The following is a 288,358-nucleotide window of genomic DNA, read 5'->3' on the forward strand; positions in this document are numbered from 1 at the left end:
ATAAGCATATATGCACCAAACATTAAAACACCTGAATGTATAAAGCCCATAAAGACTCAAGTATGGCATATGAAGATTTTCTCAGGTCAGATTTTAGTTTAATTTAACAATAGGTACATGAAAAAATGCTCAGCATTTTTCATCAGGGAGATACAAATCATCAGGGAAATACAAATCAAAACTACAATAAGACATCATCTTACCTCAGTTAGAATGGCTATGACTAAAAACATATAAAGTAACATGCTAGTGAGCATGTGGAGAAGAAGGAACTCTTATACCCTGTTGGTGGTAATATAAATTAGTACAACCACTATGGATAATAGCATGAAGATTTCTCAAAAAACTAAAAATAGAACCAGCATGTGATTTAGCAAGTCCAGTACTAGGTAATTATCCAAATGAAAAGAAATCTGTATATCAAAGGGATACCTGAACTTGCATGTTTATCTCTTCAAGCTATTTATAATAACAAAGATATGAAATTGACCAGTGTTTATTGGATGGATGAACAGATAAAGAAAATGTGGCATATGTACACAATGAAATACTATTCAGCATGAAGAAAATGAAATCATGTCATTTGTAGCAACATGGATAGACCTGGAGGTCATTATGTTAAGGGAGATAAGCCAGGCCCAGAAAAATAGATACTACATGTTCTCACTCACATGTGGGAGCTAAAATATTGATCTCATGGAGATAGAGAATAGAATGATAGATATTAGAGGCCATGAAGGTTGTGTGGGTGGGAGAGAAATCTACATACAAGTTTACTGATGGATACAAAGAAATAGTTTGATAGAAGAGATAAGCCTCAATAGGTCATAGCAGAGTAGGGTGATATAGTCAGCAACAATGTACTGCATATTTCAAAGTAGCTAGAAGAGAGTATTTGAAATATGACATACAAATCGAAAGAATAAATACTCAAGGTGATAGATTCCCCAAATACCCTGACTTGATTGTTACACACTCTGTGCATGTAACAAATATTAACATATACCAATTAAGTATGAAAAATATATCAATTAAAAAAACAAAGTAGGGCTAGCAGAAGAAAGTAAGGAATAAAAATTAGAGGGAAAAGATAGAAAATAGAAAACAATTTTAAGAGGTCAAAGAAACTGAACTGTTTTTCCAAAAATATTAACAAATTTGAAAAACCTTTAGCTAGACTAGGAAATAGAGAAGACTCAAAATCTAAAATGAAATAAAAGGCAATGTTACAATTGATGCCACAGAAATAATATTGATCATAAGAGACTACTGTGAACAATTATATGCCAACAAACAAAGTAACCTTGGAGAAATGGATATGTTTTTAGAAACATTACAACAGACCAAGGCTGAATCAGAAATAGAAATTCTTTTTTTTTTTTCTGGGCTAGGGTCTCGCTCCATTGCCCAGGCTGGAGTGCAGTGGTGCCATCTCCACTCACTACAACCTCCGCCTTCTGGGTTCAAGCTATTCTCCTGCCTCAGCCTCCACAGTAGCTGGGATTACAGGTGCAGGTGCACATCACCACATTAGGCTAATTTTTGAATTTTTAGTAGAGACAGTGTTTCACCATGTTGGCCAGGCTGGTCAAACTCCTGACCTCAGGTGATCCACCCACCTTGGCCTCCCAAAGTGCTGGGATTACAGGCATGAACCACTGTGCTGATCAAGAAATAGAAATTCTAAACAGACCAGTGATTAGTAATAAAATTGAATCTGTAAGCAAAACTTATGAACAAAGTAAAGCCTACGACCAGAGGGTTTCATGAATGAATGTTAGAAAACATTTAATGAAGGATTAACATCAATCCTTTTCACACTCTTCCAAAGAAATGAAAAAGAAACAGTTCCAAAATTATTTTATGAGGCCAGCATCACTTGACACTAAAGCCAGACAAAGGCAGCATAATAAAAGAATACTATAAAACAATATTTCTGATGAACATAGATGTAAAAATTCTCAACAGTGTACTAGTAAGTGGAATCCAACAGCACATTAAAAGAATCATACATCATGACCAAGTAATTTATCCCTGGAATGCAAGGATAGTTTAACATAAGAAAATCAATCAATGTGATACACCACATTAACAGATGGAAGAATAAAAATCGAATGATTATTTTAATAGATGCAGAAAAACATTTGACAAAATTTAATATCCTTTCACAATATAAATTCTCAATTAACTAGATATAGAAGAAATGATCAAAATAATAAAGTCCATATATGAAAAGCTCACAACTGACACCATACTAAATTGAGAAAAACCAAGAACTTTTTCTCTAAGATCAGGAAGAGGTAAGGATGCTCACACTCTTCATTTCTATTCAACATAATGTTGGACTCCTAGTCAGATAAATTAGGCAAACTAACAATAATAATATAAAATAAAATACATTCAAATTGCTAAGGAAGAAATAAAATTGTCTCTGTTTTCAGTTGGCATAATCGTATAAATAGAAAACCCTAAAGACTAGTTAAAAAAACTGTTAGAACTTAAAAATGAATTCAGTCAATTTGCAGAATACAAAGCCTACATACAAAAATTTATTTTTTCTTATAAAAACAATGGACCATCTAAAAAAGAAATTAAGAAAAAAAAAGTCCCATTCACAAAACAAGAAAAAATATATGTACTAAGGAATAAACTTAACCAAAGAGAAAACTTAAAGTGGTAAAAAGCTTGTACACTGAAAGTGAGAAAACATTGATGAAGAAAATTAAAGAAGACAAAAATAAGTGGACATATATTCTATGTTCATAGATTGGAAGATATCATATTGTTAAAATGTTCATACTACACAAAGCAATCTAAAGATTCAATGCAATTTCTATAAAAATCCCAATGGCATTATTTATAGAAAAATAGAAAAAAAATTCTAAAATAAATATAGAACCAGAAAAGACCCCAATAGCCTAAGAGGTTTGAGCAATAGAACAAAGCTGGAGTCATTACACTACTTGATTTCAAAATATTCTACAAAGCTATAGTAATCAAAACCAGCATGGTCTTAGTGTAAAAACTAACACATAGACCAATGAAACAGAATGGAGCCCAGAAATAAATTCTCACATATATGGCCAATAGATCTTTGACAAAGATGCTAAGAACACATTCTGAGGAAATAATAATTTTATTCATTTGCATGTATAAATAAAAAATTTTTAACACTAATAAACAATGTGAATAAATTGAATAAAATTAGACTTATCTCACACCATATTAAGAAATCAACTGAAAATGTATTAAAGTAATAAACATAAGACCTGAAGCTGTAAAAGTACTTGAAGAAGGCATAAAGGAAAAGATTCTTGATCTTGGTCTGGGAAATGATTTTTTATATGACACAAAAATATAGACAAAATAGTGAAATGAACAATGGGATTACAATAAACTGTAAAGCTCTGCAAACAAACAAAACACACACACAAAATCCAACAAACAACAGCAAAAACCAAAACAAACAAACAACAAACAAACGAAACCAATGAACAGAGTAAAGTGTTAACCTACAGAACCGAAGAAAATATCTGCAAACCACAAATCTGATACGAGGTTAATATCCTCAACATAGAAGAAACTCCTACAACTCAACAACAATGAAAGAAATAATCTGATTAATAAATGGGCAAAGTTTTTAAATAGAATTTTCTCAAAAGAAGACAAGGGATAGTATATATTTTTTTCTTAGTCATGATTTTGGTTCTTCCCTTTACTTCTTTAAAACATACTATAAAGAGTTTGCTTATAAAACAAGTGTAAATTTTTTTTCGCATCTGATAATTTCAGTAGCTTTTTCACTTGTGTCTGTTTCTGTTGCTTGTTTCCTCTGCTGACTTTAATTCTTAGAGACTTTTTTCTATTTCTTTTTTACTGTAATGTCACCTTTGTTGCAAATTATTCTGTAGGGTTATTTTACGATTCATTGAATGGGCTATTTATTAGAAAAATTGTTATTTTTTATTGTGGTAAGAACACAACATGAGATCTACTCTCTTGATGTATATTGAGTTCATAATAAATAACTGTTAATAATGGGTACACTGTTATACAGCAAATTTCTAGAGCTTATTTTTCTTGGATAACTGAAACTTTATACATGTTGAATACCAATTCTCCATTTCTCTCTTCCCACAGTCCTTGTTAATCATCATTTTATTCTCTGTTTCTGTGAGTTTTACTATTTTCAATTACTCATATAAATGGAATTTTGCAGTGTTAGTTCTGTGACTGTGTCATTTCAGTTAGCATAACATCCTTCAGGTTCAACTATGTTGTTGCAAATAACAAAGTTTTCTTCTTTTTTAAAAACTAAATAACAATTCATTGTCATCTATATCCATTCTCTGCTGATGAACATTTATGTTGTTTTCAAATTTTTACTATTGCTTATAATGCTACACATAAGCAATAATGCTGCACATAAGAATGCAGATACGTCTTCAAGATCTTCATTTCAATTTTTTTGGATAAATAGCCAAAAGTTAGATTGCTGGATCATACGAAAATTCTATTTTTTTTTGAGGAATCTCCATATTGTTATTCACAGTATAAAATGCACCATTTTATACTCCCACCAATAGTATACAGTATACAAGTGTTTCATTTCTCCACATCATTGTCAATACTTGTTATCTTTTGGGTTTTGTTTTATAGTAATTATTTTAATAAGTGTAAGCTGATATCTCATTGTGGTTTTAATTGGAATTTCCCTGATGATTATGGTTGTTGATCACCTTTTATATATAGCTGTTGGCCATTTATATGTCTTCTTTTGAGAAAAATCTATTTAAAAACTTTGCCCATTTATTAATCATATTATTTCTTTCATTGTTGTTGAGCTGTAGGCGTTTCTTCTATGTTGAGAATATTAACCCCATATCAGTTATGTGGTTTGCAATTATTTTCTTCTATTCTGTAGGTTAACACTTTACTCTGTTTAACTCTTCGTTTGCATTACTTCAAAAATATATTTTTAATCTCTGGAAGTACCATTTTTGGTCAAATATACTATGACAAGGGATATTTGACCAAAAATTGTACTTCCAGAAATTAAAAATACATTTTTTGAACTAATGCAAAGGAAGAGTTAAACAACAGATTGAACACAGCTTAAGGATAAAAAGAAAATAGGAAGAAGAAGCTGAGGAAATTATACAGATTGTAATAGTTAGAAACTATAAACAAGAATGAAGTTAAGAGATATTGGAGATAAACTAGAAGACCCAAAATATATCTAATGAGATAATTATGGCAAGAATGGGCAAGACATGATATAAAAAGAGAGTGGTAAAGATTGTTCAGGAATTAAAGCCATAAAACTTCAAATTTAAAAAGCACAAGAAATCTCCACCATGATGAAGGAAAATATATTAACAACAAAGCACATAATAGTAAAACTGCATGAAACCAAATAAAAAAAATTCTCCATAGCAAGTGAAAAAATTGATTGTCTAAAAATAGAAATAAGACAGCTGATTTCTCAGCAGTGACAAAAGAACTCAAAAAATGTCAGTAGTAACATAAAAGTGGCTGAAATAAACCTAAAATTGTTTAAAGAGGATAAAGGTATGCCAGAAAAACAAAAATAAACTTTCTATCTAGAGAGCTTCATTAAAGGGACTTCAAAATAAAAGAAAAATAATCCCCAAACTACTCTGCAATGCAACAGGAATTGTGAGCAAAGAAAACCATAGGTAAATGTTAGCAAGCACTGACAGCACAGGAAAATATTTTTAATGTCTAATTTACAGGGTTACAAAAATACCAAAACTACATATCATTTAACATCTAAATCATGGGTACCAAAAATACCATGAGCTTAAAAAGTTGAAGGCAGATGACATGATCGTATATCTAGAAAACCCCATTGTCTCAGCCCAAAATCTCCTTAAGCTGATTAGCAACTTCAGCAAAGTCTCAGGATACAAAATCAATGTACAAAAATCACAAGCATTCTTGTACACCAATAACAGACAAACAGAGAGCCAAATCATGAGTGAACGCCCATTCACAATTGCTTCAAAGAGAATAAAATACCTAGGAATCCAACTTACAAGGGACGTGAAGGACCTCTTCAAGGAGAACTACAAACCACTGCTCAGTGAAATAAAAGAGGATACAAACAAATGGAAGAACATTCCATGCTCATGGGTTGGAAGAATCAATATCATGAAAATGGCCATTCTGTCCAAGGTAATTTATAGATTCAATGCCATCCCCATCAAGCTACCAATGACTTTCCTCACAGAATTGGAAAAGACTACTTTAAAGTTCATATGGAACCAAAAAAGAGCCCGCATCGCCAAGTCAATCCTAAGCCAAAAGAACAAAGCTGGAGGCATCATGCTACCTGACTTCAAACTATACTACAAGGCTACAGTAACCAAAACCATGGTACTGGTACCACAACAGAGACATAGATCAATGGAACAGAACAGAGCCCTCAGAAATGATGCCACATATCTACAACTATCTGATCTTTGACAAACCTGACAAAAACAAGCAATGGGGAAAGGATTCCCTATTTAATAAATGGTGCTGGGAAAACTGGCTAGACATATGTAGAAAGCTGAAACTGGATCCCTTCCTTACACGTTATACAAAAATTAATTCAAGATGGATTAAAGACTTACGGGTTAGACCTAAAACCATTAAAACCCTAGAAGAAAACCTAGGCAATACCATTCAGGACATAGGCGTGGGCAAGGACTTCATGTCTAAAACACCAAAAGCAATGGCAACAAAAGCCAAAATTGACAAATGGGATCTAATTAAACTAAAGAGCTTCTGCACAGCAAAAGAAACTACCATCAGGGTGAACAGGCAACGTACAGAATGGGAGAAAATTTTTGCAACCTACTCATCTGACAAAGGGCTAATATCCAGAATCTACAAAGAACTCAAACAAATTTACAAGAAAAAAACAAACAACCCCATCAAAAAGTGGGCGAAGGACATGAACAGACGCTTCTCAAAAGAAGACATTTATGCAGCCAAAAAACACATGAAAAAATGCTCATAATCACTGGCCATCAGAGAAATGCAAATCAAAACCACAGTGAGACACCATCTCACACCAGTTAGAATGGCCATCACTAAAAAGTCAGGAAACAACAGGTGCTAGAGAGGATGTGGAGAAATAGGAACACTTTTACACTGTTGGTGGGACTGTAAACTAGTTCAACCATTGTGGAAGTCAGTATGGCGATTCCTTAGGGATCTAGAACTAGAAATACCATTTGACCCAGCCATCCCATTACTGGATATATACCCAAAGGATTATAAATCATGCTGCTATAAAGACACATGCACACGTATGTTTATTGCAGCACTATTCACAATAGCAAAGACTTGGAACCAACCCAAATGTCCAACAACGATAGACTGGATTAAGAAAATGTGGCACATATACACCATGGAATACTATGCAGCCATAAAAAATGGTGAGTTCATGTCCTTTGTAGGGACATGGATGAAACTGGAAAACATCATTCTCAGTAAACTATCGCAAGGACAAAAAACCAAACACCGCATGTTCTCACTCATAGGTGGGAATTGAACAATGAGAACTCATGGACACAGGAAGGGGAACATCACACTCCGGGGACTGTTGTGGGGTGGGGGGAGGGGGGAGGGACAGCATTAGGAGATATACTTAATGGGTGCAGCAAAACAACATGGCACATGGATACATATGTAACAAACCTGCACATTGTGCACATGTACACTAAAACCTAAAGTATAATAATAAAAAAAAAAGTTGAACGCAATGTATGGGGTCTAAACTGTCTAAGATTATTGTATTGTTTGAGAGGATTATAACAATATTAATTTTATTTTTAAAAAATTATGTACATTATAATTTCAAAAGCAGTTACTAAAGAAATGTACAGTAAATTTATAATGTTTAAACTTGTGAAGAGGGAAGGAAAATAGAAAAAAAGAACCCACAATATATTAAAAGGAAGAAAAAATGTGAAAAACCGAAGAAAAAAAGATAGAAAAATGCAAATGTTTGCTATTGTTACAATAATAAAACTGTATTAAAATAGCCAATTAAAAGACATGTTTGTAAGATTAGATACCAAAAAAATTATTGCTATGTGAAGTATATAGAGACATATATAAAACATAAGGACAAAGAAAAGGAACCATAGTAAAAGAAAGGAAACAATGTGTATAGAAGTGTTAATGAGCTAAATAATTTCTACACACCATCATGGAAAGAATGATTCAAAACCCTGTAGCACTTTGTGGATTCTGACCTGTAGTACTTCTGACTTCTGGCATGATGAGGTGAAAAGTTGAAAAAGTCACTTCCCCAAAATACAACTATGAAGCTGGACAAAATGGCCCAAAACAACTCTTTTAATGCTCCAGAATGTAACCAAAAGCATACAACAAACTGATAAGTGGCTACTCATAACAACTATTGAACTTGGGTATAAAGAATATAGGTACATGCTGTTATTTCCTGGGGCTGCCTCCATCTTCCACCAAGCACAGTAAATATGGTTTTTCTATTGTTGGGGGTGAAATATAAAACAATAAGCTTCGCTGTCGTTGCCAGATGGAAATGCATTTGAATTGAAGCATTATCAGTCAAAGTGACAATCCCAGAGACAACTGAGAAAGATGGTCAATTGCTGTTCGCTGGGGTCAAAAACACAGATCAGCGAACTTGCCAGGGATTTAACAAGGAATTCCTCAATGTGAGACAGCTCTATAGGAGACCTAATACACTCACTATGTTTCCTGAAATGACTGGAGGAAGTGTCAGAACCCAGGTCACTCATATTTTCCTGACCGACAGAGCCTGCACTTGTGCTTCTTAAACATAAAAGGCCAGCACAGAGTAAAAGCCAGGGAAGGCTTGGAAATAATCTGAACTTTGAGTGCACTTCTCAACCTACAAACAAACCTATTAGTAGAGAATGGAAGCCTTAGTGACTTGAGATATTTGAGTGCAGTTCCTGACCAATCTTTTGCAGAACACTAAGTTTTACAGTCACAAGGGCAACCACTAAGAAAGCAGGCTTAAAGACAAAATCGAGGTGTTTTTTAAAAATCAGCAAAGACACTAGCAGCCAGACATCATAAGGTAGACAGTCATCACACATTCTGTTCACACAAGTTATTAAAAAAACAACTTTAGCAAAAACAACATCAATCCTTGTGGGAGGTGGGAAGAAAGAATGCAGAATCTCTATAATAGATTATCTAAAATGTCAAGTATGGGCAGGGCACAGTGGCTCACGCCTATAATTCCAGCGCTTTGGGAGGCCGAGACAGGCAGATCATTTGAGGTCAGAAGTTTGAGACCAGCCTGACCAACATGCAGAAACCTTGTGTCTACTAAAAATACACAAATTAGCTGGATATGGTGGTGTGCACCTGTAATCCCACCTACTCAGGAGGCTGAGGCATGAGAGTCACTTGAACCCGAGAGGTGGAGGTTGCAGTGAGCCAAGATCGCACCACTGTACTCTAGCCTGGGAGAAAGAGTGAGACTGTGTCTCAAAATACACAAACAAACAAATACATATAAAATGTCAAGTATTTAATAAAATATTGCAAGGTGCTCAAAGAAATAAGCATAATCTATACTCAGTAAAAACAGAAAAACAAATCCAAGAGTCAACAGAAACCACCTGAGTGTTTTCAGATATTGGATTTTGCAGACAAATAATTCAAACCAGATATTATAAATATGGTAATGAAAAAAGGAAACCACGTGTAAAAGAAAGTATAGTGACAATGAATCAACAAATAGAAAATCTTAAAAAGAAGTTAAAATTAAAAGATGGAAACTAAGGGCTTGAAAAGGTAAAAACTGAAAAGAAAACATTACCATAGGGACTTAACAGCAGAATTGAAGTATCAGGAGAATTAATACATTATAAAATAGATTAACAAAAATTATCCAATATGAAAATACATAAGAAAAATGTTGAAGAACAGTAGAGACTCAAAGACTGGTGGGACACAATCAAGCATACCAACGTATATGTAATATGAATTCCAGAAATAAAGGAGAGAGAAAAAGGAACAAAAAATAAATATATAAAAATAATTACTAAGAACCTTTCCAATTTTATGAAAATTGATAATCCATAATACTAAGAAGCTCAGTGAACTCAAAGAAGAATGAATTAAGTAATTACGCCTAGACAGATCATAGTCAAACTGTCGAAAACCGTGACCTTGAAAGCAACGAGAGAGAAACGACTCAGTGCAGTCAGAAAAAGACTATTGAGAGCTGACTTTTCATCAGAAAAAATGGAGTTCATAAAGCAGTTGAATGACATACTCAAAGTTCTGAAAGACTAAAAAAAAATCCACCAAAAATTCTATAAATAACAAAACTATACTTCAACAATGAAGACAAACTACAGATTTTTCCAGATAAACAAAGATGGAAACAATTGTTGCTAGTACACTTGCTTTAAAAATAATGAAAGAGAAAGCTCATTGGTTTAAAGGAAGTGAGTCCAGATGATAACTTGTATCCACAGGAAATAATGAAAACAGATGAAAAACAAAAAATATATAAATAACTTTTTAAAACTCTATAAATACATTTTCTTACATATTTACACCATGTTTAAAATACACAAAATGATATAAAGTGATAATTATAACATTGCACTGTTGGTGCATAACATATAAATATTGAACACAGTGACAGCAAAAGCACAAAATATAGGAAAGGAAAGGAGATATATTGGAGAAAAAATTCTCTATTTTATCTGATTTGTTGCTACTATTCTGAAGTCATTTATTAAGATAGACATTTTATTTTCTAGACCAACCAATAAGAAAATAGCTAAAAAATATGGTAAAACTCAACAGAAATAAATGTGGTACACTAAAAAATGTATTTCATGCAAAACAGGAGATAAGTTAGAAAGAGAGAGACTCAAAAAACAAGAGATAAATAGAAATCACATACCAAAATGGCAGGTATAAATTCAACCACAGTAATAAAATGAGCCTTAAACTTTGAATCTTACACAAAAATGCACCCAAAATAGATCCCATTAAATGTAAAATGTAACTTTATACTAACTTTAAAACTTTTGGAAAAATACACAGGAAAAAATCTTCAGAGCCTAGGAAAGATTTCTTATATTTGACATGAAAAACAAGTTCTGAAAAAAAGAAAAATTGATACATTTTACTTTATCAAAATTAAAACTTTTGTTCTGTAAAAGACTCCATGAAGAGGTTGCAATGACAAGCTATCAACAATGAGAAAATACTTACAAACCACATATCCAACAAAGAACTAATGTCTAGAACATATAAAGAATTATAAAAACTCAAGCAAGCAACCCAATAAGAAATGAACAAAATACATTAACAGACATTTCACTGAAGTGTATACAGATGACAAGTAATCATGTGAAAAGATATTCAATATTATTAGACATTAGAGAAATAAAAAATTAAAACCACAATATATTAGCAAAATTATAAAATTAAACATTGATAACACGGCAGTTTGGTGAGTGTTTGGAGAAACTAGATCCCTCAAACATTGCTGTTTGACATGGAAAATGGCACAGACACTCTGGGAAAGAATATGACAGTTTCTTACCCACTAAATATGCTTCTTAAACCTAAACATGTGCTTACTACAAACACTCAGCAATTGCTCTTGGATATTGATCTCAGGAAAATAAAAACTTATATTCATGCCAAAACATGCACTGAGTGTTTATAGCAGCTTTATTTGTAATAGCTCAAAACTATAAACAACCCAATGTCCTTTAAGAGGTGAGTGGTCAAAAATATTGCGCTACACGCATAGTGTGGAATACTGTTCATCAATAAAAGGAATAAATTATTGACACACACACCTACTTGGATGGATCTCGATGTCATTGTGCTAAGTAAAAAAGCCAATCTCAAAAGGCTACTATTATGGGCTGAACTGTGACCCTCCCATATGTGTATGGTAAAGTCCCAAGCCCCAGTTCCTCAAAATGTGACCCTGTTGGGAGACAAGGTCTTAAAGAGGTGATTAAGTTAAAATGTGACCATTAGGGTGGGACTCTAATCAAATATGACTAGTGTCTTTACAAGAAAAGGAAGAGACATCAGGGGTGCAAGTGCACAGACGAATGACCAGATCAGAACACAGCTAGAAGGTAGCAATCTTCAAGCAAAGAAGATAGGCTTCAGGAGAATTCAAACCTGCCAAGATTTGGTCCTGGACTTCTAGCCTCCAGAACTGTCAGCTAATACATTTCTTTTGTTTAAGCTATCCATTCTGGGGTATTTTGTCATGACAGCCCTGAAAACCTAATGCAGTTACATACTATGTGACCCTACTCACATAATCTTTACAAATGACAAAATTATAGAGATGGAGAACAATTAGTGGTTGGCAGGGAGTGAGGAGGAGTGAGGGAGTCAGCTGGATGTGCCTATAAGAGGATGGCATGGGAAATCCTTTTGATGGAACTTTTCTGTATCTTGACTGTGGCAGTGGTCACATGTAATTGCACATGTGATAATATTATAATGAACACACATGATAAATGAATACACGCACAATGAGTGCATGTAAAACTGGTGATGTCTAAATAAGTGAGTGGATTGTAACATTGTCAATTTCATGGTTATGATATTGTACTATAATTACACAAGATGTCACCATTGGGGCAAACTGTGAAGACTATACCTCATTATCTGTATTATTTCTTAACACTGTACGTGAAAATACAATTATCTCAAAATAAATCATTCAAATATAGAAATACATTGAGTTATTGCATCATATCTTCCTCTAGATATGATTTGAATTTATATCTGGCAAGTGCCTAGAATCACAATAATCATGGTCACTTTAGTCTAATTTCAGGGATTGATGTGAATTGAAGCTGAGATGTAGTCCATGTTAAAGCACTTCTATTTCCAGTTTTCCTTTCCTAGGTTCCACCTCTTTCTTGGGAAGAAGCCCTACTGCCTGGTATTGCAATAAAGTTTTATTGGGACATAGGCACACACATTTGTGAATCATCTACAGCTAATTTCATGTTACAATAACAAATTTGAGTAGTTACAATAACAAATTTGTGTAGTTGCAACAGAAATGGTATGGCCGGCCTGCAAAGGCAAAAATCTTTGCTACTTGATTATAGAAAAAGTTTGCCTACCTTTATTCTAATCCAAAACGTGAAATGTTATACTTGGCAAGTTGGTAATCCAATTTTTATCCCTGCCCCCGCCTCTCCCTCCAAACCCATGAGATTGTCAGATATACTGCTCACCTTCTCAGTTTCTCTGACTTCTAAATTCTGCAGAGGACTTTAGAAGAAAAGCAACCTCAAATGGCAGTCTGACCTCTCTGGGCTTCATGTTTTTCTAGGTCTTTTTTTCTGGGAATTCTTCATAGCCTTGCTATCAATCCAGTGTCTTTAAACAGGCTTTATTTCCAGTGATTCTAATTGTCCTCAGCAATACGGTTGGTCTAATTTTCTTAGTCTGCCATCACCAGAAGCAAAAGTCACTAATCTCCCCAGTTTCCATCTCCGTCTCCATGGTATCTAATAAAAGAGCAATTTCCCCATTAACCATAGGAGCTTGACTTTTCAAGCTTAAAGCATTCACATCAGATCCATCTAAAACATCTGAATTGTGACTCTCACCATTTATTTGAATTTTTAGTCATCTTCATGATGACTCCCCAAGGACCTCATGATACTGACTGCCCATGTGAATAATTTGAGAATCATTAAGCTAGATATAGTCATTGGAATATCTGTTATCTACAGGCACCACTTTAGAGTAACCAGAATGACCAAGGTCAGGGACTCTCAGATTTAGAGGCTACTTAGGGGAAAATCTAAAAAGACTGTGAGAGAAGTGGCTTTAATAAACTTCAAAGAGTACTTGAAAGAAATGGGAATGGATGGGTGAACAAAGCTTTCATGGTCATGAAGGGCAGCAGTGAGAAAATCAGGAATATGGAACTCCAGCAGAGAGGCATGAGTAAAAGGAGAAAATACATCCAATGGGATACATAGAATATATTTTCTATACATATATAACTTTTTTTCCATTGGCTGGTGGTCAAACACTGACCCCTTTATAATGTCACCTCCAGATGTTTTGTACTATTTTGGTGCAGCCTTTAGTCTCAGAGTATGTTGCCATGAGAACATGAATTCAGACAGACTTAGGCACACTTTTTTTTTTTTTTTAACAATAAGATGAAAGCATTTTTTTTCATTCAGGGCATGATGTGATAAAGCCCTCACAATTCTCCCACTGTGAAGTTCCAAGCCATAATTCATTTATAGTCTTGAAATAGTAGCAAAGATATTACAGACATACAGAGAACAGACATAACAGTGTGATATTATTGTTATTAATAATAATTAGGAGAAATGTGATGGCATGTAAAGTAACATGCTTCATTCTGCCTCTTTAATCCTATTTTTTTCATCCCTATCCATTTAGTTACACCTGAAAACTTCTAAGTAGCCAAAAGGCAAATGTATTTTTATCCATACTTAGAATGTTTTCTTTTAAAAAGCAAATCTCGGGTAAACTGCAGTACTGACTGTACTCCTTCATTCATAAACTGTAGTCAGGGTCCACAAGTAGGCACCCAAACCAGCTGTGGTCACCCCTAGTCTACAAGGCAATTTTGTGGGAATTTGGAATAACACTCTCTCCATTTGGTGGGACACAGCTGCATCGATGTGTGGCTTGAAGGAGCAGACAGTGAAAAAGGAACAATGAAACTGTGGAAAAGGAACTATGGACTGATGCTCAGCAAGGGGAAATTGAACTAGATCTCAGCTGCAATTCGCCCTCTTTGCCAGATGTTCTTGTGAAGTTAACTAAGTCTGTGATATCCCTAAAAGTAATCTTGAATAAATTTTAGGAGTTGTGGATATTGCTGATCTGGCATGCGGCTCTGGAGAAGTCACCAGTCTTTGCTGTTACAAAGCCTCATATTACTGTCCAATATGGACTAGAAGATGATATTATAGAGGATTTATAATTTTTACTATAAATGGGGAATTTTAAATATGAGTATTACACTCAGGTTTGGATGTCTATTACTAATACACATGCTACTGTTATTACTACCCATAATAGCTAACACTGATTTGTAATAATTCATCAGAAAAGAGTGGAAAGCACATTAATGAAAGGATACTGGAGACAAAATATAACAACTTAATAGAAATCTGTTTTTCCTAGTTGAAACAGTCTGAAAAAAGATATTGTCTATATATTTTTGTTGTAATTATTGCTGAATAAATGAATTTTGCTGAGTAAATGAATTAATTAATGAGCAGCAGTTAGAGCAGGACAAGTACCTCTGCTACATACTCATAAAAATAACTCGTTATCACTGGTGGAATTGCAGAAATCAAAACTGCTTTAAAAATCCGACAAATTTGTATGTGAAACCTGTATGCACAATTTATTAACTGGTGACCTCAGGGAAGTAATCAATCTTGCTAAACTTTAGTTTAACTGTAAAATTGGGAAATAATCCACCCTCCACAGGGATATGGTGAGGATTAAATAAAAGTAACTATGTGAAAGACTTTACCCACTGTCTGGCACCCAAAATTGGTACTTCCAGAAATTAAAAATACATTTTTTGAACTAATGCAAAGGAAGAGTTAAACAAAAGATTGAACACAGCTTAAGGATAAAGGGAAAATAGGAAGAAGAAACTGAGGAAATTATACAGATTGCAATATATGGTAACTATTACTTTTAGGTTTTTTTAAATAAACCAATTCCTCTCTGTCTCTCTCTCTCTCTCTCTCTCCCTCCCTCCCTCTCCTTCTATTGGTGGTATAATTATCCACTCATTGTTACAGGCCAGAAATCTAGAATTCATTCTCATACTGCTTTTTTTTCCAACGATCCACAGTCAAACTCAAGTCAAACTCCTCACCAAATATATATCCAATTCACCCCTTCTTTCCCATCTCCAATGCCACTGCCTTGGGTCAGACCTTCAACATCTCTTGGCTTGATTGTTGTCAGAGGCACCCATCTGATCTCCTGGCTTCCACTTTCAATCCTTTCTAAGCAGATATTTTATATGGAGCAACATAGTTATTTTTCTTAATTCTATCATAACCTGCCACTGTTTTGCTTTAATTTTCTAAGCTACCCTCCACCCATCCATTTGCTACAAATTAATTATAAACTTTTAAAACTAACATTCAAAGCCATTAGCAATCTGGTCTTTCCTATTTCTTTAGACTAAGCTCTGCCTTTCTCTCATCCCTGTACCAGTTTTAAGCCAAGAGGCTTTCATCTAGCTTTAAATTTGTAGACTTCATTTATAAAAAATAATGGCCACATTAAATGAGATTTGGGGGATAATCCCTTAATGATAGCCCACATAACCTTGCTTTTATTGAGATTCTCCTTTAATAGGTTTTAGTTTTCCAATATGCTTTCCCCTATGAATGCAGCTAGTTAGATCAGCATAAAGCACACTCATTACTATTATAGGATGTTGTCTTAATCTGGAGACCCAGAGTAGAGTCTTGGTTCTAAGGAGCTAGGAAATACATGATTTGGAAATTCAGACTAGTTAGCTTACCTTAGTTGCAACACAGTGCTTATGGGAGAAAGGTTACTGTCCCTTTTATATGGGGATTGAATCTGAACATTGCTAACTAAGAGGTGCATCTGGTACCACTTAAACTGAGTGGGATTCCTACCCAAGACTGTACTGGGTCTCTTCAGACATTCCACAGCTATATTTATATATTTGCACTTCCAGAAAAAACGTTTTTCAAAAAGAGTAGCTTATTATACCTGACAATGGATGTGAAAATTTAGACAGGTTTAACAAGCCAAGTCTGGGACCCCTCAGTTTATCATTCTGGCATTGCAGAGTTACTGTCAATATCAAGGATATGTTTGGGTTCTGAGTTGCTTTAGTCCCACCCAACCCATGAACACCTTTCTAAATGTGTTAACTCTGCATATTTCTCTGCCTCCTGGTCATACTGGATTCTGTTAGGTAAAATGTCAATGTGGGGATAAAGAATAGATGTTGTGTAACTTCTAGGGCCTCAAGAACACATTTCAGGACAATACTGATTAGTCTGTGGCTCCTTCAAATAAAAAATATCTGAAAGAACAAGAGTTGCACACACAGCAGCTGATCATCCTAATCTATGAATATGTTCCCTTCTCACATTCTCATTTGAACTCTCACCTCATCTGTATAGCCCATAAATTGAGAAAACTGCCTTTCCCACTGATCAAACTATAATAGAAAAACATACATTTATGGTGACTCCTGCCCGCCTGGAATCCCAATAAAGCTTTGTGTCAGGTGGTGAACAAATATGCTTGCATCATTATTTTTTCAATCACAACCCAGAGACCTGGAATTGGTGGCATCAGAAAGGCATCCGTTAAAGTGGTGATTTGGGCATCTGAATGTATTTCCTCTCTATACAAAGATCTGACTAAAATGTTAGTGAAGTATTTTATCTGCCCCATTGAGACAAGATGGACAACTCCCCAAAACCTGGTTCAGATGTTGACACTGATGGCACCACACACACACACACCAAGAGAATATGCAAAAGCTTTTTACTTACATAATGAGACTTTCAGAGGAGATCAAGGTGGCTCCCAAGTGATCTGAAAGTGGCTTGAGAGATCAGAAAAAAGAGACCGGCTTGGAGTTTTTATTGTTTAAGTGTGGAAGTGAGGTTAGGGTACCTGCACATGGTTTGAACTTCACCTCAGTGGCAAAGGAGGGAACACCCAGGCTTTCTTATCATATTGCCCAGATGTGGGGGCAGAAGGGCAAGAGGAATGAGGCTTAAAAGTTGTCATCAAAAATTCAAAAAAAAAGTCAGACTCTTTATTACATAAAGGAGTGTAAAAAGTATCAACCTGTAAATCTAAACGAATCTGAATTGGAACATCAGTGAATAAGAATTATTTTCCACAATAAAATGTGGAAAAATAAAAGCAGTGGAGGATTTGGCAAGGAGGATAAAAACACAAGCTAAAGTATGTGCAAAATTGGACAAAGGCGTGGAGAGATTCAGTTCACCCTGCAGACTCTCAGAGTGTCAAGGCACCTAATACTATAATCTTTAAGTGTGAGTGTTCTGCAGGGAAATTTCTCTCAGTGGACCCCTTTTGCTTGGACCACTTCAAGTACTCTCATGACTTCCAGAATCACTGATATCCTTGATATTGACAGGATGTGTTGATAACTCACCCATAGCTCCAGTTCTCACCTTCCCCTTGACCTACAGACCTAAACACCTACCTGTCTGCTGAAGATCCTTTGCTGTATAACCCAAAAGCAACTTCAACTCCATTGCCCAAAGCAGAATTCATCATCTTTTCCTTCAGCTTACTCAAGATTTGTATTTCTTACTCCCATGAATGACTTTGCAATACATCTAGTCATCTTTCAAGATTCATCTCATGTTGCCTCACCTGAGAAAGCTTTCCTTCCTCACCTGTCTCCAGCTCACCCCATATCTCTTTGGACTGACCTCTGTTTTATTAGTGACCCAATAACTCAATATTGCAATTGATGATTCCTCTTCCACTACAGTGTAAACTCCTTTAGTGAAAGGAACATCTAATTTATAGCATTACTCTCATAAATCTGCCTGGATGCAAAACAAATGCTGTAACTGCTATAAATTTTACTTCACATCTCCATTGTGAAAAATGTCACAGTCCTTTCTTTTATTAACTCACATAGAGCAGGTAAGATATCCCGAATGGATCAGCCAGTGGAAAATTCAATCACAGTCGTGAGCTATGGAATCTCTTCCCCTGTTCAAGAATATTCAAATTTTATGGACTCTGCATTCAAGAATGCACAAGGAAGGGCATCCATTTTCATTCCATATTTGACACCAATGATCTACTCAAAATTCCAGTATTTATAATTTCATGTAAGAGAGAAGTTCAGCTGTTTTTAGGCTCATCTCAACTATGGAGAATTTTTACCCCAGGTCCCAGGGCCTTGGCCATTTCTGATGACTCCACTTCTACTCTGTATACTTGGGGTTACTTTGTCATCCCGTAAATGGTCCTGTACCTTGAAGAAGCACTGCAGTGGAACTGGCCGTATGTCTCCCGTTCACAGAAAACCCATCAAATTTGTTTCTTTCCCAATCTTAGAGAAACCGTCAAAGATGTTCTCCTGCCATAGTTGGCCCACCTTTGTGTTCCGTATCCAAGGAACTCTTTCTTCCCTTTCCCTTGCAACGAAAACCTCCATGAATTGCTATGTTTGGCATGTCTGGCAGTGACTGCTTTGGGTCTTAAATATACATTATGAGCTGCTTTTTATAGTGAGAAGTCAAAATCTCTTCCAGAAAGTTAAGAGGAATTTGAGAGAGATGATACTTTCCGTTATTTTTCACCTACTATGATAATGAAAACAAAATATAAATAAGTACCTCAATAGATTATCCTTCTGCTTGTAGAGTAAATGATAGATTCTGGTTATGATTCCCAAAGGAAAATGTTATTAAAGTTAACATAATATTTACTCATATTATTTTACATTGTCCACCGATTTATATTGCCTGAGATAAGACAAATGCCTTTTAAATCTCTTGATCAACTGCTCTAAAGCTGACTGATTTTGCTCAATGAGCATTAAGGAGCAGACAAGAACTTGACCCATTTGTTTTGTGGCAGTCTAGACCCTTTCAAATAAATCTCTTTCTGAGGCCTCAAAATCAGGCAGCTATTGTTACAAAAACGGTATGTACTTTCATGATATGAAATACTCTTTAATGTGATTAATCTTCATCTTTTACCTCCCTGTACCTCTCTCTCTCTCACACACACACACACACGCACACACACACACACACACACACACCCCACGGCTATCATTAAGGGCTGTTTTTATTTCCAAAGTTATACCCCGTGCTACAATGTTTTTCCCCTTGTTAAATAGCTGAATTAAAAAAAAATGACAGGAATTTGACAACATCTGGAAAAGAACAAGAGTTGACATTAATTCATGAAACATTTGCACTGTGCAAAGATCGAACTGGCAAATGTTCATGTGACATATTCATGTGAGCATAATTCTACCTTCTTTGCGATGCTCACATTGAACAAACAAAATGGCAATATTCTTGGATTAAATGTGTTGTGTTTTTTTACCCTGTGCCCTTGTAAAGGTAAAGAAAAAATGTTTCTTTTCAGAATATTTTCCTGTCATGTTGGTGTGATCATTGTTGGTTTTGGTTTTCTGCCACAGTGAAATTATAGGTGGGTAAGTTTCTGTGTATACACAACTAAACAGATATAAGCATAGACACAAATATTGATCCTAAGCCTCTCCTTTCTATATTGTTTCTTTGCTCTTTAATCTGTCTCTCTTTCTTTTTTTCTCTCCTCCCCATGCACACACACACACACACAGAGAGACACAACACACACACACACACACAGAGATGTAAATAAATATATACATATATACAGACATATCTTCTTTTATTGTACCTTGCAGATATTGCAGTTTTTATAAATTCAAGGTTTGTGGCAACCCTGAGTTAAGTCTACTGGTGCCATTTTTCCTACAGCATGTGATCATTTAGTATCTCTGTGTCGCATTTTGGTAATTCTCACGATATATCAAATGTGTTCATTATTATATCTGTGGTGATCTGTCATCAGTAATTTTGATGTTACTAGTGTAGTTGTCTTGGGGTGCCACAAACTGCACTCGTTTAAGACAGGGACTTTAGTCGATAAATGTTGTGTGCCTCCTGACTGCTCCACCAGCCAGCCATTCTCTTGTTTCTCTTCCTCTCCTTGGGCCTCCCTATTCCCTGAGACACACAATTTTGAAATCAGGCTAATAAATAATCCTACAGTGGTCTCTAGGTGTTCAAGTGAATAGAAGAGTTACATGTCTCTTACTTTAAATCCAATGCTGAAAATTATTAAGCCTAGTGAGAAAAGCATGTCTAAAGCCAAGATAGGGTGAAAGCTAAGTCTTTTGTGCCAATCAGTTAGGTAAGTTGTGAATATAAAGAAAAAGTTCTTGAAGAAAATTAAAAGTGGTACTCCAGTGAACATACGAGTAAGTAAAACAGCCTTATTGCTGCTATGGAGAAAGTTTTAGTGTTTTGCACAGAAGATCAAACCAGCTACAATATTCCTTTAAGCCCAAGCCTAATCCAGAACAAGGTCCTAACTCTTTTTAAATCTACGAAGGCTGTCAGGGGTGGGAAAGCTGCAGAAGAAAAGTTTGAAGCTAGCAGAGATTGGTTTACAAACTTTAAAGAAAGAAGCCATAATATAAAAGTGCAAGATGAAGTAGCAAGCTGTGCAGCAAGCTATGCAGAAGATTTAGCTAAGATCATTGATGAGAGTGGCTACACTAAACAACATACTTTTAGTAAACACAAAGCAGCATTATACTGTATTGGAAGCAGATGCCATCTAGGACTCTCGTAGCTAGAGAGACATCAATAACTGGCTTCACAGCTTCAAAAGACAGGCTGACTTTTGTTAGGGGATAAAGCAGCTGGGTGACTTTAAGTTGAAGCTAATGCTCGCTTACCATTCTGAAAATCTAGAGCTCTGATGAATTATGTTAATTCTACTCAGCCTGTGCTCTATAAATGGAACAAAAAGGCTGGACGACAGCACATCTGTTACAGCATAGTTTACTGAATATTTTAAGCCCACTGTTGAGACCTTCTGCTCAAAAAAGATTCCTCTCAAAATATTACTGCTCATAGTCACTCAAGAACTCCGACGGAGATGTACAAGGAGACTGATGTTATTTCCATGCCTATTAACACAGCATTCATTCTGAAGCCCATGGATAAAAGTGTAATTTTGACTTTCAAATCTTCTTATTTAAGAAGTACATTTTCCAAGGCTATAGCTGCCGTAGTTAATGATTCCTCTAATGAATCTGAGTGAAGTAACTTGAAAATATTCTAGAAAGGATTCATTATTCTAAATGCTATTGAGAATATCCATGATTCATGGAAGGAGAATAAAATATCAATATTGAAAGGAGTTTGGAAGAAACTGTTTCCAAACCTTCATAGATGACTGTGAGGGGTTCAATATTTCAGTGGAGTAAGTGCAGATGTGGCAGAAAGAGCCTGAGAACTAAAATTAGAAGTGGAACCTGAAGATGTGACTGAACTGCTACAATATTACAATAAAGTTGAATGGACAAGGAATTGTTTCTTATGGGTGAACAAAGAAAGTGGTTTCTTGAGATGGAGCCTATTCCTGGTGAAGGTGCTGGAAACATGATTGAAATGAGGAGAAAGGATTGAGACTATTATATAGACTTAGTTTATAAAGCAGTGGCAGGGTTTTAGGGGATTTACTCCAATTTTGAAAGAATTTCTACTGTGGGTAAAATGCTTTCCAGCAGCAGCATGACATGCTACAAAGAAATCTTTTATGAAAGAGTCAATTGATGAGGTAAGCTCTATTATTATTTTATTTTTAAAATTTGCTACAACCGTCTCAACCTCTAGCATCCACCACTCTAATAAGTTGGCAACTTTCAATGTCAAGACAAAACCCTCCACCAGCAAGAAGATTACAATGATGTTCCAATGCTCATTAGCATTTTAGCAGTAATGTATTTTTAAATTAAGGTAGGTATATTGCTTTTTTTAGACAGAATGATATTTCACACTTAATAGTGTACAATATAGTATAAATATATCCTTTATATGCACTGGGAAACAAAAAAAGTGTATGACTTGTGTTATTATGATGTTTGCTTTATTGGGGTGATCAAAAACCAAATATATCAGAGGTATGCCTGTGTGCACATAAATGCACACAGACATACACATAGTCAAATGTACAGGACAAGTAAGATAACTGGAGTGAGATTGACATAGAATTCTTTGTTTCCAAGTCTAGGTAAACTTATACCTGGGTAGAATATTGTAACCTCATTTTATGGTAGAGAACAATAAGGCTAAAAGAGAGTGCCCGTGATGACTTAAGTGGTATTGGGGTCACAGCACTCAATGCATTCTATTATGTGATATGGAGGAAAACATGAGAAATAGCAAGAATTCTTGACTTTCAAAATAAAGCCATGGTATTAGACTATAATATATTTCAGAGGTATTGGGGCAAAATGGGAATACTGTAGCTTCTATTTAATAGGAGAATAGAAAATGTCATCATTAGTTGCCCTTGTAAAATGTAATGGAGCTGGATGGATCACCATGCATTTTTTTTCTTGCCTGTAACTCTCTGTCTTTTGTTCACCCTGAGAAGCAATAAGCCCAGTGAAAATATTCTTTTCTGTTTGATCTGTCTTGACAAATCAATTCGGGATTTCTAAAGCACAGGAGGATAGGAAATGAGAGAAGAGTCAAGTCTTAAAAGTACATTTAATTTTTACCACTAAGACTACAACAGTTAAAACTACCCTGCATGTTTGTATTTTTCAAGTTTTAAATAGACCTAATATCCTCTTTGGAAAATCTTATTTCAGTTAAACCAGGCATCAGTATTAGAAGAAGGATAAAGAAAGAGGAGGAGGAGGAGGATAATGAAAGGAAGCTATTGACATCTTGAAGAACCTGTTTTTATAAGATGCCCAGGTTGATTATTCTGCTAGACTATATCATCTAGTAATTGTTATTCTTTTTAGCAAAAGGGAAGGAGTAGGAAGATACAGTAACACTATAAGAATGTGAAGAGATTAGAAATCCCATTGTTTTTGTCTGCGAGATTTCGCATGAAAAATGGATGAAGAGCCCTCACTGTTGGTAACTTAGGAAACTGCTACAGTTTGGTTCTAAGAATACCTCCTTCAAAGTGGACAAATATACTGTAGTTTAGAAGAAAAGATCCAAAATGAGGAGCTAAAGGGCTTGTTTATATCAGTCTGAATGATTAAGAGAAGCAACTTGGTTTATTTAGGTTTTCTCAGCATATTTAATGTTAGCTAACTAACTTACCAAAAGAAAAAAAAAGTCCAATTAAATTTCATCATCCATTCAAATGGGAACAGTTCACAAAAGTGAAAGAAATAAGGAGATGGAGATTTGTATGTATATGCATACACACACACATCCTTATTTAGTGGGCATTTTCTAAGTAAACTGATTGATTTTAATGATATCAAGTTCTTTAATATCATCTTCACTTCTAAAACCTTGTTCTAGACTACAGAGTGAAAAGACAATATTTGGTGGCAAGCTCGGAAAAAACCCATGCAACAGGAGACCAATCCAGGGAGAATATATCTCATTATTGTTTCTCAAGCAAACAAACAAACAAACAAAAATTCTCATGTTGGGACAAGATCTTCAAACATCCAGCAGCCAATCATCCAGCAGAGTTGGGGACATGGGAAGAAATTCTGAAGTAATCAGTTGCTACATAAAACTAAAATTTTGAATCAGGTTAACCTTTCATAAATTGAACAAAGAGCACTCCTAAGGAGGAAGAAAGCCCCGAGTGAGGAGGGATGGGGCTGGGGCAGCCTGAGGTGATTCAGCCAACAGTGACAGTCAGAGGCTTCAGTGTTGTCCTTTTGTAACCAAGTACTCTATTTTTAACTTTTCCCCATTTTCCTTCTGTGGCCTTTTGTATTAACTTTTTAGTGGTAAAATAATAATGTTTACTCTCCTTTTCACCAGGCACTCTCTTGCATTGCTAGCTTATCTAATTATGTTTGCTTAGAAGTTCCAGAGACGGCATCTCGAGACAATCCAGGTGACTATGGACTTCTCCCCCACCAAGAGATTATTTCAAGACTGTTCAAGACTGCAGCTAATTTATAACTTGGTTGATCCTGAGATGACACCAGCCCATTCATCAGATGGGCAACAACTCAAGGTCAGTCATCAGAGCATGTCGTGTAGACCTCTACCACCTCGTCCCCCATCCTGCATAACTTCGCCCTCCATACCAAACTTGCCCTTTTTAACCCTAGCATTTTGCCTGAGAGTTTCGAAGTGGTTTCATCAAGGTGGGAATCTGAACCACTTCTCCACTGCTAACTTTGGAAAATAAAGTCACTTTCCTTCTACAGTACTTCATTCTAGTAATTCGATTTTGTAAGCGGCTGAACGTGTGTTTGGTTCCATCTTGTCAGTTCTACAAGACCTATGTGAGGATGACTTATGCACTTTGTTGTACAGAAACCTATTGAAGAACTTTTGCTTCCTCTTGGGAAATGAAATTTCCTGACCAGAGTACACTGGCAAGACTGAAAAATGGGCCCATCTCTAAATCCTGTAAGGGGTACTAACCTTCAATCCAATAGAGCCCTGTTCTCTCACTTTTCTGGTTCGGTCTGATTTGGGTGTAAAGTTTCATGAGAGGTCTGTCCCTGCCTGATTCCATAAGAGGTACACCAGCAATCTTGACTATAATTGCGAGGGCTTCATTAGCCAGTAGGCTTGAAAGTTTCTCTCAAATGATCCTGTCCAGGATACAGGCTGGAGAGAGCTGTTCTTCCCAGAACCCAACTTTTCTTTGGTCCACTCTTGGCTTCTGATTCCACCTCCATCAATGGAATTGATTCCATTGCCATCAATGTTTGAGGGCAATGAACCAAATATATACAAAGATTCTCAGATTCTCAATTAAATATGTTAATGAAAACCAATATATTTACCTCGCCTCATCTAAACTCCACTAAAATGGTGGTACAGGAATAAAGAGGTGGATAAAGTAAAGGAAGAAAGCAGGCAATTTGAGAGTTATCGAGGAGATAACAGCCAATTTAAAATGTTAATTTAATTAATTTCAGATGCTGGAAACAATATAGGCAAGTGGTAACTGACTCAGTATATCTGACAAAGTTGAAAATATGCAGTGAGAAAACCTTTAAGGAGCAAGTTGATTCATGCCACAGAACCCAGGAAAGGATGAAAAAATGAACTACTGCATTCCAGGGCTAATGCCAGCCCATTTTAGACAATCCTAGCCTTGAGTTCCTGTGACACTAGAATTCGCAACTATAAAAGATTTGCAACTGCCTTAGGTACATAAAGAACACATGTGAAATTGAATATCAGAGCCAAGTGCAGTGGCGGTACACGTTCACTCTTCAATGATACATCCAAACAGGTGTGAACAGAGCTGAGAATCAGTCGGCAGGGCTCATAGATAGGTCCCCAGGATCCCTGACACCAGAATGAAATGCAGACAAGATTCAACAGCTGTTAGAATATCTGGTGCTTGAGGCTGCATTCCATGACTTTTCACCGATTGGTAGGTCTCTTTGGGATGCCTTAGCATTTTGATACCATGTGGCATTGTTCCATATCCCTTATCTTTTGAGTGCTTTTTGATGATTAACTGGTTAAACTTTAGAAAAGCAGCATAGAGCAGACAACAGCAAGCAGCGATAACTTCCTCTTAGCTAGAGATAAAGAAGTACTCAAGTATTGGGATGTTAGATGACTCATACAAGATTGCAATGCCACAGATTCTGATACCAGATCATACGTTCACTTATTAATTCACGTTATTGAGCAATTTTATGTGGTAGGGACCAAGTTAAATACTGAGCTTAGAGGAATAAAAAAGACAAAGACTGCCATTTTGGTGTTCCAACACTCATAAGGAAAACACATAGACACTTAAAAAGTCGCAGGAATGAGGCATGTAAAAAGCACAATAAAAATACCTAGGAGATTTCAAGACAGGCTTCAAGGAGGCAACATCTGCCTTCAGTTCTCAAAGACAAGTGTGAATTTGCCTTAATGGTTCCATACATATGCTTGTATGGAATAGAAGGGGATGGGGCAAAGCGACTTCTAGTGTTTTGAATAATTAGGAATCATTGTTCAAAGAAGCGCCAACACATGAAATAGCACATTGCTCAAGTCTGCACATTCTTTAGGCTAAAATGAGACTGTGTAGCTAGGGCAATATACCAGTTTAATGCATATTAATTCACTTTATCATACCACAAGCTTTAAATCAATTATTATTACTGTCCTTGTTTTGAAGAATGAGAAAACTGATTCGGTTGAGGTAAGTGGTGGAATGAGGCGGATTTGGCTTCCGCCACACCCTTAACTGCTGTACTCTGCTGTCATTTCAATCTGCCTCGCACAACCTGGTAATTGTGGACTGAGAGGGAAAACCATGGCATAAACAAGGGCAGCAACTGAATTTTCCTTTCCCGTGAGTCAGAGGGTATTTGGGGCTTTGCAGCCAATGAAGTGTAGTGCAGTTAAGGAACACTATCTCATATGTTGGCATCTGATTATCTTGTCTTCTGAGAGTTGCTCCAAGAGATAATGAACAAAGCCCACCCTTCAAACCCCTTGCCCCCTGCCCTTGGAAGGTCATTGTGCTGGCTGATAACTGTTGTGTGGGTAGAGATTTAAGAAAGTCCCTTATTATAAAGGACATAGGAACATTAGCCTACACATTGGGGTTTTTAGTTCTGTAATAATTTATACACTTTTATGTATTAAGTATCTTTGTTACAGCACATTAAAATAATCTGGCCTTAACTGTTATTTATATGAGCCTCTTTTCTTTTTGACTGTGCTTGAAGTCAAAGACTGGGTCCGATTCATTATCCTTTGTTTAGTGCCTATCCATACCTTGCATTTAGTAGAAATCAATATACACTGATTGAATTTCATTTAGCAACTTCAGTGTGTCTTTTCCTCTCCACTTGACATGTGTTCTTGCTCCTTTATTCAGTACAGAAAATGCCATTGCAGTGGTCCCCTAAAATTAGCCCATTCTCATTCTTATATTGCCTATGAAAACTATATATAAATATATATCCTATATTTATACTATATATAAACATACATCCTATATATATATATATATATGTATCCTAGTGTTAGCAGTAAGAACTTCTCCTTTTAAAGGTTCTGAGTGGTGGCATAGCAAGCCCTTAGGATAACAATTTCAGTAGGCTTGGGATTGAATACAGGATATGACATTTCCAAGTTGTGTGCTCTATGTACACATCTAAAGTCCCTCATTGCCAAATAAAAATAGTAATTGCTATTGCAGAGGATGACTGAATGGATTAAATTAAATACTATATATCAAATGCTTAGCACCATGCCTGATACATAATAATTGCCAAATAAATGATATATAGTGTTACTACTATTACTACTACTACTACTTCAATATATGGAATATAGTTCCGAAGATTGAGTGTTGACCTACAATGGCTGCCTCAGTAACTGAAGGCATGTTAGAGGATGGTCTTGCTCATAAACAAAGGCTATATGCCACTAGAAACAATAAAGACAATGCACATTTCAGATTAGCTCTGACTGAAGGACAAGGGAAGTAGAAATCATAGTTTTAAAAACATGAAGATATAAAGTTAGTTAACTCAGATTCCCAAAGAACCCTATTTGTTTGTTTTCGGGAGTGCAATTAGCTTGTCAAGGCACATATTATTATCACTGTTGATTTTGATTTGGACTGAGAAAGTAGAGAGAGAGGGGTAGGGGGAAGAGGGGAGGATGGAGCAAGGGAGGTGGGAAGAGAGAGAGAGAGAGAGAGAGAGAAAGCATGCCATGCAGGCTGCAGATGTACAAATGCAGCAATAGCTACGTTGCCTTGCCTCTGCACCAAACACATCAGGGTCATCGTAGACCTTTGGTAAATGCACATCCATGTACATGTGCACACACCACATACCACACACACACACTCAAACACTTCATCTTATTTAACACAAGGGAGAAAAAAGAGAAGAAGTGTCTTGAGATTCAGAGACATGGACAGCTTTATCTAAGAACTCAGGGATAAAATGAAAATTTCAATTTTTGGTGAGTGACTTATTTGTTCAGCCTCACAAAGTCCATTTTTCTCCCTGACTGATTCCATTTTCAGATAGAATCATCATATGTCCAAATGCAATTGCCTAAATTGAATACGTGTGACTCACAGCCATGTTTACATAGTATTCTTTCAACTTCAGAGATAAAGCTACTGATTTTGTCATCATCACAGAGACTCAGCCTTTTCCGTCAAACATCCAGAACTCATTTGTTCTCATTAAGTAATAAAATCACTGACCACCTGTGCCACTGTCACATATGACTATGGAAAAAGTACAAAACCTGCAGGGAGTTGAGGAAAATGGCTTGCAGGCTAACAGAAGTCATGCTTTCTGAGCCTTACCAACCTGAACTATATTCCCTTTACTTCTTTATCTTAAACCTACTTTGCATACCTATATCAGAATAATTTTCCCAAAGCACAATTCAGATTCAACACTCCCTAGGCCAAAATTCATCTCTAGTATTTTGATTCTCAATAAGTCATTTGTAGAGAAGATAACATTTGAACCGACTTCTATAGGAAGGGCAGGATTTCTGTAGGAGAGAGGCAGGGTGGCGATAACCAAAGGGAGGGAAAACAGCATGAACACAGGAGGCAGAATTAGTTTGGAGAATAACAAATAATTCTATATTGTTGAAGCATAAAGTTTCTCTAGTCAAGCTAATGTTGCAAAGCTAACAGATTTACCTTTGCAGATCCTTGAATTAGATCAGATTAGATTCGATTAAATAGATAAATGATGATAGACAGACAGAACAAGGTTTAAAGAAGGAGGGGAGAGAAAGAGAAAGAGGACAGAAGGAAGACAAAATAGAGAGCAACAGAGAGTCAGGGAGAGATACAAAGAAACTGCATATAAACAAGTCCAAGAGCATGAAGAAAGTCTCAGATTACTTGGATGCATGTTGCTTTGTAGTTTAATCTGTCCTCTCTACAGGTGAGGCAGTTATTTATGGTTATTGGAAAATCTGGCTTATGTTGGAAAGTAAGAAAATCTTTGAATTATTTTCTTCCATGTTTTCTAGCCTACTTTTACAATTACTGCAAAGAAGGAAAGAGCAGGAAAAATGTGAACATAGTAGCAATAAATTATGTTGTATGTGAATTTCAACCACTATGAGGGTGCCTGCAGAGGTTCTGTCAAACAAGTGTCCAGGATGACTCTGACCCTACCTCTCTCTAAAACTCTGCCTACAATCCTTTCCCATCAGCACCTACATGTTCTAACCCCTGCCTAGTGCTCCAACTGCATCCAACTTCATCTCCTACAGCTTTCCCCCAGCTTGCTCAGCAACAACCACATTGGCTTTCTTGGGATTACCAAAATAAAGCAAGCTCAACCCTGCTCAGAGCTCTTCACTCTTCAGTGTTTTCACTGGCAATCTATTTTCTTGAACTTGACAGCACTAGCTATTTCTCTTCATTCAGTTCTCCCAAATGAAGCTCCTAAGGAATTTTTCCTTCATCACACTTGCAAAATTAGCCCCCATCACTCTTTATCACTATCAGTTACCTCCACTGTTTGAAATTGCCTTATTTATGATTTTATCTTATTTTATCTACTCGCTTATTTCTGTCTTTCTTTTTCCTTACCCTCTTCCCCTGTATTACAGGCAAAGCTATTAAGATATCTTCACATAAACTTACTATACTCTTGAAACTAAGGAATTCTACTGCTTATATTTTTAATTTTTTTTATTATACTTTAAGTTCTGGGATATATGTGCAGAACATGCAGGTTTGTTACATAGGTATACATGTGCCATGGTGGTTTGCTGCACCCATCAACCCATCATCTACATTAGATATTTCTCATAATGCTATCCCTCCCCTAGCCCCCCACCCCCCAACAGGCTCCAGTGTGTGATGTTCCCCTCCCCATGTCCACGTGTTCTCATTGTTCAACTTCCACTTATGAGTGAGAACATGTGGTGTTTGGTTTTCTGTTCCTGTGTTAGTTTGCTGAGAATGATGGTTTCCAGTTTCATCCATGTCCCTGCAAAGGACAGGAACTCATCCTATTTTGTAGCTGCATAGTATTCCATGGTGTATATGTGCCTTTGTCAATGTAATGTAAACTCATTGAGGCGTTACTCACTGTAAAACCCTCAATACTTAAATAATACTTGGTAGATACTAAGTACTCAATTAAAAAATAAAAACAACTGAGACCTTTTCAGTTTAATTGCAGCATGTAAAGAACTTGGAACCTATCTCTCCTATCCTTACAGCAATGAAAACTGCACAAAATGAAATCAATGATTTGTTTTTGATCCATGAAATAAATGAAGTTTCAGGGAAAATGGTCACCTCTAAATCTGGAAAGACAGGCATAACCAGAGAGTCACAGCTGACATGTGCTTATATGGAGCAGATGCTGTTAAAGCTGTAAACTGGTCAGAATAGCAAAATGGTAAGTTTGATGAGTTTAATGATATGTGGCTGGGTTGATAAAACAAGAGTAGTTTATACCTAAAACAAGCAAAGAAATGAAATAATAAAAATCAGACTACTTATCAAATAAAATTTAACAGAAAAACAATAGGAAAAATCCAAGAAACAAAAATCTAGTTTTTTAACATAGATAAATAAAACTGATAAACTGCTAGATAGACTAACCAAGAGAAATATAGAAGACACAATTTACCAATATAATAAAAGTGGTCATCACTACAAATTCCACTGACATTAAAACAATAATTCCTTTAGGAATACTGTTAATAAATATATGCCCACAATATAATAACTTAGATTCAATGGACCAATTTATCAAAAGACACATGGCTCAAAAACTTACATAGGAAATTTACATAATTTTTATAGGCTTGTGTTAGTTTCCAGCGGCTGCCATAACAAATTACCACCAACTTGGTGGCTAACAACATAGAAATTCATTCTCTGTAATTTCTAGTCCAGATGTCCAAAATCATGATGTTGGCAGGACCACCCATCCCAGGCATTTCTTGATTTGTGGACACATTACGTTTCTTAATTTGTAGATACATCACTCTAATCTCTGCCTCTGTCCTCATATCATTTTCTCTGTTTCTCGTGTGTCTTTTTCTCATAAGGATATTCTCATGGGATTTAGGTCGTATACTAATCCAATATGTCACTATATTGTTCTTTACAATAGTTACATATACAAAGATCCTTTTTTCAAATATTAATGTCACATTTTGAAATTCTGGATGGACATGAATTTTGGAGGGCATTATTCAATTACTACAGACCTATATCTATTCAAAAGGTTAAAGCAATACTTCATAACTTTCCAAAAATAGAAAGAATCAGGCCCAATTATTTTAATTCTGAATTACACCAAATATTTATGAAAAAATGTAGGCCAATTATTAACAATTTCTTTTAGAAAATAGAAGTACAGAGAATACTTCCTAACTGATCCTATGAGGTTGGCATTACGTCAGTACCAAAACCAGATGAAGACATTACAAGAAAGAAAACTACAGACCAGTAATCCTCATAAACACACATGCAAATATTCTCAAAAAAATATTAGCAAATCAAACACAACAATGTATAAAAATAATTATATACCACAACTGAATAGTATTTATTATAGGTATGCAAGGCTGATTCAACATTTGAAAGTCAATCACTGTAATCCATCACATCAACAGCCTGAAGAAGAAAAATCATATGACCACATTAATTGATGCAGAAAAATATTTTTCAATATTCAACACTAATTCATGATAAAAACTCTCAACACACCAGGATTAGAGAGCCGTCCTAAATTTTGAAAAGACCTTCTACAAAAAAAAAAAAAAAAAAAAAAAAAAAAAAAAACACATACAGCTAACACTATTTTTAATGGTGAGAAACTCAAAACTTCCCATTAAGATCAGGAACAAGACATGTACATACGTTTCACCAGTCCCAGTCAACATTGTATGGGATATGCTAGTTATTGCAATATAATAAGAAAAGGAAATAAATGATATGTAGATTGGAAATTATTAAACAAAACCATTTCTATATACAGACAACATGATTGCTTATGTAGAAAATCCAAAAGAATCAACAAAAAGCATTCTCATTTCTATTATGCAAACATAGCAATATAATAGGATAATAGGTTAATGATCAGAATCCATTTGCTTTCTTATATAATAGAATGAATAACTGAAATTTGAAATTTATAAAAAATGCCTTTTACAATAGCACCACAAAAATTGAAATATTAGATATTAACAAAATTCATATAGAATTTATATGCTTTAAGCTACAAAGCACTGTTAAAAACAATCAAGGAAGATCTATTAATAAATGGAGAAATATTGTGTTAACTGACTGGAAGAATCAGTAATGCTAAAATGTTAATTCTTTCAAACTTGATGTACAGATTTCATGCAATTCCAATTAAAATTCAGTAAAATAATATTCTGTAGATAATGACAACCTGATTCTAAAGTTAAATAGAAAGGCAAAGGACCTAGGCATCAAAACACTGAGGAACAAAGATGGAAGACTTACCACTAATACCAAGACTTACTATAAGTTTACAGTAATCAAGACAGCATACCATTTTTAATAGAATATCTGTTCTATAGACCAATATAACAGAATACTGAGCCCAGAAATAGTCTCACACAAATATAATCAACTGTAGATACTCAGCCCTTAATGTGGAACATAGAAGATGGAACTTCCCCACTCCTGAAGTATGAATGGTACTTAGTAACTTTCCTCCAAGAGTACAGAAATGTGGAAAAAAAAAGAATAACTTTACAGTGGAGTAACATGACATAAAAGATCAGCCAGGTGATTAAGGTTAATATTAATATCAACAGTCATAAGTCATTTTGATATGATGGACCCTTGATATGATATGATGAAAATCGTACTTTACCTTGTTATCTCCTCCCGAGACCCACAACCCCAGCCTAATCACAAAGAAAACATCAGGTAAATCCTATTTGAAGGACATTCTACAAAATACCTGAATATCAACCTTTAAAGCTATTAAAGTCCTCAAAAGCAAGGAAAGTCTGAGAGACTGTCACAACTGAGAGAAACCTCAGCAGACAACACTACTAAATTTAATGTGGGATCCTTGATGAAACCCTAGAACAACAACAAAAAAATGGATGGGTGAAAACTAATGACATCTGAAAAATGAACATGCTTTGATTAATAAGTGTAACCATACTACTTTACAAATTATGACAAATGTATCATGCTAACGTGAGATACTAACAATAGCGGAAACTGAGTGTGGCATATATGAGAATTGTCTGTGTTATTTTCACAATAATTCTATAAATCTAAAACTGCTCTAAAATACATTTTTTAAAAATAGCAAACTCTGTAGTGTCTTACTTTTTGGAATCAATATGAGCTTAAGAATATTTAAAGCTTTAAAAAGTTCTCTAAAAATAAATACATAAACCAATATACAGACAATTGAAAGCATTAGAACCAACTAGGGATTAGGACTTTCTCTCCCACTTTTGCATTTTTGCCCTCCACTTGCCTTTCACATTAGGCTTCAAATTTTCTCTCAAAGTTAATACGTGCTCACTCTTCCCTGCCTCCATATCTTTATCTAGGTTGCTTTTTGTACCTAGAAAAGCCTTCCCATTAACAAAAAAGCCAAACTCGACCAATCTCTTAAAACTGAGCAAGAAGGGTGAATCATCTTCTATCAACTGTTTCTTAATCCTCCCTTTCAATCTTCCCAAAAAGGAATAAAGCTCTTGGATTCACAGTAACTGTAAACATTTTTCATAGTATCCTTCACGTGACATGACTTTTTACCTCATTTTTGTCCATGTCTTATCTATCTATAGAAAGTATAAACTTGATTGCCCATGCCCAAGGCTTTCATCTTTGTATTCTTTTACAGCCTTTTGCACTAAGCAGCAGATTGCTCAGTGGTAGGTATTTGATAAACTACCTGCTCCATTTTAAAGGAAAAAAAAACACAGTTCAATTTTACTAGATTATATAGACATTCTCAAATGTGTCTTAATTTCTAATCACATAGGATAAATAGACCCTGTGAGATTAATGTTACATGAACAAGGCAATTGATGTCAAAGGAGAAAAAAAATCAACATGGACTTCACTTCTGATTTTGACACATGTATTTTCTTGGGCCTCTGGGCATCAAAGCTTCCCTGCAAGCTTTGATGCATCACTTCATGACTAATGAAGATCTTCAAACGCTTCTTGTTCACACATCCAGCTTCTCTTGAAAGATCTGAACAAATGTCAATTGCTTTCTGCTCCAGTTCATCACTCAAGATGCCTGACAGCATTTGATTTTAATGAATGCCACCAGAATGCCTGGTCCCTGTAATGCAGCTCTCTTCCCTGGTTGGCTCATGGCCCACACTAACACTGCTTTTATGATGTGGATACAGCAAAATCTGCAGAAAAGATGTAATCACCAGCTACCCTCCATTTAGCAGTCAATCAATTTAGCTGACACCATGTCCTTTTGGCTAGGTATTTGTATACTTAAAACTGTTCTTGACCACGTATAAAATTCTTAATCAGATTGATCTGTTTTTCTAAACCTGTGCAGTGGTTATGTTCCTTTATCCACCACACAAGACTTTGAAAAATGCCATATTAGGCTGTGCACTGTGGCTCATGCCTGTAATCCCAGTACTTTGGGAGGCTGAGACTGGAGGATCACTGAGACCAGAAGTTCAAGACCAGCCTGGGCAACACAGTGAAACCCTATCTGCCCGCCTCCCAAACCCCACACACACTCACACACACTGGTTATGTAAACCAAAGTAAATTTAATTCTGAGCCTGTACTCATCTGAGTGACAAAAAATTCAGGCTCAATCTTGTTTGAGGACTCCCTTTTCTGAGGCAGCAGAAAATTATTGAGACTTAGGTGAAATTAAGTGACACTCAAAGGTGTTGGAGGAATGGGGAGTATGGAGGTGTGGGGTAGGATGAGCTTAGAGATAAGTTCACAATGATAACCTTTTACATATTTATTATCTGAACCCAGGAATCACCTCTCAAAGATGGATGACTTCCTTCTGCTTCTTTTCAAACGGGGATCTTTTGAGGTAACTTTCACTGGTACTCAGGAACAGCTACCTAATTTATGGAGCTCAGGGCCAAATGAAAATGCAAGGCTCTTTGTTCAAATTTATTAACAATTTCTAGATGGTAACAGCAGATCTTTAAACCAAGTGCTGGCCCTTCTGAGCATAGGGCTCTGTGTGACTGCACAGGTCCTGTGTCCTTGAAGCCTGCCCTGCTACCACTATTCTTTATGTCAGAACCTGAGTCATCTTTAGTTAACTTACCAGTTCCTTATTACCCCTGTGAGGCTGGCTTTTGGTAGAAACAGATCCCTACTAATTACAGGAGCTCTTTTCCAGGCCTAGGAATCTTCCCTTTACACTGGACAATTCTTCCTATGCACTGCCCAAACAGCAATCCACTCTCCTCCTGGACAATCCAGTTTTTTATCTTCTTGAACTTTAGGTTGTGAAAAAAAAAAACCTCCTAAATGTTACCCTGGAACTTAGGGAGGTTGCATTTCTTTAGGATTTTGCTGCTCATTGTGGGATCTACACAGCAAAGACATCACCTGGCAGCTTGTTAGAAATGCAGAATCTCAGAGGGAGCCAAGATGGCCAAATAGGAACAGCTCCAGTCTACAGCTCCCAGCGTGAGTGATGCAGAAGATGGGTGATTTCTGCATTTCCATTTGAGGTACCAGGTTCATCTCACTAGGGAGTGCCAGACAATGGGCACAAGATAGTGGGTGCAGCGCACCATGAGCGAGCTGAAGCAGGGTGAGGCATTGCTTCATTCGGGAAGTGCAAGGGGTCAAGGAGTTCCCTTTCCTAGTCAAAGAAAGGGGTGACAGATGGCACCTGGAAAATTGGGTCACTCCCATCCTAATATTGCACTTTTCCAGTGGGCTTAAAAAACGGCACACCAGGAGATTATATCCCGCACCTGGCTTGGAGGGTCCTACACCCACGGAGTCTCGCTGATTGCTAGCACAGCAGTCTGAGATCAAACTGCAAAGCAGCAGTGAGGCTGGGGGAGGGGCGCCCGCCATTGCCCAGGCTTGCTTAGGCAAACAAAGCAGCCAGGAAGCTCGAACTGGGTGGAGCCCACCACAGCTCAAGGAGTCCTGCCTGCCTCTGTGGGCTCCACCTCTGGGGGCAGGGCACAAACGAAAAAACAACAGTAACCTCTGCAGACTTAAATGTCCCTGTCTGACAGCTTTGAAGAGAGTACTGGTTCTCCCAGCATGCAGCTGGAGATCTGAGAATGGGCAGACTGCTTCCTCAAGTGGGTCCCTCACCCCTGACCCCTGAGCAGCCTAACTGGGAGGCACCCCCAAGTAGGGGCAGACTGACACCTCACACAGCTGGGTAATCCTCTGAGACAAAGCTTCCAGAGGAACAATCAGGCAGCAGCATTCGCGGTTCACAAAAATTTGCTGTTCTGCAGCCTCCGCTGCTGATAGCCAGGCAAACATGTCTAGAGTGGACCTCTAGCAAACTCCAACAGACCTGCAGCTGAGGGTCCTGTCTGTTAGAAGGAAAACTAACAAACAGAAAGGACATCCACACCAAAAACCCATCTGTACACCACCATCATCAAAGACCAAAAGTAGATAAAACCACAAAGATGGGGAAAAAACAGAGCAGAAAAACTGGAAATTCTAAAAAGCAGAGCACTTCTCCTCCTCCAAAGGAACGTAGTTCCTCACCAGCAACAGAACAAAGCTGGATGGAGAATGACTTTGATGAGTTGAGAGAAGAAGGCTTCAGATGATCAAACTACTCCGAGCTACAAGAGGAAATTCAAACCAAAGGCAAAGAAGTTAAAAACTTTGAAAAAAATTTAGAAGAATGTATAAATAGAATAACCAATACAGAGAAGTGCTTAAAGGAGCTGATGGAGCTGAAAGCCAAGGCTCAAGATCTACGTGAAGAATACAGAAGCCTCAGGAGCCAATGCGATCAACTGGAAGAAAGGGTATCAGTGATGGAAGATCAAATGAATGAAATGAAGCAAGAAGGGAAGTTTAGAGAAAAAAGAATAAAAAGAAACAAACAAAGCCTCCAAGAAATATGGGACTATGTGAAAAGACCAAATCTACATCTGATTGGTGTACCTGAAAGTGACAGGGAGAATGGAACCACGTTGGAAAACATTCTGCAAGATATTCTCCAGGAGAACTTCCCCAATCTAGCAAGGGAGGCCAACATTCAGATTCAGGAAACACAGAGAACGCCACAAAGATACTCCTCGAGAAGAGCAACTCCAAGACATATAATTGTCAGATTCACCAAAGTTGAAATGAAGGAAAAAATGTTAAGAGCGGCCAGAGAGAAAGGTTGGGTTACCCACAAAGGGAAGGCCATCAGACTAACAGCTGATCTCTTGGCAGAAACTCTACAAGCCAGAAGAGAATGGGGGCCAATATTCAACATTCTTAAAGAGAAGAATTTTCAATCCAGAATTTCATATCCAGCCAAACTAAGCTTCATAAGTGAAGGAGAAATAAAATCCTTTACAGACAAGCAAATGCTGAGAGATTTTGTCACCACCAGGCCTGCCCTAAAAGAGCTCCTGAAGGAAGCACTAAATATGGAAAGGAACAACTGGTACCAGCCACTGCAAAATCATGCCAAATTGTAAAGATCATCGAGGCTAGGAAGAAACTGCATCAACTAATGAGCAAAATAAGCAGCTAACATCATAATGACAGGATCAAATTCACACATAACAATATGAACTTTAAATGTAAATGGACTAAATGCTCCAATTAAAAGACACAAACTGGCAAACTGGATAAAGAGTCAAGACCCATCAGTGTGCTGTATTCAGGAAACCCATCTCACGTGCAGAGACACACATAGGCTCAAAATAAAAGGATGGAGGAAGATCTACCAAGAAAATGGAAAACAAAAAAAGGCAGGGGTTGCAATCCTAGTCTCTGATAAAACAGACTTTAAACCAACAAAGATCAAAAGAGACAAAGAAGGCCATTACATAATGGTAAAGGGATCAATTCAACAAGAAGAGCTAACTATCCTAAATATATATGCACCCAATATAGGAGCACCTAGATTCATAAAGCGAGTCCTGAGTGACCTACAAAGATACTTAAACTCCCACACAATAATAATGGGAGACTTTAACACCCCACTGTCAACATCAGACAGACCAACGAGACAGAAAGTTAACAAGGATACCCAGGAATTGAATTCAGCTCTGCACCAAGCAGACCTAATAGACATCTACAAAACTCTCCACCCCAAATCAACAGAATATACATTTTTTTCAGCACCACACCACATCTATTCCAAAATTGACCACATAGTTGGAAGTAAAGCTCTCCTCAGCAAATGTAAAAGAACAGAAATTATAACAAACTGTCCCTCAGACCACGGTGCAATCAAACTAGAACTCAGGATTAAGAAACTCACTCAAAACCACTCAACTACATGGAAACTGAACAACCTGCTCCTGAATGACTACTGGGTACATAACGAAATGAAGGCAGAAATAAAGATGTTCTTTGAAACCAACGAGAACAAAGACACAGCATACCAGAATCTCTGGGACACATTCAAAGCAGTGTGAAGAGGGAAATTTATAGCACTAAATGCCCACAAGAGAAAGCAGGAAAGATCCAAAATTGACACCCTAACATCACAATTAAAAGAACTAGAGAAGCAAGAGCAAACACATTCAAAAGCTAGCAGAAGGCAAGAAACAACAAAAATCAGAGCAGAACTGAAGGAAATAGAGACACAAAAAACCCTTCAAAAAATTAATGAATCCAGGAACTGGTTTTTTGAAAAGATCAACAAAATTGATAGACTGCCATCAAGACTAATAAAGAAGAAAAGAGAGAAGAATCAAATAGATGCAATAAAAAATGATAAAGGGGATATCACCACCAATCCCACAGAAATACAAACTACCATCAGAGAATACTACAAACACCTTGACACAAATAAACTAGAAAATCTAGAAGAAATGGTTAAATTCCTCGACACATACACCCTCCCAAGAGTAAACCAGGAAGAAGTTGAATCTCTGAATAGACCAATATCAGGTTCTGAAATTGTGGCAATAATCAATAGCTTACCAACAAAAAAGAGTCCAGGACCAGATGGATTCACAGCCGAATTCTACCAGAGGTACAAAGAGGAACTGATACCATTCCTTCTGAAATTATTCTGATCAATAGAAAGAGAGAGAATCCTCCCTAACTCATTTTATGAGGCCAGCATCATCCTGATACCAAAGCCTGCAGACACAACCAAAAAAGAGAATTTTAGACCAATATCCCTGAAGAATAGCGATGCAAAAATCCTCGGTAAAATACTGGCAAACTGAATCCAGCAGCACATCAAAAAGCTTATCCACCATGATCAAGTGGGCTTCATCCCTGGGATGCAAGGCTGGTTCAACATCTGCAAATCAATAAATGTAATCCAGCATATAAACAGAACCAAAGACAAAAACCACATGATTATCTCAATAGATGCAGAAAAGGCCTTTGAGAAAATTCAACAACGCTTCACGCTAAAAACTCTCAATAAATTAGGTACTGATGGGACGTATCTCAAAATAATAAGAGCTATCTATGACAAACCCACAGCCAATATCATACCGAATGGGCAAAAACTGGAAGCATTCCCTTTGAAAACAGGCACAAGACAGGGATGCCCTCTCTCACCACTCCTATTCAATATAGTGTTGGAAGTTCTGGCCAGGGCAATTAGGCAGGAGAAGGAAATAAAGAGTATTCAATTAGGAAAAGAGGAAGTCAAATTGTCCCTGTTTGCAGATGACGTGATTGTATATCTACAAAATCCCATTGTCTCAGCCCAAAATCTCCTTAAGCTGATAAGCAACTTCAGCAAAGTCTCAGGATACAAAATCAATGTACAAAAATCACAAGCATTCTTATACACCAATAACAGACAAACAGAGAGCCAAATCATGAGTGAACTCCCATTCACAATTGCTTCAAAGAGAGTAAAATACCTAGGAATCCAACTTACAAGCGATGTGAAAGACCTCTTCAAGGAGAACTACAAACCACAGGTCAATGAAATAAAAGAAGATACAAACAAATGGAAGAACATTCCATGCTCATGGGTTGGAAGAATCAATATTGTGAAAATGGCCATACTGCACAAGGTAATTTATACATTCAATGCCATCCCCATCAAGCTACCAATAACTTTCTTCACAGAATTGGAAAAAACTACTATAAAGTTCATATGGAACCAAAAAAGAACCCTCATAGCCAAGTCAATCCTAAGCCAAAAGAACAAAGCTAGAGGCATCATGCTACCTGACTTCAAACTATACTACAAGGCTACAGTGACCAAAACAGCATGGTACTGGTACCACAACAGAGACATAGATCAATGGAACAGAACAGAGCCCTCAGAAATGAGGCCACATATCTACAACTATCTGATCTTTGACAAACCTGACAAAAACAAGCAATGGGGAAAGGATTCCCTATTTAATAAATGGTGCTGGGAAAACTGGCTAGACATATGTAGAAAGCTGAAACTGGATTCCTTCCTTACACCTTATACAAAAATTAATTCAAGATGGATTAAAGACTTACATGTTAGACCTAAAACCATAAAAACCCTAGAAGAAAACCTAGGCATTACCGTTCAGGACATAGGCATGGGCAAGGACTTCATGTCTAAAACACCAAAAGCAATGGCAACAAAAGCCAAAATTGACAAATGGGATCTAAGTAAACTAAAGAGCTTCTGCACAGCAAAAGAAACTACCATCAGAGTGAGCAGGCAACCTACAGAATGGGAGAAAATTTTCGCAACCTACTCATCTGACAAACGGCTAATATCCAGAATCTACAAAGAACTCAAACAAATTTACAAGAAAAAAACAAACAACCCCATCAAAAAGTGGGCAAAGGACATGAACAGACACTTCTCAAAAGAAGACATTTATGCAGCCAAAAAACACATGAAAAAATGCTCATCATCACTGGCCATCAGAGAAATGCAAATGAAAACCACAATGAGATACCATCTCACATGTTAGAATAGCGATCATTAAAAAGTCAGGAAACAACAGGTGCTGGAGAGGATATGGAGAAATACGAACACTTTTACACTGTTGGTGGGACTGTAAACTAGTTCAACCATTGTGGAAGTCAGTGTGGTGATTCCTCAGAGATCTAGAGCTAGAAATACCATTTGACCCAGCCATCCCATTACTGGGTATATACCCAAAGGATTATAAATCATGCTGCTATAAAGACACATGCACACGTATGTTTATTGTGGCACCATTCACAATAGCAAAGACTTGAAACCAACCCAAATGTCCAACAACGATAGACTGGATTAAGAAAATGTGGCGCATATACACCATGGAATACTATGCAGCCATATAAAGTGATGAGTTCATGTCCTTTGTAGGGACATGGATGAAACTGGAAAACATCATTCTCAGTAAACTATTGCAAGGACAAAAAACCAAACACTGCATGTACTCATTCATAGGTGGGAAGTGAACAATGAGAACACATGGACACAGGAAGGGGAACATCACACTCCGGGGACTGTTGTGGTGTAGGGGGAGGGGGCTGGGATAGCATTAGGAGAAACACCTAATGCTAAATGACGAGTTAATGGGTGCAGCACTCCAACATGGCACATGTATACATATGTAAGAAACCTGTACATTGTGCACATGTACCCTAAAACTTAAAGTATAATAATAATAATAAAAAAAGGAAAAAAAAGAAATGCAGAGTCTCACACTATTTATAATAGTAAAGATTTGGAATCCAAATGGCCATCAATGATGGACTGGATAAAGAAAATGTGGCACATGTACAGCATGGAATACTATGCAGCTGTGAAAAAGAATGAGTTCATGTCCTTTGCAGGGATATGGATGAAGCTGGAAACCATCATTCTCAGCAAGCTAACACAGGAACAGAAAACCAAACACCCCATGTTCTCACTTATAAATGAGAGTTGAACAATAAAATCTCATGGACACAGGGAGGGGAACATCACACACCAAGGCCTATTGGGGGTGGGGAGCAAGGGGATGGATAGCATTAGGATAAATACCTAATGAATGCAGGGCTTAAAATCTATATGACGGATTGATGGGTGCAGCAAATCACCATGGCACATGTATACCTATGTAACAGACCTCCACGTTCCGCACATGTATCCCAGAACTTAAAGTATAAAAAAAAGGAAATGCAGAATCTCAAGTTCCAACCAGACCCACTGAGTCTGAATTAGCATTATTACAATATCTTTAATGCAATGCATTGCTAATTCTTATTGAGATAGAGGGCAGAGAATGGGGAAAATATAATTTGTTTTCATTATGTTTCATTCTTCTACACTAAGAAAAATACATTAATTAATTATCCTGCCTAATATTGATAGTTAGTAACTGAATTAACAAGAGATTTGAGTATATAGTATAGAGCAAGGGGTTACAAACTCAAATGCTTCTAAAGGCTAGGAAGGTAACCTAAAAAAGAGAAGCTAGTAACGTAAAAGAGGCATGCCGAGGCTGCATAAAGCATTATCTTATGCATTAATTGTGGATGAAGCAGCATGAGCTCAATGCTTTGGAGCTTCTATTTCTCAAGAGAAGATTAGAATTTGGACTTTACTTGAAATCTTTAGCAACTAGTGCAAAACTGAAAATGTTCTAATAACCAAGTGAAGCATATGTTAAGACATGTGTGGCTAGAAGTGTGATCACACATCTAGAATTTTGTAATGAATGTTTTGAGACAGGCATTTGGAAGCCAGTGTATTATAAAAGATTGAAGTCTCTACCACTCCTTTTAATTTTAAATTTACATGACACTCTTTTTTGTTAATTTTTCTCATTTCATAAAACATAACCCAAACTCTTATCATGAAATACAAGAAATGGCATGTGTGTACAAGAGTTCTGAGTTTCCTGGATAACATTAGTAAATTGTTCACAAAATTGTCTGCAATTATTCCCCTCCCCATATCGACACTCCTATGAGTGTAGCTTTGCAGTTCATTCTGTTAAGAACTAAGACTATTTTTCCACATTTTGAATGTAGTCTAGTCCTGTGTTTGGCTGTGGCTAATAGAATGTGGTGGAAGTGACATTGCGTTAGTTATCAGCTTTCTTCCTCTCTTGGAACCTTGCCTTGCTACCATAGGAAAAAGCAAGATAGCTTACTGGAGGACAGATGACCATGTAGAGCAGATACAATCCATCCTAGCTGAGGCCATACTTGCACCATCCAGCCATCAGTAAACTTGGCAGCTAATGATGCATGCCGATCCATGAACGACCCCAGCCAATATCAAATAAACTGCCCAGCTGTGTTCCACCAAAATAAACTAAGTAATTGTATAATTTTCTTTGTATTAATTTTGTTTAGTGTTTTTTTTTTTTTTTGAGCTTCTTGAACCTGTGGGTTTATAACTTTTAGCATGTTAGAAAACACCTTGACCATTTGCTCTTTAGTCATTGCTTTGTCCTCCTCTTCTGGGCCTACAACTACATGTATGTTAGACCATCTGCAGCCTACATATTTCCTGTGCTGTTCTGCCCTTTCCATCATGTTTCTGCCTCTGTCCTTCAGTTTTGATATTTTCTCATTTGTTTCTGAATTCACATTAATCCTACCTTCTGCTTAATGTCTCTCCCCATCCCTCCAGTAGGTTTCACAGTATTACACATATATATATTTTTCAGTTCTAGAATGCCCATTTAATTTGTTTTTATAGATTCCAAATTTTAATTAAAATTCTTCATCATTTCAGCCAGTTAAAATATCTATTTTGTTTAACTTATTTATTATGGCCATGTAAAATGTGTTCACTAACTCCTATATCTTATTTTATTTATTTTATTTTTTGAGACAGTCTTGCTCTGCTGCCCAGGCTGGAGTGCAGTGGCTCAATCTCGGCTCACTGCAATCTCTGCCTCCCGGGTTCAAGGGATTCTTGTGCTTCAGGCACCCAAGCAGCTAGGACTGCAGGCGCACACCACCATGCCTAGCTATTTTTTGTATTTTTAGTAGAGACTGAGTTTTGCCATGTTGGCCAGGCTGGTCTTGAACTCCTGTCCTCAAGTGACCTGCCCACCTCGGTCTCCCAAAGTGCTGGGATTAGAGGCGTGAGCCACTGTGCTGGGCCACTCCCGTGTCTTAATTATTTTTGAGTTTGCTTCTATTATTTGATTTTTTTTCTTTCTTGAGAATCTTACAATGTTTTTTGTTTTACTTGGGCATTGTGAATAAAAAATATGGAGACTAATGATAATGTTTCATTTTACCAGTGAGAGGAGAATAATGGAGTAAATTCACTTTAGAATGAATACATACTAAGACAGAAAGCAGGATGTCTGAATTCTAATTCTGACGCTCTCACTATGATCTTTCAAAATTTACTCTAAGGGGCCTCAACTAACATTAAATGCTGTCTACAGTTTTGTTAGTTGCAAAAGTTTACAATTCAATAATTTCCTACTGCTATGGGCTGGTACCAAATTTTTTGTAAAGGAGAAAAAAAATTATGTCGAAGCTTAATAATATCCTTCTGAAATGAGAAAATCCAAGCCCGAACGTTTACTATTTTGCCTGAAATTGCAGAAGTTACTCAGGGCTCCCAAGCAGATTCACTAGTGGATATTGGTAGTTACTAAAAGAGTAATCAGGGCCCTGATGGACCATATGCATTTTCAAAAAATCCTAAGTATAGTTAATCCAATTGTCTTTGGTCTATAGCCTTTCCTATGATCTGTTTCATTTAGCCTGTGATGTTGGTATTCAATGTCTAGTAAATACTATTTGCAGCGATAATAAAAATAGTTATGAAATGTTATTTCAATTTAACTAAACTTAAAAGTATCAGTGATACCTAAATGCCCCAGGAAGTTATGAGAAATGTAATTTCACTAATCTTAGCAAATAAATGAGGCCCTGAGGTGAACACAAACACACACACACACACACACACACACTTCTTTCATAAATATTGCTTTCCCTCTACTTTCTCTGCTAAGAAAGATTTATGCCTAGCTGGCTAGTATTCAGATTACTATGTGAGGCAACATTTCTCCTAAGACAGGGGAAGGAATGCTGGCAGTGCTCATGGACCAACTACCAAGTCTCCATACAGTTATCTCTTTAATAAGTTATAACGTTTATAAGAAGGAATGCAGGATATTTCTCAATAACAAAGATTCACCAATACCGTAAGTGAAGACTCAAAGGTGAAGAAATAAAACTAAAACAAACAACACAACACATTTTGTTCCATGTATCTTAAAATAACGTTTGTTTTGAAATGTCAAAGTTTCAGAGAAAGATAGAGAATAAATTTTGCAATCAGGTGTTTAACTATCTATTTTTGTGAAATCATTGTTTTTTACATTTATGTCATATAATGTATTTCATACCTATTTGAAGCTTCTTGTGTAAATATACCCATTCCATTCTTTACCCTCTTCTCCCTGGAATTAACTACTAACTTGAATGTAGTGGTAATTATTCACATATATGTTTTATTACATGTTTTTAATTATACCGTATTTACTTATATTTATAAATCATATATAGTATTATTTCTGCTTTCAAATTTATATAAGTATCATATTTTATGTATCTTCTATTTGTATATTTTATCATAAATTTATGTTTTTGAGATTTTTCTATACTATGTACAACTGTAGCTCACTCATATTACTGTTGTATCATATTTTATGTTATTAATGCAGTAATTTGTCCATTCTCCTACTCTTAGGCATTTTTGGTGACTCAAAGTTTCCTCTTTTAAAAACACTGGCCATTAAATAGTCTCATGAACAAAAATATTATTTACCTGTGCAAGTAAAAACACTGCCCATTAAATATTCCCATGAACAAGAATATTATTTACCTGTGCAAGGGGGTATTCTTAGGTGTTCTTCTATAAGTAAAATTTTAGGTGCTGAAGTATAGAATTTACGAAGAATTAACAAAGCTGTCACTCCCACATAATAGGATTGCTTATGTAGAAGAACCAAATGACTATAAAGAAAAAAAATCACAATGTATACAATAAAAATGTTATACTACAAAAACATAACATATAAGGTAACATACAATGCGATTAAGAGTAAAATGGTATAAGAATTTTAAAATTGTCGTTTCCATGATCATTTGTGAGATTGCATATTTATTTAAATATTTAGTCACCATCAAGTTTACTATTTTATAAATCGGTTGTTCAATTCTGTTCTGTATCTTTCTACTGCATTGTGTGTCTTTTTCTTATTGATTTACAAGTGTTCTTTTTATATTTTGAATACAGACCCAAAATCTCTTGGAGTTAATAGTATTTCTTTTCACCTTGAAATGGTGAAATTTTGTAGAGAAGTTTTACATTTTATGATAATAAAAATGTATTAATAACTTTGCTTTATTGTGATTTTGTGTCCTCTCTAAATAAATCTGTAATAACCTGAGGGCATAAAGACATTTTTCTTTAGTTTCTCCTAACATTTTATGACTTTGCTATTTTTTTTAAGAATTTTAATTTACCTCAAGGTTATTTGTGTGTCTCTTGTGAAATAAGAATCTAGTTTTATTTTTTAAGGCGATTAAAAACTATCTCCTTTGTGGTTTTAGGTGAAATATTATTTTCCCGCAGTTGGCATTGCGTTATTTTCATATATAAATGTGTCTGTTTCTGGGCCCTTTATTTTATCCCTGTGAGTACATTAATTTATTGTTGTCTTAACATCTATATGAAATTGAGTTATCAGTGAAATATATACCTTGAACATAATGTATGTTTCATTTATTTAGGTCTTTTATATGTGCTTCAAAATTTTTACTGTTTTTGATTGAAAAGTTCTTTCATATCATTGGTATAGATATGTATATTTTTTTAGTCTTGTAAGTTACATACACTTATTACTTACATCTTCTCTATTTTTTCATGTTTGCTGCATATGTTTTACTCTAATTAATAAAGTACATATTTTAATCTGTTATATGTTGTGTTTTGGTTATATGAGATTTTTATTTTATAAATTATGATATTTTATCTTTATAGTTATGTGGTTCTTTTATATATGCAATCTTCTTATGTGGGAAAGACAGCTTGGTCAATTCTTTGCAAATCTTTATATCCGTTATTTCTTCCCCATACTTGACTGCATTGATTTACATAACCAGTATGATAATCAATAAATACGATTATTAACAAGCATCCTTGAGAGTTCTTAATTTTAAAAAGAATGCATCTAGTGTGTCATTTGTAATATGATGTTTGCTATAAGTTTGGGTTAGATACATTTTTTCTTCAATTAAAACACTTACTGTTTCAGCCTAGCGAGCTAGATAGAGATATTTTGTTGTTTTTAATCAATGGCATGTTGGACTGTATCAAATAGTTGTTTTTCAGCATCTGTTGAGATAACTTTATATTTTAATTCGTTAATATGGCAAATTATATTAATTTTACCAATTTTAAAGCGTCCTGCATTCCTGGGATAAAACCAACTTGGTTAGGATGTATACATAAATGCATGTGATCTGTCAATGCAATATATATAGACATAGTTCAGTTCCATTCGTTAATATTTTATTCTGAATTTTTGCAACTATCTTCATAAATGAACAGGCCTGTAATTTTACTTTTTTCTTATTGTTTTGTTTTGATTTCATGGTTTTAGCAGACTCAGATATTTTTGTGGGGGCTGCCTTTTAAAAACATCTCTGGAAGAATGTATGTAAGATTGCTTAGTAAAATTTTTGGGACTGGTATTTGGATGTTGGAATATCTTTAATTATAATATGTGTTTTTAAAAATTTTCATCATGTTTTCCAGATTTGTATTTACTTGTCAGCAATTTGATAGTTTATATTTTTCAAATACTTTTTATCTTTTTCAAATGTATTGGCATATAAATGGTCAGAGTACTGACTTATTTTTTATTTATACTGTATTTGTAGGTAGGCTCCATTTGTTTTTTGTAATATTTTTTCTCTTTTTTTATCAGTCCCATCGAAATTATAACATTTTATTAGTCTTTTAAATTTAGCTTTATTGATTCTTAGTGATAGAAAAGACTCACTTTCCACCAAAGGTTTGTGTTTCTATTTCCGTATTGTAGAGTTCTTCTTGCTAAGTGGCCCTCTAACCAGAAATGTATTTCCCAGACTCTACTTTCAGTGAAGTGCAGCTATGTGACTGAGCAGACTGACTCTTAGAATCCTAGAAAAACTGATGGTCAGCCCTGAAGAAGAAAAAAAGCCCAAGCTTCCCTGAGAGATGGTAGAGGGAAGAATAAGAACGGTGAGGAAATGGGCTTAGTGGAATGGATACACTATAAAAAGTAAGAGAACCCACCAGAGGTTTATCTTTCACAGGAGGGCCCAGAGGACATCACGACATTATGATAATTCATCAAGATCAGCAGGGGATGTGGTGGTGAGAAGAAAACTAGCATTTTTAAGGTGAGTGGTGGCCTTCTCTGCAGGCCAGGCTGATGGTAGGAAAGAAAGGAGGTTATAGAGCTAGGTGTGTTAATATCCACAGAAATGATGGTACCCCAGACTGATAGTGTAAGGTGGCTATGCTTAGCCATTGGAAGCTAGGGGCCACAGTTACTGCAATGACAGATCAATTTGGAAAGGCAGCCCAGAATGTTTGCCCTGAAGGGAGTTGTAGAGATGGTTGATACAATATGATGCTCCTTGGAACAAAAAGGCAGACAATATCTACCACCCAAAAAAGCAAAAGCAGAGGAGAAGGAGGTTGAAAGTGATTGATCCAACAAAAAGCTACAATCTCTTGCTCAGTTCCCACATATGAGCCAGTTTTCACATCCAGAACTTATTCACCGAATACAGAGAAGGACCCTGCAGCACTGTGGCAAGCATATACTGTGATGATTTTTCTCAGGGCTTCCTCAAAGGGACTTATGGCCATTGTATTAGTCATGGTTTTCTGAAGAAACAGAATGAATAGGATATAAATACAGTTAATGTGTTGCTTAACGAAGAGGATACATTCTGAGAAATGTGTCATTAGGCAATTTCACCATTGTGAAAACATTATAGAATGTACTTACACAAACTTACATGATATATAGCCTAATACACACCTAGGCTGTATAGTATAGCTTATTGCTCCTAGGCTGCAAACCTGTGCAGCATATTACTGTGCTGAATGCTGTAGGCAATTTCAACACAATGGTAAGTATTTATATATCTAAACATATGTAAATATAGAAAAGAAACACTAGAAATAAGGTATTATAATGTTTTGAGACCACCATTATTTATGTAGTCTATTATTGACTGAAAGATTGCTATGTGGCACATGACTGTATATATGTATATATATAAAATACAGTGTTGGCTCACATCATTATGGAGGCCGAAATACTCCACAATATGCATTTTGTGAGCTGGAGACCCTGGAAAGCCAGTGGTGTGTCTCAAAGTCCCAAGAGCCAGACAGCTAACGGTGTAGATGTCAGTCTGAAGACCGTCTGAAAGCCTGATAACCAGGATCACCAAGGTCAAAAAGAGACCAATGTGCTAAGTCAAGCAGTCAGGCAGAGAGAGAGTGAAGTGTCCATTCCTTCCCGTTTTTGATCTATTCAAGACCTCAATAGATTGGATGATGTACACCCACACTGGGGAGGGAAGCACACTTTGCTAAGTCTGCAGATTCAAATGCTAATCTCTTCCAAAAACACCTTTGTAGTCACATCCTGAAATTACGTTCAACCGCATATCTGGGCATCCTCTTATCCAGTCAAGTTGATACATAAAATGAACTATCACAGCCATTTACTGGACTATATTCTGGAGACAGGGGCATATCCAGACATTTCAAGGATTATTGGACACAGAGTCCACGTTCATGTTGATAAGCATCTGGACACCTAAAATGTCATCACAGGTCCTGTCAGAATAGGGTTTACATGGTCCAGGCAATAAAGAGAAATCTGGCTAATTTGGGCTCATAGTGCACCTGCTGGGCATACCATCCCATGTAGCAGTCATTTCTCCAGTTCCTAAATGTCTAATGAAAATTGTCGTGTCTGGCAGTTGGAGTAGCCTCTACATAGAATCCTTGACCTGCACACAAGACCACATAGTGGGGAAGGCCAAGAGGAAACCTCTGAAACTGTCCCTCATCCTTGGCCAGGACAAAAAAAAAATCAAAATAGTATCCTAATTGTGAGCCAGGTGGTTGGCAGAGAGTTGTATCACCACTAAAGACCCAAAGGGTGCAGGGATGATTGTCACCATCATAGGTCCTCTTTTTTTTTTTTTTTTTTTTTTTTTTGAGATGGAGTTTTGCTATTGTTGCCCAGGCTAGAGTGCAATGGCGTGACCTCAGCTCACTGCAAACTTCTACTCCTGGGTTCAAGTTATTCTCCTGACTCAGCCTCTCAAGTAGCTGGGATTACAGCTGCTGGCCACCATGCCCAGCTAATTTTTGTTTGTTTGTTGGTTTTTTGTATTTTTAGTAGGGACCGGGTTTTACCATGTTGGTCAAGCTGGTCTCAAACTCCTGACCTCAGGTGATTCACCCCCCTACTTGGCCTCCCAAAGTGCTGGGATTACAAGCATGAGCCACCGTACCTGGCCCATAGCTCCTTTTATTCTCTAGTATGCCCTGCAGAAACGAAATAATGGATGCATCTCAATGAACCAAGTTCAACCAAGCTCAAACAATCGTCTGAGCACAACTGCTGATCAGGCCTTGATATGGATCTTAATACCAACAACACAGGGGGTAGAGTTAACTCCAACCTATGAGACACCTGTAGCATGAGTGAGTAATAAATTCTGCTTTGTAGGCCTCTAAGTACTTGGGCTTTTTGTTGCTGCAGTATTATCCAGTGTAAAGCTGATTGATACAGAAATGAAGAACTGCTTCTGAATGATAAAAAACAAATCCTTTCAAAATCTCTTCTCTTTTATACACGGATGTCATTGTTTTCAAATTTTAAAAGTTGAAAATATGATTCCTAGTCCAAGATGTCAGAGAGAAGGCAGTGGGTCCTCCAATTTTCACACAGGGCTGGAGGGAGATGCTTCCACCTTTCAAGTGAAAGGATCCAATTGAGGGTGAGAGGGAGCATCTCATACACACTGAATATATTTTCTGTCACAACAGGGACTTATCACAACCCCATCTCTGTTGGAACCAGGACTCCAGGCAGTTCTAAGGAATTCTAAAAAGTGGCGTGGATCTTCTATAATCAATGATTTCAAGAGACAGTCATGATCATTGTAGTTAAAATCACAACACTGAGTAATCCACAGAGATAATTACTAACTTGTAAGATTTCTTGTTTGCCTTCCATACTTGAAAAAGAAACCAACACACACAAAAACCACCCCTAAAAAAGGTGAAAAATAGGAAGTACTTTAAATCAACCCCCTTCTCATTAAAACATATTCTACCAGATGAAAATGCTATTTTAAAATACTTATGTCCAGAACACTTCTTATCATTTTGCCAAGAAGATGAAAAAGTGAGAATATTTTACAATTGAAAGGGGTTGGTAGGAGTTATTTCCCAGAGAGAACTAATTAATCATTCAATAATTTGAAAGTATAACAGACATACAGAAACGTGAGCAAAAAAAAGAAGAGGGGGAAAGATTGATTAATTTCTATAAACTGAGCAAACCTGGATAACCAACACATAGATAAAAAAATATATAAGACTATCAGCACCCTCGTGTCACCCTTGTGTAGCTCTCTCAAGGTAAAAACTATACTGGTTTTGCAGCATAGATTACTTGAGCTTTACGTGAGTGGAATCATACAATATTTACTCTTTTATAACTGATGTCTGTTGTTCAGCAGTGTTTATAAAGTACACTCTTGTTTTTGCAGGTAGCACTAATTGATTTATCCTCATTGATATATAATTTTCTATTGCATAACTTATGGAATTTGTGATATTTCAATAAATACCACAAGATATTTATCCATTCTATTGTTGATGAACTTTTCAGGCATTTCTATTTTTTTTTTTTTTTTGCTGTTACACATGGTGCTGCTGTAAACATTCTTGAACACATATTTTGTTTAGTGTATGCTTTATTTTTGTTGAATATACAAATAGGGGGTTATGCCTACATTTAATGTTAATGGATACTACCATACAGTTTTCCAAAACGACTACCAATTTTTACTCCCACCAGCAATGCATGAGAGTTTTCAGCACTCCACCCACTCATAGCACTTGATATTTTCCTTTTCTTTCATGTTAGCTATTTTGGTGGCTAGATGGTAATATTTTATATGGTTTTAAATTGCATTTCCATAATAGATAATTAAGTTGAACATCTTTTTCCACATTTATTGGAAAGTTTTATCTTTTTTGAAGTATATATTCAACTTTTATTGCTCATTATTTTATTGACTGTACTGTTTTATTCTTATGGATTTTAGAAATATTTGTATTTCTATATGTCTTATGCCAGTGACTTGCAATTTACATGGATTATACATAGATTAACTTATTTTGTGCCTCCTTTTTCAGTATTCTATTAGTGGACTTTTGATGAAAAGAAATTATTCATTTTAAAAAGTTTAAGTTATAATCTTTTCCTTTATCATTAGCTTTTTTTTTCTCTTTAAGAAAACTCTGTTTACTTCAAGACCATAAAAATATGATTGTGTTTTATTCTAAAGGCTTTCTAGCTTCAACATTTACAAGTACATTTACAATACATCTATCATTGAATTCTGTGTATGGTATGAGGTAAAGATTGATTGATTTAATTAATACCTTCACTTATACCTAAAAAGTTTATGAAGTATATCTTACTAAATAAAACATCTTAGAATAGAAACAATTTATACCATAAGGAAAAGATACCCTGATTAGCAATAGTGGAACAAAGGCTAAACTATGCTAACATTTTATTGATGAGGAAAGCTTTAATGAGCAAAAACTAGCTACAAGCTTCCTAGCAGCCAGGGTGAAAAGGTAAAAATAATGAATTTCAAAGATGTTATTGTCTATTAGAGAGAAGAATGCTATTTCCTAGGGGAAAATAAATTATTCCTGTGTTTCGCTCTGAGAGTAATTTTCCATGAAGACAGGCATAAAGGCATTAATTGGAGAACTATTTGTTTAATTTCAGAAACAGGAATGATAAATTACAGCCACAGGCAAACATGGAATCACAACTGTTTTCCTGCCCATTCAATAAATATAGAGATATTATATTTTTTCAGAGAAATGGAAAACACAGAAAAATTCAGATTTAGATTCTGAAATGTAAGAAAGTCTCCTTAGAGAACACAACAAAATTAATTTATATAACATGAACATATATTTAATAAATACATCAAGAAGCCTTAATTTCAAAATAGCAAAATAATTCAGAAAAAAATAGAAGTTAAAAATTATTTCCCCTTATCTTCTGCCATTGACTTCATCTCCAAGAATACAATGCCTAGGAAAAACATGCACTGGACAAGAAGGGCTGGTCACCGCTGGCAGCCTGGACAAAAGCAGGCTTTCTGCCTAGTTTGCCTTTAATTAAAACATCCACACGCATCACACTCACCTTGATTTTGTTGCATCACCCTCTGAAGCACAATGACTACTATACAAATGTGGTTATTCCTTGTAGGATAAGGCCTGCAGGTGGACAGTAATATTAATTTTTTAAATAAGTTCTGTAAAGGATGACTAAATTTTTTGCAGATCTCTCCAAATTCTATTTGTCCCTGAAAGCTTTGTACCTTCTAAAAGAAAAAAAATCCCCATGGCCTTGATTATCCTTTATTACGCTCAGAAAATTACCGTAAACACCCTTATTGCCCTGAATAACCTAGATGAATTGGATTTTGTGTATCATGACCTAGAAATATTCTACATAGGTCATTAGAGTCTCTTAGAGCTATCATGGATCTCAATGGTCATCTAACCCTAATCTAACTGATCATCGGAGACACTTGTAGATCTTCCTAAATACATGAAATCATAAAGTCTCATTCCGTACCACCCACTCCATTTACTGGTCTTGAATCATCCAAATTTTACAATTGATCAGAGCATTTAGGGACATGGTACTGCACTGGAAACTCCAGCGATGGACGCTTAGACAGAGCTTCCTATCTGAAATCTCACTTTGTTCCTAAAGCTATCAAGTGATGGAGGAGTCATTCTCTCTACTTTGGAGATTAGTAGATAATGACTCAAAGGCTGAATAACCTGTCTAAAGAAAGAAGATGGACCCCACAGTTAGGAAGATGGGGTTTCGAATGCAGTTATAGTGAAAGGGAAGTGGTGAGAACCGATGGAGGCTGAGTGAGGGTCAGGCATGCCCCTTCTCCTGAGTGAGTTGGGAAACAGCCTGATCTGAACAGAAGTCTCCAAAGATGAATTCTTTTGTGAAGGCACTTTAAGACAGCATAAGAGAAAACTCAAAATATCCACTAAAAGTGTATAGGTTTCCAGGAAGTACATTAACAGTAAGAATTTCAGGGAATCTTTCAGGTCAATATGTCAGCCTTTTGGTTCATTTAGAACAATATACAAAAGTATAGTAAAAATTGGCTTAACCTCTATAAATGAATACTGCTTAGCCAATACAGCATTTTTCTTTTCCTTTCAGAAATGTAGAATGTGAAATCACAGAAGGTTAAGGAGCTTGCACAAATTCCACAGCCAGTGTTTCAGTGTGTGTATGTGGTGGTGGTGGGGGATGTTATTCAAATTCAGGACTTCTTACATCAGTTAAAGGATGCTTTTTATATCCCATGTTGTAGGTATAGCAATATGGCAGTGTGGAGAAATCCACATCATATCCTTATTATGTATGTATTCCCAAGCCCAGGAATACAGACTGCTGAAGAGCCACCAATTTGAAAAAAAACCCATCAATTAATTTCTTGAAGAAAGTTTAAATAAGATTTAATAACATATAGATATATACTCAACAGAATTAGACATTAGATAGAGATACATGTGTGTTTGTGTGTATATATGTGTCTGTGTGTGCATTTGCATGTGTATGCCAAAAATAACCCTAGGGCACTAACACAATGTAGATTTTTCACAACACTAGCTCCCTACATTCCACTTGCCTCTTTCACCAAATTCATTTAGAGCTTTACATTTTGCATAAAGATAAATAGAATACAGACATCTTAGTCCTCTGGTACAATACGAGTCTCGCCGGCATGTAAAGAAAGCTAACCAAGCCAGGTAAATCTCCAGTGAGAAAGACTTCTAGGCATAGTAAGGCAATAAATCATAAAATGATCTTTCAGCAGATTCAGCTGCAAGTGTTTTTTATCTATGCTCCTTTAAACAACTCTTTTAATGGCATCTCACTGTTTCTCCCTTAGGAAGTTATTTAACTGTATAATTGGCCTTGCTTTAAGTGAAATGTTCTTAATGTCCAATTTAAATTGCTACTTTTTTCAGTCTCAGGCCATTGCTCTCTGCTACATTACTATTAAGCACCTTAACTAATTCCTTTCTCTTTCAAAAGGATGAAATTGGCTTGCACATTTCATTTGAAAATGTAGCTTTATTCTTCTGAATCAAAAATTTAAAACACTTGAAAATGACAGATGAGCATCCTGTTTTTTGAGAAAGCAGGTGATTTTCCTGTTTCTGAAATTTCCACAGATTGCAGCAGCAGCCCGTCTGGAGCGGTAGCTGTGAAGATAGCAGCTGCAGCAAGGAAGGTGCCACCAGGGCTGCATGCTCCATGGAGATTGTGGGATCACCACCTAAGCCTTCTGAGTTTGTGAGGCGGGAGCCCCAACCTCCTGGGCACAGCTGCAGCCACCCAGCCATGGCTGCAAACACCGGCCTCCCTGCCAGGCTGTCCCCCATGTTCCCAGTGGAGTTGTGGCTCCAAGTGAGAACTTATGGTGCTTTTAGTAGGCCTGCCCATGGCCACCCATGGACCAATTAGCACAGACTTCCTCCCTTCTGAAGCCCATCAAAACCCCCGGACTCAGTCAAACTCAGGTAGAGTCAGGCAGCCTGCCTGTAGATAGGAGCTACCCACTCTGGGTCTCCTCTCCACTGAGGGCTGCAGACATTGGGACGATCTGCCTGTGGAAAGGAGCTACCCACTCTGAGTCTCCTGAGGGCTATACTGAGGTGCTCAATAAAGCACCTTTCCACCTCGCTCACCCTCTAGTTGTCTGCATACCTCATTCTTCCCTGACACGGGACAAGAACTCAACACCTGCCAAATGGTGGAACTGAAAGACCTGTATGTAACACAAACAGGGCTGAAACATGCCCAACACTCCCCATCCCTGCTGCCTGTGCTTGCCACTTTGCAAGTGACAAGGAGAGAAGAGCTCTGGCCTTTCAGGGAGGCCAGACCTAAGGGCTCCTTGAGCCAGGGTGTGACACCCTCTTTGGGGCTCTGTGGTTCCTGGTGTCTCCAAGCTTCTAGGCACCAATGAATTCCCCACTGCCCACAGTAGAAGCTGCTTGTGTTACACCTGGTCCAACCATAGCCTTGCAGAGAGCTGGTGCCTATGCTAGTGCCTGGAGCCGCCTACCCTTCCACAGCAACTGGTGTGCCTCCCTGTGCACAATGGCTGGACCCCATGCTCTCTCATTGATATACCCCTTGCCACTCCACACCCTTGGCAGTGTGACATCTGGGCTGGTAGCATGAGCCAAGTGCAGCCTGATAGGCTGAGTGGGCAGAATGAGCCCAGCAGGCCCAAGCAAAACTCAGGCAAAGGTGGCAACAGCCACGGAAACTTCCAGCTGGAGGAGCGACACCGTAGGGATCCCATGACACCACTAGCTTAGAAATAATTAATGGGACTGAGACAAGTGACCAAGAATGCGCTATGTACCTAGAGTTTCTCTAAGTGACCCTCTAATGGAAAGGAAAACACACTGATATTTCTTCAAACAATGTGAACCTTGTGCTAGTTGAGGTTCACTAATCTTTTACACAAAGGGGAGAGACATATTTGCAGAGACAGTGGTGCCTACTGACTGACTTTCTCAATAACATGGGAGAAACAACTGCAAATATCACGTTAAAAAATAGAACTGCAAGGGGGTAGAAAGTCTTACGGTAGTATCATGATAACACAAACGTTGGTGGTTTCAAACTATTAGTGCAGTAAAAACCTTGGGGATACAGGGTGAGTGATATGGCCATAAGTGTCACCTATATTTAACCATCAGATCTATTTTATTAGGCTATTCTGACTGAGGCTCTGCATCTTTTAGCTAGAAACATTATTCAGTGCTTCACAATAAACTTCCCTAATTTTAATTCCAGGACCTTTATACATATATGCCTTACCCTCTTCCTCCCTGGCCTCCTCCCCATCCCTAATCCCTACATGCCCTCTCATCTCCTATATACGCCAGACACTAAAGGTGAGAAGCCTGGAGTATTTAAAAAGTTGAGCTCTTACCCAGTGGGATGCTATCTAGACAAATTGGACTGGGCTTGTGGTTCATCTGCCCACACATCTTCATGAATACTTGGTGAGTCTGTTCATTGACTATCCATCAAATTCAGATTGAGCCTCATTCCTATTCAGATTTATGTCTCCTTCTGTTTGCTGTGTCTGACCTCTTCTCTCTCTCATTCCAACACTGAGGGTAAAATGGAATAAAGCACTGAAACAAAACAAACTAAATAACGAACACAAATGTCAAGTATTCCATGAGCTTCTGCTGTCAGGGAGGTGTTTAATATTGTCGTAGAGGAAGCATCATCAAGCCCAGCAGAAGAATCAGTTTTCTGTTAGGATATCAATAAGGTAGCGATTTTCCTCTACAGAAGAAGAGTATCAGCTGCCTCTCATTCCTAGAAGGTACACATTATTGAGGACAGCAGAAGACCCAGCTCAGCGAGCGAAAGCTCTTGCCACTGATGACACAAAACAGTGGCAAATCTTTTTGTAGAAAAGATTGGAGGTTGCAAAACCCTGTTGAAATCAGGTGATAAAGACTTGAACTTGAAACAAAAACTAAAGCAGAAAACTAGAAAATAATGCTAAAACTCTAAAGAGAACAACCTTTCTTAGTAAAAGGTGGACAGAATAACATGGGAAGAAACAAAGATTTCTAATCTTGTGTGGAAGAAGTGGTATCCAGAAGAGTCCAGAAAAAATGATTCTGAGCCATAATGAAAAAGCATTGTCACCATTTTTTTAAACAAGGGGGAATAGGGAGCTGATATTAGATTTCACTGTATATTGTGCATTGACACTAAATATATTGTGATGGAGATGTGGAAGCCCTTCCAATGCTGCTTCCAATTCCAGCTTAGTCTCTATTTGTTTTTCCCTGACAGATTATAGTGACTATGACTGTGGTGCAACTTAAGACAGGGCACTTATGTGCCCTGATGCAGAAGGTTATGTCCAAGAGGGAAAAATGAGACATATATCTCTAAAGTATTTCTGTGCATCCAACTATCCAACAGAATTGCTCAGTGTTAAGAGTCTAGAGCTAGAAATCATTTTTGAATTTTCCCAACAATGCTAATGGTAGCTGTAGCTCAGTGGCAAATTTTAATTATTGTTGCATTCATCTCCACTTTCTGAAAGAAGAGGACTTTCAAGTGTAATCTATCCCACTTTTAGAGACCTATACTTCTTTATAAACCATGCTGGGGTCATATCACCTTGCAATAAAAAGTCTGCAGGAGTCAGTGGGTTCCTGTTAACTCTGTGCCTGGCGTTCAAGGTCATGCCAATCAGGCCCATTATGAATTTCCCTGTACACCTCCTCTTTTTGTTCTAGCTGTCCACTTCCTACTCTAAGAAACCTAGATTATACTGCATACCTTCCCATGTTTCTTTCTTTTCCATGCAGGCATTTATCTTGGTTGGGGTTATAACCCACCCATCCTATCTCTGCATGTTCAAATTTCATCTGCCCAATAGAATCCAGGAAAAAAGCTTCATAAAACCACAGCCAGAAGCCATCGTTTCTTTCTCTAAGACCTTTTTACAACACTTTTCACATGAGACCTATAGTTAATTTCCTATATTTTTATTTATTTATACACTTATATAATTCATATGTCAAAAATTCATAAGCTTCTTAAAGGTAGGAGCTCCATAGACTGTGGCTCGAGGTCTTGAAATTAGTAAGTGTGAAATAAAAACTTGCTGAATAAATGAATGCGTAATCACTCTTGTTCTCGTTTACAACCACATAAAGGTGTAAAAGATCAGTAGAGACAAGTATATCTATATGACTATAACCATAATTAAAGATATAAATATAGATATCAAACCCTTCAACATTAAGAATTAAAAATAAAGATCCAGAAAGTCTGGCATTATGGCACGACCTTCCAGATTCACATACAGAAGAAATAGTTCAATAGTTCACACTACAGCAGTTACCAAAATATGCCATCGTTGGAAGTAGGGTTGCGATATTACATTTTGATACAGAACACTGTTTCTATAGAATTAAAAGAGATCTATTTGTGCTCTTGTTTTAGGATTCTCTAACACAATTAAAAAAACAAATGGTTGTTGCAATATTAGTCTTTTGACATATTCTGTGAACAAAAGATACTGTGTTCAAATATGTTGGAGAAACTATGCAAATTATGCCTTCTTCTTAAAAATTTATAATATAAAGTGATATATTAAAGGTTTCCAAAAATTAGATAGCTTTTAGAAAGATTGTTTAACCTTGTTTTACCTTGTCTCTCAATTATGATTGTCCTTGCAACAGTCTGTTTCATATAACTATACATATTCCAAGGAAACAGTCTTCCATGGAATTTTTAAAAATTTCTTCATTTAATATTTATATAAAATACTTACATTTATATGTAAGATATTACTTGACTTCAAAACCCAAAAGATCTGTCTTAATGCCACCTTGAGTGTTAAGTATTTATAATACTTTATTTTTTGTTTATAAATGATCAAGGTGTTGTGAGTGCCAAGGCACAGGTAAGAGGTAGGCCTGCAGCTTTGTCCACTGTTTGTACCTGTATACATGTGATATGGTTTGGTTGTGTCCCCATCCAAATCTCACCTCTAATTGTAATCCCCATATGTTGGGGTAACAACTGGTGGGAAGTGATTGGATCATGGTTTGGTTTCCCCCACGCTGTTCTCATGATAGTGAATGAGTTCTCATGAGATGTGACGGTTTAAAAGTGTGTGACAGTTCCCCCTCGCCCACTCTCTCCTGTCACCATGTGACACATGCCTTACTTTCTCTTCACCTTCTGCCATGATTGTAAGTTTCCTGAGGCCTATCCAGCCATAAAGAACTATGAGTCAGTTAAACCTGTTTTCTTTATAAATTACCCCTTATAAATAACTTTATAAATAACAATCTCTGATAGTTCTTTATAGCAGTGTAAGAATGGACTAATACAATGTGGGACACAAGTAATAGGAGAATGGGAGTATGAAAGTGTCCCCTTGCACTTTAGCTGTTAGCAAAAGTGGAAGCAGAGTCTGAATATGCATTTATTAAATCTCAAAATCCATTTCTGCTGTAGCATATTTTTCCTTGATTGTATTTGCTTCATTCTTCAATTCTCTCTTGAAAAACTGCTCTGGTTCATACATACTGCACTTGCTTTTTTTGATGACTTGCAATTCTGTTCTAAGTCTTCCAAATATATTTATTATAAATTACATAATCGCATTTCCGTAATGTTGTATAACACACTTTGCTGCCTCACCTCATACCCTGTAGAACTATATTAAATCAATAACATGATTATGGCTTAAATTTGTTGGTGTTCTAGTTACAACATTTAGTTACAACTATCAAACAATAACGAAATGTATGATAACATTTACAAGATAAATTTAAGTGTTTTAAATTTATCTGTACTCTTGTACATATAAGTGCCACATAATTAGAATATAATCCAGTATGCAATAAAATTTTGCTGAAAAAAAATGAATGCATAAGTCATTCTTGTTCTCTTTTACATTCATATAGAGGTATAGAGAATTATTAGGAATAACTATAGCAATATATCAATATATTTATATATCTATATGTTTTCCTATATCTTGATATGTTTATAAACTGAATAATCTGTACTTACAAAATGTGATTGTGATAAGATTAGTAACTAAAATGAAAAAAGTAAGGGTTCTCCTGATAATAAGTTTTGAAAACGTTTCACTAATAAAACCATCTTTCTACACAGCCATCCCCAAAATTCTAATGCAACAAAACAGTAAGCATAATCTAAGATTTGGAATACCATGATGCTAGTGCTATGGTTTGGATGTGCTTTGTCTCCACAAAAACTCATGTTAAAATTTGATCCTCGGCTGGGCGTGGTGGTTCACACCTGTAATCCCAACACTTTGGGAGGCCGAGTCGGGTGGATCACCTGAGGTCGGGAGTTCAAGATCAGCCTAACCAACATGGAGAAACCCCGTCTCTACTAAAAATACAAAAAATTAGCCAGGCATGGTGATGCATGCCTGTAATTCCAGCTACATAGGAGGCTAAGGCAGGAGAATTGCTTGAACTCAGGAGACAGACGTTGCGGTGATCCGAAATCGTGCCATTGCACTCCAGACATTGCACTCTTGTTCCAACAAGAGTGAAACTCCATCTCAAAAAAAAAAAAATTGATCCCCAATGTATCAGGGTTGGGAGGTGGGGCCTAATGAAAAGTGTCTGGGTCACTGGGGCAGATCCCTCATAAACAGGTTAATGCCCTCCTGTGGAGTTGAGTGAGTTCTCACTCTTGTTGGTTTCTCTTTCTTGCTTCCTTCCTCACCATGTAATCTCTTTGCACATACCTGCTCTCCTGCTTTATGCCACGAGTTGAAGCAGCTTGAAGCTCTCACCAGATGCAGCTGCCCAATCTTGGACTTTCCAGCCATCAGCACCTTGAGCCAAATAAACTTTGTCTCTTTGTAAATTACCCAGCTTCAAGTATTCTTTTATAGCTACAAAAATGGAATAAGACAGATGTATAGGACTATTTTGTGAAAGTAGGAAAGAAGGTTTTGCCTGCAACAATATCCAAATGGAGTTATACAATAAATATCAAATGTCTAAACATGAGATACTGCTACACCTTTGGAGAAAAGTGGTCAAATGAAATTTCTTTAGGTGTAAAACCCTGTCTTTACCACTAACATACCATATATTTCAAATCCATAGAAAAGAAGGCTCAGTAATTCTAAAGATCTTGAAAGAAAATATCAAAAGTTTGCAAAATTTTATGAAAAAAATAAATATTCAGGCTCATATTTGGATTCTTAAATTTAGGATAACTGCCAACATCAGAAAGCTAAATGGAGAATATTTGCCAACCCCATCTTTCCATCAGGGGAAGGTATTAATTAAGCAAAACACAGTGCTTTTTTCAGAGTAGCTAATGGCTCAATAAGAAAAAAATACAACATCCTCTTGTTATAACTCTTTTCATGGTCAGAATAGACCACGGAAATATTAGTAGACTGAAATTTGAGAAAATGGAACAGACTTCATAAGGAATAAAGCCAATTAGAGTATATGTAAGAGTTCCCTTTCAAAGGAAAAAGAAAACAGTAGTATAGAATGAAGTGATGGTAATCTGCTAGATAGAGTTCTTAACTGGCTGCTTAACTCTATCCACAGCTGAACAACATAAAAACAGCAAATCTAACACAGAATGTGATAATATGAAAAACAATAGAAATTATCCAGATATACTCCCTATATTCTTCTCTCTGGTAATAATGGTTTTTAGACAAAAAGTATAAAATACAAAACTATTAGTCATTGTACTGTGATATTAAAGGGAAAACAAAGGGGTTTTATTTCCCCATTAATATCTTCCAGAAGGGCCAAACCTCAGAGTTCACAGCTCTGTTATTTCTCAAAGAGACATTAGGTAGACATGGGCTTCATCTAAATGGAATTACCAATGTTCTAGATCTTTGCAATTAAATCGTTGCTATATTTACTTTGTTTTAAATTACTGGTACAAACATTAGCACTTTTGAATTACTGACTCACTGTCAATACTAGTGGCACTTTCGATTGTAGGACCCAATATAACAGGCAGGATTAGACCATGCCTCTTCTGATTTTCCTCTAAACAATGATACCTTGTTTTCAGGTACATAATGAAACTCACATGAAGGTAAAACAGGGTTTGGTATAGGGCTGCTGTTAATGATGACATGCAGGTTTTCCTAGTTAGTGAAGTATAACTACATACTTTTAATAGTCCTATAATTAATAGGAAGGTATATATTTTAAAACTGCAAACTCCATGAATGAATGAAATGGATGCCATCTTATTTTCAGGACCATTTAGTATTGTGACAATAAACTACAGTTGGCTAAGTCTTCGCTACAGCATATCCCCACGTGATGGCAGTTTACTTATAAATACCTGAAATACCTTTTCCATGCAGTATTCATGAAATAGTGTTTGAAGGGAATACAGTGACACATAAGAAAACACACATTGGAAGACATAGTGAACCAAACTGGTGGTAAAAACATGACCTTCCTCCATAAGGTCAAATAGTTTTATTTTGATTAAACACTACAATACAGTATATATCCATTAAAAAAGAAAACTCTATGATGTATATAAATTATTCCTTCAATTCATCAATTCTTCTTTGCTTTTCCATTACAGCTTTGGTACAATGTGATTTAGTATATAATTTTTAAATACTTTCAGCATCACAAACTCAACACAAAGTACAAAACTAATCCAAATTAGGGATATTATAATCTACACAGTGGTATTCAGTGGTAGGAGAAAATCTTACCTTGATGAATTCATGTCACTAGCTAAGCTATAAAGGCATACCTAGCAGACATGACAGAAATATGCACCATTAACCAGCTAACGTGTATATTAGTCTTTGTTTATTTTTTACAGAATACCAGCAGCAATCATTTGAGTGTTGAGTGAATAGTTAAGTCCTCAGCCAGTTTTCCCACCTTGTTCCTCTTCCATCAAAGGCCATGAGAAATATCTGAAGAAATGTACCACAGCCAGAGCTCTCAGAATTTGACCTGCCAACCGGCATTGCTCATACTTGCACAGTTTGTTCTGCAGCTAGCCGACATCACTGGGACAGTGCTGGAGGGGCAGTGTGGGCCAATCAGCCTAAGGTTGTTCTGAGGGGTGGGCGGTGTGACATTACAGTAAACAGGCATTCCAGTGGCTGGGAGTGACCCTTGACCTGCCTGGTTAGGTAGCATGATTGGCTGTTGGTATGACTGCTGGGGCAGTCCTTGAGAACCCTGGGTCATTGGCACCTGTAAAAAGACACAAGCAAGAACCCTGTATGAAGAGGCTATTTTGGTCTGTACAATAAACAACACGGTGTCATGAAAAATATTCAAGCTTTTGAGTTAGACCTAATAGGTTATCAATTCCAGCTCTGCCATTTATCAGCTGTTTCACATTAGGAAAATCGCTTAACTTCTCTAATTCCCTAGTCCATTGCGATAATGACATACATGCTTCAAAGTGCCATTGAAAGGATTGAAGGGATGGTGTAAAGTGCCTGGCACACTGCCTGGAATGCAGTAGATGCTCAGAAGGTGTTAGTTCTGAGTTTCCTTCCCTTCTGTCTCAATGACCTCTAGAAACTATAGTCTAGATCTTCCACTCTGGGTTTCTCTCAGTTTGAAAAGCCATGTTCCCTTTCTGATTTTATGCAAAGTGGCCTGGAGTCCTCCATAGTAAAAAGGGCTTTTGTCCTGGGCACCTACTATACTCTCAACCTGCAACTTTAGAGAACACTTATTGTGGAGCTAGAGGTAGAAGTTGATACAATGTGAATCAGAATAATAGGGTAGGGGCCCTTGGATAGGTCCTTTAGGGTCAGAAGCACCTGGTACAGTTAAATTTAATTATTATACCATTTCACTAACTCTTTATTTTTACTTCTGGGGTATTTTAGAATATACATCACAAAAGGATACCTAACACTTTTAAAATACTTAACTTGGGTTTAGTCCAGAGAATGTAGTTGTTAGGCTCCAGAAATGCCCTTTAAATGAATCTGAGATGCCATATTAAAATCTCTCATAACTTAAAGTTATGGAAAAATGAAATTGACTTGGGTGTGTACAAAAATGAATGGGAATTTGTCATGAGGACTTTCTACCAATAAGCAAAGTGCAATAAAATTTCCAAAGGTCTTTATGAATAAAACTGTAGACTAATGCACTTTCATCCATGAATATGAAGTCATATGGGAATAAACTTAGCAGAGAATTCAAAAGCCACAGTAGTGATAGAAGCATGTATTTTGCATTTTCTACTTTTCTATTATAATCTTGATTCAAAGTAAATTATCAACAGTTATGGGCCAAGCACCCACTACCCAGCCAGCCACCAAAACCAGGGACAGACCCACAGCTTCCATTTAGGCAAATGCTACTTTATAACCCACAATTTTCCAAGCTGCTTATGAGCACCTGATAAGAAGACATTGTTGGGTAGGAAACCATCACGCTTTGCACCGGAGTTCCTTGTTGGTTATTCATCACGTTCTGACTCTGAGGTGGCTGCTGCACTCCTATTAGGCCTTGGAATCCCTGTTGACCAGACAAGACTGGCTGGTAACCTGTGAAGAAAAGAGATCTTTTGAACTGGTTGTGCAGAAAGAACACAGTGATGTTTCTTGGGGTAAAAGTATTGATTCAAAAGGCAGCCTTAAGACATCTCAATCTCCACATTCAGAATGTGTTATCAGATGTTTATTCCCTAAGAATGCATTTTCTCTTTTTTTTTTTACTTCTAAGAGTGAACAGGATTATGGCTTTAAAAATTCACTGACATTTCTATTGTTATGCAGAATGGTCTATTGAATACATGTGACAATGATAAATTCTTCATGGCACAAAAACAGAAGACTCTATTGATACCAATTGACTACTATAAATTACACCTTTCATATTTGGCTTTTTCTTTGGTTTTGAGGATATTTGGAGAATTCACAGATTATCAAGTTATTTTAAAATTAAATTGACTCATTCCCTTACTATCCTCTTTTCCTGGACAATCTCATTTCAGACATAGAGACCACCAAACAGCCCATTAACTTTGGATGAATTCTATTTTTTTATGTTCTAGTGAATGAAATGACTCGCTACCCTGAGGAATTCACAATAACCACTGCCTTAGACAAAAAGGCAAAGCAAGTGGGACGCATGTGATGCTTTTCTTCTGTTTCGCCACTAGCTTCTGAGAGAATTTTTTGGTAAAATACTCCAATATGTGACCAAGTATTAATACATATAATAGATAATACAGAATACAATATTCAAAAATTATCTGTTCATGTCTTTCTGGGTGGGTCAGTTTGTTAGCCTTCATTTGTCTTTTTTTATTTTTTAAGTAGGCCAGAATTGATTTATTCTAGTTATTTAAATCCTCACTTCAATGAGTGGTTTAAAATGCACCCTTATAAAGGAAGCCTGTGGATTGTTCTTGTATGTGTTGGGAAGAAAGTTATGATTTAGGTGAAAATGACACAGTGGTAAAGAAATGAAAGACATTCATTTTATGCTGTATAATAAGCTCCTTCCAGAGCTCATATTATTAACCATGTAGAGCACCTGAGAGTAAGTGGAACTGCTATCTTATTACAATTCTCTGAGAGAAAACAATCTTTAAAATCCTAGATTTTCTTAACACAAATATGAACTAACTTTCACAATTGGATTTAAAAAATTGAAACCAAAAGTTAAAAACTAGCTAATCAATATGCATCATTTATAAATAATCTATATATTGAGTGCCTCTGACAGTCTTTATATTAAAGAAGGACCACATTATATTATAGTCTTTATAGAAGACAATACTTAACTATCCTTGGATACACAAAATGTATCTTCATTCATTTCAGAAATATTATGAAAATTTGGCTTGCAAATAGTCACTGAATTAGGAGATTGGCTCAGTTCATCAAATGAGATAGAAGCAAGGTGTCCTCAGTTTGGAGAATTGGAGAGCAAGCTTGGGAAAAGGCCAATTTGGGAGGTCTGCCCCATGCCTACAATTGGCAAGTGGAACCAGTGTGTAATCTAAAAAGCTACCCTTTGACCTTCCTTATGTGTCCCATTGTTTTATGTTCTTATTACTCACCCTAAATCATCTTCATAGTGGTTTCAATTTACTGAATTATTTTAAATTATTGTAAAGACATCACATATTAAGAATATAATTAAGGGTAATAACCACATTTCCTTGAGCTACATTCTGTCCACAGTAGAGAGTCAGAACCTTCCTTTAATATGCTTGGCAGGTCTATTTAAGACTAACAAGATCAGCTCAGAGTTCTGCATACCTACAGTGTTTGAAGTTTATACAATAAGAAAAAACCATCAGACCTGGGAACAAGAAATGCGATTAATCCCATATTACCATTTTCACTACTTCTACTTCTCTGTTCTCATTTGCAGAGAGACTTGACAGAAAATTATTTTCACATTAATTGCAGAAACTTGTTTTCGATTGTTTTTCATTGTCTAGGTCTCCCATTGTTATTCATACATCCAATTGCCCTGGAAAATTCCATGGCTATTTTACCATTTTATTATGACATTATTCCAAACCACATCAAGCTCTTTGTAGCATGAATTATTATAAGAAAACAACTTGGGATGATCATAGAAAACTTATAACCAACAGACTTCCTTCTGATTTAGTTCTATAGCAAAGAGCAGGCAATGTACACTCATTCTCAAGTCCATATAATTGTGAATATAATAAGGCCTTACTTCTGGCTGAAGATTGAAAGCACAAGTTGAAAATGAGAGGAGTGCCATTTCGTACTTTGGATTATATTTGTTTATACACTGAAAGGCCAATTGGCCTCAAGGGATCTTCACAGAATATATACAGTTACAATGTAAACAAACAACAACAGAAAAAATGGAGGGGAAAGGAGGGAAGGAGAAGAGGGAAGTGGGGGAAAGAGAAGCGGTTTGCTTCGCATCTGAAGATTATGTATTTCCTTATTGAATCCTTCCATCCTTTCACAGAGGCATTTGTTTGAAAATAAATTAGGTGGCCTATAAGAGATTCACTTAACACACCATCTTCTAAACCAAAATTGGGTGAAGGGAAAATAATAGAGCTGTTAAGACATTCAGAAAGCAGAATATCTTGGTTGGAAGAGGAAGCAATCCTTAATATTAAATAATATTTAAGAAGAGAAAAAGAGTGGGCAGGTTGGGTGGCCCCATCCTAGTAAAGCTGCAGAGCCTGTGAGAGCAGGATTCATCTTTGCTGCCAGCCCAGATGCAGCTGCCCTGCCACAGCATCTCCTTCTCCAGGCCTCCTCTGCCTGATGATTTGTGAACTTTAATATTCAGTTATGCATAGCAGTGGGCTATGAGCTTTACACTGGGGTTCCCATGATAAACACACTTAAGGCAAATACAGATTTATGTGAGGAGTGAATACTCTACCATTTCAAAATGAAAACTTTAGTGCAAGGAGAGCCCAATTTATATTCATGAATCCCATTCATTTCTCAATTCTCTCTCCAGGCAAGAAATTTACACCTGCAATGGTTTAATTGGGGTTACTCATTTCTTTAAATTATGTCACAGAAGGTAGAGAGCAGAATGGTCTTTAAGACAGGCAGCTGTCTGGATGTGAATCTGAGTTCTGGTCCAGAAATAGACAAATAGAAATAAAATAGCAGTGACCTACAAATGAACCGACAGTGTCTGCCTGGGACACAACACACCCAAAGGCAGAGATGGAAGCACTGGTGGGAACTGCTTATCTTGTCTATTCAAATGAGAAATGTGTTCCAGTTTGTCAATTCTTAGCTGTGAAATGATCACTTTTTCATGTTTATTGAGGATTAGCAAGATATAATGCATCTTACGAAACTGAAGCAGCAACAGTATCCGCCCCGTAGGCTTGCTACAGAGATGATAAAGACATTAGCTATTTTTATTATTTCTTTTTCAGTCAAGATCGATTCAATTTTCAAGTCACACGTGTCATTTATTTTCTGGAGGTAAAAAGGTTAGGAATGGACAAATGCCTCCTAGCAAATAAAAGAACGCACTTGGCAAAGATCGAGGAATTTGTAAGATTTAAAATGTCTGTGTTGTATCAATCTGAAAATGGAATAGGTTTTCTACTGAAATACAACAGTTGCATACTATTTGTAGTTTGAGGGCATTTGGTTAATATTCAGTCAAGAAAACATTTATCTTCATGTAGCACAATTATGAACAATTAGAATGTAAACTCCTTAGGGATTGTAGATTGGCATGGTTGTGACTGATATTATTTTAACTCTTATTTGAGTAGTTTTTTACAGTTTCAATATTTTGGAAACGAATGAAATGACAGACAAAATAGTAATCTCTATTTCTGCATTTCTATTACACCTGCTGTTAATTATGGAGGTTGAAACAGGGAAGGGAGTATAGTGAAGACAGCAAATTTCTATACCAAGCACATTTCTTCAGAAGCTGGCCAATTCTCACAGCCTCTCCCAGTCCACCCAAGCAGTGTGATACACATGTGTCTATTAAGGGAAGTAATCTTAATATGGTAGAATGTCTTTTCAAATGATTAGAGTTAGCAAGCTGCTTCATATAAAAATTACTTCTCTTGAAGACAAGATACGAATATTTCTCCAAATTTCAAAGGAACCAGCAAGAGCCTTGATTCTGAATCAAACTCTGCTCTTTGTACATGGTGTGAGGTAGAATTACAGTAGCTTAGCTTAATAGTATAGCTGGTGAAGAATATGAAGAAGAAAATTGCTTATCCAGAAAAGCCCTGTCTTTAGCTGCAGTTTTACAGTTTGTGCATTTTGCCACTTTACAGTATCTGCCTGGTTCTGTTTTCTTGGCTCCCTGTCAATTCTTCTGTACTTCATCTTCTTTGAGGATTTTCCATTATAAACTAGCTATATTTGTTGATCACTTACTCTAAGCCAAACAGCGAATTAAGCTCTTGTTATGACAATCTTAGGAGGCAGTCAATATTACTATACTCCATCTGCAGAAGAGAAAACTGTGACTTAGGAGGATATAGTAACTTGTCAAGGTCACACAGCTATTATGAGGAATTGTAGCTAAGATTTAAGTTGTGGTTTTCTGACTTTGGCATCCTTGCTTTTCTGTGCTAAATCGTAGTACCATTTATTTATACATTCTTCTAGTTCTCACAGCCCTCACATCATCCCTTTTATGTGGCAAGTATTCAATGACTGCTTATTACATTAATTGTTTTCTCGATATTTAAAACAAGTGAAAAAGATAAGAATTATGCTCCACAGTTTGTTGAACAAGACTTTATTAATATCAAATAAAGAAAAACAAGAGAAATTAAATGTAAAACATTACTGCCTATCAGAATCAACTCATGTGACTCAATAACAGTTTGAAGGCTTGTTACTTAGAGAGCGAAACACCAGGAAGACAGTTGAGGGGTGAGTTATGGGTGAGGCTATTCAAACAGACTCTCGTCCCTTCATTTACTTCATTTCTAATCAGTGATACTATAGTTTTTAATTACTAGGACCATTTCAAATAATGGCCTTCCTCACAATCTTTGAAGAGACTATATTTATTCTGGTTTGTTTTCTCAAAAATAATCTTAAAATCTTGAAATATGCAAATAGCTTAATTCTGCATTAAATATAAGATAAATTCAATGATTTGACTGCTCCAGGCTACTGGCTACCTCTGGGAAAGTAAGTTGGCCTTTAGAAACAAGAATAGCATTTATATTATTTGAAAGATAAAATTAGGTTATAAAAAAAGAAGATACACAGGGACTCTGCCAAACAACCTGGGACATCAGATGAAGGCCTGGAGAAATAAAGACCCCTCGGGCCACTTCTACTTTTGGAATTCATAGACTACTGTCAGTCTGCTTTCTAATTCTGTGAACACTATGGATTTTTTTCCTGTCTCACTTCATTACTGGGGCACATCACCTTTAAGACAGAAATATTTTCTAGCTTCATCTATTGATAGCACTGTGGTGTTCACGGTAGCCTTAGGTGGAGAAAACAGACACACAGCTTGATATTTTAGTATCGCTATGGTTTCGTGAAAGAAGAGTCACTGCCTTATGCCTCAGAGAGGTGAATTTTGGGGTCATGGATGTTCCTGCCTCCAACTTCTCCCCCATGTAAAGCAGAAGAAAGCCTCCACAGTTTCACTCACAATGAAGCCTATCAGAATCAGGGGTCCTTGGGCACAAGGAAGGCATCGATTTTACTGGCCTTTATAGACTCTGTCTTACTCTAATTCAACTCCCAGGAGATAAATCCAAGGAATTACAATGTAAACAAAAGTTTGTTAACTTTGACAAACAAAGTGTGACTCTTTCTTTTGCCTATATGCCAACCTCCCAATTTATGTAATCTAAAACCCTAAGTAGAACTTTTTTTTGTTTTTTTCTTTTTTGAGATGAAGTCTCACTCTGTCGTCAGGCTGGAGTGCAGTGGTGTGATCTCAATTCACTGCAACCTCTGCCTCCTGGGTTCAAATGATTCTCCTGCTCCTGCCTCAGCCTCCCAAGTAGCTGGGAAAACAGGCACGCACCACCACACCCAGCTAATTTTTGTATTTTTTAGTAGAGACGGAGTTTCACCATGTTGGCCAGGATGGTCTCGATCTCTTGACCATGTGATCTGCCTGCCTTGGCCTCCCAAAGTGCTGGGATTACAGGTGTGAAACACCGCGCCCAGCCAAGTAAAACCTTTAAAACAAGAAAGCAGTATAGACTAAACTGGACTGACTAAACATTATTTTTAAACATGTTTACAAATTAAGATACGGTTAAAATATATGCTCTTGAAATCATAATTAGGTACTGTTCTGTTCTTATATATGAAGTACAATAGCATAACATGCAAAGAGGATGTACAAGAAATTGCTTTTTTCCCTTTAACATTCTTTTTTGCTGTTGAAGTTCATTATGACTTCTTTCATCTTTGATGTAAATGTCTTTTTTTTACCTTATTTATTGGCAGTTGCTGTATCAATCCTCTTTCTTTTCCTCACCATTTATTACTCACTGGTTTTAATTCCTTAGGAACTTGGTACAGGATGACCTGCAGGGAGTGTGCATGGGCACGGGGGTAATGTAGTAGTCATCGTAGTAATGGCCTGTCTATCCAAATGAATTTGAGGGGAGCTGTGACAGGCCCTAAGTGGAACCATGCTTCCTGAAGCAGTAGTTTTTCTTCTTACTTCCTCTTTTGCTCATTAGCTTTCATACTACACAGAATGTAATTCTTAAAAGCCTGTTTACTGTCCCCTGAGAACATTCATGCATGGGTCATTTTCTAATGGCAGTACACATCAGATGAACCATCCTATTACTGCAGGCTCGGGGGCCTCTTCACTGCAATTATACTATCCTGATCCATGTTATCACATATACAAAGCTGGTTTTCTTCTTTCTTTTTTTTTTTAAATCAGGGCAAACATGAGACACATTGTTAAATGACTAGAGGAATGGATCATGCACGGAATTTCAATGAATGACTCCAAGGGAAGCCAGCATTGAATTCCATTTTAAATGGAAGAGGCTGTCATATTATTGAAGTAATTCTCTGAACTTTCCTGGCCCATAGTGCTGTGCTGACATCCAGAGAGCTTCAGCAACCCAGAGGGAGAAAGACTGCATGAAAGACTCACAAACGTTTTACTTTCTTAATGAGGTTGCGTGGCTTAGAAGAAAATATGGCATTCTTGCACCTCTACCCATCGTGTTAATTATGGATATACTTAAAACCAGGCTGGGAGGCAGCAAACTACTGCTAAGGCAACATTAAGAAGCTTTTTCCCCAGACCAAGCTTGGGGCAAAGTCAAAATAGAGATGGCTCTAATAACTGTCCCCACGATAATATTCCTCCTGGTGGATATTTTCATTGATGAAGTGCTGTTGGCCAGCTGACTACAGCAAGATAATTATGAAGTCAAAAGTCATGGGGTCAACATCATTGTGATCAAATTACTGTCACTGTTGCATGGCTACAGGATGTAACCTAGCCTTGGCCAATTATCTTGAAATAAGTACTATGGCCACAGATTCAATCTGTAGAAATCCACCTCTCACTGCAACTGAAAAAAAGAAAGAAATTATTTCATAAGCAACTGATGATAAATTAAAAGTGCCCTCTTTATATAATAAAGCATTATATATTATTATTCCCAAGGATTCAATGATAACTATCTTCTTCGATTCCAGACTGGCAGGACTCTTGCTCAAAGATCGTTCTAGCGGTAGTTTTAACAATAATATTGTTCTAGTGGTAGCATCTACTGGGAGGCAACAGTAGTTTTCTAGGGCAAAGACAATGAAGACAGGAGCTAAGGCAAAGTGGTACAGGAATGGAAAGAAGAGGCACAGAGAGTTATTTAGGATATGAACTGTCAGAAACATCAATCTATGATTTCTGGTGGTGTCACATGGTTGATAGACATGAGCATGAATTAACTGACTGCACGGTAATCATGAATAACAGTAGTCTGCTGGAAAACTGTCTCTCTGAAAAACAAAAGCCCTGATTTGTGGTGCTTCTGATTTCCCTAGTGTAAATATTCCCACCATGCCTACTTTCAAGCCTCAAAGGGCTTAACAATTAGCTGGCAAAATTCCTGGTTTTTAAACAGTTGGCTCTTGTGAGCCAGCGTGAGATAGCTCTGGCATGCTAATGACCTAATATTCAATGTCAAGCAATCATATTTTCAGTTCACGTACATTTTTGTCCCTTTGATTCTTTTTTCCACAATGTTATTGACTATTTCTTCTTGCCATTTGGTGTAAAAATGACCATAAAAGCCATTTACAGAGCTTACACAAATGGTGGAGACAGGCCATAAACAGAATCTTGCAGTACACTTGGATAGGCACCTGTCTCCAACTCTAGAATCACTGAAGAAAGAGTACTTACTTCTATTGTGTGTAGGGATATGAGAAGCATGCAATAGAAAGCTTCCAGGAGGTCATATTGAACCCAGCATTAGATGAGCAGATATTTGCTAATGGGATAGGGCAATGTGGAAATAATCAGAATAAAAGAGGCATAAACATAAGGATCAGCATGTGCACAGGGCAAAGATACAAAAAAAGAATGCGCTCGAGAATTGTAAATATACAGGCGTAGCAATAGGTTAGAAACAGGCAGAGGAAGTAGAGGATAGAAATGGAGGTAGGCTCAAATCCTAGAGTCTGGAAAAGCATGCTATAAAACTGGAATTTAATGCTGAAAGACTTAAGGTGCTATGTAAGGTTTAGAAGCAGAGCAATGAAATGATCAACAGCTATTTCATAAAACTTCTCCATGAGACAATGTGGGGTTGTATAACTGGAAGTAGAATGTCTACTGGAAAGCAAAAGCAATAATCTAGGGCAGAGATGACGAAGACATGAAGTTAAGAAAAGGGTGGCAGGAACAGAGAAAAGAGACATATCAGAGAGAGAGATAGATGTAGGATGTGAACTATCAGAAACTGGCATCTATGAGCAGCAAGGAGGGGGTGAAAGAAATTAAAAAAAAAAAACACAAGAATAAATTCCAGGTTCTAGTTTGGGTAAGGAAGTGGAATGCAGTGCCTTAGCTATAAATACAGACAGAACAAGTATATAGAGATGATCAGTAAACACATGAACAAAAAGTCTAGGGTTTGGGGCTCAGACAAACAGCCTGTTTTAAAGGCATAAATTTGGAAGTTATCAGGACATAGTTGCTCTAAAGACAATATATTTATGAGTGGGTACCAACTGAGAAGACTATCAAAACGGAGTTGTAAGGCACAATCATATTCAAATACTGGGCTGAGAAAATAAAACCTGGATAGGGGAATGAGGAGTCGTAGGAAAATGAGAAGAACCAGAAGAGAATGGCATCAAGTAAGAAGAGGTAGGGGAGTATTTCAAGAAAGAAAAATGTGACAATGACCACAGTTGCAGAACTGCCAAGGAAGAAAAGAAAGCAGACCCTAGGTTAAAAAAACAAACAAACTGGTGACTGCAATAAAAGCAAGGCTAGTGATGGGTACATCACCCAGACAGGAAGAAAAAGAATTCCTTTGAGAAGCTTGAGAAGCCTGGCAGTGAAGCACCATGCTGGGCAGAGAAAGGAGCAGAGAGCCAGAGGGAGGCATAGGGTTGATGGGATTTTATAGTTTTGTTTTTCTTGCTCTTTTAACATGGGATAAATGTAAGAATTAGTATATTTTAAAAGAAGAGATTAAAATAATGAAAAACCTGGGAAAGAGTAAGAAAATCTATGAACCTGTCATAATTCATAGCACATTCAACATCAAGGGTTGCATACAACCAAGAAGGCTGGGATTTAGGTGACAGAGAGTTGAACTTTCTCTCTGAATCATCTAGTAGCTCTCCATGTCACCTAATACTACTATATATCTTATTTGATCCAGCAGCAAAGTATCCTGGGGTTTTTGCTCTTGAGGACACAAGACAGCTCAGAGAGCTTATTAGGAGTTACAAACAAATGCTAAAATATAATTCTGGGAAGACAACAGAAGCTACCCAAGATAACTTCTGAGAAGAACCTGAAGGAAATATGTGCTTATTTATTTGATGAACATGATTAGTGTTTTTTGATCCACAAGGAACTGCAACAACACAGGGAAGACTTGGTTAAATATCAAGGAGAAGTCCACGGTCCCACAAACTCTCCACTGCAAATTAATTGACAGGATCAGTTGATAGGAATAACATGCTCTATATTATTTACTAAAATGGACAATCAACTGAAATTTCCATGAAGAAACTGAAACAGTCTTCAGTAAGATATTTTCTGCCATACCATGGATACATATTATTTGAGCATATGTACGTACAAAATTTTAAGTGCTAATGTTTTCAGGATCAAGTTTCCTCTGATTTTTCCTTAAGGTTCAGTTAGCTACAATCAGTCAGTTTTAAATTTCAAAATGCCATAAACAATACAAGGTCCACTTGTTTACATTTCATTACAGCCCAACAGCAATTGATTACTTCTAGGTTATCTAATGTATAGCTCATTGAAAACAACAACAACACAACTAAGTTTGATATAAATTTATGTATTTTACCTGTAACCAATATTTTCCAAAGAGAATTTGGGACTAAACATTTTTAAAGTTTTCATTATAGTTAGAGTTGGGGAACATGACCTCTGATTCTCCATTATTTTGTAATTTCATCAATATTACAGCAATAATTTACCCAAAGTAAAGATAGTGGGCACCCTATGATGTCACAACCCCAAGCAATAGCCAAGAGATACTTTCTGTTCATGTACACAATCAACTAGATCATGATTTTCCTTGGTAACAGCAAGAAGAAATATCTTTAATCTCACCTTATGAGGAACTGTTATTTAAAAGGGTTGTTTTATCTGGCTTGAGACAACAATAAGAAGTCTGCAGACTTGTCCACACAAACACAAATGTGCTTATCTTTTTGGCTGGCTGGAACTGGAGGCTATGGTCAACACTTAAATCAGATTTTATAATAATTAAACTGAAAATAAAACTAAAGGACAAATGCCTGTCCTGAAGACTCTTTCAATCATCCCTCTGGGACAGGCTGTTTCCATCTTGACTAGAAGTTTCATTCTTTTAGTGGCTTGCTCCAGGATAAGAAGAGAAATGATTCAAATCATTCACTCATTAACTTTTCCCTTCAACTCAAGGCATTCAAAGGCAATACTTGCACTTCATCATGATTAAAAAGTGCTTTATAAGCACCCAAATGAAGCCATGAGTATTTTTAAGTGGTCATAAACCTCTTTTCTCGAAGTTCCCTTGAGGCTGCAGAGGAGCTCCCTCACAAGGGACAACCAGCTATCTAAATTCTCAGGCAGAGGGATCCCTGACTTCAGAGTAATGAGATAGCAGGACCACGTGGTCTAAGAAAGCCGGGAACAGTCCTCACATTTTATCCTCAGCAGGACACCAGGCTACTCACTGAGGGGTGCTATAGCAGGCCCATTCACACCCAGCCAGGTCTGTAGGCTGCCATCTCAGAGCTTTGGATTCTCACTGCTTGCCACTCAACCCAGCCTCACCATCTCGCCTCTGTCTCTGATTGCCTGCTTCCCCATCCAGCTGAAATACATTGTTCCTGGGTCAATGGTTCTCAACTTTAGCCTGCCTCCAAATAACCTCTGGGGCCCCATTAAAATACGAATTGCTAAGCCTTAATGCCCAGACTCTTAGATTCTGATTGAGCAGGTTTGGGTTGGGGCTCAAACATATGCATTTCTGACAGGTTCTCAAGTGATGCTGATGCTGCTTGTCTGGGTACCACACTTTGAGAATCTCTGCTGGGCCTTGGCTCTCAAACACATTGCCTTGAATTCCTATTGTTTAGCCCACTCATTTTTTTTTCCCTCACAGAGTAAGTAGTGGGATCTGGCAAATTACACTGTGGGGGAAGGCCATCTCTACTCTCTTAGTTCATTGCTCTTATCTGTAAAATGGGCACAATATTTTCATCAAAAGGTGTCAGGATAGGCTAATATCTCTCTTGTAGGACATACACCAGTGGTTGAGCCTCTGGCAATAACCAATATATGCAACTGCCCAGTCCTCATTCTTTGCACTCCCCACTTTTATGATCTTGAATCGCATTTTATTACTTATTTAGCTCCTGCTTCTTAGGTAGATTGCAATCCTCTGGGAAAAGAAGTATATCTTATACATGTTTGCTTAGCCCTGTATTTCACATGCAGTGCCTCAAGAACATTCATTGATGATGCTGATAAAGAAACTGTCCTATTCCAGCCACTCCACAAGTATCTTGCAATGGCACATAAGTAGAAAATAAGCTAGCAAATAAAAACTTGAAGAAAATGAATGAAGAAGCAATGTATACAGAACACAGAGTCCGAAGCCTTGCCAGTGCAGAGGGGGAATGATTTATCATTATCACAATAGTGTAAAAAAATCTGGACAGACAGTAACTACTTTCTCTTATCCCCTTTGCCTCTGGGCAATGGGATGTGGAAGAGGTTCCTTCTAACAGCACGGTTTTTAAATTCTACTTCTTGATGTTGGGATGGGGCAATGACAGGTCCAGAAAGGGAAGGGAGGAGGGAATATGGAAAAGGACTAAAAAGAGGAGTGAGAAAAGGGAGGGAAAAAGGCATCTGAAACAGATTATGTTTGGCATTCTCAAACTTGGCGAGGCATTTGGAAAACAAGATGAGATTCTTGTAGTCTGATGTTTTTTAGGATGTAAATGTGAGTTTGCTCCTTTATGAATATGCCTTAACATTTTACCTAAAAGAAAAGCAAACAAGAGACTGGATCTCACCTACTCCTCCTTGAGGTGGTATTTCTTGCTTTTCTAACCACCACCTGCCCCCCACTTTTTTTTTGACCTTCACTAAGCCTACATTCATTTATCTTGAGTATGTACAATGGATGTGGTGATATCCTGGCACAAGAAACTCTGGGTGCTGCAGCTGAGGTTTAGAGGAATAAGACAGCTTCTTGTTCAGGATCACACACAGACTTTCTTATAAATCAGGGACAAAATCCCAGTTTTCGGTAACTAACTTCCCTAACATACACACCACGGTGCTTCCTCCAAATGTGGCAGACTAGATTGCAAGAAATATTTTTGCTTCCTGAATGCTCACACTGAGGAATTGTGTTCTGTTTTGTTGGTAATAGTCCACAAGTACTTCATAATTGAGAGAAAAAGCCATTTTCTTCCCCCAATTGTGCCAGTTCTGCTGCTATTGTGTCATTACTAGGAACCCGGAGAATACATCTTTTATATGTGAATTGGACTTACCTAATTTGTCCCCAGTAGCTACCAACAAACTTTTCTAAGATAACACAGAATAAGCCATTAGGGAGAAAGAAAATATAAGTTTTGGAGGTTCAAGAAATGTATGAGTTGCAAAAAATGGAATCAAACCATCTCTTTTAAAGCTATTAGCTCATTTCTACCATTCTATCCCAAAGTTTAGAAATGCATATTAGTAGTTAATTAACAATAGGCAAAATTTCAAGGAGGCCATATAGTGGATTACACTTACACTAACTCAAACAGGAAAGCAAGCCGTCTCCTTTCTTTATTCAAACTAATAGTAACACTTCCTGGTGCACCTTATTGTACTCACAGGGCTCAGTGCTTTGTGAAGTGGGTATCATTATTATTCTCACTTTATAGAAGATAAAAGTGAAGCTCGAGGAATTGTATAGGTCTTTTAAGACCATACAGTTTAGAAGTGCCAGAATTAGGACACAGGTATTTTAGTGACTTTTCCCCCATCTCCTCAGAGTCCTGTCAAGCAATGGAATTCCATTGAAATGATTCAATTGAAGAGGTTTTAACAAAGGGACTAGGTAAGTTGAGGGATCAACAAGTGAGGAAGACACCAGAGCGTAATAACAGTAGAGAACTGTTTTCTCCCTTTGTCTGTAGGTCTTAGGGGAGAAACCAGTGTTAGGAGCAGTTAGCAAGAGCTGAGAGGAGGGGCTGCCTGCCGGAACCAGCTGCATCCCAAGGTGAAGAGGGAACGGTGAGGACTGCTCGCTGGCTCTCCCTCTGCCTGCTCTCTCTCCCTCTGCCCTTTGATCTCTTGCAGCTGATGCCTTCCATTAGCAAAACCCAGGTGGAAACCAGGGGGCAAAGGAACCTGACAGATGCAGCTTATGGGGTCAGGAGAGATGGATAGAGAATGGCTATGTGTTGGGAGGAAACACAGAATAACCAGCACTCCCCTTCCCTTCAAAGATTACAGAAATATGTTTCCATGTCAGGGACCATTTCCCAAACTACTGAGGCAATCTATTTAACTGAAGATTTTTTAAAAGAGATGAACAACGCTTTTAGTGGAATACTGTCTCTTGGTTTTAGAGACGTTTTTCCCCTCAGAAATTACCCTTTTTAACACCTGGTAATATGTCAGGTGATGCACTTAGCATGACTGCTTCAGCAATTAAAGTAAATGTTAACTCTCAAATTTATATGTCATTAGATATTAGGGTAGAGTGTTTGACTCATGGTCCTAATGCTTGCCTTTCCATTTGGAGGAAATGGCAACGTTTGTAGGGAATTGATAATAACTTAGGAAGTATTATTAAGCAATGTTACTCTTTAATTATCTTGTAGAGCAAAAAAAAAGAGTTAAATTATGATTCAACTCAAGCAGTACTATTCATTTTGTTGAATTTGACATTTCCCTTCTCTGGCTGCAGAACCAGACGGCTGAGATCAAACAGATAACAATGGGTGAAGAGTATTTCAGAGAAATGAAAAAGAAAAAAGGAGGATCTAGTTTATTTCTACAATGACCTTAACTGGTCCTTGCAATTCTGACATCATATTAGGTTTAGAAAATGCTATCCTGGAAATTAGTCTCAAGTTTAGTACATTCGGCCATAATTTGTTCAAATATTTAAAGCAATCATCTTCAAGGTGAATAGTATGAAGTGATATTTAAATGAGACTAAATAGTTTTCTGGTTTAAATCTAAGGAATTTTTGCATTCTAATGGGAAACTCACAAGCTCCATGCTAGTTCTTCCAACCACTGACTCTGTGAGACTCTGGGAAGTTGCCTGATATCTTTGAGCTTCGCTTTTCTTGCTTATTAACTGGGAGCAAGTTAATTCCCACCTTCCCAGGGCTTTTGTGAAGGTCAGGTAGATATCAGGTAATGTGACTTGCCCAGCACATTGGCATTTACTGCGTAGTAGTTACCATTAGTTTCCACTAAATGGTGCTCAGTAAATAGGGGTATTTTCACTCTCTCCAGAATTATTCCACAGATGTAGAACAAACTGGGTGTTGGTAGTACCAAGACGGATCTGCCAAAAACAAACGCACACACACACTATTCCCGGAACTGCTCCTTCTAGGGCTGCCACACTCTAAATTTCCACAAGAGCCGAGGTACAGCCATTATGTGCTGGCCACATGGAAGAGAACATGGGTCAGGCAATGAATGCTCTTTTCTGCCTTTGGATTATAGAGAAATTTTAATCCCTAGTAGCAAAAGTGGCAGAAGCAGCTCTGAAAATGATGGTAGGCAAAACTCTCCATACAGCAGGGAGTGGAAGGTCAAGCTGGTCCTAACTGGTGAGCAGCTATCCAGGCAGGAACCACCTAGAAAGGCACCTGGGCCCAGACTCCCAACCCTGGGAAAGCAGTGATTTCTGGGCTGTAATTTTAGGACAGCCAGTCTGCTGTATTCCTTAGTTAGAAGCTCTACTCCACATGTGTCACCAAGTATTCAGAGAAAATTGAGGTCCCCTTCTTGTCCTCATATAAGGAATAAATCCAGTTCCACTGTGCCTTTTGTCTCCTAATCAAAGCTATGCTTACACTTCCTACAATAGGCTAGCTACATTTTCTCCCCATCAAAGGAGAGCTTCCTTTCACCCAAAGCCATCCTAGGGCAAAAGGGTGCTGAGTGCACTCTGGATTCAAGCAGTACCTTTCCAACTTTTTCTGGTGACTTACTAAGTGGAGCTCCGTGTCATTACATCAAAGATAAGACACAAAATGTTGCCCATCCTTCCTCTGCTTTCCCTGGCCAGCTACTCTCATGAAGTGCTTGTCTTCTAACTTGTTAGACTATTACAGGGCTTCTCAGTACCTAACACATCTGAGTCCCTGAAGAGGTATAGAGAATCTTCCACTTTCCCAGTGTTTCTAATGTAACCATTTTGTAATTTCTTTGTGCACTAAAAGATTGAGCAAGTGATTTTTTAAAGAAAGCATATTTCAATTAACATATTATTGATAATATTCTAATATTCTTTAAAATGCAATGTTTAATAACATTCTCAACACACATTGAACAATTTTACTTTTCCCCATTTAATAAATGATAAATGATGTTTATTTTCTATTTATCTATGTAAAAACATGATTTATAAACAGACATATTTTGAAATGTTGGGCTTTAGGGACTGAATAAATAGTAAAATGGACATTAAATTAAAGACATGTTAAAGTACCAAAATAGACAAAATATCCAAACAATATTTGAAAATATTACACTTTATGCATTTAAAAAGTCAACTGGCTGGTTTTGGTCTTTGTGTTTTGTTTCTAATTGATCAATAGGACAAAAGCATTCATGCTGCTCACTGCAAGCACTTATCCACAGAAAAACATTTTACAGATTCTAGATAGCCTTTATTCTTTCAAAAAAAAGGAAATGAGATATAAATGTCACTATTTTCTGTCTCTATATTTTGGAATTTATTCACTTATTTGTTTTTAATCAGTAGCTTATATTTAATATACATGGTAAAATATATTGCATAAAATGAAGATTAAAATCCAATCCAACTTTCTGACTCGTAACTTTGTTTTAATGAAAGGCAAATTTTCCAGTTTTATATGGGATGACCAGATATGTCTGTTAATGGCTGTAGCTCTAGTTTATTTATTAGTAGCCCTCTTTTTCCCTCTCAAATGTGTATGGGCTTAGATGGTAAATTGTACAGTAACTACATATATATACACACACATATGTATATACACTCACATGCACATACATATGTACATTTACACACATATGCACATACACTGTGTTTTCATGTGTGTGCATATGTATACACATTTTTATAAACACAGTGAAAGTTTTGTTGAAATGAACTTAGAGAAATGGGATTCATTCTGCGCTCCTGATAAATTGCATTTGTTTCTCATTTTCTTTGTCTTTAACCAATTGTTCCCTATGCATGTAAGTTAATCAATGTAAGGCAAGGGATTAAAACTATTTAAAACAGCTTGGCATCTAATTAGGTTCAAAACGGTGCCTACAGAAATGAATAAGTCGTGGCATGCTCCCTCACTGAATTTCTACTGCCAGTCACTCAGAGAGCATTTCCAAAATTCTTTCTTTGGGGAGTGGGGTGGGATAGAATGGTTATATTAATTTGTATTAATCTTATTTAAATTGACATATTTTACTTACTATCTTTAACAGCAGAAACTCCCAGAAACCTTCAGTCCTCAGTTTAGGAACTGCTGCTTAGTTCCCTCACTCGTCTTTGAAATGGGAAGAACAGGGCACTACTAAGAAAAATTATTGATCAAGGGCACTGACATTTAATATTTATAAAGAAATATGGATCACATCAAAGATTTGATAAAAGTATTGAGGCCCTTTTCTAGTTAACTGTACCCAGCCACATACAAAAGTTATTTTGCATAAAATTTCTCTGAAACTTTCTCCAGAGAAAATTTCTCTAGAACCACTTTTCTACATAATTGTACACAGGCACATATAAAAGCAATTTGAATAAAATTTCTCTGGTTTCTTCTGGAAGCCCAGAAACCCAGTCACAAGAATCCAGAATTGAAAACCCTTAATTCAGCAGGAGAGATGAGTAACTCATTCTTTATCATCCAAGTATAACACAATTCAAACGGAGTCTGCTTCTCAATACACTCCTCCAGAAGGATTCTAACTATTTAAAAGAGGGTAGAAGAGAGAGGGAGGGCTTGAAGAATTCACAAGGAATGCATATCTATTGATAAACAGCAATTCAATGTCACTTAGACAAGTTCAGGCATCTAAGACTGATCCAAGAGGGACAAACCACAGCTTGGAGAGGTCTTTGCAAATTTAATGTAGAAGCAAAGTTTTCCTGATACAATATCCCAAAGTATAAATTTTGTCTCACATAGTAATATTTTCAGCCATATTTTAAAAACATTTCTTATCATATGGGAAATTTTCTTATAAGGGTCTTGCTATGTTGCCCAGGCTGGCATCAAACTTCTAGGCTCGAGCAACCCTCCTGCCTCAGCCTCCAGAGTAGCTGGGACTATAGGCACACACCACCTCACCTGATAGGAAATCATTTTTAAACTGTTATCAAGTCAGTAAGCACATTTTTGGAAATGATCTCTATCTTACCATAGCTACATTTGTAAGGAACACTTAACTGAGCAGTGAAGCTTTAGTACCTCACCATCAATATGACTTACAGCAAAAGTGGGACACAGACACTGCCTTACAAATGTGTCTGATTAAAATGTGTCCCCGGTACCTCCTGATAGAATCATCAGCTTAGTTGATATTGCCTTGGTAATAATGCCAGAGAACACAAAGCTACAAGTGCCCATATTTAAAATAGATGTAGTCTAAGATGTAGCACAATAATTAGTTTTATTATTAACTAACTAAAAAAACACATACGGCTGTTACTTTTGAGGATAAAATTTTAATTAAAGAAAGTTGGCATTTCAGCAGGTGAGGGCCCTTGGAAAGCTTACATGATGAAATTTCATGAACTATGACTCCTTAGTGGCCTGGCATTATTAACAAGATCATGATGAAGGACATAGTTGAGTAGCTTAAAAATAAATGATTACAACCACTTTACCTAGGTGTGAGAGAGCTGCTATTTGATACCTACTATCCATGACTAGACATCTCATGATGTCTCAGTGGATGCAAACATTCTAACACTGGTAAAAACCATTTTGAGGGAGGAAGTAAATAAAATTATTGTTTGATTTTGTAGGCATAAATTGTCAAGTCATGAGAGGCAATATATTATGGTAAAGACCTGGTCTTTAAGACAGACTCCTTGTATATCCTAGGGAAGTTACTTCCCCTGCCAAATTTCTACTTCCATCATCTGTCAAATATGGAAGGTGACACAATTAATGATATCAATCTCATACGGTCAGGGAGAGGATTAAGCGATGTAATACCCTTAAGCAAACTGTCTGGTATATAGAAAGCACTCAAGTTGCCCATAATTATAATTTAAAAAACGATTTGAAGTTAGAATTTCACTTCCTGCTAAGAGTACGCCACTCCCAGGGTTCACCAAAAATGCATTATATTGTAACAATATGTTTTATCCTCAAGATGATATACTTTCTACTCATTTTCAAGACCCTTCTTGAGTCCTGTGAACGATAAGAAATTCAATGCTTATGCTCAAGATATGGCCAAAACAGCAGTTTTTCAAGCACAAAATCATTTTTATCTCACTTTAATAAAAAGTAAAATGGCTATGAAGAATAGCCAGCTGTAGGCAAAAATAATTGCAACCTAATAATGCCAGGCTGTATTATAGGAGTGCAATTCTGGAAGAGCAGCTGATCCAGACTCTGGCACACACCCTGAGCTCGGAGGCTGACATCAATGCATCAACCCAGGCAAGCCTGTGCAGCTGTTTTCAGGCATCCAAAGCTCTTTCATTTATTTGCAACTAATAAATCTGTGATTGCCACACAGATGACTGCCCAAAATAAAGTGGAATAAAAAGAGAGGAGGACTATATCTTGTAGAGTAAGTTCACTGGACCAGAAGAAAAACATGTTGGGATTGAAACGGGCATAATGGAAACGTGGTAGAGAATGTGAGATTTTGAGGTCCAGCCAAGAGGATGCTGACTCATCTCTGAGCGCAGAAAACATACCTGACTGCTAAAACAAGGAGTGCTGGAGTGCTGGACTAATCACCAACCAATTGTTCAGCAAACTGAATATCAGCTCACGACGTTTTACTGAGTAGTAAGGCTCTGAGGAGGTTACTGAACTTCTTTTGGCCTCAGTTTCCTTATCATTAATCTGACTGTAAAGCTAGGGGCCTGGGCTAAATTGGATCTGTTTAAGATTTCTTTTGAGTCTAACATTCTAAAATTCAAACAGAACTGTTTTATTGGGACAATTTGGTAAATATTATTATGACACAATTTTTTTAAGTTCTGGAAGATGTTTCCCATTTAAATATTCTTTCTTTTCATTTCATTTCCAAGAATAACTGATACTGATACTTCATACTTCAGCAGATGCCCACAAATGCTTCAAATTCAACTTATCAAATTCATCAGTTTTACATTTCTGACTGGGTGCAATAACCAGCTGCAGCCAAATTTAGTATTTTAATGGCTTCAAATAACAGCTACATCTGCTACTTACAAAGATAATATTAAGCCTGAACCAAATCTGATATTAAGTTGTTAAAAAAATAAATCTTGCCTGATGTGAATTAGATTTTCTTAAGGTCTGTTAAAGTCAGTCTACATTAACATGATTAAGAATAAACAAACAAACAAAAAAAACAAAATGAAACTCTTGATCTGAACATAACATGGTCCAAAGGCCTTTAAAAATGCTTTAATTTATATGATTATGCCATGATTTTCAGTCACTTTTCCTTTCCTTCTTGAATATAATTCCCTTAAGAGACTACTTCTATATTATTTATCTTTGTCTCATTGTTCACACTCTGCTTACCCTGCACATTCTATGCAGTGTGATGCCTGCACACAATAGGTACCTAATAAATGTATTGTATTATTGTTCAATAAATGTTGATAGATAAAATATCATTACCTCCTGTCCAGGCGCGGTGGCTCATGCCTGTAATCCCAGCACTTTGGGAGACCACGGCAGGCAGATCACCTGAGGTCAGGAATTGAAGACCAGACTGGCCAACATGGTGAAACCCCGTCTCTACTAAAAACACAAAAATTAGCCAGGCATGATGGCGGGCGCCTGTAGTCCCAGCTACTCAGGAGGCTGAGGCAGGAGAATTGCTTGAACCCAGGAGGTGGAGGTTGCAGTAAGCCGAGATCGTGCCACTGCACTCCAGCCTGGGAGACAGAGTGAGACTGCATCTTAAAAAAAAAAAAAAAAAATCATTACCTTCTGATGTTATGTAATACTTCACATAAAGTATTACAGTAAAGATAATACTTCTTATCTCTAGAGAGTGGAACTGCAGGCAACTCTGAGGCAATGGTCACTAATGTGCCCAGAGGTCAGGACACGCCATCCTGAAAAGAACTGTGACCATCAACACTCTGACTTCCCATGCTGGCCAAGTGGGACTGTAGGTCCTAGGGAGAGATAGCACTCGACGAAAGAGAAAGAAAATTATTTCTAAGTGGAGCCCCACGGCACTCGCAGATGAGCTCTGTAGCTTTGAGCAAGGTGCATATCCAACTATTCCTCAGTTTCTTCAGGTTAAAAATGACAGTACTGGATGACCCTTCCAGCTCCATCAATTCATGACCTTAATGTTTACCCAATATTGATGAGCATTGTCCTGCTTTACTTTGAAAATCCTGGATCCTCCTTATTGACTAGTAATTCATTCTATTTGTCGCACCAAACAGCCATCTACTAATCAAAATGATATATTACTGCAGTGATTCTCAACATAGCCTCTCATTGTAGAATAAATCATAAATGACACAAACTGTTGATTAGGGCATAAAGAATTGTGGCATAGGATACATTCAGCAGGCTACTGTTTACAATTTAAGCATTTTATGTTTAATTCTTCTGTCAGGCTATCTCCCAAGCTCAAAAATAGTGCTCAGCAATTGTGAAATCCACACAAGGTGGCAAAATCACTGCCCACCAATGAAAACTCATAGTCAAGTGTATTCACGTTTCTAAAGGCTGGGTGTGTCTTCAGACCATTCTTCAAGAGTCTTCTAAAAATGTGGCAGCAACTGTTTGACTACAAACAGTAAATTCTGCCTGTGGTGAAAAGAACCATATGCTATTCTAGAATGCTCAGTTTCCAGATAATTGAGATGAAAGGCCACATTTCTAAGATTAGAGGCAGCCTGAGCTATAAAAGCATCAAACTGTTCCAGGGCTAAGAATGCTGAACCATTTTACTAATCTTGCCAATATATATCCTGAAATAAACTACCTTTGATAACACCAACCCACTCTTTCCTAGGACAAGTTGATGAAGAAAAAGAAATGAATAAAATGAGGAATTTTAGACATCTAAGGAACTAAGATGTTCTTTCTATAAGATAATTTAGAAGCATAGTTTGGGGCTATGCTGGGAAGCAGAGTCTCATATAAAATAGATTTGGATTCATCCCAGGGAATATAAAAAAAATTTTTTTGAATGAGTATTTTGTAGTCAACAACTGTTTTGATGGAGAAGCTTTCTAGCTTCTTTTAGATTTGCACTGATGCAGTGTATTCTGTTAACTGTACCAACATGGCAACTTTAAGCAGGGAGTCACCTGGATTGTGAAACTTCTTCATTGCTACATACTCCCATACTCCCACAAGAGTTGTACACTTCTTCTTTTGGTAGTTAGCAATAAATTGTTTGTACATTTTCAGGCCAGACCACCATATGCCCTTCTAAGCAATGACTCTACTACCACTGTTGCCATATCAAATGGCCTTTTCTGTTTCTTAGCAAGATAGTATGGCTTCAGCTACTGGAACGTGTTCTTTTCTATGCAGGGAACAAAGAAAGTCTGTTCCAAATTATCATCAAAAGGGCTTGGAAAGACAGATAGAGATAATGTTAGCCTAGCGAACCTAAGATAACCAAGATCAAAACTGCAGGCTGACAAATTATTATTCTTTGCAATGAGGGAGGCAGTAAAGCAGAGGAGCCACAGGGTATCTCAGCAACAAAAGATAGCGAACTCAGGACCATTAAATAATTTTTAAATGAAGCAGTGTTTTGACAGACTTAAAGCAAAGCGGGGCTGTGTCAAGGAGTGAACATCCTGTCTAGACTGCATAGCAGACTCAGGATCCTATTTCCTTTGGAACCACAAAGCTAAGATAGATGTAGAATCTTGTGAGCAGAAATGTCTACCTGAAGCTCCACCCTTGGGTTGTAAATTGAGGCTGCTACTTTATGTTACAGTGACATAGGTCTTCCAGGCAAGGGTGGAGAGGGCAGTAGTCACTCAAATAAAAGGGTTATTATGATACCCTATGGCTGCAGTGCCTCTTTGCAGGCATGTTGTTTCCTGTTAATTTTTCTCCTGGAATAATCTGTGTCTGCTACTGCAGCCTGATGAAAGGCTGTGCAGCCTTCTACTTTCTCGGTCTGAGATGATTTTTACTTTCTCAAGATATAGGTACATAATCATATGGATATATAGTCATATATATACACACACACATACATATACACATATGTATAGACAGAGAGTGAGAGAGAAAGAGAGGAAGAGAGAGAAAGAAATTTCTTCAAGGATTATTGATAATCATTTCCCATTACCTTTCACTTAGGCTTAACATAGGTTGACAGTCAAGGAAGAGATTCTTATATACTAGCCTTTTCTAATATCTATAACATATAACATTTCTAATTCTTTAGTAAACTATGCCTGTAAAGTGAATTTAGGATTTAAAAATGTTATGCTAGTGTTTAAAGGATACTCTGACAACATGACAATAAATAGCAAGCAGTTAATGATAAAATGATTATAGTAATAACACTGTATTATGGTAATGATTTAGAAAAGGGTGCAGGTGGCCTTTCAGTGATAAGACAAATTAGAGTGAGTCGTGCTTAATTAAGCACTTAAAAATGTAAAACTCAACATGTTAAAATGGGATTTTTAGTAAAAAGCAAATTTGTGAATGGGATTCCTTATAGAAGCAAACAATCATACATGAAGTAATGCTCTTTTTGTTGCATACTTCTTTTCTTCAAAGAGACACTACTATTGAAATTAGTGATGCTATCATAAATCAAATATCAGTTATTTTTATTTTATTAAATGAGTAATTATAAACTAGTGATAGTCTCATATAATTGGTTTTCTAGAAAAGAATTTAGACTCTGTATGTCAGTGTTAGCCAATGTTCCATATTTCTGAAAATGACTAAATCTTCCAAATGATAGGCCTCCTTCCACTTACTGTTTGGAGTAGAATTTGCCAGCTGAATCTATCCTGGAGAATGGGAAACCATTTCCCTTCCATGGATTAAAGGAGAAAAGGGAATGAGGTGAGGGTCTGGGGAAAAGAGGAAATGGGAAGGGGAAAGGCAAAATTCTATCTACTTAAAACAGTGGAGAATCTGAATCCTCATCTCAAGCCTATCCTCTCCATCCTTCATTCATCATGCAAACACACACACACACACACACACACACGGAAAAGCACGGGGCACTGGGCATGGTATGAGCCTGGAGCTGGATGCGTTCATTGGGTCAGGCCTCAGACAAGCAAGGAAGTTGTTGCTAGAGCCAGAAACTGTGTACGTGTGAGTGATGAGGTGGAAATCATGGGTGCACCTGAATGATGGGGATGATGGCAGAGTTCCCATGCTGATTTGAATAATAATGTTTAAGGACAGGTGGGCCGGGAGTTTTGTTCAAGGGTTTTATGATGGTACCACTACCTAGAAACAGGGGGTTAGAGATCCTGCAGTCAGGCATGAAGAGGAGGTTTATGAAGTTCTTAGTAATGGCTATCGAGGAGTGTAATATAAAAATAAACCACCATTGCAAACTGACAGAGCTGCATGGAAAAGTCTGAAATTTCATGATAGGACATATAAGTCCCTTCTTGTTAATAAATGTAGACAGAATTAAAGCTAATTCAAATATTACCATGTACATAGGAAAACACTTGGCTTTGAAACAAATAAATTAGTTTCTAATTATAAGACTTGGCATTTTTATAGACTTCTTTTCTCTGCTTGGAGTGAACTATTGAGGTAATTACAAACAAAATTATTTTCTTATCATGTAAGAACTGATGGCAAATTAATTTATAAATATTAAGCAGTTTTTCAGTCAAGCCAATAAAAAAGAGCACACTTTATTGTCCATCATGGTGAATAGAGTCCAGAAACAGTATAAAAGTTAGATTATGTTTGCCTTGTTAGAAACTTAACACATGGTATCTTCATATAATACATTTACTTCCTCAGGAGTCTAAAGGATTTAAAGCAGGTGTATTCTGACTTGTGGTTTGGTCATTGTGAAATAAAGAAGAAATTGAAAGTAAGTCCTAGAGATCACTATGGGCAAAAATTTGATTCTACAGCTTGATTTATTGAAATGACTGTCTGTAGAGTTATCAACAGAGGTGGACAATATGTTAAAACATCAGGTTTCTCCATCTCATGCACAGTAGGCCTAACAGGAATGATTTGTGCTTAGTCCTGTTTCTTTACAGAGTGGTTTCACTGAGACACTGGAGCAGTAAAGAGCTAAACGAAGTTTAACCCCAATTCCAAGCATTTAATTCTCACACCATTATAGTAATTGCTGCTACTAAATAAGCAGGATAAAAAATGCCCCATTTCTTGGTAAGCTCACACCATTGCCTTGGAATACTTCCTTGCACCTTAAAATATGTTTATATATTCATGTACACACACACACACACACACACACGTATAATATGAGCTTCTTAATTGCATTTTAAGAAATAGGTGATGGTGCATTACAATTTACACAAATAAAAGTCTTGGAAAGCATTGCATCTATAAGGTAAGATGATAACTTATTGTTCTGGAAAATGATAAAACTGCTTACAGTGGCAGCTGTGATTTATTGAAGCAATTCAAATACACTTGGAAAGTATATTAGCTTTGCCTCTGCCCACAAAGGGCGCATTTGAGCAGGGTAGGACACTCCAGTGATAAATTACAGACTACAACCAAGTGAAGGCAATTGGCACGTCAAATGCCTAAAGGCTCAAAATTCCAGCAAGAATGTATTTTCTATGATAATCCCTCACATACAGTGGCATCTAGGGCAGGCAAAGAAACAAATTAGCACCTGATTGTTTCATTCTGTGTTAGTGCTTCTTCTCCTTCTTTTTTGTTTTTTAAGTAGCAAAGCCTCTCTTGTTTACATCAATAAAGAGATTGGCACCTCCACGCTGCATTCAATATTACCTATGTATGTGTGCCATTACTACTCCAACTTGTGAAGATTTACAAATTAGTTTCAGAATGGAACTTGGGAGAGCCATGTGGCTGTATTTAACCAAATGAATAGAATTCAAAATTCCCATTTTTTTTCAAAGAATAAAAACATGACTCTAGTTGCATGTGAGTAGCATTTAAAATCCAGAGAGTTAAATTTCCATGGAAGATCACTGAATGCATTGGTTATTGGATACTCCACATAAATAATAGAGGGGGTGCTTAGAATAGTTTTCAGAATCAGTGCTCATTTCTTGTACAGGCTCTATGTGGTACCCAGAGCTACATTATTAATCAGTCATTGCTCTCTATGTGTCAAACACTAAATGCCCCTCACTTGCATTATTGTATTTAACCCTTGATGAACTAGTCCTCAGATCTTCTTTATTTTACATATGAGAACACTAAGGCACAGAGTAGTTACTTTAAGGTCACACAGATATAAATGGCAGAAATTTTAACTCAGGAAATCAAATTCCTTAGTTCTTATGCTTAACCATTCCATTATGTAGAATAAATTATTTATATGTAGTAATTATTGAGGCTAACCTATTTTAAAAGACTTATTTTTGTCTTTTCTATCTTTCTCATTTTATAACTCACTAGGAAGAAACTACTTACATTTCAATTTATTTTAAGAAGCATTGAAAGCACTCTGTCTTCATTTACATTTACATGTCACCTCTTCGTTTGGAATGGTGGAGTTTTGTTCCTTGGCAAGAAGATGTGTGCAAAATTGTATCCCAGCTGTGCTCAACTGACAAGAAACTTGCTGGCTGATTTCAGTATACTGATGCTTCACTTATGCAATAAACTGAAGGACTCAGCGTGAAAGAGGCGATCCAGTTAACTACACATTACAGCATTTCCCTACTACCCCACTCCCTTGGTTTCTGTTCTTAGCTAAGCTTCTTCTTTTTTTTTTTTTTTTTTTTTGAGACAGAGTCTTGCTCTGTTGCCCAGGCTGGAGTGCAGTGGCGCAATCTCGGCTCAATGCAAGCCCCGCCTCCCGGGTTCACGCCATTCTCCTGCCTCAGCCTCTCCGAGTAGCTGGGACTACAGGCGCCCGCCACCACGCCCGGCTAATTTTTTGTATTTTTAGTAGAGACGGGGTTTCACCGTGGTCTCGATCTCCTGACCTCGTGATCCGCCCGCCTCGGCCTCCCAAAGTGCTGGGATTACAAGCGTGAGCCACTGCGCCCCGCCAGCTAAGCTTCTTAACTATCTCTCAGAATCAATCTCAGACATGTTTCTAACAAGCTTTGCTATCACTCTCTCAGCCCAAATTACCGTAGAAGAAAAAAGATGAGGGCAAGGCAATCCTGCTTAGAATTTGACATTTTGACAGATGTAAAACCTTGAAAAAGAAGGGTAGGCTCAGGATATTTAAGGTAACAACAAACAATAATATTATCAGTGTATATACTGTTTAGTAAGGTGTGAAAAATGAAATAATTTCTGCAAAAATTCCATATAAATTTAAGTTCAATTACTTAAAAGGATAATTTTGATTTAAAATAATTAACCTAAGTTGAATTTTCCTTGTCCTTTAGCAATAGTAGGTACATGAGAACATAATGTATTGCTTATGATTTTAGTTCTGATGTTGTAACTTCACATTTAATCAACAGAATGTAGAACATTAAATCAGATCCTGTGAAGTGAAAAGGTTTTAGAAATAATAAATGTTAAACTGCTTGCTACACTCAATAAGAATTTAAAATTCCTCTATATTCCTCTATGCATATGTATTTCTATGATATACAAATGGCAGAACTATAATTTTTTAGTAAAAGTGGTGTCCTTACATTTATCTCTCCAGAACCAGTTAGAAAAACAAAATGTATACATACATGCAAACAGAAAACTAAAACCCCCACAAAACATTATCTAGGGTTCCCTTTTTGCTCTGTATTCTGAGTCCTTAGTAATCTCTTTTGTGACCAAAGAAAAGTATGCTTAAGAAGATCACCTGAAGTATGGGATGCAGGTGTGTCACTTTCTGTGGTCAATCCCTGAATCTCCACTCACTGTCATAAATCAGTATCTCACCTCGGGGATGCATGGAAGAAAGCACATAAGAATCCAAATTTAACTCAGAAGCCCAGGAGCATACATCAGCCACTGAAGAGAAGAAAAGAAAATACTTGCAGGAAAAAAACCTCACAAAATCTTTTGCCACACACTTTATGTAGTTGACAACTTTTAAATGCTTTAGTGCAAGCTGTCAGCATTTAAAATCAAAGCCATGATAATAAAAGTAAACATTTCTAAAAATGCTACTATTTATCATGCAAAAGCATGCATATTATACTGTTATAATTCTTCTTGACGAAGTTATGTGTCTCTAAGGGATTTCTTAGAGGTTAAAATTAAATGTTATTTTTCATCCTTATATTTTTTAGGTTACCAAAAAAGTGAAAACTTTTGCCATAATCTTCTATGAGGCAGGAACAGACACTAATATTTAATTTCATTTCATAAAGCAGGTTATTCTTTTTAAATGTACTATTTTTTTCATTGTAGCCATCCTTAGCAATTCAATCCTCTCTGAAAATCATATTTCTTTTGTATGTTTGTTTGTTTGTTTGGAGATATGGGGATTTCCCTATGTTGCCCAGGCGGGTCTCAAACTCCTGGGCCCAAGTAATCCTCCCACCTTGGCCTCCCAAAGTACTGGGATTACAGGCATGAGCTATCATGCCCGGCCTGAAAATCATATTTGAGTTACAAAGTAATCATCACCAAATTTTACTGTTGATGAAGATTTTTCTGAATAGTTCTACAAATACTCAAAGGTGATGAAAACTTCGGAAATAATACAATTTAACACATGGTTTCTATACTGGTACTGTAGGATGGCCCTACCCAGACATCTAAACTGCCACTAAAGTCAGTTATGCCTTCAAAGTCAAGACCAATGCACCAGATTCACTTCTGTAATATCTATTCAATTTTACAGTAGCCGCTAAAGGATTTTCAGGGGTTTTGTTCCATTCTAGTGACTGTCCAAGCTCCATGCAGTTCCATGGGATTAGATAATAGCTCTTGTCCATAACATTGTAACTGCATGGTGACAAGCATGGCAGAGGGTCAGCCACTACTCAACTCCACACCTTGGTGAAGCACGTCAATGAGAGACAGTTGAATGTTAAACACATATCAAGACTTTTAAAATTTATCAAATGCACAAACTGCAGTTCCAGGCAGTCTTCACAGGACTTCAATTCACAATATGACATTAACTCTAATGTGTCACCCTAAGGCCATGTAAAAATTCCACCTTCTATCAACAGCCCAGTTGTAAGGGAGATACTCAAGAGAGGCAGAAATGAGGCAGGTAAGAGAACTATTAATCAAAACCAATGGTGTTTTAACGCACCTGAAGAGTGCCATTTAATTAGATCAGAGACTTTTGAAGGATTTTCTCAACCCTAGCTGTGTAATTATATTTTTAAAAAGACACACAGAACTATTAAAATTAGACCTCTGTCTAGTGGTTCCCCATGTTTAACTGTCTGATAATATATTTATGTACCCCATTGTAGCCTCTGACTCAATTCTCCAGATGCTATTTTAAAAGTCTAAAATATTCTTCTAATACTCAGAAGACCTGGTGTGTCTGGGCATCAGAATCAGTAATGTTTAATGAAAGAAGGCATTGAGGGACAGCAGAGAAATGGCCCCTCCTCACCAGCATTGAATAATCTCAGAGTGTGATCGTGTCTTACAGTTTACTTGGCTCTAGTGTCTGAGTCTGGTTTTAAACTTCTAGCCATTAAAACATGGCTAAATCAGGGTTTTATAAAACCTCAATATATGCCTGTCTTCAAATTAAGAATAAATTGGAACCATCATCTTAGAACCCTCCTTTTTGAACCATTTTTACTAATACTTAGTGTTATTTTAGGAAAGTGTGTCATTTGCTTATTCAAGAAATATTGACTGCATGTCTGCTATGTGAGGTCTGTATTGACACAACTGGTATCAAATGGTTGTAAGCAGTCATGAATGTTTTCCTTTCCCAGCCCTTTAGCCTCTATGAATCCAGTATTTATGAGAAATAAGTAGATAATTGTAATAAAAGAAAATACATGAGGACCTGAAAGTTTCATAATGAGGGGTCAATATACTAGTATCCTGAATAGTATCACACCTGCATATATAGGCAATGCTAGTTGTCAATTTTATTGGTTCTATGTAGAAAGCAAATAAGCAAAATCTGAGAAATAATATCAGCACTTCTCTGATATTAATCACAAATATCATTTTAACATGTTCAAGATATAGTCCATCCTGTTTACTAGCACAAAGGAGAGTATTTTTACAACAGAACATCTCTGTAATTTTAATTGAAAACATTTGAATAACAATTGACTCTTGACAAAATAAAATTTTAAGTGTAAGAATAATGATATATATTCCATATGCGTGTGTGTGTGTGTCTGAGATAGAGAGAGAGAGAGAGGAGAGAGAGAGTCTGTGTAGTTATTATAAAGTTTTTGATCTTGGTGTTGAGGGATCTGTGTTTGGAAAAAATTCTTTGTTATTTAAACATGTTGTAAAAATCCCAGCAGGTCTGAATGGACTCATGGATGGAGGCGTCAATGGTTTCAGTGTGGAATGACGCCAGGTCTGTGTCTTCAGATTTCATTGAATGTCTGCCGTCCTAGTAGGGGCTCAATAAACACTTGCTGAAATGAATAAATAACTGCCTGGCTACAAAGTTGGTGTTCTGGTTTTACTTAGAAATTAAACCTGTAGAAACAAAACCTATGACATATGCTTTTTTGCTCACAGCTTTAAGATGACTGGTGGCTGAGGTGCTAATCCTTCTAGTCTCCATATACTGGGAATCCATCTTATCTCAGCTTCCACTTTTCACCATTGAATAATCAAGAATCTCACTGGAGCTTAATTCCACTCAGCTATTTTTCCCTCTGAGAATATTGAAATATGCCCTTTAAAACCAGAAGTTTTGTTTTGTTTTTGTTTGTTTGTTTAGCAACAGAGTAAAGCACAAACTTTGCTGACAGTGGCAACAGGTCACCTCCATAGACATTAAGGTACCAGGCAGAGGTGGTGCAGGAGGGCTGTTCCCAAATGAACAGGCCTGTCTTCATGTGTGGGGGGTTACTGTATAAAGAAGCCCTTTTGAAGACGCAGAGGTCTTATGAGTAGCTTTGTGTTAAAAGTAGCCGAAAACTGCTAGCCAGATGTCAAATTTTTCATGTACCTTGCCTACATCTAAACTTTGCCTACCCACCCACCTTGTAGTTTTAATCATCTCCAAATGCATCTCTAAATATAGAGAAAGCAAACATTTGCTGTATTAGACAGTGTTCCTGACAACCTAGATGCCTTTGAAAATGTGGAAGAAAATTTGCCCTCGATTTGAACTCAGTGGTATACTTGCCAACTTGTATTCCTTTGAACATAGAGAAGAAAATAAAACTCAGAAGAATTCTCAAAGTAGATTAGCTTTAGGCCAGTGGTTCTTAAATATTAATGGCATATTAATTGCTTGAGAATGCATTTTAGAAAAGCGGATCTGCCTGAGCATTAGAATCTGTTACAGTCAGGGGAAAAAAGTGCTTTTGAAAGAGACTGGAGAAATGCACTCTTCCCACAAAAACTGAGTAGTCTTTTGGGGAAGATGGTGCCCAGCCCTCAGAAGTTCAGGAAGATCCGTTTATTTGCATTTTTTAAATAAGCCATTCACCACCCTGCCAATCCTAATGTGGGTGGGACATCTCTCAGGAAACAATGATTTAGGAACCATGAAAATGCACTTTTTCCCATGGCAAATTTACATCACATTCACACATTTCGTTAGGAAAGTCTAATATCCACAATGCCATGATGGGCTGCTTAATTTCAAAATCTTTAAAGTTTCAGTTTGGTTTCACAATACCTCCAAATTCTTCCATGTACATAATATAGTCCTGATCAATCAATGAAGTTCATCTTAAGTTCTTTTAAGAGCAGCAGACATCAAACTCCCAGCAGATTTTTTTTTTACCTCCTCCTTCTACTTCTGTGCCTGTTATCTTCTCCAAATAAAGCCATCTGTGGTGATTTCAAAGAGGTTCTTCCTTCCCTGGAGAATCTCGCATCCCCCAAACTCAACTGAGGCTTCTGCTACAAATCTAGCAGAAAGAGCCAGATGGCAGTTGTCATTGTACAAGTGCTGGCTGTCACCACCAGGCAAATGGACAGAATTCAAGTATCCAGTCTTGAAGACAATGCCACAAACCCTGAGGGCCACCAGTGTGAGCAGAGACAGGAAGACAGCTCCCAGGGATCCTGAGAGCTGGCATTACTGATTCACATAATTTACAGTCAGATACTGTCGCCACAAACCAACAACCACAACAAGGGGGAAAAGGAAAGCTTTTGGATGCCTTTTTAGTGTTTTTACAGCCTCTGGAATAAACCCTGGCATGTCATTTTTAGGGTTTTAAGATCCATTTATAAATACACATGAAGATACAATGTGATGCTTAATATATGCCGTCTAGTTCCTGAAGGTATACTGCAATTCTTGCAATAACCGAGTGGCTCGACATGGGAAGAACACAGCATCACTGTTTCTATTTTGATTAATGTTAGCTGGTGGTAAAACAATCCAAAGTGTTAGTGTTTGTTGGCCACATTATAAGAACACTTTGGCATAGCACACTGGTTTTCCACACTTAATATTTTTTCTTTAATTCTTCAGTTTAAAAAGAATGGGCAGATATTGGCAAATCAACGAGAGACGCTTCGGAAGAAATCAAATCTGCCAATGCTTTAATTATGAACTTTTAGCCTCCACAACTATGGGAAAATAAATTTCAGTTGTTTAAGTCATACACACACACACACACACAGAAAAGGAAAGGAAAAAAATGAAAATAAAAAAATGAAAGGAAAAAAATGGCAGATACTAATTCTTCCGTTTTTTCTACTTATGCTGAAGACTTCTTCCTGAATAAAATACAGTAAATAAATCGGCAAACTCATAGATTCCTAAAGTTCCAAGCTGAACAGGTGGCTCAATTACCTGTTCAATTACCTGAAAAAAAAAAGAAAAAGTCTACAACACACTAAACATTCTTCAATAGCTGATAAGCTCAGCAATAAAATAATTTAGAAATGAACAATTGTATATGCATATTATGTCATTGCTCTGAGTAAGTAAAAGATACAGGAAAGAGGGATAAATTGTATTGGGAAAAGGTTGTGCTTTGGACCCAAATGATGTGGGTTTATTGGTTTCCTAGGCATAGTGAGCATTTAGGACTTAAAATCACATCTATTGATCTCCATATTGCTGAATGATGTCCCTGGATTTAGACCTCAGTTAGATTCTTCTATCTGTAAGTTCATATACTTATGTTTGGCTTGCCAATTTTTAATATATAGAGAAAACCACATTAAGCTCATGGGGGTTTATTCAGAAGCACACTTAATAAGTGTCATAAGTACTGCCAAATTAATACATTACTTTTCATAGAGGTCACTAAACACGTCATTGCCACCTGCCAGAGTTTAAAATGTATCTTATATGCAAATTTCAGAAACCGGAAATAAATGTAAAAATAAATGCTATCAGTCACTTAAAATCCACTTATCTGGACAATCACATTCATACATTCACCCACCACACACAAACACACGCACGCACACACACACACACACACACACTTTTTAAAACCCAATTTCCCTTTCTCTACTTAAATATATAGAAAAGAACAGCTAAAGGCAGTAATGAGAAAATGACCATTCCATAGCTGAACTGGTTTCATTAATGAAAAAAATAGAGCAAGTGGTTTGTAGAGGGACTTATAGATAATGATTAAACTAATCAGGAGCTGAATTCTTGTCAAAAGCGTAGTTTCTGTGCCTGGCAAACGGCAGGGCTGAAGGGCGCTGGGGAAGGAGGTAGGGAGCAAATATTTCCATGTTTTTTTTTTTTCTCGTCACATTCCTGTTGCTAAGGAAACCGTCTCCTTTGTGTAGCATATTCAGAGAGGCACTTGAGGTAGACTCCAACTCAAAGAGTGTGAGCTCCTTGAATTGTGTCATTTTTAACAATGGGAAATTAAAAAGACAAAAGCCCTTGACGGAAGGTGGAAAAATACTCTGAAAATTCTATGGCATTGTCCTTGTTTGGGGACAGAAGCAGCAAAACCAAAGTTTATTGTGAAATATTTGTTGAATATGGAAGCTAAAGAAGATACATGAGAGATTTGAAAGCCTTAGTTCCCCCGCCTCCCAAGTAAATGCTTCTTTATTGACGAGGAAATCAGGAAAGCAAGGACTGCATAGAGAAATATTTCAAGTTGTAATTGCTGTTTCTCTACAAGGTACTGCTTTGTTTCTAGGGCTCAAGGAGTGGTTCTCAGATGAATGAGGCAATGATCTAATCCTCCCTGGGCCACAAGGTCAGGAATGTTGTGATTAATTATTACTATTAAAATTGTGTTGCTATTATAAATAGAATTTTTAAATTTTCTATTTGTTTTCCACAAGTATGTAAAAACACAGTTGATTCCTGTATATTGTCCCTCTATTCTGCAACACTGTTAAATTAACTTATTAGTTCTACTAGTTGTTTTGTGGATTGCTTTGAATTTTTATGTAAAACACATGAAATCTGAAAATACAGTTTTACTTCTTTAAAAAATTGTCACAGAAATCAGAATCGAGTGTAAAATAATGAGTTTTGAATAAATATAATACCAAATAAATAATAAATTGCAACGCTGTATGATCACAATACATGTTTGTATCTATAACATACATATATATATAGGCTCAAAGGCAGAAAGAGTCAAAACTAAAAATTCATTGTTTTGTTAGCATAAAGTTTTGAGGTCTTTTTAAAAAGCCTTCTTTACTCTATGTACTGCATTGTTTTCACAATTTATAAAATGTTCTATATAAAAAAGAAAACGTAACAAACATAACAAAAACCACCACTTGGATTGTCTTCTCTTTCTCCTAATTCTTGGTACAATTTTCAGCTAGGTTGGAGCTTTTTTCTCGGATTTATTTTTTTGTCATTGGATTGTTCCCTTTGACTCATCTCAATTCCACAGGCCCAGGTCAGCAAAAGCTGAGCCTTTTCTAGCAGGTAGAGCTAATAGGTCTTAACTTGGGAAAATTGAATTATTCATCAAGATTCATTGAAGGGGTGTGGGTGTGGTGGCTCACTCCTGTAACCCCAACATTCTGGCAGACCAAGGCTGAAGGATCAGTTGAACTCAGGAGTTTGAGACCAGCCTGGGCCACATAACAAGACCGTATCTCTACAATTTTTTTTTTTTTTTAATTAGCCAGATGTGGTGGTGGGTGCTTGTAATCCCAGCTAATCAGGCTAAGGTAGGAGGCTTATTTGAGCCTGGCAGTTCAAGGCTGCAGTTCTCATGCCACTGCACTGTAGCCTGAGTGACAGAGAAAGACCCTGTCTCAAAAAAAAAAAAAAAAAAAAATCACTAAAAGGCACTTCAAACCCTCTGAACTCTGTATCATAATACCACACCACTGGCTACTTAACACTGCCCATGCATAAATGAGTAATGAAAGTGATATTTGTTTATAAGTTGTTTTCCTTAGGAAACAAAAATTAATGCAAACCTACTTGGAGCTAGCTTGACAGATTTTACTGCATATTCCTACAATACTCAAAATGTGTGTTCCACTGCAATATCCTGCATTCTGCAAGGTGTGCTTTTGGTTTTAATCTGGACCTTCTTTCTGCCATTTATTTTTTATTCTCAGAACAAATATGACACATTGTGGCTTATAAAGGGTGTAATTGTGCGGGACCTGTTACAACAACAACAACGACAAAACAATCCCCAAAGCAGTAAGAGCATCTGGGAGAATTACAAGTCTCTGGGTACCTTCAAAAAACAGTGTGGGAATCATGATGTCGGCTGACATCTTCCCTATGATTAAGCATCTTCCTCATGATTAGGGATTGGTGGGAGTCACTGAAGAGCCATCAAAATTATCACTGCCACCAGGAAGGATTGGCTGACAACTGTGAATGGCACCTAAATGAAAGCATGGGGAAGGTCTGTGGTGGTTTCGTGGCTTTGGACAGGAGCGTAAATGTGAAGGCTACTGCACATTGGTAACATACTCTCCCAAAGAACGGATGTGCAAATATGCCTCAGCCATGGAATCATACTATAACAACTGAAACAACTAGTGAACCCACTTATAAGACTGTCACTCGCATAAGCTCTAAACAGAGTGCCTAAGTTACAGTGTTTCTTTTAGAATTATACTAATTCGATGAGTTACAGTCAGTATTGTAGCCTTCCTAGGTCACAGTGATTGTTGCTGTGGAACCATTACATTTATGTGCCACTCATCTGGAGAGAAGGGCTCTTGGTATTTCAGAGCTGGAGGGGGTGATTAAAACTGTGATCTTATGCTGATGGTCTGGGGAATAGACAAACTAGGATGTAATGAGTAAAATGAGCCCATGCTGATTGGTTTTGCTGAATTTGCATTTGTGTCCCTGTAGTAAGCAGTCATGTCTAAAGACAGTAGAACGAAGAAAGAGTTTTAAAAAGCAGCATCTTTCAGGGATACTTACTTCTGAGACAGCGTCTTATAAGTTCAGCAATTTGCAAACTGCTTTCTATTCAAAGTTGGAATACCACTAAAGTTTTTAAGCAAATGTGTAGTTCTTGCAGATGAAAAATTTAAACACCATCCAAAAGCCTTGCAGTTTTCCCATGGGTACCAATGCATCTCTGAATTTGGAAAGCAAGATAAAAATAACACTACTCAAGATGCTCTTCACTCTTTTATCACAACTAATTGCTACGTGAAGTCACAAATCCTGAGGGCCAAATTTACGTTGGCTCTAGGGATACCACGGTGAACAAGAAATAGCATGGTACTCTTTGTGGTCTTTTACTAGAAAAGGAGAAAATCCCAGAAATTCTTCTTCATTATTTGGCTGTTAGATTGAGACTGTCTCTGGAATAATGAAGTGTCCTATCTCATAATGGAGAGACATGTGCAGAATAGAAAGAAAAAGAACTGATAAAGAGAAAAATACAGACGACTAAAACATAACATGAGCAGCATCCTGAGTTTGAAGTGCAAATTTTATTTAATATCAAAAGAAAAAAAGAGTATAAAGAGAGTTGCAGAGAACTTGTGTGGAGTCAAGAGTAAAAGATAGAAAATACAATGAGAAAACTGACTTAGGGTTGGGAAGGTGGTGGAGACAATGAAAAAGTTTTGTTTGTTTGTTTGTTTTAAATGTGCTTCAGAAGAAAAGTGGGACTGAAAAACAGGGTAGTTCATAGATCTAGGTGACAACTGAGAACAGAAATTGCTCTCAAAAAATTAACAAGAAACAAAAGGAGGAGAAAAGTAAAAGGAAGGGTCAAGATTTCATTCAATTAAATAATCAGGTAAATCACATTCTTGGAAAAAGTAGTTTGAAATTTTTAGGGTTATTTTGTTTTTTATTTAGTTTCTGTCCTAGAAAAACTGCAAAGAAATGCTAGAGCTTTCAATAACATATATGTGTATGCTTTACTTGCCACCTTTCTTTTCTTACCATCTTTAATCCCAATCTCCTTTTTCTTTCTGTTTTTTTCAAACGACTGCTTTCTATTTTCTTTTGTATAGTAAAGAAAACAGATAATGCTATAATTTGTCTTACTTTCCATCTCTACAGAAAAGCAGAAATTCTAATAATACCAGTAGTGCTTAACTGCATAACAAATGTAAATTTAAACACCAAAAATCACATAAAATACAAAGCGCTAAAGCAATTACTGCAAATATGCTGAACAAATTCCTTTTACTATAACCTCCTAGGCGACAGAGAGAACCTGGCCATCTATACCATTTTTGGGAATGTGTAAGATTTTTAGGTCTAAAAATAGCATGATTCTTATTATTTCTTTTAATAATGTTAATTTTTCTCTTAATCCCAGTGTTATACTTCTCATTCTCATTTTTGTAAATGGAATAATTAGACCGACTAATGAAAGAAACACATGAACATTTCCATAGAAACCTTTTTCAAACTAATATTTTCAGAACAGCATGTTCCACAAGGATTTATCCATGTGACTCCTCCCACTGATGTTAACAGACATGAGGCAATTAAATCCTTGTGTCACTCTTTAATAACTCACCCCTCTGCTTTTGGAAATATAATAATGCAGACACCCAAAGTATAAATCATGTCCTTAGAGCTGTCAAGTGTAACAACTTTTGCATTGCTTCTCTTAGTGTTATTAGTTATACATATTTTCTCAAATAAAAATTACAAAGAATAATGGGCTCTAAATATTAAAATGTATGTAAATTATTAGGAAAATACATCTTTTTAAAGAATCATCAACTCTTAGAGAAGGCAAATTAAGGTATAAAGACAAAAATCCTACTGTTTATAAATTAATGTATCTTATTGGTCATACCAGCATTCCACATTCTTTCTTTAGCTCTGATGCTCCTTCTCCCCATCTCCAGCCAACCCCAAGGACCAAAAAAATCAAGGTGAAGAATAGCAGAAGCACAAAGAATGAGAAAAGCGATATTTGGAAAAAAAAAAAAAAAAACCTTCTCAATTACATTGACAATTACATTAATCAGTCAAGCTAAAAATATTGAATTCACTGTCAACCCTTACTCAACTGCTTTGGCTAAATAAATTTGTAGATTCCATTAAGGTACATTTTGCCCCATCCCAAATGTGTTTCAGAACAACATTAAAGAGGCAATAACCTTATTTCTTACTTGGAGCTGTTAATACTAACAGCTCGCTATTATGTCAGAAACATTGCTTCTAAAAGAAGGAATGAACAAACTAAACACATTGCTATTTACTGAATTTCTATGAAGAACTATCAGAAAAGAAATCGTGGCTTTGGTCTTTTTTCAAATATACATGTTCCACAGATAATCATATCTTCCTGCCAGCCATGCCACTAAGTCCATTCCACTATTATTCATTCAAGAGTAAACTAAAATGATTGAAGGAAAGAGCTGCCAGCAGCAAAGGGTGATAGGGATACATTTTCACAGTCTGGTTATTTTCTGCCATCTGAACAATTGAAATGAGCTTTGATGGAAGTATTATTATTTTAAATTTGTTGAAATTCCCAAATCACTAGGCATACCAAAATTGAAACATACTATACCTTTGAAAGTGTCCCAAAAGGTCTGAGACATATTCCTCGGGTATTTGAACTTTGAAACACAAAATGTGTATATTCATATGTTGACATGAATTGATTTGTTAGGCTGTCATTCTATTTGATTTCATAATACTTAACCACAGTTTTGCTCTTATTTATATTTGAATTAGATGGTTGAGAGATTTGTGTTTTAGCCTTTTAAATATTCACACAACAACTTTACCTGAAGTACCATATTTTCCACAAGGGAAAAATAAACCACCAAGAGATCTGGCTAAAATGAATATTCTCTCTCTCTCTCTCTCTCACACACACACACACACACACACACACACACACACACATTCACTTCCTGCCATACCAAAGTGAAAATAGGTACACATGTTATTCATGCATTTATGAGTGTCTGCTATGTCATGGAATCACATTATATTCATACGCTTTCTTAAAATTGGGATTTGTAAACATTAGCATATTAATTCTAAATACTAGCTGTAATTCACAAGATTAGATATGTTGACTATGAAATATTAGAATTGTGCCTAACACAAATAATGTGAAATAAAATAATGAATTTGGGTAGGTCCCCTCCCTTTGCAACAACTTGTATATGAGCTGGCCATGAATAAAAATGTACTATTTATTGCATTACTCTCAAAACAGTAGAACAGTAGCACCAGCATCACCTGGGAGTTTGCTAAAAACGTAGAATCTCAAGACACTCCAGAACTTCTGCATTGAAATGCATTTTAACAAGATCTGGGTTTCCATGCACATTAAAGTTCTAGGAGCCTGGTTATAGTAACCTTCTTATCTCCCATGAGAGGGCTTGGGGATAGCATTTGCAAGATGTTTTTATGAATCTTCAGAGGCTTAGAGTTGATTTGTGTACAGAAGAGCTAGAGGGAATTGAATAACTATAACTAAAGAGTTGAAAGGCATTTTGAATTTTTGTTCCAGAGGGAAACAAAAACTGGCCTATTTTAAAGTTTGTATTTCTGACAGGTTGATCCCCTCCAACTTCACAATTCTTCACCAAAGAACTCTTTAAACACACATAGTTTCCTCAGATGTAGAATACAGGATTGATTCAATGGCATCTAGATCCAAAAGGTCAGAGTGCTGTCTGCAGATTCCTGATTGATACTGTTATCACAGTATCAGTCAGCAAAATAAAACAAACAGGATATACATTCCCTGACCTGGTTTCCTCTTCCCTCACCATTCTTTCCTATGTCTTTTATTTGCATGTATTTTTAGTTCATTGCAACCTGATTAATCTGCATCCATCATTAGCTTCCCCAATTAGCTGAACAAACAAGAGGCCCGTTGTAAAGGCTCGTTTCCACCTTCTCTATCTGGGAAGAAAAAGATCATACTCTGATAGTTGGAGAATCTCCAATTCTTTTCTGATGAGTGGGGATAGATAATAACATATTTCCAGATTATTGAGATACTGTTTTCTCTTGTTTGTGTGCTCTCTTTACAACTTGCAAGTATTAGATGGTTTTGAGTTCACATAGGCAGAGTAGACTCTGACAAGTCAGACTTTGTCAGACTGTCTGAATAAGCTTGCTGAGTTTCTGAAATCTGTATCTGTTATTAATTCTGCAGGTGCTAAAGTAGCAGAAGACCCTCTCTGGCTCTGACAAGAGAGACTGCATTGGGCCGGAGACTGGCCTTCTAGCCTCACTTTCCTCATTTAGCAAAATGAAGTATTTAAACTCCATTTATATTCATAGTACTCATATCTCATTCTGGCTGTTGAGCAGACTGTAAGGGAAAGTCCAAAGTGAGGTTTATCTTAAATATAAGTGGAAAGAGTGAGTAAAGACATTCCAAAAAATTCCAAAGACTTCCACTATTGTCTTCCGTGAGAAATTCCACCTCTACTACTGCAAGGCAGATTGGAGTATCACTTACTTACTCACGCAGAACAAAGGTACATTAAATCACCATAAGAAAGCCCCATAAAAGCTGCATGGGTTTTGCAATACTATGCACTTTTAGGATTTCTTTTTCATGGCCTCCTTCTGAACTGTAATTTCAAAAGTAAAACATTTTAATGGAAAATGCTCTATGAAACTGCTTTTTACCCAAAATGAATCATTCAGCAGATAGTTGGAAGTGGGGGGGGAGGGTAAAAGAGAAAAGGGATTTTATAAAGCAGAGGTAAGACACATCTCTACAGTTTCAGAATCCATACCAAATGATTTGCTGCAGTTATAATTTAATTTAACTTAAGGTTCCCTCATGCTCCTTTTTACCCTCTTTACTCTGCTGTGTAGCTGTCTTGATTTCATATTGTTGTATCTTCACGGCATTCAAGAATATAGACTCTCCTGTTCTATTAGGAAGGCAGATTGTTGAACTGTCCTTTGTAAACGGTCATCTTCATCACTCTTCTACTTAAACCTAAAGTAGTATTACTGGCTTTAAGCAACAGGGCTGAAAGCCTGGCAAGTGAGAGATGCAGGCAGAAGCTTATAGGAACAGCTCACCCAAAGCCCAATCACTGTTCACAAGACTTTTACCTTCCAGACTATTTTTATGAAATGTTAACCTTTTTTTAGGTGACAAAACATTTCTTATTCAATTGCAAAAGGAACTAAAAGATAGCATGGTCTGAAAAACTAAGTCCCTCCTCTGTCTTTGCATGTCAGAGACACTGGAGGCAACTTTTGCCTTGAAATTCATTCCAAGGCTTTAGAAAGTCTTATGGTGGGGTTGTGAATATCCACCTCTCAGCAACTGATGGAACTGTAGAAAAAATACGGAAGACCTGAACAACAAAATAAACTAACTTGATTTGGCTGATATATATAGAATATTCCACCCAACAACCACAGAATACCCAGTGTTTTCAAGTGCTTATGGGACATTCACCTAAATAGGCTATTTCCTGGATCATAAAACCTCCTCAAAAATTTTATAAGAACTGAAATTATACAGAATATGTTATTTAACTATCATAGAATCAATCAAGAATCAATAACAGGAAGACAAAAGGAAAATCTCTAAACACTGGGGCATTAAGCAACACACCTCTAAATAATCCACGGGTCAAAGATAAGGTCTCAAAGAAAATTTAAAAATATATACAAATGAATGAACATGAAAATACAGCATATCAAAATCTGTGGGACACAGCTAAAGCAAGACTGAAAGGGAAATTTATAGCATTAAATATTTACGTTAAAAAAGAGAAAAAATCTCAAATCAAAAATCTAACTTCTTATCTCAAGAAACCACAACCAAAAAAAAAGCAAAATAAACTTAAAATTAACAGAAGGAAGAAAATAATAAAATAATAAAGATAAGTCAGTAATCAATGAAATTGAAGCTAAAACAATATAGAAAAAGCAATGAAACAGAGCTAGTTCTTGGAAAAGATCAATAAAATTGATAAATCTAGCAAGGCTGACAAAAATAAAAAGAGAGAAGTTAAAAATCATCTATATCAGGAATGAAACAGGATATCACAACATATCCTGAAGCTATAAAAAGATAGTAAAGAAATAAAACTATCAATTTTATACTCTTAAATTCAGCAACTTAGAAGAAATGGGCCAAGACCTTAATGATAACAAACTATCCAAACTAAGCAAAGATTAAATATATAATCTGAATACTATAATCATAAAAAATTAACTCATAATTTAAAATCTCCAGAAATTATCTTAAAATGCAAAGTTAAAAAAATGTTTCTGAAAATCTCCAGGGTCAAATGGATTTATTGGAGAATTCTAACAAACAAAGAAGATTTAGTAACAATTTTATACCATCTCTTTCCAAAAATAGAAAGGGAAGGAACACTTTCCCATTCATTTTATGAGGCTAGTGTTACTCTGACACTAAACCAAAATTCTTCCCCAATTCCCATTTAAGAACACACATAGGACTTTATAAGTTCCTTTTTTTTGTTTATTTTTTATTTATTTATTTATTTATTTATTTATTTATTTATTTATTTATTTTTTTGCTTTTAGGAATGACCAAGATTTTGGAGAGCCGAGAATGAAGCTAAGTATATTTCTTTTTAAGTCAAACTTCAAAGGAAATTTGGAGTTGGAAACCATCTAAGAGGAACTCTTTTTTGTTTTCTTTTCCTTTCTAATGTGTGATTTGAATGTAAACGTCTCAGCTGCTCTCTGCCATTTGTTGTTATCGACCATCTCTACAAAGTGATATGGAACCCCAAGCTCAGTAGGGAGGCAGAAGACCAAGGCTCTTATATTTTCTGCTTTTAGGTCAACCTGTGTACTCGAACAATTGACTAAATATCACCTGCCTCTACAACATGGGCATGCTGGTTTATTTCTCACATGCCAGTTTTTATGCGATCATCCATGATAGCATATAAAGGCAAAACTAGTAACTGTGTTTAAGTTGTTCCAATAAAATGCTTAACACATGGGCTTAAAACCAGTCATGTCTGGGTGCTTTTCCCTACACAGTCAACCTTGAGACCCAGGATAATTTATTTCACCTCCCTGAACAATAGTTTCACCTATCTGTAAAGAAGGAACACTATATTTCCCTTGCGAACTTGTGGTAGTGATTAAACTAGCCCACTAAAGATCCCAAATCAATGGGAGATATGATAATTGCTAATATTTCTGTGGCCTTAAATATGTTTCTCAACAAGAAGAAAACCATAGCAACACAGGTACTAACTTAAAAAATGGCATGAGAGCTAACTACTAAAATAAACTTAAAAAATTAAGGAATGAAATGTTTGTTCATCAGCACTTTATTTCAATATCTGAACGCTGAGAAACTCTGTTTCCAGTTAAGATATTCTCACTTCCAAGACTTCCAAAGATAGAATGATTTTAAAACTATAGTCTTTTTATAAACAAGCCATAACCTGATAACTGCTTTTCTTTCCTCTTTCTTTCCTTCCTTCTTTCCTTCCTTCCCTCCCTCCCTCTCTCTCTTTCTTTCTTTTCTTTTCTTTCTCTCTCTCCCTTTCTTTTCCTTCCTTCCTTCCTCCCTCCCTCCCTCTTTCTTTCTTCTTTCTTTCTTTCTTTCTTTCTTTCTTTCTTTCTTTCTTTCTTTCTTTCTTTCTTTCTCTTTCTTTCTTTTTTCTTTTTCTCTTTTTTCTTTCCTCTTTCTTTCTTTTTCTTTTTTGACAGGGCCTTGCTCTGTCACCCAGGCTGGAGTGCAATGGCATGATCATGGCTCACTGCAGTCTCAACCTCCCAGGCTCAAGCAATCCTCTCACCTCAGGACTTAAAACTCTACACAATGAATTTTTATAAAGTGAACTGGACACTATACTATTGATTAAATAGGACATCTGAGTTCCCCTGAGGCAGAGTAGGGAGACATAAGTTCTTTATCCTGGTGATTTTGTACTCCTCCAAGTTGCTGGGACTACTGACAAGTACCACCATGCCTGGCTAATGAGGCAGTGCACCTATCCTGATAACTGCTCTTCCACACAGACTTGGGCTATCAATAATTCCCTCAGAAAGAAAACCATCTCCCCACTATTGGAGGTACCTGATAATGCCAGATGGGCAATAAACAAATTCTTCTGTTGGAGATATTTGTAAATTGAAGTTTTTAATTTTTCTCACAAATGTAGCTACAAATTCCAAATATCATTTTGCAACTCCACCATTTGATTTCTCTAAACTTTCTCAACATTAGTGTTTTTTTTTTTTTTTTTTTTTTTTTTTTTTTTTTTTTTTTTTTTTTTTTTGATGGAGTCTTGCTCTGTTGCCCAGGCCGGATTTGGAATGCAGTGGTGCAATCTCGACTCACTGCCACCTCTGCCTCCCAGGTTCAAGTGATTCTCCTGCCTCAGCCTCCCCATGTAGCTGGGATTACAGGCACCCGCCACCATGCCCAGCTAAATTTTATTATTTTTTAGTAGAGATGGGGTTTCACCATGTTGGTCAGGCTGGTCTCGAGTTCCTGACCTCAGGTGATCCACCCGCCTCCACCTCCCAAAGTGCTGGGATTATAGGTGTGAGCCACCACACCTGGCCCCAACATTAGTGTTCTTTATTTATAATCACCACCAACATAGGCTTCCTCTTCCACATGTTTAGGACCTTTTACCATGTGCTGATCAGATGAAGAGTACAAAATCACCAGGATAAAGAACTTACGTCTCCCTACTGTGCCACAGGGGAACTCAGGTGTCCTATTTAATCAACAGTATAGTGTCCAGTTCACTTTACAAAAATTCACTGTGTAGAGTTTTAAGTCTTAGGAAAGATGTAGTAACTGACAGAGATTTCAATTCTGGCAAGAATGTAGGAGAAGGAAGAGAGGCTTTTCACTGCAATTAAATAAAGATTAAGAACAGTGCCAAGAAGCAAATTCAGATTAAAATCTCATTTGGCTTTAACTGGCGTAATTCTGTTCTCACTCTAATTTTAACCACGTGATAGCGGAGGATGTTATGACACAATCTGGTGTCATTATTAGATGAAGATGGAAGAGGGTCAGATCCCAAGACGCACAGCTGCAGGATGCAGGAGGAAGAACAAGTTAAAACATGACTGTGGGAGGGTGACATGCTGATAGTAGCCCATAGTTTGACTTAAAGATGGAGAAGTCTTATCTTTTAGATCCTCCAGAAAATATAACTTACACAGTTATCTGAACAGGCTCCTTCCTCTATGAGATAGTCCATCCACATAGAGTTGCTCTCACAAATGAATGCCATGTCCATTTGGAAAGTTTCTGTTAGTCTCCCTAGGCTCTACAAAAGGCCCCCCAGCTGTAGGACCCAGAGCCTCTGTGCACTCTCAAAGAGCCACTGTGTGGGCTGGTTACTTGGATTTTATTAGCAGAACTGATTCTCTGTAAGGTTAGGGAACACCATCTGCTTTCCCAAATACTAGGTACATTCATCACTGTGGTGGAAACTGTGTTGGGATTTTAGGCCAGGTATCCAGTGTGATGGTCACAAAAACTAAGAGCCCAAAGGTCTCAGTCCGCATGTGTATACTAATGCCATCATTTCTGGGGACAATACTGTTTATGACCATTTCACTTTTCTCACCTCCTCACCCTGCACAGGCCACATTAACTGGACTCACTTCCTTGACACCCTAGGCACTGCCTTGCTTCTATATTGAGCTTGATGCTGCTCTAGAGTGCACCCTTCTCATTACAGTGTCATTATCTCGCCTTGGGGGTGTCATTTTTGTGGTGATATGGGAGAATGTGACAAACCAAAGCTACCAGGTTGCCATGGAATGTAGTTGGAGCCAGTTAGGTCTCTAACTGAATGGGGGAGGGTGTTTCCACATCCCTAAAATCTCCCATTGTGTTTTATTAAAGAGTAAAAAATGTCTCATATATTGTCTCTTGCTTTGACATCTGCTAATGAAGTTAGTGAAGAGGAGAAAAAGCAATGTAGAAGTCAGTGGGGGAGGCCTAAACTTTTTTGAAAAATTTTTTGAAATCTAATTCTGTTGCCCAGTTATCGTATTCATCTAACTTTCTCATCCCCTCATACAGATCTAGAGTTTATGGGTTTAGTGGATTGGAGCATGTTTCGTAACTGCGTTTCTTTGTATGATGACACTCTACCACGAGACCGAAATAATCTCTTTTAAAATTGCCACACAATGGCACCAAACCTAATAAAAATCATTATAATTCGATATCTGCATCTTTCTTCTTCTAAAGGCATTAGTAACCAAGAAGAAAACTTCCACATAGCCCCTAAACCAAGATCCTCAAGATTGTAAATTAACCCTTTAATTAACGTTAGCATAAAATAAGATCGTCCAGAATGCAAGCAACACATTTCTACAGCATGTATCTAAACTGATAGCACAGTTACCACCAAAATGATAAAGACAATAACATTTTCCACAAATCAGAGAAAATATTGCCAAGTGATTTTCTTAAAATAAATAGTTATTTGAAACCCTTTAGTGTTCTCAAAACACTGTAAAAGTCTAAAGTCAATTCGGAGGTCAAATATATTCTTCCCCAAACTAATACAGTGCTGAAACAAGACAAAATCTGGCTGGAAGATATAGGTTTCTCTAATTCTTCTCCCGCAGACTTTAAATAGGCCATGAGATAAACCAAAGAACATGTAGCCATCCACAATATGGGGGAATTTAATTCTTTCTCCAATCTGACAGGACGCTAGCAGTGTCAGCATCAGTATTCTTAGGATGTCTGTGATTGGTGGTAATCCTTGGCAAGAACTGCACTTTTCTCATAGCTTATAAAAATGGTACATATTGTGTATATATTACATACATGTATCTGTATACATTCCATATGCATCACATAGATTCAGTGCAGAAATCAGATCACGGAGCAGGCATCTATGAGCAGCAGCAAGGAGCACGTGCTCTTTACATGACCTACTTACAGAAGGCAGAGTCTCCCCGTCAGGCGGTCTTCAGCATGACAATTAGCAGTTTTTCCCGCAGTTTGGTCAGCAGGAATGACACGAACCTCTCCCTAGCACAAGTCACTCAGCCCTGTCGGGTTCGTGCTGCTCTTTGGATAACGGCATTCCATTAGGAGTGTGACACAGTAGGGAAAGAGACCGGTTCACTGTGAGACCTGCTACTCACTCTCGTACAGTGTATCGGCCCCCCTTCCCACTGCACAGTGGCTGCCGGGCTCTGGGCAGGAGGCATGTGGCCATCGTGAAAGTGAACCATGGAGTCAGAGTTCCACCGAGACACGCTGCATTGTCAGTAGCCTTCTTCTAAAGGCAGTATCTTTTAGCACGATATTGAAACTACCTAATTTGGTTCCCTAGCCTTAAGAACAGAGGAAGCACTCTTCAAATTGAAAAGAAAAAAAAATTAAAAGAAGGTATGAACTAAAAAGGTACGGACGTGGTTGACTTTCTGCTTTAACAGAAGAAGGATCAAAAAATAATTTATGGAGACTGTTTAGCATGCATGCCAGGGATGCTAGTCTGCCATATGCTTCACCTTCTTGTACCTACTACTTTTCCACACAGAGTCAATCAAATGCTTTGTCATCTTCTCTGGGTGGAGGAAATGTGCTGGTTTAAATTGCCAAGCTTGGACACTCATCCAAAGAGCACAAGATTCACCAGCAAAAGTAACTGGGTTGAGAAGCAAATGGGAAACAGATTCCAAGTACCTGCTTGCTGTGCTGCCTGTGGCATCTGCTGACTCCTCTGAGCATTGTACTGAACCGGGGCCATGGGCCGGTACTGTTGCGTGGTTGAGGTAGGGTACTGACCAGATGGATAATAATATACAGGCATCTGTGGAAGAAAGGAGGAAGAAAGCAGATAATGAGAATGCAGATAATGTAAATTTTTAAACTTAAAATATGTTTTCATCTTATAATTGTGGTAGGTTGTGAAGATGGCCACCGCAAACTTCTCCCATGCCTATGTGTATGTACGTGCTACTTCTCCCGTAAAGAGGGAAAATCCATTTCCCAAACTTAAATCTGAGCTGGTTCTGTGACTTTCTTTTACCAATGCCATGAGGCAGAAATGATGTCTGAGTCTTTCAAGCTTGATCCTAAAGAAGGCTTGCAGCTTCCACGTCTGTAGGCAGGGAACCCAGCCAAGAGATAAAAAAGTCCAGACTATTCTGCTGCAGAAAAAGGCCATGTGGGGAACACAGGTACCCCCAATTGACTGGTTACCTTCCAGTTCCAGGCATGTAAGCGTAGCCCTAGTCAAGCCACCCCAGCCATATGGAGCAGAGATGAGCCATCTGTGATAAATCCTGCTCAATTGCTGACCTAGTCGTGATCATACAATGGTTGTTTTAAAACAAGACTTTTGTGTTTTTTAGATGAAACAGGAGAGAGTGAAACAGTTATCATCAACAATGAAAACCTACATTTTAAATATTATATCTAACTTGAATTGCTTTTCTGATGGAAACAGGGGTGAAACATGAAAACTGCTGATCTGTAGCCTAAAAGGCGCAGAGAATGCAATTATGAAATACGGTAGTCTATCAAAGCACACTGCAGAATGATTGGTACACACCACCATTCAAAAAAGTATGTTCAATCTAAAAGGGGAAATATGATAAAAATGTTGTTTATGCTACCTTCTTAGCTTTCTTATGACTGAGAATGAATAAAATTATTCTATTTGATTATGATCCAAATCAAATGTTTCGTGATCTGCTAGACTTCTTTGCCTGCCTCAGTTCATTTATTTTAAGGTCACTTTCTTACTAATCTTAGTTAATTATTTTCTATCTCTGGGCTTCTGAGTTTTCGCCTATCATATTCTCTAAAATGACAACTGAAGTACCCTAGTAGAGTGCCTAAAAACATTATATACATAGAATAAAATTACAAGTCAATTATTTGAGAACTGTGATTTTCACGGTTATTTTGTTTTCTGATTTGCTCAAGTCAAATAGGAAACACTTTTCTATTTCAATATTGCTGTTCAAACATATTTTACTGCCTGAGGATAAAGTGGGAACAAAATATAACTTAATCTGTGTGAACCTGTAGCTCTGCAATTTCATGGAATCATGATGAATTATAACTGTGGCTACATAACATATGGATATTCAAGGGCAAGAGGCTGAATGAGTCTAAAGCAATCTTGGGTCAGTATCTGGCAACTAAGTCATTGTATACATTGCTTATAGTGATTCGCTCTTACTACTTCTCTCTTTTTTGTCAGGCAGTTTATAACAATAAAAAACAAATAATTCTGGAGTAATAATAGCATTTAGCTATGCTCTGGCAAATTGTGGTGGTATTAAAGATGACTACCATTATGCATCAGACGCCTCCCAATACTAAAAATAGGAACAACTATCATCTAATTTATTTGTCAGCATTGGTATTTACATGTCTTTTAGGAAATAGCATTTTGTTCCTTTAGAAAAGACTGTGTCTTGCTTAAATGTAAGCTCAAGAGTGTGATATCTATTCCTTGATCTCCCTTCTTATGTTCAATATAAAACACAAAATATCCTCAGGGATGAAGGAATTTATACTTAAAAATGTTCTGATGAGCACTAATGGTTACAATAAAAGTACAGCTCCATGGAAAAAAAATTTAAACTCAATTTTTGTTGTTGTTTGTTTTGTTTTTGTTCTTTTCCCCAGACATAGCTTCTGTGATACCTTCACAAGCTGTGCTAGAGATTTGGCTACTTGCATTCAGTGCCACTCCAAGGTGGCGCTTTGGTCAGCTCTCAGGAACTGTGATCCCCAACCGGATGAAGCAAATGAGCTGTTGGTCTAACCTCATCCTCTCTTAGAGAGGATGGAAATAAAGCCAGGTTAACAGGAATCTTTTAAAAGATCAGTATGAAAGCTTTGAAAGGAGAGAGGTGAAGGAAGAAAGGAGTAAGAATAGCCCCAAAGGACAAAAATGTATATTTTCAACCAATCATGTTAAAATATGGAGAATCCAAAAATGAGCGGATTAGAAGAGAAAAGAAAGAAGAAACTATTAAAAATATGCACTTCTCCCATTTCTTTTCTTCAAATCCCTCTTTGTCTCGTCCATGTGCTTTTCCAATGGGCATTTAGGAAGCATACATGATAAGTCAGATGAAATCGACCTTTACATTTATTAAATAGATTCATTTTCTGCAGAAATTTAACATATTTCCACATACGGTTGTGGGCTGAATCTGAACTAAGTTATTTTCATATTTCCATAGTTGGGTAATCAGATTTTAAAATGTTTACTAAATTGAAAGTTACTGTGGGTTATAGCCTATACCTTTATCTGTGATTCTTCAAAAAGAAGTTCATAAATGTCTAGACTGATTATGAACCATGGACACCCATTTTATCTCCCTCTCTTTCTATCTTTTTTAAAATCTATTAAAGAAGGAATGAAAATATTTCTGTCACAGACACAACAGGGGTTATGAATTGCTTTTGTTTCTGCAGCGGATTAATATTGAAATCTCTTCAGTGAAGAAAGACTTTCCTATTAAAATATTTATTTATTTATTTATTCATTCATTTATTTCATTTTCTGAGATAGGGTCTTGCATTGCTTCCTAGGCTGGAGTGTAGAGATATCATCATGACTCACTGTAGCCTTGACATCCCAGGCTCAAGCAATTCTCCCACCTCAGCCTCCCAAATAGGTAGGACCACAAGAATGTGCCACCACACCCAGCTATTTTTTTTTTTTAATTCGTTGCAGAGATGAAGTCTCCCTATATTGTCCAGGCTGGTCTCAAACTCCCAGGCTCAAGTAGTCCTTTTGCCTCAGCCCCCAAAGTGCTGGGGTTAAAGGTCTGAGCCACCAAGCCTGGCTAATTTTCATTTATTTATTTATTTTTTTAAAGATCTTTAATTAAACATTCTGCTTACATTTTGTTTGACAGCAGAAATTACTAAGGACACTTAAATGCTTTTTAGGCCAAAAGAGATAAATTATTTTTCCCAATAATTAAGCTTGAGGTTATTAATTTATTGGTAAAAATATTAATACCTTAATGAAGCCCTTTCTTCTGTAACTTAAACTTATTTTACACATCTTTTAAGATCCCAATTCTGAAGAGATATTACAGAGAAGGCAACTGAAGATGAACTATTAATTAATCACTCAAAATAAAATGAACAATTTAGTGACAATTATTTCATGGTAGAGGGTTTTGTGTGGCTTGAAAAGAAAATAATTTATTCAAGATGTTAAGGCAGTGAAACAAATGATAAGAAGGTGACACTGCACTTTAAACAGCTCATCCAATGCAATACTTCATAATTAGGATGGAATTTTCTTGGAATCTGTGTGCCTTGAAAATGGACCAGAAAATGCCTCTGTGCATTTTATATCTTGACAGTAATCACTTCTAATATTCTGCAAGGGATACCCAAGAGAGCACCAGAGATGTTTGGTGGTGAACAGCAACACATAATCAGTCTTTGAGAAGACAGTAAAAATCAGTGATCTGTGGTGTCTTACATGCTCAAGTCAATTAAATATGATTAATGGCTACCTGTGAGAGACGTGTGAGCTCTGCTTCCCCTTAGGGAGAGAAAAGGACCGTGGACATCAGCTTACCTTCCTCCTTTATATTCATAGAGGAGCTCCTGCCTGGAGCAGCAGATTAGCCCCAGAAAATTAGCTTGAGAATTGATAAGAAAGGAAAGAATGCATTTTTGGAGCAGCAGCAAGAGAGTGTTGAAAGTCCCCTAGGTGCAGACCTTTCCCTTCCCCAAGGCTTTTCCTTCCTGGGCAATCCCCTGAGCTGGATATCACAGGGGAGGGAATGCTTTCTTATGGTCTCTGTACCAGCAGCCTGGAAAATGGGATATTCCCCTGTTGTTTTCATGGGCAGTTGGATCAGTTTCATTCAACTCACTTTCTGAGCCCTATAACTTTGAACAACTGATGCACGAAAAAATATACTACTTCCTGTTCGTGAGGAATATTAATATAGACTAGAAAGGGAAGAGGGATTGAATCTGGTTATTTTCTACATAGAAAGATAAAGGTCAAAATGCATCATAAATCAGCTGTAGGTCACAGGCATGAGGAAGCACACCTACCTGTGCAGGTGGAGGCTGTTGCACAAATCCCTGTGGTGAGGGAGGGGGCTGGAGGACCTGCTGGGAGATGGGAGGGCCAGAGCCTGAGAATCCTCCTGTAGGAAGCTGCTGGCCTGTAGAGGCGATGACATAGCTGGGCTGCTGGGCCGGCTGTGGCATAAGGGAGGGCGGGTAGACAGGACCTGATGGGGGTTCAGGAGTCTCTCCAGAGGACTGTCGGCTCAGGGTCATCTGGCCAAACTGTGTTGCCACATCATCTCTCTGCAAGTCATGGAAATAAATGAGGGAATTCACAGGATCAGCTTGGTAATAAGAGAGGCACTGTGAGGCAGACACAGGACATACTCTTGGAGTTGTGAGAGAGACGGGAAGTACAATTTGGAAAAAATAAAATAAAATAATTCTTCGGCCACAACATAACAAGAGAACACAACATGACAAATCAGGTTTTAATCATCCCAAGAGTCAGAGATGACAAAAATTTTGATCCAAATATTTCTCTTTCAATGGAAACAAATTATTATTTTTCCACTGAAGGCACAGGCTCCTCAGGATGGTGTTGCACACAAGGAAGGCTTGATGTTCTGTCCTGAAGGGTCAGCTTGTCTTCCCAGCAGAAACCACAGAATTTGCCTCTGGAGAACACCCATAAGGCAGAACCAACCATACTCATCACCCCCGGTGCTGTTGCAAAGATGGAGCCAGGACCAGTATCACCAACAGGCTGGGTGGGATTATATTACTATATGAGGGAGTATTTATTCACTGGCCTGATCTGAAATTTAGAAGCAATGCTCATCCTTTAAGCAGTTGCTTAAAATGACCTAGTGACTTGAGGGAAAAATGAAAGAAAATTGGGAGACTGGAATCGCGGGGACACCTACATCAGGAGCATAGGGTGATAATGGTTCCCATCCCAACACCATCTTTGAGATCTTTCCCGAACCCTCATGCAAAGTTCCTGTATCTCTCTGTTCCTGATTTCTAACTCTGAAGGCATTCAGTTCCTTCTTAGCTGGTATACTCTGAAAAGGGTACCAGACCACAGAAGCACTCAGCATGGGACAGACAGATGACAGAAAGGAAACCATTGTTTTGCAGAGATGGGCTGTAATGTTCACAAATGAGACATTCACACATAGCCCCTCACAGTCAGCCCAGGACACCCACCCAGTGTCAGCCAGTGGCACACAAAAAAGTAGTAAAATCAGAGAATGTGCTCTCCTAGGGGAAAAAGTCATATACACATAATACAGTACCATGGGAAAGTGCTGCGTTGGAGACACAGGTAGGAGGTGCTGGGGAGGAAAAGAGACTGCTGGATATTGCACTGACTGGGAGGAAGCCTGCAGCCCCTGGACAGACTGGAGGAAAGAAAAAATTGATCAGGTGACAGAAAAGCACTCGGGTTGAAATCTCACAAGATGCACACCATTGTCCTTCATAGGCTCTCTAGATTCAGTGCACTCCAGGGAGGGGAACTAGCCACCGCAGAAAAGTCAAGGCTCTGAAAGACCAGAGCCAGACACACTTGAGAGAGGCTCATTTGCACTTAGTGATTATTTCTTTAAGAAGTTACTTATGTAAGTTTGATACTGTTGGTTAGATCCTCTGGGTCTGAAAATACTGCCCCAAAACAAATAAGTAATATCAAGAATTTAAAATGAGTCTCACTCTAGCAGCCTACCTGAAACACTTCAGGTTTCTATGGACACATCTATGTGTCTTCCTAGCAAAGGAGGGCGGCTCTGCATCTCTCTAAGAGGAGGATGTAGGAACAGCCAGTCCTTGGAATTGACTGATTTCTGTTCTTCCCATTGATGAAGAATTCAATATTGACTCTTTGCAGACATGAGCATTTGATCTGTGACGGGAATGGTGGAGGAAGATGACACAAAGACCTAGAGTTCAGTCTCTGAGAGAGGCTCCTCCATACATTTAAAAAAAGGACATTTAGACCTAAGAAAAAATCATTTATTCTCCCTACTTTCATGCCTTCAACCTGCAAGTTATTGGATGGGGCACTCACCTCTATCTAAACTAAAGGATTCGGATAAAATCCTGTCAATCTGCAAAGAACCCTATGCTGCCAGGTTTTATTTGTGAGGCTTGAGTGTAAAATATACCCTTCTCCCTGATTCTCTGCTGCTCTGAGGACTATGCAGCCTTCATCTCAGGGTACATGCCTTCCCTGCCTTCCAACCAGCCTCCTACCTGAGTGACCAGAGGGCCTGCCATCTGTGGCTGCGGTGGCTGGACCTGCTGCTGGGGCTGCGGGGAGGGCTGCTGCTGTGGCGGCTGCTGCTGGGACTGCCCCACCATGGCGCTTCGCAGGGGCTGCTGACTGGTGGGTGGGTTGTATATTGCAGGAGTTCCATCGGGATTCACAAAGGGCTGGCCTGCAATGGAATCAGAGCTTAGTCCAGGTAGGCTTCTCCATCTGTCCTTTGACATAAAGAACCACTCTGTTAGATACTCAAAAAGTAACCTAAAGTAAAGGGGCAGGGCAGTGGAAATCTAAGACCCCAAAACCTTCACCAATGTGAAGGCCTTACTGTTTGTGACCCTTGGCTTAAGCTAGGTGACAGTGGGAGCCCATAGCAATTTAGGAAGCAGCAAATAAATCAACCACCTTCAGGGAGCTTTGCCAAAGCTAAATGTATCTGTGGATGGAGGTAGCCAGTGGAGAGGCCTGTGGAGAAGCAATCTTCACAAAGCTAGATGTTTTGCTGCACTGCACCTCACAGCCATTAGTGAGATAACATACACTGAAGGATAACGGCTGCTTTCCAGTTACACACCTCCGGCTACATTCAGTCACAAGTTATTTACCAATACATTTATTTTGCTGCTACTAAGCCTTGTCACCAATTCAGAATCATTATCAGTTCTTCCAATAAATATACAATGTAACATAACATATCCATTCACTCATTTCCCGAAATAGACATAAGCAAGGGTACCCGGGGTTTTAGATTTTAAAAGTAGTACATCACAGAATCACCTTGTAATGGAAAAGCTAATATATATTCTCTTGCCTTATGAAATAATAGCATGGTTTACTATTATTAATACTGCTATTCATCATAGTATTGCTTTGTCTTTGAGGAGTATTTTATAGTTTACAAAATAGCATCATTTGAGCCTCATCACAATTCCTGTGAGGAAGAAAGGTATCATTTCTCTGTTTTTCAGAAGAGAAAATGAAGATCCATTCCTGGAAAAATTATGGGAATAGAAAGCTGAAAGGAGAAGAGAAAAGTGCAGTAAAGCAGGGTGTGTGGGGGCGTAAAGGAGAGAACAAACCGATTTTCTATGTGGCAAGCACAGTAGCAGGCACCTTACATGTATGATCTCAGCTCCCCTAACAACCTGCAGATGTATATTCTCATTTCCACTCTAAAGAAATTAGGACTCAGGGGGACCAAGCAACTTATTCAGAAATATAAAAAACAGTAAGTGAGAGAACTAGAAAATGACCCTGGTCAGTAAGACTTCAAAGTCTATTCACTTTCCATTATGCCAAGTAACTGAAGTGAATTATCCAATTTTACGTAATGAGTACATGGAACAACTGGGTAACGATGAAAAAAAATGTGTCGTAACTGAGAGTTATGAATCAATGAATGAGAAGTCAGATGAGGTGAAGGACATGTTTCAAGGTGAAGTAACACCCAGTATTGGCAGATAAATAATGAGAAGCATCAGAACATGAGGAAACGGATTGGCAAACTGTTCATGGAACTACTTGTGAGTCTTTTCTTCCCTTTTCAGTAAATCCTGTAACCCTATTGGAAAAGGAGCAGTGGGAATATTTGTTTACAAGCTGAAGTCACAGAAATATTCTCTAGGAACCTGAGCAAAATACCTAGAGAGAATGGGGCTCCTGGGATGGGGTTGATATTTCAGTGGAAGATCCTCCTTATCTTGGTATAAGGGAGATGGTGAGGCATGTTAAGGCATAACACGCTGAGCTCTGCCCTAGCACATATTCTAAAGCATCTCAGTCCATACATTGTTCTGATACACAAGGCTTGCATGAGCATTCTTATCCAGGGTAAGAAGCGTGTGATGGCAGAGGAAAGAACAACAGCCTTACTCTTCAACAATATAAATAAAGAACAACCAAGGACCATCAGTCATATGAGAAAAATTTGCAACAAAAGGGAGGAAGGGCCGGGCATGGTGGCTCATGCCTATAATCCCAGCACTTTGGGAGGTCAAGGTGGGTAGACTACTTGAGCTCAGAAGTTCAAGACCAGCCTGGGCAACTGGGCGAAACTCTTGTCTCTAAAAAAAATACGAAAAATTAGCTGGACATGGTGGTGCACACCTGTGGTTCCACAGGAGGCTGAGGTGGGAGGATCACTGGATCCCAGGAGGGAGGTTGTTGTGAGCCAAGATTGTGCCACTGCACTCCAGCCTGGGTGACAGAGTGAGACCCTGTCTTAAAAAGAAAAAAAAAAAAGGAAGACAGACAGGTAAAGAATTTAAAAACTGACCCAGAGAAAATGAGACATTCTAGTGAAAAAAAGTACATATGATATTCATACAAGAACAGACTGTTATAACATGGGAACCAAGCTAATTAGCTAAGTGAATATGCTAAATAAAGGAAATCAGTACCTCTGGGAGAGCCTGAGGAAACTGATAGGAAAACTATATATACTCTAGGTCTCGTTCTGAGTGAAGTTACACAGATTTTCACACACACAAAAATTTATTAAGGTCTGGACTTCAGATGTGTGCAGGTCATGCACTTCCCCTATATATTGTATAGCTCAATAAATTAAGAAAGTAAAATGGAGCAAGTTGGGGAGGAAAATGCTGAGATTGTAGTAAGGCCAAACAACATGCTCATTCATAGAGAGCAAAAGCCTTAACTTCAACTCACTTAGGAATGGCAACCAGCGGTTAGTATTCCCCATTATTACCACAAATTTTGAGTGCAAATATATTTGTGTGTTAGTAACAAGAAACTTTAAACGTTGCATATTCAGAAACGTATCTAAATTCCGATCCGTTTCATAACCAACGATAATGTGCTGTGATGGGGAAGCAAATGTGCCAGAATTATATTTGCAAAACAGTGACAAAATCAACTGTTTGGTCTTGCTCTCTCTTTTTTTATGTTCTTCATTTTCCAGGCACTTGTTTTCCTATCACGTAGATGCATTTTATTGTTTTGAATGAATATTCTTTTTGAAAAATAACTTTCTTCTAGATTCAAAACTGCAACCCATTTTTCCTCCCAAATCAGCAATTTGGAAGATGATTTTTAAAAGCTCAATATTAAAAAATGTATATGCCCTTTTAGTGTTCTGATCTTTAATTTTCCTGTGTTTCATTTGTTCTATATTTTTAAAAGACACGATAAAAATTGTAAGTACTTAGCTTTTTTAAAAAAAATCAGAGAGATAGGCATACAACTCCATCTGGGATTATTTCAAAATAAGTCTCATGCTGTGCACACACACAGCCACACACACATACACACATACACATGTACATGCACAATGGAAAGGAAAAAGAAAGGATTTTTACTATATTTCTATATGGCTTTTGATTTACCCCAGTGAAAACTAAGGAAGTATGAAAATCTGATCATAACTAGAATTTTAAAACATAATCCCAAAACATTCATGTGTCTTTTGATAAATTCTAGGTCCTCCATGTGAAATATGATTAATATGCTGTGGGCTAGAAGAAGGAGATGTTTCTAAATAATTGCACAGAAAAAGCACTAAGGATTCGCTTAAGTAGAGAGAGATGGCAGGTTCTTCTGGAAAGAGAAGGGAGTACAAAAAATTGATTTTTATGCTCACCAAGGAGAGATGGAAAGAACTGAGAAACATAAAAGAAGATGGATGCTAGAGAACAGAACAAAAGCAATTTCCTAAGAGACCCAGGATAGGTGACAACTGGTTTTCAATTCAGGCAATGACAGCCTCTCTATATTCTATGATTTCTACCAATCCAGATGCAATTACACTGAATACAAGCAATTAGTTTGAATGACAGCTGCCGAAGACTAAAGAGGAAAAAAGGGCTGGCTGGCCCTCGGCTTAGTTAGCCTAGAGGAGGTTTTCATGTCAGAAACTGCACAAGCACGCTCAGCAGGCCTTGGCATGGGTGCTGGCATAGGTGAAGAGAGTGCAATGACAGAAATAAGCCGGGGCACTTTGAATGCAGAGTAGGCGCAGAGAAAAGGATTAAACGCAGAATGCTCATTTCTCTCCAAGATATGACATTAGGTGAAAAACTGCTTTACTATCCACATCAACATGCATAATGGGTAGTAGATATTATTTCAATAATAATGTAATTATTGAGCACCTGCACAGTGCCTAAGACCTTGTCATCAATTTCAAGAAAGCAAAAAAAAAAAAAAAAAAAAAAAAAAAGCAAATAAAAAATAACTAAGCATGGACCCTCCTCACAAGGAAATGAACTAAAGGGCAATTCACACAAGAAGTGAAGTAATCATATGCTCTTGGTTTTGAACACCAAAGCGTTTCTGAATTTACCCTTCTGTCAAGAAAGGTAATTATTTAAAAAGAGAGAGAGGGGTGAGAGAAAGAGATTTTCTTTTCCTAGTCTTTAGAAGATGATAGTTAAATTATGAGGGAGCTACTGATTATGGATAGATAAGGATTAGCTTAGACCTTGCAAAGATACATTTATAGACAGAACACAAAATTCATGATTCATTTAATAAAAAAAAGCGTAAGCAGTTTGGATTAATAGATGCTAGAAGTCCTGATAAAAATAAAAACACAGAATTACGGAAGTCCATCAGAAGCATTTGAAAGAGAACAGCTCTAAAAGCCTCCTCAAAGTGAAGACCCTGCAAATGGCATGACTTTATATAACACAGTCTTGAACTTGCACCAGATAATGGCCAAGAAAAATATCAAAATAACATATATGAACATTAACAAGTTTTTGAGGGATGCCAATGCCTGTTGGCATTTCTGGATTGCACTGAGTTGAAGTAAAATAGCCCAACAAAGCTGAGCTTTCTGCTAAAAGTTTCCAAAAGGAGGCTGGGTCCAAGACAACCAGAGGGAGATCAAACCCAAGATTCCAGGCTTGCCTTAGAAGGATGAAAATGTTATACAGGGACAACTTTGAAAAACAGCCTCTGTGACACCTCACTCATCCAGATGCCTGAAAAGCAAAGAAAGAACAGGCAAGAGGTCCAAAGTTAGAAATGGACCTGTTGAAAGCTGAGTCTGAGGCCAGACAAAATTAAAAGTTATGGTTATATTGGGGAAATTGCAAGGGTATATGTGAGTGGGTTGATTTCAGTGTGCCAAATATTTAGTACTTAGTAAGAGCCAAGTCAGTTGTGCTGACAAAGGAAGTTTCATTTTTGTTTCATTTAGTAGGCACATGATTGGCAGATACCTTCAAATTTTTAAATCATTACTTGTCTTATTCTTGCTTAAATCAGATGTTTTATCAATTATAATTTTGCACATGAACCACATTCCAAATATATGACATTAGCTAAAAAACTGCTCCATTATCCATCCCACATATATAATGGGCAGTAGATATTCCCTCAATAATGATGTAATTATTGAGCGCTGGCACAGTGCCTAAGACTTTTTTATCCATTCTGGGGAAGCAACAAATAAAATAAAATAACTAAGTATGGCTCCTCTGCACAGGAGCTTGTAAGTATGGTTGTAACAAGGAAATGAGCCCAAGGGCAGTTCAAAAGAGAAGCAAAATAGTCATACGATCTTGGTTCCTAACACCCAAGTATTTCTGTCGTGTACTTGGCAGAAAGGTACTTTAAAAAGGGTGAGAGGTGTAGTTTCTAGATTCACAGCAATGACAGAAAAAGATGAGTTCCAGCCCAGAGGAAGCAAGCCTTTAGCTTCAACAGTAAAACTCATATAAGAAATTTGATAGGTAGATACATGTACATACACACACATACATATACTAAAGATACACCTATATATATATATAGCATGCGTTATATATAATACATATATGTACATACACATATATGTGCATATTTTCAATTTACAAAATAAATATATTCTAGAAAAGAGGAAACGTAATTCACCTTGCATCTCATTGTATAGTATACAATATATGCATACATTTCCTTTTGGTTGAGGATATTTTAAATTTAGCATTTGCCAGATCAGAAAAATATGTATGGAGATGCTGTTCAACAGTGTTATTAAATCCTTTTCCTTAGCTGGGATCCTTTTACAAAAGAGATATTTTGATAACAGTTCTAAATGACTCGGTCCAATGAATAAGAATTGGGACTTGGCATCAAACAACATTCTGTTTCTTTTTACTATAAACAAGATTACAGATGATAATATACACATACACATGCACAACTGTGCTATCATTACAAATAATATTCCTGCATTGTACCCTAAAAATACTCTGTTGAGCTTTTTCAAAACACTCTGTAATTTTGCTTAAAACAAACCACTCAAAACAAGTGGTTAAAATGTTCTCTTTTCTGCAAGCCCTCTATCTCAATTAAAAGTGAAAGAATTTAAGCCAACAAAGTCAGACAGTACTTTGATTAGTGCCCAAAGTAAAGAATATGATCCTGGTCTTCTTTTGATTTTCTTTATAGTGCTTACAATAATCCAGATAAAATAAAAGCAATCTAAAAATCCTCCTTAGAAGTATCTAATCTGAAGCTTTCAAACGGTTTTCAATAAAATGATTATGCCTTTCTTCCCTCAAGCTTATGGCATTTTCAATATGTCTCAGTCAAACACCATGACTTGGGAATGTGCCATATGTTTTATGAAAATGCGGCAATTATTCAAGTAACTATTTTACTACAGTTCTCATGTTTCTCTGAATTTCCTAATTACTAGTAGCATTACATTTGTGAGAAGATTGAGTCAGATCATTTTTATGAGATACTTATCCAGTTTTGCATTTTTGAGTTTAGCTAATTGAAGAAATAGTCTGGAATGATAACCAAACTTCAGATCTCTTTCAAGACAACTCCATTTATTGCCAGTCCCTAATAAAGACATCTTAAGAAGTGACTAGTCAATGTCAAGCTTTCTAAGCCAGGGATTCTCAGCCATGGTACCACCAACATTTTGTTCCAGATAATCTTCTGCTGTGGAAGTCTGTCCTAGGCATTGGGGGATGTTTAGCAGCATTTATGTACTCTACCTACTGGGTGCCAATAGCAGCCCTCTTCTCCCCAGGTCATAATAATCAAAATGTCTCCAGATATTGCCGAGTGGCCTTGGGGACAGAGACAAAAATGCCCCAGGTTGAGAAGTTTCCCCCGCAAATAAGCAGATGTTCCTGAGTTCATTTGCTGATGTTAGAATCTCAATGCCCTCAGTCTTTTGAAATCAATGTAGAAGTTAACTGACCCACTAGAAAAATGCAAAATTAAAGAACCAATGGCCATTCATCATAGAAGAAACCATAGTCATAAAATGAACAATTTTCTAAACCCCACCAAAATCAGTCTAAGCCCGACATTTCTAAAATACACAATAATTTTCTCGCTGTATTCTCATCACCACTGCTGTTTCTTATTACTTTCATAGGAGCTGGCTGAAATTCTAAGGTTAAAAAGCAACTTCTAGAGTTAATGGTCACTATATGTCTCAATTGATACTTCAATTCCAGAAATATCCTTGGATGCAAAAACACTTTTGACATTATACAAGCTAACTGGGGATTTAGACTGAGAAACACAAAGTTTTAATTAGTATATCCCAGCTCATCACAACATTTTCTCTCATCTTAGCTCTTCAGCATGCATGAGAGACACTGTAGTAAAAGAAAAAAGACAGAAACGTGGATGCTTCTGGAAATATCTATATCTACACATCAATATAAATATTGATATGAAGATATAAATATAGAGGTATAAATACTGCTATAAATCTGCTCTTTCTAAACAAAAATGCTTCGTAACAGTTCATGCAACTAGCTTTCCTGTTCAGGAATTTTCAGAATACTTACTAGCAAATTAATAAGATCAAACATAAGAACAAACTTCTGAAAGCCTTGTGTCTCTGATAAAGCAGGTAGTAACTCACCTGTGTGTGGATTAAGAAGGATGCTTCCAGGCGGGATGCCTGTTGCAGCTTCAAGTGGAAGGAGGATGTAGCTGGTGCTGCTGGGAGCAACCTGGCCCCCTATTCCATTCTCTGGATAAGGCACACAGCCTGGAGAGCCAGCTGCCACGCCTGAGACTAGGGGTGTGCTCTGGAGAGGTGGATGGGTGCGGGACAGCGATCCTGAGGAGCCTGCACTGCTGGAGGACTCAGAACCTGGCATAGGGATACGATCAACAAATCATTCAACACACAGAGGTGAGAGAAAGCACCAATCTGAATCTAAATGCTCACGTTTCTGTGACGCATCATTAAAGAATTTGGGACGCATGCTGTAGGATGAGATTAACTAATGCCCCTCTCATATTTTGGCCTCATATTTTATTGAAATATTTGCTACATATTTTTCAGATGTGTCAATTTTCTGGGAAAAGAGGAATTAAGAATGAGAACTTTCTCTCTCAGCCTTTTCACAAACTACTAGGGTGATAAATTGGTAAAGGGTACCCTAAAGCTCTGAACTCAGTACCTGAAAATTCCCTCCTATATCCCCAAGTAATTAGTACCATGGAAATGTCTTACTAAGCTGAAATAATATGAATAAAATGACAGGGATGGTTGTTAAAGAGACTGCGCCTTAAGGAAGAGCCCTATGATGTGAAGTTCATGTGCATGGTTCTGAAGTACTGGTTCTCCAACACCTATACAGCTGAAGTCTGAAGGGGCCTAGTCATAAATAATCTTTTACATTCATGTGTGAGTAGTAGACCTGGGAGCATAGTGTATATGAGCAAACACATTTCAAAATCAAATAGGATCCCTTTTAAGGAGTGGCATGGTTTAGGAGAATGTGATTGAGTGTCAGGGAGACACAGATGAATCAGGACTCTGACTTTTTCTAACGATCTGACCAGAGGCAACTTTAAACCATTGAATGTTATTATTTTTGTGCGTAAAGTTGAAACTTTAGATATTAAGGATTAAAAAAAAAAAAAAAAGGATGGCCTGGGCACGGTGGTTCACGTCTGTAATCCCAGCACTTTGGGAGGCCAAGGCAGGTGGATTACAAGATCAGGAGATTGAGACCAACCTGGCCAACATGGTAAAACCCCATCTCTACTAAAAATACAAAAAATTTACTGGGCGTGGTGGCATGTGCCTGTAGTCCCAGCTACTCGGGAGGCTGATGCAGGAGAATCGCTTGAACCTGGGAGGCAGAGGTTGCAGTGAGCCGAGATTGCACCACTGCACTCCAGCCTGGGCTACAGAGCCAGACTCCATCAAAAAAAAAAAAAAAAGCAAGGAATCAAATAGATGGTGGGCATTATTATTATTATTATTATTATTAATGTAATATATTTAAGTGTTTATGGTACTACACTGAATTTTACATATTTGAAGAAGTCTTAGCAATATAGCTAAAAGGTGGACCAAAGAGGGCTTGGCCTTATAATGACTGAGTATCCTTTAAATGACACAGAATAGTAAAATAATTGTGATGTTTATGGATTCCGAATTTTTCAAACACATAGGTAACAGGAACAGTGTGCAGAAGTCCCTAAGGTGAATCTGACAATCTCTTCTGTCCCACCATTTATGGACAAAAATAGGAACATATCCCAATATATCCATTGGGCTCTCACTGGCATTTCACTACAGCAAGAGACAAGCAGCCCCAGTACCCTTAACCACAGCTGTCCTGGGTACTAGGTATTAACCAGAGCAGCCAAGAGAAAACACACTAAGTAAAATTTATATTATTGCAAATTCAAACTAATAGATTACTTGGGTAATACCACAGGTTGCAAGAATGTAGTACACGAGTTTGATTAAATCATCAGCCTACACTATTGATTATGTTATTAAAAATGCAGTCTTATGTATTATTAAAGTCAAAATATATAATCCATCACTAACACTCTTTTCAAGATTCTACAATATGCCCTTAAATTAAACTGGAGTTCTTTTAAAATAAGTGATAGGAACATAACATGTAAGTGCAGAGAAGAGGGGTAATTGGAGATCATGATAATTTTTAGAAGAATGATAATATTTATTGAGAACTTAGTATGTGTAAGCACTTGAATAAACACGTAAATAATGACTAATACTGCCTCTACAGATAGGGAAACTGAAGTATAAGGAAGTTAGGTAATTCAGGTCAGTTCACATAGCTAGATAATGGCAGACCTGCAATTTGGTCTATGCAGACTGACCTATAGCTCAAGCTTTAACCACAACCCCACATTGCCACTTGAAATTGTACGTATGCATATACCATGGCCTGTCACAAGTGTTCTCAATTGGCCATCTTCTCTTGCTTTCCCCATGACTTGATTATTAATAATGATAGTTTTACGTCAACTCAGGATGCTCCATCTAAGGGGTTTAGAATGCTGATGGGGCTATGAATAAGGCATGGGGAGAAAAAATAAAAAATGTAAAAAGAATATTGAAAATGCTAATAATAGTTTTGAGACGATATCACTGAAATTATGACTCTGTGGTCATATTCCCAATGCAGACTGCAGTGTGTGTTTATGGACCTGCTGTGTATAATTTGATGCTATGTTACACATTTGACACTAGAGTCAACAGCAACAACATAAATAATTCAACAACAAAACCTCCTGTACCAAGCTATTTAATGTTATACAAACATGATCCAGCTCATCTCCAGACTGAAGGGCTAGGCACTGAAAAAGAGTTGGGGCCAAGGGAGCACATCCTAACTCAGATTTGAGCTGTAAGCCAGTGATGGCATGGGTGTGTGTTAGGAGGGATGGGTTGATGCAGACAGACTGAAGTGTCACAACCCAATCCAAAGAGTAATTTAATTTTGGTTTTAGAAAGATGGCCATTAATCACTGATTTACAACATTATACCCTTCCCTTACCTGAGGTAAAAGAAGCAGCATCAATAGGAGAAATGAGAAAACAATGTAAATGATTTGATTCCACAGGTTAAAGGAAGGAAGGAAACCTAAATTTGGCTTAAATTCTCTGCACGTGCAAAGATGAAAATAAAGTCAAACCTCTTCAAAAGGATGGCTCAGCAATCAACATACAGCCAGGATTTAGTAACTGGCCCTTCTGATTGGCTTTGACCAGCATGTAAACATCAATCATCAAGGCCAGGGAGAGCCATATTCCACACATAGCCGGTGTTGCTAAAGTCTGTGATAAAACACAAATGCTAGTAAAAGGCACGGGATTAGAAGTGTTCACAGATTTTTAAGAAAAATGAAATTGATATTTGAGAACTTTTAAGATTTAGAATGGCTGAGAGTTAAAAGTATTTCTGGTTTCCTTTTTTTCAGAGGTTTAATGATAACCATGACAAATATTTATACAGTATGCCTATGTGACAATCACTGTGCTAGTTTCTCTATATGAATTGTCTAATTTTTACAGCAGCCTCATTTTGAAGATGAGAACTGATCTTAAGATATGTTAAATTTCCCAAAGCTCAGTGTGTGGTAGAATCTGAGCTCAAACCCAGGCAACTTGACTCCACAGATGGCTAAGCCTGTAGATCATATTCATCTTCTTATCATTTAAGCAAGGCACAGACGGGGGCCAGGCCCCTGACCAAGCCTGTGCCAAGTTCTAGGAGAGACTAGATGAAAATTCCATGCTACTCACAGTGGAAAGCTCAGAAACTGAAGCTGAACCCTAAGGGGTAGCCACAGGGAGGAGAAAAAAGAAGACATCTGAGTGGCTAGGTGAGGGCCTCAGGTGAACCCTCAAGAGAAAAACAGGAAAAAGAAAATGGGAAACATGACAAAAGATAGAAAAAGAGATCACAAGGCAAAACAAAATGAAAAACCGAGAAAGGACAAGGCAGAAGGGGAAGGACATAGGCAGATTCCCTTGGAGCAGAGGGAACATTCCCAGGGAGGAAGGATACTGGGTTTTAATTCTAGTTCTGCCACTTACTAGCTGTGTTTTCTTCAGGAAGTGACTACTTTCGACCTCAACATACCCTTTTGTAAAATAGAAGATACCAGACTAAATGGTGAGCAATGGTAAGGAAGATGACCTTAATGTTCCCCTCAGCTTGACCAAACTTTTCACTGGTTTCTTCCAGACAAGAGGTTCCTCACCTCCCTATACTTAGGGCATTTATGCTCCTTTGAGATGTAAATCTCCTAGCCTCTTGCCACTTTTACAATCCAGGAAGGTCTTTCTTAAGTACCTGGGAGCCATCCCTTCGAAATCTAATCATCATGAGAAAAAGAGCCCCTATCTCTCAATTTCTGTGGGAGGATAGGAGCCTAACTTCCACAGCACCAATTAGCAAGCACATAGAGCCTAATCACATCACCCAATTTCCTCTATAATGTCCTCCAAAATTTTGCCACTAGCTCACCCCAGTGCTTGAAGAGTCTCCTGCTTTTTGATTCAGTGGAGCTCAGTTCTCTCTCTAAAGAGAGAGATCATAGTCTTGATCCCTGTTGCAGTAATAATGAATACATTCTCTTTTGCCTGCACCATCTGGTGCAATTTTTCTTTTACAAGGACCACAAATCATAAAGGTTTTATTTCTGAATTATATAGTTCAAGAAAATATTTCCAGTTTCAGGGGGTCAGTGTTCAGTAGAATAACCTAAAGCTTTCAAAATTACAAGAAGGACGAGAATATCCAAGATGTATTAGTGTAGTAATAAAGATAAAGACAAATAAGAGGAAGTGATAGAAACACGGGGTGTCTTGCGTTGGATCAAAAAATACTCCAAGATGTAGGCAAGGAACGTGACAATAGCAGGAATAGCCTTGCATCCAGAAAACAACAAGCCAGACCACCTAAAATTATTAAAACAAAACAAAAGTACATTTTATTTCTCCAGAGCAGTTGTTTTTGAAGTGTGGTTCCCAGGCAAGCAGCATTGGCATCAACTGGGAACTTGTGGGAAATGCAAATTCTCAGGCCCCATCCCAGACCTAGGGGTCAGAAACTCTGGGGGTGAGTGTTGCAATCTGGGATTTAACCAATCCTTTGGGTGATTCTGATGGAGCTAAAGTTGAGAAACCCTGCTTTGAAGATCAAGATGGGGGAACAATAGTGACAGTATAGCTAGGCCAATGTGGTAAGAAACAGATGTCATACTCTTTATTTCTCAACCACATTGCTATTAACAAGAAACAGCTGAGGTTGCCACGCAGGTGTCATTCAAGTGCTTTCGGTAAGGAGGATACAATCGCATCATCTGCCTCCAGAAATGTGTGCTGGGCATCTGGTAGGCAGCCCAGGCCTCAAGAGAATGTGCTTGTACATTCATACTTCAGTAATATGCTTCCTTCCAAAATGTAGGAAAACGTGTTTCCAACATGGAAAACGTCTCATTATTATCTATTTAAAGCTAGAATCTATGTAATTAGAGGAGGAGAAGAGTAACTTAAATATCACAACTCCAGACTTGGTTTCTAAAAGGTCATAAAAAAGTTTGCAATTCCACTGTGAACAATTAGGTAAAAAACTGAAAACTTGTGCTGTTCTGAAGCTCCATGACAGCAAAACTGACAGCTTTGCTTCATAAATCCATCTTGGGAAATTGTAAGTTTGTTTTGACATCCTACCTTGATCTTCTGTAAGTTTTTATTCCCTTTCCATGCCTGCACTTTGACAAGCTTTCAAATGGAGACACTTAGATTAAAAGAAAAAAAATCTGAAGCACTTACAATCTCTAATCATTCTTCAAAGAACATGGCATTTTAACATTTTTGAAGTGTTTTAAATGTTTCCAAAGAGCTTTGCTTTGGAAGTGATTGGGGGGTTGGTGCATGGAGAATGACTATTAATTTAAAAATCTTAAGAGCTCTTTTGGTGTGCTGGAATTTTTAAGTGCACCATTTAAAGTACTTGGTTTTCACATTTTAAGGAGATTTAAAACTATTAAATCTATCTTAGTTTACAAGAGCTCAAGTGTACTACAGTGGATTTTCTTTACTTCAGTTGCTACAATAGTGGAATATGAGAGCAATTAATTAGAGTAAGAAATCAAGAACTCACCAATTAGTGAATAAAAGTTGCAGAAAGGCAGTGTGAACCCATCTGAATCTTTCCAAGAATCAGGGTGTGTGTATTATGTAGTGACTGTAATAACTAAATGGTATTAATTTTCTCCTTATATAGGAAAACATGAGATAATTTTTAGGAAGAATTTGTCAACAACCTAATTATGTTAAACCATTAGCAAATGAACCCAGATTTTGCATGGAGGTGGGGAACCCCTCAGCCCTAACATGAGTGTAAAGGTTGATTGGGAAAATATCCACAGTCCAGGGCAGCCCGTGTCTAAACTTTAACTGGGGTTCTCCATTCTTCATCCCACTCCTGCCTTGGCCTCCCACTCACCTGTCACTTCAGGATCCTGAATGCTCCACCCATACAATCTGACACCCAGTGCATACAACAGAATCACAAGTCCCAACCACTTCCCCACCCAACCCAAGAGAGTGTCAGGGAATTTGATTTTCTAGGGCAGAACCAAAACAAAGCAAAAACAATTACATACTAAAATCACAAACTTCAGTTCGTGGAGTGCTAGTGAATGGTCATTTGTCACCTTCCTGAGATTTTAGGAGGTATTTTAATTGTGAACATTTGAAAATAATTCAAAAACAATAGTGGATAATCTTTGGGAGACAGAAGAGCTAGAAATGGCCGACCATGAGGGCATTTTGCAGACGCATGTGAGCATCATGGTGCATGCTTCCATCAGTTTAAAGTTGTTTCAAGTTAATGTCTCTCCTAGATCTCTCATTATCACTCACCTTCCAAAGACCGTTCATGCAAACTTGAACTACCTACCTCAGAATATCGTTATTTGCTTCACTTGGAAAAAACATACAAGCACCTGGTAACTTGGAAACTCTAAACCTCTCTGACACTCACCTGTCTTATCTGCAAAGCAGGGGTGCAAACATTAAATGGCAATATTAAAAATGAATAAGGACTGGAGTTTATTGGGGGCTTATAACTTGACAGACATTATTCAAGTTGCTTTGTGTATACTGACTCTTTTAGTCTTCATAATATTTCTACAATATAGGTACTATTATTATTTCTATTTATCAGATGAAGAAAACAGAGGCACAGAATGGTTAAAAACCAGGCCTGGGATCGTACTAACAGCATTCCAATGCAAGAACGAAAGCTATTAATATTATAATTATCCTACGGTGTGTTTTTAAGGAATAATTCATATTACTAACTTTAAAAGCAATAGTGCCATGGTAATCATTTTTATATAAATAATGCAATTTAAACTTCAGTTTCCTGAGAAAACTTAAATAAGTAAACTTAAGACTTAAATTAAATACGTAAACACTAAGTCTACTGAGGTGGGTTTGAATAACATTATATAACCTACATTTTATAGATAAGAAAACTGAAACTTGGAGAGGTTAGTAACTTGACCTAGGCACATAACTGGAAAGAGGCAGTAACCTATTTAAATTGTACCTTCTGATTTCCAGCTATCCCTGTGATTAATATCATCATTATCAGTCAACTGAAAGTCAGAGGGAATGGTGACCATATGGCTTGGCTAGAATCCAAAAATTACTACAGGACATAAACACATTCAGTACTAACTACCTGCTTTGGACAGCTTCCCGGTACTCCTAGTACTGGAAGTGCTGTCACCCCTGGTCAGCACCGTGATGCCCCCAAAACTCGCCGTCTTGGTCATGGCGGGCTTTAGATTGCGGTTGGAACTGTCGGAGTCTGTGCTGCTCCAGGCCCTTTGGTGGTCAGACCACTTGAGTTCATTTTCTGAGCTGCTCTGTCGACTCCCAGATGTTCTCCCTGAGCCATCTCTGTTGCCCCTGGAGTACGAGCACCAGAAAGATGCACAGGGACAGGATTACCTTACATGAATGGTATGGGTAGGCACAGAGCAAGGCTTTTCTTGGAAGGTCATCCACACAAGACCCTTCCTGCCAACCCTTTTCTTTAAACCAGTTGCCTCCCAGTGTTACAAATACTTTGATGATGTATAGACAGATAACATATCATACACAACACATAGGTTACAAACAGAAAAATCAAACCTAGAAATGTCACATGATCCCTCTGTCGGTGAAGGAGAAACAACTAGAAAGACATGTCATAAAATGTAATTGTTAATTTCTCTTGCAAAGAGAATAGGGGGATAAGTTCTTCTGACTCAAATCAATAATTAATTAATGTTCAGAAGTAATTGTGATCTTAAATGATTCTAATAGTAACTCCCACCAAAGAAGACTTTTTCTCTCTCTTTAGAACAAAATAAGAGAAGCTGTTAATTCATGTTCCAGCTTTATGAGATACACATCTGAAATCACCAAGGCTTTGACAGATAGCATTGAAATCACAGAAATTACTCTATTAACCTATGGTAAGAATTTTGCCCACTGAGTTTAACCTTCATGGTCAGAGGAAAGAACCCTTTAATTCTTTTCATGTAGAAAAACTTTTGAAAATAACAACAGTGTAAACACTATACACTGACAACAAAACTTTCCAAGGGGAACAATGGAAATAACAAAAAAAGCTCCTCAGGTGAAAGAACACATTTGTTCAAACTTCAAATAGAAAAAAGGGTAAATATATTGGAAGAGATCCAATAGCCAGAAGTGAAGTTTGAAGACTCTAGAGTATCTCTAAGAAATATGCAAAATTGCATGTGTTTTAAAGAGAAATTTGATGAAATTTGCATTTTCATTGGTTTCCAATCTGTCTAAAGCATAACTTTGTTAATAAATTCAAAGCTTTTTCTGAACATAAAAATAATGCATCAGTAAAATACCTTAAGATTTTAATGGATTATAAATAAGTAAAGGGGATATAAATCTTGATCAGTAAATATAACACCTAATTCATATTAGCAACGAGACATATTTAAGCCTTGGTTCAAATCTCACAGATGTGATTGGTAGCTTCATTGAAAAATATTTTAAAGACAATAATGTACTGTTGAGATGTTTGAAGTGCACTATGTGATTGAAATACTCACCGACAAAATTGTACAGACAGTACAAAGAAAATTTTAAGTGTTGCTTTAACTTTACTCACTAAACTTTTTCTTTTATTTCAGCCAAACATAAGAAGATAAATGGATCCAAGAAATAAAAATGAAATAACTGATTTGTGGCAGGAACTTTGTAAAGCAAAGGGAGGAAGGGGTACAGAATATTCACAAAACAAAAAGCACTTTCGAGTGAAAGATTAGATGAAAATACTCCATGCCCTCCATCCTCTATTAATATTTTAAAAACATTCTCTCTGTTCTCAGTACCACAGGGATGGCTGGTTTGAGAAATAAGAACCACTTGATGAAAACCAAGTTGTAGGTATGAATACTAGACCTTCACCAATGACCAGGTGGCTTTACCTCTTAAACTCCTTTGAAATTCAAGAAAGCCATGGGAGATAGAGCAGAGAAATAAATAGCCTTTTCAAGGGCTTGGTATTCCATTTCTGATTGTCTTCTCTTTAAATCTCCAAATTCAACTTCATTCTTCTCCCATATAATCATGATTATGTTAAACTATGTTTTACAAAGTCTAGCAAAATCATTATTTAGCAACTGTGAATGCACCAGAAATGTGACAATAATCTCATTTGCAGCTAATTTGAAATATTTATTATAGAAAAACATTGGCTTGACGATTTGGGAGTGGTGCTTAGCCTCAGAGTACAGGATGCATGAGATGGATGCTCTCCATATGGGGGTGATCCCTTGTTCCCATTACTAATTCTGCTTCAATAATCTCTTTAGCCGTGAACTCTGCACCTCCATGGCAGGAATCCAGACTTTCTGTAAACGCCAGTGTGACTGGGCCTTTTGGGTATAGAAGGTGGCCACCACTATTTCTGGGTGCAATTTAGTGTGTCGTAGTCTACACCCTTCTCCATGGTAGAGCTATTTTTAGGGCTGTATGAAGTTCCTTTAGACTTATGTCACATCACCTGCTCAGTAAGGCAACCTAAGATTTCTTTAACTTCTCTACCTCTACCTCACTAGCTCAGATCACTATCCTAAGCCATAATCTGTACATTTAAAAGAGAAAATTTAAGTTGCCGCTTTAGGGAGTTAGCATTAATGAGATTCAAAAATAATGTGTAACTCTAATTTATGATTCCTAGGTATTTATACATTAAAATATATTTTGTACTTCTCTATTTTATATGGCACTATCATCTTAACAGTGGTGAAGTGAGGTCCAGTACTGAATTCCAAATCTGTTTGGGTGTGGGATCATAGGCATTGTAGAAAACCACATGCACAGGTGTCTTCCCCTCTCTCCTAAGCCCAGTCTTGGTCCTCCCCTACTAGAATCCAGGAAGACGATAGTAATGGGATATCTGGTCATTGGAGCTGGCCCTCTTGTAAGTAACTAGAATTTCATCCCAAGGTAGTTATAAAGCATATATTTTAAGCTCTGCTTCTGTGCTGATTAACATAACCGAAAATATTTATTTTCCTTTATGTCAAAATGCATCTTTTTTTGCACGGGTTAGGGATGATCTACATCTCGAATTGCTTTTACAATTGTGTGAATGGCTTTGTGCTAAGTTACCCTTCTGAGTTTCTGTGCTTGGTGACTTGGGTGGGTGATGAAATCCATATTTGAGATGGCTAACCTGAGTATATGGTAGCTCTGGCTTGGGGACAGATTTGGGATTGTGTAAAACTAATTGGCCTTTAGGGGACAAGAACCAATGTTTTATCTATATTGGCCTAAACAAACCAGGTCATAGTGTGCAAGCATAGGACTAATGGTAAATTTTAGCTTTTCTCTGAGTTTTCAAAAGAAGTGCAAAGTTATTTTCTTAAATCTTCAAGTGTGGAAAAGAAAATTAATTGTCTAGTGATACATAAGGAAGACTTCATAATAAACTTCATAGTTCAATCTAGAAAAGTGAAAGAAGTCCAAAAAGAAGCTTCTGTTTTTCGTTTCAATCAAAGTGTAAGGTAACAAATTAACTTTACTTATAATGAGCTCTAAAGTCCAGACTTATTGCAAAAATGTACTCTCTCAACATTCAATTCATCTGATTTTCTTAGTATTTTCTTTCTTTTAAGTGGATAAGAGTTTTTGTTGTGGTTCTTGTAGTAATTCCTACAACGGAGGTAAATCCTAACATTCATAAACACACTAACACATTAAATATATGTATTGGATACTGAGTATACTTATAGTACTGTGTACACTTTTCTCTACAATGGATGTCAGATATACATTGAATAGAGCAGTGAGAAAATGGGTATGGTCCATCTGTTTTCATAGAGCTTCTAGTCTAGTATAGAACTTTAAAAAAATTATCATCCTTTCCCCTTATCCTACACAGATTTTAATTTAAGTAGGTCATTTTAATTGGAAGGAACCTCGTATCTTTCTTTAGAAATAAAATTCACCCTTGAAAATACACTGTTTGAAATATTATAGCAGATAAAATTAAAAATTAGTTACCCAAGTAGGGCTATCATTGATTTATTTTCCAGTGTTGAGAATGTATGTACAATTGCAATCTGTCAGGGAAAATTTAACTCAGTGTAATTTACTAAAGTTAATTTGGGAAAATTAAAACAGTGTGCTACCAAAGTTAGCCCCTGAAAAGCAGAAAACTAGAAGAACCCTAACGAATTGTAGATGAAGTGATAGATTTCCAGTCTCATATCTCATACTACCCAATATGACTTCCATACTAGCTATGTAACAAGATTTACAAAGAGATAACCAGACTTTTTTAAATGAACAGATATATTTTACATGAGTACACTAATATTTAACATTGATTCTACCACATAATCTGAAAAAAACACAGTTTAAGAAAGTAAACCATACCAACCGAAAGAGCTGTCTTTTCTTATAGGTCTCATTGCATATGTTACTGTCTTCCAAGAGCCTACTGGAAATGAAAAACATGATTTTTATAATATAAAACCTAAGGGTACTAAATGCCTTGTGTTACATGGATGCGTACTCTACTACAGCACAAATCAATCCCATACAAAGTTTTATTTATATGATGTTGAATTTTGCCATAATAAATTAATGGCCATAGGATAGGATTAAGATCTCTACCCTAGGATTAAGACACTGATGCTAGGTAAGGGGAAAAGAAGGAAAGAGGAAGTAGAGGGAATAGAAGAGGAGAAAAGAGATTGATATAGGTATAATAGAGATTTAGTTAAGTACGTTAGTAGTGACTTTTTAGAGTAATATATTAAAACTATTCTTTATATTTTGGCATAATGAAATATTGGCATTCCAGAGGCAGGTATCCAAGAAATGTATTTATTTTTGGTGGTAAGTCACTTAATTAGATTTTTGGTTTCCAGGACCATCAAGACCTGTTAACATATGCAATACATATATATGTGGCCAATTATTGTAATGTTGGATATAATCCAACATAATATAAGGGACACTCAAGTGTAAATGGATAAGATTCGGGAGGAAGATAGGGAAAATCATTGGCTAGAAGACTAGAGAATAAGGTTTCCCATGAATCTGAATTGTAAATGCTCAGTTAATCTTTCTGGCAAAGATAGAGTATTTTTGGAATCCTTTAGAATCACCTGCAAGATGTCAATGCTTATGGATTATTGATTTTACTGTAAATAGGGAATATTTGTCTAAATATATATGGACTTTGAAGTTTTCTGTGAATCCCTTTTATGTGTTTCTCAATTTTATCACTTCTTCTGAAGAGGTTATTCTATTAAGGGGTTTAGTCACATTACTTGAAGATTTCCAACTGCAAATATGAATGATGGAATTTTTTAAGCCAGTCACCTTTAATGTCCAGTTTAAATTTCTCTGAGTACTGGCATTTAATCAAACAGTCTCTATTTTAATCAGTGGTATAGGAATACCCATTAAGCAAACCCCTGAAATAAAATTAACCACCACTTTATTTATAGATACCACATTTTCAAATCAAGTTGCCCATTTTGATGCCTCTTAAATGTGATTAGTGCAGTTAATTTGGATTCCTTAATTTGCCCTGAGTATCTGCAATTAAATCAATGGGGCATTTTAATATATATGCCAATTTAGAATGATTTTTGAAGGGTATATATTAAGTTTGAAAAATTTTTGCTCTTATCTCCAAGATTTTCTTTAAATTTTATAACCCATTTATTTCACGACAACTACCTCCCCCTACTAACTCCTATGCCAGGTACACTGCTGAATCTAGGCCAGTTTAGATAAGATTTTCAAGGTCAAGTCTTTTATGAAGATGAATAGATTGTTTAGAATAAAAAAAACTGAAAATATTATTCCAATTGTTACTTGTATAGCTATATATTGTTATGGGGCACAGGAAGTGGCCAATAATACCAAATATATGCATGCCTCTAGCGGACTACTAAATAAGCCAATGAAACTGCAAGTTCCTGTGATGTCTCAATATTTATTATTCTTAATGCCTGGTGAAGGTAATAGGAAGTATACCTTTGCAAGGACCAGAAATTGAGACTTTAAATAGGAAAAACTTTTACAATTCTGTTTGGAATTAACTGAAAGAAAATTTTTTTTCCAAATTAGATCATTTTTAGATGCTTTAAATAACATATATGTGTTAATATATATGTGTGTACGCATAGATATATGTATCTGCTAATACATATATTCAAGCACACACTTATACATGGGATATATATTTATGAATATACAAGACACACATGACAGACGTTGTTCCTCTAAAGACATGGAAAAGTAAATTTTATTTTACCTGTTTTCCACAAAAAGGCTTTCCTGGGAGCAAACTGACTGAAAAATAAAAAAAAAAGGCATTGGATCAGAAGTTCTGGATATGCTGAGTGATCCCAAATACTTGCCTGATTTTAAAACTAATTTTCCCCTCATAGGGGAAAAGAATTAAGAAAAATAGGTACAAAAGATAGAAATAAAAAAGGAAAAACGTAGGTTAGGATTAGAAAAGTAAACAATTCTCATGCGGCATATGGTATTTTTCCTTCAGGACGTCTCCAGGTTTTAGATTTAGTCTGTTCGGCATGGAGGTCAGAAGAAGAGAAATGTGAATGAAATTGCTGGAGAAACGTGTGGCCGTCGGATTCTGAGCTAGTGGTTTCTTCTGGAGCTGCAGAGGTGCAGCCACCAACCAACAGAAGCCAAGGGAAAGGGTTCAAATCAAAGCAGAGCGTGCAGACTCCATGCGATCCACGTAAGAATGGGAGAGCCATAAAGCCACAATCCTGAAATTATTACCTGGTGATGACAAACTCTCATGAAATAAAGAGATTGACTGAAAGACTCTCAAAATTGAAGAAATGCCATCAATTATTAATCTTAAGTAAGAGGGGAAGGCTAGAAGACAAGTGAAGATGAAAACACGCTAATTAAAAAAAAATCAAGCTCCATCTAATATTTGCCAGTTTTTCACATAGAAAATCAATGACCTTCTTCTTAGCTTCTATTCACCGAGCATTCGTTTCTCTTCTGTCTTGTGTTTATGCACAATGTAGGGAGGATAAAATTCCATTACCATTATGTGCTGAGGAAAGGTGGATCAAATTAAATTTAAACAAATAGAAAAGAGAAGTCTAGACAAGATATGGTGCTGTGGTCCTATAACAGAGTGGCTGTATTTAGGAAGTAACACAAAACCATTTCCAAAGTACTTAAGTTTCTAAACATAAATAAATACACATCCTGCTATATACATAGATTTTCCAAATGATGAATAAATGACTTGTTAAAGGAATAAATAGAGACTTAACAGGTCAATTTTAAGATAAAATAAAACTAAAGAAGTAATAATAACCTTTTAATAACCAATTATTGACTTAAAAGATCCTGCTAATGTAACCACTTCTGAGAGGCAAGCAGAATATTGGTTTCTGTGTTCATTTTGCTAGAGAAATAATTTCCTTCCACTAAGCCAACGGGCTAGATTTAGACATGGTGTTTCTCTCAGTCTTATGAGCATTTCAGTGACGGTGTCTCTAGAATCGTTTATGCTTTAACCTTGCTGCACTTAACATGCATCCTGAATTTCAAGTGTGCAAAAATCTCATTTAAGAAAAAGCACAAAGAGACAATTAAAGCTTTTCAGAAAATAGCTTTTTTAAAAAACTTGACATTTATATACGAAAGGGAAACAAGCATAAATGATGTGCCATTGATATGCCTATGAAGGTCTCTTTACAGTACACTAAATGTCCTAACTTCTTTTATTTCCTTTAATTTGGTTTTACTATTGGCTGGAGTCAAGTAAGGTATGTAAAAGAAACTGACGTTAGCTTAGATATACGCTATGAGTTCATACTTTGCTACTTCTCAGCTCTCGTAGTTGGAAAGCGGTTGATTGTGTTTATAATGTTTTGTCTGGATATTGGAATTATTGAGACTCTATTTCTCTGAAGGAATTAATTAAAGACATAGTGACCTCTTCAGACTCAATCTAATAGCATTTGGGGGAAAGTTAAGAACCCCAAACTCTATTAAAAAGTAAGACACAGGCAAGTCAAAGATACCTTGCCCATGCCAAAGTGGTGGCTCACACTTGTAATTCCAGCACTTTGGGAGGCCAAGGCAGGCAGATCACCTGAGCTCAGGGGTTCAAGACCAGCCTGGGCAACATGGCGAAACCCTGTCTTTACAAAAAATACAAAAATTAGTGGGGCATGATGGTGCACACCTGTGGTTCCGCTATTGGTAGAGTGAGTTGGGAGAATCACTTGAGCCCAGGAGCTAGAGGTTGCAGTGAGCCCCTAGAGATCATGCCACTGTACTCCAACCTAGGTGACAGAGACTCTGTCTCAAAAAAATTTTAAAAAAAAAATACCTTGCCCAATAACATCTCAAGTATTTTTCTGATTTCTTTGGAAAGTTCCTAAAAAATTATCTCATTATCCTCTCAACTACATTTTCATAAATAAGATAGATACAGTTATGGGCTGTGATTCAGTAGCTGATGAAAATAAACTTTTTTTAAAAAAGTAGTATTAATAACTTGCAAATTTTAATAGCAGAGAAAGATAAAATTGTCACAGTAATTAAGTGCAACATTCAAAGCTGTCACTTACACGCATTCTCAGATATAAAAGGCTTGCTTCTTTTCAAAAGAAGAAAAATGATTTTGCTTAATGGGTTATAGAGTTCTCTCCCACATCCCACCCTCAACTCTGGTGGCACCACATGCCCTTATCACCCAACCCCACTGAAGAGGAGTCCCAGCACATGTTAGGAGGACCACAGATGAACTCTTCACTGAATCTCTATTTATACACAAATATCCTTCAGAAATTAGCCTCCAGGCAAAACATACCTTCTCAAGTATATTGCTTTATCAATTTAACCTTCCCAAAGTCAGTTACACTGCATAGAATTAACTATAAAATAAGCCTAAATATAAAGTTTTGCCAAAGGAAAAAAGAATTACATTTCAAATATATTGACTACAAAAAATGCATTTATTATGTAGGTACTAAATTCTAAATTGTTGTTTTGACTTACAACTATTTAGTTCTCAAATAATAAAGAAATTCGTCTTATCTCAAAATGTCAAAATTCTCAAACTGGATTTGAATTTTTTTCTGGAAAATCCCCAAAGCAACTCACATATTTTATGTGCCTGTATACAAAAGCACACACACACACATACACACACACACACACTCTCTCTCTCTCTCTGTCATACACACACACACGCACACACACACACACACACAGACACCTTAGACACCAAGATATATTTGGAAAATATTCAAGAATGTTTCTGATTTTAAAATAAATTTGACTTTTGCTAAATTGTAAATACCAGGAAGTACTTCTGAACTTTCTACTTTTACTTCAAGTAGCAAAAAAATACACTTAAGCAATATTTGAACCTATTTGAATCACTCCACTGCTTAAATAATAATTGCCAAGGAAAGCCGCTTTGTTAGCTCAGTTTTCAAATTATGAAGAAACTAAACTAAAGACCAGCTATGAAAAAGATTAGAGTTCTGTAAAATAGTTTCCTTATGCTGGATTCTTTGCATTTGTTCTCTAATTGATTTAATATACTATAATTATCATCTTATGAAAGAATGATCTTGTGCCTCAGCCATTTGGGCACTAGTAATGATCATTTGGGGATCTGGAAGTACTAGATGAAGGTCCCCTAAAGTGTGCTGCCTTTATGTTTGTGTCAACAGAGGATACAGTAATAGCCTCTTTATTCAGGGTCACCCCCAATGATCCCTGCCTTTTGATATTCACAATCTTGTGTGGTACATTCCACATTGTTCCAAGGTTGATCTGAGTGTCCAAGACAATATAGCTGGGAAGAGATATCATTTCCAAGATTAGGTTATAAAAGACTGTGGCTTCTGTCTTGGGCTTTCTCTCTCTTTCTCTCTTAAATCACTTTCTTCAGGGGAATTTAGTTGCCATGTCATGAAGACACCAAACAGCCTACATTGTAAGGAACTGAGATCTCCAGCCTATAGCCAGTGAAGAATTGAGGCCTTCCAATAATCACGTAAGAGAGTTTGAAAGCAGATAACCACTTGATCAAGCCTTCAGATGATTGCAGCCCCAGTTGACAGCTTAACTGCAACCTCATGTAAGACTTTGAGACAGAATCACCCAGTTAAGCCACTCCCAGACTCCTGACCCATAGAAATTGTGAGATGATAAGTGTTTTTTGTTTGTTTTCAGCTGCCAAATTTTGAAATTTTTTGTTATAAGGCAATAAATAGCTAACACATAGAAAATACCAGTGGTATGATTGCATATCTCCGGCAGAGCTATACAGATAGAGAGAAAGACACTGGGTGTTTCTTGCCCTCTAAGAGAAAGGGTCTTAGCCGTTTAACAGTTATGGAAACTTGTAAGAATGTGACATACAATAGGGACCATTTCTTTAAAAAATGCACATATGATCATGAACATGATTTGCAAATGATGTCTGGGACTTCATTTAATCCTTCAAGCCCTTCTATGAGTATAGTATGGGTACCTGATGCCAATTTAAAACACTGCCCTAGGATATCAAGTTAAAAGGCATGCTAGAAACAGGCTGGTCCTCCACTAAAATAAGTAAAGCCAGAAGAGCTGGCCACTAGAGAGGCTACCAAAGGGGCTCACACCTCTATTCCTACAGAGAGAAGAAGCCACAGCATTTTAAAGAAGGCTGCCAAATAATTTCATAGATTTAAAAAGCTATGGCAATAGCTTGACATTTAAAATTTCTCACATTTAAATGTGCTTTTATTTTTTAAAAACTGTTGATACAGCATGTGGGCATAGATGCTTCAAATAGCAACACTTGCCTAAAATGTTTAACCCAGATCCCCAGCTGTTAATCTCGTTAACAAGGTTGTACGGAAATGCAATGTATAGAGGAAGTCATGCAGACCCTGTCTCCCAGTGACCTCTCTTTGTACATGAGAATTGGCAAATGAAATAAGCAGCACAGGTGTCATCTTCATCACAGACAGGCATTAGTGACAGACTTTCTGTCACCTAGCTGTCAAGTGTCTAACAACGTGACACAACTTTAAAAACAGCATAATATTGCGTGTGCATTTTATGTGTGATTTGTATTTTCTTTTCAACATAACTCATTCATAAATTACTTGACCTGCCAGGACCAGAATGTGAGAGAAAATGTGTGTGTGTGTGTGTGTGTGTGTGTTTGTGCGTGTGTGTGTGTATGTGTTTGAGAGAGAGAGAGCGAGAGAGAGAGAATAAGAACAAAAAATGAATTAACTTTCAAAAAAATTATCTCTATGAAACTCTATGAAGGTCTTCAGACAGGAAAATGCTACTTTCCAGGCCACTGTAGGCATCCTTATTATGACTGGAATAGATCCTCTCATCACTTCGTTCTTGTATCCACCAAACACAATTAAAGGCCCACGATATGTCAGGCTGTATTTTGCATTATCTAAAATCCTGACCATAATAAAAGTTTAAGTAGCCTACACATACACAGAGTCTTCTAAAATTGCATCCAGACCTCCAACTATGGTAACTTCCATTTCCCTCTCTCTCACACTCTTTTAATTTCAGAGCTCTTAGCTGGATTATCCAATCTTCAAAATTCTATTTCAGTGTGTTCAAGAAAGGTGGCGAGGGTTGTAGGGGGCGGGATATAAACGTGAAAGAAGTGCAGTGGTGGAGGAGGTTGAATCTCCCCTGCACTTTCATATTGATGGAACCAGACCAGCTGGAAGATCAGAGAAACTGGCTTTGGCCTGAAACTTTTCAGGACAGCAGTCTTCCTCCAAGCTAAGCACTGAAGCCTACTTCTCTGGGCTGGCTTTGTGTTGTCTCCAGAAGCAGATCACAGCAGGATATCAGATATTCCACTAGACTCAGCAAAGCTTGCCTTGTTGGCCACGGAGTCTTACAAAGGAGCTCACACTTCTACTTACGCAGGGGGAAGAACCCACATCATTTGAGGAGGCTGCTAAATGATTGCATGGAACGAAAACGCTATGGCAGTTGCTTGCCCTTTTCCTTGCATTTAAATCCAGTCTCTATTTTTTTTTATCTTTTAATGTTTAATTAATTGCGTTTTATCTTGACCATAGTGGGTAAAGATAAAAAATTCCAACCATTTTTTTTGTTGTTGAGATTTGTTTTATGATTATTCCCTTGACAAACTGTTCACAGATCTGATCTGAAATTGAGGAGAAAAACAATCTAACTTTGTATAATGAAATGTCCATATTTGCTAAGAACCCAGAAAATAGTCTTTGTATATGGATATGTGTGTGAAATAAACAGATTATTTCTTCTTTGTAATTCTTTACCCTGTACAATATTGTTATTAAAAAGAAAACAACACTAGGTAGGTAATCTGCTGGCTCATGTGGAGGTGAAGGCATTTCTTCAAATCTGACAACCACTCTCTGTACTTAAGGTCTGTATCACTGACCAAAATCATACCTCTCTATATGTCCCCACCAGTCATATCCTAAGAACACACCCAGACCCTTGGCTAGGTTTCTATCACTTCCCTGAACCAGATCCTCTTCCAAAATCACCTCTAGTTTTCTTCAGTTTGATTTGTTCTCTGGCTCCAGCCTTTTTATTCCCTGCCACCTCGCTGTCTGGGGAATGAGGAAGCCTTACTGCTATTGGAAGGAGCGCACTAAAGAGGCAATTAAAACAACTACTCACATCGTGTGCAAATATTCTCTCCCTCACTCTCTGATATTCCTCTTCTCTCTCTTCAATTGATTTACTTCGTCTGTCATCTCTAAATGGATGCATTCTGTTTTGCTGAACAGAAAAAAGAAATCAGGAGGGTTATCCAAGTTGCGTTGTTAGAAATCTGCGGTTAAGCAACTGTCAGCTAAGAATAATAAATGTTCACTTAAACAAATGGAGCCTGAAAAGTCTCATTCTCTCTGTTTCCTGAGGAGGCTGTGTTGGGTGCATGTACCTGTGCATGACATGCAATGGTGAGAGGTGTTTGCTGCTGCTGGTTGGTTCCTCACTGGATGCAAGTGACACAGGTGTTTCCAAAATGAGTGCACCTCACTATGCCTCAGGTATTCAGCCAATTCACATACGTGATTGCTTATCACTGATGGACTCTGTCTCTCTTGCTTACCTGTGTGGTTCTGACTCCTCAGAAGGAGGCAGAATGACGGTGAAAAAAGAGGAAGTGGCTAGTTCAAGGTGGCTGAGGGAAGAAATCATTTTGAAAGCTTGGGGACTGGAGAAAAAGCAAGTGAGCAAAGAAAATAATGAACAGAAAGGAAGATGTGGACACTATTTCTTCATCTTCTAATTTGTGTTATTCATTCAGTGACTGATCCCATGAATTGCATTTAGCATAGAATGAATGATCTCAGGTTTACAGGCTAAATTTTAAAAACCTGTTTGTTGACAAGAGTCAATACCAAGAACTCTAAAGTAATGCTTCAAAGAACCCAGCATGAGGACTGCTCTTTATCCTATTTTCTGAACTACTTCCTGCATCTTCAGTCTCCTTCCGTCTCTTCTTTCCATTCCTCACAAACTGCTCTGCACTAACCACATTCATCCATCCATTCAACAGACACCCACTAAACATGACACAGGCACATGTTTCATAGTCAACAGGAGCCATGGTGTAGCTTGGTGGTAGTGGGAGGAAACGAGATACAAATGATGAACAAGTTTTTAAAAAGTGCGTCAGAGATGCACATACTGGCTGAATGACTCACCGAGAGTGATTAAAATGATAACTTGAGATGCATATTGTCTTACCTTTAAGAATTCTAAAGCAAAGTCATTTTCAAAAAAGTCTATTTTGATTGTCAGAGACACAAAGTATAATTGAAATGGCATTTATATGACTTTCTATTGTTATTATCATTTAAAAATTTGTGGAATTTTTTTTTGCCATTTACTTAGCTTTCTTCTAATCACCCTGGATCCCATAGCACCCCCATCTAAAGAAGAGATTTTAGTAAAGTCTCTTTGCTCCTGTCCAGGTACCACAAATAAGGCTACTCTAGAACAACATAATATTTTGTCACAAGCAAAATACACAAGGATAAAATTCTGCTACACTTCATGCAAAACAAGCAGACAATTTACATGGACCATAAAACATGGGAAGGAGAGGGGATAAAAGACTAAAACATGAACTCAGTTCTTTTCTGTGAAGACTTATTTTAGGATAGTTGCAAAATCCACCTGTCCTCACCATAACAAGGTTTGTTCTTTACAGCTACACCGGTTGATCATCGGTCCGTATTGATAATCCAGCTCAATTTGTGCACAACTGAAGGACAAAGCTGTAGGGAGTGGAACGACTGCCATAGTTACACAGACATCTGGAAATGCGACTGACATAGCTTTTCTCCACAGCTCGGAGCCTGTGGCATCCCGACCCCCCCAGACATGCAGCGGAAACTGCGCCAAGCACCACCCATGCAGCCCAACACAGAGCCATTGCTAAAGCAACCAGGACATATTTTTTTTTTGCTACCCATTGAATGCCAAAGGAGGAAGCAAGGAGGAGAAGGAGGTTGGAGATAGGACAGTGGTATCAGAGGCAGGGGAGGATTGGAGGGAAGGCAGGGACAACAGAGGGACGACAAGAACATCAGTCAGCCCACCTTCAAAAACAACAATGTCAGCCACTCTCAAACTTGAGAACCAACCTGATTGTCTTCTTTATCAATACTAGAGTTATCTCGCTTCAAGATAAACCGCTTCTGGGATTCTTCACCTTTTTCATCTTTTAAATGTTCACAAAACCTTTGCTCTGGTCTGCCAGCAAAGTAAAACATATCAATAAAAAGTTTTTTCCCCTTGTTTAAAGTTATTTCTTAGTGTTGTTCTTCCCCCACAGTGTCATTTAACTTAAAAGTTTACAAGTGGTTTTGACACTAGAGTTGCTGGCAATATACAGGTAGGTAATAATATGTCACTTCACATGTTGTTAGAATACTTTTTGTTGTTTTGAATTTGGGGTCTTGTTTGGTACATGCTGCTCATCATGGCTGAAGTTGAAAAACAAATTTAAAGGCCCGCCTGTATATATTGTATAGATGTTTTCTTTAGTTATTTTGACCTCTATTACTCTTGAATTCAAATAACTTCCTACCCATATTCTCAAACAAATATACATGTTTAGAACTTGAGAGTAACACATTAATTCACCAATGTCTGGAAACCGGCAGAATATCTTCTATCACATCTTCCCTTTTAAGAGTCTTTGGACTGTGTAGTGAGAGAGGATCACTTAAAAATTATTTTCTGTCTCCTCCAATAACAAAAGCTCTGGAATTTGTCTCCAGTAGACTCTGACACCCTTGACCATGTCTTGTAAGTCAGTTCAGTAATTGGAGAAAACGGAGGTATTTAGTTTAAACAACTTAATGGCTGATTAGCTGGGGAAAATGCTTCAAGCAGTTACACACTATTGATTAGTCAATTGATTTTTTTTTAGGTCCTCTTAATCATTTGGTATTATTAAAGGAAAGGGCTCCACTTCCTTGTTAATTTCTCACAGTTGTCATTGCAGACCACAGAACTCAATGAATGATCTGGACGTGGGTTCATCCACAGAGGAAGTGCTAAAACATTTGTTTCTGGTTTAGACAGTTAAAATTTATGACTTTCATTAAAGAGTCTCTGTCATATCTGATATATTACTTCTGAAGCCTAGAAGGTTTTCTGTTCCTACAGGGTTCATTATGCTTTGAGTCATTAGGAAGCCACTCACAGTGTCTGTTGTGTAATGTGAGTGACCAGTAATTAAGAGAAACTTATCATTTTCTCCTAGCTCCAAAATAAGCAAATAGCACTTTGAAAATAAAGAAGTAGTTTAAGTGTATAATTCAAATCTTGATGAGAAGCATTTTTTTCTTTCCTTAAATACGTGTACATAAATTATAATAATTTTGATGAGCAGACAATAGCAAAAAACTGGAATAACATTAGTTAGAGTTTTTTAACTCTAGAGTTAGAGTATAATTTTTAGAACATGGTATCAATATCTTATTCAATCCTTACAATAAAAGTTTGGTGCAGAAGCAAGTATTTTTTGCCTCTTTTAAAGACAAGGAAACCATCCCTCCATGCTTCTTTTGATTTCACATTTATTAATTTGCCCAGTAATCCACAGGCATCACACGGCCTAGTCACATCCTTCCAGAGACTCAGTTTTGTTCCTCTCTATTGTACACAGTGGGCTGAAGGCCCTCAAACCCCAAAATAAAGAACCAAATTCCTCCATCAAATTATCCTACTTTTCAATGTAAATGTTTTCCACCAAACTTAAAATGTAACCAAAAACCTGAAAGTGCTAATATGACATATTAAAATTAGTATTCTAAAGAAGTAAACCTGTACTTTACAATGAAAAGGCCATTTACAGTAGAGAAATTAAACATGTTTCAGTGTAGCATAGTAACAAGACACTTCAATTTCTTATTACACTGTAAAGATATTACAGAGTAGACTTGCAGTTCCCTGTAAACACTAGAAATTCTCCAGATTTTTTTAAGCACTCTAACATTTTCAACCAATATTTATATGTTGTTACACATTTTTTTTCCATAGCAAGTGACATTAGGATGCTGACCTAAATACAGATGTTGATTGTATCAATGCTATTTTGGTGTCTTCTAATATCCCCAGGCTCTGTAATCTGATAAACTCCAGTTAAGTGAAATGATTTACTAACTTCTAAATTTACAGAAATTTTGTTTGTATTTGTTTGTAATACTCTGTAAATGTTCATTTACAAATAAAATGATCTCAGAATGCGGACTTTCTGATTCATGAGCATAAAATGAATTTGTTATAGATTGACTTATTTAGGTTGAAAAGCATTAAAGTGAGATTTCAGCACACTAACCAGAATTAGAATTTAAGTTTCATGTCAGTACAGACCTTGTCTTTTTTAAATACTTAAGTCTTAGTGCCTAGAACCATGCCTGGTACCTGAGAGGCATTTGGCTGAATAAATAAATTAACCAATGTATAAACAAATGAACATTTAGCACAGCTATTCATAAATCACTATAATTCAGGGACAGATAAAAAGTCACTTAATAATATATCAAATTTTAAATCCTATAATTATAAATCAGAAGATAATTTAGTTAGTAGGAGTATAAATTCAAATTTAGAGCATTAGTGAGCTCTTTAAAAATCAGATTTATGTTTCAATTTATACTGACTAAAATTAACCATGTTATAAAAACAAATGTTTTTGTTTGTTTTAAATCTGAGAGTATCTTAGGAAGACATGGAAGTGTAAATGAAAATCGTGGCCTTCCTAGTTTTGGAACTTCTCAGTTTCAAGTGTCATTGAATCTTTAAAGCAGCTATTTAAACATTATTTTAAAAATATCATTTCCATTTCTTCGTAGTAGTCATTTATTTGTTTTTCATATATTTAGAAAAAATGCATCTACAACATAACTAAAAAGTAATCAAAAGGCTTATTCTAATTAATAATATAAATATTGTTTGGAGCAAAAATATTTCCTAATGATAAAAATTATGCAAAACACATCCTTAATAACTGCATTTCAAACACCTTAGGTTTTTCTCAAATGCTGGAATTTAATAGTTCAAATTATTAATCCTTTTATATTTTTCCAGAAATATTGAATGATCATAAACTATTTGAATTTTGCTTAAAAATTCAAGTGAACCTAATAAAATTTTTCTAGGTTGATTTTATAGAGAATTGTTTATGATTATAGTGCTAAAGAACAATTTTTGCAGTTTAAGCTCACGCAAACTAAGGCATACACCTGAAGTATTGCGAGTGATTAAACTAAAAATTACTGGTAATGTACCATTATATTATAGCTTTGAAAACTCAACTCCCTTTCACAGTTAATTTACCACCATAGCAATATTATTTCTAAGCAATAAAATGAATATAACTAAAATAATGTATTGTAGACCTTTATTTAAAATGGTAATGGATAACTTTTAATGTATTAATATGTGAATGTAATTGGATGAAAACATTCTCAAAAATGCAAAAGGTTGTGGTATTTATTAAATCAGTGATGACTAGACTTCACTATATATATTACAGCCCTGCATCATTCATGCCTAACTTATTTTTTTCTGGTAGATTTTAGTACATATGGCATTATTTCTATCTTTCTCTATATTATCATCAAAAAAGCATGGAAAATAAATGTAATGCTTATTCTAGGTGAAAAATACTTTCTTCTTCTGAAGGTAAAAATATGTTTTTCCACAATTTGTAGCACATAACTACTGTGAAACTCATTGTTCATGTGTAGTGAAGAGCACTGGCATTTCTGGTCAATTTCTTGGCAACCCCAATCAAACCTTTGAAAAGTCAGAATTAATTCTTCATTGTTCCTTAACTAGGCATAGCTCATGAATTGACAAACAGTGTGGCTGAGTGAAGATAATCCAACTCTTGTCTTCTAGTCATTCAGTTCCAGTTTTAATTTTTTTCCCCTTGAAGCTTGAAATAGATGAGCACTTATTATTATTATTTTTAATCTTTCTTATCTTGAAGTATTTTAATAGTTTACCTTACTGCCAGGTTCTTAAGACCGGATTTATTACTTTTCTTCCAAATAGTTAACCTTAATCCTTCCCTTATTTTCCAAACATAAATGAAGAATTTAATTCTACTGAATACGTAGAGTCATAGACAGAAGTCTTGAATTTCATCTGAGTAACTGAAAGGTGGTTATCAATATATATACGTATCTCAAAAAATAAAAGTTTCTATGCACAACAGTATAAAATATTTTGATGGTGTAAGACACCTATCAAAAGCACTTTAATAGTCAAACAAATTAGAGAAATCTAATGACACTGTTCCCTTAATATTTCAAAAATTTTCAATTAAAAATATGTACATTTTGGATGTATTGTATTGAAAATAGGAAAGTCCTAGTTCTTTTTAAATAAGTGTACCTCACAATTTGCATTATCAGTTTGTCATTTTATACCACTTCATTTTCTTTTAAATGAGACTATATCTTATAAACTTAATATGTGCAGTGCTAAGTAGCCAATGTTCTTTATTAGCACCTTTCAAACTCTTGTTCTAAATTTTGTAACACCCTTGCAAAATTCATTTTATTCTTCTCTGTTTCTATAGTGTAATGTATATATAAGCAGAGGCATGCAAACCAACTCTTTGACTCTCCTTTAACATAAGACTTTTCATGAACAACAACATTAAGCACAACATTTAAAAACAACATGCATTTGTAAGACATTTCTTACACTGGTACCTCTGCTCTGGCAAACAATTTGGCTACATGGATTTGGAGACTTGAAAATTTTTAAATATCATTTTGTCCTGACAAAGTAGTTCCATTTCTAATAATGAATCCAAAGAAAATAATAAATGAATGCAGAGTTCCATCATTCACCACAGCAAAATAGTGAAAAATCTATAGTAGATTAGGTAAGTAATTTAAGGTATGTAATGTATGATATGTGGCTCTATAAAATTATATCCAATAATATTGAGTAACATAGAAAAGCAATTAATAAAAACATAGATATATTTTGATCATATTTATGTTGAAACTACAATATGTAAGAATAATAATGCTAGGAGTGAGTATGTCACAATGAGGCAATTTTGTTTTAACCTTTTATATATTTGTGTTTATGAAAATAATTATTATTGTATAACAACAAAATAATGAAAATTATTAGCTTAAAAAGATAGAAAACCAATTCAACAACTTAGTAGTGGTTGTATCCAATTACTGGATAATAGATATTTAACATATTCACATATTTTGAATATTTAGAACATATTCTTTCATAGCATGTATTATTACAATCACCTAAAATAGGCATTTAGATATTTTGTTTTGTCAAACCAATTCTCAATTGTTCTACTGCACTGCTACTTTTAAAAATACCAGATTTAATTATGCTCCCTGCTTCTAAGGCCCTCTAGTATATGTCAACCACTCCTACCCTGCCAATCACTCCCTTTATTGCTGTGTCCTTTTTGATCTATCTATATAAACATCCACTTACTAATGATAATATAATGATAATAACTAAATAATACTGTCCACTCTGAAGATCTCTTTTTTCTTAACTATAGGAGAAGACTAAATAATGATGTTGTAGAGAAAGATTACAAGGATAAGAAAAAAGGGGAAAATATGAAGTTTTAAAAGGGGAAAGTAATCACATGCAATTCAGACCTGGTATATTATATACTAGGTGTGTGAGCTTGATTATCTGTATTGAGCATGGTGTTGGCAACAGCACCTAACAGTCACACAGGTCAGATAGATATACTTAGCTTAACAAAACAGATTTATTTCTTCAAGTTTACCTATATACTTAGAATTCCCACAAATGAAAACTAATGTCTACAGTAGAAAAATTACTTTATAGAACAGCAATTCTAAATGATAGGAGGATGATCTTATATGAATTATCTAGGAAATACTGCACACATATATTCTAAAATATGAGGATAACATCAAATATATGCCTAGGTTCTTGACATTATCAAAACATTTCAAGTTTTACATGGGGATCATTTTACAGATTGTTTGGCCCCTATGTAAAACTTGAAAAGTTTTGGATTAGCCTAAAATTGAGGATTCCACCAAATTGATTCCATTGATCGATTTATCACCAATCTCAATCATGATTAAGATTTAGGATTAGCCTAGGAGAATTTTAGGCTCCTTGAATTTTCAAAAACTCTAGGGTACATGTGCACAATGTGCAGGCTTGTTACATAGGTATACATGTGCCATGTTGGCTTGCTGCACCCGTCAACTCGTTATTTATATTAGGTATGTCTCCAAATGCTATTCCTCCCCCAGTCCCCCACCTCCCGACATGTACCCTAGAACTTAAAGTATAATAAAAAAAAAATAAAATTTTCAAAAACTCCAGTGGTATTTTCTAAGTAAACTTATAAACAAATAATCTAGTGTTAATCTACAAATGTGATATTTGGTTCAACATATTTGATCATTTATTTCTCTCTGGTGCTACTTTGACAGAAGGGCACAACACTTTGCATGTTGAATTCACTTGTTTTCACTTCCAACACTGAATTGATGATGAGTGATTTCTTTTTCAGCTCCAGGGTACTAATTTCTTGCAAGTTTTCTAATCTCAGGCTTTTCTTATCAGTGGTAATAAACTGACTAAAATCAGGGCTAAACTACTGGTGTACTTTTTTTTTCTTTAAGTTCTCCATCCTTCCATTTCAGTGCTATAAGAACGTTAAATGATAGTAGCATTAATACATACAATGACTCAAAGTTCCACTCCCTTAAAACAACCATTGCATTTTAATACATAACTTAATTTCTTTATATAAAATGGACATAAACTAGCATACTATATTTGAAATAGCAATAGTTTCAATAACTGAAATAGTTTTGAGCATACAGGCATAACACTGAGAAGCAAGCCTAAAAACAATTATGTCTTTTCAGCTCTGCATCTTACTGTGTGACTTTCTGCAATATATTTAACCTCCCTGAGGGAGAGGGCTGTTATTTGTTTGGTTTCTTATAAAAAATAGAAAATATAATACTTAACTTGCTTGGGAGGATTATGTAGATGCACAATAATGTGAGTAAGCTACTAAGCCCAGTGCTAGGCACTAGTAAAGCACTTAACGAATTTTAGAAACTATAGTTACACCGTTCATATCTTTTGAGTAGAAACAATCTAAAGGCACAACAATAATTATTGATCCAAAATTTTCCTTAGAGTTAACCTTAAGTAGGATAGATATAATCTGTATTGTAATACTAAAATAATAGATTGATCTGTGTATTTCCAAATATGGCTGTCATATTTTTCTGAAAGTGATGTTTTCTTTGGAAACTGTTGAATATAATTGTTTTTTTTTGAGACAAAAGGCTTTTTGCTTATATATTGTAATATTATATAAAAAAGTATTCCATTGAAGCCCATATGCAAATGCAGTATTTCAATCCCAGTGAAGGTACAGAATTACTAGTGTAGTTTACTTGATAGGGAATTGGCAAATATTTTTGGTACATGTAAATAAAAGCTATATATATTTTTTTCATTTTTCTGGCTTGAAGCCCAGAAGGTGGGAAGTGAAGATCGGGAAGGTAAAGGCTATGCTCCTCTGAGAACACTGTGGTACCTGAAGGGCTGTACATTGGAAGAAGTCAGGTTGTGGGATAAAATGTGTTATGTAAGGCCGGGCGCGGTGGCTCAAGCCTGTAATCCCAGCACTTTGGGAGGCCGAGGCGGGCGGATCACGAGGTCAGGAGATCGTGACCATCCTGGCTAACACGGTGAAACCCCGTCTCTACTAAAAATACGAAAAAAAAAAAAAAGTAGCCGGGCGTGTTGGCGGGCGCCTGTAGTCCCAGCTACTCAGGAGGCTGAGGCAGGAGAATGGCGTGAACCCGGGAGGCGGAGCTTGCAGTGAGCCGAGATCGCGCCACTGCACTCCAGCCTGGGCGACAGCGAGATTCTGTCTCAAAAAAAAAAAAAAAAAAAAAAAGTGTTATGTAAATGTGCACTGCTCTTGATAGATTCCAATTTATTGTTTGAAGAGTTGTACTAAACATTAAAACATGTTATTATTATTATCATATTCATTATACACAACCAGAATCTCACCTTCAAGTATTCTCTGAAACTTCCCAAAGTACAAGTGCTAAAATGACTGTCAGCCCTACGGGGGGATTTAGAAGACACAAGGGAAACCCTCAGGTACTTTGCTGCCTATAGCAAGCAAAGATGCAGATTGAGGAAATCGAGCCACAATAATCTTGCTTCTTCCAAACCTATTATACATTTAGGAAAATACTATATCTAGTAGGTATATGTATGATGAACTTTTAGCTTCTAAACTGTAAGATACGTAGTATGTATTTACACACACAGACACTCCTGTAGTTACACACTATGTATTCACACACATACACACATACAGTCTTGATCAAAATTGTCATGGCTCCTCAAACAGTGAAAAGAATTAACATGTGCTATAGCCTGTACTTCTTTTGTTCAAAGCCCAGTACTGAACACTTGAGAAATGATTTTCATCTGACATAATTTAAGAACATGAAACAGAGTTTTGTGTCACTTCTAAGTACACCAAGGCAATTGTGAATCCAGTGTGTTTGGTGATACAGGTGACTTTTTTTTGGCATCATATTTTTGCCATCTAAGTTAGTACTGATGTTGTTTAATTTGGTTCTCTGCTGAATTTTAAAGGCAATAAAATACAAATTAGAAATTTTATAAGTGAATCAATAGGTATGAGTTAAAGAACAGTGCTTGGTTTACTTCTCTCCTTTTCATCATTATTTGAGAGTATTAAGCCTGTTAATGTTAATTCCTCTTTCCCTAACTTTAGGAGAAGAGTCATGGCTGAGTGACAGTAGTACTGAATTTTGATCTTGGTCTTCTGTGAATTGACTAGATAAGATCAAGAGATGGATCTCAGTTTTCTCTCCTTTAAAATGGCTTAGCTTTATCTACCTAGGATGTCATGAGCAAAATAGATAAATAAATAAAAAAAATTATTAAACATATCATGACTCCACAGAAAATCTCTATAAAATATTATATTAAGGATACTATGTTATAGAACATATATGCATGTTTCATTTCCAAAAATAGTTAAATATACATTCCAAATGGTTAATTATACATTCACACTCAAAGGCCCATAAATAATTTCAAGTAGGGGAAGGAATACAACAAACTTATGTTCCTTCTTACGGTATATTTCTAGTATTTACCTAACTCATCTACAGAATCTTATATTCTCTAAGGTATTTGAGAATAATAATATGGAGAAAATATAATATTTGAAGAAAATGATATGGAGTTTGACCAATGTGAACAAATAAATCTCATTTTGAGCCTGAGTATAGATTAAAAAACAAAGTGCCTTGCTCAGTAAATAAAGTTTCATAGTTTTCCTGAGAACAATGTGATTCTTAGGTTTCTGATCTTTGGCAACTAGTCAGATGATTTTCACTGCCATTCCTGTAAAAAGTGCAGAGTAAATTTACCATGTTTAGAAATGACAGGATGCCAACCAACCACTCATAGATTTTTAAGAGGCACTTAAATAAATTGATGCTTCATCTTCTTCAGAGGATGACTAAGGGAGCATCCACATCAGGATGCTGCTCAGTTTATTCACAGAGCCACACACGTTCCTAGCCAAAGGAAGATAAATATAATAAACACAGAAGGAAAAGCATATTTTGCTTTATTTTGTTTTGTTATAAATGTACTTAATCACCTGCAGGGAGTGAAATGCTTAAGGGCCAAACACCAAGGATTCCCATTTTCAGCTTTAGCCTCTTCAGAAAACTAAACACGGTAGACGTTCTGTGACCTTGGCATACTGCTGTCCACTGTTGTCTGGGTCTACCCACTGAGAAAGTGGAAAGTCCCACAATCCTTCTTGCTGATGTCGTAGTAAATATCTATCACTTCAGGGGTTCTTAATAAAATCAATTGGTCTCCATTGCTCTATCTATAGAGAAGCTTTATTTAGTTCTAGAATGAGTTTCATGGCTTTTATGATCCACCAAATAGCCAACTCAGTTAGTCATCCTTTCTGGAACATACAATAAACAAACTGCCATAGTCACTACACACCATTCATCACTCCAGGCAAAATACCCAGGCCCACACTTCTCAGGATCACTGGGTATGTCCTTGGGCACTTAAGCCTCAAATCAATGCCTTTGGGCCACTATTTTTGTTTCACAGTTTCTAGGGCCTGTATCCACTCTCTTTTGGTGGATTTGCTATTTCCTTTATTTGTTCTGCACTGTCAGCGCAGGGGATTTGAGGCAACGACAGTGGGTGGATGTAAAAGACAAAAAATGTTCAAGAGATGACAATCGTTTAACATGAAAATTATCTGGGATGAGTTAAACACTTGCTCTGACATGTGCAAAAACATTCAGATACACATGGGATTCTCATTGCCTGTGGCTGATCTTGGATTTTTGGAAAACCCTAGTGCAAGAGGATGGTTCCTAGTCTCCAATGGTACACTCTAAGTGTGCATCCTTTCTCTGGGATGAAGAAGAGGAAGGTTAAAAATATATCTAACAGAACAACAATAAACTGCTTTGTGTCAAACACAGAAAATGAGTGAAAGAGAGAGAAACTGAAGATCACAAAGTGAGAGAAAGAGAAGGGCAAAATTTCTTATATAGAAAGACACATATATTTGTGGCATTTAAAATATTTTGATAAGATCACCAGTCATATTTTTAGCCTAAATCCTAAATATCAAAAATGTTACATTATGTAAAGTAAATCTATTATAAATATCATTTATAATATCAAAATAACATGGACCCTAATACCTTCGCCCTGGCAAGGGTCTCATTCAGCATCATCACCTAATCTGACAGCTGACAAAAAATTCCATAAAAAAATAAAAAAGTGTCAGAGCAAAACATATTTCTGGCAATCTACAACGGGATAGAAGACCGGAACTAACTAAAGGTGAAGGAACACAACGTGGAGGGCTTCTCAGCTCAGTGACTCCATTTGTTACAGGAGTCCCAGCTATTAAGACCCAATTTGTAGACCAAAAGGTGTGGTTGGAGGCTACTGGTCACATACACAAATCTGCTCTTACTCTGGTTAGCTCTGAGCACCAACAAAAATGCGGTGCTGTGGAGGAAAGGTGACTACCTTTACTAATTCTCTAGAGTGCATCAGTTTTCTCAGGTGACAGTACCACCTTGAACTGTTTCCCAAATGAACACAAATATTATTTCCTACTTTTCATAAATGTTCCAGCCCCATGCCTTGGTGACAGCAGTACTCACCCAAGTCTTTCTACTTTTGGTCATTTCCTTTTGAATATATCCCATTAGTCAATACCAGACTAGCCTTTCTAAAGTATCATGTTATGCACATCAAGCCTCATGTTCTAAAGCTCTAAGAGCTGCCCGCCTTCAAGATTCTATTCAAACTTATGTAGCCTCCTACTGTCATTGACAATATCATTCTCTCCATATTTGCCTCCAGCCAGTAGAACATTGTTTTAAACTCTCCTGGATTTGAGGTCAAATATCCTGAATTAGCATCCTGCTGCCACTGTGCAGCAGTGTGACTTTAGACAATTCACTAATTTTCCTTTGGTACATATTCTCTTCAGTACAGTTAGAAAAATAATTTTAAAAAATCCTTTTCATTAGGTGGCTGTGAAAACCTAACACAACCATCTCAACAAAATGCCCAGCTCTTAGTAAATGTGCAAAAAATGTAGAGATTTTTATCTTATGTTCGTTTATACCCCATACTCCAGCTTACCATGTATCCCCCTCCTCACTACATTTGTTTAAGTCTTATCCTTTCTCAAAGTCTTCCTAAATGCCTATTTGAACCATGAAATGGACGGGCAGATAGTCCCCAATGAATCTGTTACATACGTTCTGCTGGATGTTTGGTATAGTGTTCCTTCAATTATGGAGTTATTGTCTAGATATTTGTTACGTGTCTACCTTGGATCTACAAAGAGTTGCACTACATTTTTCAAGTTTTAAGATGACTGAGATTCTGAAATTATTCCCCCACTGTAACTATAGTGTAAAACGTTTGAGGACATGAATCTTATCTTGTAATTTTTTGTGTGACCACCGCCACTGAATTCTGTTGTTGGTGAGTTGTAGTTGCTGGAAATATGTTTTCAGTATCTGGAAAGTTTTGTCTGTGTGTATTATATGACTGCAAAAAAATAACATCTCTGCTCTTATCAGGTAATTTACAGAAACCTGGAACGTATTAATGTAAAATCTCTAGACAGTTGACTTTACTTCAACTATCTTTCCATCTTGTCTCACTGCTTCTCACAGCACTTGATGCTCTTGTAGATGTGGCATAAATCCAGGGAGTTGAACAATCAGATTGCTGTGGCAGTAATTTTGAAATAAAAAAATAAAGAGGTTCACTCCCCCTTACGAACATAATTAATAAATATGGCTTTTTCATTCTTAGAAAAAAAAGAGTGAAATGGAGTAAAGCTTAAATTTTTATATTTATTTAAACTTCATATTTATTTAAACTTTATATATAATATGTATTTATATAAATATGTATTACATTATGTATAATATCTAAATATATATTTATATATAATGCATATATATATGCATTCCTTCAAAAAATCACGTCTTGTGGCAGTAATAAGCACAGCAAATCTAGCAAGACCTATCAAGTTGTAGGGAGGCTCTGTTACTTAATGATACCACTGAGTTAATCTTCAAAAATATCTTGTCCATCAATCACTGTTTTTTATCAGACAACAAAGGACTTAAAAGGACTGCAATTTTCAGCCAATCCAGGGACTCTTCTTGAAGGCTCTGCTCAATAATTTCTGGGTATTTTTGCTTTAAGAGAATAAGATTATTTAAAAAAATCTTTTTAATATTAGCCACACTGGTTTAGGTCCCAGTCATGCTAACCATTGCTTCTCCGTAAGCCCCAAACTAAAACTCAGTTTGTGCCTAATTTTCTTCTTCTGCAAAATGAAGCTTTAATTATTTATATAGTAAGGTTTTTTGTATTAAATGTAATAATATACATTACCTCACAAAAATGTATATTATTACAAGATGTAAAGTGCTTGGCGAAATGAATAAGCTGTAGGCAATGTTATTATAAGTAAGGGATGATATCTAACAAACAGAAGCATATCCTGAGACGAGTTGTTTTCATCATAAAAGAGCAGATAGATTATATCTGAGTATGTTATTAAAAATACTAGAGGTCAGTGCAGTACACACACATATGTAATCCTCACAGAATGTATTGTTATGATCTGAATATTTTGAACTTCATGTGAAATTCTTTCTTCTCCATGAAAAACCTAACCTTCTCAAGTCACATTTTATAGTTACTTAGCCTGCCTATCATCTAGAAAATCAGGATTCTGGGAAATAAATTCTAGCCAATAAGGAGCTGAAATAGTTACAATTATTTAAACACTGATGTCAGAGTAGTATTGAAGTGTCACTGAAGACGAACAATATAAAAGGAAGTTTTTTTTCCTCTACCTCTTAGTAAACAAAAATACCCTCAATCCACATTTTTCTTCATTTCTCTCAGGCTATAGTGCCATTAAAATATGCATTTCATGTGTTTGCACTGGAGTAGCATTAAAACTCTAGACATTGAAAAGGTATTCCCCAAACACAAAACTCACATGGAACTCTCATCTCAGTATTCCCTCCTTTAAATAAATGAAGACATTTCAATCCAGAAATATTTTGAAGTTAATATGGTTCCCATGACCAACCCATGTTGATTGTCTTGATAAGACAACTCTGAAGTTTTTCACAAAACCAAAGAAACCAAGACACTTAGAACTTAAATAGAACGTTTTGAATATAATGCCCCATTTTGAACTTCAACCCCAAAGAGCATGGCAACAGACTTTTAAAATCAAACACAATTTTCCACAAAACAACACTTCTTTTCACTAAAATTGCTGACGATGATTCAGGTTCTGAAAACTGTGATTTGTTCCTATTGGGATACAGAGATTTAATTCATCCTCTTTATTCGTGTGCTAAAATACATCAGTTATCCACCCCCACCTCAAGAACTACTCAAATAGAGGATGAACCACCACCATCCCTCAACAGCCACTCAAATAGAGGATGGTCAGAAATGTAGTTAGAATAGAACAGTAGAACATGACAGCTATGAATTGAACATTGTTGAGCTCAACCCTTCAGTAAATACCTTGAAAGTCCATGACATACAGTCATTTGCCTTTTTTATTTAGGCATGATTTGCTTTGACTCATGAAAGGGTGCCTAAATGGTGGTGTGTAAGAGTAAGGAGTTAGCCAGAGACTGAGCCCTGGCCTTATTGTTGTAGCAATTGTAACTTCGAGAGGGTGTTCTCTGCACGCACTTACTTTTAACTCTTCCTAAAGGTATAAACATGTGGCATCTATTTTTAAATGGCCATTAATAAAAAAAAAAAAAGCTGGCACTCTTCTAGAAGTGAAAAATTCTAGTAATATGATACCTACTAGCCAGAAAATAAAAGTTTTAAAGGACAAATTATGTTCTCCAGTGGTATTTGGGAACTTGCAGGAAACACAAGGATTTAAAAAGAGCTGATCAATAGAAAGTTCTAAAATCATATCAGTGTTCCATATCTGCTCTATCCAATAGCTGCTTGAAATGTGGCTCACCTGATAGAGGAACTGAATTTTAAAGTTTAAATTTTATATAAATTTAATAAATGTGAATTGAAACATAAATAGCCATATTTGGCTATCATACCAGGCAGATCAGGTTTAGAGCCAGCACTCAAAATTGACCAGGAGTCTTGATATAACGCTTAATTTTCTCAAAGCCATTTTCTAAGGAAACATGTCTAAAACATATGTACTAGTATTTATGACTATGTGATTGCAAAATTGGTGTGAGTTAAAAATAAATCTACTGTCCACCAGTTGAAACTGTGTCACATTTAATATACTTGAACTATGGGAGTTTTCCACGTTTGCTATGACCTTATAGACAAAGAAGAAGATAAAAATTAAAATGAAGTAGTCAACTGCTTTTCTATTTTGCAATCAGCATGTCCCTGCATGATGATATCTAAAAGCCATTAAAAAAATGAAGAATAAGAAACAACAACACAACTATAACAACAACAAAGAGTATTGCATGGAGAGGGAAGATATAAAGGATTCTAAAAGTTACCTTTAATTTTTGCTACTATTCAAATATGAGGCACTTGTGTAAACAATCAGACAAAATAGGAACCTGATAAATTTTTAAAATGTGTTTTGCTAACACAGTAGAATGCAACTACAGGACTGAATGATTCTGAGACTTCAAGGGCCCTTAAACACGATTCAGTTCAAACTATCCTGCAGATATATAAGCAATTTGAAGCCCACAGAAGTGGAGTGCTCATTGTCCCTGAGATATTAATAATAGCCATCCTTGGTCCCAGATCTCTCAGTTTGTGCTCTCTTCACTATGACTTTCCCCCTACCTCTGCTGAGCACAGACTGATGCTTGAGTTGAGAAAGAGCCTCATGTCCATCCCCACTTGTCCCAACCTCTGGTGAGCAGAAAATATAGAGTATTGTAACCACGATACTCTGCTTGACACGAAAGCTCCCTTCACTAACATTCCTAAAGAGCATGCAATTTACAGTTTACCAAGCACATTGTGAAAAAAGAAAATTATAAAAATGGATGCTTTATGTGGGCAGTTTTTTAGTTTAACATGCCTTTTGTTATAGAATTGGCTTGTATGGTACTCAAAAGATATATAGGTTCAAGAAAAACAGCTCCAAGCTTCAAAGCAAATGACTACTCATGTTATTATGCTTTTGGTGACTCAATGAAACAATGAACAGGTATTAAGAGAAAAACAAACAATTATTTTAAGGGGAAAAAACTTGTCATCCTCTTTTCAGAGCTAAGTCTTAGATGTTTCATCTAGCTCAAAACTCATTTTACAGGTGAAAAAAACTGAGATGGCAGATTTTAAATAACTTGCTCCAAGTCACACAACTAGTAAGCAGAATTGGGTTTTAGAGGCAGGATTTCTGCCTCTAGGTTCGGAGCTTTTTATTACTCCAGAAACCACAATAAGATAGACGTCTAAAAAAGCAGAAGAAAGAAGAAAGAAAATAGCAATTATTCTGTGTATGTCATGGTCATTTAAAAATATTTGTTGTTTTTAATTTAAGTTATATTTTGACATAAAATTTTTCACAGCTTTGTATGTAATTTCATTGAGTACTGTTGGAAGAAAGAAAATTATGTTTCAGGAGCTGTGTAAACGAGCAGGAAATAAATCCACTTTATTGTCTGAATTTTATAAACTTTCTGGGTTCTCCGATAATCTTCTACAGATAAATGCCACACTACTTCTGATAAGAGCAAGAGATAAATAACACTGCACATTTTAAATGTCATGTACTGTGAGTTTTATACTGTGATCTTATAAATGAATCCATAGAAATGAGAAGAAAATGCTAAATAAGTACAGTGATGGGGCTTACATTCTGGTGCTGCTGGTCTTGTTGATGATAACAGATTTTCCTGTTTGATCCACATTGTGATCCAATCCAAAATAAGCTGCCACTCGATGGACAAGCATCCTCTGATATGATGACATCTGAGGGAACTTTTTATAATGATTACTGGAACATAATTCAAGAGAAAGTGGAATCAGCATTTTCATTTTTTGCCCATAATACCTTTTACAAGTATACACACAAAACTATTTCTCCTTCATCTAAACCACTAAGCCTATTGCATTTCTGACATCACTTAATGTCCTAATTTCTAGAAAAATTTCTACTTATTATAGATTTATTGATTAAGCTACAATAAACATCTTTGTTTCATAGGTGCACATTTCTCTTGCCAAAGAGAATGTAGTGTCTGTTGGACAGTATTGTATTTTAGTCCATGATACCTTATCAACGGGGCCAGACACAGGACAAATGATGTGACATAATACGTGATTGCAGATGTCTATATGGAGATGTGTCATTACACGGTTTACACTGAAGCAGCACAATTATTTTCAGGCATAACTGACTGCAGCCAGCTGGAGCCCATTAAAAAACTATAATAAAAATGAAAAGGGTCTCTTCTTGTTACAGCTACTCTATGCTAATCAGTGGCCCACTGTTTATAGCCATTTTGTCAGGAATTTAACAAGCAGAAGCACACATGGTCCAAGCAACAATTCTCATCAGCATATAGTTCCTAACTCCAATAATGTCTCCATTTAACAAATCAAGGAACATATTAAACAATGTTTTATCTATCCCTAAGTCTTTCCAGAATGGAAAATTTAACTCCAATACCAAACTAGGATACATCATCAAATTAACCAGCATTGCAGTTTAACATACTTGTTGTCAGCAATGAAATCAATAATTTCCTGCTCCATTTTCAAAAGTATCATCCTGTCCCTGCAAAATAAATGTTAAATTTAAAAGGTTTTACATATGTTCCACTTCCAAAAACCTGAAGAATTAATTAAATGTATGGAAAAGATTAATGTATGCTGCTACAAACTTATATCTAACTCTTCTTTGGAATATACTGACCATTTATATATTATTTCATTCTTTGGAATATGCTGACCATTTACATATTATTTCATTTCATTCATTACAAATTATTTCATTGTTTAAGAGTATTCCTTATCTTATTTGTTAAGTATATTGAAATATCTAAATTTTGTAGTCTTAATGTTAATTATGGCATGCAAAGTACTAGGATCAAAAAACACATCAAATAAATAGTATATTTCCAATAAATAGGAAACTGGAACAAAACGAAGGCCAAGTATTGACTGTAAATGAATATATAGCTGCATTAAAACATAATTGGCTTATTTGACAACAATAATTTGTATTTGCTATTTTTCCCCCTTAGCCAGTATCTTTTTGTGATCTGAAAAGCAGAACTGTTAAAGTATAATTTATTAATTGGGTAACTACCCAGTTACTAAGACTCTCTATAAAAAGTAAACATGCAAACCATTAGCAGAAAAAAAATACACGAGATAGTTTAAGACGTCAGGGAAGGTATCTGCATTTTACAATGGCTTTCTTAGAAGTGTTGGATTAATAACTTTGATTGTAGTATTCTATTTGATCCTTCTAAAAATAAGAGGCTCATTTAACAATTTACCTGGAATTATTCTTTAATGTGTTAATCAGAAACTCGTGTAAGTCTATGCCTGTAGAATCCGTGTATTCTTGGCTGCAATCTGAAACAAATAGCAGGACGGAGCTGTCAGGAATGATGGTGGAAAGGTGGGGTGGAAAAGGTTTCCCCAACCTATCCTGTTTCCCCCCTGCTCAGATAAATTTTAGGTGAAGCTGTTGGTATAAAAATACACGTTTCAAAACTAGCAATCTGGCAATATAACATCGGAATGAAAATTAAATTCCGGGATTGAAAACACCCAATAAATCCTGACTATGGAAAGATCCAAATGTCATAGGAGGGGAAGTGGGCACAGTCTGGGTGTGGGGGAGAGGTGGAGTCAAATATCACGTGTTCATTCTGCATTGTAAATAACAAGGGCACAAACCCCACATGACAGAACTCCCACCTACAGAGAGAGCGCTCAAGAGTTTGAGATCCCATGGAACCCTTTTTCTCTTAAAACAAGGCAAAAAAAATGAATGTTCTGTTATGAGACAATCTATTAATCAGTACAAAATACAGGACGACACTAAATATTCCCGAGACTTTTAAATATCCTAATGCTGTCCAAAGCTTAATTTCTAAAACTGTTTTAGAAACCTGAACTTTACTTTACTGTCATATACACCTTGGATTTTAGATATTCCTCAGCAGAAACAACAATTATAAGCAGATGTGTGGTTATAGAACACATAACTGTTAGAGGCGGTTGTCATTCCTCAGTTGACCAGATGCTCTATTCTTTCCCAGTTGTCCAGTTTGTTTGTTTGTTTGTTTAAGTCTACTGCAAACCTGTTTACTCACGGTACTCTTCATTTCAACTTAGTTTTGTTTTGTACCATGATAGGTATGGCAAAAATTTGGACAGTTTGGACTGTAGGTTTTCAGTTTGTAAAGGTATGACTTTTTGGACAGTGATTTATTGAAGTAGAAGTAGGTATTTCTTAAATAAACATTACTTGATAGTAGATGGGTTCAGAGACTAAATTCTGAGCCAGATAAAATGTGAATCATGTATTCCGTTGACATATACATCTGTACTTTGGGGACCATATCACTTATGAACTGAGAATTGCTAATCCACTCTCTGTCTTTTAAGATAAACATGAGAGTTAAGATATCAAACTCGGTATCATTACTGTTCACCAATCCAAGTTAATCGGTCCAAGAAACCTAAATTTAGGGCAGATTTATATTTATTCCTTGTACAAGCTTGTCACTGAAAACAGAAGATTAAAATGTGAATCCAAAGAAATATGTGATCCTAAAAATAACCTGTCTAGCAACACAAGTAATGACACTATAAACAGAAAGAAAATCAAGTTCACATTTTTTACACACACACAGATACGTACACGTATAGAATTATATGCAGGGTTTGGTGGGAGGTGAATATGCTTGTGAAATCTAGAATGTGTTCTGTGACTACATGTGTGCCCAAATTGAGTAAGTTAAGGAAATATGTTCACGTTCACCTTTTGATAACATTCTGATCTTGGGTTTTTCAGAGGTTTTATCTTTGTTTTTATCCTTTTCTTTTTCTCTTTCAGAGTCATCTTCCCTAGATTTATCCTCCTCTTGCAGGCTGGAAAAACTGGAAAGCTGTAAATGAATTGATTCCTGTTGGGGAAAAAATATAATAATTTAGGGCCAGGTTTAATAATCTCTGTCTGGCTCCCATTTTGCATAGAGGTTATGAAGTATAGAAAAATGAAAACCAGGTGCAGATTTTTTTTTTCTTAAATGGTAAAAATTAAACCTGTCAGGAAATTAATTGCCCTTTAAAATGACTTAATCTTCAGGAGTCAATGGGAGGTCATAAGGAACATCTAGTACTAAAACTTTGCCTTATGAATATTAACCTTAACCAAGTTGAATTCCTGTAGATCACAATACTTATTTTTTTTCTACAGGTTTATTTTTAAACACCTAGAAAAAATTTCTTTATCAGTAAGCTCTCATCACAGCCATTGTATTAAAAAAAAAAAAAAGTCTTCCGTAGTTCTATTCTGTAATTCCTTATAAGGGGAAATTGGCACAAAGACAGACATATACTAGGAATCATAATTACAAATAGAACAGACATAAAGAAAGCCCCTATTACTGAATTTACAATTAAAAACTCAATTTTAGACCCAGGTCAACAATGACTTCTACTACTATGAAAAAGCAGACTATATAATTGCAGGAATTCTAGGTATAAACTTATTATAATTGTTTATAAATACCACTAATAAATCATTATAATGTATAGTTACAATGAGCATTGCCTTTTAGAAAAGGTAGGAAGTAGAATTATATTTTTCATAAATAATATATAAAATTTAATGTTATTTTATTTTAGCATCAGTTAGTCCTTTCCAAAACATAATATTCTCTTGAAATGATCTTTGATTTAAGATTGACCATTTACAGCATTGGGAATGGATCCACTTTTATTCTTATCTATTTTGCACTGAAAGTAGATTATTTTGTATTAACTCACATATATCAGCCATTTGATTGATAGTATGTTCACTGTTTTGAAGAAGAATGAGCCAAATCATGTTTTCCAATTTTATGTAAAACCTACGCTATGATTAAAACTATGACAAATTAACCACCGTTAAGCCCACTTATTCTTATGTAAGAGATCATTTGATGGCAAAGCTTCCTTCCTCTAGTGACATTAAAATTTATGATGTAGGAAAAAATAATCCCAATGACTAATAATGTCTCTCACTGAAAATTAAACTAATGCTCAAACTACATGTGACTAAACTGATGATTGTGCCCTCTTAAATTTGGGATTCTTAATGGTTCTCAGTAAACCTGGCTAATCTAACAAGCGTAAAGAAAAGTTCTCCGAAGCTAAGTTTCTTTTTTGGAAGGGGCTCCACTGTGAACTCCCTGTTTCACTATGCTTATAAAGTCACGCAATATAAACGATGAAATAAAGCATACTTTCATCATAAATATCTTAGCTGAGTTTTCCAACTTCAACACGTTTTTCCTGGGGATGTACATATATAAACTTTGTAAAAACTGAGTTTAATTTGATTATAGAGTCATTTATTGCAGTTTGGGACAGAAATGTCTTAATATGCAAAGGTTCAGGCAGGTTCTACGGATAGGATTTGCTTCTACTTGCCAAAGAAATCACTGGGACATTTCTGGTCCAGAAGACATGGCTGAGGTGGGGAAGATTCAGTTTGACAGTTAATCATCAAGGGAAACTGAGGGCTCCCAGGCCACGAAGGTGATCTCATTGCTTCTTCAAAACTGACTGAAATAACTAGCCTCTGTATGTATGAATCTAAAATCATAGAGGCTTGGACATATATTATAAATGCATGAGCAGAGGCTAAAGAATATCCACTATAAAAAAAATGTACAAACTGATGCCATGTGTTGACAAATACTATACTCAGGAAAAAAATATCTTTTCTATGCATATATATTATGGTGTTGAAAGAACACACAAAAATGCTATAAAGTTGGTAAAAAACAATCTGTTATTTTTTAATATTTTTATTGATATGCTCAATAATAAAATACAAGTGTTAATAAATACATTGGTACAGGATAAGTTTATATCCAACAACAGTAAAAGAGTGATTCAAGTTGCAGTAATACACTGATAGGTAAATAGTATAACATTAGAAAAGCAAAATTCTTTTAACTTAAGGACAGACTGAACCATCAGGTATGGGTCTGAGATCAAGTAATACAGGTAGCAAGAGTTTTTCCCACACTGGAAAATGAAGGCAGTTTTCCAAATACTGTGAATTTACAAACATTGGGGAAGCGATACAATCCATATACTGTATACTTCTGCCAGTGTTCTCTGGGATTCAGTCCGCACATTTTGTAAGTGCCGGTGGTACCTAATGAAGGCATTGCATATAAACTCAAAAGTCTGTTTCTTTATTCTCTAAAAAGGTAGCACGGCCACTTGCTTATATGTGTGTCTGGATGTTCTCTATCAGCCCCCTGCTCCCACCACTCCTCAGCCAATCCAAAGAGAAGCTTGCAGGCTCTCATTCTCTCCTACAAAGCTAGTCTTGGTTTCTGAGCTTGGAACCAGCAGGAACAAAGCACCATTTACACCTTATTTCTCTGCACCAATTGTATGGAGACACTAGACTTAGGTCCAGAGTGGGCACTATGATACAGTTGATCCCTTAAAAAATTTCCTCCTGGTACCTTGTCAAATGGGACAAAAAGCAGATTAAGTCTATAAAGGCTGTCCTTCTCTGCCTGGCGTTAGGAGTGGGGGACAACTGGGGCATTACTTCTCCCAGGGTCTGTCATTCTGCAGAGTTAACATATATTGTGTGCAGTACATTACAAGCCATCAATCAACATTTAATAATATAGGCCGTGATATTCACATTATTCTCCCTTTTCAATCTCCATTAAAAATAGAAGCACAAATAAAATGCTGAAGGAAAGCCACACATTTCTCAGAGCCCAAGTAAAATAAAGCATGTGTATGAAACATAGTAATGGCCACTGAAAGATAGCCTGTCCATGCCTTATGACATGAGTGGCATGTTAAGAAAATGATGCTAGAAAAAAAAAAAAAAAAAACAACACACACTCTTAGGACAAAATCTATTAGGAATTTATTTTTGGTCCTTTTAAAGAAAGTGCTCTCAATGCTCTCTGTTTCCATGAGGGGAATTCAGAGTAGTTCAGTTAAAGTAAGAAGAAAAAAGCAAAACCAAACCAAACAAAAATAATGATATCTTAATCAATTTTCCCTCCCCTGGGCTCAGGTAAACCATTTTACTTTTGTCTTGACTGCTCCCAGCCTCTGATAAAATAAGTACAATTTCAGCAGCAAGACCATTTTTTATAAAAGCTAATATGATGCCTAAAAGGCAAACAAAAATAAGTATGATGTGAAGTTTCCCATTTTGTCATGAAATAATTTTGTTGAAATTTAAATTTTTATAACCTACTAATCTTGCTGTAAGGAGCAAAAATAAGGGTAAAAATATGCAGTGATATATTAATAATATTAACTTAAAGTCACCATCAGCTCAGATTCATTTCTGGACAACTTTTGCAGTATTGAGAAATCTCCACCAAAGGCCATAGAAGTATTTCTCCAAAGTTCAATGCACCTTATTCACTATTTCCTAAGTTTCATATGAACCAGCAATTGTGTTTCTTATAGGCAAGTGCATTTTGGGGAGCTGAGAGGTAAGACATCTCCAACAAGGAAGGAGAGAGGATACTTGGAATTATATTTGGTTCAGCCTTATCAAAAGAGAGCCTTTGAGGAAATCAGCACTACTGTGCCTACTTTTTATTTAACTTTTAATCTAAATTCTTTTGAATTCCTTTCCATTTGCAGTTTTCAGAGAGTCTGGAAAAAAACAAATGTAATACTCTGTGACAAACCATTAAACTATTTTAGAATGTTGCATAAGCAGGGGATGAAGCCAAAAAATGAATTATTTTCTTCAGTTATATTTTTCTCCCCCAAAACACTGTTTAACACCAAATTAAGAGTCATGCACACAAAGGTGGATCCCATTCATGCAATTAATGATAATGACAAGGGGATATACCTGATCCTGAAGACTTTCACCTCCTGGTCTGGCAGAAGATTCCTCACAGACAGCAAGACTGCGAGTCAGTTTACCTTTTCCTGCTCCTGACTAGGAGGGGGGAAAGAAAAGGGAAGGAAAGGAAAATAAAGAAAACAAACAGGAAACATTCTCAGACTGCCAAATCATCTCCACATTTACATAACTTCCCCAAATGAGATTTTTAAAACCAAACTTCAAGTCTGCCAATCAGTACTATCTACACTGGCTCAAAGCATCATACCTCTGTATTGATGGGGATGGAAGTAAAGAAGAATGTGAATAGATAAATTAAAAAAAAAATACTTTCAGTAAATTGTGTGCATCACATTGGGAACATACGAAGAATGAATTGCTGTCATTTCCTGAAAATATCAGGAGTAAAAAGTGATAAAATTAATTTTTACTGAAACTAAGTTTGCAGGAGATTTGACTGAGAAGATGGTTAAAAGGATGAAGAGTGTGTACTAAACAGTAGTATCTGCTTACTTCAAGGCAGAAATCAAGTAGTGAGAATAAAACATCTACTCTAAATTTTATTTAAAATAAAAACAAAACAAGTGGTCATTTGTTTTGTAAAGTACTGTCAAATCTCTAAGTGTGAAAACAGGATCAAATACATACATTTGCAGCTATTTGAACACTAAATCCTCTAATTAAAAAATATGCAGTGCCAGAAAGTAAGATATGCATAAACACAACCCCACCAAAAACAGCCAGCACCAGTACAACCGAGATCCCCCACAATATCTGGACACAATCATCTGAAATGCTGGCAAATGCTTTAACTCTGATATAAAATAGGCAATTTATACCCATGATATCAGGTCTACCTAGAATGTTAAGAACCCTACCTTGGATTTTCTTCTTTCTTGATTCTGAGCCTCCAGCCGCCTCTGTATGTTGGAAAGAAAATAAAACAAAATAAAATAAAACAAACAAAAACGAACAGTAAATCAACAACCGAGAGAGAGAGAAAGAAAGAGAGAAAAATGTCACTACCGGCTACAGTACAGAAGTCAATAATAATAGCAACAGAACATCACAACCATTAGGGAGGACTCCTCCTTCCCTAGCTTTAAAAAACTTTTGACTAACTTTTAGCTCTTTTCTCTTTATAGCAACTACTGGAAAGGGGACAAGGAAAAGCCAGCTTTGAAGTCTTTTGGCCATCACGCAGTTATCTGCCTTTGTTAACTGTTGGTATATAAAGAGTTAACACTTCTGTGGTTTAGTTAAAAGAAAATCAATACTTACAAGCTATTTGTAAGTGCAGTTTGCTTTCCTTCTACCAAATCTCTTTCCCTTGTAAATCATGATACGTTTCACAACACTTTTTCATTTCCTTTCATCACTCCCAGTCTTTTTTCCTCCTTCAAGTACTCTCTCTTTGGCTGGGAATTCTAGGGTTTAGTTTGTTTGCTAATAAGATTTGAGCCTTAGCATGCCCATGAAATTCAAAGGAACACCTGCCTTTGATTTTTCTTAGTTTACCATGAATTGAGTCTTCAGAATAGCAAATTCATTTTTAAAACTCAGCTAGTCTAAAGCTGCCTTGGGAGAAGCCCTCTGTGTACACCTTGAGATGTTCTGGAAATTGGTAAGGGGATGCTGTGTGCAAATTCAGAAAATAAATACTTTCCTATGACTTTTTTCCCCACAGAACACATTTTAGGGCATGGTTGGGTTAGGACAAAAAGTGACAAAAATTGAAAAAGTAGGAGACTAGCATTTCCTAATGATATAACTAGTGAAACTCTTTAAAAAATAAATCTTTAAAGTATTCTGAAAATAAAATAAGGGAGTTGCACACAGTTGTATGAGAGTCAGGGTCTCTTCATGCTTACTCACCTGCAGTTCCAGTTTCTCCTCTTCATCCAGACTTTCTGATTTAACAATGCCGTTCTCTGGAGTGGCTGTCTCCTGCTCAGTCCCTCCTTCCTCTGCTATTGCCTGATTCAGGTCTCCTTGCTCAGACATTCTCCCAGATGCAAATTAAAATAACAAGATTTTATGCCCTAGAAGGTTAAGATATCAGAAAATTAAGTCAGGGCAAGGTATTTACTATCATTCTTTAGAGATTTCATTTCTCCTTTCATATTCAAATCCAAATGAGCAATTTTGAGAATTTTATACAAAAGGGGGAAAAAACAAGATGAAATCAAGTACCCAAGGCATGCACAAGAGGCAGATACAATTGTCCCATCCACACCCCCTTTACACGCGCTTGTGAATACACCTTGCCGTCAAAATGGGTCAACAAATCTTAGAGACACATAACTCCCACACAACTACCAGTTCCCCATTCTCCACTACAGGGTAGAAGAAGCAATAAAAGAGGATATTTCTCTAACTTTTGAACAAATGACCCTCGACTTCTGACTCAAGATGTGGCATTGATGTTCTGCAGCATCTCTAAGACGACTGAAAAATTATTTGCAGGTTCCAAACATAGACATGCTTCCCTAGGTCAAAAAAAGTCTGTAAGGTCAAAAAAAACTATTGAAAAGGTAATAATTCAGCATAAATATGGTATCTAATTTTGGCAATAAACTTTTGAGGGTCAACATTTCCAGGCTTCGAAATGACAGCTACATTATCAAAAACATAAGCCCTCTCCCAAGCTCCCAAGCTCCCAAGCTCCTGTCAGTTGCTGGTGCAACAAGATCCTGTGGAAGGAAGTCTTTGGCAGGCAGCTCTAGTGAAGCTTTCCCAACTAAATGCTACTTCTCCAGGCTCACAATAGACTACAGACACTGGAAATGGCTTTTCAGAGTTAAAATCTGTTATTATTTTTTTCTCCCTACCTTTATAAAACTCCTGACACTTCCCCTTCTGATGTGCTGTCAAATGAGGCTCATGAATAATTTAGCATTTACTTCCTCCTCACTTTTTTAAGCTGTGAGAAAAATAGAAAGAAAAAAAAAGAAGAAAGAGAAGGAGGGAGGAGGAGGAGGAAGGAGGAGGAGGAGAGAGAGAAGAAGAAAGAAAAAAGAAAGAAGAAGAAGGAGGAGAGAGAGGCACTGTAGCTTAGAAAGTTAGTTCTTTAACAAAAAAATCCCAAGCGATGACTGTCTCATTCCCAGTCATTACAATGGTAATTATTACTAGACGAATAAGAGTTTTAATATGTTTCCTTGAGAGTATTCAATTACCATTTACTAATTCAGTAACTTTATTTCCAACTGAAAATAGGAAGCATGAGAAAAATCTAAACCACAGAAATTTTGCTAAAATCTACCATGACAAAACAGATGGTATCTAATGATATCTTTAAAATACACAGGATTATTCAGCAAAGGATTGTGGGAATGTAAAAGGAAGTTTTCCAACAGGATGGTAGTTTGAGTCTGTAAAGTGACTAGTAAGCAATGCATTCAGGTTTTGGGAGGTTTTAGGATATTTCATCCAGTGCATTCTGATGGATTTCTTATATTTCAGTGACACTCAGTATGCATGGTTAACAAAATAAAAAGTTCCATTTTCCACTGGCAAACAGCTTGTTTCTCAGTGCATTGGGCAGGGGACTTCTGTTGCCCTAACTCATTTTTTAGAGTATTTAAGTAAAAAACAGACCATGACCAGATTTAAAATGGAGTGAACAAATTGAGCTCTAATTCTCCAAACTACAAGCCAAATGAGTCTCTGATACAGATCCTGTCATGGTTACATTCAGTGAACTGCTGGATGCAAGCAGGCACATTTATATAATAATAAATCTAAAATACAGACGAGATGACAGCCAGACAACAAGACCTTTACCTTTGGTGCAGAATTCCTGCTGCAGGTCTTGGCGACTTACTAGCGGCTTCTGTCGTTCTACGCCAGGAAAATCCACACAAGAGATCAGAGACAACTGGAGTCCCATGTCCCCATTAACAGTTCGGAATGCCCATCTCCATGCGATTCCCTTACACAGTGTGACACATCGTCAACCTGAAAAAAGATGAAAAGTAAATAATAATAATTGCAATGATCATGGTAGGGTGAAGGATGAAATAAATAAGACGGGGTTTCTAACACTAATGACCAGCTTCCAGCAAATCACGTTCACAGCTTGATCCAGCTCCACCTGTCTCAAGCTGCCTGCTTCTTCTCTAATGAAGGCTACAGCCGGCTGTTCAAGTCAGAACGGCACCCACGCAAGGAGCTAAAATTAACAATTGCATTATGCACCGAAGATTACTCACTTCAATTTTAACCTTTTTTAGTGAAATCTCGCACTTTGTATTAAAAAAAAAAAAAAAAAAAAAAAAAACAAGCTTGTGTGTTTGCCTCAATGAGAATCAGGATCACCTATGAGCAAAAGTCTTGCCTCTTTTTCTAACCAAAGGCTTTGTCTTAATTATAGATTATATTATACATTTTAATGCTGTTTATGTGGTTTCTCTCTTTATGAAAGCTACCTGAATAAAGTGTACTGAAAGGTTTTGATTTAATGAAACATTCTCTATAAAAGTTAAAAAAAAAAAGAAGAAAACTTTTATAATGGCATGGCTGAGAAAGCTCTTTTCTCTCTACTTATAGTTTGGGAAGAAGAATTCCTAATATTCTTGTTGCAGGGTGAACACAATCTATCCATAGCCTTCCCTCCCCATCGGGATTGCCACTGCCAGCTGGGCATTCTGTTTGACAGCAAAGAAACACTGACAGAGGGATTCAACAGATTTGCAAACTTCAAGCCTGTTGAAAACAATCCACGCTATAATGTGCACTTTCTCTTTCTCACAACTCCTACAGGAGCAGTGGCAAAGACAGCTTGAATGCAAACACAGAGACGGGCTCCTAATAATATTTGCCCAAATCAGGCTGCATCTCTTCCTTTTCCCTATAACGCTATTCTGGTGCACAACGGCTAAATCCAACAGCATGCACACCTCTTCCAACAGATACCTGTCTATGAAAACACTAAATGCATCCCAGTTATGTAGTTTGAAAGTTAGAAACCCTCTCTCCCTCCTCCTTGCTACCCTCTTCTCCCAAGTTTAAATGAGCACAGCTGGTTCCTTACAGGATTTTACTGTGGCTATATTAATAACATATTGGGTTACAAAGCCATTTGTTGTGCAAGGGGAAACAACTGTTGAAAATGCAATCACTAGTACAGTCAATAGTTTCTGGATTTATTCATGTTTTATGAAGATGGATGATTAGACTTTAAACCATGTTTCTTTCGTTTTTGGAAATTATATGGCTTTTGAGAGCTAGACATGCATTTAGGACAAAACTGGATTGCTAATCAATAGTAATTTTAAGTTTTCAATTTTGATCAGTTTCACCATAGCTACTATAACTAATTCTCAATATTAAATAGAAATCATCGTGTCTTAAAAATTAGAATCTATTTAACTAAGAAGCCCATTATCTAATATGTCTTAGCATAAATGTCAGTGATGGTTATGAAATGCATTCTGGATTCTGTTGCACTTTTTCCAAGCTGAATGAAGTTCTCAAGGATCACGGCAACTCTTTTGATTTCTCTTTAAGACCCTCATATTTGTACAGTTCACTCAGCAGGTGAACGGCAATGTAATTTCCAAAACTAAGTCTTAGATGCATTATTCCAGCCTCAGTAGGAGGATGCAAGATATAATTCTTTCCAGGAAGAGAGAAAGAACAAACTGATATTCACATAACTAACTCAAAGCGGGGACAGCCTGGATATATGTGTGTGCGTAATTACCAGGACACGTTTTGAAATAGCACCGAGCTCTAAAGTCAGCGAGGTATTATTCTTGCATGCCTGAATCATAAAGTCATCATCTACCAAGATAAAAGAGAAAATGGGCATATGGGAATGAGCAGAGAGGAACATATGGATCACAAATATTTTTGTAACTGATTAAAATTGTTCTCTTTGCTGAGAAAGCAGTGCCAGGAAATCAACCCTACTTCAGCTTTCTGTTCACCAAACTAACCGGACTCTTCCACTGCCATTTCATCTTGATCTGTTTCAATTTCTTTCATTTTTGCAAATAACCCAAACTATTTTTAAAAAATATCTTTTCTTCAACATTTGGTTAATAAATATTCTGGCCAAATTTCAACTGTTACAGTTTGAAGGATAGAAGGAGAAAGAAGAGACTATATATAAATGCACAAAATAAAAGTTACTATAGTTTTTTTAGTGGAAATACTATTTTAAACATAATTTTGTGGGTAGCATTTAGTGAAGGCTGTCAATAGTTTGCAAATTAAGCTACAGGAAATTAATCAACAACGCTGTAAACTATTTACCAGGAAGAAAGCAAGTAAAATAATTGCTATATCACTTTATATTCACGCTGTTTCTTATTTCTTTAGTTTAGAGTTGAACACAGTAACAATTCAGGTTGTGGAAATGAGGAAGAAAGGTAGAGAGAAGAAAGGCAAAATGCAAAGCACCAAATATGCTGTCTTTCAACACCACTATCAAAATAGATATGTCTTAAGTGTGTGTGTGTGTGTGTGTGTGTCTCTGTGTGTGTGTGTGTATTACACATATTAATCACTGTGCTACCAACTGGGAAAGAAAGGTCAGATTTGATTCAAATTTCAGCAATAATTTAGTTCACCGATGAAAGGGAAATTAAAGTTAAAATTTTATCAATAAATTGGGAGTGTCACTGTATTAGTCACTTTCTTCACAATATTTATGCTAAAAATTACCAAGAGAAGGACTAATATTAACCCAAATTAGCATGGGTACCTTATGATGAAACAACACAGTCAAGATTTACTTATTGAAATTGAAATGTTTTGCCTATATGCACTGCTTCTTCTTTTTAAGCTGGGCATGGTTCTGTAAATGAAAACCATTTGTATATTGGGGTGATGATTGATTTGTCAAATTTCCCTCACGTAAGATATATAAATATTGCAATACTATATAAGCCAAGCATATAACCCATTCTCAAAACAATTATTCTGTTAAAGTTTAAGAAAGATTTTGAGCCTTTAAAATTAAGTTTAAAGCAAGTAAAAACAAGTAATTGGGATGTAACCATTTCAAAAATAAGAGCAACAATGCCATGAATAGAATGTACATACTAATATCTTTAACAAGTCTGAAATTTTCCCAAGGTGATCAAAAATATCAATGACAAATTTTCACATTAATTACACACCCAAAATGTAATCCTTCAATAGTGTATAAGAAACACTCAACCAGGAGCTTTACCCTTTAATTAAACTCAACCTCATGTGCAGGCATTCTGTTAGATTCTTGAGCCATTATGAAAATGCCAAAATTGCCAGAGAACCATTTTGTTGGAAGAACAGAGAGGGACATTTAAGAAAATAAATTTTCTGGTTAAGATTTTGGGGAATATAAATGTTTTAATGAATATCCTTGTTTAAGCTTTAATCTAAGAGCCTGACATTTTATAAACATGTAGAAGGTTATATATAGGATCTCACATTTTCTTTTTTAACTGTGGTAACCTGGATCAAACATAACCAAGATCAACATTTAGCAGAATGCCAAAAGTGGAAGGAACTGATGCCAAAGCTGTGCACAGGAGTAGCACCATAATAATCATGAATTCCATTAAAACTAAGGAAAGTCTGTTGTCAATAAAAACATATGAAGAAAGGCCTTGTGCCAGTGTTTTATTTCTTCAGTTGTATAACAAGTCTTTACTGAGCTTATACTATGAGCAAGAATGTTCTACATTGTGACATGTTATTCAGGTGAACTAACACAATCTCACATTTCAAAATCTTTTTTTCTTCCTGAATATAAATTTAAAAATAAGCAAATTAATATACACACCTACAGATCAAAGGCAGAAAATGATACTATAAGAGGGGAAATTGGAATTCTGCTTTACAAAATTTCCTCTGACATATTGATGACACATATATATATACAGACTAGTTCTGTGGATGTAACATTCCATGGTTAGTACTTGACTTACACCAGCACCTACTAAATGCTATCATCATCATCATCATCATCATCTTCATCTTAGCAGTACCTGGTGACATACATTGCTATTTATCTATCCAATGTGGACACGGCAAGAATAAAAAGGTTAGACAGAGAAAGTGCAATGTTCAGAGAACACCCGCACCTCCACCAGAATCAATGCATGTACAGCCAATATGCTTTCACCAACAAAGGGTAACAGACATCATATTTCACTGAAAAAGACAACTCTATAATTTTTTTTCCCAAAGCTTACCCTGGATATGGTCCTGGAACAATACAAACATCAGGATGTCAATAATCTGAATGAGAGAGCTGGATGAAATGCAATAGCTGATGGGCAGCCTTGTCACAAGACTGGCCCAGTTTGTGCATATTTCTGCTATAGATAAGGAGGGTTTTGTTGACCAAAATCAATGTCACAGAGAAAGAAGCCAAAGACTCTGCTTCCATGTTAGAAAATAAGCCAAGAATCTGACAGCATCAAGGTTAGTTTTAGTCTGAGTGTGTGACCATTGAGACCAGTCCAAAGATTTTTAAATGGCCTAAACTTCCATAACCCATACAGGCAAATCACCACCTTACATTTCCAACATCATTCGATTAAGAGTCTGGCATAATTTACCCACATGCAAGGTGGTGTCATCAACCTCCAGCATGATGCAAACTTTAAAAAAAATGCAAATACCCAGAAAACCACAGAGCTGCAAAGAAGCTTAACTGACATTAAATTCAATGATTTGGACAAGATCTAGAACCAGACTTATCTACAAGCAGAGTTGGTTCAGGAAACATAATCATTTTGACTGGATGTCAGAGCTCTTTTCAATAACCTGTGTTCCTCTAGTGATGGTTCTATTAGAAATATAGGGCAAGTTTACCTAATCTGTGCAATTAATTCCCAGTATGTCGCAAGAGAGACCCACACATTGTTTTTCACAGGACCACTATCTTTTCTCCTTGTGAACGAGCCTACAAATACTGCACAGAAATGTCCTGAGCATATCATCTGATGATGGTATGTGTGTCCCTTTCTTGGTTTTATCCGCCAAATCACATGGACACATTTGGGTTTCTAAATATTATGCTCAGCTTCCCTTTTTGAAAATCCTTAAGGCCCATTTTTCATAGCTATCAGAATGCCATAAAGTTGTCTGAGATCTATCTGCCCAATTTCCTCCTTCCACACCTAGAACTCATAGTGCCCATCTTTCCAAAAGCCACATAGAAAATCACATGCCTGCATTATTCCCAGATAAAGTATACTCAGGTTTTGTAGGTAGGCATCATAATTTCTTAATGTGGAACGATTAATTATAATCCGTACTGGTGCTGAAACACGGGTAACATTTCAAAAAGACTGTCTCCTTAATCTTCAAGCAAAAAGCCAGGATCTCAGACTTGAGCAGTAGCCTCATCATTCCTTGTGTAACTGAAACAAATTTCCCAGGTACTTAAATAGTACTGTTGGGATCTTGTGGATAATGATACCATATAAGTTTGCTAAGACAAAAATGTTCTTAATCTCAGTGAGTTACACACTTATCCTAGATATTTCTCTCGGTATCACCGTTCTATGATCTCCTATATCAAGCAGTACTATTTCAGGGATGAGAACCTGAAATGATCCTCTGAAATGATGATACTCTTGTTTGGGCATTAATAATCTAACTGGTACTGGAAATTCTGCGTTCTACATCCGGTTCAATTCAATTCAATAAAATTTTTAAAAGTTTCTTCTTTATCTGGATGTCGGGAAAACAATTCATTATTTATTTTCAGTTATTTCTATCGGAGACACTCTCTAATGGAACAATAATTTTTCATAAAGTGCATATCTTCAATTCTGGCTTAAAGGGTTCAGAAACATAAAATTCAACACAAAGAAAAAAGGCATTTCTTTATAAATGGGGGAGAAATACTAATTTTAATAGTAATCATTATATTTGACATGAACTCTTTTCTTCTTCATTACTACAAGATGTGAAAGAAGCATCTGTCATTTCAAAAACAATGAAATAACAAATGTGATGCAGTTAGAGATGCCAAAATGGGAGCTAAGTGTTTGAGTTATTAAAACCTTTCTCAAAGAAAGTAAAAAGGAAGAGACGTTTAGGTAAAATGAATAAAAGCAAAGACAAATTGCTAAGTTGTTATTTTGTCTGATTTTTGAAATGTCCATAAAAGTCATGTTTACTCCTATATATACATTAGGGAAAATAAGACGTTTCCATTGCTATGACATCATTGTTTCATGTCAATACTTTTTATTTGCTACCATAAATGACTATTGCATGCCTTAATATTGCCTTTTCAGATTTATTATTACCAAAATCATCACTCCCAAACCTTTTAAAAAGGAATCAACATAGAAGTTTAAATTGCCCATCTATGACCTCAGCTCCCTCCCTAACAGCAAAATGAATGAAAGGATTTTCTTTCTAAGGGCGCAAAAGAATGAAAGGGGGCAAGTCCCCAAAATTAAAAGGAAAAATGTGAGCCTAAAGGATATGTGATCACAGAAGCTATGGTCACAGGAGGTGTACTCCACTTCCAAAAGGGAGGGAGAGAGGGCAGAGAGAGATTAGCAGAAACGGATGTATGCTGCCATCCTAAGTATAGCTTGTGGAATTTCAGAAGACATAGGAACAAAGGGAGTTTCCAGTTATATAGGGCAGCTCTGAGCTATAGTTTTGTGTTAACATCTTAATAGCATTCTCTTTCTACAAGATTCAACAACCACACCAATGAAACAACTACCTTTTACTGAGTACTACAGGGTTTTCTACATAGATTATTACATCTATTAATAACTCTACATAGATTATTACATATATCATTACAACTACCTTTTACTGAGTACTACAGGGATCATTTTTGACTGACTTTTCTACACAGATTATTACATCTTATCCTCACATCAAATACATCTATTCATTGCTAGCCTACAGCAGGGAAGACAGCAAGCTGTCTGCCTGTCCTATCTCTTTAGTGTTAAGTTGGCTGGCTGATGGCTCGTTCAATCACTGGATTCCCCAGGTCGCAGAAAAAGCAGATGAATCATTCTTTAACAAAGCTCAAAATTTGAACCAAGTAGTAAAAAAGATTCTCTTCCCACTATTATGCAAACTCCACAATCATGGGGATTTTTGCCTATTTTGTGTACCTCTATATTAACCCCAATACTAAGAATAGTGCCTGGCACATAGTAGGATTTGTTGACTCAGTGAATGAAAAGAGGCTTAAAGCCCTACCTGGATTCTAATCAGTAATGGCTATGTGACTTTGCTGTGTTTCTGCATCCTCCACCTAAAGGCCAAGATATCTAATCATGCAAAGACCTATGAAAACTAATGTGGCAATAAAGTTTTTTCTTAAACTAAACCAACAGCCACTAGAAGGTACCTGAAAGTAAAACCAGGTCATGTTTCTGGAGGTTTGGATCTCATGAAGGCTTTGGTCTGGTTAAGCTCTGTGATAGTTGACTTATCCATTCAAAGAGAGCTAGGCATATTTATTGATCTGCTACTGTGCAGAATATTTTGTGGCCTTCTGGATAGGATATTGGGGAAAGGAAAGAGATGGTGCTTGCTAGGAAGCAGCTATGAAACTAATTACAGAAGTCAGCAGACAAAGGGATTTGAGAGCAAAGCAACTCAGAGGACTGAAGCAAATAATATAAACATATATAACACTACTAACATTAAACTTAGGGTTTTCTCAATGTCCTCTTGAAAGCTAATTTTGAAAATCTATCTTAATGAAACTAAAGAATATAAGTAAGGAAAAACAGAGACAATGGAAAAGATATTCTCATTAAAGGTAAAAGGAGAGTGCTGAACCTTTGAACTGATGATGCACATGTGGTTGAGTTTCTTCAGGCTCTTGGTGCTTTCTGAGTTTTTTTGAGAAAGTGAAGGCACCATTAATTGCATGATTTATCATAATTAAACTGGCCAAACATCTAGGCCTTGCTTATATTGCTAGGTGACAAAAAAACTAGATAAAGCAATGTCTTTCTCTCCTTTCTTCCACACTTGACTTCTTTCAGTATTGCATGGGGTTTCCTCTGAGTGCTTACTCTAACAGGGTCCTCATCGAAGTGTCATTTCTCCCCTTAGGAGGAAGTGCCACACAGTTCAGGGGCAATGGTGTTCCTATTACAAAGTGGAAGATAGTATATTCTCATCACATGTGCCTGCTCTGCCTCCTCTTAAATGCTGGGGTCTTTTGTTTTTTTCCTCCCTGTTTTGTTTATTCCTTTCTTTACATTGTCCAATATAGTGTTACATAAAATTACATATCAACACCACTGAAAACAGTCATGAAAACAAAACAGTGCTAGAAAAAACATTTGCTAGAAAAAAATGTAAGTGTTCAATAAATAGTTCTTACTCTCCTCAGACTTTCTGAAAATAGGTCAACTTGAAATATAAAAAATTCATTTGACATTGGCATTTATTTTGGTAGCAACATTGTGTTGGAATTTTTCCCCACCACAGTTAAATATCTTTTGGTGTGTTTAAATGGAAAATGCAAAAGAATAACAACAAAACTACCTGAGAATGGGTGTGAATGTACTGCAGGAAAAGGGTCCATGTTCAGGACCTCAAGTGCTGAAGAACGGGTTGCAGAAGTGTGTTCCATCTGATGTCTCTTTTCCTGGGAGACAAGGAAAGCAGCCAGGGGAGTGAAAGGAGCTATGTGCCTTCAGAGAGAGGACTTACAGAGACTCTGGTACAACAAATGTATGGCATATGAAAATAAATATGCAAAAGAGTGTCTCAAAGCCTTTATTTCCAAGCCGTCAACGGTTTGACTTGTGTTTGGGGCCATGCTTTAAATACTAGCATTTTGAATAAATGTTCCAGATGAAGAATGCCAGCACTAGACTCTAAGTTCCTTGGACAGAGAGGGCCCTCAAGCCAGTGTATCTTCCAACTGTTTAGTGCAGAGCAGGAGCACCATCAATACTAGCTTGCTGAAAGGATAAATGAATACATTCCTGGGAGGAAAACATTTTCAGGAGCCTCACAACACATTGATGGAGCAGAATCTGCGTTTTTTTTGTTTGTTTTTTTCGTTGTTTTTTTTTTTTTTTTGCAATGTGTCCACAGCTTAGCCAGTAGGTACTTTCCCACTTAAACCATCTGAATTGGCATGTGTTTGTTTGTGGCAGGCAGCACTCAGGCTCTGGGTCCATCTGTGGCCATGCTGATTGGACTCCAGATGCCCTGCTTTTAAAATAACTGAAAGAGACCATGTGGTTGGTCATCTGTAAGAGAAGGGCTGCAGTTTGAGTTTGGCCTACCTATCATCATTCAATGTGAGAATTACGATCACACCAGCATGCTCTACCTAAAAAGGCTGACATGGCCCGATGATGTCAACCTCCTGGTAACCCTTGCCTGCTGTAAGACTGACTTTATCTGATATTCTTTTTTTTTTCCTTTTTAAACAAAACACTCTTGTTTAAAGGAGAAGTGAAAGAGTTGAACGTAACTACATTCAAAACTAAAAGCATTTTCAGGTGAACATCTGCATGATGGACTCTCCTACCTGGGTGTTCCCTGCACAAACCTGACAATAAGACCCTTCAATCCTAGCAAGCCAGAGTCAAAGAAAATGGGTGTTTCCTTTCTGTAATGTTCATATTTCAAAATATTTAATACTTTTCAACGATCTTATAAAAATAAATGCTGGCATAATCTCAGTGAATTATTAGAACCTGCTATCATTACCTGTTACTAAAGAAAGAGGAAAAAGCAGATTCTCAAACCATACTAAATGGAGGAACTGGCAGAAACTATTGATATTTGGGAGGCACACGGTCAATCTGAACTCAGATGATGACAGATGTTGGTGTGTGGTCCCAGGGCTGAATGGTCCATTTAGTACTGAAGAAAAAGGGTTAAATTGTGCTCAGAAACTCGCTGGGGAGTCCTGATGATGAAGTTGAAGATTTGGGGATTTTATTCGTGGATTCTACAATGCCTAAGCTAAGTGCCTGGAAGGGGTAATTAGCTTTGTACATGTTGTGATGGGCACACAAAATAGTCTTAAAGTGTACCTTACAGACACTTCAATAGAAGAAAACTGTTGGTGCACCTAGTGCAAATTGACACTTCAGAAAGAAAGATGTGAAGTTAACCCACCCTCTTGGGTGTCTGTAATGTGTAACCTTGCACTTGAAAGGAAAATGTGATGTGGCATTCCTATGACAAATGGAACAATCTGATCCCTGAAATGGAGGCTGAAAATCTGGCATTACCCAAAAGAATGGAAACATAAGAAAGTGCGGTTTTGAACGTTTAAAAGAGTTTACATCCAAACTATGGATGTGGAAACTGCCAGGGTAAAATTATCCAAAAAAGAATCAAATTTACAATTTGATATATCACAGAAATGAACTATCTGTCAATCTTATGTAATATGAGATATTCAGCTTCTGAGCTGTGGGCTTATTTGTGAAAACTTCAAGATTTTAAAGTAGATAAGAAAGGAGAAGCCAGTAGTTGCATTTGTAACATATAGCAAGGTACTTTCAGAAGTGGAATCTTTTTTTGTTGAGTAGTCTCCTTAATAAAGCCTAAGGCCTAATCTTTGGGAAAAATCTTATGTAGTGGGAGAAATTATTACTGTTCTTTACTCATAATGATAATTAGGGGTAAAGAAGGAGGGAAGGAAGGAAGGAAGGAAGGAAGGAAAGAAAGAAGGAAGGAAGGAAGGAAGACCCAACTGTCAAAAACTCCCCTGCAAATATATGAAAGTAGAATATGAAATATTTGGAGGAATGTATTAATATGATGAAGGCTGTAGCAAAAATAAATATAAAACTGTGAAAACAAAATGGGTCATTTATTCTTTATTGCTAGCACCTAGCAGAGAGGACTGTTCATAATTATAGTTAAGTATTATATTAAGAATAGCATTTCCCTGTATTTGATAAAGTCTGCTAAATAGAAAAATGTGTTCTATGCCTCAAAGATTACATATTTTCAGTGGAAAGAAGATATAAAGAAAGTAAAGAACACAGTGAGCTCCTGTTGCATCTCAAAACATGCATGATGACGAGAGAAATAACTTGAATCTCCAAGTACCAAAGAAGTCTAAGCATATTTACATAAATGACTACTTTTAGTCAGTCTCACAAGGCATTATTAGTATCCTAATTTTAAATATTTATGTGTGTGCATATATAATTTGTGTAATTTGAATCTTGGCAATTTGCAAATGTAAAAACAGCAGATCCCAGGTATCTAAAATCCTGTGTGGTTCAAAACTATCCTTATATCCTAGTAGACTCCGTTTTCAGTTCTGGGAGCACTAGCTCTCTGCTGGCAACTCTGTGGCCTGACCACTCATATAGGGCTTGGGCATACCCCCAGATGCCAATTCCAGATTAGGCCATGATTGCTCTACACTTCAGAGACTCCAGCAGGAGCAAAGAGAAGATAGCATGCCAGCCAGTGGAATACATTGGCTATTTGCTCTACTGGCAATCCACTAGGCTCCCCAAGATGCCACACTTAAGGTGATGCTGCGAAACTGAAAAGAAATGCTGCCCATCCAAATACTAAAAATGCTCTGTTTTTTAGGTTTCCATTTTATTTTAATTTATTACAAAATATACACTTCCAAAAATTTACACTTCTATATTTAGGAATACTTTTCCCCAAAAATGGATAAGAACAAAGTCAGAGATTATAATTTACAATGAATAGTTGCAAGAAATTTCTGAGGGAGGGACATTGTCAATTTCCTGAGAGGGAAATTTGTGTTCTCACTTACTTTATGAGTTTCTTTTTCTTCTTCTTCTTCCTCTTCCTCTTCTTCTTCTTCTTCTTCTTCTTCTTCTTCTTCTTCTTCTTCTTCTTCTTCTTCTTCTTCTTCTTCTTCTTTTCCTCCTCCTCCTTCTTCTTCTCCTTCTTCTTCTCCTTCCTCTTCTTCCTCTTCTTCTTCTTCCTCTTCTTCTTCTCCTTCTTCTTCTTCTTCTTCTTCTTCTTCTTCTTCTTCTTCTTCTTCTTCTTCTTCTTCTTCTTCTTCTTCTTCTTCTCCTCCTCCTCCTTCTCCTTCTTCCTTCTCCTTCTCCTTCTTTTCTTTTTCTTCTTCTTCTTCCTCTTCTTCCTCCTCTTCTTCCTCTTCTTCTTCTTCTTCTTTTTCTTCTTCTTCTTCTTCTTCTTCTTCTTCTTCTTCTTCTTCTTCTTCTTCTTCTTCTTCTTCTTCTTCTCCTTCTTCTTCTTCTTCTTCTTCTTCTTCTTCTTCTTCTTCTTCTTCTTCTTCTTCTTCTTCTTCTTCTTCTTCTTCTTCTTCTTCTTCTTCTTCCCCTCCTCCTCCTTCTTCTTCCTCTCCTTTTCCTTCTCTTTCTCCTTCTCCTTCTTTTTCTTCCTCTCCTTCTTCTCTTTCTCCTTCTCTTTCTTTTTCTTTCTCTTATTCTTCCTCAAGAATAAAAGTACTGCAGGTGATCTTCAAGACTTGCTGACTTCCAAAGTGCAGTATTTTGGAGTGATACTGCATCAATACCATTGCAAAATTTCATTATAAATTAACTTGTCATGCATTATAATCCAATTTAAGGCTAGATTACATTTCCTTTTAATTAACTAGAAGGACACTTACATATCTTTTACTCTTCTTTTAATCTAGCACCTCTCTCAAATATATTAAGAAGTGATCAAAGCTACAAATAGAGTCCAACTTCCAAGGGTCAATGCACAAAGATTGCTGCTTCTTTGAGAAGAATCTGGAAGTGACTTATCCCTCTCTCATATAAGTTATTTTAAAATGAGGAATATTGTACTAAAACATCTAGTAGAATGCTTGGAATTCAATAATAACTTGATGAATTAGTTATTTAATGAATTAATACATAAATTTAACTAGTCATGAGATTATGATACCTAATCACAATGCAAAATGACTGTGGTTTCATTCTTAAATTAGTTCCCCATTATCATTGTCACTGCCACAAATCACATTGCTAAATAAAACTAGTTTTACTATGATACAGTTTGAGATTTTGAATAAAAATTAAGTTAAATGTTAATATAAATAGTATCAATTTAAAACAATTTAAATATACTTATTGGAGACTCACTCTGTGCCTGACAGTATTTTGATTAAAGAATACAGGATAATAGGACTAGCCCTTAAAGAGTCACATTTTAGAGTGGAGGAAGCTGAGTCATAGATACATGAAGCATATCAAATATTTCACTCTAGGGGTGAGGCAGAGCCTAAATTCTGACGGATTGGTTCTGGGACTTCAATTTTATCCATACGCTTTTGAAATGAGTGAGGATAATAGTTACTACATGCCCGGCAATAAATACTAAAGGCATGCCATAGTGATGCCAGTGGCAACTCAGGTGGATAGAACAACAGGGGATAGTTGAGGTTGCATGTTTATTCTAACCTTTCCAAATCTCAAAAAAACCTGTTTACTTTTATAAACATAAAGACTGAGAAGAGATAGAAAATAATGAATTAATCTGGATGCCTGTTTGCAGTGTTAATCACACTGTAAAGCATGTTTGTGGTTGAAATATAATTACCCATTTAATCAAAAAATAGAAAAGTAAAGACAATGGAAAAATTGTTAATAAAGCTAAAATTAAGAAGTACATTTAATAAAATGTGCAATAAAAGGAATTTAGTCTATAAAAAGGTATGTTTGAAATTAATGTCAAAGACAAACTAAAATAAAAACCCTAACCTACACACAATGAAATAATTTAACAAAAATTTTAAAACTAGTTGAATAATGCCAAAAGAATGTCAAGATTAATTAAATAAACATTTAAATTATCATAAAATATGTTTTGTGCTTGGAATAAATGTCAAAATCAAAACAACTCGAAATCACTAAAAACAAAGTCAAGAATAATTTTGCAATATGACTTGGGCTAAAATTTCTTAAGAATTCAGGGATATTTTTGTGTGGAGCCACTGACTGGAATATTTTGTTCTAAGCTTTCTTCCCTCTACAAGAAACCAGTAAAAAAAATTCAGAAAAAAATAAGTTTGTGGGAATACCCTATAACTCCATTTAAAGAAATTAAATTCCCTTCTGCTTGGTAGGTTTAGATTCAGGGAAGGGTGTATAAGTGACAACATCGGTATTCTTTTGTATCATTCTCAGTATATACTATTTATTAATCTCCTTGATTGAGTATCCCCCAAGTAGGTTTGCCACTTTTAATCAGCTCCTGCTTCCAACCACTATTATTTGAACTACAAGGTTGGAGTTGAGGTTCTGAGGATATGGGCACAGATCAGTTGAGCCACCATACAGTGAGCAATGATCTGGGTGTTTTAGAAACCACAACAACGCGCACATTCTATCACATTTCCTTTAAAAAACCATTAACGAGCAGGATACATTTTACTGCCTTCCACATATTGTGCATACACTAACTAAATACCTTGATGAGAACAAGCATTACAACGATGACTAGAGTACAGCCCTGCCTTCTAGGAGACTCTAGGGGAAGTTGTATTAACTCTTTAAAAAATGGAATAGGGTTCATTAAGTAGCTCTTCATCTGCAGCTGCGCTTTTGAAAACGTGGATGGTTTCATGAACAAATGCAATATTTACCCAGATGATTCTTTTCTTGTTTCTCAAATATAGGAAATGACTAAATCCTGAATGTTTGATATAACCTCTTACCTCCAAATGAATGTTTTCACTATACAAAACAGCCCAGTGTTAAAGTCATTTGAAAAGACCTATTAACTACTGCAATGTAGAACTAGATACATGGATGTATGTATGTGGTATCTAAGTACACATTTTGATTCTGCACATATTTTTAGAGTGTCCATGTATAGCACTTTGCTCAGAACTTTCCACTTACTTTAAATTTTTACTTCAAAAACAAGCTCTCATAATTTCATGAGAGTTTTATGATCTTGTTATCATATTAAAAAAAGCTTAGGCCGTTTATGATCTTGTTATCATATTAAAAAAAAAACTTAGGCCAAGGGCAATGGTGTTGTCCTTTATATTTATCTACATAAAGGCCACATAAAACCTAGGACTCTGTTCTTCTTCTAGTCCTGTATTCTTTCCAAGTTGCTTTTGTGCATATGTAGACAGACATAAATATAAACCAAGACACACTTATATTAAACTCGTGTATTCTGAGTTAGAGTGGTCCACTCAGCTTTTAACTTTTAAAATCATTCCTTTAAGATCTGCAAATTCATTGGCCTCCAAAGGAGCGAAAAGTTTGTTTCTTTCAGTGACCTAAAATTTTTCATGTAATTTGAATGTTGGAGAAGTCTCACTTGAATTAGGTTACACACACACAAAATAGCAGGTGGGCTAAGTCACTCCAAGTATGCAAGTAACACTCCTCTGAAGCCCCTCCCTGAATGCCAGATCAGGCCACATAGCAGCCTGGAGTTGGTTCCAGCTCAGAGAACAGAGCAGCAGCTGCTGGAAGTTGGCAGCAGCCCAAGTCTCAGCTGTATTCTTGGCCTTCTGCCTCCTCCAGGCACTTACCAGGGGCGCGTGACCAAGGAAACAGCTGAGCCCCCACCTCAAAGAGGAAACGCAACCGCCACAGCCCCCGCCGCCACCTGCTGCGGAGCCAAACAACCAACAAATTCCTGCTCAATTCGAAGGGGTAAAGCGGACTGCTGATTCACTCCTAGGAACGCCCGGGCTGTTTCCACTGAGGATAGAGGCATCGCTTAACAGGAATGGAACGTCATCGTGAATGCTCTGGCAGAGCCACCTGGGGACTTGAAGTTGCAGGGTATCAGAAATGATAGAATAGCAGTTACCAGAGTCTAGGGATCGTGGGGGGGGATGATGGAGAGAGTCTGGTCAACAGGTACAAAGTTACACTCAGGAGGAAAAAGTTCTGTTCTAGAAGTTGCTCTCTAGGGTAACTATAGTTAACAATATTGTATTGCATATTTTCAAAAAGCGAGAAGAGAGGATTTTTAATGTTCTCACCACAAAGAAATGACAAGTATTTGAGGTGATGGATATGCTAATTACTCTGATTCGATCATTACACAATGAATACATGTGTTGAAATACCACATTATACCCCATAAATATGTACGTGTCAATTAAAAACAAAATCAAACTTTAAAAAATAGATGTTCAAGTCACAGGGTTCTGTTAAGATTTCAAACGTTGCTATAGATATTGTCTGCAAGATTTTTTGAAGATACTCCTTTCTTAAACAGAAATTTTGATTTTCGTTTTATAGTGGGCTGAAAATTTGCCAAGAACATGGACGACTGGACAGTTCACTTTCATGTGCAACAATTTCCAAGAGGACCCTCGGTTACAGAGCATAATTACAAAACTAAAGCAAACATGTTAAATACCCTGCACCTTTTTTGAGATGCCAAGTATGGCCTTCTTGGGTGCCATGAAGCATTAAGATAGCCTCAGGCATCAGCACACATTCCAGGTCCAAATCCAATTCCCACGGCCCAGCAGGCAAGCTGGGACAGTGGAAATGAGAGTATATTGCCCAGCATTACTCCGGAGGACTGTGGGGGTGAGCGTGCCACTTCCCAGAACCGTGGCTCTGACAGCTTCAACTTCACTCACGTCAGTGCTATTAAGAGATGTTCCTAACTTCAAACATTGTGAAATCTCACCCCGCTCCGAGGACACATCCCTCCAGATCTGTCTCCGATCAACACGGGAAGCTGTGCTTTGTGCTATTAAAAATTTCTCTGGAACAAGAAGGGCAAAATGCTGATGCTTCATGATGCATACGGGGGGATTTGTTACACAATTACCTCCATTTTGTGCACATTTAAAAAATTTCCATAATAAAAAGTTCAAAGTATAAAAATTTGTCTGGGGATTAAATTATTGTCAGATGCAAGAACTATGCACCCAAACTGGGCTTCAGTCCAGGTGGGAGAGACTCTGATTTGTAGGTGATTGATTATTAGTTCCAAGGAGAATGTGAGGGATTTAAAAACCGTATAGATCACAGCTTTTTTGAAAAAACTGACCCACATCGAGTGAAGGCTTTTCTCCCTAGCAGCAATACACAATTTTTATTCAATTCTGGGGTAAGCATTTAGATACATTTGCTCTAAGCATCATGAAGTTTCTGTTGTTATTTTTTTTTAATTTGTACAAATTCATAGGGTACATGAGAAATGCTGTTACATGTATACAATACATAGTGATAGAGTCAGAGTATTAAGGGTGTCCATCACCTGAGTACAGTATCTTTTTGTTAAATATAGTCACCCTACTCTGTTATCAAACATTGAATCTATTCCTTCTGTCTTGCTGTATGTTTGTACCCTTTAATCTACTTCTCTTCATCCCTTCTCCCCCATGCCACTCACCCTTCCCAGCCTCTGTTATCTATCTTTTTACTCTCTGTCTCCATGTGATCAAAATTTTTAGCTCCCACATATAAGTGAGAATATGCAATCTTTGTTAATTCTTTTTACCCTTCTGGTAGATTTCACTTGGTGGACACAATTCTCCCTTCAAGTTCTTGTTGCCTCTTGTAGAACTGTCTCTGCTGCAGAGCTGCACTACCTCATGCACACTCTTTCCTAGAATAATCCATATCCAATAATTCAATAACTGATCAAGAGGGTACTAGAAGCCCTGAGATCTCAACCCTTTGTGGGACTCTCTGAAGGTCATTCCAGGGGCAGAGCTTTCTGCAGGATCAGCAGAGGCTGTCCTCATCCTCTGGCCTGAACTGCAGCTCACCTTCTCTCTCCGCCCAGGCCTGCTCCCCTCCCTGTCCCTCTGTTGGGTGGGTCCCAACAACTCTCCTTGGTAAATATCCTGCACACTCAACTCTATCTCAGAGTATGCTTTCCAGAAACCTGCGTGCAACATCACAGGACATCCTTTTGGAAGGGTTGAAAATGCTTTGCAGCAGTGATAAAACCCAGGTTAAGGATCACCATTTTGCTTTAAGCGATTGTTAGCTCCCCTTAATCACCTCTCTAATACCTGGCACCTCATCACTGCTCCAAATCTCGCAATATTTATAAAAGTATTAAAACTACATACAATATGCACACGTATGCCAATTCGTACTGCTGAGTTTGCTTATATGGGACCACATATTTAATTCTTAAAAATAAACCGCACACACTATGATTCTTTCCAATGGTGTGAATTCTCTTCTACACCTGAAATCTCATCCTATTTTGACCTTTAACTCTCAGAGGCCACTATAATGCTACATAATTCTCTAATCTCAAATCCAGAGTATGTCTACTTGTGAACACCTCTGAAAATTATATCCTCAAACTTAATTTTAAAACCACCAATAGCTAACACCAGGCCTGACACATAATAAGCATTCAAGATATTATGATTACATATTAGTTAGTGCCCATAAAGTGTTTCAAAACTTATACAAATTATCTCATTTATTACCTCACAACCACAAATAGGTATGTCACTGTCTCCTTTATACACATGGAACAACTAAAATTCAGTAAGGTCAAGGAACTTGCCCAAGGCAACACAATAAATACAAAGGCATCCACTGTGCCTTACTCTCTCTCCAGGAAATATGTATTATTGTTGCCTACAAAAGTACTCTTTTGAGAGATGAGGCAGGACATAAAAAGGTCAATGAGAATTGAATACTGTTGATTTTTTGAATTTTATAGCTGGTCATAAGAAATTTATAAGTGTTCTGATTTCTTTATGCTGTATTTATTTTCAAGTTTCTACACTCCATGCAGAGAATGCATATTAGCAGTTCAAAGATTCTAATAAAGGAGCCGCCTAAATAATTATAGTAGCAACTAACACTTACAGCATGTTTCTATGTGCTGAGCAGTATTCCATGACTTTTACTGGTAAAGACTGACAGAGTCACTTTATCTCTTTTCCTCTTTTTGTCCCATTGTTCGCCATTTCTCCTTGTGGATATGCCTGGAGGAGGTGAAGTTTTAACAGTACAAATTCACAGTTCTCATGATGCAACTCAATAACTGATTTTCATACTGTGACAATGACTCGATGAGAGAATATTAAATTATATTCTGTATATGATGTTTTACAAGGCTGAGATTTGTATTTAAATTGGTCGAAGTAAAGCACTGGGTCTCCTGGAGGGTCCAGTTTTAATTGTACAGATAATCCACGTGTGTGTGATCATGTGTGTAATTAGGCCTTGTTATGACAGTGAAGTTGATAAACTATTATTTACCCAGCTCCTACTAGGTGTAAAAAATTCTGGTAAAAATTGTGAGATGCAAAGATAGATGTAGCCCTATACTTGCCTTTAAGAAATTTATAATCTGTTGAAAAGAAGGAGTTACTCAATTTAGCTTTCCAACTACATATTTTCTTTGTGTTTCAGTAAGTATGCTAAGCAGTGAATTCCAAATGAGTCGTTATAGGATTGTTCACTAATTTTCAAGATAAAGGGTTAAATTAGACTAATTCATTATTTAGAGAAAAAACCCACAACTATCTCTCATCCAGTAAGATAAAGAGAGTAGTATCCCACAAAAAAGAATAGAAGGATTTACTCAAAATCCTCAGTCAAAAGATAGTAATTCTCCTTACTGATAATTACCCATCAAGAATCTGATGATTATCCCCCAAGAAGTGAACTTTGAGAATGAAGTTAGTCATTATCTTAACCTCTTGTTACACACACTTGATAGTTAGAAGCAACCTTCCTGTCTTTCCTTGAGAGTTCAAGTATTGCTCTCCTTTTCCAGACCTTTCTCCAAGGATGGCATAGAAGAGATTTCGAGGGCAAAGACTATAGCCAATAGCAAGGATGGTTTGAGGGGGCAAAAAGTGAAGTGTACTTGTATGCTGTATGTGCAGGTAAGGGGGTGGAAGCAGAGTAAGAGTTTGGCCTGCTCACGTCTGGAAGGATGGGGCCAGAGGCAGAAGCTGAAGCTTAGAACAAATTCAAAGAAATGCAGGAGAGCAAGAGGTCCTCTGGTGGCCGGGCCGATCATTTATAGACACCGTCTTGTGTTTTATTCAGAATTGAGAATAGACCAGCCCCCTGTGTTCTCCTGGAGGAAATGGAAAGAACCATGTAAATGCAGATATTTAAAAGATTTTTCAATGATTTGGAAGTGATACCTCATGATTATTTATTAAACCACCTCTTGCATTGCTCTAGGTCAAAAAGGGGAAAGAAGTCGAGGTCCAAAAGCTGAGGATCCCTGAGAAGGATGCCAGGAAGGCTTGTCAGGGCTAGAACATTGATCTGTCCCTTGGCAAAGCCTCTCATGCTCTCTCTGTGCCAGCAGATGGTGCAATGCACACCTGTGACTCTTGTCATAAAACAGCTCTCTGATGTTTTTATTACAAGGACTTATGTGACTCTTTACACACCCAGGTGTCATTGTGGACCAATGTCTTTTGACTGAGCTGCTCCTGAACAATATAGTGCTTTTGGTATAAAACAGGAAGCCCCTCCATCAGTCAGAACAACACACCAGCCACCTTTATTCTCTAAAGGTTTTCTCCTTTTGAGAAACTAATCTTACAAGATGTGATGAATTACTGCTTTAAACTTGTATATTAACCAACAAAATGGGATTCAACCCTTTACTAACAAATCTCCTAGCTCTCTATCACCCACTTTTCATGATCTGTTCCTCCTCTGTGTTCACCTTGATGTCTCTATCAGGCTACACACCTGCACTTCAGCATTTATCCCAGGGCCTTGAAATTATCTGAGAGTCAGGCTGTAAGTTCTCCAAGGGCAGGGATTGTGCTTTGCTTATCTCTGGGTCTCTAGGACCCACCAAGTTGTCTAGAATACAATAGGAAATGAATACATGTTTCTAAAAATGTAAATGTCTTCTATAAATCTCTTCTAATCATCTAAACCAGAAAGGTGTATTAATTTTTCAATTGCTTAAAACATTAACTATATTATATTCATATTATCATATTTTAAAATGTGTTTTGAAGGCATAAATTTAACCAAAAAAATCTGAGCTTGTGTGCTGTGTCTACATGAAGAACACAAGTGTCTGTGGAGTCTGTGTGCATTCACAAGCATGTACGTATATGTGCTGGGACGTAATGTAAAAAGTATTTCTTAAAATGGGTCTGTGTAAAAAATGTTGCGAGAATAGATGACATCGTGTTTTCATATCTATTTGAAGAAAAACTTGCAATATACATAGCTCGTGTCTTGATTATCAAAGTCAGCAAGAGAGAATATGTGCTGTGTGGGGTTCCTGCTGTGAAATCCAAACATTATCTGTGAAATTCAAAGACTTTATCATTTAAATATGAGGATTGATGCCTCTGATGAAGATAGAGCATCTTAGTTAAAACAAACAAATGATTATCTTGGACAACAGTGTAAACAAGACCCTAATTCATGAAGCTGCTAATTGCTCTTCCCAGCTGCAGAAGATTGGCCTGCACTCCATCTCTCACTACTCACACTGTGAGTAACGTTTGAACACTCTCTCCTGAAATTCAGCACAGCACAGGTCCAGCCTTACACATCAGAGCCTGGGGGCCAAAAAGGAGTCAGTTCAGAAAAGAACCTAAAAGGCAGCTACTTAAAGGAATTAAGTGCTTCATTTTATAGACATATATTTACTTCTATGGCTGTGCTGGAATTAAGCTCATATTTAAATTACTTTATTTCCTCACAAGGCTTATGGGTATGTCATCAGGAGAAAAACCTTGGCAACAGTCTTTGTAACCAAGAAAAATTGATATTGCATATCACTTTTTGAAAGTAAATCTAAAAATTGGTACCTGGATAATGATCATCACAAACTCCCAGAGTTGTTCATATTTAATTCAACTTAAATACAGATATCTTAACTCATAGCAAGCAAATAATAAGTATCGTGTTTTCATACATTATTTCATGTACTAAATGCCAAAAAGAACACTTTATACATAGTGTTTTTAATCCTCATTACAACGAATCATTCACTCATGGAGGGAAGAAGAAAGAAAGAGAAAGAAAGAAAATGGTTCAGAAAGGATAAAATTCCCTGCCCAAGGTCAAACGGCATAAAAATTATTCAAACACGGTTCTCAAAAACCCATGCTTTTTCCACTGCCTGCCATCACCATGCCCAATCTATGAGTCTGGAATGTGTTCACCAAGAAGGGAATGCAAGACTCACCTATATAATCATGGGTACTGATTAGAGAAAGATGCCAAACCATGTAAAAACTGTATCTTTTATCACAAGAGAGTATTATTCCAGTTATCACTATCCAGAAATGTGCAATTACTTTTTATCAGTAATGTTGCTTCAGATATCCCACTAACATACAAAAGTGCATACTCCACACTTGATTCTCTAGTAATCTTAAAACTGAGAACCAAATTAACTATAGAAGCCCCTGTTACTGTAGAGTGGATGCATGACCACTGGTCCAAGGCCCAAATGTTGTCATATCTAGGAGAGCTATTTCCAAGGTTTATGGAGACTCACTTCTACCACCATGCTAGGATTCAGGCTTGGACATTACTTTGAGGAATGGAGCAGACCCTAGGCTATTGGAACCTCAACCCACAGCTGCCTTTAGGATTAAGTCAACTGAGACTATCTCTGAAAAAAAAAGAATGCCTGTGGGAACATAATCAGAGTTTAACATAAGAAGGAGCACCATGACACTGAATGGAAGGAAAACCTCTTGTTTCTAAGATTTGGATTGGAGTTCTGTAAACCCCTGTCTGTTCCACAAGTTGAATCAGAGAAAGAGTGGGAAGGGTTCCTCAGCCAATTCTTCTCTGCTCAACCAAGGAAGTTGGAAAAGCAGATTCATCAGGCTGGTAGCAGGCTTCTCAAACAAACTTCCTCTTGGAAAAGCATCTTATTTAACCAGGCAGCACTCGGGTCTGACTGTTATGAGAACAGCTTTCTGGTTCTGCAAGGGGAAAGTGTTCACAGGATAGGAGACACCGTGCTGTCAAGCTTGCCAACATATCTGCCCCCACAAGAGCACCACAACGCTTCAGGTATCACCAGGCATTTCAGCTGCCCTCTCTCTCTGCCCATGGCTACAACTCTATCCACACCTGTGTCTATACCAGCAGATCCACGTATCCATTGACATCCTGTATAGCTGGGCTCCAACGCTAGAATCTGAATGCATTCCCCAGTTGATGCAACCAAGTCATTTCTGTACAAAGGTTTATGAATTATCTAAGGGCTGGTGGGTCATATGTAAACTATATATCTGTAATAGCTGTATATATGTAAACTGATATATATTAACAAATATATCAGTCTGTCGTAAAAGGAGGAAATATAGACAAAAACAAAACAAAACAAAACAAAAAGCAGGTAAGTGTTATGGAACGATTAACTGCGTGGACTCTGAAGCCGGACATCAAGGGCTTGAAGACTGACTCCACCACTGACTGTGAGCAAGTTACCAAATGTGTTTGTGCCTCAGTTTTCTCATCTGAAAATGGAAATAATAAGGGTCCCTACCTCAAAAGTGGTTTGGAGGATTAAGCACATTAATATACATAAAGTACTCAGAAGAGTACTTCACACAGAGTTGCCATTATAAATGTATTAGCTATTAACTCGTTCACTGAGAGAAACATACGCATTTATTCAACAGATGTTTATTGATATCACCTGATCAGAGCCCTGGCTAGAATTAAACTGCCATTTCTTCTGGAGACCTGATCTTCCAGACATTTCTAGAGACCTTAGTCTCTTTAAAAATTATAGCTACTTCAGAATGGTATGGGCTTCCTTCAGAAGGCACTGGGCTCTTCAAGTTGTGAATGGATGGCAATTTCTGAGGGTGTGTACGTATATGTGGGAGGTAACTGGATGAAATTCTAGGGCTGTCAGTTTTTTACAGTTAGTCTAAATGAGAGGAATAAAAGTGTCCATGAAAATCATTTTTAAAGCAGCAAAGTTTACAGGAAAGGATTCTAAGAAAAACCCCGAATGAGAAAATAGGGGAAGGGTACCAGGGGTAACACAGTTAAGGACTATGCCAATCAGATTTTTCCAAATTCCAAAATTTGCCTAGGATCTCTGCCCGGAAAAAATGGAATTAGTACCATTTTTGAAGAATGCTTCCCATAGAGATCATATCTTTTTTATCTCTTTTGTTTGAAATAAAGCATATTTTACTTATATAAATTGATACTTTTACCTCATATAACCGTGCAAATTCAGTTACTTGATGTAACTAAATGATAGTGTAATTCTGCCTTTTTTAATTTTAAAATTATTATACAGTAAATTTGACTTGTTTAGGGGCTGTATGGTTTTATTAATTTTAACCGTTGTATAAATTTATATAACCACCATCACTATCAGGCTACAGAACAGTTCTAGTTTTTTAACTTCCTCATACGACCCCTTTACAGTGACTCCCTCCCATATGACTACGATATAGTCATATCTCCTAGCAGTCACCAATCTGCCCTTTGTCATGATAGTTTTATCATTTTGACATGTGATATAAATGAGATCATACAGTCTGCAATGTCTTGAGATTGGCTTCTTTCACTCAGAATAATTCCCTTGAGACCCATCCAAACTATTGTGTTGATTAGTAATTCACTCGTTTTTATTGCTGAGCAATATTCCACTCTATGGATGTGCTGCAGTTTATCCACCCACCTTGTAAAGGACATTTGAGTTGTTCCTAGTTTGGAGCAATTAAAATAAAGCTGTTATAAATCTTTGTCTTCACATTTTTGTGTTGCCAGTTTTAATCTCTAATGCTCACCAATTTTTATTTTAAAAATTTCCTTGATTTTTAGAATATCCAGTCTTGTGGATTAGGGGATTATTATTATATCTCAGTGGATTTTATAATCCTACACTGGAAACTCTTAGTACACACAATCTTAGAGAGAAATTTGTATCCAATAATCATTCAAAATAGAGGCTGCTTAACTCTGTCTAGTGGAATCTGCTATCCTCATCTACTTTAAAAATGTTTCAAAATAATTTTAAATGAAAGTAAATTCAAAGTTATTCTAAGATTAGTTTGTTTTGAAATTTTACAGTATTCCTTTGTTTTTAGATTATAAAATCTCAATCATACAAATTCTACATTCTGGCAAAAAGTTGATGTTTTAGATCAGTGGTTGTCAAATTCTGGTTCAAGTACTGGCAACAACAACATCACTAAGAACTTGTTAGAAATGCATATACTTGGGCCCCATCACAGACCTGCTGAATCCAAAAATTCTGTATTTCAATAAACCTTCAGGTGATTCTCATGTATATGATGTTTTGAGAACTACTGCTTCAGAAATAACTCTCCTATGTGATATAGAAGGAGTGCCACCATCTGAGATTTCCCCTTGAGATGACATAAGAAAACTCACATTTACTTCCTTCTGTAATAGTATTCACTTAAGGAATAGGATGGCTCATTTGTGTTAAAATATGGGCCCTGAATCACCAATTGGCATTTAAAAGACACAGTACAGCTCATTTTGGTCACTGGGGCAGAGCTATGAAATCAAAATCTAAAGTGTACAGAAATCTCTGAGTCCTCATTTGAAACAATAAATTCATCGTCTTACTCTCTATTACTATCTTGCCATTTCATCAGCTGTGATGCGCAGAGAAGAGGGGTACGGGCGAGTTTCCTCTCTTCATTGATTCTCTTCTATTATCCTAGCCTTAATGGGATATTATTTATTAGCAATGAAAAAAGTGAATTCAGAAAGAAAAACAGTAGAAAATAAGCTAGCCTGGAGCTAGCTTATTATATATATATATTATAGTCATAATAATAAAGATTATTCTTTTTATAATAAGAAATCTCAAATATATACATATATACATGTATATATCAATATACACATATATATTTATCAAAGAGTATGCATATTTATTTTCTGTTATCTCTGCAGAAATATTTCTCAACAGTAAAATAAAGTTTATCCCCTTGTCGTAGGTTAAAACTTACCAGAGTAAACCTAGCTAATGCATATGATGAATTAGGTTAAGAAATTTGTAGCAATATGTTTTATGTACATAATGTAAAATATACTGATATCAAATAAATCCTTATATTTACCTATAAATATTATTTCTAAGATTTTCCATTTCATCAAGTTAGGTAAATGGGAAAACAAAGAAAATTATTTGGGTTGTTAGTTTACTTCAGGTCATAAGATTTAATATTTAATCAAAATAAAGCATTGTCTTTAAATTTTTCTTTCCAAATATTTTAACAAAGGCACTACCTTTGACAAATAATTAATAAACATGTTTATTATACCTACTATGCTTAACTTTTATTTCATGGTAGGGCTGAAACATCTGTTAACCTCACCACTTCCTTTATCTGAGAAACTGACTCCTTGAGGGTAGAAAGATAAAAAGGCCACCCTGATCCTGCACATCTGCTAAAAGCAACCGTCACCCTCTGCCAACAAACACGGAAAGCACAGTCAAGGAATGAGCGTGTGCATTCCAGGTGTTTGGTTCACTTGGCAGAAAACAAATTGAGGACAAACAATCTGTGAAGAAAGCTCACATGGGCTAATTCTTATCTAAGTTTTTCAGAACATAATCGCAGGAGAAACGTATTAGTTAGAAAGGATAATTTCATCCTCAATATTGGTAAATTCCATACTTTATCTATCTGGTGTTACTTCTCCCCCATGGGGCAGAAGACAGGTTGTAAATAAATAATGTAGTGCCTTTCCCTGAGTTTACAGAGGAATATCTTAGAACACGTATTTGAAGAGCAAGGTAATGTGCCTTAACTGTAAAGAATCACAAAAGAGTAACTTAAAACACGCACTTAAAAGCTCAAACCATGTGAATCCATTAGGAAAAAAATGAAAATGCAATTTTCCTTTAAACTTCACTCATCACTTAATATGCATCTTTAAAACCATTTTTTCATCTATTTGATCACCATTTGTTTTCTGAAAAAATAATATTTTCTCTTAATCACTTATTCCTAGGCATCTATTTGTTCTTAAGTGTGAACCATTGGGTCCCCTAAATAAACCTCATTGCTTCAAATTAAGATGGGTGGTGAGTGCAAATATGGATTTAGACATGCTGCAGTATTTTTTCCTTATTTTTTTACTTAATTATATAATATATCTTGTTGACACTTTATAAAAGCCAATGCTACAGAATCTGACAACCCTCCAAATTTATTTTACTTTTCTTTTCCAGTTATTCATGGACTGATACAATATTTGTGACTCAAACCACAACTTTATAGTATTTTCAAAACAAATATTGATATACGTACAATTTCAGTATACATATTCTTAGAAGTTTCAGTGTTTTAATGGATAGTCAGTACGTGTAGAGAAAGCAGGAACAAGCTATCATTTCTATTATGTGGCAAGTATTTTATACGTGACTCATGAAGAAAATATTAAACTCACAATGGTTAATTAACTTGGCTAGGTGAGTAAGAGGCAGAGATGGAATTCAAATTTAGATCACGATGATGTCAAACCTACCCCCTTCCTATGACACCGGGGGAAAGTGTGTCCCAAAGATATATAAAATCAGGAGCCGATAGTCCATGGCATCATTTGTGCCGTAAACGGCAACCACAAGTATAGACCTGTGAAGCATGCAGACAAATTTCCGTGCACTTTGCGGCAGTTTCAAAAGTTAATTTCCATGGCCTTCTTTGTCATGGCTTCACTGTACCTACTTCCCTTAGCTCCTGATTCTTAGTTAGATGATACCCAGATGAGATAATCGAATTCTCTGTTTTGCATGGCCATTACATATTACAGGGTAATTCATATCGCAAAGAAAAAAATTAAGGATGAAATATACATCTTTCATGCTTCGTTAAACAAGAATCCCTAAATATATCATAACAGAGATAATGTCACTGCTATGACCGCAGCCAAAAAGCAGATAAGTATGGACATTACATAGGCACACAAAGTCCTTTTCACACAGGAGGGAGTCTATAAATACCAGGTAACATTTACAGTACAAGACAATAAAACAGATTATTTCTTTGAAATCACAATGCCACATGTAGCTTTTGATCAAACATGATCCAAAGGTAAACTCAAAATCAGTAGAAGAATACTGACTTTTCACTTATCACTGTCCCTGTGCCTACAGCAAATAATACTCACAAGGCTACAGAAATCTTAGATTTCTATACAGATAAGAATTTTTGCCTGGAGAAACAAGGTAATTCAGAGTGCAGAAAGAGCAAGCCAAGTGAAGTAATTCCCGCAGAGCAGAACAAATGGCACAAATGACCTAATCAATACAGAAATAAGTACAGATTTCCTCCACAAATGGCCACATGGTAGCTTCCCTAACAAGTTCAGAAAAACATCACACTCCTTTCATGTAGATCTTCTTTACCATTTATCGATGTACCTCATCAGGAATACCTACATTTTAGCTTTCTGTCAATTCAATATATTAGGTAAGTTTACCCAGACTTGCAGTAAAATATATCAGCCCATTCAAGTTTGTAGGTCTGGTTCTGTCTCAATGCTGTAAATGCCTTGGCTAACAGTGCAAACCGTTTGATCCCTGCTTAAGCCTAAGGATCCAATCAATAAACGATGAAACAAGTGATATTTCCTCATCCTTTCTTAAAACATAAAAAAAAAATCTATTTTCACAGCTAGATCAAAACAATGAGGTAATGTTTTCAGTGATTTTAGAAAAATTGATTTTAGAGCTCTCTTCTCTTGCTAGATCCTTTGAGCAAATCTTTTATTATACAAATGGCCTTCTACTGGATATAACCATTGGTTTTATCTGCAAAGTGAACAAGTCACAAGTTTACTGTAATTTTATTTGAAATCATTCTTAGTTCTTAGATAACAGTCCCAAATTGCTCCTGGAAGGATGCTAAGACTAAACTCTCTATAGTATTACTAGACAAATCTAGGAGGCCTCTGTGAATCACCACTAGAGCCACAATCTTACCCAAAGCTGAGTCACATTAGTAGATTATAAAATACTGCATGGAATTTTGTGTACACATAGAATTCTGAATCACCTATGAATACCCAAATGTCTTTTTCAAAGTCTCTACTGCCCATTCAAGCTTATAAAAGGTCAAATCCTGCTGTCTGTGCAAGGAGTGCCTTCTAGAAACAATGACCTACACTCTATGTGTTCACAGATGGCCTCTCCTCACAGAACCACTGACACGGAAGCATTCGTCATATACAGTATAGCTGTGTTAAAAACGGATTCCAATTATGCCTGAACAAAATACCCAAGGTAACTGCCACCTCATGAAAACATTCTCAAGACTGGGAGGGGTTTTATGGGGATGCTTTATTTATGTGAGGCCTATGCAATCAAGAAAATACAGTGATAAGGACATAAGAAACTCTGAAACTATGATCACTAGAAAAAAATGAGTACCAAGAAATGAAGTAAGAGGTTTATATTTAATTCTTAGAACAATCCCCTTTTAGAAATGAAACAGCTGAGGTTTAGAAAGCTTAAGAAACTTACTAGTAAGTTGCAGAGTTAGATCTGAGCCCAGGTCTGGGAACCCAGATTCTCTTTTCTTAATCAACTATTCTTGATAAGAGCACCTTCTAATAATTTCACTCCTGTTAGGTAGCATTAGTGCTTACTTTCAGGGCTAAAGAATAAAGCATAGTTAACATTTATGAACAAGCCAATAAAAATGGATGCATGAATATTATACAAAAAAGTGTCATTAAATAATGGAAATTATAAACTGGAAGAGATCTCAGATATCATCTGGCATAATCCTGTTGCTTACAGGTCATTTCAAAAAGTAGGCTCTTTCTCAGTATTTCAGAACAAGGTATTTGAACAAGAGGCAGGTCAGAGGCAATATATATTTCTCCAGACATCTCTCTGCCTCCAAATATCTAAATTGTTTTTGCTGCCAATGAAAAAATAATGCATCTTTTTTTAAAAAAAAGATTATCCTTCAGATGACCTACAGATCAAATCTTTTATTCCTCTGTGGTTTTCCTACAGAACCATTTAAATTTCATCTTCCTCTGATCACAGGCACTATTTTTAATTTATTAAGGATTAATAGATTTTATAATATTTTATAATTTTTTTTTCTGAAATGATTTTCCTGTTTCCTTTCTCAAACACACAAATGTGGAATCTCACAACAAATTCAAAGAATAACTTGTCTTTTGATAAACCTAATTTTTAATTCTAAATACGTAGGCTGGTTCATATATTTTCTATACTTTACTCTGATCAGGCACCTTGAACTGTGGATCCAGTTCGCAATCCCAATGTAATTTCAATCATTTACTTGCAGCCCTAGTAACTAATATAGTAAATGTATGATTTAATGGGATTGAAAAAGAGAATATGACTGGCTCATTCTAATGTCATATACATTTGTCTTGGTTGATGGTGTTTTTTCTTGTTGAAGAGCAACCTGAATGATGGTTTTACTTTGTGGCCTATTACCACCAACAGAACTTTCCTCCCCACCAAAGCTTCTCAGTGGTGTGCACTCTTCCATGTTTGTTTTCTGGAAACAATATTTTTCTACCCTCAAAGTGTACTCCCTAGGGATTTCCTAATTAACTTTATTGGTAAAGAAAGATTTTTCTAATTTGTTGGAATTAATTCATATTGCTTTATCATCCAAGATATTGTCTACCTATAACTTTGGATTTTTGTCAAACTCTCAATTAATCAATTCATTGTTTAGAAAAGTTAAAATGCATCCATCTCATCCAAGTGCCTATAAAATCCTACACATCAAGTTCTCCCAAGTATTTAGCCTGAGACACAATACACAGAAAACTTCAACAAATACTTGAAAAATAAGAATGAATAAATGAGTGATGGTAATGATATCTGATGCAAAGACAAGCCTTGTTAGCCGTCACCCAAGAACTCAGCTGGCTACTCAATTTGGCTTCCATGGAAGTTCCCTTATTTTGAAACAATGTGTTCTCGAATATATTTTGCTGGCTTCCTGATGAGAATATCAACGGTGTCAAAATCTATTGCCTTCTACATGTTTCTGAAGCCTGCCACAATCTCAGAGAAGAAAGATAATCTGTTCCTCTTCTCTCTACGTTAAGGTATAAGGTTTTGTTTTTTGTTTGTGTGTGTGTGTGTGTGTGTGTTTAAAGTGGATGGGTGAATGGAAGTTCATTCCATCAACATTACACTTAGCATTTCTTAAAATGTTGGAAACAAATTAAGAAAGCAAACTCATTTCGTTTGTAATCATCTGGACCCCTTCCTTTCAAACAAGATTATTTTTATAGATCGGGTAAAATGTGAATTCAGTTCTCAATGGTCCAGTTGGATTAAATGATTTTCTATTTAACTCCGGTTAATCCTATCATTTTTCCAAAGTAGCAGGAAGAGAAGAGCTTCCTATAGCTTGGTGGCACTTGTTCTGCTTAAAGCAGGAGGGGACTCTGAAAGTCCCCAATTGTTAATATTCTCTTCTCCCTTTGTCCCTCACCCCTGCCTTCTAATTCAGCACTGTCTACTTGCTTAGTTCTTTGGAGGAGTGAATTCCTTCCTCACATGCTGGGTGTCCTTCACCATGGTTAATCCCTCCAAAGGCACACATCCAGTAAAGATGGGTTGCCTCTAGCTCTGTGTAACAATGATTTGGAAATATTTGTAAACGTGCTTTTGCCTCATTCTTTCTTCCAAGACCATGTTAACTGAGTGTTAATAAATTCCCTTTCCACTTATATGGAAAGGTAATGTTTGTAGTCAGTTTAAGCAGACTGAACTTCTAGAAGCCTTGTTATTCCCATCAAATCCCTAGTCATTGTCTGAGATCTGAAGAAGAAACTGTTTTGTAAGAACAGAAATAATAGCTAGTGCAGTTACAATTCTACATATAAGGGCAGGTTTTTGTCCTCTCAAAAAAATGAGTATCAAATCTGCTTAAGCTGAAATTTCAGGAAAAAAATACAATTAAAACCTTATTTAGAGTAGGTTTTAAATTCTGAGTATCAGTAGAACGGTCAATTTTTAATTCAACAAACTTTGATTAAATATCGGCCACATGCAAGCACTATACTAGCCAAGAACTGCTAAGGACAATGAAAAATGGACTGGGAAATAGGCCTTTTGTTTGTGTATTTAATGTAAGTTAGCTAAACGACTTGTGCGTAAGCATGTTGGCTCTAGCAATATATATGTATCCATATGTGAACAAAATATGTCTACACTTTCCTTGTTTTTGTTTGTTTCCCAACAAATACTTGGATAGCAAAGAAATATAAATTCATTCTCTGACACCTTCTGAGAAATTTTATTGGATAAATAGTTGATTAGGCTATTCCCCAGAAGAATGCTGACATCCATTTTATAATAGGAAATAAAATGCAATTATCTGATGGATTTACTGCTTTGTATAGCTCACCTTCTCTTGTGTTGAATACTATCTGTGGCTCTCCATTTTTTGATAGGGGAACCAATTGTTTAAACCTTAGTTACGAGAGAAGTCTTTCCCTCCTCTGGCCGTGTTCACAGAGGCACAGTGCTGACTCATTTCAGCACAAGTAATGCAGATACTATAGGATCAGAGGCCAGATCAGCGGCCATGTCCAAACAGCTCACTCAGTGCTTGGGGACAGGAAGCTGAAGACTTCTGTGGTAGTGCCAAGGACCCCTGAGTAAGGCCAAAGCTCCATTTGCTTTGTTGCAGAATAGAAAAATGTTTCTCTCATGTCACCTCAAGTATGTTGTTAGTCCCAGCTCCCATCCACTAGTGCAGGATTTTAGGTTTTTCCTTCATGGATTCATTCCAATTGTTTCCTATTCAATGATTTGGTTCTTCATTCACCCCATTTAAATGGTAGAAATTATGCAACTAAAATGTTCTAGAGAAATAATACCCATATGTTAACGTTTTAGACAACTGAATTAGGCCTTTTCTTCCCTTACAAACTGGCAGAAGATTATGGCCTTATTAAGCATCATGTTCCTTACACAATGAACACTTCTGAGATTAGTTACTACCTTGGCTTGGCCTTCAATATTTCATAGCACAGAAAGAGTCAAGCATCACCAATTTTAACCATCAGAAACATTATGGGATAGCAATGAAGGAGAGCTGTATTCCAAATTACCAAAAGATTTTTTTTTCTTAAGTGGAGGTGGGGATCCTTAAATGTAAGAAGAGTAAATCTCTCTCTGAACTTTTTATGTGAAAGGAAAGTGGTTTCTTTTAAGTGAATAATATCCATGTGTCAAGTGCTTTGTTTCTGCTTTGATCCTGCAAGGTAGGTCTTATTCCCACCTTATAAATGAGAAAGTTGAAGCAATGAGGAATTAACTAAGTTGCCAAAGTCACACAACTAGCAAGTTGTTGAGTTGGGACCAGTGTTACTATACAACTTTAACTGTAGAAACTATGAAGCACAGAGAGGTTTAGAACTTTGGCCATAGTCACACTATTTACTCAGACCCAGAAACCAAACACCAGTACCACACACCAATTCAGGTGGTGAATTGCATATTTATGAAGGTAAGTCACAGAAAATGTGATTCAGATACACCACTTTCAGCCCTTATTTTCCTGAACCTTTCATTTTAATCCTAATTTTGTGCATTTCTCTAACCTGTAGAATCTCGTGGAGAGCCATGCGCCTCCTTGGTAAAGCCTTCCTTCATTGCTTACAGCTCATTTACCTGCTCCCTCTCAGATAAGCTACTAGCCTACCTTTGGTATACAACCTCTCTATTACTTTTAATCTGAATTTCAATCAGAAGCTCCACTGAATTCAAAACATCTCTGTCTACAGCTTCCCACATTATATCAGACAAATAACACAGACATTACAATTATTTTTGGAATAAAATAATTTCCCTATTGGAGGGATATTTGCATTCTTATCCCGGAAGATGTATAAGTTTGTTGCAATATACACATTCTATCACGTTAGCTATGTATACTCTCCTACCTCTCCATGATGAAAAAACACCAAAACACTAAGTTATCCATAGTTCTGGTTGAAGACGATAATTATAATGATAATTAAAGATTAAGGCATTCAGTTGTTAGAGTGCTTAACAATGCTAAGGGTAAGCAGATAGCTGCAGCATGTGTATGCAACATGATTATATGCTAGATTATCTTATCATTCCAGAATGCTGTTAGTGATTACGTGAAAATTTCAGTGTTGGAGAGAAATTTGAATCTTCACACAAAAAAAGTGTTGTGACCAAAGTTAAATGACACGGGAGTGAAAAAAATGATGACTCATTAATACCAGCTAGTTCTTTGCAGTGAAATTTTTGAATTTAGTACAATGCCAGTTGTTTGACAATTTCCAAAAATTCTTATGACATCAGCATATCTAAGTAAATTTAAAATAAACAAATATAAACAAAGTCATCGAAGAGTGTTAGCTTGATCATTCCTATAGGCCAGATACACGAAGTAGTCAAATATGACTGCAGAATCCTAACAATTAATTAATTTGGCAGAATTTAATAGCAATTTTAATACAGCTATGTGCCACATTGGCTTAAAGAATCATGATTTGACTAAAAACCTTAAGCTTCTTTCTCTAAACAAAGAAAATAAAGTCCCATATTTTTAACCAAAAGCTTCTTTACACCATTTAAAAATTGTTTTAAAGAAGCATTGAGTAGTTAAAGCTTGCAAATTCTGCAGAATTCTTGATGCTGTCACATACTCACATCGAATCTATTTGTTTTCTGTCCAAAAGCTCTTTGATGATTAAATCAAATCTGATGCCACAACGCTGGGATTTCCACCGAAGTTACATAGATATTAACAAGCAAAATGCTAAGAAAAACATGTAAATGCAGAGTATAGATTTTTTTTTATCTATGTTAGAACTTTTTGTGAGGACTTTAGCTTGCAGTTTTAGAAACATACAAAAAGCTGAAAAATAAATTTGTTAGCTTTCCATTTTTCCATTGAATTTATGGGCAAATAAAATTTAAACAATTATGAGGAGTCATTGAATTTCGGTGAGTTGACATGCTCTTCCTTCACCCTCTATTGACCAGTGGCTCAGTTTTTCCAGGTCTATGTAACAGTAGTGAGACAATCTGAAAGCAATTTGAATCACTGAACAATTAGATGATAGCTGGGCCTTCTGATTTACGTGTCAAAGGATATTTTATCACAATCCATAGGATCACAAAACTTTTAGAAATTGATGTTCAATTTTGTTCTTTAAAGATGTTGAAATTTTTTACCTTGCTTGTTGTTTCTCAATTTCAACTAGACCAAAATATATCAACATGGATAAACTATTTTTTTTTTTAGTGTATGATCTAATAGACTAGAATGTTCTGAATGAGTATTGTATCTTAGCAATTAAAAGGAAATCTGCTAAGTATATGAAAACCACTTCTCTGGTTTCTGTTTCCCTAGAGAGAGTTCTTGTTCTTATCTCAAGTATTTAGTGTATAATAAAGAAGCAACCAAGGATAACACAAATGTGAAAGAATGCTTATCCATTATTAAGAGTTCCAGCACTAAATTTGGCCATGGAAGTAGTTAGTTCTTTTAAATGTCCCTACCACAAGGAATTATTTCCTGACTTGTTTGGGTATCAGTGAGAGATGACTAGGCTTATCTAGGTAGATAGGCTTTGTGAATTTGTTTTCAATGAAAAAGCTGCCAAAAAAAAAGATCATAGATTACACTTTACAATTCATCATAGAAACATTACCCATAGTATACCAGAAAACTCTAGAAAATTCGCTGGAATATTTGAAATAAAAAGTGACGTAATTGTTTTCTTGTTAAAAATTTTGAATCCTTCCCTTAAACTAAAAACAGATTTTATTTGCAATTATCTTAAAACCAATGTTTACAGAAGGGATTTTGTTAACAAAATCTTAATATTTTGTGTGTTATTCATAATGGATTTCTAATTTAAGAATTGTATCATCTTGAAGTAGTGTGAAATGTGAGAATGTAGTAAAAGGCCTGTTTTTAAAGGGGATAATTATTAGTGGACACTTGCCCTCTTTATCTGGATAAAAAGAAATGATTTTCTTTTGCTAGATAACAGGAACAATTATAATGCATATTACTTTTAAAATGTATGAATTTATGACTGATAAATAATTATGAATATATTCCTTGAATGAGACAATTTTGGACTAATGCTTCTAATGCTTCAACATTTTAATGTCGCAATTACAATTGTATCCTAATATATATCACTTTATTACAAAACGTATACAAAAATCTTCTAAACCTGTCGCATCGAAAGGTATATTAAATGGGGGTTATACAACTGCCAAAAGACATTTCTTTGGACAAAGTGTGTAAAGAAATTTAAAAATATTGATCTACTGTGACCATGGACAGTGATTAACATTCTCTCCACCTGGCAATTCCAGGATCTATACTAGTGACTAAAAAACAGGAGCATAATATGACGCTAAGGATTCAGTCTGAAAGTAGAGAGCAATTCGATGCATTCAAACAAGCCCCTTTGTTTTGCAATATCCCCTCCATTGTCTTGATGTAATTATTTCAATTCACTTTTTTGGTTTGCTGCATAGCTATTTCTCAAAGCACAGATATGTCTCAGTAAGTTTAGAGAAAGGTGCATTCAAAATGTTATATGAGCATTTCATGCCTAAAGAAAATATCTTCAGACCACAGAAGATTTTGAGACTATAAGATAACAATGTTACCAGACATTTAAAAACTGCTGAATGAACCAGATATTCTTTCTCGTGCACTTTATTCTTTATGAAACATATTATGTATATATTTTAAATACTTCCTATCTCAGCTCATATCTAATCCTCATAGATCATTGGTTATGATATAAATACAAGTAATATGTACTTCAATATCTAGGGCCAAAATTAATCCAAGATGAGCAAAATTAATTAAATTATAAGACTAAGGCTCTACAAATAATCAATTTATTAGAACTTGGCATAAAGCCACCTAAAGGAAACTAACATTCAGAAGCAAAGACACCCTAAGCAAACAAATCTAGTTACAGATACATCTTGTTAATATTTTCTTTTTCCTTCAACAGTCCTTCAGCATTTGTTTACATCGCTGCTTGAAATTCATTTATCATATTTAACATAAAATGCTAGAATAAAAAATAGAAGGCAAAGTCCACAGAAATGTAGAGCTTCTAGAATCTTAAAGATCCTTTGTTTAAAGAAAGGAAGTATATGTTTTACAAATGCATCATCGCTGACTTAAAATATATTCAGAACTTTCCAGGTGATATAATATGTTTTTAAGGAAGTCAATTCTTTGTGATTAGAGATTCACAAATTTCTAAATAGGCTACTACCATGTGATACCAGTTAGAATGATGCCAGTACTTACCATATGAAGAAATGGCTTTCATTGTCGACATCACCTTTAAGCCCCACATTCTCTCCTAACCTTGTCACAAAGCAGATCTGAATTAAACTGACTTATATACAAATGATTAATTTGCAATTTCCAACCTTAGGGACTTCAAACTGTCTCCTCATACTAATGAGAATTCTCAATCATATTCACTTCTGGCTACCTTGTATATTGTGTCTTCAGTGGCTGACTCATTCTACACTCCACTTATGTAGCTTATCATTATCTTGTCCACAGACAAAATAGACATTGAATTCCGATGAGGATGCCCACTGATTTGAGAAGCTTGAGAAAGGTATCAGCATTGTGGTCCAAAAGGCATGACCACTAAGGGAAATATTTTAGCCAGTGTGATTTGTTTTCCTCCTCTAGAACTAAGTCAAAAAGACAAACAAACAAAAAATCACAGTAACTCATTGTGATGTATTTTCCTTAGTAGTTTATTTTTGGGGATTATTTTTCATAAGAATTGGCAAAAATCCAGATCAACTTTGCACATTGTTCTAACAGCTTCATTTAAAAATTATATGACTAACTTCCCCATTTAATAGAAACTGCTTGCTTTCTCTTATGTTTATTAACCTTGAAACTACTTAAGCATTTTGTCTAATTAGCTTTACTCTGAGCAAAAGAATAACCTGATTATAGCATGTTGTTAATAAGAAAATCAACACAAGACCTTTCTGATTGAACGTTCTCACTTTCTACCTCAAGACAGGTGTTCTGCATATATGCAAATGTTGCAGACAGATGGCTTCTTGCATTGCACACACTATAAAGTTAGGATATTTTGCCCTTTATTGTAACATTCCAAAAGTTACCAGTGCTGCCTCTGCTATTTATATTTTTAAAATATTTAGCCTTCAGTAAGATAATCTGTAGTGCTTATCTTAATTCTAAGGAGAGAAAACACCCCAAATATTCTATCAAGTCCAATCAAAACTTCCTGCTTCTCTTAGTTGTCACAATTCTGGACCTAGACTCCAAGTTCATAAAAGAAAATGAAGCAATTCAAAAGGCAGAGCTTCAGGTTATTGTAGTATCTTAGAAGCATGTTAGTTATTTTATTCACAGAATGTTTTACAAGCTCCAAACCTTTCACCAGAACAATATTTTAGGAATTTGAAATTATTTCTGTACTTCTCACCACCCAAGAATATGACAGCTTGTATTAAAAATAGTTTGCATGCAGGAACTCCGTGGTTAGTATGTCCCTCAAGTTTTAAAAACTCAAATTATTGAGTCTTCTTTCTAAGAACTAGTGAAGAGGTTTACGAAAACACCTATTGAACTATTCACGTATAATTCTCTAACAAAACCCATATTTCCATTCATACAATACATTAGGACTTAATTAAAATTACCATATCCAGTGGTCAGCCTTTACCTTTCCAAATATCCTTGTCCAGTATCCATAACCATGCACTGCTCTGTCTTCCCTCATGCTTCTTTTATTGCTGAGTGAGGCGCTCGCTCCTTCATTAAATAGCATTAAAAATAGACTGCACAGAACTCCCCAGTGGAGCATGCTCTAACACGGCTAATACCACAGTTCTCAAGGTAACCATACTCAACTGGGATCTAAGAGGGAAAGTCACTGGGAGATCAGCAATTTGCAAATCTAATAGCACACACAATTCTGTCTTGGTCTGAGCTAAATACTGCAAAGGACAAATCAGCATGTAGTGAAATTAAGTCACTGAGGAGGTGAAAGTCAGTTTCTTTAGCTGTATAAGTTTCTTTAAATATACTTCCTCTAAACAAAGTACTCTGTTTAATAGGCATTTTTTCTAAAGTAACTTAGTTATTTTAATTATTGAATGGCATAAATCATGCCTGGAGAGGATAAATTTAAAACATGAATGCATAGCAATCCACATATCTTAAACATTTCATTTAAACAAAATCAAAATACTATTGATAAGCAAATGTAGTAATCAATTATGTTTCCATATCTTTTGTAATGAGGAAGCATATTCCTCAAAGCATATACCCAAACTCACCATCCAGAAAATTTACAAATATTCTGTCAGTCAAAGTGATGAAAAGCAGGAGAATGTTATAACAAAGGAAATATAGGATCAAACACAAATACATACCTTGAAAACCCACATACACTTGAAAAGAGTGTATTCATAAGCTCTCACAGGCAATTCACATTAGAAATGCAGCAGAAGTAATTACTGCCAAGATAGTAGATTACTCGGCTATTTGAACAAAACGTAGATAGATCTCTTGGCTTCCAAATGACTGTCTTTCATGAAAATGACATTAACTAAAATCTTATTAAGATATTTAAGCCCTGTGGTAATAAATACACAGAGGATCAAAGGAGTAGGTGTATTTATCTTAAAGTGTGTCAAAGGTTTTCTGATTTTTAACAAATGAAAAATGATTTCCTGTCATCTCCACTTCTCTGTTTACTTAAAACAATCATAGCAGTTTCTATCTCCAAAGTAGATGAGAAGGGGTTAGGAATCATTTGAATTTATTCTGCATTTGAACGAAATCTTATACAGATTCATTTCAACTTTGGGGAATGTCCTTCTTGTTTTGAGAGGCTGAGTGTCATACTGGTAGAAAATCAAACATCAAAAAACTTAAAGAAATCAAAAATTAAAATGAATATCTGTACTCTAAACACATTCTTAAGAAAACGATTTCTACCAGCCTTTTATATTTCTTAGCTGCCCACCCCTATAACTTTCAATTCTTTGTTTTTCTTTTAGGCTTGGATTCTGTCCTTATCCTACATCTTCAGGAGGTGATCAGGTAGCAAACCTGAATAGCTGACAGCAACCACATCCACCCCAGCTACATTTCTATGCATAAACATTGAGTGAGTTAATTCCTATTCCCAAGAAACTTTCTAAACACCTGCCTAATTCAACTCAATTCTACCACCTTATCTACAACCTGAGACAGAAAAGAGTAAATTGATGATTGCAATGAAGCACAGATTTCATGCATGTAAAAATAAAACTGAACATCTTTTCTATTCTTCCCGCTGAGCCCTTTGGGACCTAGGACCCCAATCCTTCCAGGACAACAAACAGAGTATAACTTTCTACCTCTTCAATAGGTCTCTTTCAAAAAGAGCATTGCAAACTTTCTACCATAAAGCCTATACAAATCACTGTAGACTTCTCTGATGAAAATCACTGCCAACTTCCAGCTTTCCATTTCTGTCTTTTTTGGGGGAAGGAGCATCCATCCCTCCTTGACGAAACATGAAAAACACAATACATGTGTAACAACATCAGCTTTCTACAAACACGAAGAAGAAATACAGACAAGAAATAATTCAAAACAGACAGACAGATATATGGCAGAAAGAAAGAAGGAATTCTAAAAATCCACAAAAGGCGTGCAATGTTCACGTCGGAAGACCTTGATTATTACCTTGATCGAACAGTGGATATCCCCCCTGCGTCTTGGTGCCTTGATTGGTTTGATTTAGTTTTGGATTTTATTAATATTATTGTTTCTCAATGATTGATTTGGCTGGATTTGTTTGTTTTGGCTTTTGGCTTGGCTTTTGTTGTTGTTGTTTTTGTTGTTGGGTTTGTTTGTTTGTTTTGTTTTTGGTCGATTTATTTAACTGCTAGTAAAAGGAGCTTTCTGCAGTGTCGGCTGGGATCCCACACAGCTGTGGCAGCCAGGGCTGCGGCGGCGGCTCGGTCGCGGCTTGCGTCCCCGCTGCCCCTGCTGCTGCTGGTCTCTGCTCCGGACGCGCTCAGAAGGTGCCACCGCCGCCTTCTCTGCCCGGCTGGCCGCCGGGAGTGAACGCGCCCCCGCCTCCCGTCTGCTCTTCTGTCCGTCTGCACGTCTGTCAATCCGACCGTCTGTCGGTCCGACTAGCAGCTCGGCGCGGGATTCTCGCTTCCCTGCGCTCTGCTCTCAGAGCTGCCACTCTCGCAGGCTGCCAGTCTGTGCGCTGGTCTGTCCGTCCGTCCGAATCCCTCCGTCCCACCAGCAATGCAGCGTCCCTCTTCCGGTCTTCTGTGCCCACAGTCCTCTCCCACTCTGTGCCCCTGGCCGCTTCGCTCGGTAAGAGGAGGGCGTGTGGAGGGAGGGAGCACGCGAGTGTTGCTGTCTATCTTTCTGTGTGCCTCTCCCTGCCTACTTAATGCTCTCGCTCTCTTTGCGTTCTGGTCTCCCTCTCTCAGGCTGTCTGACTGCTCCCACCTGTCCGTAGCTCTGCCAGTCCCACCCCTAGCCAGCCAGCCTCGGTCGATCCCTCGGTCCCGTTCCTCCCGCTTGGCCGCCTCCGTCGTCTGCCCCTCCGCCGGTCCGTGCCCTCCCACGCGGCTGGCACTGCCGCCGGGGGCGGCGCCCGGCTCCTCCCTGCAGCCCCGGATGCGTCCGGTCCCCGCCCGGGCTGAGGGCAACGCGCGTGTGGCACGTGGCTCCGCAGCTGCTCTGGCCGGAGACCCCGGGCCCCAGACCTGCCACACCCGGGAGGTGGCCGCAGCCGGACGCCTGCCAGTGCCGCCGCCTCTGTGCCACTGGGAGCATCCAGAACTGGCCCATCCAGAGTGATGGCACCTGCTGGGTGCGCCGGGCGCCCGCGGTACCACTCATTCCCTGGGCCGTTCTCCTCCAGCCCTAAGGCTGGAGACAAAGCGCATTAGCCACGCGCAGCAGCGTGAGCATCATTAATCAGAAAGAAAACTGGCACGTTGCCCCCTGCCCCGCCACACCGCCTCCCTGCTCCCAGCCAGCAGGCATGTATTCTCTCTTGTCCCCCGTGCCCAGGCCCTCCAGCGTACCCGTCTGGGGGGCGCCCCTGGACTCCTGGGGACTCTTGACGAAGCCTTGCTCCACTCCCTCCACCGCTCACTCTCCAGGCCAACTCTGCAGAGACAGTCCCACAATAATAACACCTCGCCCCACCCGAATGAATCCGTAGCCTCAGAGCTCTTGGAGATTCTTTGTTTTGAGCAAGACTGAAAGTCCGAGCGTGCAGCACCAAGTGTATTCCCCTTGGGTGACTGCCCAGACCGCTGCCTACCTGATCGCTGATTTGGAATCACAGAGGTGCCACAGAAACCTGGGCAGGGTAGGACCTAGGAAGGAACAGAGTTGACACCTGAAGAAATAAAAGCCTTGATTTTACCGCTTGTTCTAGAGATGCACTATTTTTATTGTCAGTAATTCATTTTTTTTTTTCATTGTCTCGGAGCACTCACTAACACACTACAAGGAAGCACAAAAAAAAAAAAAAAAAGGAAAAAGCATAGTGAAGGAGAGTGAATAAATTTCCGGAATTCCACCTACTCCTTCTGAGTGAATGCAGAGCCTACTTTTCCAACATTATAGGTCACCAGCCAAGATATACCACTCTAGCTTTCTGCTCCCAGCTGAGAGCAAGGCATTTGATTCTGGGCTTCTTTGCAAGGTTGTTATTAATGTGCAGCAAAATTATAGTTGTACACTTACACATGGAATTGCCAGAGCTCATTTTGACTATATCCAGCAATTCAGCTTCTGAAATGTAGACACTGAATAACTATGTATCTGGTGAAATGAACGCCCCATCCCACAATAAACTGAAGAAGAGAAAATCAACTTTTACCAGCTGTAAATAGTAACCTCATGAATAGACAAACAAATAACTAGCATAAAACATGTTATGAAATTTTCCACATCCTTTTAGTTTCACTTATTGACACCCAACTATAATGACAGAGATTACAAACAGATTTATTAACATAAATGCCTTTGCATTATTATAGAAATGTGATTTCTACAGCTGTAGCCATGTTCATATATGCTAAGATATTGATTATAAATCTCAAATAAATGATATGTGTACTTCTAGAAACTACTATAAAAATGAAATGAGGTTGTACCGACCCTTGATGAGTAGGTAATTATTTTCCAACTATTCGAAATTGTCTCCCTTGGTGTTCAGCTCTCACCAGAATAAGAATGAATCTGCTGTATGAGGTTTCAGGCAAACCAAACCCAAATAATTCAAAACTGTTTCTTTGATCTACATCCTGATCATTTCCACGTAGTCATCTCCAGAAGTGCTTTTTTACAAGTATTTTCTCTTTCTTTCCAAACATATAAAATTTAAAGGAAAATTATGAAAGCATTTCTAATTTACTACCCTTCCCTTCATCTCAAGTCATTCTAAAAAACCTATTTTTCTTTGGGGGAAATTGAGACTGCATAGGAAGAAAGTTAGCGTATTCGATTTCTCTTCTGGACAGAACTACATCTCGGCATCTCCCGAATGGTTGGACAGGTAATCTATTAACAGGAAACCTTATCAGATTGATCATAACACAAAGTCTCTACAAAAAAAAAAAAAAAATCAGAATTCACTCTGATAGTTTATTTTCTTTAAATGGAACCCAGTCATATAAACTGGATTAGAAATTATAGCTAGGGAGAACTCACTATTCTTAGTACAAACTCCAGTGACTATGTGAAAGAACAAAACAGTGATTTCATAGCTTAAATGCGTATTGACAAACTTGAATGACAATATTTATTGTATTATCTCATGGATTTTAAGCTTTATTTTTAAAAGAAAGCATCCCAAAGAAGAATAATTTGCTTCAATTAAATTTTCTATTTTTTCTCATAATATTTTGTCAACATAGTGGGAACTGTAGAAGGCTCAAGTTTATTTGAGGCTATGTAGATAATTAACATTCAGCTACTCAACTTTAAAATTTTTGTCCCAATGTGGGACTGAAATATACCCTTGGGAGTATTAGGCATGCAGTGAGCAATAAGTGATTCTTCTAGGTGTTCAGAAAGTTTTTCTATTTTTTTAAACAATTTAAAACAGTTATCATGCTTTAAGGCCCTTAGACTGTCATATATTAACTATCGCTAAACTAACTAAAACCTTTGTCCTCCGTATTAGACATCTAGGTGACAGACTGACTATGTCAATTACAGATGTGTTTATGCACCAAGAGCACCCTACGTTGAGGAATGGGAGGTGGTACTTGGGAAAGAGGGAGTGGTGCTGTTACTCTTTTGGTTTGAGGGCTTTTGAATTTATTTCGTATTATGTTTGAAATCAAGGAGCATGCATGTAACCAGGTAACCCCAGCTTGGGGAAATGAGCTCACCTATACACGGGCAAACATCTAAGATTGTTGACAAGCTCCTTTAAACATATATTCCCCTAAGACACTAAATTAGTGCCCTTTAATGAAGCTACCAAATTGGATTTTCAAAATAAGGCAAATTGCTAAAATAGCCCAGCTACCTTTGTAAGCACCTTTTTAGCTGGAGCGAGAAGTAGAGTTTCCATGCTGTTGAGCTTCCATCACTTGTCAACAATTAGGCCGTGAGGAGCTCCCCTTTAGGGCATACTCCCACACCACAATAAAGGCCCACAAATCCCCTAGAGAGACTTCTTATTTGCCCTGTTTCCAACAAAACAGTCTAGGGTTCATTAAATACCATTCTTGGGTGTAAAGCTTTACAAATATGCATAGTACCAAAAAGCAGGAGAAAAAGAAAAGAAAAAGCCCCAAAGATTAGCATTTCAACCAGAAAGTTTTGAGCCCCATTCTTATTTTGTGCGAAGCCAAAATAACTCTAAAACACATTTCAGAACATCAACAAAGAATGTTACATCACGTATGCATCTGAGCATGAAGAAATGTCACGATCAAAAACAAAGAGGATTTGGGAGACTAGAAACCAAATGTTCTGATGGCACAGATCCCTTGATGACAGCCATGTCTCTTCTGTAGTAGGCTGTGTATAGGATGAGAAAATTATCTCCACGAACCCTTGGAGTTCTCACAGGCAGGCCACAAATGAACACTGGCCTGCACATGCACAGAGACGCTTTGCTGAAAATGCAAACCAAGAAATTTCCTCAACAATGAATGTGTGTGGTACTTTCATGGAGATGCATGAATCAGAGGAAGGACAATAAGAATAAATAGGAGAAACAGCTAAAGAGAGGGTTAGGAAACCTGTCACTAAAAGATCTGAGCATCAAGAGACAAGAAAGGTTGCTGACTAAATTTCGTATTTCTTTTCAGCATCTCTTAGGATAGATATACCATTTTTTCAGACACATCCTTAATATTTGGGGGTTTTCTCCTCCTCCTGGCCCACAGAGCACTGTGTTTCTTCCTCTGCCTTCCCTGCCCAGAGGGATCCGTGGCTTTGGTGTGGCTGAGGCAGGCCACGCAGCCAGCAGAGCACAGATGCAAGGACTTTTTCTGATGCAGAACAGGGCTGGAGGCAGGATGCCCAGCAGCAGGCCCTCTCTACCCAGCCTGTGTTATCACCCCCTCCAGGACCTGCTTCAACACAAAGCGTTTGCAGTCTCTTATGGAAGCCACAAAAGGTGTTTTTAATTTTTCAAAGCCTAGCCTAGAACTGAAAGCAGGAGCATTAGAAGCATATGTGGGGAAAACAGAGGTAAATGTTATCCCTCTGAAACACAAGAAGTGATGACACAGAGCATAACCTAACATTTGCCAAACCACTGTCTATGATCCTGCCTCGCTTATTTTGCTGTTCCAGAGATCACACTTTCTTCCACGATGGACACAGTTCTCTTTTTCACACAAAGAAAGACAAAGGTTACCAAGCTATTCAGAACTTGGAATAATATATTTGGCTTCTCAACCTGAGATGATATTAAAAGGTCTATCAATTAGCCACTAGAATAAAACAGCTTCAATCCACTTCTAATGACATACAGGACATTTACATTTTTAAACTGTTCTTCATACCTTAAAATGGTGTGTGTGTGTGTGTGTGTGTGTGTGTGTGTGTGTGTGTGTGTGGAGTTAAGAGGTAAAACATATTCATACTGTTAATATTCCAAAAGAGAACTTAGGTCTTTCCTGGAAACCCAATTGTAGTTCAACACCCAGCAACTGAAGAAAAACAATATACAGATATATAATTCTGCATAAATGCACAACTTATTTTCCAAAGCTACTCTTTAAGTTTTTTTGTCTTTTCAAAATAAATGTACATTTGCAAAATGTATAGAGATTTGTAAAAAAAAAAAAAAAGAATGGACAAAATAATAAAGGAACAAAATTAAAGTATCCCAGTATACCACCACCCAAACGGCCATCACTTTTGTGCTTAGCTAATCTCTCTGCATATGTAACCATAAAAATATAGCTATAGTTTTCATATATGGATTACAGAATGCATATTACTTTATAATCTGCTTTCCTATTTTATAATCTGCTCTCTACTTTAGAATAACTGATGGGGTTTTTCCCATGACATTGACTATATAAATGCATTTATAACAGCATAGTTGTCTATTAAATACAGAACATGTGTATGTTATACATAAATCAAGGCTATTGATGGGCATGGTTTCCAAGATGGGAAATTTTTTTCTTTAGGGCAAATCTTTAAAATTTGAATTCCTCATTCTTAGAGTATCTATATTTTACATTTTGGCACCACAGCAGATTTGAAGATGCTATATCAGTTTCAGAATCACTTTTGTTTTGATTACTAATCTTTATCAAAGAGTTGACTGACCTTTGACTTCTTGGTATAAATTGTATAGATTTAAAAATAAATATATCAGTAAAAATGTTTACAAATTTTTCTCTGTATATTTTGAATGAATTGTACTAAATTCAGGCAAAAACTTTGCTTATGAAAAGAGAATTCTTAAAATTCTATGAGTTTACTAATTATCTTTTCGCTTCAGACTTTTCCCTGAAACAGGCTCTAGTTTCAGTAAAAAGGGTAAATATTGGGGGAAGCTGAGGGAACATTTTCAGGCCAAGAAGTTAGAATTTGGTGAACTAAGGACCAGCCTTTTTCCCTTCTATAAATAAAGCAGATCCCTAGGAACCATGGGCAAACCTCCAACCATGGTTTTCATCCTCCTTCTTTGCTTATCATTTTAAACATTTTAACCACAGAGTCAAAAGCACTCATTTGATTTACATTCTCATATGTTTCTTCTCCAAATCCTAGGATAAGGATACAGATATTCAGTAATACATTAAAAAACTAGAAACCTCAACGGGAGAGAAAGAATTTGATGTGAATCATCAGCTGAACAATTCAGAGTTACTTTCACTTTACTACATGTAATTGTAATCTAGGGCCCATCAGTATCTACCTGTTCTTACCTGCCTGCGCATACAGCTCAATACACTCCCCAGCCATCCTGGAATCAGGCAGGGGCATGCGACAAGTTGTCGCCAGTGAAATGTGAATGGAACTGACATATAATACTTTTGGACTAAGGCAATGAAAAGCCTCTGTGGAGTCCTCTAGCTTCTCCTTGACCCTCATACAGTGACAGAAAAGGTCAAATGACAGAAGAGGTTCAGACAGTTCAGCTGTAAGATGATAGAGACTCCATCAGCCTAAGTTGCTAAGTGACTATGTGGAGCTAACTTCAACACTGACCCAGTCAGATATGTAATTAAGCAAGAAAAAAATATTGTGTGTTAAGCTACAAAGATTTGGAATTGCTTATTACTACAGCAGACCCAGACTGTTCTAATTTATAAGCTCACTACTTGTCTAACAGCATGTGAGAGAGTAGCACGTACTGTAGGAAACAGAGTCCAGGCCTGGGATTGAGGAGACAAGAATTTTGGTCCTGAATCTGCCACCATAGCTATGAGATTTAAGTCATTTCTACCTTTGCCTCAGTTATTTGTATTTCTAAGTTTCTAAAATTAGGTGATAAGAATTAGTGTTTATCTAACCAATGCCAGGATATTCTAATTACTGACAATTTATAATACAGCTTCATGTCTTCCAGGCAAGACCCCATTCTTCTTCTTCTTTTCAGTATTATTTTGACTATATTTTTTATTTTACTTTTTGTCTTATATTTGATTTCTAGAAATAGCTTAAAAATTTTATAAAATATCTCATTGATATTTTCATTGTTATTGCACTGACTTTCTAGTTCGATTTGGGGAAAGAACTGCAATCTTTTGCTATTGTCTTCCCAAAGATCAATTGATTAATTTCTCCTTTTTTCAGTTTTTTTTAGTGTCTTTTGCTATATATTCATGTTACTTCTCATGATAACCTTATTAATTTCTTAGAATTTTTAAATTGTGCCATCTCTTGACTATGTTTATCAATATAATCGGATTTTTATTCTTTCTTCTGAAAAACAGATTTAAACATCTACATTCTCTATTTTATTACTCTTTATAATTTTATCTTTTAAATCTTTCTAATATTTTAGGGTTTGTTCATTATTATTATTTTATACCCTCTCTCTCTCTCTGTCTGTCTCTCTTTAGAGAAGATACGAGGTTTTTGCGATGTTGTCCAGGCTGGATTTGGACTCCTGGGCTCAAGTGATGCTTCCACCTCAACCTCCCTAGTAGCCGAGACTACAAGTTTGTGCCACCATACCCAGCTTGAAGAAGAAAGCTTAGCTCATTAAATTGTATTATTTCTTATTTCCTATTATACTTAAAATATATAAAAAATATATACTTAAGTATATATATTTTTTCATCTTTGTACATTTTAGCTGCATAACAAAAGTTTTACCATTGGAGTTTTCTCATTATTTTGTTCAGCATTATAATTCTCATTTTCATCTCATGGATAATTTACAATAATTTTTTACTTTTAGTTTATAAAGGTCTTTTTGAGGGAGTGCTCACATTTATTATTAGGTTTAAATTAATTTAACTGTAGTCAACAATTTCGATTTGTTGAGAAATCATGTAGCATCTGGATATGAACAATTTCTGTTAATAGTCTGCGTGCTCTTGAGAACAATGCATGTTCTTTATTTAGTAAAAAGTTCTATATAAATCTATATGTTCAGATATATAAAATTAAACTGTTTAATTATTTAAAATATTTTCATTTTATTAGTATAAAATATTAAATATAATAATGTATCATGTATTTATTATCCTATCAATTCTATCTGTTTTGATCTATCTATCTCTGAGAGAACTGTGGACTTTTGAATTTTTTCTTACAATCATTTCAATTTTCGTTTTCTGTATTTCTTTATGTTGTTAAACATGGACAAAGTTATAAATAATATCTCTTCTTGATAGATTATTGTTTATTTCAATGTCTTTTATCTCTATCAATGCTTTTACTTTATATTCTATTTTGCCTGCTATTCAAAAGTGGTCCCCCAGTGGTCCCCAACTATTTTGGCATCGGTGACCAGTTATGTGGAAGACAATTTTTCCACAGGGGATAGGGACATGGTTTCGGGATGAGACTGTTTCACCTCAGATCATCAGGCATTAGATTCTCATAAAGAGGACGCAACCTAGATCCCTCACGTGTGTAATTCACTATAGAGTTATTGCTCCTATGAGACTCTAATGTCTTTGCTGATCTGACAGGAGGAGGAGCTCAGGGAGTAATGCTGCTGCAGGCTGCTCACCTCCTGCTGTGCGGCCCTGTTCTTAACAGGCCAGGGATCCATATGGGTCTGAGGCCTGGGGGTCGGGAGCCCTAATATCCACTCCAGAAGTTTATTTTGGCTAGCAGGTGCTAATATATATTACAGTCCTTCAAATTTTCTGTATTGTACCTGAGTATTTTCTGTACTCTAATCATGCTTTACTTAAAATCATACAGCTGGATGTCTTTTAAAAAAATATAATCTCACGCCAGGCACGGTGGCTCACACCTGTAATCCCAGCACTTTGGGAGGCCAAAGCAGGCGGATCACCTGAGGTCAGGGGTTCAGGACCAGCCTGGCCAACATGGTGAAACCCCGTCTCTAATAAAAATACAAAAATTAGCTGGACGTGGTGGCACATGCCTGCTACTTGGGAGGCTGAGGCAGGAGGATTGTTTGAACCCCGAAGGCAGAGGTTGCAGTGAGCCAAGATCACACCACTGCACTCCCACCTGGACAACAACAACAACAAAAATATGTGTGTGTGTGTGTATATATATATATACACAGATAGATAGATAGCTAGATAGATAGATAGATAGGTAGATAGATAGATATAGATATAGATAATCTCAGAGTTGGGTTTAGGTTAGGTTTATAGATTTGTTTTCATTTATCTTACTAGGGACTTCATGTACTTTTTTGTTTCATTTGAAGTGTCTTACTTTTTTATTAATAAATAATTTCCCCATATGATTATTGCCTTTTTAAAATTCTTTTTTGTGACACATATTAGATATGAACTATGGGTTTTCCTTCACACCATTTCCTTATCTCTCTGCATAGATTTCTATATGATTTCCTCATATCTAGCTTTGTCACTTTTCAGTATGTTTAGTATTCTTCTTAAACTATCAATTGGTTTTTAATGTTATTTCAATGACTATATATTTAGAATTTTTTGTTTTGTTTTCCAATGATTTATTACATGTTCCTAATTTAGATTGCTCTATACCTTTCCATCTTGGGTTGTCCTTATCTATTTCAGGTATTAGAGAACTCAATAAAATAATTTTGTGCTAACTCTCCATGATTCTCTATCTTCCAGAAAACTGTAAATAAAAAGGAGAATTATCTGGATCTTGAAAGTCTAAGTTTGGCAGCTTTTAAAAACATAGAATTAAAGATGCATTTCAGTTTCAATCATGATTTCTGACATATTCCAGTTTTTTAGTTATTCTTATAGTAACTTTTTAACTTCATATTTATTGGGAAAAACCGTAGTTGTCATCCACATACTCAGATTATTCCTATATTGTATATTTTATTCTTTCATACATAAAAAACAAATGAAAAAACTACTGCTGCTGCTATAGTCATGTACCTTTTTATTTCTTTTCTCATGCTGCAGACAAAAATAGGAGTGAATGAATGAATGTGTCAGTATCAAACCATGGATAACAATTGTGGTTTTGCAAATTGCTATTTTTTCAATTGCCACTGAACTCCCTCTGTTTTTTAGAAAGCTACTACTTTTGGGACAGAAACTCCTTTGAAGCGCTGTTTTCAAAGCAATGGACTTGGATTACTTCCTCAATGTAATTTCCTCTTTAATATATGTTTTCCTTTCTATAATTACTAATGCACTGATAAAACAGCTTCTGATTTCCCTGGCAGTTTTGTCATTTTTATAGACTTAGACCAGGAGGAAGAGACTTCACGACGTATTTAGTATGGCATGGTAAAATGAAGTAAATAGTTTTTTGAAGTCTTTCTTTTTTTTTTTTTTTTTCATGGCTCATAGCAGCCACGATCTCCTGGGCTCAAGGGATCCTCCCACCTCAGCCTACTGAGTAGCAGGGACCACAGGTGCACACCACCATGCCTGGATAATTTTTAAAGTGTTTTTGTAGGTAAATGGTTTCACTATGTTGTCTAGGCTGGTCTTGAACTCTGGATTTCAAATGATCCCGCCTTGGCCTCCCAGAGTGCTCGGATTACAGGTATAAGCCACCATGCCCAGCCTAAAGGTTTTAGTAGGAAGAAGCAAGAACTTCACCCTTTCTCCAAAATATCTATAACACTATAACCTAGATTTACACAATAAAACATATTACCATATTACTTTCTACATAACTTGTCATTGACAAGCAATATTTCCTTGGTTGGTTTATATTAACCAGGCTAAAGGCAAGAATTTCATATATATTGCACGTATGTATGTATTTTTACACATATATGTAACCATCTAACATATTATGTGATATAATATATTACATATATACATGGTATAAGGTATTATATATAATATATACATGGCATAATATATATTATAAGTATGTTTTATATATATCATATGAAAAGTTTCTAGATTTCTTTGACAGCTGTGTGGTATTATAACTAGCTCCACTTTTTTTTTTTCAGTAGTGCTAGCTTCTTAAAACATGCACTGGCAAGTGTACATATATAGCATATTACAAATATATAACCTATATGTTTTATACCATATTTCATATGTTATACAATTAACACTATTTATATTTTATAACTACTTATATATACATACATAGACACATCCATACACATACACTAATGAATATTTGAAGTATATAATGCCCTATGACATGTAATATACTATATAAACATAACACATTATACATTATATATAATAAATATATACATACATATACATACCTACGTATCAAAAAGCTTTTTGAAGACTTCTTTGATAACTGCATAGTTTATTTTATCTGAGTGCTTAAGTAGTGTTGCAAATTTTATTTCTTATGTAGTCTTAAATCCACCAGAAACAAAACATGTTCTCTTTAACGTGATTAAAAGTAACTTTTATCCAGTAATTTTTTATTTCAGCTATTATAATTTTCAGGTCTAGAATTTTCATTTTATTCTTTTTACATCCTCTATTTCTTTACTCAGGTTGCTTATCGTTTTATTTATTGTAAGTGTATTTTCCTTTATCTCATCTATTTTAGTTAAAATAGCTGCTTTAATGTTGTTATTTACTAATTTCAAAATCAGGGCTACCTAGAAGTCAGCCTTCACTGACTTTTTTTTAAAATTGAGAATGATTAACATATTTCTGCATCTTTTCAAATATCAATTAATATTTAATTATATCATGGATCATATGAATGTTATATTGTTGAAAGTCTTTGTACTATTGTCCAATGAAGACTGTTGATATTTTTGTTTTACCAGGTACTTAACTTGATTGGGTTCAGACTTCACATTAAATATTTAAGTCATCAAATGAAATTTTAGATTATTTCTCTTTTTCTTTAACTGGATTGCTTGCAGTCTGTCCAGGGTATGCACTGCCAGGGATCAGTCTAAGATTTCAGAAGAGTTTATAGACAGAATTTGGGCTCCTTCTTTCTGGATATATCCTTTCCAGACATCCTTCCCTACTTTTCAGTGTTTCTTCATGCTATTAAGCCAGTGGGTTTTTGAATGGAGTTTTAGTTGCCACACAGGCCTGACTTTTGATTGTCCTCAGGCTGCAAGCCATAAAAAATATTTAAATAAATCCATGCTGATCCCTTGTTTCAATAATCAACTCTCTTCCCAAATGTTCTGGCTTTGATTCCTCAATTTATTATTGTCTCAGGAAAATTTGATCTTTTAAATGGTTATGCATCCATAATGGAAGCAGGACTCAATATTTCCCTGAGTTTCACTGAGAAAGTGAGAGGAAAATTGGAAGACAAATAATAAAAGTCTAACTCATAACACTTTGCTTCTGGGGCTAGCGGGAAGACACTAGTTTCCGCTGCTTATATCTTATTGCCACAGACTATGTCCCGTTACCATAACTCCACATAACAGAGTCCAGGCATTCACATAGTTCCCTTTTCATCTTCCACAGTGAGGAAGTCTGGAAAAAGAAATCTGAAATAGTGTGAAGTAGGCTGTACTGCATTGTCTGCCACTGTCTCTATTCTGGTTTCTAAACTTACCGCATGCCTTGTCTTCCTTATGAAACTTAAGAGACTAGATCTGTCTCTCTGAAACACAACCATATTTGGTGCAACCAACTATGATGCATGTAACAAGTTGGATAGTTTCTAGAGAATAAAGTTTGCTAGAAAGAGAAGAAAAGATTTTATCTCAGCAGCTCTCAAGCTTAGATGACAGTAGAAATCCTTAAATCCTCTCACTAGATGCATATAAACAGAGGAACTATTTCTCAGGGCTTATTGAAGTGTTTTGTACATCTTCCTGCTGGATCTATTCACTAATTCAGGGTGGATAAAATCTAAGCTAGTCCCTCTGCTTAAGATAAAAACGTTTAAGAATGTTTCTTGGTGCTCGATGGTTATTAACAATGGTTTAATATACCGGAGTGTTGCAGTCAGTTGTGAAATGTGTCTCAGTTTCTTACAAATAATATTTAAATTTTATTTTCCAGTTAACTTAAAAATAAATTTAGTGTTATTTCTCTAACAATGCCATCCAAACTCCTTGCACTCTAATGAATTGACTTGAATAGAATGTAAAAAGATACATTTAAAGGTTTTAAAATTGGAGGAATATTCCACACTTGTGAAAAATTTCTAGTATATATTATAAAAATATTTTAGAAGGACTTGTCTTGCTTACTAGAGAACACACATGCCTAACTTAATCAGAAAGGTTGTTAAATAAAACGAAGCCAGGAACAAAAGGTCCTGAGTGGATGGAAGCTATTTGGCAGCAATATCAATGAGGATATAAATGGAAGAACACTAGTAATAAGCACAGTATTACATAAGTGAATAGGGTATCCCACACAGCATGTAGCTATGACAAGAAAAAGCTCATGATCTGAAAGAAAACAATGAAGGGATGTAACTTATTCAGAATCTTTAGGTCTATTAGGAGAGGAAGACTAGTACTAAAAGTCAAAAAGATAAATACACCTGCAATGTGATTTTTGAACCAGGCCAGAGAGCATTTAGGTGGAAAAAAAGACAGAGGGCAGTACAGTGAGATTATCAAGGGAATGACTATTTAGCCAGATGGATGTTAGGGTCCCAGTGTTGATCATAAAACTGACACAAAGGGAAGACACAGCAGTCATGAGGGGCCTCAGCCACCTTTTATATTGATGAAAGTCTCATTTGCTTAAAAGCAGCACACCTGATAAACTCTTGATGTGCCTTGCACACAATTCTATTGCTTAAGGGATGGAAAAAAGTTTGTCTTAAGCCCAATTTTGTGCACCAGGGAGGAATTAGTTGACAAAGAGGAAGTTATAGCAACCTTTGGATATGATACATGGGGTTCGGTCAGAAGTATTCTCTAGACTTTAAAAAGACAGATGTGTACAAATTAAGAAATATAATAGGTACAATGGCCGGGCACGGTGGTTCACGCCTGTAATCCCAGCACTTTGGGAGGCTGAGACGGGTGGATCACGAGGTCAGGAGATCGAGACCATCCTGGCTAACACGGTGAAACCCTGTCTCTACTAAAAATACAAAAAATTAGCCGGGCGTAGTGGTGGGCACCTGGAGTCCCAGCTACTCGGGAGGCTGAGGCAGGAGAATGGCGTGAACCCAGGAGGCGGAGCTTGCAGTGAGCCGAGATCGCGCCACTACACTCCAGCCTGGGGGACAGAGAGAGACTCCGTCTCAAAAAAAAAAAAAAAAAAAAAAAGAAAAAAGAAAGAAATATAATAGGTACAATATCCATGGCCTGAGTCTCTAAAATGAAGAGTTATTAAAGAAGTTTGGACTACTCCAAAGAATAAAAAAACTGAATTGTTGGTAGACTTTCTTCACATGTATGTTTATTGCAGTACAATTCACAATTGCAAAGGTATCGAACCAACATAAATGCCCAATGACCAATGAATGTATACAAAAAAATTGGTATATATACAACATGGAATACTACTCACCTATGAAAAAGAATGAAATAGTATCTTTTGCAGCAACTCAAATGAAGCTGGAGGCCATTATTCTAAGTGAAGTAACTCAGGAATGGAAAACCAAATACCATGTGTTCTTACAGTGGGAGCTAAGCTATGGGTACGAAAATGCAGGCAGAGTTATATAATGGACTTTGGAGACTCAGAAATGGGATGGTAGGAGGGAGTTGAGGGACAGAAAGAGAACTATATATTAAGTACAATGTACATTATCAGGTAGTGGGCACACTAAAATCTCAGACTTCACTACTGCACAATTCATCCATGTAACCAAAACCCACTTGTACCCTGAAAGCTTTGAAGTGTGTGTGTGTGTGTGTGTGTGTGTGTGTAAAAAGTTGGTAGAGATTAATATGGCCACCCAAGCAGCTCTCCAACAGGGTCAAATTCTAGAAGACCATGAATTAAAAGTGAGAGACCATGACCTGAGTCTTGTGGAAAAAAGTAACGAGCACAGCTGCATGTTCCAATAAATTTGCTGCCACAGTGTGTGACACACTGGTTACATGGTGCACAGCTTCTGCTGTGACGTGTTCTGGATTTATCTTCTCTAGAGTTCTATGTAAGGTGGCACTAAGATCGTATCAGTCATTGGTTTTTCTTACTCTCACTGTTGTTGTAATTGCAGATCCCTTGATGTTCCTTTCAAGTATCCAGTTATGAGTAATTGTTTGCCTTGGAAGTTTGTTCCCTCAGATACATTGCAAACTATCTTTTAGTATTTTCTCCTTCTCGGGAAAGGGTTGCTCTCTATATTTAAACTGAGAGTTTCAAAAGTGTGACATTTCTTCCAGGCTATGTTCTCTGCATGGAGGAAAACAAAAGGATCTTGTACCACTCATTTTCAATTAGGAAACTGAAAAAAAAATGGGAGCCTTAAAATATTCTATTCAATATTATTATGTGTATCCCTTCTTGCCGGCTGTAATATTTGTGTACCGCGCCCAAGATCTATATATTGAAATCCTAATGCCTATTGTAATGTTGTTAGAAGGCAGAGTCTTTGGGAGGTAACTAGGTTATGAGAGTGCAACCCTCATTAATAGGATTAGTGTCCTCATAAAACAGACCTTAGAGACTTGCCTCTTTCCTCCACGTGAGGATACAGCAAGAAGTTGGCAGTCTGAAACCTAGGAAAGGGCCCTCACCAGAAGCTGACCATGCCAGCACCTTGATCTCAGATTTCCCGCCTCCAGAAATATGAAAAATAGATTTCTGCCATTTGAAAGCCACATGGTCTATGGCATTTTGCTATAGCAGCCTGAAGGGTCTAAGACATTAGCGACTCCAGCAAGTTTCCTGTTTAATTATTAAGTCCAGTCTCCCTTATGACACTAACTGAGAGACACAGCTGTTATTCCACTGCTCAGGCCCAATATGGTATTAGCAAAATTGAATGTTATTTTTTCTGAACTTATTTTCCTTCCCCTCTTTCTGTTTTTTCTTAAATGTAACTCTCAGATATAATTATCTGCCAGTAAGAAAACCATAAACTATGATTTTCATCAATGGCTAAAAAGATGTGATTTGTAGACTTTATCATTGTATTTTAATTTTAAAAATCAAATATTTGATTACACAAAAGAATTTTTGAAATATATATGAAATTTTAATACAAAATACACACCTCTAAATTCTCTAACCAGATATTATCCAGAATATTGTCTAGAACAGCATCAATACCGTTGAAATCTACCTGTGACATCATCCAAAATCACATCCTATAGCTTTACTGCCAAATTTCATCACTATCTTGGCTTTTGTTTAATCATGCTCCATTTTAATGGCTTGACCCTATATATGTATATATTTCAAGTCAATGTTTTCAGATTTGTTGCTCTTTGAGATTTTTATAAAGACTCAAATATATAATACATACATACTTCATATAGTTTTAGGCATATGCTCTTTTGTACCCAATATGATAGTCCTAAGATTTACCATATTTTTATATACATATTAATAGTTCCTTCCCTCTCATTGTAATATAATACCATAATATAAGTAACCATTTTTTTTTTGTAATTGGACATTTGGGTTGCCTTTGATTTTCATTATCATAGAATACGTTCATGTTTAACTTTTAAAGACTTAGTCCACTATTTAGCCAGAAACAAAAGTATGTTTATTATTCTTTTAATAAATGTCTTATGTATTTCTACTGATTATTAAGTGGATATATTTATTTAAATATTTAAACCCAACAAAAATTGAGGCATGGGACATAATTAAACTGAAGAGCTTCTGCACTGTCAATAGAGTAAACAGACAACCTACAGAATGGGAGAAAATTTTTGCAAACTATGCATCAGACAAAGGTATAATATCCAGCATCTATAAGGAACTTACATACATTTACAGGAAAAAAAAAAACCATTAAAAAGTGAGCAACGGACATGAATAGACACGTTTCAAAAGAAAATGTGGCCAACAATCATATGAAAAGAAGCTCGACATCACTGATTATTGGAGAAATGCAAATCAAAATCACAATGAGACAGCATCTCACACCAGTCAGAATGGCTACTATTAAAAAGTCAAAATTAACAGATGGTGGTGAGGTTATGGAAAAAAGGAATGCCTATGCATTGCTGGTGGAAATGTAAACCAGTTCAGCCACTGTGGAAAGCAGATTGGTGATTTCCAAAAAGAACTTAAAACAATTATCATTTGACCCAGCAATCCCATTATTGGATATATACCCAAAGGAATAGAAATAATTCTACCATAAAGACACATGCAGGCATATGTTCATTGTAATACCATTCATAATAGCAAACACATGGAATCAAGCTAAATGCCCATCAATGGTAGACTGGATAAATAAAACTTGGTACATATATACCATGGAATACTATGCAGCCATAAAAAGAATGAGATCATGTCCATTGCAGCAACATGGGTGGAGCTGGAGGCTATTATCCTAAGTAAACTAACACAGGGAAAGAAAACCAAATACCAGATGTTTTCACTTAAAAGTGGAAGCTACACATTGCATACATATGGACACAAAGAAGGAGAGAACAAAACCAGGGCCTACTTGAAGGTGGAGGGTAGAAGAAGGAAGAGGATAAAAAGTTGTCAGGTATTATGCTTATTACCTGGGTGATGAAATAATTTGTACACCAAATCCCTGTGACACACAATTTACCTGTATAGCAAACCTGCCCACGTACCCCTGAACCTGAAATAAAAGTTAAGAAATAAAATGAAATAAAATAAATATGAAATCCCAAATAAAAACTTCATGCTATACATTTATAAAGCATTTTATTTTAAATACTCAATACCATTAATATTTGCTATAGAAATTATTGGATTTAAATTCTGATTTTGTTCATGGTGGCCAGGCTACAGATGATAAATCAAATTTATCTAAGTCAATTATAAAAATATTTTTGCCTTGTATAAAGTATTTTCTAAATGTCTCTTACAGCCGAAGATGGGGAGGGTCATATTAGACATAGGAGAAGCTTGTTGGAGTGCATAGTAGGACATAATACGACATAGGAGAAGCTTTTCTGTCTGGATAAACATAGAGGAGAAATAGTTGAGAGAAAAATCACAAGGCACATAAAATGTTTCATTAGTTGTAACAAATAAAAAATGATTCAAAATATCAGAAAAAAGTAATATATTTCAAGAAACTTCAGTTATATATTAATTTTTTACAATTGTTTAGTCCCTGTAGAAGCATTGTACTTCAGTGACCACAATCCATGTGGTCTAGTACAGAAATAATTTTTAAATAATTCAAGTACTTTATTTCCATTTATTAACAGAATACATAATTCATAAAAACACTGCTTAAAATTCTTTCTTCTCAATCCTGTCTTCCTTATTCCTAACCAGCTGCCCCATTATTCTCCCCTCCCAGATTTTCCCCAACTTTTCTTTCCTTAGCCTAACATGTTTTTTCATCTTTTATCCATTGCGTTATTCTCCCCATACTCCTAATTCTGTATCCCAAAGTCAAAAGGCAGCGGTATAAGTTGTTCAAACCTATCCGAAAATATGAGGGACGGGATGCTTTTACACTTATGGAGACTTGTTTCGTGGCCTGGAATATGGTCTGTCTTGGTCAATCTTCCATGTGCACTTAAAATGAATGTGTATTTTGCCACTGTTGAGTGCAGTATTCAAGTAGTCAAGTGTGTTGATAGTGTTTTTCAAGTTTTCCACTTTCTTACTGATTTTTCTGTCCACTTGTTTATGAAGTATGGAGTGTGGGGCATTGAAATTTTGCTATAATCATTTTGTCTATTTCCCCTTGCAGTTCTCTGTTTTGCTTTGGTATTATAAAGCCCTATTTTTAAGGCACATATATGTTTGAACTTTTATGGCCTCTTGATGAATTAATTTCTTCGCTATTATGGAATAACTTTGTTTTTAACTTTTCAAGTTCAGGAGTACATCTGCAGGTTTGTTATATAGGTAAACTTGTGTCACGGGAGTTTATTGTAGAGATTATTTCATCACCCAGCTATTAAGCCTAGTACCCATTAGTTACTTTTCCTCATCCTCTCCTTCCTTCCACCTTCCACTCTCCAAAAGTCCCCAGTGTGTGTTGTTTTCCTCTATGTGTGTCCATATGTTCTTATCATTTAGCTCCTAGGAATAAGTAAGAACAGGTGGTATTTGGTTTTTTGTTCTTGTGTTAGTTTGGCAAGAATAATGGCCTCCAGCTGCATCTATATTCCTGGAAAGGAAATAATCTTGTTGTTTTTTAGGCTGCGTAGTATTCCATGGTATATATGTATCACATTTTCTTTATCCGTCTACCATTGATGGTCCTATAGGTTGATTTCATGTCTTTGCTATTGTTAATAGTGCTTCAAACATACACATACATGTGTCTTTATAATAGAGTAGTAACAGAATTAATGGGTCCATGGTAATTCTCTTTTAAGGACATCGAGGAATCACCGTAATGTCTTCCACAACGGTTGAACTAATTTACACTCCTACCAGCAGTGTATAAGCATGACGTTTTTCTCCATAATCTTGCCAACATCTGTTATTTTTTGCTTTTTAGTAATAGTCATTCTGACTGGTGTGAGATGCTGTCTCATTGTGGTTTTGATTTGCATTTCTCCAATGATCAGTGATGTGGAACTTCTTTTCATATGATTGTTGGCCACATTTTTTTTAACAGGTGTCTGTTCATATCCTTTGCCTACTTTTTAATGGGGTTGTTTTCTTTTCTCGTAATTTTTTTTAAGTCCTTTATAGATGCTGGATATTATACCTTTGTCTGATGCATAGTTTGCAAAATTTTTCTCCCATTCTGTAGGTTGTCTGTTCACTCTATTGATAGTTTCCTTTGCTGTGCAGAAGCTCTTTAGTTTAAGTAGATCCCTTGTGTTGATTTTTACTTTTGTTGTAATTGATTTTGGTGTCTTCTTCAGGAAATCTTTGCCTAATCCTATGCCCTGAATTGTATTGCCTATGTTGTCTTCCAAGGTTTTTGTTGTCTTGATTTTTTTTTTTGAGACGGAGTCTTGCTCTGTTGCCCAGGCTGGAGTGCAGTGGCGTGATCTCGGCTCACTGCAAGCTCCGCCTCCTGGGTTCACATCATTCTCCTGCCTCAGCCTCCTGAGTAGTTGAGACAACAGGCACCCGCCACCACGTCCAGCTACTTTTTTTTTTTTTTTTTGTATTTTTCGTAGAGACGGGGTTTCACCCTGTTAGCCAGGATGGTCTCGATCCCCTGACCTTGTGATCCACCCACCTCAGCCTCCCAAAGTGCTGGGATTACAGGCGTGAGCCACCACACCCGGCCCTTGATTTTTATATTTAAGTGTTTAACCCAGTTTGAATTAATTTTTTATATAGTTGTATTAGTCAGGGTTCTCTAAAGGGACAGAACTAACAGGATACATGAATATATGAAGGGAAGTTGATTAGGGGAACCTATTCACAAAATCACAAGGTGAAGTCCCACAGGTTGAGGAGCCAGGAAGCCAATCTGAGTCCCAAAACCTCAAAAGTAGGAAAGCTGATAGTGCAGCCTTCAGTTTGTGACTGAAGGCCTGAGAGCCCCTGGCAAATCACTGGTGTAAATTCAAGAGTTCAAAAGCTGAAGAACTTGGACTCTGATGTTCAAGACCAGGTAGCATCCAGCATGGGAGAAAGATAGAGGTCAGAAGACTCAGCCAGTCTAGTCTTTCCACATTCATCTTTCTGATTTTATCCTAGCTGTGTCGGCAGCTGATCAGATGGTGCCCACCCAGATTGAGGGTGGGTCTGCCTCTCCCAGTAAACTGACTCAAATGTCAATCTCCTTTGCAACACCCACATAGACACACCCAGAAACAATATTTTGCATCCTTCAATCCAATCAAGTTGACACTCAATATTAACCATCACAATGGTGTAAGGAAACAGTCCAGTTTCAATCTTCTGCGTATGGCTAGCCAGTTATCCCAGCACCATTTATTGAACAGGTAATTCTTTCCCCATTGCCTGATTTTTGTCAGGTTTGTCAAAGATAAGACTGTTGTAGGCATGCAGCCTTATTTCTGGTTTCCCTATTCTGTTCCATTGGTCTATGTGTCTGGGAATGACTTTCTTTATCTCTTATAATTTTGTGTTTATGTGTGCTTTGAATCTGTTTTGTATACCATTTTAGGTTTTTATAAACCTAGTATTAACATAGCATACCTTTTTCTATTATTTTATTTTTCTTATTTGTATCTTTATATTATATTCAAGATGCATTTCTTATAGTCAGCTATATGTCCTGTCTGTTACTGCTTTATTTTCCCTACTTTTTCTGCAAATTTTGCATCCATTGAATATTTTATACTACCATTTTATTTCTCTTATTGACCTATAACCTAAAACTCTTTAACAATTTTTTAAATAGTTGCTCTTACTATATAAAATACGTATTTTAAATTACTATAGTCTACATAGAAGTGATAATCATACCACTTCATGTACAGACTATGAAGCTTACAATAATACACTTTCTTTTCTTGATCTCTACTTTAAATTTTGCATTCTTATCAAGTATTTACATATACAAGTAACTAGTTAACTAGGTAGATACATGCAAACATAGATGTTCATTGTAGTATTATTTAAAGGTAAAATATGAGAAAAAACATTCCTAAATCTCCAGAAATATTTAAGCACCATGTACAGAGCTATTAGTCGTAATGACATATACCAATATATGTTGATATGTTAAGATACACACACAAACACACACACACAATGTGAACAGATAAAAGCAGACTAAGCATTAACTTGTTTATGATTCTCTTTTTTACAGGTTTTGTAAACAATATACATCCATATGATTATGCCTGCATAATTCGATATGTGAAATAAGTCATACATTCACAAAAAGGTAAATTACAGAGAATAAAATGTTATGTAAAATCTTAGAGGAAAGATAAATACTTTATGACAGAATGTATAAAAAGCACTAAAATAAACAAAAGGCATAAAGAATGAAGCATATTGTTTATTCTTCTTATAATAGTAAACTAGGTAATTTGTACCAACTCTCTTGTTGAGTACAACTACTATCATTATTATTTTAACATTGTTCTGTTCTAGAGAACGCAATAAAATAGCCAAACTGGATGTAGTAGGCTGAAAAATGCTCTTGTTCACCACTACCAAACAAAAAAAAGATATTCACATCCTAATACCTGGAGTCTGTAAGTGTTACCTTATTTGGGAAAAAAGGGTGTCTGCAGAGATGATTAAATTAAGAGACTTGAAATAAATAGATCATTCTGAATTATTTATGTGGGTCCTAAATCTAATGACAAATGTCATCATTAATAAGAATAAGGCATAAGATTACACAGACAGAAGAAGAGAAAGCAACATGAAGATGTGGGCTGGATCGGAGTGCTGCAGCCAGATGCTAAGGGAGACTGGCAACCAACAGGAGCTGGTAGAAATAAGGAACAGATTCTTCAGTAGAGCCTCTGGAGGAAGTGTGGCCTGGTTAACACCTTGGTTTCAGCCCAGTGATAATGATTTCAGGCTTCTGACCTCCAGAGCTATGAAAGAATAACTTTCTGTTGACTTAAGCCACCAAATTTATGATGATTTATTACAGTAGCAATGGGAAAGTTAGACCCTCAAAAAATAGGTGTAAATACTGGAAAAGAAAAACTGATTTTTTTTTTCAAAATTTGAAATTTTCAAAATTACTTGCAAATCATTATATATAGATCCAATGCATCTAATAAAGCAAGCAGTTCACTAAGATAGTTCATTTACAAATAAAAAAGAAAAATTAAATAGCTTCCCCACATGAAAGTGATTGCTTTCCAATTTTCACATAAGTTTAACTCTATTAACCTTCAACAGGGAGTGGATGAAATTGTAGTTTTGCCTAAGGGTGTATTTGTATGTGATTGTATGCATTCAACCCTGCCTCCTCCCATTAGTAAAGATTTTTGCTTTTTTATTTCTTTTCATTAAAAATTAAACTCCTCTTTGCTGCATGTCTAGTGTGGGTTGGTGAGGGTTTCTTCTCCTCTTGGTCACAAATGGGGGCTCTACCATCTTGCAGTGCTGCCATCTCAACATCTCGGGGGCAAGAAACAGTTGAAGGTTGTCAACCATATCTGAAATGCTTTGAGGCAGGATATGCCACACAGCACTTCTGTTCACAGTCCATTGGCCAGAACTAATTGCAAGGACAAAAGGAAAACTACAAGGGGGACTGGAAAACATGTTGGAGCATGGATATTTGGAGTGAACTATATCTCTAGTCTATTTTATTGGTCTCACTGTCTTCACACGGGCATAACAAATGTCTATTCTGGGGCCCAGGTATTAGAGAGTTCAGGATTTTGTAAGAACACACATCCACACACCATAAACATGTACTTATTAAAGGATATATGTGCCCTCATGTTATTCAGGATCAAGGACTTAGCACGGGTAGAGTCTGAGTCATAATTCCAAAGGTTCACTGTCATAACCAACAACATTCCAGAACCCATGGGGACAACCCTTCTCTAGGACTTTTGCCCTATGGCCTAGAAATAAAAGACAACTGTGTTTCAATAGCATGAACATGTTTTGCATTGCTAAATATGAAGATGAAGATCACTTCAGAATACAAACAGAATTTGAACAGTGGAAACACATAGGTAAGAGAAAAGACAAATTAACATGTCAAATCTTTCCTCTGGGTGTGAATTCAATGGTTTTTTTAATATATTGAAAAATGTTCACTGTATTGCAAAGTGTCTGTTTTATTGCTACTCACTGCTTTTTTTTCAATTATGATTCCTTAGGTATTTATCTGTGTCTATCATCAGAAACATGTTGTAATATTAAGAAAATTCTATTACTCTTAAATTTGTTATCTATATTAGTGTCGTTAGATAAGGGTTAAATTTGAATTTTAGATAAAAAATGGATACCTTTTTATAATAAATATGTCTCATGCAATATTTGAGACATGCTTATACTAAAACATTATTGCTGTTTATCTAAAATTCAAATTTAATTGGGTTTACAGCATTTTTATTCAAGAAAATTGGCAATACGCCTGAAGTACAACGCTGGCTGATTGTTTACATTGGCAACTAGAAGGACATTAAAAGCTAAAATTGTGAATAGATTTATGTTTAAAAAGTACTGGATATAACTTAAGTAAGTTTCAAAGTATAAAAGTCAATTATAGTTTTACTAAAATTTCATCAGTATTTGTGATTTTATTTATTTTCTAATAGCAAATGACAAATACTTTAGGAGAAAAATAACATTCCTGAAAACATATACTCTACAGGTTTGGATTGTTTAGATTTGTTTTATATTCAAATTTTCTGCACTTAATATTTCTACTTCATGTTTTAATATTTTATATCATTATTGTCACTTGAACACAAATCAGAGGACAAACTTCATGATAACAACATAATTATTGATTTTACCTGAAGTAAAGGCAAGTAAAGCACATTTTTACATTGATTTTTAAAAATCTTTATAATATTACTCTTCCAAACATTGTTGTCATTAATAACACTCCTAGACATGAGCAATAATTATTAAATTCAGATGTTCTTGACACCTTTTGACTTTCAGTAATATATAAATACTATAGCTTTACATACTACTGGTCACCACATATCTCTTTGTTTCTTTCTTCCCACTTATGACGTTTCCTCCCTTATCACAGGAGACAACCCCAAATACTAAGTAAACATCATATTTCTTTCTTTTCCTTTTCTTTTCATTTTTTTTTTTTTGTTGTTGTTGTTTTGGGACAGAATCTCACTCTGTCCCCCAGGCTGGAGTGCAGTGGCGTGATCTCGGCCCACTGCAGCCTCCATCTCCTGGGTTCAAACGATTCTCCTGCCTCAGCTTCCCGAGTAGCTGGGACTTCAGGCACGCGCCACCATGCCCAGCTATTTTTTTTTTGTATTTTTAGTAGAGACAGGCTTTCACCATGTTCACCAGGATGGTCTCAATCTCCTGACCTGATGATCCGCCCACCTCGGCCTCCCAAAGTGCTGGGATTAGAGGCGTGAGCCACCAGGCCTGGCCAACAACACATTTATTTCGAAGTCTAGGACCTTTCAGTGATGTAGAGTAATTACTATATTAAATGTAGAAAAGGGTCTAGCTAAAGTTACAGAAATCAGTGGATTAAAAGAAATTACCTGTCCCAGTGGCCCCACCACAACCAGCACTAATAGGCAGTGGTTGGACAAGAAGAGGAAAACCATGATAAACATTTCCATTTCCGAAGTGGAAAAATGGGAGATAACAGGAGTCACAGGTTTGCAGAAATTCTGAAATCCTGCTGGGCAGACATTCTAAAGGTCTATGCTCTGGGTACAGAGAATTCTTCAAGTCTTGATTTGGCTATCTCGTCATTGCTCTAGAATTCTCTAGGTAATGTCTTCTAGGAGATTCCTCTTTTATTTATTTATTTATTTGTTTATTTTATTGTACTTTAAGCTTTAGGGTACATGTGCACAACGTGCAGGTGTGTTAAATATGTATACATGTGCCATGTTGGTGTGCTGCACCCATTAACTCGTCATTTAATGTTAGGTATATCTCCTAATGCTATCCCTCCCCGCTATCCCCACCCCACAACAGGCCCCAGTGTGTGATGTTCCCCTTCCTGTGTCCATGTGTTCGCATTGGTCAATTCCCATCTATAAGTGAGAACATGCGGTGTTTGGTTTTTTGTCCTTGAGATAGTTTGCTGAGAATTATGGTTTCCAGCTTCATCCTTGTCCCTACAAAGGACATGGACTCATCCATTTTTATGGCTGCATAGTATTCCATGGTGTATATGTGCCACATTTTCTTAATCTAGACTGTCATTGTTGGACATTTGGGTTGGTTCCAAGTCTTTGCTATTGTGAATAGTGCTGCGATAAACATACGTGTGCATGTGTCTTTATAGCAGCATGATTTATAGTCCTTTGGGTATATACCCAGTAATGGGATGGCTGGGTTAAATGGTATTTCTAGTTCTAGATCCCTGAGGAATCGCCACACTGACTTCCACAATGGTTGAACTAGTTTACAGTCCCACCAACACTGTAAAAATGTTCCTATTTCTCCACGTCCTCTCCAGCACCTGTTGTTTCCTGACATTTTAATGATGGCCATTCTAACTGGTGTGAGATGGTATCTCATTGTGGTTTTGATTTGCATTTCTCTGATAGCCAGTGATGATGAGCATTTTTTCATGTGTCTTTTGGCTGCATAAATGTCTTCTTTTGAGAAGTGTCTGTTCATATCCTTCGCCAACTTTCTGATGGGGTTGTATTTTTTTTTCTTGTAAATTTGTTTGAGTTCATTGTAGATTCTGGATATTAGCCCTTTGTCAGATGAGTAGGTTGCAAAAATTTTCTCCCATTCTGTAGGTTGCCTGTTCACTCTGATGGTAGCTTCTTTTGCTGTGCAAAAGCTCTTTAGTTTAATTAGATCCCATTTGTCAATTTTGGCTTTTGTTGCCATTACTTTTGGTGTTTTAGACATGAAGCCCTTGCCCATGCCTATGTCCTGAATGATAATGCCTAGGTTTTCTTATAGGGTTTTCATGGTTTTAGGTCTAACACTTAACTCTTTAATCCATCTTGAATCAATTTTTGTATAAGGTGTAAGGAAGGGATCCAGTTTCAGCTTTCTACATATGGCTAGCCAGTTTTCCCAGCACCATTTATTAAATAGGCAATCCTTTCCCCATTGCTTGTTCTTGTTAGGTTTGTCAAAGATCAGATAGTTGTAGATATGTGGCACTATTTCTGAGGGCTCTGTTCTGTTCCATTGGTCTATATCTCTGTTTTGGTACCAGTACCATGCTGTTTTGGTTACTGTAGCCTTGTAGTATAGTTTGAAGTCAGGTAGTGTGATGCCTCCAGCTTTATTCTTTTGGCTTAGGATTGACTTGGCAATGCGGGCTTCTTTTTGGCTCCATATGAACTTTAAAGTAGTTTTTTCCAATTCTGTGAAGAAAGTCATTGGTAGCTTGACGGGGTTGGCATTGAATCTATAAATTACCTTGGGCAGTATGTCCATTTTCATGATATTGATTCTTCCTACCCATGAGCATGGACAGTTCTTCCATTTGTTTGTATCCTCTTTTATTTCATTGAGCAGTGGTTTGTAGTTCTCCTTGAAGAGGTCCTTCACATCCCTTGTAAGTTGGATTCCTAGGTATTTTATTCTCTTTGACGCAATTGTGAATGGGAGTTCATTCATGATTTGGCTCTCTGTTTGTCTGTTATTGGAGTATAACAGTGATTTTTGCACATTGATTTTGTATCCTGAGACTTTGCTGAAGTTGCTTATCAGCTTAAGGAGATTTTGGGATGAGATGACGGGGTTTTCTAGATATACAATCATGTCATCTGCAAACAGGGACAATTTGACTTCCTCTTTTCCTAATTGAATACCCTTTATTTCCTTCTCCTGCGTGACTGCCCTGGCCAGAACTTCCAACACTATGTTGAATAGAAGTGGTGAGAGAGGGCATCCGTGTCTTGAACCTGTTTTCAAAGGGAATGCTTCCAGTTTTTGCCCATTCAGTATGATATTGGCTGTGAGTTTGTCATAGATAGCTCTTATTATTTTGAGATACGTCCCAACAATACCTAATTTATTGAGAGTTTTTAGCATGAAGCGTTGTTGAATTTTGTCAAAGGCCTTTTCTACATCTATTGAGATAATCATGTGGTTTTTTTCACTGGTTCTGTTTATATGCTGGATTACGTTTATTGATTTGCATATGTTGAACCAGGCTTGCATCCCAGGGATGAAGCCCACTTGATCATGGTGGATAAGCTTTTTGATGTGCTGCTGGATTCGGTTTGCCAGTATTTTATTGAGGATTTTTGCATTGATATTCATCAGGGATATTGGTCTAAAATTCTCTTTTTTTGTTGTGTCTCTGCCAGGCTTTGGTATCAGGATGATGCTGGCCTCATAAGATGAGGTAGGGAGGATTCCCTCTTTTTCTATTGATTGGAATAGTTTCAGAAGGAATGGTACCAGTTCCTCCTTGTTCCTCTGGTAGAATTTGGCCGTGAATCCATCTGGTCCTGGACTTTTTTTGGTTGGTAAACTATTAATTATTGCCTCAATTTCACAGCCTGTTATTGGTCTATTCAGAGATTCAACTTCTTCCTGGTTTAGTCTTGGGAATGTGTATGTGTCGAGGAATTTATCCATTTCTTCTAGATTTTCTAGTTGATTTGTGTAGAGGTGTTTATAGTATTCTTTGATGGTCGTTTGTATTTCTGTGGGATCGGTGGTGATATCCCCTTTATCGTTTTTTATTGCGTCTATTTGATTCTTCTCTCTTTTATTCTTTATTAGTCTTGCTAGGGGTCTATCAATTTTGTTGATCTGTTCAAAAAACCAGCTCCTGGATTCACTGATTTTTTGAAGGGTTTTTTGTGTCTCTATTTCCTTCAGTTCTGCTCTGATCTTAGTTAACTTTCTTGCCTTCCGCTAGCTTTTGAATGTGTTTGCTCTTGCTTTTCTAGTTCTTTTAATTGTGATGTTAGGGTGTCAATTTTAAATCTTATCTGCTTTCTTTTCTGGGCAGTTAGTGCTATAAATTTCCCTCTACACACTCCTTTGAATGTGTCCCAGAGATTCTGGTATGTTGTGTCTTTGTTCTCGTTGGTTTGAAAGAACATCTTTATTTCTGCCTTCATTTGGTTATGTACCCAGTAGTCATTCAGGAGCAGGTTGTTCAGTTTCCATGTAGTTGAGTGGTTTTGAGTGAGTTTCTTAATCCTGAGTTCTAGTTTGATTGCATTGTTGTCTGAGAGACAGTTTGTTATAATTTCTGTTCTTTTACATCTGCTGAGGAGTGCTTTACTTCCAACTATGTGGTCAATTTTGGAATAGGTGTGGTGTGGTGCTGAAAAGAATGTATATTCTGTTGATTTGAGGTGGAGAGTTCTGTAGATGTCTATTAGGTCTGCTTGTCTATTAGAGCTGAGTTCAATTCCTGGATATGCTTGTTAACTTTCTGTCTCATTGATCTGTCTAATGTTGACAGTGGGCTGTTAATGTCTCCCATTATTATAGTGTGGGAGTCTAAGTCTCTTTGTAGGTCTCTAAGGACTTGCTTTATGAATCTGGGTGCTCCTGTATTGGGTGCATATATATTTAGGATAGTTAGCTCTTCTTGTTGAATTGATCCCTTTACCATTATGTAATGGCCTTCTTTGTCTCTTTTGATCTTTGTTAGTTTTAAGTCTGTTTTATCAGAGACTAGGATTGCAACCCCTGCCTTTTTTTGTTTTCCATTTGCTTGGTAGATCTTCCTCCATCCCTTTATTTTGAGCCTATGTGTGTCTCTGCACTCGAGATGGGTTTCCTGAATACAGCACACTGATGGGTCTTGACTCTTTATCTAATTTGCCAGTCTTTGTCTTTTAATTGGAGCATTTAGCCCATTTACATTTAAGGTTAATATTGTTATGTGTGAATCTGATCCTGTCATTATGATGTTAGCTGGTTATTTTGCTCGTTAGTTGATGCAGTTTCTTCCTAGCCTCGATGGTCTTTACAATTTGGCATGTTTTAGCAGTGAGAAGTTAAAAACCTTGAAAAAAGATTAGATGAATGGCTAACTAGAATAACCAATGCAGAGAAGTCCTTAAAGGACCTGATGGAGCTGAAAACCACAGCACGAGAACTACATGACGAATGCACAAGCCTCAGTAGCCGATTCGGTCAACTGGAAGAAAGGGTATCAGTGATGGAAGATCAAATGAATGAAATGAAGTGAGAAGAGAAGTTTAGAGAAAAAAGAATAAAAAGTAACGAACAAAGCCTCCAAGAAATATGGGACCATGTGAGAAGACCAAATCGACGTCTGATTGGTGTACCTGAAAATGATGAGGAGAATGGAACCAAGCTGGAAAACACTCTGCAGGGTATTATCCAGGAGAACTTCCCCAATTTAGCAAGGCAGGCCAACATTCAAATTCAGGAAATACAGAGAACCCCACAAAGATATTCCTTGAGAAGAGCAACTCCAAGACACATAATTGTCAGATTCACCAAAGTTGAAATGAAGGAAAAAATGTTAAGGCCAGCCAGAGAGAAAGGTCAGGTTACCCACAAAGGGAAGCCCATCAGACTAACAGCGTATCTCTTGGCAGAAACTCTACAAGCCAGAAGAGAGTGGGGGCCAATAGTCAACATTCTTAAAGAAAAGAATTTTCAACCCAGAATTTCATATCCAGCCAAACTAAGCTTCATAAGTGAAGGAGAAATAAAATACTTTACAGACAAGCAAATGCTGAGAGATTTTGTCACCATCAGGCCTGCCCTAAAAGAGCTCCTGAAGGAAGCGCTAAACATGGAAAAGAGATTCCTCTTTTTTCATTACCTACCTAATTTGTCTGAGCCAGTTGTGTAGCTTTTTTACTCTGCTTCCTGCCTGCAGAACTTTGAGAGCCAAAGGGTCATTTTGAATCTTGAGCTCTTGATTTCTTTCTTTTTTTTTCTTTTAATTAATAGTAGCTATCTTTCAAAACTTACTAGGCTTCTTTTCAGCAAATTTCATGTGCCAATAACTACACTCACAGTGGTTTTCTTAACTGTTTTTTTTTTTTTCCAGTCCCCTCCTTACCCATCATCCCACTTTCTTCTCCCATAGTTCTCTCTTTAGGCTGCTTCCAAGAGGATATCTGCCACAATAGGTATGAAGGTCATACCCTTTCTAATCTTTTGCCTGATTACATTAATCCACTGAAAAACTTTTAACAAAAAGTATGTAGGCTGCACTCTTATTTAGATGTTTACATGCATCATTTTAATCAAATGTTTAGGTTTATTGGATATGTTTCCATTCAAAACCTCTTTACAAGGCATCTTAACCAGGGTTAGAAGCATTCTGCTTTTCTAACATGTTTTCAACATTTCTATTTACACACCAGCCAATTCTATCTGGAGTTTATCTCCATATTTTAGCACTTTGCCAAAGGTATCACATAATATTCTACAAATACACATACAACTGACATATTTGTCTCCAGCTTTTTTTACAGCCTCACATTTGTAAGGCATGTGATTTGCTTCTAGATTACTGCAGGTGAAAATTTTACCAAACATTTTTTCATCTTTTCAACCTTCAATATCAGTTTTCTTACCACTTCCTGTCTGATTGCTAAACCAATGCCTCCTAGTTTGGATTTTAGTTACGTAGGTCTTCCTTCTGTTATAAATTTCATGATTATTATTTATAATTATATTATATTATTATGGTGTTATTATGATAACACGAGGATGTTTCAGATTCCTGTGCACAAAACGTATTGGGTAATACCATTTAACCCCACTTCCTATATGATAAAGAAAATGAAACCCAAAGAGTTTATGCCACTTCACAAATTCACATTCTTTACAAGTTTAGTGTTGAAATCAGGATTATAATCTAATTTCTCTGTTTGCTAACTAGTGTTCTTTGATCTTTGTTATGTAACTGCCTAAGAAATGGTTGTTCTATTTCATGGCTATGTCGGGCAGTTGTGAAGTTGTATTTTGCATCCCATGCAAGGTGTTATTTTGAAAAATGGAATGTCAAATTCTTAAAAATGCCAAATATATTATAAATTAGATGTCGTTAATGTGTACACTAGACCTTTCTATGGAAACTTTTCTTAGTTGCCCGAGCCATTTATTGTTTCCACCTTCCAGGTCTCCATAGCACTTTATACAGAGCTTGTTACCCTTCACAATAAATCACACTGATTTAACTATCCACATTTTACTTTGAGCTGTAAGCACCCTGAGGGAATATTCTCTTCTTTCTGTCAACCCTTAATACAGTGCTTTGGACATAGTAAGCATATAACAAATACAGAAATAATGAGGGATAATTATGCTAAGAATTTGTACAAAGTATCAGGTGGGAGACAGAATGTTAGGATTTGGGAATTTGGTTACCATATTTTGATTCTTTTCCTCCCCATTATCTAGTATTTCCAAAATATCTTATGCTTGTTAAATTAATCCCTAGCTAGGAGCTGGTTGGTCATTTTGAAATAAATAATGATAAATAATTTATTGTTTTAAAGTTGTTCATACCCTTTATAAAGAATTCAAGAAATAAACAATCTTTCTAGTGTGTGTGTTCTCCTAAAATACAGAAAAATCAGTAGTTACATAAAGAAATTGTTTTTTAAAAGATTTATGATACGTGCTACTTTTAATAACAAATTACTTGAATATAGAGAGAGAAGAAATGGAAATGAAATAAAAGAATTTGTTGGATACTAGATACAATAAAACATTGAAACATTGAGGTTAAAACATTTTTAATAACTACATGTTTTAATTCTGAGCAGTATTACTGGACTGCATGCTAAGAAACAAGAAGAAATAGACATTTTTGCACTTCTTCCTAATCAACTCCCAAGTTGCACTACTCAGCAAAAATAAATAGTTGTTTGTCAAATCTGAGTCACACAATGATCATACCCAATCTCAAGCTTGATGAATAATTTTAATATACAAGAATTGAGAGGCCTAAGCAAAGCAAACAGAGGTCCCGGAGACCCTGCATAGCTCCTTGGGTTCTTCCTTCTTTTATGGGACAAAAAGTCCTTGCACCAGAGTAGTATATGAGGCCTCTAATGAAAATTTGCTAGAGTCTTACAGAGTAAGTAATGTCATGAAACACTTTTATTTGAAACTTCAGATAGTTATATAGCTTCTATGATATTCTTTGAGAATTATGCTTCATAAATCAATCTATACTAACCTTATCCATCATAAGCAACCTAACCTAGGAATATTTAGTTAGCAGTATTTCATAGATAATAGTCTATACTCCTAGAAATTATCATTAGACCATTTACCAAGAGGTTCGTTTATCAACGTGTTTACAAGAAGATTAGGCTGAGTCAACAGCCTTTTTCCTGTCTCATTAACATTCTTTCACTAATTACTAGATATGGATTATGGGTCAGCTGTTTTATCTTCTTTCTCCCCAGTAATATATTTCATTTCTATTATAGCAGTACAAATTATTTACATACTGTCCTGTAACTTCCTGTAACTATAATTGGTTAATCATATTTTGATGGATTCCACTTATCATAGTTTCTCTAATGCAAGGTTGTTTAATATTGATTCACTTCTTTGTTATCTAGATTTTGTCAAGTAGTTATTTCAAGAAGGTCCCACAGAAACTTTGTACCTTGAGATTGCCTATGCTTAACAGTGTTGGCCTATTTCCTTGAATAATGGCTTGACTGAGAAAATATTAATTTGATGTTTTTCTCTGAACCTGGTAGACATTGCTCAATTGTATTTTTTTATCTTGACTTGACAATGTTTTAAGGAGGAAGAGAAAATAGGTTTTATTGACTGAAGGGCAAACTGTAATCAGTTGGTAGCAACTGACTTGAGTGATACATTCCAAAGTAGCATCTGGACTCTGCAGGAAAGAAGACCTTGATCAATTAGCCAAAGCTGACAAAAACCCAGGAGGGCAGAAGCATGGTACAAGTACCTTGTGTTTGCCAGTGTAGCTGGGAAGTATCACCTTTTCCAAGACTGATGGCATTCCAATAGATATTTTTGATAATGAAATCTATTTAGATACAAAGAAATTTGTTTCTAATGATGGAATTTTGAAAATGGAAAGACATTTTGCAATAGCTACAAATATGTATAAAGCTGAAATAGGAGAATTCATAGAAGGAACTGACAAATTTACAAAAAATGGAAAAATAGTAAAAATCTAGAGTTACATGACACAATTAACAAATATGATCCAGAGGCTTTCTATAGTATGTTATACCTTCCAAAGAAAAATATGCATTATTTTCAAACACATGAAACATTATAAATACATATCATACAAGCCACAAGAAATCATCACTGATTTTAAAAAAAGAAATGTATTTTCTAACCTTATGAAATAAAATTAGAAATCAAAAATAGTTTGATGGTGAATGTCCCTCAAAACATATTGGGAGACTAAGTTGCACACTCTTAAAATAATAAATTGTTTAAAAATGTAATCATGAAAAAAAAAACTGTTTAAAAGAGAAGACCTTTGTATGTCAGTGGGAAGGAGCTAAAGCTGTGCTCAGAGGGGATTTCATAGCCCTATAAATGATAGATGGATAAGTAGATAGACAGAAGATAGATAGGTAGATAGAATAATTGAAAAGTGATTATTTAAATATTCAACTGAAAAAGAAAAGTACAGACTTAAACCAAAAATTAAAAGAATAAAAAAGATAGACTCATTATAATTTTAACAAAGATTTTTTTCCAAAATAGTTTATACTTTGCAAATCAGACAATTTTCTAAGAAAAAAGAAAGAAGATACAAATAAGCCTTCAGGAAGTAGAGGAGGAATATTGCTACAAATGTGATGTTCTTTTTTTTAAAAAAAATAAAAATATAAACAAATTTCTACAAATAATCCTAAGTGTTTGAAGGAATAAATATTTTTTAAAAGTATGAATTAAAACACATAGACAAAAAACAGAATTAAAAATTCTAAAAACAAATAAGTAAAAACATTATCCACTGATACAAAAGAAGCTCTAGCCCAGCAATCTTCTCTACTTAAGGGAGACTTCTAGGTTGAGCAGGATGGGTTGGAGATTATTAGATTTTTAAAGGGCTAATGTATTTGTTTCTTTTTAATTCTGAGATTATATTCAGATACTACTTGTGAAATTTAACATATATAAAAATGTAATTTAAAAACAAGTAAGCAAAACTAAGCCAAGTTCTAGCTTCTGCATGTTCTTCCTCAGCCCCTTTTACATAAGTCTAGGTTTTGGTCTCTTTTATTTAGAGTTGCAAGTGAGGTTTCCTAAATCAAGATGCACTGAAGGTTGTTCTCTACATAGCCTTCTCAGCCCAAATGTTGCCCTTTTATGACTCCCTTTTCCTTCCTCCTGATGTTGTTGCTGTTCATTTTAAACATAATTTTTTTCTGCATCAAAACACATACACGGGGATTGGGTGCTGTGGCTCACGCCTGTAATCCCAGCACTTTGGGAGGCCGAGGCAGGCGGATCACTTGAGGTCAGGAGTTTGAGACCAGACTAGCTAACATGGCGAAACCCTGTCTCTACCAAAAATACAAAAAATTAGGCGGGAGTGGTGGCACATGCCTGTAATCCCAGCTACTCGGGAGGCTGAGATAGGAGAATTGCTTGAACATGGGACCTGGAGGTTGCAGTGAGCCGAGATGGTGCCCCTGCATTCCAGCCTGGGTGACAGAGTGAAACTCCTTCTCAAAAAATAAAATAATAATCATAATAAGAAAAGCACACACCGGGGGAAGTTCCGCACAGTACAGAGGTGCACAAATAATGTCCTTTGGTTTCTGGCATGCTCCTTAGGCACAATCCTGAATGTGGGATGGCATCTTGTCAGGGTGGGATGGAAATATTGGCTAAACTTCTTCAGGCCCCTGAATGATCCTGCTCAGTGTGGATATTATGAAATCACTTAGGTTATTATCATACCACTTCCCCTAGCAGATTCAATTCTCTTACAACTTGGGGTCTCTGGGAATCAGGTTCTGAGCCATTTTAGAGTGTATAATGTTTATTTAAAAGAGCACTTGGGGTGCACTCCTGTGAAGGGAGAGAAAGGACTGTGGGATTGGATGTAGAAGTTGAGTCACGATGCAGGTCCAGTGACAGCTGTAGCCAATGCCCCTTTCTCCCAAACACACCAGTGAGGACCCCTAATGGCCCTTTAGAATTTTCCATACTGAGTTGGGATGTCTAGGCCTTTATATGTCCATAGCCTTCAGTCATAAGATATGGACTGGATCAAGGATAGCCACGACCTCTTATCAAGTGATTCTTGACAAACAAAGCAATCCTGAAGGGAAAACAACAGAAGACTCTCTACTAAGTCTTCCCAGCAGCCCAGACTAGTCTTTCCCTGAAAGGAACATGCCATACACGTGCACTACAGAAATCATACTTCTAAAGGACTATTGCAGATATTTCCACCCAATTTTCTGGCTGCAGTATTCAAAGTCTTACTATTTATTTATTTATTTAATTTCAATAGCTCTAGGGGTACAAGTGTTTTTTTTTTGGTACATAGATGAATTATATAGTAGTGACTTCAGAGATTTTAGTACATTGTGCTTAATGTCTTTTTTAAAAAATCTCTGCCGCCCTCTCACCCTCCCACTTCTGAGTCTCTAAAGTCCATGATATCGCTCTGCATGCCCTTGCATAGGAATACACAAAGCCTTGCTCTTATATCCCAAGCGTCTTCGTGGCCTTCACTATAGAATGTCCATTTGTGAGCTGTAGATTGTTCCTGGTGAGTCAAGTAAGAGTCAGCTTGGTGTCATTGAAATAAAAAAGAAAGGGATCGAAATTTGGATTCTTCCAGTAGTTACTGGTGTGACTTTGAGCATGACAATCATGAGAGCTAATGTTCATTGAACATTTATTATGTGCTGGTGACTGTTTTACTGCTTTACATGCATTGAACTATCCAATCCTTTGTCTCCTCAACTGTAGTCAATAACACCTAATGAGCAGCTTTGCAATAGATTATACGAGCTAACATATTAGCTAAATCTCTTTGCATGTAGTAGGCTTGACACAGATGTCAGTTTATCCCTCCCTCTTTCCCATCATGCATAAATAATTTTAGATTCCCAAATACATGGATTGCTCCACCAGCCCTGATACACAATAACAATAACACTTATAATAATAGTTATTATAGCTCCCATTTATTCAGGACTTACCATTTGTCCGTCAGTGTACTAAGCCTTTAACGTATATAGACCTATTGAGTCCTCATGATACCCTTGTGTGTCAGGAATATGATCCTGTTGAGTCTGCACCACCCTGAAAAGAAATCCCAGAGGGGAATATTTTTCTTCGCAAACCATCACCAGCATTTATCACTCCCTTACTTTGAACACGCACGCACACACACACACACACACACTTTTCTTCATCTTAATTTTTTTTTACAACTGCCTCCTTTTTGTTTCTCTGTGCTTCCACTCTACATATATTTCATTTTTTGTTTTATACTTTGAATTATTTCCTGCTCAAAAATTACAGTCTTGGAGAGAAAGCAAAAAAAAAAAAAAAAAAATCTTCCCCTTTGCAAAGCTCAGCACGAGTGGGAATCCTGCCATTGAACAGCCTGTCCATGTTCAATTTTAGCATCATATAATTTCCTGCATAATTGTTTAAATGTCCTCATTCTCATCCCTGTCGCTCCCCCCACACTTTGCTATTTTTTAAAGAAAGCATCCAAACTCCAAACTGGTTCAACAGGGAATTTCACAGAGGAAAAATGCCAGACCGCATCATATGCCTTGAGTTATCGCAACAACTAAGGAAAAAAAGTCGTGCCTCTGAGATGGAAGTCCTCCAGTCTGCCGCTGCCTTCAGTGACCTCTCTTCTCTGCCAGCCTCTTCAAGGCCAGGCATGTGAAAATTCCTCATGTGTTTGTGTCATTTGATTCCCAAATATCACATAACCAAAAATATTAAAATAAAACTGCTCATAACATTTTCCTGAATGCCATCTGGGCCCCACTGGAAGCTGACACTATCTGTCAAACCCAAGATAACCACATTTTCCCCCTCCTTTGTATGTGTTAATGTTTGTCATAATGGATTTCACTTTAATGTCTCAAGTACATTTATGACATTCTTTCAACCAAGTGGCACTAATGACTTTCATTATTATTTATGCTCTTCCTTAATTATAAGACTCTCACCTCTCTCATTACACACACTCCTTCATAACCCCCTCACTTGCATACATGCTCTCTGGTATGAGGCTAATGTGCCTTGGCTTCCAGTTTCAGAAAACACAATGATTAATTACTCCTGTTAAATCACCCTACCCTAGGGTAATCAGATTGGCAAAATGATAAGAAGGGCCAGATTGCTGCTCCAGAAGGATTTCCCAGGACACCTGTCAGAAAGAAATAAAAGGAGAAGCCCCCAACTCCCAAATAAATAAATGCATGGCATGCATGCTTGTCTTAGCCCTGGGATGAATCACAAGGAGATGCAATTTTAAATTAAAATAATAGAGCATTTGGTACAAATGCTCTGCACTGTGGATGATGATAGTCAGATTCAGTGAAGTGAGTAGGCACCAAGCATTCTGCCATGTAGTACCATGCTTCTTCCATCAATTAAAATACTGTTTAGAAAGAGCTTACCTGCTTTTTCTTGCATTTCAAAAATTGCACCAATTTTTTTAGCTTCTCCATCAAGAGATGGAATTTCTTGTGTAACCCATAAATCTGGGCTGGGTTTATGATTGGATTTATCCAAAACAAACTCACAGAAGAGACATTGCATTTGTTCCAAGCCTGGACTTCAAGAGGTCTTACAGATCCCACTCTGCTTTCTTACAGTTTCCCCTCTGATCTGCTTTCTTGGTGCCTCCACTATTTTCATGGGAACAAGCCCCAGATCTCCACACGAAGTGAGGCCCCCTGTGTCTCAGACAGCCCTGATTCACTTACTAGCTGAATGAAGAGGCATGAGAAAGGCCAGCCAAGATTAGCCAAATCCATAACACACCATAAAGTCCAATTGAAATTGCCAATCTGCAGAACCATGAGCTCAGGAAATGTTTGTTGTTTCAAATCTTTTGGGCTGGTTCATTATACAATACAAGGTAAATGATATACCTGTCAAAGGAAAGACATTTGGGCATGGAGGCTATGGTGAAGATAGAAGAGACCAATTATTACGAAAAACTTACTTTGCTTCAGGTACGAAAATAAATAAACTCAGCAAATATGAGACAGAGCTAGTATTCTCATCTTTATCTTTTTGAAAATGAGAAAACTGAGGCCCAGAGATGGCACAAAATCAGACTGAAGAAATAATTTGCGCAAGATCTTGGGGGAGAAAGCAAAGTTCAAAGCTATTGCACTATTTGGTTGTGAAGACAATGCGTGTCCAAGTACCACACTTACTGCCTTGGCGCACAGACTGAGACCACCTCACCATCCAAAGCAGCATTTCTGGTATCCCCTATTCCTTTCCCACTGCTCCAGCCAGGGCTGGCAAAAAGAGATAGCTGCGAGTGGCAAGGCAGTGAGGACAGCACAGTCTCCTTGATTTGCTTCTGATCAGGAAGTAGAACTGCCCCTTTCGCATGCCTTTCACAGGAACTGTTTAAGCCATAGCCAAAGTCACACCCAAGTAGATCATGAATATTGTCCAACCTGCATTTCAGTGTATAAAATTCATTTATTAAGTGGGAGTTGAACAATGAGAACATATGGACAAAGGGAGGGGAATATCACACACCAGAGCCTGTTGGGGGGTGGGGTGCAAGGGGAGAGAGAGCATTAGGACAAATACCTAATGCATGCAGGGCTTAAAACCTTGATGATGTGTTGATAGGTGCAGCAAACCACCATGGCACAGGTATACCTATGTAATAAACCTGCACCTTCTGCATATGTATCCCAGAAGTTAAAGTAAAATTAAAAAACAAACAAAAATATAAGTAAAAGGGTCTGCATATCTGCTTAAAAGGCTATTTTTTGTTGTTGTTTTGAAAGCTGTTAGAATCTTTTTCATTATTATGCTGGCCTTTTGCTTTTCTTTTGTAGAAAATTTTTCATCTAAAATCACAGCATCTTAAGAATTGAGTGCAGCCTTGCTTCTTTTTTTCCCCTTTGCTGAGGAACTAAAGAGGATGAGTTGCTTCCTTTTATACTACTGTATATCCAAATTTTATTTAAAATCAACAGAAGTTGAAAAATAATAGTGATTATTTCCAAAGTTTCCAGGTAATCTGTTTGCTAATTTGAATTTAATTTCCTACTTATCCCATTTGGTTTTTACTTATTCTGACCTTATTCAAATTTCATGTATACATCATTCTGGGGGAACTTTATTTTTTATACCATTTAGCAATTCATTCAAAATATTTACTCTCCTAGCCTTTGATTCAAATCTTAACCCTGCTACTAATGAGGTGTCTAGGTATGGACCTCGGACCTGCTCCTTCTCTGTAAAAATATTGGGATAAACTGTTGATCTCTAAGGTCTCTTCAATTTCTGTAAAACTAATTATTTTATAAAGAAAAGCATCCCTGCTTTACCTTCTATGGATGAATTCGAATTTTCCAATGAAAACATCATGAAGTTAGAATACATATATTGAGCTTTCCCAAGAGACCTTTGGCAGTCCTAATTTTGGAGGCCAAAATCCTACTCTAGCAGATTCCCACTGTCAGATGCTTACATATAGAGGGACTACTGAAGGAAGTTATTAGTATAACTTCCATAGCCCTTCCCATTGGACTTTGTGATTATGTGATAATGTACAAGCAATGAGTTTTAAGCAGAAATATGTAAAATGAGACAAGTGGGAAGATAACTGCTTATCCAAACTACAGATGTTAATAAACTCAATATGTAATTTTTCCCCAGCTGAGATCATCCTGTCTTTGTAATAAGTTAAATACCATTCATATATTCTTCTGCACTAGTTCTAAATTCCAAAGTTTTATAAGTCACGATGTCCCTAGAACAATCATCCCAGTGACAAAAGCTGACCCTAGTTCCTGGTGGACTGCCTCAGAATCACCAGAAAAATCTTATGCAATTTCTGATCTCTCCTTCTGACCTAGGAAATTTTAGTTCATTAATTCTGTAGTCAGGTGAGGGAGCTCACATTGTTAGTATTGTGTTGTTAACAAGCTCTTGAGGTTTTGAGAGTAATTGCTCGGCAAGTTGTTTCATGTGGGATAAAATGAGCTTCATTCTAAGTGGCCAAACTATTATTCTTAACTATGTGCCCAATCCATGATATTTACTTCTAAAGGGACATAGGATATTAACTATGGTAGAGTAGAAGGTGACATGAATCTTGGGTAGCAATGACAACTCTTTTCTCTGTGACCTCAAGTAATCAGTTAACTTTTCTGGGTATCAGTTTCCTTGCCTGTAAAAACAGGTTTTACATAAGACAGTGATTTTCACTATCTTTGAAAACGTGACAAGATGCCCTTGGGGTTCTTTTGGGGTCACTACAATTACGAATCTGGGCAGTGGTTAAACAGATCAGGTCACACAAGGCTCCTCAACTAGAGCACTCCTCTTTGATTTGTTTACAATGTTAAATAGGATTATGTCTGGAGAAAGATCTCTGATGATAGAATTCTGCACAAGATGTCTCCCAGGACCATTCTGGCTCTGCTGTTCTTTGGTTCTGTACAAATAGCTATTAAAAGGAGAATTACACCAGAACAGGATCACTTGAAAAGTAAGGCTGATAACAGTCAGACCTGCAGTTAAGGAGCAATTAGTATCATCACTGTGTGAAAGACTTACAGCAAAGCATGGTATCTCATCGATTTCTGTAGCTATTAAAATTAACTCCCAAAGCTAAGGAAACAGCCCTGGAAATCACAATTAGAATTCCATAATTGTTACCCTTGTCATGCTGTGCCTCTGTTGTTATACAAGGCAGAGCACAAGCCATGGTTGCTAAACAATCACATCTCATAGCACACAACTCCTTCAGTATTCAGAGATAGGCAGCACAGAATATGTGGCATAGTTCTACTCGCTCTTTAAGACCTTGCTCAAATATCACCTCATCAGTAAAACCACTTCTGATACTGCACATCTCCACTCAGGAAATTGCAAATCTGAGCATTCTCAACATCTAATAATAATCATAAAGAAAAATGACAATAACGAATATAATTTCTTCACAGGTCTAGGTTTTCTTTCCTATCTTGGGAAATCACTTAAGTTTTACCCAAATAATAATTTGGAACACGATCATTTTCACTTTGTCTATCTCTGCCATCAGACTAAGTGCTGTTCCAACCTTAGCAATCTTTTTGGTTGATGAATACATAAATACATTTTTTTATCCCTTCCATGTTTTCCCCATTCTTTCAATTCCCATAAACTCTCTTGGCTCCATTTCAAGTCTGCTACCCCTGATTCAGTTAATCAGCTAGGCTGTGATCTAATTAAAACAAAAGACACTGAAGTAGGCATGACTATTCGACCAACTCATTGGATATTTTCCTCCTCAAAGAGAAGCTTCCCTAATCTTTAACTAACACGAGTATAGATGAAATGTTTTGAAGCTGGACTTTCTTTCTAGATCCACTGTAGGATTCCTTTTCCTCTAAAATCCAAGGCACGAAGCTCGAGTTTCACATTTGTTTTTATTCTAAATTTCCCAGCTACTTCAGTGCTCAATGAGTTTAGGCCACAAATGCTGTCAACTCTGTGATGACATGGACTTTACACTCTTGCTCCGTAGAGCACCTTGCAAAGTAACCTTAATCATCATTGCTAGAAAATATGGGTTGTTTCTGGAAGATTTTGAACTGTGAATGGGGAGAGGAAATTGGAAATGTATAGAGATGCCTTTTTATTGAAGTGGTGACCATTATCAAGAGGTTTTGTATTTACAACTTAAAAATGATTTACGCTTGTAAGCAGTGTTTCAGTCCCTCTTCCTTATAATGTCTGAGACTCAGTTTTCTTTTCTGTAAATTATGATAATAATAGCATTTATCTCCTAGTATTTTTGTTACTATTTAAGTAAGTTAATGGATACAACACTCACCATTGTACCAGATATTGTTGTGAGGATGACAAAAGTAAATGTTCTAAGTACACAAAATTACCCTTTATCTGTTAATGCACTAAACTATAAAAATAGATTTTAAATGTTAAGGCATCTTTTTATTTCTGGGCTAAATCCTGATATTCAAAATAGATTTATAATTTGTCTTGGATTTGACATGTAATGATGAAGGACCCTAAAGGAAATACAAAAACGTATAGTTAAAAGGATAATGTAGATCATTTACAAAAATAGTTGCAATTATTTGACACCTTGTATCAAAGATGCCTTTTAATATGACTTTTCTCTTCTTCCCATCAAGAGGTAGAGTTCTTGAATACAGTTTAGGGGTATTGGACATTAGAATGTAGCAGACATGAGTAAGTGTGGGTTTCAAGCTTAGTCTTTAAAGAGGCTTTCCATGCCTACGTTTGCTCTCTCAGAAGCCTGCCTAGCCATTTTGAGACCCACCGTGGCTTGGCTGCTAAAGGTAAGAGACACATTGTCCTACTGCTTCCACATCACCCCAGCTAATAGCTGGCCTATTCCCAGAAGCAGAATTATTCTGTGGAAGTGCAGCTAATAACAGATTCAAGAAGGAGTCCAGCTGAGAACAGAAGAACCGTTTAGCTGACTTAGGCTAAATTGTCAACCCAAAGAACTGTGAGGTGAATGATGATTTTTGTTTTAAGCTACTCAGTTAGGGGTGACTTGTTATGCAGCAGTAGCTAACTAATACAAAAGGCATGGGTTTTGAAATCTGCCAGTGAAGATTTCACAGAAACCCTGTGAAGTAGGGGTTTCTGCTCTGCATGAATGTAACTGATAGAATATTGTTGGATACTTTCATACGTATATTGAACTGGATTTTTCTGTTGGGAGATAATCACATATTATCTCTGACTCAGAAAGGACTGATAATTAAGTACGGGAGTCAGATAGATTTGGCTTGATTACATAGCTCAAATTGTGTTCCTATTTAAAAACTAAACCTCCAGATTACTATAAAAGATGGGGAGATCCTCACAATTATCACGCATATGCACGCACATGCACACACACAAAATCGCACATATGCAAAAACACTTTCATTTCTTATTCTTTCATAAAATCCTTGAGCCCTTCCTAGATACATCTATAGAGTTGCAAAGTGAGGGTTTTTAATTATAATATGTAGTAGTAACAAAATAAAAGCTGGAGGGTAAGGAAAATATGATTTAAGCCTTGCTGTCATTCTGTGAATCACAATTCTATCATATCACAAACTTTCTTATTGTCTTCAGCTTATTATATGTCACCATGTTTAATAAGATAATGCCCACAAGAAACAGTTTCTTCCCCAGAGAAAGGTTGTCTTTTTAGATGTTTTATACAAGAAGTGCTACATGTTTTTGAACCCCCATGGTCCTCTCTCTCCCTTCCTCCCTTCTTCTCATCCTGCCTCTTTTCCTTAATTTTTCTTTTCTCTTTTTAATGCAAATTGTCCATTGTGATTATAAAGGAACAGCTTTGTTGGTTGCCTATGTTCTTTGTTTTGAATAAGGTTGCACTTTTGATGAAGCCCAATTTTTTAAAATTAGTCCTTAATCAGAAAGGAAGAACAAGAAAGTCATGGGCAATACCTTCCAGTCAGCAATTCTACATCTAATCTAAGAAACACTGAGTAGAAGGCAGGTCATGAAGAAAAAAAAAAAAAGACCAAAAGATTTAGAGGGAGAGATAAAAATCAAGTCCACCTTCTGGCCCAATCTAGGAAATAATAAACATTCCAAAGGGTATAAGATTTATATGAAAGATAATCTTAGAAATATAAATGAGAAGATATCATAACACAGAAAGCTTAATAACTATAAAACACTTTATTTTTACTAGTGAAGAAAACTATTTGCAAAGTTTCTCTGCTATTTCTGCTTTTAAAATTACTGTAAAAATAAAGTACTGCAAATATTTTGTAATTCAATGTGTACTGATAAAATTAAACAAGATCTCTACTAAAAATACAAAAAATTAGCTGGGCGAGGTGGCGGGTGCCTGTAGTCCCAGCTACGCGGGAGGCTGAGGCAGGAGAATGGCGTGAACCCCGGGGGGCGGAGCCTGCAGTGAGCCGAGATCACGCCACTGCACTCCAGCCTGGGTGAAAGAGCGAGACTCCGTCTCAAAAAAAAAAAAAAAAAAAAAAAATTAAACAAGATTTAAAAACTTGTCTCCCTTCTCTCCCAATCTATTTTTACTCCCTAATAGTAAACAATTATTTCAGGTGATCAATGCCATAACTGAATGTGGAATTTCTTTTCATTGTCCTTCTCGGTTGATCTGTTGGATCTCTGAGTTGGATCCTTCATATTATCTACTCTCTTTCCTTCATCTTCATTTTTCTTTGTTTTGTTTCACTGTAGCTTACTTATTTTTTTTCCAAGAAAGCTAATTAAAATTAAACTTATGAGCCCCTATCTGAGTAAGTTTTTATTTTGTTCTTACACATTTTTTTTTTTTAGTTTGGCTGCATATAGAAATCTTAGCTAACAATATTTTTCCCCAAAGGAGTTCAAAGATATTGCTGCATTTTTGTCTAGCTCAAGCAGTCTTACTATTGGTGAATCTAATATAAGATCACTTAATTTGAATTTCTGAAATTTCATGAGGATATATTTAGGCATGAATCACTTTCATTTTTGTTCACTGCTTTGTGTGTCTTCTGTAATCTAAGGCCTCCTGTCTTTCTTAGCCTTTGGGAAATTTTCTTATATGATTATTTGATTATTTTCTCTCTTCTGTTTTCTGGGATTTTTTTTGGAGGTCCTATATTGAATCTTAATTTCCATTAATTTTCCTCACATATTTTTCACTCCTTGTTCTCTATGTTCAGTAATTTTCTTAATTTTTTCTGCTGCTGGTTATCTTTTGTTATTTAAGTTTGTTATTTAAGTGATTATATTTTTAATTTTCTTTTTTTATATATTTTTTATTATACTTTAAGTTCTATGGTACATGTGCACAACGTGCAGGTTTGTTACCTATGTATACATGTGCCATGTTGGTGTGCTGCACCCATTAACTTGTCATTTAACATTAGGTATATCTCCTAATGCTGTCCCTCCCTGCTCCTCCTACCCCACAACAGGCCCCAGTGTGTGATGTTCCCCTTCCTGTGTCCAAGTGTTCTCGTTCAATTCCCACCTATGAGTGAGAACATGCAGTGTTTGGTTTTTTGTCCTTGAGATAGTTTGCTGAGAATGATGGTTTCCAGCTTCATCCATGTCCCTACAAAGGACATGAACTCATCATTTTTCATGGCTGCATAGTATTCCATGGTGTATATGTACCACATTTTCTTAATCCAGTCTATCGTTGTTGGACATTTGGGTTGGTTCCAAGTCTTTGCTGTTGTGAATAGTGCTACAATAAACATATGTGTGCATGTGTCTTTATAGCAGCATGATTTATAATCCTTTGGGTATATACCCAGTAATGGGATGGCTGGGTCAAATAGTATTTCTAGTTCTAGATCCCTGAGGAATCACCACACTGACTTCCACAATGGTTGAACTAGTTTACAGTCCCACCAACAGTGTAAAAGTGTTATTTCTCCACATCCTCTCCAGCACCTGTTGTTTCCTGACTTTTTAATGATCACCATTCTAACTGTGAGATGGTATCTTAATGTGGTTTTGATTTGCATTTCTCTGATGGCCAGTGATGAGGAGCATTTTTTCATGTGTCTGTTGGCTGCATAAATGTCTTCTTTTGAGAAGTGTCTGTTCATATCCTTCTCTCAACAAATTAGGTATTGATGGGACATATTTTTAATTTTCAATAGCTATTTCTTCTATGATTCTTCCATTTTCATGGCAATCTAATATTGTTTTATTGATATAATACTTTCCTTGATAATTTCAGTCTACTAATTAGAATGTAGTTTTTAAAAACCTTTGATTTCAAAAGTTGATGCTGGTAGGTTGTACCAACAGTCTATCTTTGTTTTTCTGTTCTTTGTTTTCTTTAACTATTTCATGCAACAAGAGCATATGATGGGGACATAGTTAGTATCCCCACATGAACCTTTCACTGGAATGCAAGAACTGGTTATAAATTCTGTGCATACTACTTCACTGTTGGGGATTGGAGGAAGAAACACGCTGGCTACCTGTTTCCAAAAGTAAGCAAAGTGTGTCTTCTTCTAAGTTGTTGTAGAAGTCTATTGCTTTGACTCATGGGATGCCAGTAAACTTGAAGTGAGCAAGGCTTGTTCAGGCCTTGAAATCAAGGTCTGTGCATGAGAAATGATCTCCCTGAGAAGCCAGATGTGAAAGATTTTGGAATAAACTACTGAATGATGGCAGACACTAAAGAGAGAGAGGAAAAGAGAGAGAGAGAGACCACATGGAGGAACACTAAAGCCTTACAGCTCAGACCAACTGCCAGCTGAGTGCAGCTGAGTGAGCCATCTCAGCTGGTGTCATGTGTAGGAGAACCACACGGCTGAGCCCTGCCCTAATTCCTGATGTACAGACTCAAGAGAAACAATAACAAATAAATCACCGTTTTCAGTCATTACAATATGAGGGAATTTGTTCCAGGGACAATTTTCTATCATCACTCTGGCAGCTTTAATTTCCCACAGGAAGATTATCTTATTTGTTTGTAGAGAGCTCCCTCAATTTCATTCTGGGGGTGAAATGAGCTGTATCAGTCACTCTTCATACACAAGAGTAGGAACAGAAAGGGATATGGGGACACATATTTGTTCTATAAATGGTTCTAAAATTAACCTAAAGTTATATTTCTGTCCCTCATGTTTCCACTCTCTCAATCTCAGTTCTCCAAATTTGAACCTCTTTGTTCAGAGAGAAACATTTCTCATCTTCAGTCATTTCCCAAGGACACTATTGCCTGTTTCTCTCTGCTTCAGTTTGTCCATTAATCCGTTTCTATCCACTTGTTGTCTTTAGAAACATGTCTAAGTTCTCAGTGCTGACAAGGACATAAACCTTTTCTCTCCTCTCAGTGTGGTTTTTCATTCTATTGTCTTAAATAGAAGACATTCTTTGACTACAAATATATGATCATTGTTATTTAGCATACCTTTAACATTGAAATTGCATGAGATGACAGATATATCAAAAAAAAGTGCCTGATCCTAGCACATTTTATTGTTCTAACAGACAGTTACATCTAGAATAACAAATATATAGCTGTGGTATTTTCTCATGTCATGCACTATGATTTGTTCCTTTGTTTATTGCATGACTGCATGAGCATGCTAAGAATTTTAAAAAGTCTACCAGAGATATCTTGTTTCATTACCCACCATAAAATTTTAAATATGCTTTAAGTTGATTCAGGATCCAATGCTTTTCTTCTTCTTCTTCTTCTTCTTATTATTATTATTATCATCATTATCATTTTACACAGTAATAGAAGTTTTTCTTTCTTTTTGCTTCTGGGAGATTACCTCCAGGTCTTTTCTCCAGTTGCCTACAATAATTGGATTAAGAGTCCTCTGGATGACAAGGCTAGGTGATAAATTTTATTTAGGTTTTAGATTAGAGAAGTTGTTAGATTTTGGGATAGGAAAAGTGATAATAATAGTAACGTCTATTCAATCTTTGTGGGGCCTCACATTTAACTTTCCTCACCAACCTCATTTTTAGCTCTCCTTCTCATATATTCCATTTGCCAAAATGGACTATGCTTCATCTTTAAAAGATACATAATGCCTTCATGCCCTTGTGTCTTTACTCAGGAGATTTTTCCCATCTGAAAAGCACTTTCTATCCTACCCTTCCCTGTAAAAACCCTCCTTGACCAACTCAAATGCTGCCATATTCAGCAAGCCTATACCACTGTCAATTGAATTTTATTTCTCTTCTGAATAATCGGTTATAACAGAGCGTTGATCACCTTTTATAGTTTATTGCTTAGAGATATTTTTGGTTTGTATTTTTTCACTAAAATACGTGTGATAATTTCCATTTCTGATGTCTTTTCTGGTCTGTTTCCATCATCTTTTATCATAGTAGCTTCTTCCTTTCTTTGCTTTGATGCCTTCATGGTGTGATGCTTATTATATTTTGTAGAATTATATTTATAAATAATATCAGGTCATGGATGAATAGGTACTCCTCTGCAGACGATTTATACTTGATTTTCTCACATACCTACAGCCATTATTTGTCTTAAGTCACCTCAAACAAAATTCAAATAATGAGATTCCTTAGACTACTCAGTCCACATGAAACTAGGCAACAAAAATACCCAAGATAATCTGATCCAACCTTATCTCGAAGATGTAGAGCTTTTGGAAACTAGACAATGTGGGGTTATGTTTCCTACATCATGTAAGTCTTGCTCTTGAATTTCTTTTCTGTTACCCTTGAGAGAATGCAAAAAGGAACATCCAAATTTTCAGGATGAGCTAATATCTTGAAGGAAAAACTAACTTGTTCATCCCTGAGTTCCCATTTTCCCTTCAGGTTTTGTAGAAATAATACTGTATTAGCTTGTCAGGTTTTGGATGCTGTCATTTTTTTTTTTTTTAAGAATAATATGCTATCTAGAATTTTTTGGTTTTCTTCAGTTGGTTTGAAAAAATTATGGAAAATCAGAAGTTCTCAAAATACAATATCTACATGTCTTCGGTTCTCTATTATATTCTCCATCTTATGAGTCAATTACTCCACTAGATTACATGCTCTTTGCAACCAAGGAAATATTTTGCTTGCTTTTGTATCCTTTGTCAATTTGGAACACTTTTCAAAAAGTATTCTTTTTGATTTTATTGATACTCTCTATTGTGTGTTTTAAAAGTTTCATTATGTCCTAAGCTTATATTTATTGTTCTTTCTCTATATTCCTTTAATCTAATTATTTTATCTACTTTCTTTTAATTAAATTTATTCTTTTTGCAATTTCCAATTTCTCAGAATAAATGATTTATATCTAAAACCTCTCAGCTTACTGATTTATATTTGAGCATTCTTCTTTTCTAATGTATATATCAAAGACTATAAAGTAATGACATCTAATTTCCATTATATCATCTGTGTCCTATGTGTTACTTAGGAGTGTATTTTAAACTTTCCGTATCGGAAAAAAAACAGATTTCCATTAGCACTAGAATGGATAGATTACGGAATATGCACAGAATGAAATGCTACTGACAATTACAGCGAAGGAACATTTTTTCCATACAGTGGCATGCATTAATATATATATTGTTAATCAGAAGAAAAGATAATAAACACTCTTATCTGTGTATGTATATTATACATAGATATATGTGGTTAAAACACAGACAAAACTAAACTACTGTAAGTTCTTAGATGTCAGGATAGTGATTATCAGTGTGGGAGGTGGGAGCATTGATTGGCAGAGTTGAAGAGGAGGTTTCTGGAGTGCTGGTGATATGCTAGTAATATCTATTATTTTACCTTAGTGGTGGTTTATGTGGGTTTGTTCATTTACATCTCATTATCATCTTGTACACCTAAAATTTAACGACTAAATATTTGTATGTTATACTTCTATATAAGGCTTGAAAGAGTGTAGAAGTTGTTCAATACATGTTTTTGAGTGATTAATATCAACAAGTTACAACACTGGACATCAATGGGTATAAGTGGTAAATAAGATATGGATTTTACCTTTACAGCATTATAATTTAAGATATAGAAAAATAAATCACACTACTTTTTATGACATATTGGAATAGGTATTATAATTATGTAAGAATAATTATACTGCACAACTATTTATTTGACATTTATTGAAACATGGGACTAATAAACACATGAGAGATGCAAAGAAAATATGTCTGTTAAGACTTTAAGTTTTGATGATTGAAATAACAGTAGAATTGGGTGTCCAGGGCTGGGAAGATTAAAAAATAGACATAATCATAACAAGGGCCCTTTATGGAACATGTGAAATTACAAGGCATTAACTCATTTAACTGTTACAACAATTGTATACAAGTACTACTATTTTGATTTTACACATAAGAAAGCCAGAACTCTCATAAATGAAATAAGTTGCACACAAGTAGCATTTAAGAGGAGAGGAATCAAACCTAAGTTTGTTTGACTGTAGAGTCTAGGTTTATAGATCCTAGTCTGTACTGTCTCTTATGAGGAGGAGGGCATGACAATAACGAGAAGTAAAGGAGAAAGAGTTAAGTACAGAGTTGCACAGCACAGTAAGTATAGGGCATAGTTGGGGAAAATGATATTTCAGCTTATTATTTTGTACTTACAAAGAAAAAGCTCCTCTTGCTCTGCCCATTCTATTCCATGCAGTGACGGTTAAGGAAAAGCCTCTCTGGAGGCTTGTGGTGGAGGAAATAGCAAGAGCCATCTCTACGTCTTTGAACGTCAATGTTTGAATTCTTAAGTTTAGAGGGTGGAAATCCACCAATGAAGTGAATACTTCAGGCTTTTTTTTTTTTAATTTCTAGGACACATCTGCACCTGGAAGTTATGAGAACAAAGGACAAAGAGATAGGGCAAGCTTTGTGAGCACTGTCAACCATTTATTGTTTTCATAGTTGATGCAATTGTTAATCAGAAATTATCCACTTATTTCTCAGAAGAAAAAAAAAATAATAAGACTGATTGTCCGGGTTTGACTTTTGACAAAGTTCATGGACTTCATCCCCTCTTTGTGAGGTTGCTAATTGGCAAACCGTGCTGAAGTTTTCTTTGGTCAGTAGATGCTCTTGAATTTAGAAAATAACAAAACAGGCCCCGGTGTGTGATGTTTCCCTCCTTGTGTCCATGTGTTCTCATTGTTCAACTCTCACTTATGAGTGAGAACATGAGAGTTTGGTTTTCTGTTCCCGTGTTAGTTTGCTGAGGATGATGGTTTCTAACTTCATCCATGTCCCTGCAAAGGACATGAACTCATTCTTTTTTATGGCTGCATAGTATTCCATGGTGTATATGTGCCATATTTTCTTTATCCAGTCTATTATTGATGGGCATTTGGGTTGGTTCCAAGTCTTTGCTATTGTGAATAGTGTTGCAATAAGCATAAATGTGCATGTGTCATTATAGTAGAATGATTTATAATCTTTTGGGTATATACCCAGTAATGAGATTGCTGGGTCAAATGGTATTTCTGGTTCTATATTCTTGAGGAATTGCCACACTGTCTTCCACAATGATTGAACTAATTTACACTCCCACCAACAGTGGAAAAGTGTTCCTATTTCTCGGCATCCTCACCAGCATCTGTTGTTTCCAGACTTTTTAATGATCATCATTCTAACTGGCGTGAGATGGTATCTCATTGTGGTTTTGATTTGCATTTCTTTAATGACCAGTGATGATGAGCTTTTTTTCATATGTTTGTTGGCCGCATAAATGTCTTCTTTTGGGAAGTGTCTGTTCATATGCTTCACCCACTTTTTGATGGAGTTCTTTTTCTTCTTGTAAATTTGTTTAAGTTCCTTGTAGGCTGTGGATATTATACCTTTGTCAGATGGATACATTGCAAAAATTTTCTCGCATTCTGTAGGTTGCCTGTTCACTCTGATCATAGTTTCTTTTGCTGAGCAGAAGCTTTTTGGCTTAATTAGATCCCATTTGTCAATTTTAGCTTTTGTTGCAATTGCTTTTGGTGTTTTAGTCATGAAGTCTTTGCCCATGCCTATGTCCTGAATGGTATTGCACAGGTTTTCTTCTAGGGTTTTTATGATTTTATGTTTTATGTTTAAGTCTTTAACATATCTTGAGTGGGGGGAAAGAGGAGAGAGAGCATTAGGACAAATGCCCAATGCATGTGGGCTTAAATCCTAGATGACGGTTTGATAGGTGCAGCAAACCACCACGGCACATGTATACCTATGTAACAAATGAGGAAGTTCAGCACATGTATCCCAGAAGTTAAAGTAAAATTTAAAAAGAAAATAACAAGACAAAGAACATTAAAATAAAACATTTATAAGGAATAAGCATGAGGTTGTCTGTTTTCCACAAGGCCCATCACTCCTGATTGTTTTTCATTCAATTTGTGTCACTCGCTCACAACATCTCCTGGCTAAAGTGGGCATTTGAGTTTCCAATTTCTAACTGTAAGTTGGCATTAAAGTACCTCAACTTCGGAATCAGAGTGCATGAAATTAAATCCTGGCTATCTGCAACCTTAGGTAAGTTATATGTGTTAATTAATCAGTTTTCCCATCTGTAGAACGGAATAACATGTTTCCTTTGAGTCACTGTATATAAAATTCTTAGCACAGTATCTAGCAGAAACTCCTAATAAAGGTTACTATGTATCTGTTGGCTTACTGCCATAATTACAGATAGGGAGTCAGGGCCTGGTATATCAAAACCTACCCTTCCATGATGTCACAATGCCTGGAAGCTTTCCACCTTGCTTGTTTCTGCCTGCTTATACTTGGCTGAAATAGTCCATCAAAGCTAACTACCTCTCACATTTGAGGTCTGGCCCATGACAATTTTCAGTGTGACAATTTTGCTACTCTAATAAACTCACCCTTGCTAACTGGAGAAAGGTAGAAGTTATGTCGAGTCCACCCATTCCCATTTTACCTAGTAATCTCATAATACTGCTAAAAACAAAAAACAAAACAAAACAAAACAAAACAAAAAAACAGCTTACTCAAAACAATGGCTCATGTTTCAAAGTCCCAAACTTAGCAACATTAATCCTTTAGTTAAAATATTACTATATGATTCCCAGATTACCGGAATATTGCCTAGTTTTCATTTTGGCTATTTAGATAATGTAAACCAATTCTGATTTTTTTAATCAGAGTTTCAGAGAGCCATACAATTCAAAGGCATTTTCTCTATTAAAATGCAGTAACGAACTCTCAGGTCTTTGAAATTATAGAGTTTCGAGTGAAAAAATCTTCTTGGTAAAAAATGGGAATGGAGATCTTGAGGTCCTTCAGCTCTTTTATAAATATCTTAAAGTTTAATCCCTTATTACAAACATATTAATAAGCCTTGTCATCAGGTAACTAGGTGTATCGTATTTAATATTGCCTTTGTAGTGACAATTTTCAAAGGAATTTCAGATTTGTCATACTGTGCATAAAATTAAATATTATGCACACAAAATCTTTCATTTACTCAAAAAGGGGGTAAAACGTAGTGAATTAACTTGCTGCTGCATGTTTGCCAAGTTATGCTAGATTGCTTGATAAATAAGATAAATGTAATTAAACTTTATCTAGGAATGCCAGAATAACTCATAATTTTGCCAAATCATTACAATGCTAAGTACTCAGAATATGATGAACAGTGATTCTGAACATGACTTAAAGTGATTTCTTGAATCAGGGTTGATAATAACATTTATTTCACTTTTCTTCATACAACAAAAATATATTACAAGCAGAGTATTCTGGAATTATAGGTTGAAGTTTCACTCCTGAGTCACTATTCAAGGCGTATCTTGGGATCTATTGTTCAGCTGTGTGGTAGGCCTCCCTCCATTCATCAACTACATCTCACCTGTACTCATCTTTGTTACACAAGGGCTGAAGAAAAGAATCTACCTTCACAGAGTGGTTTTATTTCAAATTTATTACCTTAAAATTCAAGTAACTTTTATAAACATATGGTAGCATAGTGACATGATTGCCTATGTAGAAAATCTTAAAAAATCAAAAAATAGTCCAAAGAAACTCCTGGAACTAATAGGCAATTGTAGCAAGGTTGCAGGATACAAGGTTAATATACAAAAATCTCTTGATTTTCTATATATCAGCAAGGAACAAGTGAAATTTGAAATTAAATTCAATAACATTTATATTAGCACCTTTTGGTACTAATAAAATACTTTGGTATACATCTAGTAAAATGTATATATTTCCTCATATATGTATAAGACATATATGAGGAAAACTGCCAAACTCTGATGAAGGAAATCAGATAACAAAACAAATAGAGATATATTCCATTTTCATTGGATAGGAAGATTCATTATCATAAAGGTGTCAGCTCTTTCCCACTTGGTCTTTAGTTTCAATGCAATACCAATAAAAATCTCAGTAAGATATTTTGTGGTTTATTTGGAGATGTAAAAGACTCAGAATTGCCAATGATATTGAAGGAGAATAACTAAGTCAAAGGACAGGCACTATCCTACTTCAAGACTTCCCATGGATCTATAGTAATCAAGATAGTATGGCAAAAGAATAGATACATTCCAGAACAGAATAAAAAGCCTAGGAACAGATTCACCTAAATATAGTTAACTGATCTTTGATAAATGAGCAGAGGAAATAGAATGGAGAAAAAAATAGGCTCTTCAACAAATGGTGCTGGAACAACTGAACATTCATATGCAAAAGAATGAATCTAGTTAGACCTTCACTAAAATTAACTAAAAATGAATCACAGACATAAATGTAAAACACAAAACCATAAAAGTCATAGAAGATGACATAGGAGAAAACCTAGACGACCTTAGGAGAGGCAATAACTTTTTAGATACGGCACCAAAGGCATAATCTATGAAAGAAATAATCATTAAGCTGGATTTCATTAATAAATGAAAACAAACAAAAAACACTCTGCTCCACAAAAGGCAACAGGAAAATGAAAATCCAAAATAAAAATGAAGAGGTGATATCACCAAGATGGTATCACCATCAGCAGATGGTGAAATAGGAGGTCTCAGGCTTTATTCCTTCTACACACAAAAAATTTAAAAAGCAACTATCTGTAACCTAGAAGAACTTTCTGAAAATGCCAACACTTGAGAACAAGCCTGAGACACTTGTGTGGTCTGCCCAACTTAATGAAAACAGAATTAGAAGGGTAAGAAGATGGTCTCAGGATGACATAACACCCCTCACTCTTCCAAGGAGACACAGTGCTAGAAAAAGGGGATGTCTCTGGGCCTACAGTTTCTTTTTTTTTTTTTTTTTTTTTTTTTTGAGACGGAGTCTCGCTCTGTCGCCCAGGCTGGAGTGCAGTGGCGCAATCACAGCTCACTGCAAGCTCCGCCTCCCGGGTTCACGCCATTCTCCTGCCTCAGCCTCTCCGAGTAGCTGGGACTACAGGCGCCCGCCACCACGCCCGGCTAATTTTTTGTATTTTTTAGTAGAGACGGGGTTTCACCATGGTCTCGATCTCCTGACCTCGTGATCCGCCCGCCTCGGCCTCCCAAAGTGCTGGGATTACAAGCGTGAGCCACCGCGCCCGGCCGCCTATAGTTTCTAAAAGGTGAAAAAAGAACTGGAGGCATTTGTGTAGCTTCCCTAGCATTCTGAGATGCTTCCCAGGAAGCCTATTCCAGTCTTACTTCACAGGGAACACTAGCAGTAAAGGCACACCTAGCCTGCCCAGGTCTGCTAGAAATAGAGAAGGCAAAGGGCATATTTGCCGGTTTGTAGATCTTGGTGGTACCTCTGTGTTCTTGCAAACTATGGCACAAGATCACAGGTAACAGCCAACTTCATAATTCACCTGCAAAGACGAGCTGATTGCTTTCATAAGCAAGGTGAGAAGTTAAAACTAACTGTAATTTCTTTTTTTATTTAATTTTTTTAAAAAAACTTCAAGTTTTTAATTATTGTGGTAAAACATACATAACATAAAATGTATCATTTTAACAATTTTTAAAGTGTACGATTCAATAGCATTAAGGACATTTACATCATTTGTGAAACTCTCATCACTGTCTATCTCTAGAACTCTTTCATTCCAAACTGAAACTCTGTACCCATTAAACAATAACTCCTAATCCCTCCACTCCATCCACCACTGTTTTTCTTTCTGTCTCTACGAATCAGTGGCAGAATTTACTTTCTGCCACTACATACCTCATTTAAGTAGAATCACACAACATTTGTCCTTTTGTATCTGCCTTATTTCACTGAGCATAATGTCTTCGAGGTTCATTCATGTTGTGGGATGTATCCAAATTTCATTTTTTTTTCAGGCTGAATAATATTCTATTGCATGTATGTAACACATTTTATTTATCCATTCACCTGTCAATCAACACTTGAGCTGCTTATACCTTGTGGCTATTGTGAATAATGGTGCTGTGAACAGGGGTGTATGAATATCTATTCAAGTTCCCGGTTTCAGATTTTGGGGTACATATCCAGAAATCATATAGTAATTCCAGCTTTAATTTTTTCAGGAGCCACCATACTGTTTTCCACAGCATCTGCACCATTTTACGTTTCTACCAACCAACAATGAACAAATCTAATTTGCTCACATCTTCACCAACACTTGTCTTTTGTTAGTAGTCATCCTAATCGGTGTGAAGTAATATTTCTTTGTGGTTTTTATTTGAATTTCTCTAATGATTAGCAATGTCAAGCATCATTTCAGGTATTAATTGTGGCTATTTGTGTATCTTTTTTTATTATTGTACTTTAAGTTTTAGGGTACATGTGCACAATGTGCAGGTTTGTTACATATGTACACGTGTGCCATGTTGGTGTGCTGCACCCATTAACTCGGCACATATACGCCATGGAATACTATGCAGCCATAAAAAATGATGAGTTCATGTCCTTTGTAGGGACATGCATGAAACTGGAAATCATCATTCTCAGTAAACTATCGCAAGGTCAAAAAACCAAACACCTCATGTTCTCATTCATAGGTGGGAATTGAACAATGAGAACACATGGACACAGGAAGGGGAACATCATACACCGGGGACTGTTGTGGGGTGGGCGGGGGAGGGACAGCATTAAGAGATACACCTAATGCTAAATGACGAGTTTTTATTTAATTTTTAATTTTTGTGAGTACATTGTTGGCATATGTATTTACCGGGTACATAAGATGTTTTTATATGCATGCAATGTGTAATAATCACATCATGGAGAATAGAATATACATCCCCTTGAACATTTATCTTTTGTGTTACAAACAATCTAATTATACTCTTTTAGTTATTTTAAAATGTACAATTAAATTATTATTGACTATAGTCACCCTGTTGTGCTATCAAATAGTAGATCTTATTCATTCTTTCTAGATATTTTTTGTACCCATTAACCATCCCCACCTCCCCCAACTCCGCTAGCACCCTTCCCAGCCACTGGTAAATATCCTTCTACTCTCTATTTCCGTGAGTTCAACTGTTTTCATTTTTAGCTTCCACAAATAAGTGAGAACATGCAATGCTTGTCTTTCTGTGACTGACTTATTTCATTTAACATAATGATCTCCAGTTCCACCCATGTTGTTGCGAATGACAGGGTCTCATTCTCTTTTATGGCTGAATGGTACTCCATTGTTTATATGTAACACATTTTCTTTAACCATTCATCTGTTGATAGACACTTAGTTGTTTCCAAAGCCTGGCTACTGTGAACAGTGCTGCAACAAACATGGGAGTGCAGATCTATCTTCAATATACTAATTTGTTTTATTTTGGGAATATACCCAGCAGTGGGATTGCTGGACCATACAGTAGCTCTGTTTTAGTTTTCTGAGTAACCTCCAAAGGGTTCTCCATAGTGGTCATACTAATTTACATTCCCACCAATGTATGAGGGTTCCCTTCTTTCCACATCCTAGCCAGGATTTGTTATTGTCTGCCTTTTGGATATAAGCCATTTTAACTAGGATGAGATGATATCTCAATGCAGTTATCATTTGCGTTTCTCTGAGAAACAGTGATGTTGAGAACCTTTTCATATGCCTGTTTGTTAGTTGTATTTCTTCTTTTGAGAAATACCTATTCAAATATTTTGCCCATTTTTTGATCAGATTATTATATTTTTTCCTATAGAGCTGTTTGAGCCCCTTATATATTCCAGTTATGAATCCCTTGTCAGATGGGCAGTTTGCAAATGTTTCTTTTCATTCTGTGGGTTTTCTCTTCACTTTCTTGATTGTTTCCTTTGCTGTGAAGAAGGTTTTTAACTGGATGTGATGCCATTTGTCCATTTTTGCTTTGGTTGCCTGTGCTTATGGAGCATTGCTCAAGAAATTTTTGCCCAGAGTAATGTCCTGCAGAGTTTTTCCAATGTTTTCTTGTAGTAATTTCACAGTATGACATCTTAAATTTAAGTCATTGGCAAGAGAATGTATGTTTGCTTTTGCTATTCTGGATCTTCTGTGGTTCCATATACATTTTAGGATTGTTTTTTCTATCTTTGTCAAGAATAGCATTGGTATGTTCATAGGGTTTCCATTGAATCTGCAGACTGCTTTGGGTGGCATGAACATTTTAACAATATTGATCGTTCCAGTCTCTAAACATAGAATATTTTTCCATTGTTTTGGTGTCTTCTTCAATTTCTTTTATCAGTTTTTTACAGCTTTCATTATAGAGATTTCACTTCTTTGGTTAAGTTAATTTCTAGGTATTTAATTTTATTTGTGGCTATTGTAAATGAAATTACATTTTTATTTCTTTTTCAGATTGTTCACTGTCAGCATATAGAAATGCTCCTGATTTTAATATATTGGTTTTGTATCCTGCAACTTTACTAAATTTGCTTATCAGTTCTAATAGCTTTTGGTAGACTCTCTAGATGTTTCCAAATATTAAATCATCATCTGCAAAAAGGGATAATTTGACTTCTTCATTTCCAGTTTGGATGCCCTTTATTTCTTTCTTTTGTCTGATTGCTTTAGCCAGTATGATACATTCCAGTATTTCCAGTACTATGTTGAATTATAGTGGTGAAAGTGGACATCTTTGTCACATGACAGGTCTTAGAAGACAGACTTTCAGTTTTTCCCCATTCAGTATGATACTAGCTGTGGGTCTGTCGTGTATGGCTTTTATTGTGTGGAGGGATGTTGCTTCTATGCACAGTTTTCTTTAGGGTTTTTATCATGAGGGGATGTTAAATTTTATCAAATGTCTTTTAAGCATCAATTGAAATGATTACATGGTTTTTGTCCTTCATTCTGTTGTTATGATGCATCATACTGATGGATTTGCATATGTTGAAAGATTCATGCATCCCAGAAATAAATCCCGCTTGGTTATGAGGAATTATCTGTCTAATATAATGTTGAACTCAGTTTGCTAGTAATATGTCAAGGATTTTTGCATCAATATTCATTAGAGATATTGGCCTGTAGTTTTCTTTTTCTGATGTACCTTTATCTTGTTTTGGTATTGGGGTCATACTGGACATACAGAATGAGTTTGGAAGTAGTCCCTCCTCTTCTATTTTTTGGAGTAGTTTCAGTAAGATTGGTATTAGATTCTCTTTAAATGTTAGGTAGAATTCAGCAGTGAAGCCATTGGGTACTGGGCTTTTCTTCACTGTGAGACTTTATTATGGCTTTGATCTTGTTATTTGTTATTGATCTGTTCAAGTTTTTAATTTCTTCATGGTTTAAGTTTGGTAGGTTGTATGTGTCTAGGAATATGTCCATTTCTTCCAGATTTTCCAATTTATTGGCATATAATTGCTCATAGTAGCCACTAATGATCCTGTGCATTTATGCATTATCAGTTGCAATGTCTCCTTTTTCATTTCTGATTTTATTTATTTGAATCTTCTCTCTTTTTTTCTTAGTATGGCTACAGGTCTGCCAATTTTATTTAACTTTTCAAAAAACCAACATTTGTTTCAGTGAGCTTTTGTATTTTCCTCATTTCAAGTTCATTTATTTCTCCTCTGATCTTTATTATTTCTCTTCTTCTCCTAATTGTGGGTTTGGTTTTGTTTTGTTTTTCTAGTTCTTTAAGATGCTTCATTAGATTGTTCATTTGAATTTTTTCATCTTTTTTGATGTAGGCACTTACAGCCATAAATTTCCCTCGTGGTACTACTGCTTTTGCTGTATCCGTAGGTTTTGGTATGTTGTGTTTCCATTATCATTTGTTTCAAGAAGTTTTTCAATTTTCTTCTTAATTTCTTCATTGACCCACTGGTCATTAAGGAGAATATTTTAAAATTTCCATGTATCTGCAGAGTTTCCAAAATTACTATTGTTATTGATTTCTAGTTTTATTCCACTGTGGTCAGAGAAGATGCTTGATATTACTTCAACTTTCTTGAATGTTTTAAGACTTGTTTTGTGACTTAACATGTGGTCTATCTTTGAGAATGATTCAGGTAGAGGAAAAGAATATGTATTCTGCAGTGATTGAATAAAATATATATATCTATTAGGTTAATTTGATCTATAGTGCAGATGAAGTCTCTGTTCCTCCAGAATTGGGCCCTGGTGACTTATTTAGTTAATTTGGTGAGTTCATGGTTTCCTGGATGTTCTTGATGTTTGTAGATGTTGATTAGTGACTGGGCATTGAAGAGTTAGGTATTTATTATAGTCTTCACAGTCTGGGCTTCTTTACACCCATCCGTCTTTGGAAGGTTTTCCAGGTATTTGAAAAGATTTGGGTGTTGTATTCTAAGCTGTGTCTACTTTTAGGGGCACCTCAAGCCTAGTATCATCGTGGTTCTTGCAGACTTGTAGAGGTATCGTATCGTCTTTATAATCTTGGACAAGATGTGGGAGTATTCTCTGGATTACCTTTACTTTCACTCAAACCAACAGAGTCTCCCTGTTCTGAGCCACCTAAAATTGGGCATGGATTAACACAACTCCTGTGGCCACTGCCACTACGACTGTGTGGGTCATATCTGACACCAGCACAGCACTGGGCCTCACTTAAGGCTTACTGTAATCATTCCCTTGTTATTGCCTATGTTTGTTCAAGGATTGGAGGCTCTACAATCAGCAGATGGCAAAACCAACCAGGCCTGTGTCCTTACCTTCATGGTGGTTAGTTTCTACAGGCTCTGGATGAGTCTAGAGGTGCTGTCTGGGAGCCAGGGACTAGAGTCAAAATTCTTAGAAAACTACCTGTTGTTCTATTGTACTATGGCTGAGCTACACTCAAACCATAAGATCCAGTTCTTCCCAGGGCAGAGGAGCCTTCCCTTTCCAAAGGGAGAGGAGCCTCACCCACGGGCTATTATCACCACAGGCCCACAGTGAGTACTACAAGACTACTGCTAATGTTCTCTTAAGGCCAAGGGGCTCTTCAGTTAGCTGTGGTGAATGCTGCCTGACTGAGGCTCACTTCAGAGCAGTGGGCTTCCCTCTGGACCAGAAATGCTGTTCAAGAGCCAAGTTCCAGACCTAAGGGTCCCAAGCACCCACTTTGTGCTCTATTCCCCTGTGGCTAAGCTGGTATCTAAGGTGCAAGACAAAGTCCCCTTTAATTTTCCCTCTGCTTTTCTCAAGCAGAAGGAGTTTCACCATGTAGTCACCTCAGCTTGGATTGTACTGAGTCTCTCCTGAAGCCAGCAAGTCTCAGGGGCTCACCCAAGGCCCTCAACATAGCACCTGGGTATCACTGCTGGTTATTTGGGGCCTACGGGCTCTTCACTTAGCAGACCATGAATGCTGGCAGGACTGGGTTCTTCCTTCCAAGGCAGTGGGTTCCCTTCTAGCCCAGGGTGTGTCTAGAAATGTCATCTGTGACCTAGGGCCTCACGATCCTGACCCATGCCCTATCATACTGTGGCTGAGCTGGTATTCAAGATGCGAGACAAAGTTCTCTGCACTCTCCCCTCTCCTTTCCTCAAGTGGAAGGAAAGGATCTTTTTTTGCAGTTGCAAGCTGTGAAGCCTGGGTTTAGGGAAGCGGTAATGCAAGCACTCCCTTAGCCACCCTGGCTGGTGTCTCAGTAGGTTATGTGCCCCCTTAGTCCACTGTCTCTGGGCCAAGTTCAGCACTACTACTCTCCTAGGAGTTGCAGTTCTTGTAGCCTAGACCACCTGTCAAGTTCATTTAGGTCCCAAAGGATTTTAGAGGCTCTTTTTTCTTCTCAAATGTACCACTAACTATACAAGGACCCAATGAGTATAAGCAATCAAGGAATCATGATACCTCTTAAAGAAAATAGTAAGGCTCTGATAATGGACCCTACAAATGGAGATCTTTAAAATGACTATAAAGAATTGAGAATAATGGTCTTAAAGAAATTCAGTGAATGATAAGAATATACAAAAATAAAATTAAATGGAATTTGGAAAATAATACTTGAACAAAGTGAGTTTTACAAATAGAAACAATAAAAAAGAACCAAAAACTTCTGGAGATGAAGGATACAGTGACTGAACTGAAAAAACCAGCAGAATAACAACAAATTTGTTTAAGCAGAAGAAAGACTAAGTAAGCTGGAAGACAGAATGTGTGAAATTATCCAAAGTTGCCAAAAGACAAAAAATGAGAAATAATAAATAAATCTTATAGTTATTGTTGGAAACCATCAGAGACCAAACAGTCATATAATGGAGTTGCAGAAGAAAAGAAAAAGAAAAAAAAAAAAGGAATAAGAAGCTATTTTTTAAAAAATATAATGGTTGAAAACTTTCCAAATCTGGGATTAGATGCTAACACCCAGGCACTAGAGGTGTAGAAATCTCCAATTAAATGCAACCCAAAGATAGTTCACCAAAACACATAATAGTCAAACTGTAAAAGATCAAAGAAAAAAAATCCAAGAGTAGCAGGCAATGTGACACACATCACATACAAAAGAATACAAATACAATTATCAGCTGATTTCTCAGCAGAATTCTTGCAGGCCTGGAGAGAGTGGGATGATATATTTAAACTGCTAAGGGAAAAAGAAAACTCTGCCAATAAAGAATGCTTTACCAAGTAAAGCTGTGTTTTAGAAATGAGGGGAGGAACAAAAGACTTCCCAGACAACAAAAATAAAGGGAATTTATCGTCACTCAAGAATTGCTAAAAGGTGTTCATTGAGCTGAAACAAAAGACTCCTAATTAATAATATGAAACTCATAAAAGCTCAAAACTCAACGGCATACATGAAACAGCTATATTCAGAATATTTTAGGACCATGGTGATGTTCTGCAAAGCAATTTTATTCTAGTATGAGTGTTAAAAAACAAAACTATTAATTAAAAGCATAGGTCATATAAATTGTCAAGGTATACACATTACAGAATAATGGAAATTCTGGTATCAAAAATAAAAAATGTGGAGGGAGAATTAAAAGTGTAAAGTTGTTTACACAAAGTTAAGTAGCCATCAGCTTGAAATAGGCTGTTGTATATATAAGATGTTCTATGAAAGCCTCAAGATAATCACAAAACAAAAGTCTTTAGTAGAATCACAAAACAAAAATACAATGGATTCAAAGCATACCATCATAGAAAACCATAGAACCACAAAGGAAAACAATGAGAGAGGAAGAGAGAGACAAAATATTTACAAAACAACAAGAAACAGTTAACACAATGGAAGTAGTAAGTCCTTACCTATCAATACAATAATTACCTGTAATTTAAATAGACTAAATTCTCCCATAAAAAGACAGAGTGGCTGAGTTGATTAGAAAAAAAAAAAAAAAAGACTTAATTATATGATGCCTACAGAAAAGTCACCTCATTTTTTTTTTTTTTTTGAGATGGAGTTTCACCTCACCCAGCTGGAGTGCAGTGGCACAATCTCGGCTCACTGCAACCTCCGCCTCCCGGGTTCAAGCCATTCTCCTGCCTCAGCCTCCTGAGTAGCTGGGATTACAGGCATGAGCCATTGTGCTTGGCCAGTCACCTCGCTTTTAAAACTAAAAGTAAAGAAATGGAAACTGGTCGGGCACGGTGGCTCGTGCCTGTAATCCCAGCATTTTGGGAGGCCAAGGTGGGTGTATCATTTGAGGTCAGTAGTTCAAGACCAGCCTGGCCAACATGGTAAAACCTTGTCTCTACTAAAAATACACACAAACACAAAATGAGCCAGGTGTGGTGGCACATGCCTGTAATCCCAGCTACTCAGGAGGCCAAGGCTCAAAAATCACTTGAACCCAGGAGGCAGAGGTTGCAGTGAGCCGAGATCCTGCCACTGCACCCCAGCCTGGGTGACAGAGTGAGACCCTGTATCAAAAAAAAAAAAAATCCCTCAGGAGGAAATCACAATTGTAAATATATATGCACTCAATATTGGAGCACCTAAATATATAAAATAAATATTGAGAAATCTAAAGGGAAAGATATATCACAGTAACAGTAGAGGAATTCAGTATACCACTTTCAACAATGAATAGATACTTCCAAACTGGGGCCAGCATTACTCTGATACCAAAGCCAGACAATAATATTACAAGAAAAGAAAAACACAGGCCAATCACCTTCATGAACATAGATGCAAAAAATCCTCAACAACATATTAGCAAACTAAATTCAGTAATACATTTAAAAGGATCATCCACCACAATTAAGTGGGATTTATTCCACTTAATGGAATTCAAGGATGATTCAATATATGCAAATAAGTAAATATAATACCTCATATCAACAGAATTAAGGGAAAAAATTATATAATCATCTTATTAGATACAGAAAAGGCCTTTCATTATCCAACCTACCTTCGTGATAAAAACTCTCACCAAATTAGGTATAGAAGGAAAGTACATCAATACCATGAAGGCCACATGAGAAATCCCACGTTAACATTATACTCAATGGTGAAACATTGAAAGCTTTTAATCTAAGATCTGGAACAAGACAGGGATGGCCACTCTCACTAGTCTGTTCAACATAATATTAGAAGCTCTTACCAGAGCAGTTATGAAAGAGATAGAAATAAATGGCATCCAAACATAAAAGGAGAAGTGAAGTTGTCACTATTTGCTGATGACATGATCTTATATAAAGAGAATTCTAATGGCTCCACTGAAAATCTGTTAGAACTAATAAACAAATATAGTAATATTGCAGGATACAAAATTAACACATAAAAGTCAGTAGCATTTCTATATACTAACAACAAACTATCCAAGAAAGAAGTCAATAAAACAATCCCAATTATAGTAGCTGCAAAAGATTAAAATGTTAAGATATCAAGATTTGTACACTGAAAATTATAAAACATTGATAAAAGAAATTGAAGGAGAAACAAATAAGTAGAAAAATATTTCATGAACATATGTTGAAAGAAACAGTATATTTTCCAAAGCACTATTTTACATTCCTATCAGCAATCCATAAGGGTTGATATGATTTATTGCATTAATTAATTAATTTCAGATGTTAAACCCACCTTTCACTGGTGGAATTAATCACAATTGGTCATAGTGTATAATCTGTTTTATATGTTGCTATATTTGGTTTGTTGGTATTTTTGAGGAGTTTTACATCTATATTTATAAGAAATATTAGTCTGTAAGTTCTTTTCTTTGTATGATATCTTTATTTAGTTTTGGTATCAAGGTAATACTGGCTTCATAGCTCATAGCATGAGCTGGAAAATGTTTTTTCTTGCTTTTAATTTTTGAGTTTGTGAAGGCTTGGTATTAATTCTTCAAAGTTTGTGTCTTTCTAGGAATTTGTGTATTTTGTCCAAGCTATCTAATTTTTTGGCATAGAGTTACATTTCTTTAGTTATGATCTTCTCTTTCTGTAAGGTCAATATTAATCTTCCTTCTTTACTTCCTAATTCTCTTTTCTCAGCCAGTCTAGCTAAATGTTTTCTTAAATTATGTTAACCTTTCCAAAGAAACAATTTTTTTCTATTGCTTTTTAAAATGTTTATTTTATTAATATCACTCTAATCTTTAGTGGTTCTTTTTTTCTTTTTGCTCTAGAAGTACCTTAATTTTCTTTTTTCCTATGTATTAAGGTAGAAGCTTAGGTTATTTGTGATCTTTTAACTTATTTAATACAGGCGTTTAGAACTATAAGCAGTGTTTTAGCTACATATCGTACATTTTGTTTTGGTGTTTCTTCACTTTCATTCATCCCAATGTATTTTCTAATCTCTGTTGTGATATCTTTCTTACATAATCTGTGACTTAGAAAATATTATTTTATTTCCACTTGTGAATTTTCCCAATTTTTCCTGTTGTTGATTTTTATTTCATTCCATCATAGAGAAGATATTTTTCATATTTTAAATATTTTAAAATTTATTGAGGCTCGTTTTGTGGCCTAGTACATGCTGTATTCTGGAGAAAGTTAAATGCGAACTCAAGACAACTGTGTATTCTGCCGTTGTTGGGTGGAGTGCTCAATAAGATGTCTGTCAGGTCCCGTTGGTTTATACTGTTTTTGAAGTCTAATATTATCCTGTTAATTTTCTGTCTTGTCGCTCTATCCACTACTGAAAGTGGCTGTTTAAGTGTCCAATCATTTTGGTTGAATTGTCTATTTTTCTTTCAATTATGTCCATTTTTGCTTCATGTATTTTGGGGCTGTGTACAAGCATACCTTTTTGATATTGTGGATTTGGTTCCAGACCACTTCAATAAAGCAAATATTGCAATAAAGCCAGTCACATAAACTTTTCTGTTTCACAAGAATTAAAGTATAAAAGTCATGTTTACACTATACTGTAGTCTATTAAGTGTGAAATAGTAGTATGCCTAAAAAACAATATTCATATCATAATTTAAAAATACTTTATTGCTAAACAATGCTAACAATCATCTAAGCCTCCAGCAAACCAAACTCTTTTGTTAGCAGGATGTCTTGTCTCAGCCTTGATGGCTGCTGATTAAACAGGGTGATACTTACTGAAAGTTGGGGTGGCTGTGGTAATTTCTTAAAATAAGATGACACAATGAAGTTTGCCAAATTTTTTGACTTTTCTTTTCATGAAAGATTTATCTGAAGCATGTGATGCTATTTGAGAGCATTTTAACTTCTTTCAAAATTGAAGTCAATCTTACAAAACCCAGCCACTGCTTTGTCAACTAGGTTTATGTAATATTCCCAATTCTTTGTTGTCATTTCAACAATATTCATAGCAACTTCAATAGGAGTGGATTCCATTTCATGAAGCTCCCTTTTTTCCTCCTTTATAAAAAGCAACTGCTCATTCAGTAAAATTTTATTATAAGGTTTCAGCAAATCAGTCACACCTTGGGGCTCTACTTCTAATTCTAATTCTCTTGCTACTTCCACCAAATCTTTAATTACTGTCTTCACTAAAGTCTTGAACCCCTCAAAGTTATATCATGGAAGTTGGAATCAACTTCTTTCAAACTCCAGTTAATGTTGATATTTTGACCTCCCTTCATGAATTAGGAATGTTCTTAAGTGTATCTAGAATAGTGAATTCTTTCAAAGGTTTTCAATTTACTTACCCAAATCTATCAGAGGAATCAGTATCTATGGCAGCTACAGCCGTATTTCTTAAATAAGACTTGAAAGTTGAAATTTCTTGATCCATGGGCTGCAGAATAGATGTGTTAGCAGGCATGAAAACAGTGTTAACCTCCTCGCACGTCTCCATCAGACCTCTTAGGTGAGCAGGTGCATTGTCAATGAGCAGTAACATTTTGAAAGGAATCTTTTTTTCTGAGCAATAGGTCTCAATAGTTGGCTTAAAATATCCAATAAACCATGCTGTAAATAGATGTACTGTCATTTAGGCTTTGTTGTTCCATTTATACAGCACAACCAGAGTAGAATTAGCATAATTCTTAGGGGTCCTAAGATTTTCAGAATGGTAAATGAGCATTGGCTTCAACTGATAATTACCAACTGCATTAGCCCCTAACAGAGAGTCAGGCTGTCCTTTGAAGTTTTAAAGCCAAGCATTCTTCTATTGAGCTATGAATGATCTAGATGGCATCTTCCTCCAATAGAAAGCTTTACATTGGAAAATCTGTTGTTCAGAATAGCCACCCTCACCAATTATCTTAGCTAGGTCTTCTGGATAACATGCTGTAGCTTCTACATCAGCACTTGGCTGTTTCACCTTGCACTTTTATGTTATGAAGACAACTTCTTTCCTTAAACCTCATGAACCAACATCTGTTAGTTTCAGACATTTATTCTGCGGCTTCCTCGCCTCTCTCAGCCCTTATAGAATTTAAGAGAATGCCTCTATATTAGGCTTTTGTCTTAAGGGAATGTTGTGGCTGGTTGATCACCTATCCATACCACTAAAACTTTCTCCATATCAGCAACAAGGCTGTTTGCTTT

The 288,358-nt window shown here is 36.5% G+C and overlaps 2 protein-coding genes across 51 annotated transcripts; one reads left to right on the forward strand and one right to left on the reverse strand.

Annotated features, from left to right (window-relative positions):
- Window positions 1-64,303: 64,303 nt before the first annotated feature.
- ARPP21 (cAMP regulated phosphoprotein 21) lies at window positions 64,304-221,079 on the reverse strand. 50 transcript variants are annotated; one of them, XM_063636732.1, is made up of 22 exons: window positions 219,531-219,819; window positions 178,715-178,888; window positions 177,760-177,851; window positions 176,804-176,970; window positions 175,807-175,848; window positions 174,935-175,024; window positions 170,849-170,993; window positions 169,353-169,431; window positions 168,566-168,625; window positions 167,702-167,842; window positions 151,326-151,434; window positions 149,347-149,448; window positions 142,940-142,977; window positions 141,047-141,106; window positions 136,805-137,037; window positions 129,187-129,420; window positions 121,334-121,518; window positions 120,379-120,483; window positions 119,120-119,380; window positions 114,749-114,875; window positions 66,260-66,408; window positions 64,304-65,089 (listed from the first exon to the last, which is right to left on the reverse strand). In XM_063636732.1, the coding sequence occupies exons 4-22, from the start codon at window positions 176,930-176,932 to the stop codon at window positions 64,832-64,834; spliced, it is 2,547 nt and encodes an 848-aa protein (XP_063492802.1). In that variant the 5' UTR covers window positions 176,933-176,970; window positions 177,760-177,851; window positions 178,715-178,888; window positions 219,531-219,819; the 3' UTR covers window positions 64,304-64,831. The 50 variants fall into 50 exon arrangements, with proteins under 50 accessions (XP_063492802.1, XP_063492831.1, XP_055139711.2 ...); XM_063636761.1 differs by lacking the exon at window positions 219,531-219,819 and adding an exon at window positions 178,983-179,071 and having other exon boundaries at window positions 141,047-141,103; XM_055283736.2 differs by lacking the exons at window positions 177,760-177,851; window positions 219,531-219,819 and adding an exon at window positions 220,901-221,079 and having other exon boundaries at window positions 136,808-137,037.
- Window positions 212,393-220,880, forward strand: LOC129489178 (uncharacterized). Its single transcript, XM_063639072.1, has 5 exons — window positions 212,393-212,405; window positions 215,141-215,267; window positions 218,858-218,892; window positions 219,737-220,178; window positions 220,298-220,880. The coding sequence occupies exons 1-5, from the start codon at window positions 212,393-212,395 to the stop codon at window positions 220,668-220,670; spliced, it is 990 nt and encodes a 329-aa protein (XP_063495142.1). The 3' UTR covers window positions 220,671-220,880.
- Window positions 221,080-288,358: the final 67,279 nt, after the last annotated feature.

Source organism: Symphalangus syndactylus, chromosome 1, assembly GCF_028878055.3.
Source record: "Symphalangus syndactylus isolate Jambi chromosome 1, NHGRI_mSymSyn1-v2.1_pri, whole genome shotgun sequence".
Lineage (NCBI taxonomy): Eukaryota > Metazoa > Chordata > Mammalia > Primates > Hylobatidae > Symphalangus > Symphalangus syndactylus.

Coding starts and splice junctions, on each gene's coding strand:
- ARPP21 (XM_055283671.2), bottom strand. CDS start 176,932: ATGTCTGAGCAAGGAGACCTGAATCAGGCAATAGCAGAGGAAGGAGGG. Junction 168,626..169,352: donor ACATTAAAGAATAATTCCAG/GTAAATTGTTAA, acceptor TTTATTTTGCAG/GGACAGGATGATACTTTTGA. Junction 167,843..168,565: donor GATTTCATTGCTGACAACAA/GTATGTTAAACT, acceptor ATTATGTTCCAG/TAATCATTATAAAAAGTTCC.
- LOC129489178 (XM_063639072.1), top strand. Junction 218,893..219,736: donor TTATCCTACATCTTCAGGAG/GTGATCAGGTAG, acceptor TTTAACTGCTAG/TAAAAGGAGCTTTCTGCAGT. Junction 220,179..220,297: donor GCCCCTGGCCGCTTCGCTCG/GTAAGAGGAGGG, acceptor TCCCTCTCTCAG/GCTGTCTGACTGCTCCCACC.